Source organism: Chlorocebus sabaeus, chromosome 5, assembly GCF_047675955.1.
Source record: "Chlorocebus sabaeus isolate Y175 chromosome 5, mChlSab1.0.hap1, whole genome shotgun sequence".
Taxonomy (NCBI): domain Eukaryota; kingdom Metazoa; phylum Chordata; class Mammalia; order Primates; family Cercopithecidae; genus Chlorocebus; species Chlorocebus sabaeus.
This window is the reverse complement of record NC_132908.1, coordinates 28,014,490-28,250,260: the sequence shown is the minus strand read 5'-3', so window position 1 is coordinate 28,250,260 and position 235,771 is coordinate 28,014,490. Positions and strand designations below refer to the sequence as shown.

Genomic DNA, 235,771 nt, shown 5'->3' with positions numbered 1-235,771 from the left:
TGAGGTCAGGAGTTCAAGACCAGCTTGACCAACATGGAGAAACCCCATCTCTAATAAAAATAGTTTTTAGCCGGGCATGGTGGCACATGCCTGTAATCCCAGCTACTCAGGAGGCTGAGGCTGAGGCAGGAGAATAGCTTGAACCTGGGAGGTGGAGGCTGCGGTAAGCTGAGATCACGCCATTGCACTCCAGCCTGGGCAACAAGAGCGAAACTCCGTCTCAAAAAAAAAAAAAGAAGAAGAGAATAGAATATAGCTTTTTAAACACTAAAATACATTCCACAAAAACCATTAAGCATTTTTAGTTGTCTAGGGTGGTACACACCTGTACTTTCAGCTACTCAGGAGGCTAAGGCAGGGGGATCACTTGAGCCCAGGACCTGGTCGAGGCTGCAGTTACGCTGCTGCACTCCAGCCTGGGCAGCAAAGCGAGACCCTGTCCCAAAAAAAAAAAAAAAAAAAAAAAAGTTATGTGATTATATACCAATAGACATGCAAATTAACTGGTTGATCTGAACGACACAGCTAATAAGGTAGCATTAATAGATGTATGTCATGCCTGTAGTGCCAGCTACTTGGAGGGTCGAGGGTATTTACAACAGAGACTATGTCTGTTGGGATGCTTTGAGCTACAAATAATAGAGATCACAACTTAAACAATAGCCCATGAATCCTATCACAGAAAGAGGCCAGACAGGGGCTTCAGGGCAGGGTAATCAGAAGGTCAGCCGCATGGTTAAAGACTGAGTGATTTTGTCTCATATCACTGGATTCCCGCAAGGCTGAACTGAACTATTGTCAGGTTCCTCTTTGCTGCTCTGAAGCTTCTCCTCACTTCCCCTTTTCCCAGTGAGGAGTGAGGCACCCTTACCTAATGTGTTTCACTTCCCTGGTATCTACAACTACAATTTGTTGGACTTCCTGCTGGACTCTTACAATTGAAGCAATAAATTCCTCACTTATTCATTTACTCATTAAAATATATAAACTCCAGATAAACTTGAGAGGCTGAGGCAAGAGGATCTCTTGCGCCCAGGAGGTCAATGCCTCCTGAGCTACGATCGCACTACTGCACTGCACTCTGGTAACAGGGTAAGACCCTGTCTCTTTAAAGAAAAAAAAAAGTATCTCTCTGTCTTTTTTTTTTTTTTTTTTCTCTCCTCTTGAGATGGAATTTCACTCTTGTTGCCCAGGTTGGAGTGCAATGGCGAGGTCTCAGCTCACTGCACCGCTGCCTCCCAGGTTCAAGCGATTCTCCTGCCTCAGTCTCCCAAGTAGCTGGGATTACAGGTGCCTGTCACCATGCCTGACTAATTTTTGTATTTTTAGTAGAGACAGGATTTCACCATGTTGGCCAAGCTGGTCTTGAACTCCTGACCTCAAGTGATCTGCCCACCTCGGCCTCCCAAAATGCTGAGATTACAGGCATGAGCCACCACGCCCAGCTTGCTCTATCTGTCTTTCTCTCTCTCTCCATATATGTATATCTATATATGTATAGATATATATAGAGAGAAAATGTGTGTGTGTATATATATCTATATATATAAAATGTGTATGTATATATAATGTGTATGTGTGTATATACATAGAGAGTGAGAGAGAAACAAGTATGTACCAGGCATCAAGGACCTACAAATAAGCAAAACACACAAGGTCCCTTCCCTCACAGAGCTGATTTTCTTTCTTTCTTTCTTTCTTTCTTTCTTTCTTTCTTTCTTTCTTTCTTTCTTTCTTTCTTTCTTTCTTTCTTTACTTTTTAGTAGAGGTGGGTCTCACTAGGTTGCTCAGGCTAGTCTTGAACTCCTGGCCTTAAGTGCCTCAGCCTCTGAGAGTGCTGGGATTACAGGCATAAGCCACAGTGACGGGCCCAAACACAAATCTTTCTTTCTTTCTTCCTTTCTTTCTCTTTCTTTCTTTCTTTTCTTCCTTTTCTCTCTTTCTTTCTTCTTTTTTTTTTTTCCGAGGCAGAGTCTCGCTCTGTCACCCAAGCTGGAGTGCTGTGGCGCAATCTCAGCTCACTGCAACCTCCACCTCCTGGGCTCAAATGATTCTCATGCCTCAGACTCCCAAGTAGCTGGGATTACAGGCACACACCACTATGCCTGCTTAATTTTTTTTTATTTCTCGTAGAAACGGGGCCTCACTGTGTTGCCCAGGCTGGTCTCAAACTCCTGGCCTCAAGCATTCCTCCCTCCTCAGCCTCCCAAAGTTCTGGGATTACAGGCATGAGCCATCACACCCGGCCTCGCTTGTCTTTTTTTCTTTCAGAGAATTTGTTTCTCATCATTGCAACCATAGTGGATTTATCGTTTGATGTGATTGTTGTCTGAGTATTGCTTATTTCATTAAAAAACTCTTTGATATTAGATCTCACACTATTTGATTCGCAAAGTTGCATGATGGTTTAAGGGAGAAGGAAAAGCGTTCATTCACACAGCGAAAGTCATTTCTACCCATTCGTCCAAGCCCTGGGCAACTGAACAGTGAGCATTTCCTAGCTCTTGAGTCCTTTCCTGAAACACCCAGCTCCACCCCAGCCTTGCTAAATTATCTGCTCTGTCTCAACTCCGGGACAAAAGCCAGAAAAACGGTAGCAGCAGTTTAGATTGGCCATGATGACTTTCAGCTTTACTAATACAAGCCTCCCTTCTGAGGATCTTAGAGTCACATTCTACCCCCATCCACAACCCCTGGCAAATGCTTCAGACTTCTTTCAAGATGGGGATTAACTAATAACTACATGGGGAAGAGAAGCCAAGATTGAGAGACAGATCAGGCTCCCGGCCCAACACCATTACTGTTGCCACTGGGAACTGCTGAGAGACTGTTTCCTCCAATAAACTGGAGACCTGATTCCAATCCTCCCTTCATTCCCTAAGAGGGTCAATTAAGATCAAGGATATAAAAGCACTTTGTAAAATCTGAAAGCGCAACCCACGTGATTGCATCTGAATTGGGATGTTATGAGTTACGGTTCAGGTTTCAAGCTCTAGTTAGAAATCTTTTAGGGACTGAGGCTGGGCATGATGGCTCACGCCTATAATCCCAGCAGTTTGGGAGGCCGAGGCAGGCAGATCACCTGAGGTCAGCAGTTCAAGACCAGCCTGGCCAACATGCGTGAAACCCCATCTCTACTAAAAATACAAAAATAGCCAGGAGTGGTAGCGTGAGCCTGTAATCCCAGCTACTTGGGAGGCTGAGACAGGAGAATCGCTTGAACCCAAGAGGCGGAGGTTGCAGCGAGCAAGATTACACCACTGTACTCCAGCCTGGGTGACAGAGCAAGACTCCATTTCAAAAAAACAAATAAAATAAATCTTTTAGGGACAAGAGATTTTCCTACCAGGTAGAGCAGCAGGGATGTTGACCCCAAGAGCCCATGCTCAGGACCCAGGTCCCACCCTGCTGGAAGGAGCTTGCAGTGCCAAGAGAAGTGTGTGTTGCCATCACTCAGGCACTGTGAAGGCACAAAAAATGCCTTGTGCAGATGCCACTTAAGCCAAAGCTGTCCAAACATTTCCTCTGTACCACAAGGAGAAGAACTCCATAAACAGAGTTAAGGGACAAGCTGTCCGATTAGGAGAAAACACATGTATGTAGCAGAAAAAAAAAGTATGCAGATATATAAAGAACCACAATAACTCATGAAGGAAAATAAGCAGCCGGGTGCACAGTGGCTCACGATGCAATTCCAGAACTTTGGGAGGCCGAGGCAAGTGGGTCACTTGAGGTCAGGAATTCGTAATCAGCTTGGCCAACATAGTGAAACTCCTTCTCTACTAAAAATACAAAAAGCCGGGTGTGGTGGCATGCGCCTGTAGTCCCAGTTACTCAAGAGGCTAAGGTAGGAGAATCGTTTGATCCCAGGAGGCAGAGGTTGCAGTGAGCTGAGATCGTGCCACTGCACTCCAGCCTGGGCGACAGAGCGAGACTCCATCTCAAAAAAAAAAAAAAGAAAAAGAAAAGGCAAGTCATAGGAACAGATTATTTTTAGAAGATGAATTATAACTAGTCAATAAATACATACAATGAGAAAAATGTAAATTAAAATTTTAAAAAGCCATGTGATACCATTTATTTATTTCCCATCATGTTGGCAAAAAGAAATAAGAATTTGAGCTTGATAATATTGAGTGCTCCAGCGCAGCCAACATGGTGAAACCCAGTCTCTACTAAAACTACAAAAATTACCCAGGCATGATGGTGCACAGCTGAAATTCCAGCTACTCGGGAGGCTAAGACAGGAAAATCTCTTGAACCCAGGAGTTGGAGGTTGCAAGATTGCGACCAAGATTGCGCCACTGCACTCCAGCCTGGCAGCCTGGGCAACGGAATGAGATTCTGTCTCAAAAAAAAAATTTTTTTAAAGATTGCTGGAGAAGATTTGGAGAAACTGTATTCTCATATAGTGCTGTTTAGAGTGCAAATTCATGGAACTTTTGTTTACAGCCCCAAAGCTGAGGACAAAACTGATTAATACAAAGCCCTACATTCTAAAGCGAGTCGCAGACACACCCTTTAGGATTCCTAGTGAGAGAGCAGGTCCATCCTGCTAATTTCCACCCTCCTCACCCTCCTCAATGAAACAGAAAACTGTGGTGGTTCCTCACCTACTCCCACGGGGGCGCCCCACACCTCAAAGCAAGTGAGGACATTGCTTCAAAAGAAGCCCTGACCAGCCTGGGTAACATACTGAGACCCCATTTCTACTAAAATTTAAAAGTGAAAATTAGCCAGGCGTGGTAGTACACACCTATAGTCCCAGCTACTTGGAAGGCTGAGGCGGGAGGACCGCTTGAGCCCAGGAGTTCGAGGCTGCAGTGAGCTGCGATTGTGCCTCTGAACTCCAGCCTGAGTGACAAAGACCTTGTCTCAAAAACAAACAAACAATACAACAACAACAACAATTAATAAAAGAAGAAGAAGCCCTTGTGGAGACTGGAGGCAGCTCTCCTGGGCTGCAGGAACTGGAAGGCTCAGATGAAGCCTGGCAAGAGGTTCTTAGGAGAACCCAATGCAGGCCCCTGAGTGTGGCAGCCACCAGTGCTGTCATCCAACCCAGAGGATTCCGGAAGAGGGAAGAGAAGGTCCAGAGCAGCTCGAAGGGGCCAGACAGGGAGAGAGAGGAGGGTATGTCCTTTTGGATAGGTGAGAAAAATGAGACCCCTAGGCCTAGTGAATGCCAACAAAATAAGCAGGCTCTAGTGTTGTGGCGGTCCCTGCCCTAAACACCTGCCTACCTTGGCAAAGGGATGGGCAGTGAGAGGTTGCCGAGAGTGGAACCCCCTGGGGCAGGGGTGGGGAGGAAAGACTGAGGGGTTGTCATAAGAGGCCAGCCAGAAAGCGTCTGCCTACACCACCTCAGAAGAAGCCAGCACCTCCCAGGAGAGCACATGACAGGTGTCACAGATCGTAGACACACCAATCATGTGTCACCCTTTTCCTCTGATTAACCTTGACCTTGAAGGAGCCAGCAGAGAGGAGTGGGGAGGGTTCCTTCACCACTTTAGGTCACTTTTTTTTTATTTACTTTTTTTTTTTTAATACTGGGTCTCCTTCTATTGCCCAGGCTGTCGTGTAGTGGCACAATCATAGCTCACTGCAGCCTCCAACTACTGGACTCAAGCAATCCTCCTGCCTCAGCCTCCTGAGTAGCTGGGATCCCAGGCATGCACCACCACATCTAGCTATTTTTTTTTCCTAGTGAGATGGGGGTCTCACTATGACTGGTCACAAACCCCTGGGCTCAAATGCTCCTCCCATCTCGGCCTCCCAAAGTGCTGGGATTGCAGGCGTGAGCCACCGTGCTCCACCAGGTCTCTTTAAATTGGATGTGATATTAACTTTGGAACCATGCTGGGCTTTTCTTCATATCTGAAAATGGGACTCTCAAAGTGCAAAGCTATCCTCCCACCTCAGCCTCCCAAGTAGCTGGGACTACAGGCATGAACCACCATGCCTGGCTAATTTTTTTTGAGATGGAGTCTTGCTCTGTCACCCAGGCTGGAGTGCAGTGACACAATCTCTGCTCACTGCAGCCTCTGCCTCCTGGTTCAAGTGATTCTCCTGCCTCAGCCTCCTGAGGAGCTGGGATTATAGGTGCCCATCACCACGCCCAGGTAATTGTTGTACTTTTAGTAGAGATGGGGTTTCACCATGTTGACCAGGCTGGTCTCGACCTCCTGACCTCGGGTGATCCGCCTGCCTCGGCCTCCCAAAGTGCTGAGATTACAGGCATGACTCATCGTGCCTGGCCAAAAAAATTTTTTTAATTAAATTTTAAAAATAAAAATAAGTTCATATCCTTTGCAGGGACATGGATGAAGCTGGAAACCATCATTCTCAGCAAACACAAGAACAGAAAACCAAACACTGCATGTTCTCACTTATAAATCGGAGTTGAACAATGAGGACACACGGACACAGGGAGGGGAACATCACACACCAGGGCCTGTTGTGGGGTGTGGGGCATAGGGGAGGGATAGCATTAGGAAACATACCTAATGTAAATGACGGGTTGATGGGTGCAGCACACCACCATGGCACATGCATACCTATGTAACAAATCTGCACATTCTGTACATGTACCCCAACTTAAAGTATAATAAAAAAAAAGAATTATATCTCAATAAAGCTGTTATTTTAAAAAAATAAAAATAAAAGGACAAGATACACTCTGTGTAGTAACATGCAGGGCTCTCCTGACGGCACAGCTGAATGAAAAAGCATGTTGCAATCTGGGATAGCATGTGATACTTATGCAGAGTATGACATGATTTGTACAGAAAAAAAATATTATATATTTTCTGTGGGATATACCTATATACAGGAAGCCTTGGAAAACTACTCACGGCAGGGTGTGGTGGCTCACACCTGTAATCCCAGCACTTTGGCAAGTCGAGGTGGGCGGATCACCTGAGGTCAGGAGTTCGAGACTAGTCTGGCCAACATGGCGAAATTCCGTCTATACTAAAAATACAAAAATGAGCCAAGTGTGGTGGCACGTGCCTATAATCCCAGCTACTCACCAGGCTGAGGCAGGAGAATCACTTGAACCTGGGAGGCAGAGGTTGCAGTGAGCTGAGATTATACCACTGCACTCCAGCCTGGATGACAGAGCAAGACTGTCTCAAAAAAAAAAAAAAAAAAAAAAAAAACTACTCACTAAACTGACAATATTACTTCTGATGAAGAAGAAAAAGAAATAATCAGCATTGGGGGTGGGGTCAAAGGAAACCTTCCCCTTATCTGTAAGATATGATTAAGTACAGATGCGCCTAGTTCACTTTATTGCTTTTCAAAGATACTGCATTTTCTACAAATTGAAGGTCTGTGGCAACCCTCCGTCAAACAAATCTATCGGTGCCATTTTTTCAACAGCACATGCTCACTGTACTTCTCTTTGTCAGATTTTGGTAATTCTCACGATATTTCAAGTTTTTCTATCTGTGATGGTGATCTGTGATCAGTGATCTTTGAAGTTACTATTTTAATTGTTTTGGGGTACCAAACCTCAACCATAAAAGATGGCGAACATAATGGATAAGTGTGTGTGTTCTGACTGCTCCACCAATCGGTGGTTCCTGTTCTGTCTCCCAGTTCTTGTGCCTCTTTATTCTCTTAATATTGAAATTAGTACAATGAGTAACTCTACAATGTCCTCTAAGTGTTTAAGTGAAAGGAAGAGTCATGTTAAATCAAAGGCTACAAATTATTAAGTTTAGTGAGGAAGGTGTGGCAGAAGCTGAGATAGAGGCTGGGCATGGTGGCTCACGCCTGTAATCCCAACACCTTGGGAGGCCGAGTCAGGTGGATCACCTGAGGTCAGAAGTTAAAGACCATCCTGGCCAACATGGTGAAACACTGTCTTTACTAAAAATACAAAAATTAGCAGGGTGTGGTGGTGGGTGCCTGTAATCCCAGCTACTCAGGAGGCTGAGGCAGGAGTATTGCTTGAACCCAGGAAGTGGAGGTAGAAGTGAGCCAAGATCGTACCACTGCACTCCAGCCTGGGTGACAGAGCGAGACTCCGTCTCAAAAAAAACAAAAAAGCTGGCCGGGCTCGGTGGCTCAAGCCTGTAATCCCAGCACTTTGGGAGGCCGAGATGGGCGGATCACAAGGTCAGGAGATTGCGACCATCCTGGCTAACATGGTGAAACCCCGTCTCTACTAAAAAATACAAAAAACTAGCCAGGCGAGGTGGCGGGCGCCAGTAGTCCCAGCTACTCGGGAGGCTGAGGCAGGAGAATGGCGTGAACCCGGGAGGCGGAGCTTGCAGTGAGCTGAGATCCAGCCACTGTACTCCAGCCTGGGTGACAGAGCGAGACTCCGTCTCACAAAAAAAAAAAAAAAAAAGCTCACAGATAGACTGAAGGTTAGTCCTTTTGCAACAGTTAGCCAAATTGTGAATGCAAAGGAAAAGTTATTGAAGGAAGTTTAAAGTGCTACTCCAAGGCTTGGCATGGTGGCTCAGCCAGTAATTTCAGTACTTTGGGAGGCCAAGGTGGGAGTATCACTTGAGTCCAGGAGTTTGAGACCAGCCTAAACAACATAGCGAGACCCTGTCTCTAAAAAACATTTTAAAAATTTAAAAATTAGGTGGCATGGTGGTGCACACCTGCAGTCCAGTACTCAGGTGGCTGAGGTGGGAGGATATTCGAGCCCAGGATGTCCAGGCTGCAACGAGCCATGATCGCACCACTACACTCCAGCCTGGACAACAGAATGAAATCTTGTCTCAAAAAAAAAAAAAAAGGTGTTACTCCAGTGAACATGAATAATAAGAAAGTGAAACAGCCTAACTGCTAAGTTTTAAGTTCTCTGAATAGATCAAACCAGCTACAACATTCCCTTAAGCCAAAGCCTAATCCAGAGCAAGGTCCAAACGCTCTTCAGTTCTATGAAGGCTGAGAGAGGTGAGGAAGCTACAGCAGAAAAGCTGGAAGGGAGCAGAGGTGGAAGTCAGCAGGGTTCATGAGGTTTAAGGAAAGAAGCAATCTCCACCACATAAAAGTACGAGGTGAAGCAGCAAGTACAGATGGAGAAGGCGCAACAAGTTCTCCAGAAGATCTCTGATGAGGGTGGCTACATTCAACAACAGGTTTTCAATGTAGATGAGACGGCCTTCGATGGAAGAAGATGCCATCTAGGACTTTCAGAGAAGTCAATGCCTGGCTTCAAAGCTTCAAAGGACAGGCTGACTCTCTTGTTAGAGGCTAATGCCGCTGGTAGGACTTCAAGTTGTAGTCAGTGCTCATTTACCATCCAGAAAATCCCAGGGCCCTGAAGGATGATGCTAAATCCACCCTTCTGTGCTCTAGAAATGGAGCAAAGCTGGGGAGACAGCACATCTGTTTACAGCATGGTTGACTAAGTGGTTTTTTTGTTTGTTTGTTTTTTGAGACGGAATCTCGCTCTGTTCCACGCTGGAGTACAGCGGCGCAATCTTGGTTCATTGCAACCTCTGCCTCCCATATACAAGTGATCCTCCTGCTTCAGCCTCCCAAGTAGCTGGAATTACAGGCACCCACCACCATGCTTGGCTAATTATTTTTGTATTTTTAATAGAGATGGGGTTTCGACATGTTGGCCAGGTTGGTCTCGAACTCCTGACCTCAGGTGATCCACCCGCCTCGGCCTCCCAAAGTGCTGGGATTACAGGCGTGAGCCACCATGCCCGGCCAAAGACTGAGTGTTTTAAGCCCACTCTGGAGACCTACTGCTCAAAAAAATAGATTTATTTCCAAAGTTTGCTGCTCATTAACAATCCACCTGGTTACCCAAGAGCTCTGATGGAGATGTTCACGGAGATTAGTGTTGCTTCCACGCCTGCAAACACAACATCCATTCTGCAGTCCATGGACCAAGGAGTAATTCCTTTTTTTTTTTTTTTTTTTTTTTTTTTTTAAGACGGAGTCTCGCTCTGTCGCCCAGGCTGGAGTGCAGTGGCCGGATCTCAGCTCACTGCAAGCTCTGCCTCCCGGGTTTATGCCATTCTCCTGCCTCAGCCTCCCGAGTAGCTGGGACTAGAGGTGCCCGCCACCACGCCCGGCTAGTTTTTTTTGTATTATTTTAGTAGAGACGGGGTTTCACTGTGTTAGCCAGGATGATCTCGATCTCCTGACCTCGTGATCCACCCGTCTCGGCCTCCCAAAGTGCTAGGATTACAGGCTTGAGCCACCGCGCCTGGCCTCCAAGGAGTAATTTCAACTTTCAAGTCTTATGATTTCAGAAATACATTTCATGGCCGGGCATGGTGGCTCACGCCTGTAATCCCAGCACTTTGGGAGGCCGAGGCAGGTGGATCACCTGAGGTAAGGAGTTCAAGATCAACCTGGCCAACATGGTGAAACCCTATCTCTATTAAAAATACAAAAAATTAGCCAAGCGTGGTGGTGGACGCCTGTAATCCCAACTACTTGGGAGACTGAGGCAGGAGAATTGCTTGAACCTGAGAAGTCAACGTTGCAGTGAGCTGAGATCACACCACTGCACTCCAGTCTGGGTGACAGAGCAAGACTCTGTGTCAAGAAAGAAAGAAAGAAAGAAAAAGAAAGGAAGGAAGGAAGGAAGGAAGGAAGGAAGGAAGGAAGGAAGGAAGGAAGGAAGGAAGGAAGGAAGGAAGGAAGGAAGGCAGGCATTTCATAAGGCTATAGCTGCCATAGATAGTGATTCCTCTGATGGATCTAAGCAAAGTCAATTAAAAACCTTTTCTGGATAACTTGCAAGTTATTCAGAAAATCTAGCTAAGATCATTGATGAAGGTGGCTACACCTTACAACAGATTTCCGATGTAGACAAAACAGCCTTCTATTGGAAGAAGATGCCATCTAGGACTTTCATAGCTAGAGAGGAGAAGTCAATGCCTGGCTTCAAAGCTTTAAAGGGCAGGCTGACTCTTTTGTTAGGGACTCATGCTACCGGTGACTTTAAAGTTGTAGCTAATGCTCATTTACCATTCCAGAAATCCTAGACCCCTTAAGAATTATGCTAAATGTACTATGCCTGTCTTTATAAATGGAACAACAAAGCCTGGATGACAACATATCTGTTTATAACATAGTTGACTGAATATTTTAAGCCCACTGTTGAGAACTACTGCTCAAAAGGAAATTTCTTTCTTTTTTTCTTTCTTTCTTTCTCCATTGCCCAGGCAGAGTGCAGTGGCATGATCATGGCCCACTGAAGCCTCAACCTCCTAGGCTCAAGCAATCCTCCTGCTTCAGCTTCCCGAGTAACTGGAACTACAGGTTTGTGCCACCATACCTGACTAACTTTTTTTTATTTTTGTAGAGACAGGGTCTTGCTATGTTACCCAGGCTGCTCTCAAACTCCTAGGCTCAAGTGATCCTCCCTCCTCAGCCTCCTGAAGTGCTGAGATTACAGATGCAAGTCACCACATCTGGTCAAAAAGATTCCTTTCAAAATATTACTGCTAATTGACAAGCTACCTGGTTATCCAAGAGCTCTGATGGAGATGTACCAAGAGATGAATGTTGGTTTAATGCCTGCTGATGTGGTTTGGCTCTGTGTTCCCACCCAAATCTCATGTCAGGTTGTGACCCTCAGTGTTGGAGGAGGGGCCTGGTGGGAGGTGATTGGATCATGGGGGCAGTTTCTAATGGTTTAGCATCGTCCCCCTTGTTTAAAAATGTGTAGCACTTCTCCCACCTCCTGCCAGCTATGTGAAGATGTGCCTGCTTCCCCTTTACGTTCCACCATGATTGTTACTTTCCTGAGGCCTTCCCAGAAGCAGAAGCCTGTACAGTCCACTATTAAATCTCTTTTCTTTATAAATTACCCGTTCTGAGGTAGGTCTTCACAGTAGTGTGAGAATGGACTAATAACACAACATCTATTCTGCAGCCCATGGATCAAGGAGTCATTTTGCCTTTCAAGTCATTTTTTTTTTTTTTTTTTTGAGACGGACTTTTGTTCTTGTCACCCAGGCTGGCATGCAATGGTGCAGTCTCAACTCACTGAACCGCCTCCTGAGTTCAAGCAATTCTTTTCCCTCAGCCTCCTGAGTAGCCAGGATTAGAGGCACCAGCCACCATGCCCAGCTAATTTTTGTATCTTTAGTAGAGACGGGGTTTCACCGTGTTAGCCAGGCTGGTCTCAAACTCCTGAGCTCAGGTGATCCATCTGCCTCAGCCTCCCAGTGTGCTGGGATTACAGGCATAAGCCTCTGCACCCAGCCTCATTGTTGTCTTCTTTTAATAAATTCTTATTTATTTATTTATTTATTTATTTATTTATTTATTTATTTGAGATAGAGTCTCATTCTGTCACCCAGGCTGGAGTGCAATGGCATGATCTCAGCTCACTGCAACCTCCGCCTCCTGGTTTCAAGTGATTCTCCTGCCTCAGCCTCCCAAGTAGCTGGGATTAGAGATGCCCACCACCATGCCCAGTTAATTTTTGTACTTTTAGTAGACATGGGTTTTGCCATGTTGGCCAAGCTTGTCTTGAACTCCTGACCTCAGGTGATCCACATACCTTGGCCTCCCAAAGTGCTGGGACTACAGACGTGAACCACAGTACCTGGCCTAAGAAATTCTTTTAAGAAATTGCCACTGCCACCCCGACCTTCAGCAGCCACCATCCTCATCAGTCAGTAGCCATCAACATTGAGGCAAGACCCTCCACCAGCAAAAATACTATGACTCATTGAAGGCTCAGATGATCCTTAGCATTTTTAGCAATAAAGATTTTTTGGCTCACACCTGTAATCTCAACACTTTGAGAGGCTGAGGCAGGTGAATCACTTTGACTCAGGCATTTGAGACCAGACTGGGCAACATGGTGAAATCCCATCTCTGCTAAACTTACAAAAAAATTAGCCCGACATGGTGGCGTGTGCCTGTAATTCCAGCTACTTGGGAGGCTGAGGTGGGAGGATCACCAGAAACTGGGAGGTCGAGGCTGCAGAAATCACACCACTGTACTCTAGCCTGGGTGATGCAGTGAAACCCTGTCTCAAAAATAAATAATAATAATTTGAAGAACTCACATTTTTGAGGGCCTGAAGGCCTATACAAATGGCCAGCACCAATGTAAAACTTTGTGGACATCTCTTATTTCAGCTTGAAAATTCATGCAGATTCTGTACTCTATGTTTGTTTTAATAGGAACATGACATCTTGATTTTTACTTTTGGTTAAATTACACAACTTTCTCACCACCACCAGTATCAAGAAGAAGAATCTTGGCATAAAGTCGATACTCCAAGATGCATCATGCTTCTGTGGACCGGGGTCCTTTGTGGTCAGACTGTCATGCACCCAGGGGATGCGTGAACCCAGTATGAGAGGCAACCTAGTGGGGCTCTCATTGTTGTGAGATCTAGGGTTGTGAAGATCAGTGAGATTCTGAATAGAGAGCTATTGATACATAATAAGGTCTCAATAAATTTTCTTTCTTTCTTTTTTTTCCTTTGAGACAGGGTCTTATTCTGCAGCAGGATAATTTAGGAATCAGAGAGACTGAGGGATTGAAGAGGATACTTATTATTTATTACTTAGTGCACCGGCCCAGTCAGATTAACATCCAAAAAGACTGAGCCCTGAACAAAGAGTCCGATTACCTTTTAAGCATTTTGTGGGGCAGGGGGAGATCTGTGCAGGGGGAAGCATATTACAGAAGCAAGAAACAAAGACAGTTATTCAATTGAGACATGCATTACATCATTTCTTACTTTTCAAGGAAAAACATGTTTTACGACTTGAGTTTATCTGCGTAGTGACCTTGCAGCTGCACAGCTAGAGAAACAGGGTCTTCACAATGCTGGGGAAAGGGAGAGATAAGGCTCACCAGTCACAGAAAAATAGGCAGTTAATTTTTAAAGGACTCCAGCTCTTTCTCTTCCTCAGGGGGAATTGGGTTTTCTTACATACAACTGAGTTTTTGCTCACACATTCTTTAATTTCTTTTAACTTCTGTTACAACTCTGTCACCCAGACTGAAATGCAGTGGCCCGATCTCAGCTCATCACGACCTCCACCTCCCGGGTTCAAGTGATTCTCCTACCTCAGCCTCCTGAGTAACTGGGATTACAGGCATGTGCCACCACGCCTGGCTAATTTTTGAACTTTCAGTAGAGACGGGGTTTCACCATGTTGGCCAGACTGGTCTCGAACTCCTGACCTCAGGTGATCCACCTGCTTCAACCTCCGGAAGTGCTGGGATTACAGGCATGAGCCACTGCGCCCAGCAACAATAAATGTTCTTGCTTGCAGTTTTATCATGGCCTTGGCAGGTTCAAGTTTGCTATTATGCTACCTAAAGATGTCAGGAAGCACAAGAAACGTCTTGGCAGTCAGTTACTGGGGGTTTCCAGCATTCCCGTGGAGAGGAGGGACTCGCAGAGGGGATGCTGGTGCTTTAGAACACATGTGCTGCAGGAACTCCCTTCTCTGTTCACATTTCACCACCCTGCATCCCCCGGGAGACCCTGCCTGGGTCAGGCAGCCCCACCTGACAAGGACCACCTGGATTAGGCAACGTTTCCCACAAAGCCCACCTCACACAGTCAGCCACGGGCCATTTCCTTCTATGCACACGGCTCAAGCTGGGGCAACTATATGCAGAAACAACCTGTGGCGGCTTCAAAAGAAAGTTTCCTGATATAATTCCAACAAAAGGGAGCATACATTACTCAGCTCTGCAGGGGTCCCGGAAAGCACAGGAGTGTTTGGATGGTGGCTTTGGCCGCAGGAGAAGCCACAACAGCCTTCCCTCCCTCCCTCCCACACACAACAGCAGCCTTGCAACACAGTCTGATGACCTTCCCCATCTTCCCTCACATGGGCATCTTCCCTCCTAAAATCTCTGCCCATTTAATCCTATCTTGGCATCTGCTTCTCAGAGTACCCATTTCCTCAGAAGGAGGCTTTGGGGTCTCAGATACCATCATCCCTCCCCAGACACCCATGGCCTGTGTGTAGACGATTCAATGCCATGGGCCACACATGCTGGAGAAGCTGCTGGGAGATCCAGAGAAGAGAGTAACTGATTCTTCCTGGAGGCCTAGAAGGTCAAGAGAAGACAGGAAATGGTGGTGTTGTGGGAGAGCCATAAAGGATAAGTGGGATGGAACCGACATTCCTAAAAAAGAAGTGCAGGGGCCAGGCCCGGCAGCTCACACCTGTAATCCCAGCACTTTGGGAGGCTGAGGCGGGCAGATCATTTGAGGTCAGGAGTTCGAGACCAGCCTGGTCAACATGGCAAAACCCTGCCTCTACTAAAAATGAAAATAAAAGTGAAAAAAGTAACCTGGCGTGGTGGTGGGTGCCTGTAACCCTAGCTACTGAAGAGTCTGAGGCAGGAGAATCACTTGAACCTGGAAGGCGGAGGTTGCAGTGAGCTGAGATAGCACCATTGCACTCCAGCCTGGGCAACGGAGCAAGACTCTATCTCAAAAAAAAAAAAAAAAAAAGGAGGTACAGAGACCCCAGCAGTTCAGCATGGCCAGAGTGTACACATGCATAGGGTGGTGGTCCAAGGTGAGGCTGGACACAGCCCACAGCCCACAGTCCACAGTGTGAGGAGCAACATGGGAGACCACAGGTCCCTCCCTCACAGTCCTTAGCCTGGGCAGTGACAGAGTTCAATGACAGTCAATGGACAGCCTTTCCCCAACACTAGGATCCCAAAGAGCTTTTGTTATGTGGGGTTTATCTTTCAATATTTGCCCTGTTAGATATTAAAACAGAGAGTTTTTCTTTTTAAGATGAAGCTGGGGCCAGGCGCAGCAGTTCACATCTGTAATCCTAGTACTCTGGGAGGCCAAGGCGGGCGGATCACCTGAGGTCAGGAGTTCGAAACCAGGCTGGCCAACATAGTGAAACCCCCATCCCTACTAGAAATTCAAAAATCAGCCAGGCATAGTGGCACCCACCTATAGTCCCAGTTACTCGGGAGGCTGAGGCAGGAGAATCACTTGAACCTGGGAGGCAGAAGTTGTGGTGAGCCGAGATCACGCCACTGCACTCCAGCCTGGGTGACACAGCGAGACTCCATCTCAAAAAATAATAATAAAATAAAAGATGAAGCTGGACTGGGCTCAGTGGCTCACACCTGTAATCCCAACACTTTGGGAAGCTGAGATGGGAGGATCACTTGAGGCCAGGAGCTCGAGACCAGCATGGGCAACACAGTGAGACCTCATCTCTACCAAAATACAAAAAATAAAAAATAGTCAGGCATGGTGGTGGGTGCCTGCCATCCTAGCTACTCAGGAGGCTGGAGTGGGAGGATCATGTGAGTCCAGGAGATCAAGGCTGCAGTGAGCCACGATCACACCATTGCACTCCAGCCTGTGCGACAGAGCAAGACCCTGTCTCAAAAAAAAAAAAAAAAAAAAAAAAAAATCTTGTTTTTTAATTAAAAACTGATGAGGCTGGAAGACCAGCCTGTAATCCTAGCACTTTGGGAGGCCAAGATGGGTGGATCACCTGAGGTCAGCAGTTCGAGACCAGCCTGGCCAACATGGTGGAACCCCCATCTCTACTAAAAATACTCCGGAGGCTGAGGTAGGAGAATCCCTTGAACCTAGGAGGCGGAGGTTGCAGTGATCACACCACTGTACTCCAGCCTGGGCAACAGAACAAGACCCTGTCTCAAACAAAACAAACAAACAAACAAACAAAAACATGGCGGCCGGGCGCGGTGGTTCACGCCTGTAATCCCAGCACTTTGGGAGGCCGAGGCGGGCAGATCATGAGGTCAAGAGATCGAGACCATCCTGACCAACATGGTGAAACCCCATCTCTATTAAAAATATAAAAATTAGCTGGGCATAGTGGCGGGCGCCTGTAGTCCCAGCTATTCGGGAGGCTGAGGCAGGAGAATCGCCTGAACCCGGGAGGCAGAGGTTGCAGTGAGCCGAGATCACGCCATTGCACTCCAGCCTGGGCAACAGAGCGAGACGCCGTCTCAAAAAACAAAACAAACAAACAAAAAAACATGGCAGAACAGCTCAAATGCTAAGCCAAAGACTGGGGGCTTTATCCTATAGGCAAGAGGGAGTTGTTGAAAGTTTTGAGCAACTGAGTCGTGACCACATTTGCATTTTTAGAAACATTACCAAGTCAAGATTGAAGGCTAGAGGGCAATTAGGAGGCCTTGCAGTAGGTCATTTGTCTTTTCACGCAGATTTAATGAGGAAGGAGTCAGAATATAATAGTTTTATTAATGGTGTTGAATTTCACAACCAAATAATCCCTTTACCATATTGTTTTATTTTCTAACATGAAAGAGCTTCTACCATTAATCCTCTCTTCTGTCTCCTGAAGCCAGGGCTCCACAGGCCTTCCTCTGGGAGACACACCCAGGTGTGCCGCCTTCCCCTGCCAGATCCTCAGGCCTTTCTTACCCAACTCACAACCTCCCTTTCACCCTTAGTCCCATACCCACCATCTCCTGAGAAAACTCCCACAATGGGCTGCCCAGGCCCCAGGCTCTTCCACCCATCCCGCCAGCACACCCTCCCCGTGAGAATGAGTGACCCCAGGCCAGCATCTTCCCTCAGGAGAGAAGACTGTCTGGCTCCCCAAAGGCCTCTCCCTCCAGGGAAGAGGGACTCTCACTCTGGCCTCAGTGGTTACGCCAGAGCCCGAGAAATGCCTGTGCGCTAAAACCAAAGAGTGTGTGAACCAGCAAGTAAGTGGGGAGTGGCCAGTTCTGGGACATCTAGTGGGGGCCCTTCTCTTCCCCATGAGCAGCACGGACCAGTGTGACCTTGGCGTCAGGCTCTTTCTCTTGGCTGGCTTCCTCAACGTTCAAGACTCTCAATAAATATATCCCAGAGGCAAAGCAAGTTAAGTCGAGGGTTGTTTATTTGCCTAGAATCAGCTCTGGCAATTTTCCAATGTCTTCTTTTTGTTGTTTTTCTGGTTTTTGTTGCAACAGGGTCTCGCTGTGTTGCCCAGGCTGGTCTCAAACTCCAGGCCTCAAATGATCCTCTTGCCTCAATCTCCCAAAGTGTTGGGATTACAGGCATGAGTGCCCAGCCCCTAAATGTCTCTGCGTTGGTTTATGTTTATTTGTTTCCTTTCACTCCTGGTGCAAACCTTACATGTTTTTGACTGGGGAAACATATTTTTGGACCTATGCCTCTCCTCGATCTACACTGAGAGTGAAGAGCCCAGTGGGATGTGCACTAGGTCAGGGCTTCCCCCAGCGTCAGCCCCTGTGGCCAGCAGCGTCACCTGGGAACCTGCCAGAAATGCACATTTTTGGCAGGGCATGGTGCCTCACACCTGTAATCCCAGCACTTGGAAGGCCAAGGCAGGAGAATCACTTGAGGCCAAGAGTTCAAGATCAGCCTGGGCAACATAATGAGACACCATTTCTACAAAAACTAAATTTAAAAAAAAAAAAAAAAATGAGCATTTTCGGCCAGGCGCAGTGGCTCACGCTTGTAATCCCAGCACTTTGGGAGGCCAAGGTGGGTGAATCACTTGAGGTCAGAAGTTCGAGATCAGCTTGGCCAACATGGTGAAACCCCTACTAAAAATTAAAAATAAAAATAAATAGCCAGGTGTGGTGGCGGGCGTCTGTAGTCCCAGCTACTTGGGAGACTGAGGCATGAGAATTGCTTGAACCCTGGAGGCAGAGGTTACAGTGAGCTGAGATGGCACCACTGCACTCTAGCTTTGGGTGAAAGAGCAAGACTCCGTCTCAAAAAAAAAAAGAAAGAAAGAAAGAAATGAGCATTTTTGACCTGTCCGACCTACTAAATCAGAAACTTAGCACCCTATGCTTTAACAAGTCATGGTTAAGGGCTTTAAAAAGGTTATTTGAATGCATGCCTAAGGTGGAGAACTAAGGGGAAGGCCTTTGGGTAAGGTGAGTCTGGAGTGGGGGACCCAAGGCCTAAGGAGGAGGGGAGTGTGAGGCTGAAGGAGCCCCTTACTCTACAGGTTCTCAAGCTCCTCCTGTCAATCCCCCTACCTGGCCCTGGCCCTCCCTCACTCAACCTTAGTTTCTTCCTGGAATTCTCAGGGCTCCTGGTTCCCAAATTCTGATTTCCCCACCGACCTGACTCCAGATCTCCCTACCCCACTGGGTCTTGTCCCCAGCATCACCCCAACCCCTCACCAGCAGTCCCCAGGCCATGCCAACCCCCACGCTTTTTTTTTTTCTTTCTTTCTTTTTTGAGACAAAGTCTCACTCTTGTCGCCCAGGCTAGAGTGCAGTGGCGCAATGTCTGCTCACTGCAACTTCCAACTCCTGGGTTCAAGCAATTCTCTTGCCTCAGCCTCCTAAGTAGCTAGGATTACAGGCTACATCACTGCGCCCAGCTAATTTTTGTATTTTTAGTAGAGACGGGTTTCACCATGTTGCCCAGACTGGTCTTGAACTCCTTACTTAAGGTGATCCACCCGACTCCGTCTCCCAAAGTGCTGAGATTACAGGCATGAGCCACCAAGCCAGTCCTACCCCCACGTCAGTATTCTGGGAGACCCCCCCAGTTCCCAGCTCCCTGGGCCCTGGCAACCCGCTCCCCACCCTTCTCCCTTCAGACCCTACCAAGGAGACCTAAGCTCCAACCCAGGTCCCTGCGCCCCTCCCCGACCCGTCCGGCGGCTCAGGCCTCGGCGCTTTCGGACCCCACGAGCAGCAGCGGCTGGGAGTTCTTGCCCTTGTCGTGCCAGCACACGTCGAAGAAGGGGTACACGGGCCCAGGCAGGCGCTCATGGAAGGCAAAAAGCGGCACGAGCGCGTCGGCGTCGCTGGCATCGTAGAAGGAGAGGACGCCGTCGCCGAAGCTCAGGTAGAGGCCGATGCGCGTGGGCCGCCGCTCCGGGCTGCGCAGAGCGCGCGGCTCCTTGGCCTCCACGTGAGCCTCCAGGATCTTGCCCTCACGCAGCCCCAGCAGCCATAGGCCCTGCGAGGGCACCGCGTGCAGGCGCCCGCGGCGGGGGCCCTCGGCCGCGATCACGCCCAGCGCCCAGCGCGGCTTGTCGCCCACCTCCACCTCCCAGTAGTGTTCGCCCTCGGAGAGCTGCTGGTGCGCCACCACCGCCACCGCCTTGTCGAACTGGCGCGGGTCCTCCCCCGCCGGCGGCGCCTTCTGCTCCGAGCACTCCACTCGGCGGCCGGAGGAAGACACCACCAGGCTCGGGTGCGCAGAGCTCGGGTCAAAGGTCAGCTCCTCCAGCGCTGCCAGAGAGACCACGATCAGAAAACCCTAGGTTTCTGCCTCGCTGGGGCCTTCTCCCAACCACTTACAGGCCAGCTTTGTCTCCCCTAATCCTCTTGGCATCTCTGCTCACCGGCTTAGGCCACAAGACCACACCTGGCTCAACTTCAGTTTGCTCAGCTGTGAGATGAGGCCATGATTGCTTTTGCTTTTGCTTCCCTCTAGGGTGGCAGGCAGGCCTGCAATTTCTTTCTTTTTTTTTTTTTTTTTTTTGAGGCAAGGTCTCACTCTGTGGCCCAGGCTGGTGTACAGTGGTGCAACCTTGGCTCACTGCAATCTCCAACTCCCAGGCTCAAGCAATCCTCCCATCTGCCAAGTAGCTGGTACTACAGGCATGTGCCACCACACCTGGCTAATTTTTTTAAGTTTTTGTAGAGACAGGGGGTCTCACTATGTTGCCCAGGCTGGTCTCGAGCTCCTGGGCTCAAGTGATCCTCCCACCTCGGCCTCCCAAAGTTTTGGGATTACAAGCGTGAGCCACCGAGCCCAGCCAACAGAACCAAATTGATACAAGGCCTCACCATCTGAGGCCCAGACAAGGCCCAAGGCCCAAGGTCGAGGAGCCTGATCTTTACATCAGCCTAGACCCAGTCTCTGAGCCTTAGTTTTCTCTTGAATAAAATGAGGCTGTCTGCATTCCCACCTCCGCTGAGGCAAGGAATGGCTGCCCCAGCAATGTGTATGCCCCAGAGCTCTGTAACCTGCATCATCCAGCTCTTGCAGGGAGGAACTGAGCCCTTGGGCCTCCCCAGCCACAGGCTGCCAGTCACTGTCTAACCCGGGCCAGTCCCCAGGGTTCCAGGAGCTCTGCAGAGCCTCAGTCCCCAATTGGCAGGATTTATCATCTCCACTGTCCAGAGAGCGGCAGAGACTGACCAAGGATCACACAGCAAGTCAGTGGCTCAGTCCTAGGCCCCAGCGTTCCGTGCCGCCAACAGCAGCAGCATCTTCGTGTCAGTCACCCACTGCAAACCCCATGCTCTCAAAGGCCCTCCTCCCAACACAGGTTAGGGGACTGCAGGGGGGAACCCCAGAGGCAAAGGGGCATTGGGTACTTCCTTCAGTGGCCTCCCCAGTTGGGACTGGGAGGCCTCTCCAGGGTGGGTAGGGCCTCCCATCAACTGCCTAGTCACACACAAACCTGAGCCAGTCCCTCCCGGTACCTGGCATCAGAGCCCGGAACATCTTCCTCCACACCTGGAATTTGAAGTCATCTGAGATGATTGGCAGCTGGATGTCCAGACGGGCAGGTGGGGGAGACTCTGCCAGGATCTTCTGCAGCCTGGGGGTGGGGAGGGTAAGGGGAGACGTCTGTGAGCGGGGAGGACAAGAGCTGGGGGAATTCCAGGATCTCCCCACATCACACCCCTGCTTAAAACTCTTCCTTTGGAGTTTTGATTTGGGAAGATGAGAAAATTCTGGAGGTAAGCACTGGTGATGGTTGTACAATGTGAATGTACTTAGCACCACTGAATTTTAAATGCACACTTAAAAATGCTTAAAATGAGCCAGGTAGAGCGTAGTCCCAGCTGCACAGGGAGGCTGACTCAGGAGGCTCACTGGAGCTCAGAAATTTGAGTCCAGTCTGGGCAACATAGCAAGATCCTGTCTTTAAAAAAAAAAAAAAGAAGAAGAAGCTTAAAATTGTCAATTTTATGTTACATATATTTTACCACTGTTTATTGGTCTTTTTTTTTTTTTGAGATTGAGTCTGGCTCTATCACCCAGGCTGGGGTGTAGTGGCATGATCTTGGCTCACTGCAGCCTCTGCCTCCCAAGTTCAAGCAATTCTCCTGCCTCAGCCACCCAAGTAGCTGGGATTATAGGTGTCTGCCACCATGCCTGGCTAATTTTTGTGTTTTTAGTAGAGAGGTTTTGCCATGTTGGCCAGGCTGGTCTCGAACTCCTGACCTCAGATGATCCACCCGCCGCAGCCTCCCAAAGTGCTTGGATGACAGGCGTGAGCCACCGCACCCGGCCCAACTACATTTTTTTTCATCCTTCTTTTGGGATAAGGTCCAAGCTTCTCGGCTTTGCCAGTGTACACACACCTACTACCCCAATTCCTCTTCCCTCCCACTCACCAGCCCTCTAGCTGGCTGTCCCGTCTCCCAGCAATGCCCTTCTCCCAGAAACACCCTTCTCCCAACAATGCCCTTCTCCCACACCCTTCTTCCAGCAATGCCCTTCTCCCAGCAGCGCCCTTCTCCCCACAATGCCCTTCTCCCTGCAACGCCCTTCTCCGCGCAGTGCCCTTCTCCCTGCAACGCCCTTCTTCTTCCAGCAATACCATTCTCCCCACAATGTCCTTCTCCCAGCAATGCCCTTCTCCCCACAATGCCCTTCTCCCAGCAATGCCCTTCTCCCAGCAATGCCCTTCTCCTCACAATGCCCTTCTTTTCCCAGCAGTGTTCTTCTTCCAGCAATACCCTTCTCCCCGCGATGCCCTTCTCCCTGCAATGCCCTTCTCCCCATAATGCCCTTCTCCCAGCAATGCCCTTCTCCTCACAATGCCCTTCTTCTCCCAGCAATGTTCTTCTTCCAGCAATACCCTTCTCCCCGCAATGCCCTTCTCCCCGCAATGCCCTTCTCCCCGCAATGCCCTTCTCCCAGCAATGCCCTTCTCCCAGCAACACCCTTCTCCCTGCAATGCCCTTCTCCCTGCAATGCCCTTCTCCCTGCAATGCCCTTCTTCTTCTAGCAATGCCCTTCTCCCTGCAATGCCCTTCTTCTTCTAGCAATACCCTTCTCCCCGCAATGCCCTTCTCCCCGCAATGCCCTTCTCCCCACAATGCCCTTCTCCCAGCAATGCCCTTCTCCCCGCAATGCGCTTCTCCTCCCAGTAATGTCCTTCTCCCCGCAATGCCCTTCTCCCAGCAATGCCCTTCTTCTCCCAGTAACGCCCTTCTCCCAGCAAAGCCCTTCTCCTAGCAATGCCCTTCTCCTCGCAATGCTCTTCTCCCCATAATGCCCTCCTCCCAGCAATGCCCTTCTCCTCACAATGCCCTTCTCCTTCCAGCAATGTCCTTCTCCCAGCAATGCCCTTCTTCTCCCAGCAATGCCCTTCTCCCAGCAATGTCCTTCTTCTCCCAGCAATGCCCTTCTTCTCTCAGCAATGCCCTTCTCCCCACAATGCCCTTCTCCTCGCAATGCCCTTCTTCTCCCAGCACTTTGCCTAGCCAACTCCTGTTCATCCCTCCAGGGCCCATCTCAAACATTCACTCCATGCCTGGCCACCCCTTTCCCTCCACAGCCACACTGAGCACACAGTGACGCCTTTGTCCCCACCCACATGTGTCTCATGGCACCAGTCTAGGAGGTCCCTGAGCAAAAGGATCCGTCCAGATCATTTCTGTCTACAACCATGTGTTCAGGCAGGGGTGGGGCAGCAGACTGAATTGCACGTGTGCAGGCACAGTAGTGAGTGGAGAGTAAGCCAGCTGGTGTCCCCAGAAGACTGGGACAAGTCAGGCAAAGGGGCAGGGCCAGGTTGCTCTCACCTGCTGGTCACCAGGCAGTATTTCTGGAGAGAGAGAAAAAGAGAATGGTGGTGAAGCCGATGTTGGGGACACTGGAGACTTTTGAGGATGGGGTAGACAACTAGGAATGCTGAGTGCAAGGTCAGGAAGAATCAGAAAAGCTCAAAGAGGCCAGGTGAGGTGGCTCATGCCTACAATCTCAACATTTTGGGAGGCCAAGGCGGATGGATTGCTTGAGGCCAGGAGTTCGAGACCAGCCTGGTCAACATGGTGAAACCCATCTCTACCAAAATTACAAAAAAATTAGCTGGGTGTGGTGACAGGCACCTGTAATCCCAGCTACTTGGGAGGCTGAGCCAGGAAAATTACTTGAACCTGGGAGGAGGAGGTTGCAGTGAGCTGAGATCACACCACTGCACTCCAGCCTGGGCAACAGAGCAAAGTCCTCTCTCAAAAAAAACAAAAAAACAAAAAAGCCAAAAGAGACCTAGAACTCAAGGCCACCCCTAGCCCTTCACTTTTATGTGGATTACAAAAAGGTATCTTCGCCTCCAAGCAACTCTGATTCCACCTGACAGAAAACTGTCCTAATAGGCCAGGTGCAGTGGCTCACACCTGTAATCCCAGCACTTTTGGAGGCCAAGGCAGGCAGATTGCTTGAGTCCAGGCATTTGAGACCAGTCTGGGCAACATAGTGAGACCCTATCTCTACTAAAAATACAAAAATTAGCCAGGCATGGTGGTAAGTGCCTATAGTCCCAGCTATGGGAGGCTGAGATTGGAGGACTGCCTGAGCCTACAAAGTCAAGGCTGCAGTGAGCTATGGTCATGCCACTGCACTCCAGTCTGGGTGACAGAGTGAGACCCTGCCTTAAAAAAAAAAAAAAAAAAAAAAAGGGTCCTAATAAATATATAAACCGACAAGGTCTGTGATATGAATAGTGCTCACTTAATACAATGTCCTTATGCAGTGCTCAGCCTAAACAACCATACAGCAGTCCTGAGGCCTGCCCCTCCCGGACATGTGATGCTGGCTCATCCCTGCCCCTCTCTGGGCCTATCTGACAATGGGATGAGGTCTCTGGGGCCTGAGCAGTGAGGGAGCTGAGGCAGGGAGGGGACGGGGGGGGTCACCCAGTGCTCACCATTAGGAACTCAGTTTGCGGCTTGTCAGCCACCTCGTCCAGCACCTTCTCCATCTGCCGCAGCTGCTCCAGGTAAGAGTTCAGGCTCCCCAGCTCCCGGCGCAAGGCGACCCCTGCCTCACCCCGCACACGCTCTGCCTCTCGGTCCAAGGAGCCCTCCAGTGCAGCCAGGAACACCCGCATCTTGCCCAGCTGCTCCCCCACAGCCCCCCGGAACTGACGCACTGTCTCCTGCGGGAAGGGGCAGTGATTGACGGACTAAAGGCTCTTGGCTGGAGACCCCTAGCCTGGCCCCCAGCCCCCGAGACATGGCCCTATGAAGTCCTCACCTCCACTTCCACCAGCTGATGCTCCAGCACAGCTACACTCTTCTCCTTGCGCATGCATGCTTCCTGCAGCTGCAGTTTCTGCTGTGGTAGCTGCGTCTGGGGGGCGAGGCATGGAGACGTGATGGGGATGCCACTCACCCCAAACCCACACCTCCCAACCTAAACCTGCCCTCTGTGTCTCAACCTCAATGCCACTTCCTCCTCCAGCCATCTTCCCATCCTCAAACCCACTTACATGCCTACCAGCCCCAGCCATTGCTACTCCTTCCTGAAGTCCGAATGCTTCCCCTGCCCCTTGCCTATTTTGGTGCGGTTTTTTTATTTATTTATTTTGATGTTTTGTTTTGAGACAGGGTCTCGCTCTGGAGTGACCCTGGAGTGCAGTGTCATGATCACAGCTAACTACAGCCCCAACCTCCCAGGCTTAATTGACCCTATCACCTCAGTCTCCCAAGTCCCAAGTAGCTGGAACTATAGGCACACACCACCATGCCCAGCAAATTTTTTGATTTTTTTTTTTTTTTTTTTTTGAGATGGGGTCTCACTCTGTCGCCCAGGCTGCAATGCAGTGGCACAATCTCGGCTCACTGCAACCTCCACCTCCTGGGTTCAAGTGATTCTCCTGCCTCAGCCTCCCAAGTAGCTGGGACTAATTTTGGTGCACCACCATGCCTGGCTTAATTGTGATATTTTTAATAGAGGCAGGATTTCACCATGTTGGCCAGGCTGCTCTCAAACTTCTGACCTCAGGTGATCCACCCACCTCAGCCTCCCAAAGTGCTGGAGTTATAGACATGAGCCACCACGCCTGGCCATGATTTTTTAAAATGTTTTTGTAGAGACAATCTCACTATATTGCCCAGACTAGTCTCCAACTCCTGGCCTCAAGCAATCCTCCCACCTCAGCCTCCCAGCATGCTGGGATTACAGGTGTGAACCAGCACACCCCCAGCCCCTTGTCTGTTTTGTTGACCCCTCCCTGGCCTTGCCTTCCCTGATCCCCTCTGCTCAGCAGTCAGCCCCATAGCACAGGTCTTTGTGAGGATGGCAAATGCCAAAGTGGTTTGGTCTCTCCCACCAGACAGGCAGGCACAGAGCTTGGCACACAACAGACCTCAGGGGGTATGTGAAGGATATGTGAAAGAAGAAAGGCAAACTCCCCCTACGCCTGGGCTTCCTCTCTTACCTAAAAGCAGAACATCAGCCTCAGTCAGACTGTCAGCCTAACTCCCACGTCAGCCAGCCTGTACATGCATGGGCTTGGAGTAGGGGGCACGGAATTTAATTAAAATGTCCCCTGCTGGCCAGGCGTGGTGGCTCACGCCTATAATCCTGGCACTTTGGGAGGCCGAGGTGGGTGGATCACAAGGTCATGAGTTCGAGGTCAGCCAGGCCAAGATGGTGAAACCCCATCTCTACTAAAAATACAAAAATTAGCCGGGCACAGTGGCAGGTGCCTGTAATCCCAGCTACTCGGAAGGCTGAGGCAGGAGAATGGTTTGAACTAGGGAGGCAGAGGTTGCAGTGAGCCAAGAATGTGCCACTGTACTCCAGCCTGGGAGACAGAGCAAGACTCCGTTTCAAAAAAAAAAAAAAAAAAAGTCCCTTGCATAGACGAACCAAACACTCTGTGGTCTAGATCTTACCCAAGACCTCAAATGCAAATACGCAAATATAGGAGAGCTCCCAATACTCCTGCCAAAGAAATTTTTTTTTTTTTTTTTTTTTTTTTTTTTGAGACAGGATTGCCTAGGCTGGAATGCAGTGGCACAATCACAGCTCTGCGTCCTTGAACTCCTAGGCTCAAGCAATCCTTTTGCTTCAGCCTCCTGAATAGCTGGCACTACAAGCATGAGCAACCATGCCAGGCTACAAAGCCACTTCTTTGCTGGAAGGTGCCTGGCCATGGAATGAGTTCCACTCCTGCCTCCATGACTTCCAACCTGTTTCCTCCTCTGCAGATTGGGAACAGCAATCCCCACCTCAACAATTTGGCGCCCCCACTTTCCCAGGGGAAACTGGGGGACCCTCTAGTAGGTGTTTGCAGAGTGCCCTCCCAGCAGGAGCCACAGGGTTGAATATGAGCTGCCAGATCAGTCTCCTCCCCGGTTCATCCCCGGGGGCGGCGGCTCCACCTGCTACAGGAAAGGTAGGACCTGATGGCTCCAGGCCCTCGGAGGCTCAGAGGCTCAGGGCTGAGCCATAGGAAGGAAGCGCGAGGCCATCCTGAAGGTGCTGGAGAACCTGACCCCGGAGGAGCTCAAGAAGTTCAAGATGGGCCGGGCGGGGTGGCTCACGCCTGTAATCCCAGTACTTTGGGAGGTGAGGCCGAGGCGGGCGGATCACGAGGTCAGAAGATCGAGACCATCCTAGCTAACACGGTGAAATCCTGTCTCTATTAAAAATACAAAAAAAATTAGCCAGGCGTGGTCGCGGGCGCCTGTAGTCCCAGCTACTCGGGAGGATGAGGCAGGAGAATGGCGTGAACACGGGAGGCGGCGGAGCTTGCAGTGAGCGGAGATTGCGCCACTGCACTCCAGCCTGGGCTACAGAGCAAGACTCAGTCTCAAAAAAAAAAAAAAAAAGAAAAGAAAAGAAAGAAAAATTTAAGGTGAAGCTGGGGACTGTGCCGCTGCGCGAGGGCTTTGAGCGTATCCCGCGGGGCGCACTCGGGCAGCTAGACATCGTGGACCTCACCGACAAGCTGGTCGCCTCCTACTAGGAGGACTACGCAGCCGAGCTCGTCGTGGCCGTGCTGCTGGACATGGGCATGCTGGAGGAGGTGGCACAGCTGCCGCGGGCCGCGCGAGGGCCACTCTGAGCTGGTACGTGACTTAGGGACCCAACCCCGCTTCTTCGCCAAGGACCGAGGCGTCGGGTCCCGCCCAGAGCCTTCCTGTTCCCCTCCTCCTTCAGGGTCCCTCCTGGGGTCCTTCCTCAGACCTCCGGCCAGCCCCTCCCGGTGGCGAAGGGCTGGGCTGCCGCGAACCCCGGTGGGCTGCATCTTGCCCCACTGCCGCCTTCCAGGCTCCTGGGCTGCCTGTGCCCTGTTCCGTTTCATGGGTTCTGTGCTCTCTTCGCAGATAAAGACAGGCAAGGTTGGGCGAGGTTGGGATGCGCTCAAAGCCCTCGCGCAGTGGCACAGTCCCCAGCTTCATCTTGAATTTCTTTTCTTTCTTAAGCACAGGTGTGCAGGGATGGGAGGGCTCCCGGGAGGAGGCTCCTGCCCTGAGCTAGGAGACCACCAGCTAGGACTGGGCTGAACTGGGCCAGGCAGGAGCTGGCGGGACTGAGAGGCTGGGTCCTTGGGAAGTCCGGGGGCCTCGAATACCAACGAAAGGACGGTGGTCTACCCCCTCTAGGAGGCGGGCCAAGGAAAGGAGTAGTGCAACGCCTGTGAAGCCAGCCCCGCGCGCGCACCTGTAGCGAAAGACGACGGCAATGTCTCCACCTCGGGGACCGAGGACGCCTCCGTGCCTCCAGACCCCGCCTCCTCCAGCCCCTGCGCCTGTCATTTCTTCTTCCACTGCCCAATAAATATTCATGACAGACTTTCCAGGGGCTGCGCGCGCACGTGCCCGCCGGCAGCTACACGCGTGTGCTTTTGCCACACGTATGGCACGCACTAGCCAGTGTGTGTGGGTCTCTATTTGCCTCTGTCTGGGTGTCTGCTGAGTACCTCGAGACGCACACAACCACGTGTGGGCTCCCAAGGCGTTCGGTACTTCCAGCTCCACCCAGAAAAACATCCTGGACCGGGCTCTCGCTGCCACCCTGGGTCCACGCACGCAAGTGCAGATCCCGGCTGCCTGGCCGTTCCAGTTTCCCTTTTGGTGAGGGGACCCGCCTGGGGCCAGCCAAAGTTCCAAAGTTTCAGGGGTGCGTGGGCCTCCGCTGAGCACAACAGTACAGCCCTGCCCCGGCCGCCTGGCTCGGCCCGGAACGCCGCGCCTCCAGTCCAAAGTGGGCCAGCGCCGCGCAGGGAGCCTGCCCGACCGGCCCACCTGGTGCGGGAATGAGCGCGTGAGCCGTAGGGGCCGGTCGGTCTCTGCTCCGCCTGGTTCCGCCCCGCCCATCAGACCAGCCCTGGGGCTCCGCCCGCCCATCTCCAGGTCCCTCTAGAGGCTAAGGCCGGGAACCTAGGTTTGCTCAGCGCCCTTCTCGCCAGTCTCCGTCCCTGCGCGGCTTTCCTCTGTCAGCCCCGCCTTCAGCTCCTCAGACACTCTTTCCTGGCTGCTTCGCCCCGCCCCCGACCCCTGCAACTCCAGGTGCTCGTGAGCCTCTTTAGAGACTCAGAATCCAAATCAGTACAGCGACCTCCCCAGCGGCCAGGCCCCGCGCCGCCGAACAACCCCTCCGACCCCGATGCGCTCGGATCCCGCACCTTGAGGCGTGCGTGGGCCTCGGCGGCGGGCAGGAGGCGATGACCGCGGTGCGAGCCGAGTGAGGCGCACACTCCGCACACCAGCGCGCGGTCCTGCTCACAGTAGATGCTCAGCGGGTCCAGGTGCTCCTCACAGTGGCCCTGCGGCACCTGGGCCAGCCCCTCCACCAAGCGCGCCAGCTGCAGGTTGGTGCTGAGTGCCTGCGGCCGCGTAGGGGCCTGACAGCAGGGGCAGAGAACGGTGCCATCCGCCGCCGGCTCCCCGGCCACGCGGCCCAGGCAGGCGCGACAGAAACTGTGGCCACACTCGGCTGTCACGGGCGCGTCGAACAGTTGCAGGCACAGCGGGCAGGACAGCTCCTGGTGCAGGAGGCCGGGCGCAGCCGACATGGCGGGCCTGGGTGGAGGAGGAGTCGGTTAGGGGGACCCGCTGCGCCGCGCTCCCGGCCCAGCCCTAGCCCAGGCCCGGCCCGCCGCGCCGCAGGGAGAAGCCGCGGCCTGTGAAGACCTCACATCATACACTGGATGGGGCTCTGACGGCCAAGGGGAAAGAGGAACTCGGTCTCAGGCCCAAAAGCAACCTCCACTGCAATTCTCAGCTCCAGCTCCAAAAATATGCGCTATCGGTCAACCCCAGTTCCTGAACACAAGCCCAGGTCCTAGCCCACTGTCCTTGCCCTCGCCTTAGCCCCAGGCTTCAGCCTCTGACCTCAGCCCCGGCCCCAAATTCTCCAGAGCCCCAACTTCGAGACTCCCCTCCCCCACTTTACCAAGATCTCCAGCCCTCCCCTCCCCCGCCTCCAGCCCACGGGACTCACAGGTCTGGGTTGGAGATCTTAGGCTGAAAGAGACTGGAAGGAGGACCGGTCAGGGTCGAGCCTAGCTGGACTGGGGTCAGGGCTGTGTCCAAAGATCTGAGACAAGCAGCAGGCTCCAAGCAAGGACAGGGACTCACAGGGGAAGCTGGCAGTGGACACCACGCGTGATGGGCACACAGTGCTCAGTGGAAGACCCTCCCAGACTGAGCCATGGCTCCAGGACTATATTTAGCTGCCCTGCCCAATCCCTCCCATCACTTCCGGAAACCGTTCTAAAAGTGAGAGCTGAGTAGTCCCCGTGCACGCATCACATGCCAGGGCCACCTGTCTTGGCCCATCCACTGTTCTCTCCCCAGCCAGCCTGTAGCCAGAGCTCAGAGCCAGCGGGGAGACAGGACCTTTCTCACCACAGAAAAGACAGAAAATTGAGGGGGGATCTCCCCTTTCTCCCTCAACTCCCACGTCCACACTCTCCAGCTCCTTCCTCCTTGCTGGCAGCCCCTCCCCAGCCTGTCGCCCATTCATTCCCCAAGCTTATGGCTGACCAAGGTCACCCTGGCAGGATTATCCCACCTGCAGGAGGGCAGGACCTCACCCCACTCTGAAATGTTTTCTTCCTCCAGAGCTGAGGGGAGGGTCTTTTCCAAGTTGGTCTCTCTAGTACACCCAGGACAAGCCTTGGGGCAAAGTAGGCCTCTCTAAATGCTTGGAGAATTAATGACAGAGAGAGATTGAATAAACGAATGAACTGAATCCAGAGCCTGCAGCCCAGAACTCAATTCTGCCCTGGTTCCTGTATGTGTATCTTTCAAATCTCAGCTGAAATTTCATTTAAGTGGTGCTGGGATAACTGGCTAGACATATGCAAGAGAATGAAAGTGGACCCCTGCCTTTCACCATATAAAAAAATTAACTCCAGATGGGTTAAAGACTTAAATGTAAGACTTCAAACCATAAAAATTGTAGAAGAAACCCCAGGAGAAATACCATTCTGGATATCAGCCTTGGTAAAGCATTCGTGACTAAGTCCTCGAAAGCAACAAAAACAAAAATTGTTAAGTGGGACCTCATTAAACTAAAGAGCTTCTTCACAGCAAAAGCAAAAGCAACTATCAACAAACAGATAACTGAAGAATGGAAGAAAATATTCACAAACTATGCATCCAACAAAGATCTACCATCCAGAATATATAAGGAAACTAAACATTTCAACAAGCAGAAAACAACTCCATTAAAAAGTTGGCAAGGGCCAGGTGTGGTGGCTCACACCTGTAATCCGAGCATTTTGGGGGGTCCAGGCGGGTGGAACACTTGAGGTCAGGAGTTTGAGACCAGTCTGGCCAACATGGTGAAACCTCGTCTCTATGAAAAATACAAAACTTAGCCAGGTGTGGTGACAGGTGCCTGTAATCCCAGCTACTTGGGAGGCTGAGGCAGGAGAATCGCTTGAACCCAGGAGGCAGAGGTTGCAGTGAACAGAGATCACACCATTGCACTCCAGCCTGGGTGACAAGAGCGAAATTCTGTCTCGCAGAGGTTGCAGTGAGCCAAGATCACGCCATTGCACTCCAGCATGGGCAACAAGAGCAAAACTCCGTCTCAAAAAAAAAATCAATAAATATAAAAAAAAAAAAAAAAAAGAAAGAAAGAAAGAAAAGAAATTTCATCTAGAATAAAAGCCAAAGTGCTAACTGTGGCCCACAAAGCCCTATCTGCTATGACCGCATTAATCACTCTGACCCATTTATCACCCCTTTCCCTGTTGATCACTCGCATCAGGGACTTTTCAATTAAGGTCCCCTCTGCCTGGAACACTCTCCAACCCAAGTACTGCATGGCTTCCTCTGTTTCCTCCCTCAGACTTTGCTCAATATCACCTTTCCAGCAAGGCCTCTCCCAGCTCCCTGATTTTAAATCTCCTATCTCCTCAACATCTCACTGCCTGGCTTTCTTTTTCCCTGTAACATTTATCACCATTCTACTTGTTTGCTGGTTTCTTCTCTGTCTCTTCCTACAGAATAGAAATTGTGTTTACTGCTTGTCTCCAGCTTAAAGTGTGTGACACACATTAGGCGCTCTACAGACACTAGGTGAATGAACAAACTCAGTCCCTCGCATTTGGTCTCTCCATCTTTCTCTTAGCTTCCCTCAAACCTTTCCCTGGTTTTCTTCTTTCTTATCTCAACTGCTATCTCTCTCAGAATGAATTTTTGTTTCTGTTTCAGTCTCTTAATCTCCCCTTTGGACTCTCCCTTTGCCTTCTCTCTTAGGTTCTTAATTTTTTCTTTTTCTTTTTTTTTTTTTTTTTTTTGAGATGGAGTCTCACTCTGTTACCCAGGCTGGAATGCAGTGGCATGATCTCAGCTCACTGCAACCTCCACTTCCCAGGTTCAAGCGATTCTCCTGCCTCAGCCTCCCAAGTAGCTGGGATTATAGGCACGCTCCATCACGCCCAGCTAGTTTTTGTATTTTTAGTAGAGACGGGGTTTCACCATGTTGCCCAGGCTGGTCTCAAACTTCTGACCTCAGGTGATCCACCCACCTCAGCCTCCCAAAGTGCTGGGATTCCAGGCATGAGCCACTGCACCCAGCTGCTCATTCCTTCTTGCATGTTGCATGGTGACAGCACAAACTTCTGCTGGTCTGCTTAGGAAGGTAGCTACTTCAGGCTGCCTGACACCTTGTTTAACCTAGGCCCTCATTCAGGTTGTAACCATTTGGTTCTTTTAGGAGCAGAAAAGTTCTATTATTCTTCCGGATAAGAGCAATTACCTGTGTAAATGACTGCAGATTCTCGGGGTATGTGAAAAGTCTCAGGAAGCTGGCGCTTTTTTTTTTTTTTTTTTGAGATGGAGTCTCGCTTTGTGGCCCAGGCTGGAGTGCAGTGGCAAGATCTCGGCTCACTGCAAGCTCCGCCTCCCGGATGCACACCATTCTCCCACCTCTGCCTCCCGAGTAGCTGGGACTACAGGCGCCCGCCACCACACCCAGCTAATTTTCTGTATTTTTAGTAGAGACAGGGTTTCATCATGTTGGCCAGGATGGTCTTGATGTCCTGACTTCGTGATCCGCCTGCCTCGGCTTCCCAAAGTGCTGGGATTACAGGCATGAGCCACCGTGCCCAGCCAAAACTGGCGCTCTTTACCAGCACACTGAGAAATCCAGGGGAGTTTTGTGTCCCCACCTTCTTTGTCCTTAAGTCTCTGAGGTCTCACGGTGTGGCCCAGGCTGGAGTGCAATGGCGCAATCATGGCTCACTACAGCCTCGATCTCCCAGGCTCAAGTGATCCTCCCACCTCAGCCTCCCAAGTAACGGGGACCACAGGCGTTCGCTGCCATGCCTGGCTAAAAGCCCCTGATTTCTTCTATTCTTGATGGCTCAGACTCAGCCTTGTATTAGCAATAGGAAGAGGGTTTGAAAGAGGGTATATCTGGAGCTGGTCTCTGAAACCACAAGCTGCTCAGGCTCAAAAACTCAACTTCCAGAACGTAAATCTCATCCAGAGTTTCCATCATGGCCAAGTTGGGGCTGAAGGTCCTGCTATCATCTATAGGAGCAGGTGTCCAAGACAGGTGGGTGATAGTCAACTCAATCCCTCCCTGCAGATGGGCAAGGACTGGCCTCTGATCCATGGAAAGAACATTGATTGTCCTAAGCAGACTGAGAACAAGAAGAGGCAAGAAGCCATGTGCAACGAAGGAGGGAGTGGTGAACCAGTGTGGCTGGCCCTACAAGGTCACTCAGACCTAAAGAGCTCGCTAGGGACAGATTTCAGCTTGTGCTAAGGGAAATCTTCCCAACAGCTCAAGCAATGAGTGCCTTGGAAGGTGAGAGCTCCTGGTTATTGGATACATGCAGAGAGAGGCCAGAAAGCCCCTGTCAGGGCTACTACAGAAGCAAGTCCTGAATGCTGACTTCACGAGCTCATGCTGGGCACTCCCAGGGAAAACCACCTGTCTCTCTGGGCCTCAGCACCTTCAGTTACAATATAAGGATAAATAACACCATTCTGGCCAGGTGTGCTGGCTCACACCTGTAATCCCAGCACTTTCGGAGGCCAAGGTGGGAGGATCACTTGAGTCCAGAAATTCGAGACCAACCTGGGCAACACAGCGAGACCCCTGTCTCTACCAAAAACAAACAAACAAAACAGTATGGTGGTTCATGCCTGTAGTCCCATAATCCCAGCTACTCCAAAGGCTGAGCCAGGAGAATTGCTTGAACCCTGTCTCAAAAAGAAAAGAAAAAAAAAACCAACCTGTAGAGTTGTCATGAGGATTAAACTAAAAAATATGCCACATAGGCTGGGTGCAGTGGCTCACACCTGTAATCCCAGCTCTTTGGGAGGCCAAGGTGGGTGGATCACTTGAGGTCAGGAGTTCAAGACCAGCCTGACCAACATGGTCAGACAGAAACCCTGTCTCTACTAAAATTACAAAACTAGCTGGACATGGTGGCTGGTGCCTGTAATCCCAGCTACTTGGGAGGCTGAGGCAGGAGAATTGCTTGAACTCAGGAGGCAGAGGTTGCAGTGAGCTGAGATCGAGCCATTGCACTCTAGCCTGGGCAACAAGAATGAAACTCAGTCTCAAAACAACAACAACAACAACAAAAACCAGAAGAAAGAAAGAAAGAAAAAGAAAAAATGTATATGCCACATAAACAGGGACAGTGTGCTGGCACCCAAGGGTGCAGTGACTGCCACTACCAGGTTCCAATCCTGACTAGAATTTCCTTGTTGTGTGACCTTGGGCAAGTCGCTTAACCTGATTTTCTCACCTATAAAATGAGAATCATGTAAGGATTAGTATCAAGACTATTGATTTCTGTAAAGATGCAACAAGTAAATTGTTTTGTTTCTTGTTTGTTTGTTTTTTGAGATGGAGTCACTCTGTCACCTCAGCTCACTGCAATCTCTGCCTCCCAAGTTCAAGCGATTATTCCACCTCAGCCTCCCAAAGTGCTAGGATTACAGGCATACACCACCACACCCAGCTAATTTTTGTGTTTTAGTAGAGATGGGGTTTCACCATATTGCCCAGGCTGGTCTCAAAATCCCAAGCTCAGGCAATCCACCCACCTTGGCCTCCCAAAGTGCTAGGATTGCAGGTGTGAGCCACCACACCCAGCTATTTTATTTTGTTTTGAAACAGAGTCTCACTCTTGTCTCACAGGCTGGAGAACAGTGCTTGAACCACCTCCTGGGTTCAAGCAATTCTCCTGCCTCAGCCTCCTGAGTAGTTGGCACCCGCCAACACACCCAGCTAATTTTTGTGTTTTTAGTAGATACAAGGTTTCACCCTATTGGCCAGGCTGGTCTCAAACTCCTGACCTCAGGTGATCCACCCGCCTCAGCCTCCCAAAGTGCTGGGATTGCAGGCGTGAGCCACTGCACAAGCTCTTCACAATTCTGAACTCATTGCAGCCTCATAACAATGCTTTCACTATCCTACAGGGAGGCCATGGGGCACAGGGGCTAAGTGACTTGCCCAATGCCCTGGCAGTCTGTGGTCCTTCTCGCCCCAGGAGAAGCAATCTGACTCCAGCAGTCAAGGAATTACTTTGTTGTGGGGGTGGGGGTCACACCCAGGAAGCAGGCATCCTAATTCCACCAACTGCTCTGGCTCCTGTCCAGGGGGGCAAGGGTGAGCCTGGGCTGAGAACTGGAGGCTCTTTCCTGCCGGGGGGGAGGGTCAGACCGGGCATGGCGGTTCACGCATGTAATCCCGGCACTTTCGGAGGCTGAGGCGGGAAGATTGCTTGAGCCCAGGAGTTCGAGACCAGCCTGGGCAACATGGTGAAATCCCATCTCTAAAAAAAAATACAAAAATTAGCCAGGCATGGTGGCACATGCTTATGGTCCCAGCTGCTTGGGAGGCAGAAATGGGAGGATCGCTTGGGCTTGGGACGATGAGGCTACAGTGAGCCAAGAGGGTGCCATTACACTCCAGGCTGGGCAACAGAGCCTGACCCTGTCTCAAAAACAAAAGCAACAAAAGGATTTGCAGTCAGCTCACAGAGCACATGCACCTGCCAAAAGATGCCACTTGTTCTCACCGAGCTCCGACCTGAAACTGTTGCAGGAGGGACGCTTCCAGTTATCCGAGAGAAACGGCTGCATTTCCCCAGTGCCTTGTCCCTTGCCTCCCTGTGACATCTCACCGAAGTGCTAACACTTGCTCTGAGGTGATGTCAGGTGATGGTCACAGCCAGGAGCTTCCCCGTCTCCATGTGAATGTGTGTGTCAGTAGGACGTAACAGGGGTCAGATCCCAGGGCCAAGCTGGGCCCCAAAGGAAGGACCCTGGGTGGTGATGCTCAGAAACAGGGGGAGCTTCACCCCACGGGGACTCACATGCTCACCTCCCTCTCTACTAAGAAGCTGGGTGTGAGGAGGAGAGAGGCATCACTCACACACGCGCGCACACACACACACTCCTGTAGATGCATTTTCCTGCAGCCCCAAAGGTTCCATTGAAAGGCATCACATTTGTTTTACCTAAAGCAAAGGCCACCCCATCCAAACAAGGGCTCCAGAGATGCAGGCAAGAGGCCACATGGCAAAGGGGCCCCCTGCTCTGCGTTGTAGGGATTGAATCAGGCAATCATTTTTTAATGTATCAAACACCCAAAGCTCTTCCAATTCTACCAAAGTGAAAAGAGCAGGTTTCGATGATTCTAGATTCTAGGATTCTTGTGTCATTCTACAACGGCTTATCAAGGTTGGGTCTGTGCCAAGCTCTGTGCTGGAATGTGACTTTGGACAAGCCCTTCCACCTCTCTGAACCTATCTTCTCATTTACAAAGTGGGGCCACAATTCCCTATCTCAGAGGGATTGCTATAAGGCTTAGAAATAATGCATGTGGGCTGGGCATGGTGGCTCACGCCGGTAATTCCAGTACCTGGGGGGGCCAAGGCAGGCAAGATTACTTGAGCCAAGGGGTTCAAGACCAGTCTGGGCAACATGCCAAAACCCCGTCTCTACTAAAAATACAAAAGGTAGTTGGGCAAGATGGCTCACGCCTGTCATCCTAGTTACTCAGGAGGCTGAAGCACAAGAATCGCTTGAACCCATGAGGCAGAGGTTACAGTAAGGGGACATTGCACTACTGCACTCCAGCCTGGGTGACAGAGCAAGATTCTGTCTAAATATATATATATTACAAAAATTGGCTGGGCATCATGGCATGCACCTGTAGTATCAGCTATTTGAGAGGCTGAGATGGGAGGATCATTTAAGCCCAGGAGGTCAAGGCTGTAGTGAGCTATGATCATGCCATTGCATTCCAGCCTGGGCAACAGACTGAGAACCTGTCTCAAAAAAAAAAAAAAAGAGAAAAAAAGAAAAGGAAGGAAGGAGGAAGGAAGTAAGGGAGAGGGGGAGGGAGTGAGAGAAGGAAGGAAGGAAAGAAAGAGAGAAAGAAAGAAAGAAGGAAGGAAGGAAGAGAGGGAGGGAGGGAGGTAAGGAGGGAGGAAGGGCGGGAGGAAAAGATGGAAAGAAAAGAAAGAAAAAGAAAGAAAGAAAAAGGAAGGAAGGAAGGAAGGAAGGAAGGAAGGAAGGAAGAGAGGGAGGGAGGGAAGGAAGGAGGGAGGAAGGGCGGGAGGAAAAGATGGAAAGGAAAGAAAGAAAAAGAAAGAAAGAAAGAAAAAGGAAGGAAGGAAGGAAGGAAGGAAGGAAGGAAGGAAGGAAGGAAGGAAGGAAGGAAAGAAGGAAGGAAGGAAGGAGTGAAAGAGGCTGGGCGCGGTGGCTCATGCCTGTAATCCCACCACTTTGGGAGGCAGAGGCAGGAGGATCACAAGGTCAAGAGATCAAGACCATCCTGGCCAGCATGGTGAAACCTCGTCTCTAATAAAAATACAAAAATTAGCTAGGCATGGTAGCGCACGTGCCTGTAGTCCCAGCTACTCGGGAGGCTGAGGCAGGAGAATTGCTTGAACCTGGGAGGTGGAGGTTACAGTGAGCCGAGATCACGCTACTGCACTCCAGCCTGGCAACAGAGCGAGACTCTGTCTCAAAAAAAAAAAAGAGAGAGGGAGAGAGAAAGGGGGAAAAAAAGAAGGAAAGAAGGAAGGGAGGGAAGGAAGGAGGCATGTGAAAGACTGCAGACTAAAGTCTTATTTCTATTATTTATTAGAAGAGGTGACTCCTAGATTGGGTGTGTTGGCTCACACCTGTAATCCCAGTGCTTTGGGAGGCCTAGGCAGGAGGATCGCTGAGCCCAGGTGTTGGAGATCAGCCTGGGCAACATAGAAAGACCTCATCTCTACAAAAAAATTAAAAAATTAGCTGAGCGTGGTGGCATGCGCCTGTAGTTCCAGCTACACAGGAAGCTGAGGTGGGAGGATCGCTTGAACCCAGGAGTTCGACGCTACAGTGAGCTATGATTGCACACTGCACTCCAGCCTGGGCAACAGAGTGAGATCTCATCTCTGAAAAAGAAAAGCAGAAAAGAAAAAAGTGATGCCTGATGAATGTCAGAAGACAGGTGGGAACTCACCAAGTAGACCAGAAGGAAAAAGAGGCCAAGCAGAGAGCAGCCCCCACAGGGGGAGAGGTTCACAGATCACAGGGTGGAAGGGGCAGCTGAAGAGGTTAGCGAGGACCTTGAAGGCCAAGCCAAGGTCTTGGGACTTGACTCCGAGGGCACTGGGGAGTCATGGGGGGGTCTCTGAGCCAGGCAGGAGCAGGAGCATATGTGTGGGTTAGGAAGATGTATCCTTCTGGCCACAGTGCACAAAAGAAGATGGAGATTCTGGAAGAATAAAGGCCAGTGAGAAGGCATGATAAACATCCATGAGCCAAGGGACACTGGCTGTTGGACCACAAGTGCCACCCATGGTGAGGATGTTGGCACACAGCTTACCCCAGCCTACACGGTACAAGGATGGGGAGCAAGGTCGAACATGGTGGCTCACACCTGTAATCCTAGCATGTTGGGAGGCCAAGGCAGGGGGATTGCTGAGCCCAGGAGTTCGAGACCAGCCTGAACAACATAGGGAGACCCATTCTCCATAAAAATTTAAAAAACTAGCCAGGCATGGTGGCACACCTGTAGTCCCAGGTACTCGGGAGGCCGAGATGAGAGAATTGCTTGAGCCCAGGAGTTCGAGGTTGCAGTGAGCCACAATCCCTCCAGTGTACTCCAGCCTGGGCAAAAGAGTGAGGCCCTGTCTTCAAAAGAAAAAACAACAACAACAAAAAGGCTTTCAGCAGGGTAGCAGAGCACTGCTCCCCATCCTGTTTTTTTTTTGTTTTTTTGTTGTTGTTTGTTTATTTTGAGATGGAGTTTCGCTCTCATTGCCTGAGCTGGAGTGCAATGGTGTGATCTTGGCTCACTGCAACCTCCACCTCCTGGGTTCAGGCGATTCTCCTGCCTCAGTCTCCCCAGTAACTGGGATTACAGGCACCTGCCACCACGCCCGGCTAATTTTTGTATTTTTAGTAGAGATGGGGTTTCACCCTGTTGGCCGGGCTGGTCTCGAACTCCTGACCTCCACCCACCTCGCCCTCCCAAAATGCTGGGATTACAGGCATAAGTCACTGTGCCCAGCCCATCCTGGTTTTTTGTCTTGTTTCTTTTTGAGACAAGGTCTCTGTTGCCGAGTGGCACAATCATAGCTCACTGCACCCTCAACCTCCTGGGCTCAAGTGACTCTCCAGCCTCAGCCTCCCAAACCACTGAGATTACAGGCATGATGAGTCACCGCACCCAGCCATGCTGGAAGCTTTTGAATACAACATGCTGCAGGTATCACAGCCTCCTTCATTCCTTCACTCAGCAAATCTTTACTCAGCACCTACTGTGTTCTAGATACATTTTTTTTTTAGATGGGATCTAGCTCTGTCACCCAGGCTGGAGTGCAGTGGTGCAATCTCAGCTCACTGTAGCCTCTGCCTCCTGGGTTCAAGAGATTCTCATGCCCCAGCCTCCCTATTAGCTAGGATTACAGGCGCCCTCCACCACACCCAGCTATTTCCAGGTACATTCTTGACGCTAGGGATTCAGCAAAGAACAAGACAGTTAAGGTTTCTGATGCTCACAGGGCTCACATTTTAGAGAGGGATTAATATCCAATAAGTAAATAAATGTATAATATGTCAGGGTCGTATGACTATAAGGAACAGTGATTGGTACAACCCAGATGAGAAGGAAAAATAAAGGATTCCAAATACCCCACCCTGGGAAGTAGAGTCAGGATTCAAACAAAGAACTGTATGGCTTCAAGTTCATGGTCTTTAGTCTCCTGGAGGCTGCCTCTCTTTGAAGAGCTTGTGCATAAGGCATAACTTGCAGTTACTGGTATCCTTCCTTGACCCACAAGGTCCATTCATTCACTATTCATTCTGGAACCATTTATTGGGCACCTACTATTTGTCAAGCCCTGTTCTGGATGCTGAGGAGATAACAATGATCTGGACAGGCATGATTTACAGACTGGCAGGGAGAAGTGGTTTTAAACAAGTGCACAGGATTCATTACACTTGCCATGAGAGCTAAAGATACATAGCACATGTTATGAACTAGCCTGGGAAAAGCTCTAAGCCTGGTCTCCCAGAGGAAGTAACATTTAACTTGGGGCCTAAAGTTTCTCAGGCAAAGAGGGAAGCGATTTCAAGACTGAGGGAACAGCACGTGCAAAGGCTTGGAGACGTAAAAGGAGGCTGGCACGCTTAAGAAACTGAGAAATCAGCGTGGCTACAGCTCGGAGATGGAGGGAAAGCAGGGCGTGGCGTAAGACAAGGCCAGGAAGGCTCAGAGAGGTCAGACCAGCAGACCTCCCCGGCCATGTTAGGAACAAATTGAGGGCGAGCCACAGTGCCTGGTGCCCATAATCTCAGTATTTTGGGAGGTGAAGCAGGAGGATCGCTTGAGCCCAGGAGTTCAAAGCTGCAGGGAGCAATGGTCGGGCCACTGCATTCCAGCCTGGGCAACAGAGTGAGACCCTGTCTCTAAAAGAAAAGAGAAAAAAAAAGGAAGAATTTTTGGCACAGCACAGGTTCCAATGCTATCCCAAGCCCCTGGGCCCAGAGTGGCTGACTCCCTACCCAGGATGCTCCCTCCAGTTGAGAATGTTCTCAACCAATAGCTGTTGTCATCACTTCCCAAGAAATTCAGCTCTTGGGATCAAATTCTGGCTCCCCTAGGAAGCATCTGGCAAGGTTTCGGGAGCCATCGGGTCGGCCATGTTATGCCGGAATATTTATAAGCACCTGAGGGTTATCATCCCCATGTGGTAGAAAATGAAACTGAAGCTCAAGAGAGCTTTGCACTCCCTACCCTTTTTTACACCTCATTTTTCTCCAGTATGTGGAATTGAGGGAGCTTCATGCATCTAGCTGTCATGATTCCAAGATTCTATGACATGTGGGAGAGAATCCTAAGGTTAGGGGAGCCGCAGAGGTTTCAGGGGTTCTAGAAATACGAGATCCTAAGCCTAGGTGCTCCAATAAACCCAGTGAGAGCAAGCCCAGGTTTCTGGTCTGTACCCGCTGATGCAAGCCCAGAGACAAGCAGGCGCCACCAATGAGCCCGTCTGCGGGTCCCCTCCCAGGTCCCACCTCACAGGCCAGCTGGAGGGCGCGATCGTGGCGTCCCCCGACGGCCTGGGACCCCAATCCAGAGGCCTGGGTGGGCAGGGACCAAGGGTGTAGTCAGGGAGTGCCTTTTGCTGGAGGGCAACGGACCGGGGCGGGGAGTCGGGAGACCAGAGTGGGAGGAAGGCGGGGAGTCCAGGTTCCGCCCCGGAGCTGACTTCCTCCTGGTCGGCTGCAGCAGCCGGGTGAGCGGCGGCAGCGGCCGGGGATCCCGGAGCCATGGGGCGCGCGCGCGATGCCATCCTGGATGCGTTGGAGAACCTGACAGCCGAGGAGCTCAAGAAGTTCAAGCTGAAGCTGCTGTCGGTGCCGCTGCGCGAGGGCTACGGGCGCATCCCAAGGGGCGCGCTGCTGTCCATGGACGCCTTGGACCTCACCGACAAGCTGGTCAGCTTCTACCTGGAGGCCTACGGCGCCGAGCTCACCGCTAACGTGCTGCGCGACATGGGTCTGCAGGAGACGGCCGGGCAGCTGCAGGCGGCCACACACCAGGGTAAGCCGCCCCCGTTCCCCTCCACCCGGTCTTCCCCTCCACCCACACCAGCACTTACCCCTTGGGCTCTTCCGCTTTCTGTTCCTCCTACCCCTAAACAAAGCTACTCTACCGGAAAGGAGGCTCCCCGCGCTTGGCCTCCCAAACGAGACGACCCCGCCCCACAGCGGGAAGGGAAGGGGACCACTTGGCTCATATCCTTTCAGGCTCTGGAGCTGCGCCAGCTGGGATCCAGGCCCCTCCTCAGTCGGCAGCCAAGCCAGGTGAGGCCTCCACACCCAGCCCGGCCCCACTGCACTCCCGCACAGCCTGCATCTGTGCTCCTGCAACCAGGGCAGGGCAGGGCACGGCACGGCTTGGCAACCCTGCGCACCCCACCCACCAGCCTACACCCTGCCGGGGAAGGGAGACAATATTACCCTTATTCCACTGCATGTGGGGTCCTCTTGGGCCGCCCCGTAAAGCCCCCGCCCCTAGGCTTGCAGAGGAATTCCTGAAGAACTCAAGTTCAGCAGGGACAGGCCCCACACCCTGGCTGCTGGCTCATGTTCTCCTCCCACCCCCAGGCCTGCACTTTATAGACCAGCACCGGGCTGCGCTTATCGCGAGGGTCACAGACGTTGAGGGGCTGCTGGATGCCTTGTACGGGAAGGTCCTGAAGGATGAGCAGTACCAGGAAGTGCGGGCCGAGTCCACCAACCCAAGCAAGATGCGGAAGCTCTTCAGCTTCACGCCAGCCTGGAACTGGACCTGCAAGGACTTGCTCCTCCAGGCCCTAAGGGAGACCCAGTCCTACCTGGTGGAGGACCTGGAGCGGAGCTGAGGCTCTTTCCCAGCAACACTCCAGTCAGCCCCCGGCAAACCAAACAAACTCATCCTGCATCTGATGTTTTTGTACACAATACATGAAAAGCCAGCTTGAACTTGTGTGTTTTCGTGCTTCTAGCCCGCTGGCATGTGCAGAGCTCAGCTATGCTTCAGAGGCCGCCCAGCCTCCAGCTCCATGTACCTTATGCCTCCTGCACCCCAAATGCTTCCTCCATCCTTCCTGGTATGGCCATGGACTATCCCTCCTCATTCACCAGGTGGTGCTCCTTCAATGCTCCCCTAAAGGGTCTAACCTTGCCATTATAGATAACAGCCTGTGGCCCAGTTCCAAAGGTTAAAAGAGGCATGTACCAAAGGGCACGAACTGTGGTGGGCAGCTCTGTCCGAGGCATTTAGAAACACACTAGTCTTCATAGTTCCCCTACATTCCACATTTTTCACAGGAGAAAAATGCAAAATTAGAGACATTTTCAGGGGCAGACACATTAGAGCATTATCTAACCATAGGATAGAAGAGCACAAGTCACCAAATTACTCGAGGGCTCCTTCTGGCCCTGGCTCTAACAGGCTTAAATGCCCCCTCTGCCCCACCCCATCCCATGGGGGTAAGGCTCATAGGTTACACTTTGCTCAAAAAACATGCCAACCACCAAAGCAAATTTTCAGGAAATGAGTTGTGGTAGCTGCCTCTTTTCTTGATGCAATTTTTTGGAGGGTTATTATTTATTCATTCATTTGAAAGGAACATTTTTTAAAAAAAAATTTTTTTGAGATGGAATCTCGCTGTGTCACCTAGATTGGAGTACAGTGGTGCGACCTCAGCTCACTGCAACCTCCACCTCTCAGGTTCAAGCTATTCTAGTGCCTCAGCCAGTCAAGTAACTGGGATTACAGGTGCTTGCCACCACACCCGGTTAATTTTTGCATTTTTACTAGAAACGTGATTTTGCCACGTTGCCCAGACTGGTCTCAAACACCTGGCCTCCCTCAAGTGATCCATCCACCTCAGCCACGCAAAGTGCTGGGATTACATGTGCGAGCCACCGCACCCGCCTTCTTGATGCAATTTTTGCCTACAAAGGGAAATATGAGTCTCTCCAGGAAATTTGGTCTTTCCAGAGGCTGTTTGGGAAAGCAGGAATCTAGGGCTACTTCTGAGTACACTTTACAAGCAATCCTTTCTGGCCTTGAAGAGGGAAGATTCGCAAAGCAATGGGCAGATACCAAGGAGGCCCTGGATCCTATCCTTAGGAATCACCAGACAACCACTTTCCAACCTCACTGCCGCACCAGCCTTCTCTCTAATTATATCTTATCTGTAACACTTCCTACCTTGTCCTCCCTGCCTCCAGCTCCAAGAGCCTGAGAAATCCAAACTGATCATGGGAACAGACTCTCACTTTTTTTGAGACAGGATCTCATCTGTTGCTCTGGCTGGAGTGCAGTGGTGTGATCATGGTTCACTGCAGCCTCAAATCCCTGGGCTCAAGCAATCCTCCAGCCTCAGCCTCCTGAATAGCTGGGACTACAGGTGCACACCACCATGCCCAGCTGTCATTTTTAACAGGACACCTAAAATCTCCTCCTAACCTGGCGCTTAACCCCATGCAACGTCTCCTCTCCTCACATACCCAGGATCCCACCACTATCTGCTCACACCCAGTGCCCTAGCACATGCTGACCCCTTTATCTCTGGACACGTTGACATCTTCTACGTGCCCCAGACTGCCCACACGCATGCATTCCTCTGGATTTTAGAGGCTTTTCCCAGTGTCTCTGTGGCAATGCAAACCATGTGCTGGTCTACCTTCACAGAAGACTCCACCACTCCCCCGCTTAAATGGATGCTTAAATGGAGACATCTTTTCAACCTCTGTACAAGTGCCTTGCATGTAGAAAGTAATCAATATATGGCAGTTACTGTGTATCTCTAGTATCTAACAGGATTTTTTTAAACTTCACAGGAACCTAATCATTCTCATGGCATGGGGCCATATAGGTAACACATCCTTTCATGACAGACATCCTTAGAGTCACTACAAAAACCAGGGCAGGCCTGAGGGAAGGAAGTGGTTCCAATAAGGTTTCCCTAAGAAAAAACATTTCTTGGGGTTTCCCTTTTCCTTTGGGCTGCAGGAGAAAGAGCCCTACCAGAAATCTCCTCAGATTTTAGGCATAGCATAGTGGTTAACGACAGTTCTATAGCTAAAGAATAGAGGTTCAAGTCCCAGCCCCACCTCTCACTAGCTGTGTCAGCATCCCCTCTGTAAAGTGGGAGTGACAGGACGTAGCTCATCCCCTAACAGCAGCTGGCTCATGTTAAGTACACCTCAGAGTTAGCAATCACCTCCACTAGGACGGTTCTGCTCCTAGCCCCTCAGTGGCTGAGAACTGTAGGTGGGTACCTGTGCTATCCCAAAAACAATCTAGAGTGCCTCTCTGGCAGCACCCCCAGACTCATTCTGTTGCTCCCAGTCCTAGTAGTGGCTCCATGGATGTGGAAAGCCCAGCCCCAGTCCAGATGGCCCCAGACAACTCCAGCATCTTGGGACACATCCCAGATAAGCTGAAGGGCAACCACTGCAAAAGGCAACATTCCTGCCAAGCCCCAGAGCTGGATTTCAGAGACATTCAACAAAGTGAAGGAGCAACTCAAAATCATCTTCCCCTAACACCTGAAGGGCTCTCCCATGCTTCTCTGAGGCCCTGCAGGAACCAAATCCCATCCCTGTGCTGAGGACTCCCTCCATGATGGTCCAGATCTCTGCATACCAGCAAAAATCCCACAAAGAGGACAGCATCCTCTTTTTTGCTCAAACCTCCCATCTAAGCTTCACAAGACTTAAAAAAAAAAATTAACAGAAGCCAGTGTTGGCTGGGCTTGTGCTAATTACAAAAACCCACATGCAGGACCCTGTCTTCCTTTTCCTTAGCTCCCAGCCAGCACAGTTTATACAGAAATATAATCCTAGCACTTAGGGAGGCCGAGCAGAGAGGATTGCTTGAGCTCAAGAGTTCAAGACCAGCCTGAACAACCCAGGGAGACCTCATCTCCACAAAATAATTTTTTAAATTAGCTGGATATGGTGGTTCATGCCTGTAGTCCGAGCCACTCAGGTGGCTGAGGTGGGAGAATTACTTGAACCCAGCACTTGGAGGTTGCAGTGAGCTGTGATCATGCTACTGCACTCCAGCTTGGGCCACAGAGCAAGACTTGTCTCAAAAAAATAAAGCAGTGGGGTGGGGGAGGGAGAAAGATCAAAGTTTTGTACAAAGTCAAGTTCCCTTTCAGAAACAATATGACTCTGCCAAACTCTAGAACGTTACTCTAAGAGAAGCGTTGAACCAACAGCATCATTATCACCAGAAAGCCTGTCATGCTTTCTTTGGGGGGAGGGCAGGGGGACAGTCTTATTCTGTCACCCAGGCCTGCAGGCTGGAGTGCAGTGGTGGGAACACAGCTCACTGCAGCTTCAACCTCCCCGGCTGGGACCACAGGTACATGCCACCCTTTTTTTTTTTTGAGACGGAGTCTCATTTCTATCGCCCAGGCTTGAGTGCAGTGGCATGATCTCGGCTCACTGCAACCTCCACCTCCTAGGCTCACGCGATTTTTGTGCCTAAGCCTCCCAAGTAGCTGGGATTACAGGTGCATGCCACCACACCTAGCTAAATTTTGTACTTCTAGTAGAGGTAGGGTTTCACCATGTTGGCTAAGCCGCCCACCTTGGCCTCCCAAAGTGCTGGGATTACAGGTGTTAGCCACTGCACCCAGTCAATGTTTTAAAATTTTGGTAGAGACAAAATGTCGCTGCTACCCAGGCTAGTCTCAACTCCTGGGCTCAAGTGACCCTCCCACCTCAGCCTCCCAAAGTGCTGGGATTACAGGAATGAGCCACCGCACCTGGCCTGAAATGCACATCTAGGGCCCCACCTGGACCTACTGAGCTAGAATCCATATGCCGACCAATGATAAAGTTCAATTTATAAATTAAGCACAGATTATACTGTACTGAAACTGTATAAGGCAAAACCATAGATAAGGGAGGATTCCTGTGTGTGTGTATATATATATTTTTATCTTTTTAATCTATGTGTGTGTGTACATACATATTCCCCCCCCCACCCCAAGTTATAGAGGATGTGGTTCTAGCCATCTCAGACTGACAGGTTTGCGCACCCCTGCTTACAAGGATGGAGATTTGCCTTGTTTCCTCCTCAAGGGCACAATAAACAGGATGGGTCAACTTTCCCTCAAAGTCTGGAAAATCAAAACCAAAAAACAAGCACAACAAACCTAGGTTCCCCCCACCTATTTTTTTTCTTTTTTTTTAGATAGAGTCTTGCACTGTCACCCAGGCCAGAGAGTAATGGCACAATCTTGGCTCACTACAACCTCCACCTCCCGGTTTCAACCGATTCTCCTGCCTCAGCCTCTCAAGTAGCTGTGATTGCAGATGCCTGCCACCACACCTGGCTAATTTTTTGTATTTTTAGTAGAGACAGGGTTCACCATGTTGGCCAGGCTGGTCTCGAACTCCTGACCTCGTAATCTGCCTACTTCAGCCTCTCAAAGTGTTGGGATTACAGGCGTGAGCCATCGCGTTCTTAAGAACAGGTCCGTTCTTAAGAACACTGCACTCAACAGTGACAAGGAATCTGTGTGATTGTGCAACACTGCCACCCCTCGGCGTGATGAGCACAGGCAGGATGTCACCTGGGAAACGGTTCCTGCCCACTTCATCCAGCCCTCTACTGCCCTTGCTTGGACCCTGCTCGCTGAAACGCTTCGCGGTTGGCTCCAGGGTCCAGCACCAGCACTCTCCCAGGGACAGCACATCCACCATCTTCAACCCAAGTACCCAAGCTTTCCTCTGCCTCTTGCCCCTACACCGGTGGCCCTTAATTGTTTTCCAGTTAAGAGTCTCTACTGCCCCAATATTTAGAGCTAAAGCCACAATCCAAGGAGCTGACAGCATTAACCACGAACAGAAAGCACTTCCAGCTCCAAACTCCTGCTCATAAACTACATTCTTCCAGCTCCAAACTCCTGCTCATAAACTACATTCTCCAAGTCTGTTACTGCCTCAAGGATACTGGGAATTTTAGACTCAATGGTCTCCAAAAGCTCTTAGAATACCTTGAGATTGAGGATCTAATACTTCTTTTTGTTTTTTGAGACAGAGTCTCACTCCATCGCCCAGGCTGGAGTGCAGTGGCGCGATCTCCACTCACTGCAACCTCCACCTCCTGGGTTCAACAAGCGATTGTCCTGCCTCAACCTCCCAAGTCGCTGGGACTGCAGGTACCTGCCACCACGCGCAGCTAATTTTTGTATTTTTAGTAGAGTCGGAGTTTCACCATGTTGGCCAGGCTGATCTCGAACTCCTGGCCTCAGGTGAGGATCCAATATTTCTACAACAAAAAATCCTGGTCAGATGTGCTGGCACAACCCACTTGACAATATTTTCTCAGCTTGTATATGCCAGCGCCATTGAAGACATTTGCATTAAGAAGGTGAACACCGCAATTGTAGACATATTCTTCTAAGTCAAATTATTCCAAAATAGCCAGGTGCAGTACCACACCTGTAGTCCCAGTCGTTCAGGAGCCTAAGGTGGAAGGATCGCTGGGGCCCACTGAGACCAGCCAGGCCAAAAGTGAGACCCCGTGTCTTTAAAATTTCAAAATATAGTTAAAGATGGAAAAAAAAAAGAGGGTTGGTCAGAACTGAGGATCCAAAGGTAAAAATGGAGTCAGAGTACTAGGGAGGAATGACTGCAGATAGGACCCCACATTCCATACTAAGTTTAGTCTCTCTTGCAGGCTACGATAGAAAGTGAGACCTGGTTACAGACTCCATGGTGGACGGTTAAAAAGGACAAGAAATGTCACCTCACACCTGTTAGAATGGCTGTATCAAAAAGATGAAAGATAATTAGCAAAGACGTGGAGGAATGGAACCCCTGTACGCTGTTGGTGGAAATGTGGACTAATACAGCCATTATGGAAAATAGTAGGAAGTCTCCTCAAATAGCTAATAGAAGTACCCTATGACCTAGCAATACCACTTCTGCGTGTACACTGAAGGGAACTGAAATCTACGTCGGCTGGGCATGGTGGCTCACACCTCTAATCCCAACACTTTGGAAGATGGAGCCAGGTGGATCACCTGAGGTCAGGAGTTTGAGACCAGCCTGGCCAACATGGAGAAACCCCATCTCTACTAAAAACACAAAAGTTAGCTGGGCGTGGTGGTGCACACCTGTAATCCCAGCCACTTGGGAGGCTGAGGCAGGAGAATCGCTTGAACCTGGGAGGTAGAGGTTGCAGTGAGCTAAGACTGTACCACTGCACTCCAGCCTGGGTGACAGACGAAGACTGATCTGTCTGATCAAAAAAAAAAATCCGTACGTCAGAGACATCTGCACTCCCACCCAATGCAATGTTATTCACACTAGCCAAGATATGCAAGCAACCCAAGTGCCCAATTAACGGATGGATTTTTAAATGTGGTATGTTGACACAACAGAACACTATTCAGCTTTTTAAAAGGAAACTGTTATTTGTAACAACATGGGTGAATCAATAAATCTAGAAGACATTATGCTAAATGAAGTAAGCCACAGAAAGACCGCCTGAATTCATGTACATGGAATCTAGAAAGTCAAACTCGGAAGCTGAAAGTAGAATGGGGGTTACCAGAGGCTTGGAGGTATGGGTAAGCAGGGAGACAAAGGGTACAACACTTCAGGTACAAGAAATGAGTTCTGGTAAGCCACTGCACAGCATGGTGACTACAGTTCATAAAAATACCAGACACAGTGGCATGCATCCATCGTCCCAGCTAAGAGGCTGAGGGCAAGATCACTTAAGCCCAGGAGTTCGAGTCCAGCCTGAGCAACATAAGGAGACCTGTCTCGACCCATTTATGCCATGCTGAGTGTTCCATTACAGGTGTGACCCACCACGCTTGCCCAGAATACACTATTCCTGAATGATTGAAGTCTGTCTTCAATCATTTCTTGTTTTTATTTTGGTCTGATAATTCACACACACAAAATTTGCAACCTCCAGCATAAAAGGGCTGAAGTAACATAAATTTTAAAATTTGCTAAGAGTGGTTTTATATGTTCTCATTCGTGCTAATGATATAAAGTTACAGATATGTTAACTAGCCCGATTTGATTCCACAAAATGTACGTGTACAGAAATAGGACATTGGACCCCCATAAATATATGCAAGTCAACTGAAAATAAAATTTTCATAGCCAGATGCAGTGTCTCCTATCTCTAATCCCAGCACTCTGGGAGGCCAAAGTAGGAAAATCACTTGAGCCCAGAGCAGTTTTGAGACAACCCTGAGCAACATGGCAAGATCCCATCTCTACAGAAAATACAAAAAAAATTAGCCAGTCATGGTGGCAGGTGCCTGTAGTCCCGTCCCAGCTACTCCAGAGGCTGAGGTGGGTAGATTGCTTGGGGGTGGAAGGCAGAGGTTGCAGTTGGTCAAGATCGACAGAGTGACACACTGTCTCAAAAAAAAAAAAATTTTTTTTTTTTTCTTTAAAAAGGATGAGACTGGAAGTAGGAAGACTGGAAGTAGGAAGACATGCCTAAAGGTGATCAATGAGTCAAGTCTCACACGAGCTGGACCCTAGACCTTAATCTACCCACCACTGACTTAACTGCAGCCCAACATCCAAGTACTGAAACCCAGGAACGCCTGGCACGAGATGGGGAAAAAAAGCTGATAGGGCTAACTGAAGACTACATCAAGGAAGGGGCAAACAGACCTACAGCACACCTCTCCCCACCCTCCTCACTTCCTAGTTAGCCTGTCCCAATTCCAACTCACAAAAATGGGGCACCTAATGCTTCAAGACAGATTTCAATCATTCAGTTAAGAGTATTCTGGGCTGGGCACGGTGGCTCACGCCTGTAATCCCAGCACTCTGGGAGGCCGAGGCAGGTGGATCACAAGGTCAGAAGATCGAGACCACGGTGAAACCCCATCTCTACTTAAAAAAAAAAAAAAAAAAAAAAAAAACAACTTGCCGGGCGCAATGGTGGGTGCCTGTAGTCCCAGCTACTCAGGAGGTTGAGCTTGCAGTGAGCCGAGATTGCGCCACTGCACTCCAGCCTGTGCAACAGAGTGAGACCATCTCAAAAAAAGAAAAAAAAAAAAAAAAAAAAAAGAGTATTCTGGCCAAGCACGGTGGGTCACACCTGTAATCCCAGCACTTTGAGAGGCTGGGGCAGGCAGGTCACTTGAGTCCAGTTCAAGACCAGCCTGGGCAACCCAGCGAAACCTTCCTAATTAAAAAAAAAAAAAAAAAATTACCCAGGTGTGGTAGCGAGGGAACACCTGTAGTCCCAGCTACTCGGGAGGCTGAGGTGGGAGGTTGGCTTCAGAGGCACCAATGTTCTCTCTGCTGCTAGGTGTCTCTATCCGTTCTCCTGGAAAATCCCCCCAAACTGGACCTACCCACTAAACAGTCACTTGGGACCCTATTTCCTTTTAAGGCCAAGGCCAATCACATAAGCCATTTGAAGGGCACAGGAACTTGACACTAACGGTCCCAATAATCAGGTCTTACAAGGAGCTTCAACCTCCTCCACTCCTGGAAGAAGGGAAGAAGGGGATCAGGGGACCACAACCAAAGCTAGAATCCTGATAGGCAAAGCATCAACAGTGAACTACTCAGAAATAATCCTATCGGGCCATTTCAACTAAACATTTAACAAAGAAAGCAACAGCAGCAGGGACAGGGAGAGAACTGCCACATCCTTGTTCTCAGAGAACTTCTCTACATGTACCAAGTCAAAGCAACGCCTTAGAAGGCCCACCTGACAATCCTTCAACATGCCAGACTACTCTTAGCCTACTGTTGCTTACAGAGGACCCCAATGCTGGCAGGGAAGGTAAACCTGCCATTCCTTTTAAAAGTCAGTTTCTTGGGAGGCCAAGGTGGGCGCATCACCAGCGGTGAGTTCAAGACCAGCCTGACCAACATGGAGAAACCCTGTCTCTACTACAAATACAAATAAACTAGCTGGGCATAGTGGCGCATGCCTGTAATCCCAGCTATCGCTTGAACCCAGGAGGCAGAGGTTGCAGTGAGCCGAGAATGCGCCACTGCACTCCAGCCTGGGCAACAAGAGCAAAACTCCATCTCAAAAAATAAAGTCCTAACTTCTGTGCCTCAAATCACCAAGATTCAAGGTTGCAGCAACTCTTCTGTAAAGAGCATACTTCAGGAACACACTTGAAAATTTGAGAGGACGGCCGGGTGCAGCGGCTCATGCCTGTAATCCCAGCACTTTGGGAGGCCAAGGCAGGTGGATCACCTGAGGTCAGGAATTGAGAGACCAGCCTGGTCAACATGGTGAAACCACATCTCTACTAAAAACACAAAAATTAGGTGGGCCTGTAGTCCCAGCTACTTGGAAGGCTGAGGCAGAACCGCTTGAACTCGGGAGGCGGAGGTTACAGTGAGCCAAGAGTGCACTCTAGCCTGCATGACAGAGGAAGTCTCAAAAATAAAAATCTCAAAAATAAAATAAAAATTTGAGATGAAAGCACTTCCCAATTAGGGGTCCCCAGCACATTTATAAGCTATGCTTGTGATGGCAGCTGTCTTATAAACCAAGTTTGAAAACCCCGTTAACTAAAACCTTTTTGCTCTTGGGTTAATTTTACGCTCTGTGTAATTAAAATAAAAAGCACGCTTTAAAGTAACTGCTTGCCAGGTATGTGCAAGTTTTCAGCCACATAGTAAGAGGCTGAGGGGCACTGCTCCAAGGTTTTAACTCACTGCCTGCAACCCCTTCTCCGCTCTATCACTCATTCCCTCAGGAGGGCCTTCCACCCTCCAATCAAAAACGATCAAGCCTAAAATCTCAAAATGTCAATGACCTCAAGCCCTCCGAGTACAGGCAGGATGTGAAAGTGACCCAGCCAGACCAGTCTCCTTACAGCAAGTATCTACCCAAACCCCATTCACCAGGGTAGCTACGAAGGGAGTCACTCGCCGCCTCTAAATACAAGCAACTACCTCTACCTTCCTTTCGCAGAAAACCTTCCCCCTCTTCATCTCCATTTCCCAAGTCTCTTATTGTAGCGTCCTCTTAAGACCTAAGTAAACCAGTCTGGGATAGGAATTTGGCCTCTTCAGGATCTCCTGCATGATGGTTTCAAGTCAAAATGCCATAAAACGGAAATGGAGTTAAGGAATCTTGAGTAGGACTCACTTCCAGCTTTCCCATTTTCTGGTTCTGAGCGCCATGTAATTCATGTACTTCCTTCTCAGCCGTTAACTGTCTGGTCTCCCAGGGTTGACGATTAGATCCTGACTCCACAAACTCTGCAGCACTCAGCAGGAACTAAGTTACTCTCCCTGTGAAAGACCCAGAGTGGCTAAGCACTCTCCACCATGGTCAGATGTGAATACTGCCCCATTTAAATCTAATTTGTTTGAGCCTCACCATTAAATGTGCCAAAAGATGCAAGAGTTCTTAAAAAGTTCTTAAACTGCTGCAAATAAATTAAGACCAATATGCAAATAAAGGAAAAAAAATTCCCCATAGCTGGGCAAATTTAGGCCAACACTCATGACATCCCATGTTCTTCATTTCTCATTTATACATCCAACTTTGTCCATGACAGAAAAGTTTCATATCTGCTCTCAAGGGGTATCATTTGGCCTTCTCCCCTGGATTAAACACTGTATTCCAGTTCCTGCTGGGCAGGGTAATCTGAACAAGAAAACTCCCCACCTTCCTGATCGGGACATCATCAACCTTCCAGGAAACTGAAGAGGGGGAAGAGGAACAAAATTTAACTAAAATGGTCATTTTTAATGGGAACCAGAGGTATAGTTACAATTACATAGTCCGACACAAAAAACCCTTGGGTGATCAGGAATTGGAAGGTTACAAAATAACGAGGGTAACACTGGGTACAGGACAAAAAGCTGTTCCAGAATCTGGGAAGCCAGGCTAATTAATACGGCCTCTCCCTGCGATCCTGTCTGTGCTCACCCCTGCAAAAAAAAAAAAAAAAAAATTAAGTATCCATTGTATTTGAGTTACCAGTCTCTCCAAGCCTAGATATCCTATCTGCCCCTCCTACCTAAATCAGCGAGTATCTTATCTCAAGTGGGTCTAGATTCATTCCTCCTGAGTTAATTTTCCTTCCCTCTCCACTACTGGTTACAATCTCAGGTCCTTCCACCTAGCCCTCAAAATGAAACCACTTTCTCAACAAAACCCTGTTATCCTATGGCCTCTGTTCACCTGCTCTTTTTTATTCTGATTTAAAGTCTCACCTGGAATCCATCTTGCCAGGGCCAAAGCCGCCTCTGTCCCCACCACCCCGGCCCCCTCGGAAGCCTCCACGGTCCCCTCCGCGGCCCCGGTAGCCGCCTCGATCATAGCCTCCTCTGCCACCACGACGATCATCCCCGTAGTTTCCCCCTAGGACAAAAGAAATAAGATCTATCATATTCCCATTCCCCTACCTTCCGCGAACCTCCCTGCTAAAAAATTAAGGATTCTTTGGACCCAGCTCCTTAGCACCAGGTCTGCCTTTCTTACCCATGTGAGAGCCACCTGGTCCCCCTCCTGGGCCATCTGGTTTAGGGGCCTTACACTGGTTGCATTCATTCCTCCAAGAGAAGTTCATATTCTCACAGGTGCTAAGGAGAAGGAAGACAATTAGTCTAGAGGGATGGGGAATAGACGAGACCTAGGAGTAGGAAGAAACTACCATGACTTTAGAGATACAGTGAGGAAACTGAGGCTTCAGAAAGACAAAAAGGCTTGCTTCTCAAAGCCAGGAACAAAAATCATTACTGAACCCAATCCATTACCTTTCCCATTACATCAACCTTACCTAGGTAAGCTTTTGGCTAAATCTGACCCCAACAGTGCGGCCTTGACATTTACTTCTTTGGAAAACACGCACACACCTCATTACCATAATATCAAAGAGCAGGCATGTGAGAGAACTAAGAAAAGAATTTAAGTTTCACTCACGGATTAGGACACTTCCAGTCACCAGCTCGCTGCTGTCCTCCACCGCCACCACCTCCACTAGGAAATCCTCCCCGGCCACCACCACCACTGCCACCACCTCCATAGCCTCCACGGCCCATGGGTCCTAATGCAGATAAAACAAGTATGGGTCTGCTCCCCCTCCAAGTTTGGTAAACCTAACCCATTCCACGCAAGCTTTTACCATCTTCTCTACTCTCCTCATCACCCCCCTTTGCACCAACAGCAGGTAGCTCCTCACCTCCTCGCCCTCGGCCTCCACGACCATTGCCACCACCCCGATTAAAGTCTGCCCGGCGAGTAGCAAATGAGACCTTGATAGGATTTCCAGAGAATTCTTTACCTAGAGAAATAAAAAAGTACCAAAAGACTTTAAATGCAAGATACATTAATCCAAAAATACAAGATAAGCGTGCCTTTCTCAGTTTATAATCTACTGACTCATAAGCAAAAATGAGACTTAAAACCGCAGCTAAAGTGTCGGAAGACTCAAATTAACCCTCAAACTATGACTTGCTGCCCTATATCCCCAGCCCCAACTCTGCCAGCCTTCTCATACATACCATCAAACCAGTCAATAGCTGCTTTAGCGGAAGGTGGGTCATCAAAAGAGACCGTTGCCTCTCCCTTCAGCTTGCCAGTCTCCCTGTCTGTGTACAAATTAATCATGGGCTGTCCCGTTTTCTTGTTTGTCTGAAGAAAGCAAAATGAGGTGACATCAATTTTAAAGGCTACAGTACTCCCTTTCCATCTTCTTCCTCTAGAACATGAGGTTTATCATTCCCAAACTTCAGCTCCCCTCTTCCTAGTTACTTCATCCTACCTCACATGTAAACCTCCATTGAGGAAAACTGTCTTTCCCTCCAATATTGAAGGATAAAACTAAAAGTTACTATGAAGTACAAATTTCAGAGTTTAGCGCATTCTTATCAGTTATACTTTTCGTGTTAAGATAGAACTTCTTTTAGAAAACAGTAACTAAGGCTCTTTCCTCAACAAATTAAGCTGGCAACAACCATTAAGATTTGTTTTTACTGCTGGCAACCATTAAAGACTTGCTTTCACTAATGTGTGAAATCCAAAAGCCTGCAACACTGACAGAAAGCACCCACTCCACTCCACAAGTACCTTAATAATACCAATCTGCTTGAAGTAATCAGCCACAGACTCAATTGTAACATTCTCACCCAGGCCTTGCACAAAGATGGTGTTGTTGTCTGAATTATCCTGTTCTGCTTGTTGAACACAGAAGAAAATGCAAATGTGAAAAGGTAAAATAAATGACATAGGAAAAAACCTAAAGCACCTAGTATCCATCAAGCAACTCGTATTATTTGGTTTATGAAGACAACTGAAAAATCCACATCCCTTTTGAGTCCCTATATGCCACCCATGCTGATAAATTTCAAATTTAGTTTGAAAATTATCCTTTGAAACATGTTAACACACAGTATACAGTATGGACACCAGGGCTCAGGAGTGAAATGCCCAAGACCACACAAAAAAGCCCATCAGTATTTATCAACTTCCAGTTGAAGGTCCCGAATTAAGAGACCCATTTTACATTCAAATCTAGTACACAAACATCAATACAATCTAAACAAGAGTTCAATGCTTTACTTCAAGTGGTCCGGTCTTTTGTTCACTGGTTTTTATTTACCAGCTTGGACATGATCCACATTTTTAAAAAACCACTGCTGTAAAAACCATCTGAGTGTGGTGCAGACACATCAACATCACTAGGGACTTGTTAGAAAGGTAGATTGTCAGGGTCATCTCAGACCTTCTAAATCGCTGGGGGTGGAACCCACAAGCCAGGTATTTCTGAGAAATACTTAATAATGAATACTTCTCACTGCTAGCTAAGGATACACCTAACTCCCTTTCTTCTCTATCCCCTTTTTTTCAGTTTCCTTTTCATAATAGTTTCAAAGAATATCCAGGCAAAGTCTTGATACCACTTTAGCCACTCTTCATGCCACCACCTGTGAACTCACCGGAGTCATGACGTGATCCTTGGTCCCGAGGGCCTTAAGTGACATGGAAAAAAAGAACAAAAAAAAAACAAAAACAAGGAAGAGGAGCCGTTAGTCAACCGGAAAAAATGGACAAGGAAAAAAATTAACACCAAATCCAAACTTGTAAAATATCATGTAAGTGCTCACAGCCTCACTCCAAACCCTTTCCTGGGTCGCCTGCCCGGAGAAAATTCTAGGCAGGCCCCTTAAGATCTGTAACTTGAGTCTCCACAGAGACAACTCCACACTTCAGAAAATGCTGCCTCCCCCAGCTCAAGCTGGGAAATGTCCTCAGCACAGATGGCAGGGGAAAGGGAGACCCATTAAAGTGAACAAACCAACTCAGCTTGGCCCAGTTCTCTCACCCGAGAGAAGAGAGATGGGCTCGCCACCAGCCATAAGATGTGCATCCATCCAGTTTCTCCCAACTTTACCAAAGACACTTATCCCTTGTGGAACGATTTTTAATTTCATCTTTAGAAACCATCCTTAAAACCGTGTTATGTTTCCCCAAAACCACACGAAAATAAAAACCATACATAATAGCTATTGTATTTTTTAAGCATGTCCCAGGGAACAGACCAGAAATCTTACTTTCGTAATGCAGCCTCTATTTTGTTTTTCCAGAGACCATCTTTGACCAATGTTTATCTGAATTCGCCATATATAAATATTGTACCCACACGCAATGACACCTAAGTCATGAACCCAAGCCTTTGGCTTTAAATGTTGAGACAAATCAAGAAACCTTTTGTTAGTTAACCAAACCAGAAAAGTTCCAGCTTACTGGGAGACTTCTCAAATTTGTCATTTTTCCATGAATTCAGTTTGTGCTGTTTAAGACCTTCCTGGTCCATGAATTCAGTTTGTGCTGTTTAAGACCTGGTTATTTCCCATGAGCCACACATGCTTCCAATCTTTCTTGAAGTAGTGCACATGTTCCTTCCCAGAGCTAGTTTCTATTTGCCCATCTGAGTTAAGTCCATATACATAGAATTGCATTCATTGACACCATTCCGTACTTTATAAAGGTATACCAACTTCACCATTCTTAGGGCAATGTTACATCCCTCTTCCAGAATTAAAACATTTGGAGGTTGTCTCCCACTCTCACACACACACAAGCCTTGGACACAATGATCAAAAGGATCCTAAAGTCAAGATGGCACCACGTGTTCCAGCACGCACTCTCCAGTTTCTCATGATGATGGTCACTAAGTGCCAGGTGTGGCAACAGCCCTGTCCAAGGCCTACTAAACCCCTCTTATTAACCTGGGGCAAACCCATTTGGTAAAAGACGACTACTGAATCTTACCCCTGCCTGCTCCAGGTTAGCACACACCAGGCAACAGGTGGCATTCTACCCTACCCCTTTATGGAGGTGGTTCTGGACACCTCAAAACCTTTGACATTTAAATTAACACGCTAAGACATCTGCAAATGAACAATCAGACAAAGCATTGCTGGGAGTTGGGAATTTTGGAAACTCTGTTCACTTACCACCAAATTTATTGAAGCCACCACGGTCACTTCCGCTGGAGAAGACAAGTTAGAAGAAAGGACATGAAGCTTCCAACGGCTACAAAAGGGTGTTTTTTTGATTTTGTTTAACATTTCCCAAACACGGGTAGGTGTTTTTGGAAAAAGATACAAGTGGCTACTAAAATACATCCCTTCCTGACCACCCCTTGTCTGACCTTCGAGCATGTCACACACACGTGTGCAATTTCTCAGACACAGTTTATAAAGATTTTGCTTTAAAAGGTTATGTATCTATTTCCTCTGGAAAAAAATGACCCATTTTCCTTGGTCGTTCTTCCGATGGAGCAGATGTTTTTTTTTCCTCTTGTCGCAAGTGGTTGACAACCAAGTAGTTGGTTTAAAAACCCTACCCCAATTTACCCAGAAGACATTTCACACCAGGCTGGGGTAGCCTTGAACACACTTTTGTGGTTTTTGCTTTGAAAGCAGCAAGCAGACCCAACCCCATTCCATAAAAAGTCAAAACCAAAGGCAACTTCCCCTTAAAGCAAGACAAACTTAGCTAAGCTCTGTCCTAACTACTGAGCTGTTTTTAATCTCCCCCAACCCCCGGGGTCACCCCTTCTACACTGCGAGAAGAGCGGAGTATTTTGCAATGTCACCTTTCATACCTGTGGCACATAAAATGCAGAGCAAGTTAACAGTCACATAACAGTTGTTTTTCTTTTTAAAGTTTTGCATTAAACACACACACACAACAGAGTTTTCCTCATTTTTGTACGTTTTTGAGATTGCCCCCACCCACCTCTGCATACTTACCATATCCAAACTCAGTTTAAAAATCTACTTTTTCCAAAAACAGTTACACTGACATTCCTGCCCTTTTTCAAGGGAGACAGAGTAGGGTCCTTCAAATCGTATTTACCGACAGATTTGACAACGGTTTTAACATCAAATCTAAGGTTTTACTTCAAATCAACTTCAGCAGGAAGGAAAGAAGGTCCAGTTGGACAAGCTGATGAATTTTAAGTAACCAGGGTAAGGCAGACAGTGGAACAACTAGGTGGGAGACCACTGTCAAGCATATTTTTGCCCAAAAGGTCTGCACACTTCAGTCAGTTGGTCCCATAAACCAAGTCACACCCAAAATCAATGTCGGTCAAATTGGTGCAAATCAAGTTCGTGGATTCAAATGACTACAGAAAACGGGAAGAGTAACCAATTCCTGGAAGCTGAAGTCAGGTTAACCATTACCAACTCCCTAGAGGACACATGGGAACACACATACCAAGTTTCCCTACTATTTCCCAGGAGTGGGTTCATCGGTTTCCCTTGCAGAGAAAGAAGTCTTCACTTCCATGTTTCTTGCCTAAGATATCAATGACTCCAATCCATACGTATTGGAAATCTATGTATGATTTCTTTTTTTTGGAAACAAGTATCAATACTCAAAATCTCTATTCGGTGGTATGGATGGGAGTTCAGGCTCCCAAATTCTCACAAAAATAAAATGGGGATGTAAAAAGAAAATCACTGCCCCCAAATCAAAGCCCTCACAGATCCCCCAGACAACAAGAATACTAAACCATGCATTAGGGACTGGCTTCAGGGAGATTCATGCAATCCTCCACATTCCCCACCAAAGATACTCCCTGGCTCATGAGACACCTACCCCATGCCACCTCTGCCTCCACGGCCACCTCCACGACCTCTGGGTTCATAGCCACCACTGCTGCGGTTGTAACCACCACCACTGCCACCGCCGCCACCACTGCTGCCGCCCCTGCCACGGCCTCCACGGTCCTGCTGTCCGTAGCCACCGCCGCCTCCACCACTCTGGTCTTGATTGCCATAACCACCACCACCACCACTGCCGCCGCCGCCGCCACCGCCGCCGCCACCACCACTACCACTCATGGAGGATTGATCTTGGCCATAGCTACCTGTGAGAAAAGAAAGGATGGTTTTAAAAAAAAAAAAATTGTAAAGTAGCACAAAAAGGTTTGACAAGTGCCAGGCAATGAAGTACAAAAGAAATTAAAAAGACAGCTAGGAAATAAAACAGGAACCCTTTTAGGCTAAAACAGGAGAATACAAATCCTTATAGAAAATGGGCTGCAGACAAAGCTGAGGACATCTCACCTCCACCTCCACTACCACTGCTGCTGCTGTTGTACTGGTTCTGCTGTCCATAGCCCTGAGGGGGATTATAGCTTTGCTGCTGTCCATAGCTTTGCTGCTGTCCACCATAGCTAGGCTGCTGGCCGTAGCCCCCACTCGGGGGCTGCCCATAGCTGCTGGTCTGAGAACTGCTACCGTAACTAAGGAAAACAAACAAAAAACACAATCACAATCCCAGCATACCCCCCCAATTTCCTTTTAGTGGATTCCATTCTCTGTACTCAACACAGGCTCCCCTACCCCAATTACACCTCTAAACTGCTCCTACTGCTGCTGGTCCCTTTTATCATTCCTCATCAATTCACCCCTTTTTTCAAGCCTTCCCCGACATCGACACCACCGTACCTTCCCGAGGTGCTGCTGGGAGTTGGCTGCTGGCCATAGCCAGGGTAGGAGGACTGCTGCCCATAAGAAGATTGGGAGCTCTGGCTACTGCCATAGCCGCCAGTCGAGCCATATCCCTGGGGAGCTGACTGAGTTCCATAGCCTGCTACAAGAATAAGAAAAAAAAAGTCACAAAAGTCACCAGGAAAGAGAAAATGTAAGAAATGTGCTAAAACATATACAACCTAATACTCACCTATACTCAAAAAGTCAGCCTTTCAGAAGCTGTTCATAATCTTGCAACTCATAAAGATAGTTACCCTCCTTTCAAAGCCCAAAGTTAATGCTCCAACTTCTATCATCTCTCTAAGACAGTTCCAATTTAACCCCACCAACCCCAACACCATCTCCAGCACCACCCTCTAATCCCAAGCCCAAGGATTCCTGTTAACAGCACTGTGATATGCAGCTGTGCATGCAGTATCTACAGGACAACCACCTTTCTTAGTTACACTTCAGGACCTTGGGGCACATCCCACCTCCTTATGTATCACATGATTTCATACATTTGTTTCAAGCAAAACCATTTTCTCCATTTAAGAATTGGCCTAAAACTGGTTCTCCCTTTAGAAAATATGCTCTTTCATGCTGAGACGGGAAATAAGAGTCATAAAAATTAAAAGCCAAAGAAAACAAATGTAAACAGAATCACAAACCAAAAGACATTTTTGTTTTTTGAGATGGGGCCGCAATACACTGCCCAGGCTGGAATGCAGTTGCTGTTCAGTCACTATCACAGCTCACTGCAGCCCCAAACTCCTGAACTCAAGGGATTCTCCTGCCTCAGACTCCTCAGTAGCTGGGACTACAGGTGTGCCACAATGCCCTGTAAAGGACTCAGACCCCAAAGAGTTTTAAGAATTATACACTCATTTAGGGAAAAGAAATATGGAAGAGTTTCAACACTTCAGTCCTGCTCAGGTTTAAGAAAAGCAACATTCAGGGCATGATGGCTCACACCTGTAATCCCAGCACTTTGGGAGACCGACGCAGGTGGATCACGAGGTCAGGAGTTCTAGACCAGCCTATCCAACATGGTGAAACCCCATCTCTACTAAAAATACAAAAATTAGTAGGGTGTGGTAGCAGGTGCCTGTAATCCCAGCTACTCAGGAGGCTGAGGCAGGGGAATTGTTTGAACCCGGGAGGCGGATGTTGCAGTGAGCTGAGATAGCACCACTGCACTCCAGTCTAGGCAACAGGAAGAGACTCTGTCTCCCAAAGAAAAAAAAGAAAAGCAATATTCAGAAAGAGCAGGAAGAGGTGACCTGCTGAGAGAGACTCACTGTTCTGGCTCTGGCCGTAAGAAGAATAGCTGCTCTGGCCATAGCCTGTGTCCGTGGACTGGCTGTAACCACTATAACTCTGCTGTCCGTAGGGCTGACTGCTCTGCTGGGAATAGCCCTGCCCGGGCTGGGTGGGGTAGGCCCCATAGCTAGATGAAAGGAAAACCAGCGTGATCAGAAAACACAGCTTGACCACCCTTCCCCTCTACAAACTCTGGAAGCCCAAAAATAGCACTCACCTTTGGGTTGCTTGTTGGGTATAATCTGCAAAAAAAAAAAAATACAATCATATTATCTTCAGCCGCCACTCTGAAAGAGTTGAATTAAAGCTAAATTCCTTAACTCAAGCACTGATGAATAAATAGGACCACACAGGCCAGGTGCGGTGGCTCACGCCTATAATCCCAGCACTTTGGGAGGCCGAGGTGGATGGATCACTTGGGGTCAGGAATTCGAGACCGGCCTGACCAACATGAAGCCCCATCTCTAATAAAAATACAAAAAATTAACCGGGTATGGTGGCGCACGCCTGTAATCCCAGCTATTTGAGAGGGTGAAGCAGAAGAATCGCTTGAACCCGTGAGACAGAGGTTGCAGATCGCGCCACTGCACTCCAGCGTGGGCGACAGAGGGAGACTCGGTCTCATAAAAAAAAAAAAAAAAGATAGCATCACGTTTCAATAAAAGGCATAAAATTCTCCCATTGAGACACTGGTTGAGAAGAGTAGCAAATTGGCCTATCAGCCAAGTGTTCTTACAAAAAAGAAAAAGTGAAGAAAATGCAAGTTTCTACAGAGTCCCAGAAGCCTTAACCGTTGGAAAAACCAAGGTCTTGGTGGACAGCCACAACTTTCTGCAAGACCAATTCATGTCAGTGATTGCTCTAAAACATCGCGCATTCGCTTCATCCACTCTATGACAAAGCCATTATTGCCAAGAGTCAAAACAGACTAACTCGCCCAAAGTCGCAGAGCTACCAAGTGGTACAGGTTTGAATTCGAGCAGTGTTCAGATTGTGGCCTCTGCTCTCTCAGCCCAGACCCACAGAACAAGAATGTCTCAAAAAAGGCCATTCTTCACTCTTTGACCAATTCCGGAGATGAAGTGGGCTTTTTAGTGCAAAGCCAGAGAATCAAGAGCCCTTGGACCCCAAATGACAGAGATCATCCAAGTGCTCGCCTTAAGAGGCCAAAGTCAACAGGTACTCGAGTCCCCAGCCGTGGGGCTCCAGATGGTTCTGTTTTCTCATCTACCCTGCCTTCCCCCTGGGCGAACCAAAAGCAACGAAAGCCCTTTTGAAACGCCCCACTTTAGATACACCAACAAGATCAACTCATCCTCTCAGCGCAGGAAACGCGGCGCTTCCCCCGCAGGAAAAGGGAAAGGACCAGGAGAGGGTGTGGCCTCGACGGCTGTTATTCTCCGTCCCAATCTCAGAAAAAAGAAATTTAGACCAGGCGCGGTAGCTCACGCCTGTAATCCCGACACTTTGGGAGGCCGAGGAGGGCGGATCACCTGAGGCCAGCAATTCGAGACGGGCCTGACCAACATGGTGAAACCCCGTCTCTACTAAAAAACACAAAAATTAGCCGGGCTGTGGTGGCAGGCGCCTGTAATCCCAACTACTCAGGAGGCTGAGGCAGGAGAATCACTTGAACCCAGGAGGCGGATATTGCAGCAAGCTGAGATCGCACCACTGCACTCCAGCCTGGGCGACAAAGGGAGATCTTGACTCAGAAAAAAAAAAAAAAATTTAGGCGGGAAAAACTCTCGGGCCAGGTCCCCGAGTCCGTTGGGGGAACCACGACCACCGCCTCCAAACCGTTAAGCGGGAGCGCGGCCCCGATACCGAGCCTCCGCCCCCAGCCGCGTGGCAACCGAGGCGGGAATGGAGCGGTCCCGCCCCTTCGCGAAAGACCACAGAGGAACAAGGCTCACACCGGACGCGCGCTGCCGAGTCTTCCGCGAAGGGTCTCGCGACAAAAAGCTGAACCGACACGAGGCGGGGAAGGGGTACCCGCGCCGCGAAGGGGGAGGGGCCCGCAGAGCGCGTGCGCGCCGCGAGTGCCCGGATGCAGCACTGCGACAAAGCGGGCCTGAGTGCGGGGCCAGGAGTTGGGGGAGGCGAGGCCACGGAAACCGGGCATTTTCCACCCTCACCTGACGCTTCAAACCCCTAAGAAGCGTCCCTCCCAACGACCACCCCAAGCAAACGGACTGCGAAGAGAAGACTTACCGCCCCGCGCGCCAGGGCCAGAGGAGCGAAACAAAATGGCGACACCAGCCTCCTCCAGTTACCCCTCTCCGCGGTTTCCCGCCACAGGGGCGGGAAAGAATCCCACACAGGATCGCCACCCCGGTCCCACCGAAAATGAAAAGCCCAGGTGGGAGGCCTCGGCCCAGTGCGCCGCCGCCGCCTCGCGCCCTTACCTACCGTTTGAGGCCATGTCGGCGCACGCGCGCACAGCCAAGCAAGCAACAAGATTCCAACAACGCAGAGCACCGACGCCTGGAGGACTGAGCAGCCCCGCCTCCTGCGTCGAAGCTTAAGTACGTCCCGCCGCCTACGCACCGCGCAGGCGCGCACCAAACGTGGAAGAGCAGGGGGAGGCAGGAAAGCGCTCCGCCCCCTTCCTAGCGCAGGTAGAGGTTGCCAGCATGCAGATGGGAAACGAGTTAACTAGAATCATGCAAATACTATACATAATGATATTTTTTGAGGAAGAACCCCTCTCTCCTCGGCAGGACTAGCCCACGATCTAACTCCACCCCCATGAAGGCACAGTGGTACGGCCTGAGTGCCCGCTGGGGGCGGGGCGGGGCCGGGCGGCTGGGGACGAAACTGGAGTCACCGCCGGGAGTCGCGGGGTGGAACCGAGATTCCTGTGGCCGGGCCTCTTCGCTGGGCCCCGCTTTCACCCAGGACGGCCAGCTCCTGCCCTCCGCCCTCTTGCCGCTGTATGGGGCGCCTTGTCCCCCCGGCTCCAGCCTCCCTCGTCAGCACACTGGCCCTGCGCCCTGGTGTTGACTTCGTCGTCTTTCGGGGTTGCCTTGCTTTTTGGCCTTTCTGGGGTTCGGGAATTATGACGTTTGACCTGAAAGACAGCAGGGATTTCGGCCGGGACCCCTGAGCTCCGAGCTGGTCCAGCACTGGGCTCTCACCCGGACCCTCGCGGCTTTGCCCCTGGGGAGCCGCGGGGTGGAGCAGTCCAGGCCATCCTTGGGACAAGAGAGGGTTGGCCTCAGATGAAGGGCCCCCCAGCCTTTGCTCAGGGACCTCCTTTTTATTTTTCTGAAGCCCTACCAGGGAACCAGTGGCGATCCCAGAAATAAAACGTGTACAAGGCTTAAGTGGTTTCAAAATGCACAGATAATTTCCTTCTCATCAGTCTTACGAAGGAGGTAAACATATCTCCGTTTTCTACATAAGAAAATTGAGACTCAGAGACCCAAGTAATTGTGCCTGATTACAGGGCAACTAAGAGGAGTCGTGATTGGAATCCAGGTCTTGTAACTGCAAAACCTCTTTTTGGTGGCATGAATGCTAGAGTGTTTGGTCGCCTTTCCACTTCCTGTGAGAGCAAAAGCAGAAAGAAAAATTCAAATTAACTTGCAACTAGCACTTTCATCAGCCTTGCCTGGAGAAGGCAATTTGAAACTACTGAACAAAGCAAGACAAAAGACGTTAATTCCTGATACATACGCATGCAGGTTTTCCTTCCCAACTTAACTTTCAGCGGGATTTCAGAAGGTCTTTTGAGGGTTGGACCTTTCCTTCTAGAGAAACAATGAGGGCCATGTCCTGGGCCCCCCCAGCAAATTAAGCCCCACTAAGCCCTTGACTTCAGCCCTGATGGCCCTGAATACGCCAATATCCACCCCACCCGCGTTGGAAGGAGAGTTCAACTCTCCAGTGAGAGCAAAAGAAAGGAAGTCCACCCTCATTCATGCATTAAGTCACAAATATTTACTTAGCACCTAGTATGTTCCAGGCACTGTTCTGGGCACTGGGTATGCATTAGTGTACAAAGCAGATGAAGCTAACATTTAATAATAAAGCTGACCAGGCACGGTGGCTCACGCCTGTAATCCCAGCACTTTGGGAGGCCGAGGCGGGCAGATCATGAGGTCAGGAGTTTGAGACCAACCTGGTCAATGTGGTGAAACTCTGTCTCTACTAAAAACACAAAAATTAGCCGGGCATGGTGGCGCGCACCTGTAATCCCAACTACTCATGAGGATGAGACGGGAGAATCGCTTTGAGACGGGAGAATCGCTTAAACCCAGTAGGCAGAGGTTGCAGTGAGCCAAGACGTGCCATTGCACTCCAGCCTGGACGACAGAGGAAGACTCTGTCTCAAAACAAATAATAATAATAAAGCTGATATTTAATAATGATATACATTGTGCTCATCTATAATACATGATAGCTAACACTTTAACAAGACTTACTGTCAGGCACTGTTCTGACTGCTTTGAGTAAACTCTTGATTTTATTTTTCACAACAAAAGGCTGATGTGAGGATGACATTTTATCTTTTTTTTTTTTGAGACATGGTCTCACTCTGTCACCCAGGCTGAAGTGCAGTGGTGCCATCTCAGCTCACTGCAACCTCCACCTCCCGTGTTCAAGCGATTCTACCACCTCAATCTCCCGAGTAGCTGGGAGTATAGGTGTGCGCCACCACACCCGGCTAATGTTTGTATTTTTAGTAGAGACGGGGTTTCACCATGTTGGCCAGGCTGGTCTCGAACTCCTGGCCTCAGAGGATCCACCCACCTCGGCCTCCCAAATTGCTGGAATTACAGGTGTGAGCCACCTCGCCCTGCTAAGGATGACATTTTACAGATGAGGAAATAAGCATAGAAAGATAGAAAGCTGACTGGGCACAGTGGCTCACCCCTGTAATCCCAGCACTTTGGGAGGCCAAGGAGGGCAGATCACAAGGTCAGGAGTTCGAGACCAGCCTGAGCAACATGGTGAAACCCTGTCTCTACTAAAAATACAAACATTACCCGGGCGTGGTGGCAGGCACCTGTAGTCCCAGCTACTCGAGAGGCTGAAGCAGGAGAATTGCTTGAACCCGGGAGGCGGAGGTTGCAGTGAGCCGAGATCACGTCACTGCACTCCAGCGTGGGTGACAGAGCAAGACTCCATCTCAAAAAAAAAAAAAAGAAAGAAAGATGGAAAGTTATGCGGAAGCTACACAGGAAGTGGTAAAGCTGGGTTCCCAAGCCAGGTAGCCTGCTCTTAAGCCCTGCGCTTCAGCAGACATTGCCTGAGCACTGCATAGTATGTTCCAATCATGGGGCCGACTGGATGGATATGGATAAAGAAAAGCTCAGTCCCTAAACCACAGGACCAGCCAGTGGGTGAATGTGGGTGAGACACACAGACCACAAAGTATACTTGAGTGTAGTAAGTGCCATCACATGGAATCAGACTGGAAACCCTGCCAGGAGAGTAAGTCATCCACCAGGTGGACAACCACAGAACACTAAAGAGAGATGGTAACACTGAAGCCAGGCCTTACTGGATAAGTAGAAGTTCGCCAAGCAGCAAGGGAAGAAAGGCTATAATAGGCAGAACTGCAAAGACAAAGGCACAAGTGGTGAAGATGCTGAGGCAGAGTTTAGGCTCCAACTGTGACTCTGGGCCGGTTGTGGTGGCAGATGAGACTCGGTCTCAAAAAAAAGAAAAAAAAAAAATTGTGACTCTGAAAGACTACATCAAGTGGCCATTTCTTTCTTTTTTTTTTTTTTTTTTTTGAGATGGAGTCTCACTCTGTCACCCAGCCTGGAGTGCAGCGACATTATCTCAGCTCACTGCAACCTCTGCCTCCCAGGTTCAAGTGATTCTCGTGCCGCAGCCTCCCGAGCAGCTGGGATTACACATATGCATCACCATGCCCAGCTACTTTTCCTATTTTTTAGTAGAGACAGGGTTTTACTATATTGCCCAGGCTGTTCTCAAACTCCTGACCTCAAGTGATCCGCCCACCTCGAATGTTTTAATTTTTTTAACTAGTTGCCAACACTAAGAATAGTGGGCCATTCCAGGCCCACTTCCATAGGCCAAGGGTCAGCTGCAGTGAGATGCTGTCACCATTAGCTGCCATATGTGCTTTAAATTCACCATAAATGTCTTACTTCCTATCTCTGACAGGAAAGTCAATGTTAAATTTTTCTTTTTTGAGACAGGGTCTTGCTATGTTGCCCAAGCTGGTCTTGAACTCCTGGGCTCAAGTGATCCTCCCAAAATGCTGTGATTAAAGGTGTGACCACCACACCCAGCTTCAATTAACATGTATATCAGATATTGGGCCGGATGTGTTGGCTCACACGTGTAATCCCAGCACTTTGGGAGGCTGAGGTGGGCAGATCACGAGGTCAGGAGTTTGAGACCAGCCTGACCGAGATGGTGAAACCCTGTCTCCACTAGAGATACAGAAACTGGCCGAGTGTGGTGGTGCACATCTGTAGTCCCAGCTAATCAGGAGGCTGAGGCAGGAGAATCGCTTGAGCCAGGGAGGCAGAGGTTGCGGTGAGCCAAGATTGCACCATCGCACTCCAGCCTGGGCAACAGAGTGAGACTCCATCTCAGTAAATAAATAAATGAACGTGTATATCAGATATACTTTTTTTTTTTTTTTTTTTTTTTTGAAATAGAGTCTCTGTCACCTAGGCTGGAGAGCAGTGGTGCAATCTCGGCTTACTGCAACCTCTACTTCCCAGGTTCCAGCGATTTTCCTGCCACAGCCTCCTGAGTAACTGGGATTACAGATGTGCACCACCACACCCGGCTAATTTTTTTAGTAGAGACAAGGTTTCCCTATGTTGGCCAGGCTGGTCTCGAACTCCTGACCTCATGATCTGCCTGCTTTGGCCTCCCAAAGTGCTGGGATTAGAGGCATGAGCCACCGCACCCGGCTTAGATATCCAGATATTTAGTTAGTTAGTTACTTTTAATTTACTTATTTAATTTTTTTTTTTGTTTTGAGACGGAGTCTCACTCTGTCACCCAGGCTGGAGTGCAGTGGCACGATCTCAACTCACTGCAACCTCCACCTCCCGAGTTCAAGCAATTCGCTGCCTCAGCCTCCTGAGTAGCTGGGATTACAGGCGCCCGCCATTACACCTGGCTAATTTTTTGTGTTTTTAGTAGAGACAGGATTTCACCGTCTTGGCCAGGCTGGTCTTGAACTCCTGACCTTGTGATCCACCCGCCTCGGCCTCCCAAAGTTCTGGGATTACAGGTATGTGCACCGTGCCAGAAATTTATATTTATTTATTTGTTTATTTGTATTTATATATATATTTTTTGAGATGGAGTCTCGCACTGTTGCCTGGGCTGGAGTGCAATGGCACGATCTCAGCTCACCACAACCTCCGCCTCCCAGGTTCAAGCGATTCTTCTGCCTCAGCGTCCCAAGTAGCTGGGATTACAGGCACCCGCCACCACGCCTGGCTAATTTTTTGTATTTTTTTTTTAGTAGAGATGGGATTTTACTATGTTGGCCAGGCTGGTCTCAAACACCTAACCTCGTGATCCACCCGCCTTGGCCTCCCGAAGTGCTGTTACAGTTGTGAGCCACCACGCCTGGCCCCGGAATTTATGTTTTAAAGACGAGGTCTCATTTTGTTGGCCAGTTTTGTCTTGAACCCCTGGCCTCAAGCAGTCTTCCTGCCTCGGCCTCCCAAAGTACTAGAGTTACAGTTACAGGCATGAGCCACTGTGCCTGGCCTAGATCAGATATTTAATGCAATTTTTCTTTCTCTTTCTTTTTTTTTTTTGGGTGGGGAGAGGTTGGTTTTCACGTTTTTAGTGGGAGCCATGGGAAGGCCCTCCTCTGTCAGTGGAGGTGCTCACAATTTCTTCAGCCACTCCAAACTGGGGCCTTGGGGGTCCTGGGGGTGGCTGGGCACGTTGGGCATGTTCCCGTCATCGCAGACAGGCACTGGGTAGTTGTAGGCCATTGCCTCATTGATCATGGTGGAGTACTTGGTGTAGGGGCTAAGTGGGGGTAGAATTACAGCGAGGCTCCAGATGATAAAGGACCCGACCAGCACTGGCTCCCTGGCCCAGGAAATCTTGAGGAAAATGCTGAGTCTCGTGGCCATCTTGGTCTCGGTGGTGGCGACAGTGGCCTTTTTTTTTTTTTGAGATTGAGTCTCGCTCTGTCACCCAGGCTGGAGTGCAGTAGCGTGATCTCGGCTCACTGCAACCTCCGCCTCCCAGGTTCAAGCGATTCTCCTGCCTCAGGCTCCTGAGTAGCTAGGATTATAGGCGCGTGCCACCGCACCCAGCTAATTTTTGTATGTTTAGTAGAGATGGGGTTTCACCATGTTGACCAGGCTGCTCTCGAACTCCTGACCTCGTGATCTGCCTGCCTAGGCTTCCCAAAGTGCTGGGATTACAGGCATGAGCCACCACGCCTGGCCTCTTTTTTGTTTTTTGTTTTTTTTTTGAGATAGGATCTCAATCTGTCGCCCAGGCTGGAGTGCAGTGGCGCAATCAAAGCTCACTGCAGCCTCAAATTCCTGGGTTCAAGCAATCCTCCAAACTTGGCCTCACCAGCATCTGGGCCTACAGGCCTGCACCACCAGACCCAGCCTCTATTTTTTTTTTTTTTTTTTTTTTTTTTTGAGACAGAGTCTCGATCTGTCGCCCAGGCTGGAGTGCAGTGGTGCTATCTTGCCTCACTGCAAGCTCCGCCTCCCGGGTTCACGCCTTCTCCTGCCTCAGCCTCTAGAGTAGCTGGGACTACAGGCGCCCACCACAAGGCCCGGCTAATTTTTTGTATTTTTAGTAGAGACAGGGTTTCACCGTGTTAGCCAGGATGGTCTCGATCTTCTGACCTCATGATCCACCCGCCTCGGCCTACCAAAGTGCTGGGATTACAGGCGTGAACCACCGCACTTGGCCCATAAAGATGGGGTTTCGGCCGGGCGCGGTGGCTCAAGCCTGTAATCCCAGCACTTTGGGAGGCCGAGACGGGTGGATCACGAGGTCAGGAGATCGAGACCATCCTGGCTAACACGGTGAAACCCCGTCTCTACTAAAAAATACAAAAAACTAGCCGGGCGTGGTGGCGGGCGCCTGTAGTCCCAGCTACTCGGGAGGCTGAGGCAGGAGAATGGCGTAAACCCGGGAGGCGGAGCTTGCTGTGAGCTGAGATCCGGCCACTGCACTCCAGCCTGGGCGACAGAGCGAGACTCCGTCTCAAAAAAAAAAAAAAAAAAAAGATGGGGTTTCACCATGTTAGCCAGGATGGTCTCAATCTCCTGACCTCGTGATCTGCCTGCCTCAGCCTCCCAAAGTGCTGGGATTACAGGTGTGAGTCACCATGCCCGGCCTCTATTTGGGTTTCTAAAAAAGAAAGAGGGCCAGGCAGTGGCTCATTCCTGTAATGCCAGCACTTTGGGAGGCTGAGGCAGGAGGATCACTTAATAACATAGTGAGACCCTATCTCTACAAAAAAATTAAAAATTCGCTGGGTTTGGTGGTGTGTGACTGTGGTCCCAGCTACTTGGGAGGCTGAGTCGGGGGTGGGGTGGGGGGTACTACCCAAAAAGTCAAGGCTGCAGTGAGCTATGACTGCCCCACTGTACTTCAGCCTGAACAGAGTGAGACCCTGTGGCAAACAAAAAACAAAAAAAAAAAAGAAGAAGAAGAAAAGGAGGACAGTTAGGGATAATATATGTATGTTTACTTATGCATAAAATATCTCTGGAAGAAGAAAAACAATTCATAGCCTATTTCTGAGGAAAGAATCTGGGGAACTTGGGATCAAGGATTGAAGGAAATTCACTTTTTCTAGATCCTTTTATATTTTAATTTTTCATCATGTGCCTATAATGACCAATTTAAAAGCAAACTGACTCCTACAAAGCACCACAGCATAGTAGGTGAGGAGGGTACTATACAGGGTAAGACTAGTCACAGGGGAAGAGTGATTAGTTTTACAGTGAGTAGGCTGGGTCAGCCTTCACTGAGGAGTTGACCTTTTTTTTTTTTTTTTTTTTTTGAGATAGGGTCTCACCCTGTCGGCCAAGCTGGAGTACAGTGGCACAATCTCTGCTCACCGTAGCCTCAATCTCTTGGGTTCAGAAGATCATCCCACCTCAGCCTCCCCAGCAGCTCACACCACCATGCCCCAGTAATTTTTGTTTTTTGTAGAGACAGGGTCTCATCACATTGCCCAGGCTGGTCTCAAACTCCTGGGCTCAAGCAATCCTCCTGCCCCACCCTCCCAATGCTGGTATTACAGGCATGCGCAACTGTGCCCAGCGAGGAGTTGACATTTCAACTGAACGAATGAAACATTTCTCAGTACAAAAACTGCACGAACAGAAGAGAGTAAGCTTGACCCAGAGCCCGTCCTGGCCAGGCACTTTAGCTGGGTTCTTGTATGTATTTATTTATATTTTAGAGACAGGATCTCGCTCTGTTGCCCAGGCTTCTTGAGTGCAGTGGTGCAATCATAGCTCACTGTAACATTGAACTCCTGGCCTCAAGCAGTCCTCCCGCCTCAGCCTCCCAAAGTGCTGGGAACACAGATGTATGCCACTGCCCTACCTAGGTCCCTATAGAAGGGCAAGGGAGGAAGAGCAGGCAAGGCCCTCCCCTCAGGAGCACTCTGACCTGGGGAGCAGTGTGGAGGGATGGTAAGAGTGCAGCTCGGACCAGACCCAGGCCCCACCTCTAACCTGCTGCATATCTTTGTGCAAATTAGGAAGAGGCATCCCTTACTCCAGGCAGAAACCCACCCCCTACCCTGCCCCCCAGGACCCAAGGCTTGGGAAGGAGAGCAGGAGCTGAATTTTACTCCACCCCATTTCAACTCTGGACAGAGGATTTCATGCAGGATGAAATGGTCACACTCCTAAGCAGAGGCCCTGAGGTATGAGACAACCTGCTATTTCACATCACTCAAAACAACAGGCGTGGGGTTGCCCACACCTCTAATCACAGCTTTTTGGGAAGCAAAAGCATGTGGATTTCTTGAGTCCAGGAGTTCAAGACTCCAGGTTGATCTTGAACATGGCGAAACCAAGGCTCTACAAAAAATACAAAAATTCGCCAGGCTTGGTGGTGCATGCCTGTGGTCCCAGCTACTTGGGAGGCTGAGGTAGGAGGATCTCTTGAGCCCCGGAGGCAGAGGTTGCAACAAGTGGAGATTGCACCAGTGCACTCAAGCCTGGAGAACAGAGCAAGAACTGTCTCAAAAAAAAAAGCAACTTCTACTGGGAATATTAAATGACATTTCCATCTGCAAATTACCCTTAACTGGGCCTAGAACATAGTAGGCATGAATAAATGACCTTTTCTCTCTCACTCGTCCTTCAAGATGTACTGCTTCAAGCGAGAAATAATTGCTTTATTATCTCCTTGGGCAGTGCCCAGGACAGGAAGTGCTCCTGTCTGCATGGGGCCCACTCAGATTTTGTGTCTCTAGGAGAGGTTGTCATGGTAAACAGACTGGGAAAGTAAATGCTGGGCAGATAATTGGCCTGTGCTAAGAAAAGACCTGCTTGGACCAGCTAGAAAAGAGCAACACAGTGCTGGGTCTGAGGGAAAACTGCAGAAAGTCCCCCTGGAGGCAGGAAAAGGGCCTGGGGCAAGGTATGCAATAGTCACAGCAATAGATGGGAAATTGACCAGTCATTGTGCCAGGTCCATTTCCAAACAGGTTAAAGTCCCAGTGAAACAAATTAAGCATCCTGGTACCTGGTTTGCAAAAACACAGTGTGGTCAGGCACAGTGGCTGACACCTGTCATCCCAGGGCTTTGGGAGGCTGAGATGGTGGGGGATATCTCTTGAGCCCAGGAGGTCAAGGCTGTAGTGAGCTATGATTGAACCACTGTACTCCAACCTGGGCCACAGAAGAAAACTCTGTTTCTCAAGGACAAAAACAAAAGTGTGCCGGGCGCCGTGGCTCACGCCTGTAATCCCAGTGCTTTGGGAGGCTGAGGCAGGTGCATCACCTGAGGTCAGGAGTTCGAGACCAGCCTGATCAACATGGTGAAATCCTGTCTCTACTAAAAATACAAAAATAAGCCAGGTGTGGTGGCACGTGCCTGTAGTCCCAGCTACTCAGGAGGCTGAGGTGGGAGAATCACTTGAACCCAGGAGGCAGAGGTTGCAGTGAACCAAGATGGTGCCACTGCATTCCAGCCTAGGCAACAGACACTGTCTCGAACAAACAAACAAAACAAAAGTGTGACTTAGGCCGGGCGCGGTGGCTCACACTGTATTCCCAGCACTTTGGGAGGCCGAGGCAGGTGGATCACCTGAGGTCAGCAGTTTGAGACCAGCCTGGCCAACATGGTAAAATCCTGTCTCTACTAAAAATACAAAAAGTTAGCTGTGCATGGTGGCAGGCACCTGTAATCCTAGCTACTCGGGAGGCTGAGTCAGGAGAATCGCTTGAACCCAGCAGGCGGAAGTTGCAGTGAGCCGAGATCGCGCCATTGCACTCCAGCCTGGCAACAAGAGTGAAATTCTGTCTCAAAAAAAAAAAAAAAAGTGTAACGTAAAAGTATCTGTTAACAATTCCATATCGTTTGCCTTTTTCAAGGACTCAGGGCTACAGATTTTCTAGCTCTAAATAGGAGAAGGGAGAAGAGCAAGAGAGCGTATCAGTACAGGGGCTTCAGGACAAATATGTAAAAGAATGAAGAAACTTCTTTATGCTTCAAGCTAAGCTCAGTGGCTCACACCTGTAACCCCAGCACTCTGGGAGGCCAGCGTTGGAGGATCACTTGAGCCCAGGAGTTCAAGATCAGCCTGGGAAACATAGCCAGACCCAGTCTCTACAAAAACTTTAAAAAATTAGGCCAGAAAGGCCGGGCGCGGTGGCTCAAGCCTGTAATCCCAGCACTTTGGGAGGCCGAGATGGGTGGATCACGAGGTCAGGAGATCGAGACCAGCCTGGCTAACACGGTGAAACCCCGTCTCTACTAAAAATACAAAAAAAAAAAAAACTAGCCGGGCGTAGTGGCGGGCGCCTGTAGTCCCAGCTACTCAGGAGGCTGAGGCAGGAGAATGGCATAAACCTGGGAGGCAGAGCTTGCAGTGAACTGAGATCCGGCCACTGCACTCCACCCTGGGCGACAGAGCAAGACTCCGTCTCAAAAAAAAAAAAAAAAAAAAAATAGGCCGGGCACAGTGGTATACCCCTGTAATCCCAGCACTTTGGAAGGCCAAGGCGGGAGGATCACCTGAGGTCAGGAGTTGGAGACCAGCCTGACCAACATGGAGAAACCCTGTCTGTACTAAAAAAATACAAAATTAACCAGGCATGGTGGCCCATGCCCATAATCCCAGCTACTTGGGCAGCTGAGGCAAGAGGATTGCTTGAACCCAGGAGACAGACGTTGGGGTGAGCTGAGATTGCGCCGTTGCACTCTATCCTGGGCAATAAGACTGAAACTCCATCTCAAAAAAAAAAAAAAAAAAATTAGCTGGGCGTGGTGGTACATGCCTGTAGTCCCAGCTACTGGGGAGGCTGAAGAGGCAGGATCATTTGAGCCCAGGAGTTCAAGGCTGCAGTGAGTCGTGATTACACCACCACACTTCAGCCTGGGAGACAGAGACTCCGTTTCAAAGAAAAAAAAAAAGAAAGAAACTTGTTTATGTTTGACCCTGCAAGGAGATTTAAACCCTAACGTGCCAAATATGTATGTACACTTTTTTTCAGATTAATTTGCAAATATTTCCAGGAAGAGACATGTAAAACTACTGAGAAGAGTTCTGACTTTCTCTGTGGGACAGCTAAAACAAAAATTACACACATTTGGCCAGGCACGGTGGCTCACACCTGTAATCCCAGCACTTTGGGAGGCCGAGGCAGGCAGATCACGAGGTCAGGAGTTCAAGACTAGCCTGACCAACATGGTGAAACCCGTCTCTACTAAAAATACAAAAATTAGCCAGGTGTGGTGGTGGGTGCCTGTAATCCCAGCTACTCAAGAGGCTGAGGCAGGAGATCACTTGAACACGGGAGGTGAAGGTTGCAGTGAGCCAAGATCATGCCACTGCACTCTAGCCTGGGTGACAGAGTGAGACTCCGTCTCGAAAAAAAAAAAAATTACACATATTTATTTTTTATTTTATATATTTTTTTTCGAGACAGAGTCTCTCTTTGTTGCCCAGGCTGGAGTGCAGTGGCACGATCTCGGCTCACTGCAAGCTCCGCCTCCCGGGTTCACGCCATTCTCCTGCCTCAGCCTTCCGAGTTGCTAGGACTACAGGCGCCAGCCACCACACCCAGCTAATTTTTTGTATTTTTAGTAGAGACGGGGTTTCACCGTGTTAGCCAGGATGGTCTCGATCCCCTAACCCCGTGATCCACCCGCCTTGGCCTCCCAAAGTGCTGGGATTACAGGTGTGAGCCACTGAGCCTGGCCTTATTTTTTTTTTAGACAGAGTCTTACTCTGTCGCCAGGCTGGAGAGCAAAGATGTGATCTCGGTTCACTGCACCCTCCACCTCCTGGTTCAAGCAATTCTCCTGCCTCAGCCTCCCGAGTAGCTGGGATTACAGGTACCCACCACCACACCCGGCTAATTTTTTGTATTTTTAGTAGAGATGAGGTTTCGCCATGTTGCCCAGGCTGGTTTCGAACTCTCAAGCTCACGCAATCAATCTGTCCGTCTCGACCTCCCAGAGTGCTGGGATTACAGGCGTGAGTCACTGCACCTGGCGTACGCATATTTTTTAAATTTTGGTGGGATTTTTTGTTTGTTTCTTTAAGATGGAGTTTCACTCTTGTTGCTCAGGCTAGAGTGCAATGGTGCAGTCCTGGGTCACTGCAACCTCTGCCTCCTGGGTTCAAGTGACTCTCCTGTCTCAGCCTCCCGAGTAGCTGGGATTACAGGCACATGCCACCACGTCCGGCTAATTTTTGTGTTTTTAGTAGAGACAGAGTTTCATCAAGTTGGTCAGGCTGATCTGGAATTCCTGACCTCAGGTGATCCGCCCACCTCAGCCTCCCAAAGTGCTGGGATTACAGGCATGAGCCACCTCACCCGGCCTAATTTGTTTTAAATGGATGCCTCAAGGGAACTATTTTGAGCAGCATGATCTACTTATGTAATTTTAATTTTTTTTTTTTTTTTTTTTTTTTTTTTTTTGAGACGGAGTCTTGCTCTGTCGCCCAGGTCGGAGTGCAGTAGCATGATCTTGGTTCACTGCAACCTCTGCCTCCCGGGTTCAAGCGATTCTTCTACCTCAGTTTCCCAAGTAGGTAGGACTACAGGCCTGTGCCACCATGCCCGGCTAATTTTGTATTTTTAGTAAAGATGGGATTTCACGATGTTGGCCAGGCTGGTTTCGAACTGCTGACCTAGTGATCTGCCCGCCTCAGCCTCCCAAAGTGCTGGGAATACAGGTGTGAGCTCCACTGCGCCCGGCCGTAATTTTAAATTTTCTAGGAGCTACGTTTTGTTTGTTTGTTTGTTTGTTTGTTTGTTTGTTTGTTTGTTTTGAGAAACCTGTTTTAAGGCACTGTGACATGAAAAGGGCTGCCAGGGATGTGTTCCTCCCCCGACTTCACAGCCAGCACGTAATCGCCCCTCTTCTTGATGATGTATGTGACGTTGTACTGCTGGTTGCCTACATGCTTCATGGAGACCTCCTCGTAGGGGGTGGTGGGCCCATGGACCTGGAGCAGCAGCATGTTGGAGCTGGCTTTGCTGCAGTCCACCAGGAAGGAACTCTTCTGGCCCACAAAGGCCTTCAAGAGCCCTGTCCCCTTAGAGGTCACTTTGCTGCGGTCATTTTTTTTTTTTTTTTTTTGAGACAGGTTCTCACTCTGTCACCCAGGCTGGAGTACTGTGGTGGGGATCATGGCTCACTGCAGCCTTGAACTCCTGGGCTCAAACAATCCTCCCACCTCAGCCTCCCAAGAAGCTAGGATTACAGGCGCACATCACCATGCCTGGCTAATTTTTTGTATTTTTAGTAGAGACAGGGTTTTGCTATGCTGCCCAGGCTGGTCTGGAGCTCCTGGACTCAAGCAATCCACCTGCCTCAGCCTCCCAGAGTACTGGGATTACAGGTGTGAGCCACCATGCCCAGCCTTTTTTTTTATTCACACTAAGTTTTCAAAGTCTGGTGGGTGGGTCGCCAAGATGATGCTGGCCAGGCTACACACACCAAGAATGCACAGACACACACACACACGCACACACACACACACACCCCTGAAAGGACATCTCTTGGAATTTCCAATATCGATATTTGTTTCCAACTAAGCAGTTTTCCTGTTGTGTTTATTGGTGTGTGTGTGCGTGCGTGTGTATGTGTGTGTGTGTGTGTGAAAGAATATTGTGACCAGGTGAGGTGGCTCACACCTGTAATCTCAGCACTTGAGGCCAGGAGTTTGAGACCAGCATGGGCGGCAACATGAGATGCTGTCTCTACAAAAAATACAAAATTGTGCCACTGCACTCCAGCCTGGGCAACACAGAGAGACCTTGTCTCAAAAAAAAAAAAAAAAAAAAAAAAAGAATTTTGGGGAGGGATAGCATTAGGAGAAATAACTAATGTTGATGCGTGCAGCAAACCACCAGGGCACGTGTATACCTATGTAACAAACCTGCATGTTCTGCACATGTACCCCAGAACTTAAAGTATTTATAAATAAATAAATAAATAAGAATTTTGCCCTCAGCACCAGCTTGCATGGTGAAATAAGAAAGAAGGAAAGTAAGAATTTTGCCCTAAGGCTCCTATCTATTAGCTGTTTAGAAACCAGAGAATTTAGTAACTGTTTTCTTTCTTTAATGGAAACTTCGTAAGAAATTATTTTGGAAAGTTTTGCCTACAAAATTAAAAAGGAAGCCGGGCACAGTGGCTCATGCCTGTAATCCCAACACTTTGGCGGGCTGAGGCAGCCGGATCACCTGAGGTCAGAAGTGTGAGACCAGCCTGGCCAACATGGTGAAACCCCGTCTCCATTAAAAATACAAAAATGGCTGGGCGCGGTGGCTCACGCCTGTAATCCCAGCACTTTGGGAGGCCGAGGCGGGCGGATCACAAGGTCAGGAGATCGAGACCATCCTGGCAAACACGGTGAAACCCCGTCTCTACTAAAAATACAAAAAATGAGCCGAGCTTGGTGGTGGGCGCCTGTAATGCCAGCTACTCAGGAGGTTGAGGCAGGAGAATGGCATGAGCCCTGGAGGCAGAGCTTGCAGTGAGCCGAGATCGCGCCACTGCACTGCAGCCTGGGGGACACAGCGAGACTCTGTCTCAAAAAAAAACCAAAAAACAAAAAAATACAAAAATTAGGCCAGGCGCGTTGGCTCACGCCTGTAATCTCAGCACTTTGGGAGGCCAAGGTGGGCGGATCACCTGAGGTCAGGAGTTTGAGACCAGCCTGGCCAACATGGTGAAACCCCATCTCTACTAAAAATACAAAAAAATTAGCCATGTGTGGTGGCAGGCTCTTGTAATCCCAGCTACTCGGGAGGCTGAGGCAGGGCCGTTTTTTCCTTTCTGAATGTGGACTGGATCGTTTTCATTTTTTATCCAAGTGATCTAAATAACACAAAACCAGTATCTATATTCATTTTCACAGTCTTAATTTATGACAATGTACTCATTTTCAGCCATATAGCCTTTTTCCCAACTAAAAGAGCCACATCCCATTCCTAACTTATGGCTATGAATGACAGCACAGGCATCAAACTTGCAGGTGACTTGTTTCGGCATCCCTTTTTCTTTTGCTTTGGCTGAAACTTTACTCGTATCATTTATGAGTCCCCACCAGTTCTCAGTCCTTAATCTTATTTTAAAAACTGTGGTCATGGAGGCTCAGATGGGTCATAACACACATCAGGTTGGTCATTTCCTGGGCTACATACCTTGCATAGAATAGCATTATACAAACAAGTTCTTTTTAGAGTTCTGGTACACTTATAATAACCATAAAATAATAGGACTGGAGCAACTTTTTGTCCTACCTCGGTGACTTGATGTTTACACTGGGAACAGTCCTCCATGCGGGGAAAATCAGTGGAAGTTTTTACTATGCAAGTCCAAATTATAAGGAAAATGAGTTCCATGATGATTCTTCTCATGCTTCGGCCATGCATAGACTAGTCAGCTTCCGGGTGTGAATGGAGCGGGGCTTGTCATCCTCCTCAGAGTCACTTTGCAGGGGTTGTCCAGGCTCGGTTTTGCCTCCCAGGTTTCAGCGGCTGCAGGTTTCACATGGATGTGGTGGATCCAGGCTGGGATTCCTTCTACCTTTACAGCCATGGGAATGGTCAGGATGACGGTCTGAGGTCCTTTCCACCGTGGCCGCAAAGGGGCTACGTTCCAGTCCTTGATCCACATGCGATCACCTGGAGAGAAAGGGTGAACTAGGGAGAATAAGCTGATGGGACACCTCTCATTTACCCAAGTTGAGATTGTTTGTGTAATTTTTCCTAAAGCCTGTAGCTGTCGCTGTAATTCAATTTCACCTAACTCTCAGGGAGTGCCTGGAAGCTCCGGTAGTATAGGAGAAGGCCTATGACACAGTATTTCATAAGGGGAGTATCCTGTTTTCTTAGAAGGAGTGCATCTAATTTTAAACAATACCATAGGAAGGGCCTGTATCCACTTTAATCCTGTTTCCTGACATACTTTCCCTAAACTATTTTTGACAGTCTGATTCATTCGCTCCACCTTTCCGGAACTCTGAGGTCGGTAGGCAGCATGTAGCTTCCAAGTGATTCCTAATGCCCTTGCTGTCTTCTGTACCAAGTCAGCCACAAATGCCAGCCCATTATCTGAGCCGATTCGTAAAGGCAGTCCAAACCTAGGAATAAGATCTCGAAGAAGCACACGGGTTACCTCGTAGGCCTTTTCGGTTCGTGTTGGATAAATCTCCACCCACCCAGAGTAAGTACACACAAGAACCAGCAAATACTTGTTACCTCCACATTTCGGCATTTCTGTGAAATCCACCTGAAGATCCTCAAAAGGAGTGGCTCCATAAGCTTGTATGCCGGGCGGAACAGTGGGGCCTTGCCTCGCATTGTGTTGTTGGCAAGTAACGCACCGTTGTACTACTGCTTTGTCAAGGGCTGGCAAGTATGAGATGTAGAAGTATCGGCCTAATAATTTTTCAAGTGACTCTTGTCCTAGATGAGTGGTTTCGTGCATGGCCAATACGATCGTGGCTACCAGCAACTGCAGCACAGCTACCCTCCCATCTGGCAGTCTGATCCATCCTCCTTTTATTACTTGCCCCCCTACTGCGTGGAAGAAGTCTTTTTCTTCCTTAGAATAGGTAAGTACCAGGTCAGATGTTTGAGGGAGTAAGGGAGCTGCTACCGATGCCCGGTAAGGGGTAGACGCTGCTTTTCAAGCTTCTGATTCAGCTCGAGAGTTTCCTAAGGCCATTGAGGTGGAGGCTCACTGGTGTCCCCTGCAGTGCATGACTGCCCACCTTCTGAGATTTCCACACTGCCTCTAATAATTGTAGAATTTCTTGTTGATATTTTATGTCCTTTCCCCCAGAGTTTAACAGGCCCTTTTCTTTATATAATGCTCTATGCACTTGGAGGATTAGAAAGGCATATCGAGAGTCAGTGTAGATGTTTACAGTCTTACTTTCCCTGAGTTCTAGAGCCCGAGTTAAACAATGGGCTCAGCCTTCTGGGCTGAAGTGCCCTGTGGCAACGGTTTGGCTTCAATGACAGCATCCAAAGTTACCACCGCATATCCTGCACGTCTTTCTCCTTGTGGGTTGATGAAGCTGCTGCAGTCCACGTATCACTCCCAGTCTACTGATGCCCATGGCTGGTCTCGAAGGTCAGGTCTGCTAGAATAGACTGAGTCCAACACCTCTACACAGTTATGCTTGGCCGGGCTCTCTGATACTGGGAGTGGGGTGGCAGGATTTAGGGTGTTATAGACTTCAATAGTTATGAGGGGATTTTCACATAGCAAGCTTTGGTACTTGGTTAATCTAGCATTTGTTAACCAATGATGCCCTTTGGCATTCATCAGAGTTACCACAGGATGGGGGGCCTTTATATTCAGGTTTTGCCCAAGGGTTAGTTTATCTGCTTCTTGTGCTAACAGGGCCGTTGCTGCCAGGGCCCTTAGACATGGGAGCCAGACTTTGAAAACTCCATCTAGTTGTTTTGAGAGATAGGCCACTGGCCTTGGCCAGGGCCCCACAGGCTAGGTTGAAACTCCAACTGCTATTTTTTCTCTTTCTGACACATAGAGTGTAAAGGGCTTTGTCAAATCTGGTAGTCAGCTGGGGCTGACATAAGTTTTTCCTTTAACTTACAAGACTTGCTGTTGTAGAGGCCCCCATTCAAAAGGCTCCTGGTCGCCACCCTTTGTAACTCCGTACAAAGGTTTGGCTAGTACTGCAAAGTTTGGAATCCATAATCTGTAAAACCCCACAGCTCCTAAGAATTCCCTTACTTGCCTTCTGGTTCTAGGTTCTGGTAGGCTGCAGATGACCTGCTTTCTTTCTGACCCCAGGCTGCACTCCCCTTTCCGAATAGTGAATCCCAGGTAGCGTGCCTGCTGTCTGCAGATCTGAGCTTTCTTCTTGGACACCTTATACCCACAGTCCTCCAGGTGCCAAAGCAGGGCATCCGTCCCTTTTGCACACCCGACTGCCATGGAGTGTCCCAGTAGAAGGTTGTCCACGTACAGGAGCAAGACGCAGCCTAGGTCTTTAGCAGGAAACTTTTGCAGGTCTCGAGCCAGGGCCTCCCCGATGATAGCAGGGGAGTTCTTGAACCCTTGGGGAAGCCGGGTTCAAGTGTACTGAGTAATGACACCTGACTCCGGATCTTCCCACTGAAAGGCAAACAGCTTCTGGCTCTCAGGAGCTATTCTGATGCTAAAGAAGGCATCTTTTAAGTCCAGACAGGTAAACCAGCTGTCCTCAGCCAGCAGCAGCCCTAACAATGTGTAAGGGTTAGGAACTGTTGGGTGCAGAGTCACTGTAGCTTGGTTGACCAAGCACAAGTCCTGTACTGGCGGGTGGTCCTTGCTTAGGAACAGGCAGTAGGGGGGTGTTCCATGGAGACTGGCAAGGAACTATAATTCCATAGGCTTTCAAGCGCCTGTGATGAACCTGGATTCCTTCCAGAGCTTCTCTGGGAACCGGATACTGCTTTTGTCTAATTGGTTGGGCCCCAGGCTTAACTTCTATGAGTACGGGGGCTTGGTTGACCGCCAGTCCCCGAGGATTATCCTCTGCCCATACTCGGGGCCATCGCTTAGCTAGAGCTGGTTTTATCTCTTGGTCTGGCTCGGTTAGAAAAAGTCTCCACTCTTCTTCCTAGGGGACTGTAAGGGCCATGATAACTCCTGTTCCTGGTAACTTTAGCTGTAAAGAGCCCTGTTTTGTAAAGGAGATGGTGGCTCTCAACTTGCTAAGCAAGTCTCTTCCCAGCAAGGGGAAGGGACAGCCAGGCATGTACAAGAACTGGTTAACTAGCTCATATCCCCCACCGAGCAGTTCCGTGGTAGACAGAAAGCCTGCTTAGTGAAAACTCCTATTGCTCCAATTATATCAACGGTTTTCTTGGATAAGGGGGTGACTGGGGTGGTCACTACTGAATGTTCAGCACCAGTATCGACCAAAAACAATGTCCTAGCCCCCAGTTGTAATCCTGACAGTGGGCTCCTTGGGGGCGCTTAAGCCCAGTCCCCTTCAGTCCAATAGCCCTTCAGCCAGATTGAACAAAGCTCCCTCATCTTTATCTGAGGTCTTTTGTTCCGAGTCACTTTGCTTTTCCTCCTGTTGGGGACACTCATCTTTCCAATGTCCTATTTCCTTACAATAGACACATTGGTTATGTTGCAAGCATGGGCGATTAGACTGGGTATTCTTCCCGGAACCCCCCTTCCCTCTCCTTTTGGGGGAATTCCCCTAATGGCTGCGGCAAGTAAGTCAGCGTTTCGCCTAGCCTGGCGTTCGCCTTCCTTACAGCTTTCTCTGCGGTGTGTTGCATCTCTATTCACGAACACTTGATTGGCTATTTCCAGTAACTGAGGTATTCATACCCGCAAACCCAGCCTGTTTCTGCAATTTTCTCCTGATATCTTCTGCGCTTTGACTAACTAAGGCCATGTTAGTCATGCACTGATTTTCAGGGCTATCTGGATCAAAAGGAGTCTACATATGGTAAGCCTCATACAGTGTTTCATAGAATTGCACTGGACTTTCCTCTTTTCCTTGGATAACCTCAGAGATCTTATTTACATTTGTAGCCTTTTGAGCCCCTTTCTTTAGACCTTCTATTAATGCCTCATGGTACCGTCTTAGCCTCTCCATGTCTGGTCCCTCGTTCGGGTCCCATTGGGGGTCTATTCCCAGCAGCTGAATTCTTATATATTCTTGGGGGTTTTGGTAATCAGTTGGGACTTGCTCCTCTAGCCACTTAGTTGTCACCTGGAACACCCTTCACCTTTCAGCTGTATTAAAGAGGTACATGAGCAGCTGGTGGCAATCAGCCCAAGTAGGATTATGGGTCTATATAATAGTTTGGAGCAAGTCAATTTAAGCTTGACGCTTTTCAGTGTAAGATGGAGTTTTACTTTTCCAATTGAGGAGGTCAGCAGAGGTGAAAGGTTGATATACAAAGGCACGCCTTTCCACCATGTGTCCATCCTCATCTACCTCAGTATATCGCTGCTTTCTTAGGGGCATTTGGATTCCAGTCTTGGGCCATCAGTGAGCTGTCAAGGGAGGAGTTTCTTCCGTGGCTTCACTTCCTCTTTTGTCTACTCTGGGTGATTTGGGGTGTGGTCATCTGGTGGAAGTGTAGGTGCTGTGGGCTCAGGAGTGGGGAGCCCTTCCTCTCGATAAGGAAGGGGTACTGCTGGTACCAATTCCTGCCGTGATTCTTCGGGTGTTGGGACAGACAGGACTTTTGGTGCCGAATTCCCTCGGCGGGTGGAGCAAGAACCTTCCTTAACTAACTGTCCCTTTGCTACTAATAATGCTGCTGCCTGTCCTCTTAACCGCTGTGGGGGGTCTAAAACTTGCTTTAACCAGGAATCTATATATGGGAAGTGATCTGGGTGCCCTGGCTTACAGGATACCCTGTGCCTACTTTCGAGACAAGGAACCTGTCCAGGTTTCCTTCTGATGGCCAACCCTCCTCTAATGCTGGCCAGTCTGTCTCACACAAAGTTCTAAGTTTTCCTGGTGTCATGGTGACTCCAGTCTCCCTTAAATCCCTTTTTGAAATTTTTCAATGTAGTTCCTAGTGAGGTGGGCTTACTTTGTGCCTGACCCATGTTTCCTCAAGACAAAACACCACGCTCACACCACATGCACACCACAAAACAACGAACGGGTAAAAAGGGCACACACACACTTTTACAGTTTACACCAAACCAGAATCAAAACCAAAATCAGAGTATCAAGAAATCCAGGCCGGGCGCGGTGGCTCACGCCTGTAATCCCAGCACTTTGGGAGGCCGAGGCGGGCGGATCACAAGGTCAGGAGATCGAGACCATGGTGAAACCCCGTCTCTACTAAAAAATAGAAAAAAATTAGCCGGGCGCAGTGGCGGGTGCCTGTAGTCCCAGCTACTGGGGAGGCTGAGGTAGGAGAATGGCGTGAACCCGGGAGGCGGAGCTTGCAGTGAGCCGAGATTGCGCCACTGCACTCCAGCCTGGGCGACAGAGCGAGACTCCGTCTCAAAAAAAAAAAAAAAAAAAAAAAAAGAAATCCAAGCCAGGTCAAAACCAAAACCAAAGTATCAAGCAATCCAAGTCAAGTCAAAAACAAAAACCAAAGTGCCAGTACAGGCACGCTGTGGGTGATCAGGCCACACTTCCACTCAAATGGAGTGGGCAAGTTCCAAAGACTAGTCCTACCAAGTTTCAGATGTCCGGACTCCTCAAGTGCCAGTTCCTTCCCGGTGTTCAGTCACTGCGTTGATCCTTCATGGGGGCCTGCCACGCACTGCTCTGGCGAGGTGTTCCACCAAGGCAATTGCCTACCTGGGAGCACTCTCAGGATCCAAGTCGCTCAGGCTGGCCGGAGTCCCCTGCAGAGATGCTCCACAGGGCAGCTCTAAGCCGCCTAACGGGCTGCCTCGACCGTCCATTAATCACCTCACTTCCCAGTTAGGGAACCAAGAAATGTAGCAGGACAAGCCGCAGACAAAACCCCTCAGACATGGAGTTAAAGAAGGAAGCAGTTTATTCAGCTGGGAGACTCCTGTCTCAAGAGCTGAGCTCTCCGAGTGAGCAATTCTTCTCCCTTTTAAGGGGTCACAACTCTAAGGGGGTCCACTTGAGAGGGTCATGATCAATTGAGCAAGCAGGAGGTACATGACTAGGGACTGCATGCACCGGTAATTAGATCAGAACAGAACAGGACAAGGATTTTCACAGTGCTTTTCTTTTTTTTTTTTTTTTTTTTTTGAGACGGAGTCTTGCTCTGTCGCCCGGGCTGGAGTGCAGTGGCCGGATCTCAGCTCACTGCAAGCTCCGCCTCCCAGGTTTACACCATTCTCCTGCCTCAGCCTCCCGAGTAGCGGGGACTACAGGCGCCCGCCACCTCGCCCGGCTAGTTTTTTGTGTTTTTAGTAGAGACGGGGTTTCACCGTGTTAGCCAGGATGGTCTCGATCTCCTGACCTCGTGATCCGCCCGTCTCGGCCTCCCAAAGTGCTGGGATTACAGGCTTGAGCCACCGCGCCCGGCCCTTCACAGTGCTTTTCTATACAATGTCTGTAATCTATAGATAACATAACCGATTAGATCAGGGGTCGATCTTTAACTACCAGGCCCAGGGTGTGGCACCGCGCTGTCTGCTTGTGAATTTCATTTGTGCCTTTTGGTTTGTACTTCTTTCTGTAGAGGCAGAAATTGGGCATAAGACAATACGAGGGGTGGTCTCCTCCCTTAATGACAACAAGGCATGCAGGGAGCAGGCGGGGACTGGGACAGTGAGCAGCGACCAAGGAGAGCTTGAGTTTACTGTAAGAGCCTTGAGCGGCCACAGAGACTTTTAAGCAGGGACAAACACCTTTTTTTTTTTTTTTTTTGAGATTGAGTCTCGCTCTTGTTGCTCAACTGGAGAGCAGTGGCACGATCTCGGCTCACTGAAACCTCCGCCTCCCGGGTTCAAGCAATTTTCCTGCCTCAGCCTCCCGAGTAGCTGTGATTACAGGTGACTGCCACCATGCCCAGCTAATTTTTTTTTTTTTTTTTTTTTGAGACGGAGTTTCGCTTTTTTTTTTTTTTTTGAGACAGAATCTTACTCTGTCGCCGGGACTGGAGTGCAGTGGTGTGATCTTGGCTCACTGCAACCTCCACCTCCCAGGTTCAAGCGATTCGCCTGCTTCAGCCTGGGATTACAGGTGCCTGCCACTACATCCAGCTAATTTTTTGTATTTTTAATAGAAAGTGGGTTTCACCATGTTAGCCAGGCTGGTCTCAACCTCCTGACCTCATGATTCGCTCACCTCGGCCTCCCAAAGTTCTAGGATTACAGGCGTGAGCCACCTCATCCAGCCCGGAGTTTCGCTCTTGTTGCCCAGGCTGGAGTGCAATGGCACGATCTCGGCTCACTACAACTTCTGCCTCCTGGGTTCAAGTATAGCAATTCTCCTGTCTCAGCCTCCTTAGTAGCTGGGATTACAGGTGCCTGCCACCACTCCCAGCTACTTTTCTGTGTTTTTAGAAGAGATGGGATTTCACTATGTTGGCTAGGCTGCTCTTGAACTCCAGACCTCAGGTGATCCACCCACCTCAGCCTCCCAAACTGTTGGGATTACAGGCATGAGCCACCACGCCCGGCCCTGTCCCTGCGTGTTTGATTACACTAATCTCGATGGGTTTTCATTATCTAAACAGCATCCCCTCTCATACACACTCTTGTTTCAGACGTTTAGAATTCAGAAAACACAAACAGCCCGCAGGAGAAATGGTGGCTGCTCAGCTTGAGTACCTGAGGTCCCGCAACGCCCCACCTCCTTTGTTTTCCAGAGGGGTTCAGAAAGCTCACTGTGCTCAGGCCTCCAAGTCAGGGCCATAAGCCTTGTTGCCTCCAGCCATGACTCAAAACCTCGCCCTCACCCCCATCCCATCTTGACCTCCTCTCTTGCCCCCAAAAATTGCCCCAGACCCCATACAGTTTATGCAGGAGTACCTCAGAACTGCTCCCCTCAGAAGCAGGGGGTTGTCTCTCTCCCAGCAATGAGCTGCCACCTCCTCAGACTCCAACTCGATTGTTCTCTCTGTGTCTCAGGAACCACCCTCCAAATCGCATACAATGGCTGGGCACAGTGGCTCATGCCTGTAATCCCAGCACTTTGGGAGGCTGAGGCAGGTGGATCACCTGAAGTCAGTAGTTCGAGACCAGCCTGGCCAACATAGTGAAACCCGTCTCTATTAAAAATACAAAAATTAGGGCCAGGCACAGTGGCTCACACCTGTAATCCCAGCGCTTTGGGAGGCCGATGCGGGCGGATCATCTGAGGTTGGGAGTTCGAGACCAGTCTGACCAACATGGAGAAACCCTGTCTCTACTAAAAATACAAACTTAGCTGGGCATGGTGGCACATGCCTATAATCCCAGCCACTCAGGAGGCTGGGGCAGGAGAACCACTAGAACCCGGAAGGCAGAGGTTGCGGTGAGCTGAGATTGCGCTATTGCATTCCAGCCTGGGCGACACAGCAAGACTCTCTTAAAAAAAAAAAAAAAAAAATCCATACAGCACATCTCACAAAGTGTGGTATCCTTGAAGTAGGGCAACTCATTTGAGGCTAAAGCTCTGAATCCTGGGGCAATCTCTGGCTCTGATAGGCTCAGGATACCAGCATGGTCCCTGGAGACCAAGAGGTGGGTGGGAAGGTGGGGGCAGAGTCTGGCAGAGTGAAATTGAAGGAGCAGTTACTCTTCTTGCCACGAGAGGGAGCACCAAGGCAATGTCTTAATCGTATCAGTCAAGCATGGAGTCAACCCACAACTCGTTCCCAATTTTATCAAGTCTCTCAAATATTCCCACTCAGAGGGTGCCTGATAGAATAGCATTTTAACTCCAAGTTTTTTCTGATAACAGGTTATTTCTGGCCAGACGAGGTGGCTCATGCCTGTAATCCGAACATTTTGGGAGGCCGAGGCGGGAGGATCACCTGAGGTCAGGAGTTCGAGTCCAGCCTGGCCAACAGGGCCAAACCCCATCTCTACTAAAAATACTAAATTAGCCGGGTGTGGTGGTGCATGCCTGTAATCCCGGCTACTGGGGAGGCTGAGGCAGGAAAATCACTTGAACCTGGGAGGTGGAGGTTGCAGTAAGCCAAGATCGTGCCATTGCACTCTAGCCTGGGCAACAAGAGCCAAACTCCATCTCAAAAAAAAAAGAAAAAAAAAGTTATTTCTTCCAAGCAGATATGCAACAACATAGTGACTTAGCAAGACAATGTTATGGAATAGGGAATAGAGTTGCCAGGTTTAGCAAAAAATTTTATTTTACTCCTTTTTTTTTTTTTTTTTTTGTACAAACGGGGTCTATGTTATGTTGCCCAGGCTGGTCTCCAACTCCTAGACTGAAGTAAGCCTCCCATCTCAGCCTCCTGAAGTGCTGGGATTATGGGCATGAGCTACCACTCCCAACCAGATTTAGCGAATAAAACAAGTGCCCAATTAAATCTGAATTTCAGATAAGCACAAAAAAAATTTTTTTAAGACAAGGTCTTTTTTTTTTTTTTTTTTTTTTTTTTTTTTAAGACGGAGTCTCGCTGTGTCGCCCAGGCTGGAGTGCAGTGGCGCGATCTCGGCTCACTGCAAGCTCCGCCTCCCGGGTTCACGCCATTCTCCTGCCTCAGCCTCCGAGTAGCTGGGACTACAGGCGCCCGCCACCACGCCCGGCTAGTTTTTTGTATTTTTAGTAGAGACGGGGTTTCACCATGTTAGCCAGGATGGTCTCGATCTCCTGACCTCGTGATCCACCCGCCTCGGCCTCCCAAAGTGCTGGGATTACAGGCTTGAGCCACCGCGCCCGGCCCCAACATGGCGAAACCCCATCTCTACTAAAAATACAAAAACATTAACCGGGCATGGTGGCACCTGTAATCCTAGCTACTCGGGAGGCTGAGGCAGGAGAATCACTTGAACCCGGGAGGCAGAGGTTGCAGTAAGCCAAGATCACCACACTGCAATCCAGCCTGGGAGACAAAAGTGAAACTCCATCTCAAAAAAAAAAAAAAAAAAAAAGAGTTTTACAAACCAAAATGTTTGCAGTGGCTGCACTCACGCCTGTAATCCCAACACTTTAAGAGACTGAGACGGGTGGATCACTTGAGGTCAGGAGTTCAAGACCAGCCTGGCCAATGTGATGAAACCCTGTGTCTACTAAAAATACAAAAATTAGCTGGGCGTGATGGTGGGTGCCTGTAATTCCAGCTACTTGGGAGGCTGAGACAGGAGAATCACTTGAACCCAAGAGGCAGAGGCTGCAGTGAGTGGAGATAGCACCACTGCACTCCAGCCTGAGCAACAGAGTGAGACTCTGTCTCAAATAAAAAGTGAAAATAAAATTCAGCTTTCTCTGTCATGGCACCCATTCTGGTGTGCATGAGGACAGACAGCCCAGATTATTTTTCGAGGAGACATGTGGCCCTGCCCACAGTATCTTCCACAGAACAGACCTGAGCAGAAGTGGAGTGACTCCCAGCTTCTGGCTTCCTCTTTTCACAGTGAGATGTCGCGCTGCTGGGCTTCCCGGGTGTGGAGCGTATGTGGCTGTGTGCTTGAGCTGTGAAACAGTCTTCCGCTCCCTCTGGTCAGCACCTTTGGAAAGCTTGGTGAGAGCAACAATACTATCAAGGATTATCTGAAGAATGCCTTTTTTTCTATGTCAGTGATAACCAGCCGTTTTAGTGACAAAGCCAATTCAGAAAAAAGTAACCTGATACCAAAATAATTTAAAAGACATGATCTCTTTTGTCAGGAAATGTAATATCAACATCTTTGGTTAAGCATGCTTTTCTTGTTTTTCCAAATGCTGAAGGGTTTCATTATTTTAGCTAAGCTTTCAAAAACGACATTACACACATGCCCTGGTGTTATCTAATGTAAAGCTGCACCTTTTCCCAACGTTTTTGGTCCAGGAAAGCATTTTTGGAGCTAGTTCGTTTGTTTTTTTCTTAATTGACCCTGGAATCCATGGAATCCATTTATTTGCAAAGTGTGTTTTGTCTCTTTTTATTTCTTTTTACTCATGTGGAATAGCCATATAGTTCTTTTTATCTTTCTTTCTTCTTCTTTTTTTTTTTTCTTGGAGACAGAGTCTCGCCCTGTCACCCAGGCTGGAGTGCAGTGGTGCAATCATAGCTCATTGCTGCCTCAACCTCCTGGACTTAAGTGAGCCTTCTACCTCAGCCTCCCGAGTAGCTGGGACTACAGGTGCATGACACCATGCCTGGCTAATTTTTATTTTATTTTATTTTAGGGACGGAGTTTCACTCTTGTTTTCCAGGCTGAAGTGTAATGGCACGATCTCAGCTCACTGCAACCTCTGCCTCCCGGGTTCAAGCGATTCTCCTGTCTCAGCCTCCCAGGTAGCTGGGATTATAATTATGCACCACCATGCCCAGTTCATTTAGTATTTTCTTTTTTAGTAGCGACAGGGTTTCACTGTGTTGGTCAGGCTGGTCTTGAACTCCCAACCTCAGGTGATATACCTACCTTGGCCTCCCAAAGTGCTGGGATTACAGGTGTAAACTTTTTTTTTTTTTTTTTTTTTTTTTTTTTTTTTTTTTTTTTTTGCTAGAGATGGGGTCTCATTATCCTATCCAAGCTAGTCTCAAACTCCTGGGCTCAAGAGATCCTCCCACCTCAGCTTCTCTAGCTAAGTTCATAGGAAGTCCTGATCTTAAGTGTACAGCTCAGTGAAACTCTGCATGTGTATATACCCGTGAAACAACCACTATTCTGATTCCTTTTTTTTTTTTTTTGAGATGGAATCTTGCTCTGTCACTCAGGCTGAAGTACAGTGATGCGATCTCTGCTCACTGCAACCTCCGCTTCCCAAGTTCAAGCAATTCTCCTGCTTCAGCCTCCCGAGTAGCTGGGATTACAGGCGTGTGCCACCACCACACCCAAATAATTTTTGTATTTTAGTAGAGACAGGGTTTCGCCATGTTGGCCAGGCTGGTCTTGAACTCCCGACCTCAAGTAATCTGCCTGCCTTGGCCTCCCAAAGTGCTGGGATTACAGGCATGAGCCACCGCGTCCGGCCACTATTCTGACTTCTACCACTGGGCATTAGTTATGCTGGTTCCTAAATTGCATATAATTGGAATCATGCAGTATGACACATATTTGTTGAAAAAAAATCTGTAAGATTCATCCATGTTGTTGTACATATCAGTAATTCATTCTTTTGTATTGCTGCACAGTATTTCATTGTATGATACGCCACAATTTATCAATCTTCCTGGGGCCGGACATTTACATTCTGGATCTTGGCTCTTGTGTCTAGACCTTCTATGAGTGCCATGCTCTGCATGTGCCTTATGGCATCCTCATTTCTCTTAGGTCTATACCTAGGATCTTGATTGTTGGGTCAAAATACAGGCATATGTTTAGCTTTCGTCTATTCTGCCAGTTATCTTTTTTTAATTCTTATTTTTAGGAATAGAGATGAGTTTTCACTATGTTTTCCAGGCTGGTCTCAAGCTCCTGAGCTCAAGTGATCCTCTTGCCTCAACCTCTCAAAGTGCTGGGATTACAAGGCATGAGCCACTGCACCTGGTCTTTTTTTTTTTTTTTTTTTTTTTTTTGAGACAGAGTCTCACTCTGTTGCCCAGACTGGAGTGCAGTGGTGTGATCTCAGCTGACTGCAACCTCCACCTCCCAGGTTCAAGCGATTCTCCTGCCTCAGCCTCCTGAGTAGCTGGGATTACAGGCGCACACCACCATGCCGGGCTAATTTTTTGTATTTTTAGTAGAGACGGGGTTTCACTATGTTGGCCAGGCTGGTCTCGAACTCCTGATCTCGTGATCCACCTGCCTCAACCTCCCAAAGTGCTGGGATTACAAGCGTGAGCCACCGCGCCCGGCCTAATTTTTGTATTTTTAGTACAGATGGGGTTTCACTGTGTTGGTCAGGCTGGTCTCGAACTCCTGATCTCAAGTGATCCACCCACCCTGGCCTCCCAAAGTGCTGGGATGGATTACAGATGTGAGCCACCATACCCGGCCCAGTGCCAGACTTCTAACCTTTAAAATTATAACAAAATAAGTTGGTATTGTTTTAATCCACTAAGTGTATGGGAATTTGTTACATCAGCAATGGAAAACTAATATACTAGTTCACCTATCATTTCCCCTTCCACTAGTGAGACCAGTAGAGAACTGCATATGTATCGCCTCTCTTACCCAGGGGCACCACCACATATCCTTATTTTATTAACTGTGGTTTGTTTATGGTGTCATAGGCTGAAATTAAGCAGCACTACAAAAATCAACCTTGGGCATGGTGACACATGCCTGGAGTCCCAGCTACTCAGGAGACTGACGTGGGAGGATCGATTGAGCCCAGGAGCTTGAGGCTGCAGTGAGCTTTGACCAGACCATTGCACTCCAGCCTGGGTGACACAGCAGAGCTGTCTAAATAAATAAATAATAAATAAATAAATAAATAAAATTGCCCTTAGCACCAGCTTGCATAGGGAAAAAAGAAGAAAAGAGAATTTTGTAGCCAGGCATGGCGGCTCATATCTGTAGTCTCAGCTACTAAAAAGGCTGAAGTAGAAGGATCACTTGAGCCCAGGAGCTCCAGGCTGCAGTGAGCTATGACCAGTGAGCACTCCAGCCTGGGCTACAGAGCAAGACTCCATCTCTAAAAAAAAAAAAAAAAGGCTAGGCATGCTGGCTCACACTTGTAATCTCAGCACTTTGGGAGGCCAAGGCACGCACATCACCTTAGGTCAGGAATTTGAGACCAGTCTGGCCAACATGGTGGAACCTCATCTTCACCAAAAATACAAAATTAGCAGGGCATGGTGGTGGGCTCCCATAATCCCAGCTACTTGGAAGGCTGAAGCAGGAGAATCACTTGAACCCCAGAGGCAGAGGTTGCAGTGAGCTGAGATTATGCCATTGCACTCCAACCTGGGCAAAAAGAGCGAAACTTCATCTAAAAAAAAAAAAAAGCTCATGAAACTATTTGCTGTTTTTGACATGATGTTGTTAAGAAAGATTTTATTATACCCAAGTAAAGAGACATGATCTCCCAATGTATGTTGCCCAGACTGGACTTGAACTCCTGGGCCCAAATGATCCCCTCACCTCAGCCTCCAGAGTAGCAGGGACTACAGGCATCACTGGCACATCTGGCTCCAAGGAGAAATTTATTTTCTGTCCTTGAACCTGGAAGAGAGAGACTCCTGCATGAGTTTCCCTCCTTACCTTGGCTGCTAGTTGCAATCAACGGCATCTTAGAGTGGTGAAACCATCAGAATCACCTGGGCAGCTTTTGCAAACTGCACTTGCTCCTCCAGAAATTCCAATCTGTCTCCCTACAGGAAAATGTTCTCCTTCCTCCCACAAGATCCATTGCTTTGGCAAGCCTCTGTGCTATTTTTTTAAATATTTATTTATTTATTTTTGAGACGGAGTTTTGCTCTTGTTTCCCAGGCTGGAGTATAATAGTGCAACCTCAGCTCACTGCAACCTCCGCCTCCTGGGTTCAAGTGATTCTCCTGCCTCAGCCTCCCAAGTGGCTGGGATTATAGGCACCCACCACCACGCCTGGCTAATTTTTTGTATTTTTAGTAGAGACGGGGTTTCACCATGTTGGTCAGGCTGGTCTCGAACTCCTGACCTGAGGTGATACACCTGCGTCGGCCTCCCAAAGTGCTAGGATTACAAGCGGGAGCCACCGTGCCTGGCTAACGTCTGTGCTATTTAAGAGCAAATCCTACTCCTCATGTCTGTTGGGTTGGGGAAAGAGTTAAGAATCATTATCTTGCCTGGGTGCAGTGGCTCATGCCTGTAATCCCAGCACTTTGGGAGGCCGAGGCAGGCAGATCATCTGAGGTCAGGAGTTCGAGACCAGCCTGACCAACATGGAGAAACCCCTGGGCAACCAGGACTACAGGTGCATACCGCTACACACAGGATCGTGTTATGCCACCCAGGTTGGTCTAGAACTCCTGGCCTCCAGCAATCCTCCCATGTTGGCCTCCCAAAGTGCTGGTACAGGCTTGGGCCACTGTACCTGGCCCAAAAATTTTATTTATTTATTTATTTATTTATTTATTTATTTATTTTGAGACAGAGTCTCGCTCTATCGCCCAGCCTGGAGTGCAGTGGTGCAATTTCAGCTCACTACAACCTCCGCCTCCTGGGTTCAAGCCATTCTCCTGTCTCAGCCTCCCGAGTAGCTGGGATTACAGGCACATGCCACCACGCCCGGCTAATTTTTTTGAGTAGAGATATAGGGTTTCACCAAGTTGGCCAGGCTGCTGGTCTTGAACTCCTGACCTCAGGATCTACCTGCCTCGGCCTCCCAAAGTGCTGGGATTACTGGCGTGAACCACCACTGCACCCAGCTCCAAAATGTTTATTAACTGCTAAATTGGAGCAAGCGATGTATCAGTGACGGTCTCCAGGGCATGCATGTTTTGCGTTAATGACACCTGCACTCTCTTCTTTCCTACCTTTGCCCATTACCTCATTTTTCTGAGTTTTTGTCAAATGATTGGTTCTTTATCCTTTGAAGGGCAAATAAATACTCAAGCAGCAAGTTAAACAAATGGCTGAGGAGGCTCTGATTGTTAAGAAGTCTGAAGTGAAGACTCAGTTTACCTCCATCATTTCCTGTGGACGGGTTAAGGCTAGCAGATTTATCAATTGAGTCCAGTCCGTTGTTGGGCGGCTGAATTTGCATTTTCCCTCTTCCTGCTCACTTCTCATTTTCCCTCACTCTTGCCACCCTGGATTGCACCTCCCAATTAAGCATAAGCATGCAGGCTTTGCCTAGGCCTGTTTTCTAGGGCAACTGGACTCATAGACCAATATTATTATTAGCTGGTATTATCGATAAGAAGATAGATATACATGTGTGGATATTCCCAGGTTGACCCTGCATTTCTACTGTCCACCCTGATTTGTTCCCCAGGAGTGACCTTTATGGACCATATAATGGGCTCCCTTGCACTCTGGCCTCTGGGAGGTTTCAGACAATGAGAGGAGCCAGTGGGTGATCAGAGGATGGGAGGATCCCAGCACTTTTGGAAGGCTGGGGCAGCAAGACCACTTGAGACAAGACTTTGAGACCAGCCTGGGCAACATAACAAGACCCCATCTCTATAAAAATAAAAAACATTAGCTGGGCATGGTGGTGCATGCCTGTAGTCCCAGCTTCTCAGGTGGCTGAGGCCAGAGGATCACTTAAGCCCAGGAATTCGAGGTTACAGTGATCTATAATCACAGCACTGCACTCCAGCGTGGGTGACAGAGTGAGACCGTGTCTCTAAAATTTTTTTAATTGATTTGATTAAAAATAGAGAGGATGAGAGGAGAGTGAGATGGGGATTTTTCTTTCCCAGCTCCCTCTCTGCTGGTAAAGGCTGCATTTCTCTACTGAAGGCCATGGCTCCTAACAGCTATCTGTTCCACAGCTGCAGCTCTTGCTGGATTCCAGTAACTGCCCTCTCTCTGCTTCTTCAGGCCAGCAGGTAGCAAGGGCTCTCCATTATTGCTGGCCCCAGGGTGTGTTACCATCCCTCTTTGGTTTCCTTTTTTGTTGTTGTTGAGACGGAATTTTGCTCTTGTCACCCAGGCTAGAGTGCAACAGCGCGATCTTGGCTCACTGCAACCTCCGCCTCCTGGGTTCAAGCAATTCTCCTGCCTCAGCCTCCCTAATAGCTGGGATTACAGGTGAGTTCTACCACACCCGGCTAATTTTTGTGTTTTTAGTATAGATGGGGCTTCGCCAAGTTAGCCAGGCAGGTCTTGAACTCCTGACCTCAGGTGCTCTGCCCGCCTCGGCCTCCCAAAGTGCTGAGATTACAGCCATGAGCCACCTGGCCTCTTTGGTTTACTTTGACCCTGACTACACCTCTATAGTTTCTTCCTTAAACTCTTTTCAACTCCTCTTTGAATAGTCATATGTTTCTTTCCTCTTTTTCTTCTTCTTTTTCTTATTTTTGTGGTGGTGGTTGTTGTTGTTCAGACAGGGCCACGCTTTGTCACCCAGGCTGGAGTGCAGTGGCACAATCATAGCTCACTACAACCTCGACCTCCCAGGCTCAGGTAATCCTCCCACCTCATCTTCCAAGTAGCTGGGATACAGGTGTGCACCACCAAGCCCTGCCGTTCACAATTTTTGTATTTTTTAGTTTTTTGTAGAGATGGGATCTTGCTATGTTGCCCACGCTGGTCTTGAACTCCTAGCCTCAAGTACTCCTCCCACCTCAGTCTCCCAGAGTGTTAGGATCACAGGAGTGAGCCACCGTGCTCGGTCAAGTCATATGTCCCTTAAATGGGCTCTTACTGATACACACCAAGAGGTTGGGTGACTTTCCCAAAGTCACACAGAGTAAGTGACAAGGCAGCTGAGAGCATTGTCACTGGAACACAGAGCAGGGTGGAGGCTTTTTCAACCTCACCAGCCTGCCCAGCCCCCTCCCAGGGTCCCTATGCCCTGCCCAACCTGCTGGAATCTGTGATCCTTCTGTTGGGATGGGATTGAATTCCCTAGGGCTCCTGTCCTGGACCTGGCCAGCAGCTCCAGTAACCAGAGCTGTGTGAGAAGAAAAGGCCAAGCCACTGGGGCAGCCGCACCCCAAACAGAGGTGAGGTCTCTGATGAGTCATGCCCGTGAGGGGCCACTTCCCCTGTCCTAAGGGCCACTCCTCATCAAGGACCCAGAATACTGTCCTCCTCTTTGACCTTTGCCTACGGTGTTTTTCATCCCTCCCTCTCCCACCCAACAGGTGTCCTGGAGCTAGGACACCTGTCCCCCACCCCCACCCTGGGCCTCCAGAGACGTGAGATGTGCTCAGGGCTCTGGGTGGGGCCTTCAGGCTCCCCAGCTTCCTCCTTCCAGCCCCAGATCCTCTCAGATTTCCAGAGATGGGCTCCAGCCAGGGAGGGTGGGGCTGCCCCTGGGACCATCAGGAGTCACGGGCTGCCTGGGCAGTGACAGAGCCCTGCAGGGAGCAGACCTTCACTTGGCTGTGCCTCCTCTGACTCTAACGCCATGGCCAGGCACCTGCTCCTCCCCGTTGTGATGCTTGGTAACCTCAGGGGACAGAAGTGGCTGCAAAGGGCCTGGGTCCTAGCACCTGGGGGACTGAAGAGCAGGATTCCTGGGTTCCGTGTGGGGAGGAGGACGTCAGAAGGAAGGAAGTGAGGCAGCAGAAGGCGACGGTGTATCAGAGGAGGGAGAGGGAGGCCTGGGTGCCCTGGGGAGACGGAGGCTAGGAGGCTAGGGGAGGGAGTCGGGGAGGGCATCTACTGAGTGCGAGTCACCAGCCTCTTCCTGCCTGCCTCTGTCTTTCCAGTCCTCAGTCCCATCCCAGGAGCCTTCCAGGACTCAGGTAAGGCAGCCGGACTGGCGGAAAGTCACGTGCAGAGGCAGAAAAGACCAGAGGACTGGCATGGGTGCTGGCAGGGGTTGCTGAATAGACAGGGAATTGGGAAGATAGGGTCGGGGGTTGGAGAGCAGGAAGTGGGGCTGGGCGGTGCAGGTCTGGAACTCACAAGTATCCTCTTCTCTTTACCCTCTGACTCCCAGCTCTCAGTCCCACCCAGGAAGAACCTGAAGATCTGGGTAAGGAAGAGGCCTTGGCACCCTCAGACCTTAAAGGAGGCTAAGGCTGGTCAGGCCATGAGGGAGGTGGAAAAGACCAGAAATGTAGACAAGCCTGGGTCCTCTATGTTCTTTGTTCAGAGGGGCAAACTGAAATGGGTGGAGGACGGGGCTTCGTGCTGAGTTACCTGGGCTTCTGGAGTGGGGAACCTGAGGTGGGCTTTGGCTTCCACGGCTCCCCGTTGCAGACTGCGGGCGCTTTGAGCCCTCGACCCGCATCGTGGGGGGCTCAGACGCGCAGCCGGGCACCTGGCCTTGGCAGGTGAGCCTGCACCATGGGGGTGGCCACATCTGCGGGGGCTCCCTCATCGCCCCCTCCTGGGTCCTCTCTGCTGCTCACTGTTTCATGACGTGAGTATTCGCCCTGGACCCAGCCCCTCTCCCCCAAAGGCCAGCCCCGCCCCCGCAGTTGATCCCCTCCTCCCGCCCCACTTCATAATTTGGAGCTGAGCTGTCCCCAAAGCGAGGTGCTCTTCAAGGCATCGTGGTTCTGAGTAGGGCAAGGCTGACATACTGGTCCCACCACTTCACTGAATATCCGAGTCTGAATCCCAGCTTTCCAATGACCCCCCACCACCACCTCAAGATCGGATTTGCCCTTCCCCTTTGAGGAGTATCAGCACCAAATCTGGATCGGATAGCACCTGCCCCTCTGGCTCTGAGACCCTTCCCCCCAAGAGGGTCTGCCCCCTCTATAGGGTCAACCTAACCTCCTACTGCCCCGGCCGAGCGCAGGAACGGGACGCTGGAGCCCGCGGCCGAGTGGTCAGTACTGCTGGGCGTGCACTCCCAGGACGGGCCCCTGGACGGCGCGCACACCCGCGCAGTGGCCGCCATCGTGGTGCCGGTCAACTACAGCCAAGTGGAGCTGGGAGCCGACCTGGCCCTGCTGCACCTGGCCTCACCCGCCAGCCTGGGCCCCGCCGTGCGGCCCGTCTGCCTGCCCCGCGCCTCACACCGCTTCGTGCACGGCACCGCCTGCTGGGCCACTGGCTGGGGAGACGTCCAGGAGGCAGGTGAATGGGACAGGACAAGAAAGGGGGCCTCGGGGAGGTGGGGCTTCAGGAGGTGAGGTTCCTGGGGCGGGGCCTCGGGAGGTGACGTTTCTAGGGCGGGGCTTCTGGAGGTGAGGTTCTTAGGGCGGGGCCTCGGAGGTGAGGTTCCTAGGGCGGGGTTTGGGGATGTGGGGCCACAGAGAGGAGCCTGGTGGGAGTCTTGGACGGTAGGTTTCTGTGGTCGGTAGATGAATCCCACACCAATCACCATGGAGCCTTCTCCCCACAAGGATTCTCAAACTAAGACCACGGAATCCCCACGGAAACTAAGACCACAGGCACCCCATTCCCTCACCTTTTTTTCCAGTTTTTTCTTTCCTGGATTTAGGCTCCGACTAGGGCTCCCATCCCAGCTCTACCATGTCAGACAAAGCGCTTGACCCAGTACATTTCCTCCTCTGTAACACGAGGAAAATAGCCATGCCCACTTCAAGAGGTGGTTGGGTGGATTAAATGAGAAAATCCATGTAAAGTTCATAGGACAGTGCCTGGCATAGCAATAACCAATGCACTTTAGATATTTCACCTCAGGTAATCTATAGTAAAGCAGTAAAGCACAAGGCTGGCCTATAATAGATGTTCAGTGAATGCCAATCTGTGCCTCCCTCCCGTCCGCCTTCCTCCCATCCCATCCACCCCGACTCATCTCTGTACTCCCCACCTCCTCTCTTCTCCCTACCCACCGTCATTCACTCAGTCATTCTTTCACTCAAGATATTTCTTGAGCACCTTCTACGTGCCAGGCACTGTGTTAGGCATTAGAGAGACACCAGTGAACATAAAAAGCCAAAATCCTGCCTTTTCAGAGTTTACATCCTAGCAGACAGACAAACAACAAGTTCAATAAATAAGCACACATTATGTTAGAAGGTGGGGGGGAATAGACCGAATCTCCATCCCCCTTATCCCCATCACCCAAGCTTTCCATGCTCCCAGGGTCCCCACAAATATCCCCATCGACCATGGTCAGACCTGTGCCCATCCTGGGGGCTTTGGGAAGGTGCTGCAGGGGGTGATGCCACAGCCTCTGCTTGTGGAGGTCCCATGAGGGCGGGAGGTGACAAGGAAGCGTCACTGTGAGCCCCAGGAAGTTTGTGTGAATGGGGCCAGGCCATCCTGACAATGGGCACCCAGAGAAGTAGATTTCTGCAGAGGTTTTCAAAGAAAGGGTGCATTGCAGGAAGACGGGGGAAGATGAAGGCCAGATAAGGACCCAGATAAGGCATGTTAGATGAAGAAGAGCCAGGATGCCAGGCTGGAGTGAGAAGGGGACAAGCACCTGGGCTGCAAAGGCTGCTGAGGGCCGACCATGAAGGCCTTAAGATCAGACTGAGGGCCAAAGCACTCACCAGCTCCAGGGATGCCCAGGACAATCCCCAACTTCCCTGGTGAGCCCCAAGTACAGCTTCAGCCATCACCTGACCTCAGATTCTTTTTTATTTATTTTTATTTTATTTAATTTTATTATTTATTTTTTTGAGACGGAGTTTCGCTCTTGTTGCCCAGGCTGGAGTGCAACGGCACGATCTAGGCTCACTGCAACCTCCACCTCCCAGCTTCAAGCACATTCTCCTGCTTCAATCTCCCAAGTAGTTGGGATTACAGGCACCCACCACCATGCCCGGCTAATATTTTGTATTTTTAGTAGAGACGGGGTTTCACCATGTTGGCCAGGCTGGTTTTGAACTCCTGACTTCAGGTGATCCACCTGCCTCAGCCTCCCAAAGTGCTGGGATTGCAGGCGTGAGCCACCATGCCTTTGACCTCAGATTCTGAGTGTGGTGGGGAAGGAGTTCTGTCTGTACTTCCCCCCACCTTTCTGGATCCTAAAAAGCAGGATGGGGCTGCAGCACCAGGTTTAGACAGTGGGATCCATTTATTTTTCTTGGTGAGATCAGAAATGAACTTGAGTAACCTTCCTCTTCATTGCTGAAGTGAAGAGTGGATCAGAAGACTGGGTCAGTTATCCAGGCCCAAAGCTATGCATCCTCAATGAGGGTAGTTGGTGAGAATGCCAAGAAGTCACAAATGAGAGGTTTTCATGAACTGGGAACTGACTGGGGGAGGGGAGTTGAGAGAGGAGACAGGGATGACACCCAGATTCCATGCTTGGCAACTCGAGACAGGATCATGTCAAGTCCATATGGCATCTTTGTGAAAAGATGTCTCTGGACCAATACAACTCCACATGAGAGCTCAGACTTAATGATTATAGTCCCTAAATTGCATCCTTTATTGCAGTGTACAACCTGCACAACCATGCATGGCAGCTCTCACTAGGAGCTTGATGGGACCATTCCTGAGATGAAGAAGTAGAAAGAATAGAGAGAAGCAGCAGGAGATGTGGTGAATGCGATGGGCTGAGAGGCCATGGGACATCTAGCTGATGTCCAAGAAGCAGCCACAGGGGGCAAACCTGAATCCTGGGAACTAGGGACACCATACCTGCCTCACAGCACCTGCTCTCTGGTTCTGCCCCCAGATCCTCTACCTCTCCCCTGGGTGCTACAGGAAGTGGAGCTAAGGCTGCTGGGTGAGGCCACCTGTCAGTGTCTCTACAGCCAGCCCGGTCCTTTCAACCTCACTCTCCAGATATTGCCAGGGATGCTGTGTGCTGGCTACCCAGAGGGCCGCAGGGACACCTGCCAGGTGAGGGAAGGCCCCTGCACCTGCCTGCCAGGGCCAGAGTCCTAACCGGTGACAAACAGATAAATGACATCTCTCCTAGCCTCATCTGCAAAAGGAGGACAAGATTGCCAAGCGATGGGGTTGACGTGTATTTTTTTGTTTGTGTATTTTGAGACAGAGCCTCACTTTGTCACCCAGGCTGGACTGTAGTGGCACAATCTCGGCTTACTGCAAGCTCCCCCTCCCCCCACCCCCACCACTCAAGCAACTCTCGTGCTTCAGCCTCCCAAGTAGCTGAGATTACAGGCATGCACCACCACAGCCTGATAATTTTGTATTCACTTGCGCCTGGCCAAGTGAATTAATTAATTTATTTATTTATTTATTTATTTATTTATTTATTGAGACGGAGTTTCGCTCTTGTTGCCCAGGGCAGAGTACAATGGCATGATCTCAGCTCACCACAACCTCTGCCTCCCAGGTTCAAGCGATTCTCCTGCTTCAGCCTGCCAAGTAGCTGGGATTATAGGCATGTGCCACCACGCCCAGCTAATTTTTAGCAGAGATGGTGCTTCTCTATGTTGGTCAGACTGGTCTCGAACTCCCAACCTCAGGTGATCTGCCTGCCTCAGCCTTCCAAAGTGCTGGGATTACAGGCGTGAGCCACCGCACCCGGCTATTTATTTATTTATTGAGACAGAGTTTTGCTCTTGTTGCCCAGGCTGGAGTGCAATGGCATGATCTTGGCTCACTGCAAACTGCACCTCCTGAGTTCAAGCAAATCTCCTGGCTCACCCTTCCAAGTAGCTGGGATTACAGGCATGAGCCACCATGTCCAGCCAAGGCCAAGTGAATTTAAAAACCAAAGACAGCATCGCCAGGAGCAGTGACTCATGCCTGTAATCCCAGCTAGTCAGAAAATTGAGGCAGGAGGATCACTTGAGCCCAGGAGTCTGAGACCAGCCTGAGCAACATAGTGATACCTCGTCTCAAAAAAGGAGAGGAACTGGCTTGGCACAGTGGCTCACACCTGTAATCCCAGCACTTTAGGAGGCCAAGGCAGGCGTATCACTTGAGCTCGGGAGTTTGAGACCAGCCTGGCCAACATGGAGAAAATCCATCTCTACTAAAAAGACAAAAATTAGCCGGCTGCGGTGGTGTACACCTATAGTCCCAGCTACTCGGGAGGCTGAGGCAGGAGAATCACTTGAACCCGGGAGGCAGAGGTTGCAGTGGGCCGAGATTGCACCACTGCACTCCAGCCTGGGAAACAGAGCATTTCCCAGGCTGTCTCAAAAAAGAAAAGAAAGAAAGAAAAAGAAAGGGAAGGAAAGAAGGAAGGAAGGGAGGGAGGGGGAGGGGAATTATTTGAGCTAGTAACTGGACAAGAATCACTTGGCTCTGATGACACCTGCAGGATTCTCTTTCGTGGTCTTGAATGCACTCCCCCGGTGCTCTTGGCTCTGGCTGCCATCAGCCTTCTGCTTACAGGGTTTTCTTTTGTTTAGAGCCCCAGGGAATGCAGAGGACAAGGCCTAGCCAAGGAGGGTTTCTAGAAGGGAGAAGGTGGTGTATCTTGGGCCAAAAGAAGGTGCAGGACCTTTTTGAGGAGGCCAGTATAAACGGGTGGGTCCCTGGGCTGACCCCTTGACATGCAGTCATCTGTCACTAGGGTGACTCTGGGGGGCCCCTGGTCTGTGAGGAAGGTGGCCGCTGGTTCCAGGCAGGAATCACCAGCTTTGGCTTCGGCTGTGGACGGAGAAACCGCCCTGGAGTTTTCACTGCCGTGGCTACCTATGAGGCATGGATACGGGAACAGGTGATGGGTTCAGAGCCTGGGCCTGCCTTTCCAACCCAGCCTCAGAAGCCCCAGTCAGATCCCCAGGAGCCCAGGGAGAACTGCACCATTGCCCTGCCTGGTGAGTGGGCGGCACCCCTGGATGTGAGTGGGACGTGGGAGAGTGAGTTGGGATGGAGACTGCTGGGAGTGATTGGGGTGCAGGAGGCCCACTGACCCAGGTTTCTCACCTCTCAGAGTGCGGGAAGGCCCCGCGGCCAGGGGCCTGGCCCTGGGAGGCCCAGGTGATGGTACCAGGATCCAGACCCTGCCATGGGGCACTAGTGTCTGAAAGCTGGGTCTTGGCACCTGCCAGCTGCTTTCTGCAGTGAGTGAAAATCTGCGTTTCAAGCCGATCTTTGCCCCTCCCTACGTCAGCCTGAGACACCATTTATTTGGCCCCAGCCCCTCCCCTGGGGGGTGTGGGGCGTGTGGGATCCCATTCGGAGGTGTAGGATCCAGCACAAAAAGAGGGGTCCTGGCCTGGCAGGGGTGGATAGAGGCATGGTAGAAGTTCAATCCCGGAGGCAGGGGTGTGAGTGAGCCGCTGGAATGGGGGGTAGCGTGGGGATCCCACCAGGATGCAGGATCCTCGCCAGGCGAGTCTAAGCCAGGGGTGCGAGGTTTCTAGCCACGTGTGCGGGATCCGGCCCACGTCCCTCGCCCCCTATCCCGCAGCCCGAGCAGCTCCGACAGCCCGCCCCGCGACCTCGACGCCTGGCGCGTGCTGCTACCCTCGCGCCCGCGCGCGGAGCGGGTGGCACGCCTGGTGCAGCACGAGAATGCCTCGTGGGAGGACGCCTCGGACCTGGCGCTGCTGCAGCTGCGCACGCCGGTGAACCTGAGCGCGGCTCCGCGGCCCGTGTGCCTGCCCCACCCGGAACACTACTTCCTGCCCGGAAGCCGCTGCCGCCTGGCCCGCTGGGGCCGCGGGGGTGAGCTGGGGCCCAGCGCTGGCCGGGGCGGCACCGGGCGGTGCAGGGGCCGTCTGGGCCGCAGCGCGGGCTCCCTGCCTTTTCCCTTCCAGAACCCGCGCTTGGCCCAGGCGCGCTGCTGGAGGCAGAGCTGTTAGGCGGCTGGTGGTGCCACTGCCTGTATGGCCGCCAGGGGGCGGCAGTGCCGCTGCCGGGAGACCCGCCGCACGCGCTCTGCCCTGCCTACCAGGAGGAGGAGGAGGCGGGCAGCTGCTGGGTAAGCGGCGGGGGCGGGGCCTGCGTGACGCATGTCCGAGAGGGCTCTAGGAAGAGGGCGGGGCCTGTGGAAGGCGAGTCCAAGTGGGCTCTAGGGAGAGGGCGGGACCTGCGGAAGGCGGGTCCGAGTGGGCTCTAGGGAGGGAGCGGGGCCTGGGGAAGGCGGGTCTGAGTGGGCTCTAGGGAGGGGCGGGACTTGCGGAACTGGGAATGGGGCGGAGCCGAAGTGGAGGCGGGGCCAGAACGAACTGGGGGCGGGGCCTGGCCCTGGAGAACTTTTGGGAAGGGGCTGAGGCGGGCTCTGAGCTGGTGCTATGGTTTCTCTCTATCCCTGGATTTAAGGAGAATCCTAAAGTGAGGGCTGAATTCTTACACAAATTAGTATTTGGAGTCTGATTTGGAGAATGTGGAACTTGATATTTCTGCAAATGGGAAAATCTGGAGTCCTGGAAAGCCCCAGGAGTTCTGATACTCTCTGCACACACGCAGAGGCAAGTAACACACGCACTTTGTTGCTGCAGAATGACTCGCGTTGGAGCCTTTTGTGCCAGGAGGAGGGGACCTGGTTTCTGGCTGGAATCAGAGACTTCCCCAGTGACTGTCTACGTCCCCGAGCCTTCTTCCCTGTGCAGACCCATGGCCCATGGATCAGCCATGTGACTCGGGGAGCCTACCTGGAGGACCAGCTAACCTGGGACTGGGGCCCTGATGGGGAGGAGACTGAGACACAGACTTGTCCCCCATACACACAGCATGGTGGTGAGCAGGACGCCTTTGGGCTCTAGGGGCTCCTGGGGGTGCATAGACCCGTGGCAGGGGCTCAGGGGTCAGCCATGGGGCCCCAACTGAGGTAGCCACCTCCTCTCCCTAGCCTGTGGCCTGCGGCCGGAGGCTGCTCCAGTGGGGGTCCTTTGGCCCTGGCTGGCAGAGGTGCATGTGGCTGGTGATCGAGTCTGCACTGGGATCCTTCTGGCCCCAGGCTGGGTCCTGGCAGCCACTCACTGTGTCCTCAGGTGGGTCTTACTCATCTCCTAGGCGAGAGGCGGGAAGGGAGAATGGAACAGAGCCAAAGACTTGTTGTTTGTTTGTTTGTTTAAAAAAATTAACAATGGGATCTTGCTGTGTTGCCCAGGCCGGCCTCAAGCAATCCTCCTGCCTTGGCCAATGTGCTAGGATTACAGGCATGAGCCACTGTGCCTGGCCCAGAGGACTCTTAAAATAGTGGAATAGTCTCCTTTAAGCATCTTACAGCCGGGCGCAATGGCTCATGCCTGTAATCTTAGCACTTTGGGAGGCTGAGGCGGGCGGATCACGAAGTCAGGAGTTCAAGACCAGCCTGGCCAACATGGTGAAACCCCTCTACTAAAAATACAAAAATTAGCCAGGGGTGGTGGCACCTGTAACGTTACCCAGCTACTTGGGAGGCTGAGGCAGGAGAATCGTTCGAACCCGGGAGGCAGAGGTTTCAGTGACCCAAGACTGCACCACTGCACTGCAGCCTGTGCGACAGAGCAAGACTCTGTCCAGGGTGGGGCGTGAGGGAAGAATCTTACAGCACTGGGAGATGTTTTGACCTGGAAGGGAGATTTGGAAGGAGGGATGATGAAGGAGTGAGTGGCATGACCCCAGAGAGTCATCCTTCCCACTTTGCCTGCAATGGGAGGAGCAGAAGGTTACATTGGGCCTTGTTCCAACAGGCCAGGCTCTACAACAGTGCCTTACATTGAAGTGTATCTGGGCCGGGCAGGGGCCAGCCCCCTCCCACAGGGCCACCAGGTATCCCGCTTGGTCATCAGCATCCGGCTGCCCCGGCACCTGGGACTCAGGCCCCCCCTGGCCCTCCTGGAGCTGAGCTCCCGGGTGGAGCCCTCCCCATCAGCCCTGCCCATCTGTCTCCACCCGGCGGGTATCCCTCCGGGGGCCAGCTGCTGGGTGTTGGGCTGGAAAGAACCCCAGGACCGAGGTGAGACTCCTGGGTTGCGGGAACAAGGAGTGGCTGGAGGCCAGAGCCCTGGAACAACTCTGTCTCCTCTCCCCAGTCCCTGTGGCTGCCGCTGTCTCCATCTTGACACCACGAATCTGCCACTGCCTCTATCAGGGAATCCTGCCCCCTGGAACCCTCTGTGTCCTGTATGCAGAGGGGCAGGAGAACAGATGTGAGGTAAAGGGGCCTGGGCATCCTGGAGTAGGCAGGAGAGAGGCAGTGTTGGACTGTGGTACCCTAGAGAGAGAGCAGGATTGGAATTTTTTTTTTTTTTTTTTTTTTTGAGACTGAGTCTCGCAGTGTCGTCCAGGCTGGAGTACAGTGGCATGATCTTGGCTCACTGCAGCCTCTACCTCCCAGGTTCGAGCAATTCTCCTGCTTCAGCCTCCCTAGTAGCTGGGATTGCAGGCATGCACCACCACGCCTGGTTAATTTTTGTATTTTTAGTAGAGATGGGGTTTCACCATGTTGGCCAGGCTGGACTCAAACTCCTGGCCTCAAATGACCCGCCCACCTTGGCCTCCCAAAGTGCTGAGATTACAGGTGTGAGCCACCGCACCCGGCCAGGACTGGAATTATTGGGTGTTTGGCCCCAAATGGGACCCTAGCTGGATCCCGGAGAGAAACTGGGGACCTGGATGTCTAGGGATGCAGACCAGAGTGCTTCGTGGCCAGACCCTGGGGAAAGGGGCAGGGGACCAAGAGGAAGGGCAGCAGACCCACGCGGCCTCGTTCCAACTCTGCAGATGACCTCAGCACCGCCTCTCCTATGCCAGACGACAGAAGGCTCCTGGGTCCTCGTGGGCATGGCTGTTCAAGGGAGCCGGGAGCTGTTTGCCGCCATTGGTCCTGAAGAGGCCTGGATCTCCCAGACAGTGGGAGAGGCCCACTTCCTGCCCTCCAGTGGCTCCCCACACTGGCCCACTGGAGGCAGCAACCTCTGTCCCCCAGAACTGGCCAAAGCCTCAGGATCCCCGCGTGCAGTCCACTTCCTGCTCCTGCTGACTCTCCTGATCCAGAGCTGAGGGGCTAGGGTCCCGGCGCCACTTCCCCCTTCTCCACCCTCTACTTCCCGCCCAGCGGGGCTGGAATGTGTCCCAGCCAGCTTGAACCTCAAGGGCCCCACCCACCTAGATTGCAGAGGCTCGGGCTAATTGGGCCTCAGTGCCCGGGCTATTTTGAACCTAGGAATCCTTGGGGGTGGCGGGAGGAGCGGGACAGTAAAGTTGTAAACACAGGCACCTGTGTGGCCTTGTGGAATTGCTGTGGGCAGGCTGAGGGGCTGGGCATCAAAGGCTAAGCGGGAAGCCCAAGGGGGAGGTCCCCTCCCTCCTCCCTCCTCCGGCCTCTGAGTCAGGTCTTGGGCTCTCAGGAAATGCACGCTGATAACCTGGCAGCGATTCCTTCATTCCTGCCCCAGGGCAGGGAGGTCGGGTGGCCAGCTGGCTGTGTGTCACCTGTCCAGTGGAGTCAGCACCCTCGGCACGTGCTGGACATCTCAACCCCAGCTCAGACCTGCTGCCCTCGCTGCCTGCCATAGACACATCTCAATGCATGATGCTCCGATGTGTCCCCCCCCCACACACAACACATGGGCCCTTCAAGGGTCCACTGCTTTCACATTCTGCCCAGAACTTGGTTCCCTTGTATGTGAACCCCACTCCCTCACCCACTGCTTACCTGCACCTTCCTGCATTCATTCAACCCGTGTTCTCTGGTGGCTACTAAGTCGTGGCACAATTGGAGTCTGATATATAAGCCCACAAAGCCCTCCCAATCTAGTGAGGACACATGTGGACACCCCTGGCTGGGATCGGGAGGAGGTCATACCAGTGATGTTTGAGCACAGGAAAAGGGAAGGTGGTTTCCAGCCAGTGAATGTACAATTAAAAAGTAAAGCAAAACCAGAGACAGGGTGCAGTAGATCATGCCTGTAATCCCAGCACTTTGGGAGGATCACTTGAGGCCAGGCATTCCAGACCAGCCTGGGCAACAAAGCAAGACCCCCATCTCCACCTTTTTTTTTTTTTGAGATAGTCTCACGCTGATGCTCAGGCTGGAGTGCAGTGGTGCAATCTCGGCTCACTGCAACCTCCGCCTCCTGGGTTCAAGCGATCCTCCTGCCTCAGCTCAAGTAGCTAGGATTGCAGACCCAAGACACCACGCCCGACTAATTTTTGTATTTTTATTTATTTTATTTATTTATTTTTAATTTTTGAAACAGTTTTGCTATTGTTGCCCACGCTGGAGTGCAATGGCACAATCTCGGCTCACTGCAACCTTCACCTCCCAGGTTCAAGCAATTCTCCTGCCTCAGCCTCCTGAGTAGCTGGGATTACAGACGCCCACCACCATGCCCAGCTAATTTTTGTATTTTTAGTAGAGATTGGGTTTCTCCATGTTGGCCAGGCTGGTCTTGAACTCCTGACCTCAGATGATCCACCCGCCTCAGCCTCCCAAAGTGCTGAGATTACAGGCATGAGCCACCGCATCTGGCCTATTTATTTATTTATTTTGAGATGGAGTCCCCTCTGTTGCCCAGGCTGGAGTGCAGTGGCACAATCTTGGCCTCCCGGGTTCAAGTGATTCTCCTGCCTCAGCCTCCCGAGTAGCTAGGATTACAGGTATGCACCACCACGCCTGGCTAATTTTCTTTGTATTTTTTAGGAGAGACGGGGTTTTACCATGTTGGCCAGGCTGGTCTCAAACTCCTAATATCGAAGAGTGATCCTCCCACCTTGGCCTCACAAAGTACTGGGATTACAGGTGTGAGCCACCACATTGAAGCTCCACAATTTTTTTTTTTTTTTTTTTGAGATGGAGTCTTTCTCTGTTGCCCAGGCTGGAGTGCAATGGCGCAATCTCAGCTCACTGCAACCTCCGCCTCCCGGGTTCAAGCGATTCTCCTGCCTCAGCCTCCTGAGTAGCTGGGATTACAGGGGCGTGCCATCATGCCTGGCTAATTTTTGTATTTTTAGTAGAAATGGGGTTTCACCATGTTGGTCAAGATGGTCTCGAACTCCTGACCTCGTGATTCGCCTGCCTCAGTCTCCCAAATTGCTGAGATTACAGGCGTGAGCCATCGTGCCCGGCCAATTTTTTTTTTTTTTTTAAATTAGCTGGGCATGGTGGCATGCACCTGTAATCCCAACTACTGAGGAGGCTGAGGAGGGAGAAGCACTTGAGCCCAGGGGTTCAAGGCTGCAGTGAGCCATGATTGTACCACTAAACTCCAGCCTAGGCAACGGAGTGAGATCCTGTCTCAAAAAGAGAAAGAAAAAGGACAAATGGGGACCTGAGGAAGGATAGGTTTGGGGGTGAAAGCCAGCTGATGAGGGTGGCAGAGGGGTCGCCTCTCGGGCTAGGCACAATCTCTGGCTTGAGAAGGAAGAGGAAGGGGGTAAAGGGCCTAAAGGGAAGCTGGAATTTTTCACTGGGAGGCTTAGGAGAAGGGCAGAGGTTCTTACGAAGCCAGGCTTAGCCTTAGCAGCCACATGCCAGCTATAATACTCCCCAGGATCTTCACAGTGCGTACATCCCCACCTGCTCCCATACCCAGTCAGTCACCCCATGCCATCTCCACAAACACTACACTCACCCCTTCCTCTACTGAAACCCACCCACCAGGCCCCATGTCTTGCCCCCTCCTCCCAGCTAAGACACTCCTTCCAGTCAGGCCCCTCCCACTCACCCACCCCAGGAATAACCTGACCTCCAGCCTGGACCCCAGACATCTGGTCTCCAGAAAGCAGGTGAGGACTCTAGGCTCTGCTTTTCCTGAAGCTCAGACCCAACAGGTGTTTTTTGTTTTTTGCCTTTTTGTTTTTTGTTTGAGACAGGGTCTCGCTGTGTCGCCCAAGCTGGAGGGCAGTGGCGCCATCTCGGCTCACTGCAATCTCTGCCTTCTGGGTTCAAGTGATTCTCCTGCCTCAGCCTCTCGAGTAGCTAGGATTACAGGCATGCACCACCACACCCAGCTGATTTTTTTTGTATTTTCAGTAGAGACAGGGCTTTGCCATGTTAGCCAGGTTGGTCTCCAACTCCTGACCTCAGGTGATCCTCCTGCCTTGGCCTCCCAAAATGCTAGGATTACAGGCATGAGCCACCACACCCAGCCTCAACAGGTGTTTTGAACGGCCAGAGTGGCCCTCAAAGAGGACATGCCTCACCCCCACTGCAGCCACATGGCAGGCTTTGTTTCCCTGAGCCTCTGCCCTCTGCAATCCATCCCCCGCATCTTCACCTTACCACCTTTTATAACCCCTTTCGGTCTCAGTTCCCAAGGCAGTTCCTCCAGGACCCTTTCACAATGCCAGCCTTTGCCAGGCTGCAGTATGCTCATGCCATTCTTTTTCATCGCTATTCCTAGCTTGAAATTATTGTGTAATTGCAATTTTTAAAAATTTATTTTTATTTTTTATTTTTTTTAGACAGGGTCTCCCTCTGTTGCCCAGGCTGGAGTGCAGTGGTGCGACCACGCTCAATGCTTCATTGAACTCCTGGGCTCAAGCAATCCTCACACCTCAGCCTCCCAAGTAGCTGGGACCATAGGCATGCACCACAATGCCTGCCTAATTTTTATATTTCTTTTGGAGATGAGGCCTCGCTATATTCCTCAGGCTGGTCTGGAACTCCTGGCCTCAAGCGATGCTCCAGCCTCAGCCTCCCAAAGCCGACTAGTCACCTTGCCAGCCTGTTGGTGATTATTTGATTGAAGTGTGTCACCCCTACTTCACAAGCTCAGGGCTCAAGGGGAACAGGGCTGGTGCCTGTTTTGTCCTGGGCACCTGGGAACATCATAGGCACTCAGGAAATGTCTGTGGGATGATTGCTGCTGCTCCACAAGCTCACCACCACCGTCAGGTGCAGGCTTCGCAGAAAGAGCCTGGCGGGGAGCTGACCCTAGTGTCTTAAGCTCCCATACCCAGCCTAAGGAGGGAGGGAAGGAGGGAGGAGTGGCTGTGGCTCCAGATAATAAGGGCTGGGGCCAGGCCCTGAGGGGCATAACTGGCCTGAGATAACCTGAAAGACCTGAGGCAGAGGAGAGTCCATCACATTCCAGGGAGACTGCGGGCACACACACAAACCACATGCACGTGCGTACACACTCACACACACACTACACAAACACACACTACACACACAGGGACACAGCGTACATATGTGCGCACACACACAGCATGTGCATGCACACACACACCACACCACTTAAGGGGATACACCCACACCATATACACACTACACACCGGGACAAACGGACTATGCACACGCACACACATACATACACACACAGACACATACATGTACACACGCGGGCCTGCGGCTCTGAAAGGACTCATGACTTTGGTGGCAGGAGGAGCTGGTGGGGCCCAGCCAGTGGGCGGGGCCAGGGGAGGGGCGAGCAGGTAGGTGCAGCCACTCCTGGGAGGACCTTGCGTGGCCAGACCGTGCTGGTGACTTGTCCACACTGCTCGCTGCAGATACTCCAGGCGTCTCCCGTTGCGGCTGCTCCCTGCCTTAGAGGCCAGCCTTGGACACTTGCTGCCCCTTTCCAGCCCGGATTCTGGGATCCTTCCCTCTGAGCCAACATCTGGGTCCTGCCTTCGACACCACCCCTAGGCTTCCTACCTTGTGCGCCTGGAGTCTGCCCCAGGGGCCCTTGTCCTGGGCCATGGTCCAGAATGGGGTCCTGGGGCCTGGGCAGCTGGGGGCTGTGGCCATTCTGCTCTATCTTGGATTATTCCGGTGGGGGACAGGTAAGTGAAGACGTGGGGGCGGGGTGGGGACAATGCACAGGAGGAAGTCAACGTGATCGTTTTCTGGGGTGCGCCCTTGTCTGGGACCCAAGAAAACCCACGGCCTCCCTAGCTCTTGGCCTCCCTTTCCCACCTCGGCTCTGCCAGGGAAGGGGCCAGCCCTCTGGAGCAGTGGTGGGTGCTAAGGGGTCAGGGAACCCGAGTCTTCCCTACTCACCCCTCCTCTTTCTTTCTTTCTAGGAGCGGAAGGGGCAGAAGGTGAGACTTTCCTCAGTGAGGGAGGAGGGAAGGGGGAGGTGACTTGGATCGGATTCCCCTGGGGTTTAACCAGTGCCTGGCCTTTGGCTGGGCTGCCTTCCAACTAGATTCTCTTAGGGCTCCCAGAGTGGGGGGTTGTAGCCCTCACCTTACGGGCAGAGAAGCAGGGACTTGCCCAGGGCACGCTGCCAGTGAGGGTGCAGCTGGGATTCAGATCCACGTCTGACTCCCAAAGTGAGGCAATTGAAGTGATTTTTTGGTTTGGTTTTGTCTTTTGAAACAGGGTCTGGGTCTGTCGTCGCCCAGGCTGGAGTGCAGTGGCACCATCACAGCTCACGGCCCGCTCAGTGATCCAGCCTCCCGGGCTCACGTGATCCTCCCACCTCAGCCTTCCTAGTGGCTGGGACTACAGGTGCATGCCACCACACCCAGCTAATTGTGTTTTTTTGTTTTTATTTTTGGTAGAGATGGGGGTCTCACTATGTTGGCCAGGTAGGTCTTGAACTCCTGGGCTCAAGCGATCCTCCTGCCTCAGCCTCCCAAAGTGCTGGGATTATAGGTGTGAGCCACCGTTCCCATCCTCAAGGTGGTTTTGTGGGAACCAAACCAAGGGTCTCCTTTCTTGGAAGGCACCCAGCCCGGTTCTGAGTCAGACCAGCTTTCAATCCTGGCTTCCCCATGCACTGGCTGTGTGTCATTGACCAAGTCCCCCCACTTTTCTAAGCCTTAGACTCCGCACCTCTAAAATGAAGCTGCTCATGTCCGTCTCCTGGGGCTGTGGAGAGGATGCAGGGAGATGAGGAAACGAAAGCCCCTCCCAGGCCTGGCACAGCCTCTAGGCTCTCTAAATAGTGGCTATTGTCATGATGATAAGGGAGAGGAGGATCCGTTTTCTCTGCTCCTAGAAGACTTTGTGAAGAGCAGTTGGGTTCCACTCCAAACGGTGGCCTCGATGGGGTTGGGGCTGGGGCTGTCCTGGAAACTAGACATTCACGTCACGGGAGCCCAGTTCTGCTGTTGGTTTGTTGAACACATGTCCACGATGCCACGGGCACTGCGGACGTGGGACTCTGCCCCTAGGGAACACCCAGATTGGTGTGGTGGAAACAGACACAGTTGTGGACTCCGGAACAATTGTGAGATTGGGTAGCTTCGGGGAGCACGGTGGAGGTGGGGGGGTACGGGACTCGGAGGCAATGCCCAACTCAGCCAGCAGGAGCCCGCCTGTCTATGGAGGGGCTGCTGTTCCAGTCAAGCATCCGCAGGCAAAGGGAAGTTTGCCAGACAGTAAGGATAGGGAAGGGCATTCCAGGTAGAGTGACCTGGATCAGCCAAGGTCCCAGGTAAACAAGTGTGTGGCCTGATGTACATGACTGAAGGGTCCAGAGGGGACAGCCGGGTCCGATGGCAGTGCCATGGTTGTCTGGAATGTTATCTTAAGGGCCACGTGGAGCCAGGGAAGGGTTTAAGCAGGGCTGTGGCCTGGTCAGATTGGGGATTTATGAAAATTTTCAGACTTGTAAGGGGCGGGATGGACAGAAGGCTTGCAAGGAGGGAGGCTGCCCTGAGACTTGAATTAGGTAATGGGTAGTGAATAGAAGGGGCAGAACTGCCCACACCTGGGAGGGAACAAAGGGGTGCTGACTCCTGTGAACCCACTTCCCAAGCTCTGTATCAGAGCTCCTGGGCTACGTAGGAGTGGCCAGGCTAACAACCTGACCCCTTCCTTTCCTCCCTGGGCAGCCCCCTGCGGTGTGGCCCCCCAAGCACGTATCACAGGTGGCAGCAATGCAGTCCCTGGTCAGTGGCCCTGGCAGGTCAGCATCACGTATGACGGCGTCCATGTGTGTGGTGGCTCTCTCGTGTCTGAGAAGTGGGTGCTGTCAGCTGCTCACTGCTTCCCCAGGTACCAAATGGTGAAAGTCAAAAGTGGGTTGGAGGTCAAAGTTCATGGGTCAATCCAGGTCAGAGGCTGGGGTTCTTGGGTTGGGTCTGAGAGTGTCAGTTAAGTCTGGAAGGACCAGTTAGGAGTGAAGGTGAGGGATCAGAGGTTACAGGATAAAACTAAGGTGCAATTTGAGACCTAAAAGGGGCTGATCGGAATCAGGGGTTCGCAGCAGGGGCTGGGGAACAAGGAGAGGTCTCCTGGGTCTCAGCCTTTGCCGCCTGCCTGCAGCGAGCACCGCAAGGAAGACTATGAGGTCAAGCTGGGAGCCCACCAGCTGGACTCCTACTCTGAGGATGCCAAGGTCAGCACTGTGGAGTCCATCATCCCCCACCCCAGCTACCTCCAGGAGGGCTCCCAAGGTGACATTGCACTCCTCCAACTCAGCAGCCCTGTCACCTTCTCCCGCTACATCCGACCCATCTGCCTCCCTGCAGCCAACGCCTCCTTCCCCAACGGCCTCCACTGCACTGTCACTGGCTGGGGCCATGTGGCCCCCTCAGGTGAGGTGGGACGCTGGGTGCCTAGAAGCGTGGAGGGGCAGCTGACTCGGGGAGGGGCCCAGAGTAAGCCTCTTTTGCCCCCACAGTGAGCCTCCTGGCACCCAAGCCACTGCAGCAACTTGAGGTGCCTCTGATCAGTCGTGAGACGTGTAACTGCCTGTACAACATCAACGCCAAGCCTGAGGAGCCACACTTTGTCCAGGAGGACATGGTGTGTGCTGGCTACGTGGAGGGGGGCAAGGATGCCTGCCAGGTAAGCACAGGCCCGGGGGGCAGATAACCAGTGCAACTTGGGAAAGGAGGGCTGGCCGGGTCCTGATGGCTGCTGTGTGGCTTCTCTCCTCAGGGTGACTCTGGGGGCCCACTCTCCTGCCCTGTGGAGGGTCTCTGGTACCTGACAGGCATTGTGAGCTGGGGCGATGCCTGTGGGGCCCGCAACAGGCCTGGTGTGTACACTCTGGCCTCCAGCTATGCCTCCTGGATCCAAAGCAAGGCGACAGAACTCCAGCCTCGTGTGGTGCCCCAAACCCAGGAGTCCCAGCCCGACAGCAACCTCTGTAGCAGCCACCTGGCCTTCAACTCTGCCCCAGCCCAGGGCTTGCTGAGGCCCATCCTTTTCCTGCCTCTGGGCCTGGCTCTGGGCCTCCTCTCCCCATGGCTCAGCGAGCACTGAGCTGGCCCTGCTTCCAGGATGGATGCATCACACTCAAGGACAGGAGCCTGGTGTTTCCCTGTTGGCTTTTGGACCCAGGGCCTGGCTTGAGCCACTCCTTCCTCCAGGACTCTGCGGGAGGCTGGGGCCCCATCTTGATCTTTGAGCCCATTCTTCTGGGTGTGCTCTTTGGGACCATAACTGAGAGTCAGGAGTTTCACTGCCTGTAGCGATGGCCAGAGCCTCCGGCCCCTCATCCACCGTGGACCAGCCCATTGGCCAAGCTCCTGGGACCCTTGGCTATGAAAATGAGCCCTGGCTGCCACCTGTTTCTGGAAGACTGCTCCCAGCCCGCCTACCCAGCCTGATGGGCACATCCCTCTGCCCTCTCCCTGTGTTCTGGGCTGGGGCTGCCTTTGTGCAGCTTCGAGGACAGGAAAGGCCCCAACCTTGCCCACTGGCCGCTGAGTGCCCCCGAGCCCTGACTCCTGGACTCCGGAGGACTGAGCCCCCACCGGAACTGGGCTGACGCTTCGATCTGGGGTGGGGGTAACAGGGCAGAAAGGATTAAAATGTTTGAGCACAACTCGCCGTGCGTGTGTGAAGTGAAATGAAGAACATCGGCTCTTGGCCTCCCCTTCCCCTCCAAAGTCCAGGGCCACCAGCAAAACTGACTTTATTAAAAAAAAGGACAAAACAGGTCTATACATATTTACAGGCTGGGGGCCAGGCCGCTCACTTCTTGGAGAGCTTGACTTGCTTGTGCTTGGGGGGTGCCCACTTGAGGCAGACGGAGTCCACTGTGGGGAGAAGGGGTGGGAGACAGGTCTGGGACTGGGCCAGGCCAGCTCACACCTGGCTGCCCTGCTCTGGGCTCAGGCCAGTTTCACCTCCTCCAGGTGAGAACAAAAGGGTAGGCTGTGCTGAGGAGGGGCAGAGAAGCCCAGGAATGAGAGGCCTGCCCCAGGCTCCATCCTGGGAGCTGGTCCGACTGGTTTGGGATCATGTGACAGTAACAAGGCGGCCTTGACTCCTAGCAGTCCATATACCAACACTCCCCCATCCCCACTGCCCACACACCCCTTTCCCGCCCCCGACACACAGCAGCCCCCCACCCACCTGTGATGGGTGGTTTCTTATACTGGGCACTTTTGAGGTGCTCCTCCACCAGCTTGGGTGTGACACAGATCACGTGCTGGCCCTTCCAGTACTTGACCATATTGAGGGACTGCAGGGTACTGATGATGTCATTCTGGGTGATGCTGGTCATCTGGCTGCAAAAAGGGATGAGAGCAAATGCCAGACATGGTGCCCTTGTGGGATCTGGCCAGGATGGCGACAGGGTATGAGAAGGCAGGATCATGGCCCATCTCAGGACAAGTCCTGCCCCCATGGTCCAGGAGGCCCCCTCACCTGAGGTCCTTGATGGACAGTGTGCCCCGGAAGTCCCGCAGGATCTCCAGCAGCACCCAGGACCAGTAGCTGCGGTAGCTGAGCTTGCCCAGGTCAGACAGCGGCTTCTCAGGGGAGCCGACCGTGCTTTCCAGCTTGGAGAGCTCATAACCTGGCGGCAGTAGAAAGAGGAACTTAGAATCCAGCCTGCCCTGGCACCCCTGCCCCACAGGTCTCCCACTCCCAGACAGGCCAGGAACCACTCACTGAAAGCGATGAGGAACTTCCCGTAGCCACGGCGTTGGTAGGGGGGCAGGGTCAGGATGCAGGCCACGTTGTTTCCATCCGGGGACTCCTTCTCCTGCAGGAGGCGGGTGTTCAGGGCCATTGGGGAGGCTCTGCCCCCTCTCTGTTTATGCCCACCTTCGCCCTCCCCACCCTCCCCACCCTGAGCTTCCAGACCCAGTACCTTGGAGAAGTAGCCGACAATGTGGGCCCCCTGCCGGTCCACCTCAGTTAGGATGTAAAAAACGAACGGCTCCACGTCAAAGTACAGTGTCTTATGGTCCAGGAAAAGCTTGGCCAGCAGACACAGGTTCTGACAGTAAATCTGGGGGTGAGGAGGGGGAGACAGGCTCAGGGGGCAGGCACAGGTCCTACCCAGCTGGTTCCAGCGGCCAGCACCAGCCTGCACGAAGTGGGCGCCTGGCAAGGCCAGACAGATTTCACACTGGAAGGAGTCTTCAGTCAGCCTCTGACGGACAGGGAACTGGAAATCAGAGAGCAACAGCACTTCGGAGGTGCCAGCAGAGCTGGACGAAGCCCGCCTACCCCTTCTGAGCGCCAAATACGGGCTGGTTGCCTTCCATGCAGGATCTGCTTCAGTCTTCACAGACATTAACTCTGTTTCAGCTCAGGACACTGAGGCTGCGAGGCAGGAATTCAGACTGTCCTGTTCATGGCTGTGTCCCCAGCACCTAGCACAAGGTGAAGTATGAAGCTGGGTGCCTGGTAAATATCTGCTGAATGGAGGAGCCTCGAGCCCTGTCTGTCCACTTGGCCGCACTCCAGGAGGGGGACAATGGGACTGAGTTTGGCTTCACGGCACAGACTAAAGGGTTCCCTGGTTTATGACACCACAACCACTCTCTCATCCAACCCGGCAGCTGTGCGAGCCCAACACTGCCAGGCCCATCTCATTCAGGAGGAGGCTGAAGCTCCCAGAGTGGAAGTGCTTGCCCAGGGCCTCAAAGCTGGCAGAGTGCAGAGTTGGAAAGCATCACCACATCTCCAGCGGAGGCCCTTCTGCCATTCCACCCAGCCATGCTCAGGAAGGCAGAGCAGGGCCAAGGGCTGGGCTCAACCTGCATATTCTCCGAGTCCAAGGCTAATCAAGCCCCAAGAGATCACCGATAATAACAAGGTCCGCGTTTATTAAGCACTTACTAGTGCCAAGCACTGCACTGAACACTTGACATTTGCTGTCTTATTTATTCCACTAACACCACCACTAGGTAAATATTATGACTCCCATCTTATGGACAAGGAAACAGGAACTATGTTAAGTAACTTGTCTGTGGTCAGTGAGGAAGTGACAGGGCAACGAGTCAGCTTGCAGTGAGTGGAGCCACTCTGAAGCCTGCCCTCTGCATCCTATGTTGTATGGCCCATCTGCCGGAAACCAGTACACTTGGTGAGACCCTCACAGACTGACAAGGCAAAGGCCAAGTTCTGTACAACAGCAGAGCAGGTCCCAAAGGTCCCAACCCACCCTGCTGAAGTCATTCGGGGCCAGGAACAAGGAACTCAGCCCTTGATAACCACAGAGCTCTCTCAGCAGGAAATTTCACACAAAGCAGTCCCCTCCCAGGCAAAAACAAACACCTTTCTTTCCAACAGAAGGAGAAAGCGCTTCTAAAAGCAGCCTCAGGCAAGACAATCTCCTCTGGGTTCCAGAACAACTCAAATTTGAACCTAACCCCACCAGCAGAAGAATCCTGGGGCCACCACAGGGCCCTGTGTTTCCTATGCACCAACCATAGGCCTAGTGTCAGGCTAGGAGGCCCTGAGAGGCCTTTTTTTTTTTTTTTTTTTTGAAACGGAGTCTCACTCTGTCACCCAGACTGGAGTGCAGTAGCCGAATCTCAGTTCACTGCAAGCTCCGCCTCCCAGGTTTACACCATTCTCCTGCCTCAGCCTCCCGAGTAGCTGGGACTACAGGTGCCCACCACCTCGCCCGGCTAGTTTTTTGTATTTTTTAGTAGAGACGGGGTTTCACCGTGTTAGCCAGGATGGTCTCGATCTCCTGACCTCGTGATCTGCCCATCTCGGCCTCCCAAAGTGCTGGGATTACAGGCTTGAGCCACGGCGCCCGGCCTTTTTTTTTGTTTTTGTTTGAGACAGATTCTCACTCTGTCGCCCAGGCTAGAGTGCAGTAGCGCAATCTCAGCTCACTGCAACCTCTACCTCCCTGGTTCAAGCAATTTTCGTGCCTCAGCCTCCCGAGTAGCTGGGATTACAGGTGTGCACCACCATGCCAGCTAATTTTTTTGTATTTTTAGTAGAGGAGTTTCGTCATGTTGCCCAGGCTGCTCTCGAACTCCTGAGCTCAGGCAATCTGCCCACCTCAGCCTCCAAAAGTGCTAGGATTACAGGTGTGAGCTACAGTGCCCGGCCCCTCAGAGGCATTCTGCCCATAGAGGCTCAGCTAAGGCTGCTCCCTCCCTCCCCTCTGGTGGCAATGAGGATCATCTGGGAGGTGCCCAGGGCCTCCCCGGCCTCCCCCAGCCCCCGACCACCCACTCACCTTATGGTCTTTGCCATCAACTTCGTAGACAGAGATGTTGCTCTTGCGGTAGATCTCTTTCCCGGGGGGCTGCCGCCACTGGCACTGACCCTGGTGGGGGACAAGAGAACAGGCTCGCTGCCCATAGCTTCTCTGCTAGGAGGCCCCCACCCCACCACTACGTGCTTTGGAGCAAGTCTCTGCCTCTCTGTTTCCCCCACAACACTTCACTTGCATTGAGTAATCCTCCCAGCAGCCTTAGGAAAGCAATCCTGCTTTATAGACTAAGGCCCAGCACAGAGACGCAAACATCACACAGCAGGGTGGGGTTTTGAGTCTGTGTGGGCCTGGCTCTGGAGGGACCCGTCCATGACAATGGTTTCCCTAAACCACACCTATTCGCTTCAGATTCCACACCTCTGGAAGCAGCCCACTGTGTCAGTGACGACAGCGCCCCTTCCTGACAGCCCCCAATTTTGTCCACACTTAAGGTCCCACTGCCAGGGCCTATGTGTGCTTCCTGGGATGGGGCTGGCCTTGACAAAAGACCCGAAGGGGGTGAGTTACTGTCCCCATTCCAGAGAAGAGGAAGCTGAGGTCTGGAGTTGGCAAGGTCACCCTGCCAGCAACAGCAAAGCCAGGCCTGGAATCCAGGCCTCCTGACCCCCAGTAGCTCTTCCCTATACTTGCCCCTCTGGGCCTGTCTCCTCCCTGGAGCTGCCAGTGCAGCCGCCCTCAGCCTCCCTGCCTGCCTCTGCCTCTCACCAGGCCCCTGCCCAGCTCGGCCCAGCCAGCCCAGCCTCACCAAGTGGAAGCGGTAGCTCTTCTCGTATTTCATGTACTTGAGGCAGTACTCGCAGAGCCAGAGCTTGGGCTGTTTCCCATAATCTTCGGGGAACGGTGAGAAATACCAGGCGTCAATTTCATAGTTCCCGATATGGATCTTGTCCACATACTTCACCTTGGTGATCTGCAGGCAGGGTGGGAGTGGGGCACAGTGCATGGCTCAGCAGGGGCTCCTCAGCAAGGGGAGACAGGGGACCTGCAGGCAGCTTCCCAGCCCTGCTTACCGCCTCGTGCTCCTTCTCCAAGGCCGCTGTGGTGGGGTCCATCTCTGCATAAGTCTGGGCCAGGAAAGAAAAGTAAGCAGAGGTGAACAGAAGTGGTGACCAGGCTGTCCCTCCCCTGCCAGCAACAGCAAAGCCAGGCCTGGAGTCCAGGCCTCCTGGAATCCAGGACCCACAAGGCTTCCCTGCTGTCTTCCAGACCTCATTTCTGGATGGCAATAATAACCACACCAATAGCTAACCTGTCTGACTCAGTTCTGAAGCTGACTGGTCCAGGCTCCTCTCGCATCCACCCGCCCCACCCCCGGATATCCCAGATATCTTTGATGTCCAAGTTTGGACCTTTTGCCAGATGAACAGGGTTAGGATCAGAATAGGGGCTTTGGCTGCACGATGGGGGGCAATCCAGCTCTGCCAAAGTTGAGACTCAAATGAAATAACAGATCTTGCCTTCCAGGCCCACCATAAGAACTGTTACCATCTCCCCGATGTGCCTGAACCCCTTACCTGGGCACCAGACCCTGCCTGCCCATGGGACTGCCCCAGAGGTCCCTCCCAGAGGGACAGCAGACTCAAGATGTGCAGAAAGGACCTCAACACTCCTCCCTGCAAACCTGCGCCTGCCTCCTCCTGGGTTGCTCATTTTACTGGGAACATCACCCTTGGTCCCAATGTCCAAGACACGTAACTAGGCTTGCCTCAGACTACTCCCTCTCCCTCAGCCTGGCCAAGTCCTAATACAGCGATGCTGACTCTACTTCTGACATCTCTGGAATTGGGTCCTCTCTGGAATTCTCCTCTCTGTCCTGCTCCAGGTAGTCATGGCCCCATCTCAGGTCCGGACAATTCACTAGGCCTCCTCAGATTCCCTGCCTCCAGCCCCAGCCTCCTCATTGCTATCAGCAGCCCCCTTTTTGCGGCCTTCATGCTTTAGGACAAACAGCTCCTTCCACCTGGAGAATGCCCTTCCTTCCCTCACTGCCAGCAGAAAACGCTTCCTCAGCCTGGCACGGAGCATGAGTCAGGTGAGTCCATGATGCTTTGTGATCTATCCTGTGTCACTGTTGTTACTGTGCTCTTTCCCATCCTTCAAGGCTTGAGATTCTTACCACCCCCTCTAGGAGGCCTGACTGGATTCTTCCCATCCAGAAAACATTCGCTCCTTCCCAAGTTCAGTGAGAAGCGGTCAACAGGGCAACACCGGCCAAGTATGCTCACCTGGGTTCCTCTATTTTTCAAGTCCTTAGAAAGCAGAGACTAAGAGTCACACCACACCACACAACACATCCTGCTCCTAGACCAGACCCTGCGGGAGGAACCCAGTATAGCCTGACAATGGAGGAGGGACCCAAGATGGCCCATGACCTACACCAGGGCAGACGAGGCCCTGCCCTCTAGCTGAGAAGGGAGGAAGGAGCCAGCACTTTACCCAGAACCCCCTCCACAAAGCACTGTGCTTATATGGCCTCATTTACTCCTTTCAGTAACCCTTACATAGAATGTTCTTATTTCCTTTTTTTTGAGATGGAGTCTCACTCTGTCACCCATGCTGGAGTACAGTGGCACCATCTCATCTCACTGCAACCTCCGACTCCCAGGTTCAAGCAATTCTCTTGCCTCAGCCTCCCAAGTAGCTGGGACTACAGGCACATGCCACCACATCAAGGTAATTTTTGTATTTTTAGTAGCGACAGGGTTTCGCCATGTTGGCCAGGCTGGTCTCAAACTCCTGACCTCTGAGCCACTGCGCCCAGCTGCATTCTTATTTCAATTTTACAGAGTAGTAAACAGGCAGGGCAAGGTGAGGTCCCTTGCCCTCAGGGACTAGTGAGCTGCCATTTATTCCAAGTGGCAAGCACGGCATAGACATTATTTCTTTTTTTCTCACTCTGTCACCCAGGCTGCAGTGCAGTGGTGAGATCTCAGCTCACCACAACCTCTGCCTCCTGGGCTTAAGTGATTCTCCTGCGTCAGCCTCCCAAGTGGCTGAGATTACATGTGCCTGCTACCACGCCCAGCTAATTTATTTTGCTTTTTGAGACGAAATTTCGCTCTTGTTGCCCAGACTGGAGTGCAATGGCGCAATCTTGGCTCACCACAACCTCCACCTCCTGAATTCAAGCGATCTTCCCACCTCAGTCTCCCAAGTAGCTGGGATTACAGGCGCCCACCAGCATGCCCAGCTAATTTTTTGTATTTTTAGTAGAGATGGGGTTTCACCATGTTGGCCAGGCTGGTCTCGAACTCCTGACCTTCAGATGACCCACCCACCTTGGCCTCCCAAAGTGCTGGGATTACAGGTATGAGCCATAGCCTTTTTTTTTTTTTTTTTTTTGAGACGGAGCCTCGCCCCATCGCCCAGGCTAGAGTGCAATGGCACCATCTCAGGTCACTGCAACCTCGCCTCCTGGGTTCAAGCCATTCTCCTGCCCCACACTCCCAAGTAGCTGGGATTACAGGTGTGTGCCATCACGCCCAGCTAATTTTTGTATCTTTAGTAGAGAGGGGTTTCACCACGTTGGTGATGCTGGTCTCGAACTCCTGACCTCGTGATCCACCCACCTCGGCCTCCCAAAGTGCTGGGAATACAGGCATGAGCTACTGCACCTGGCCTGTGCCTGGCCTCTTTTTGTATTTTTAGTAGAGACGGGCTTTCACCGTATTGGCCAGGCTGGTCTCGAACCCCTGACCTCAAATGATCCAATCATCTCAGCCTCCCAGAGTGCTGGGATTACAGGCATGAGCCACTGCACCCAGCCGACATTATTTCATTTCGTCCTCACAATGAGCCTTTGAAATAAGAGTGCTCATTGTCCCTGTTGTATAAGAGACAAAACTGAGGCACAAAGAGGTGAGGTCACTTGCCCAAGGTCACAGAACTGGTACTCAGCAGACTCGGGCATGGGCGCCTGGTCTGTCCAATTCTGAATCTAACCACTGTGAAGATGAGGAAGAAAGATTTTCCTTCTCACACGTCTCTTTTTTTTTTTTTGAGATGGAGTCTCTCTCTGTTGCCAGGCTGGACTGCAGTGGTGTGATCTTGGCTCACTGCAACCTCTGCCTCCCACATTCAAGTAATTCTCCTGCCTCAGCCTCCCGAATAGCTGGGAGCCCAGCTAATTTTTGTATTTTCAGTAGAGATGGGGTTTCACCATGTTGGCCAGGCTGGCCTCGATCTCTTGACCTCGTGATCCACCCGCCTCAGCCTCCCAAAGTGCTGGGATTACAGGCATGAGCCACCGCGCCCGGCCCCTCACACATCTCTTTAAAACACATTTCCCAATTCTTACAAAATACAGTACTCTTCTGCCAATGCAATAAAGAACTACAAAAACACTACTTTTCTTAATTGTTGCAATTTATTTAGAATTAAACATTAATTAGGCTCTAAAGAACCTTGTTGATTGTTAACTGGATGATTGTTTCATTACCTATTCTTTGATTTAATCACCACTGGCCCGTTATCCACCCTGCTGGTTGCCAGCTCAGAGGTACATCTTTGTTAAGTGCAAAATAGTTGAGGAATTAATCTTAGATCTACGCTGTCCAATAGAGTAGCCACTTGTCACATAGGGCTATTTAAAATTATACTCAGCCAAACATGGTGGCCCATGCCTGTAATCCCAGCACTTTGAGAGGCCAAGGTGGGAGGATCACTTGAGGCCAGGAGTTCCAGACCACTCTGGCCAACATAGCAAAACCCCATCTCTACTAAAAATAAAAAAAAATTAGCTGGATGTGGTGGCACATGCCTGTAATCTCAGATACTCGGGAGGCTGAAGTATGAAAATTGCTTAAGCCAGGAAGGTGGAGGTTGCAGTAACCCGAGATCTCGCCACTGTACTCCAGCCTAGGTGACAGAGAGAGACTCTTCAAAAAATGAAAATTTTGGCTGGGCACGGTGGCTCACACCTGTAATCCCAGCACTTTGGGAGGCTGAGGCAGGTGGATCACTTGAGGTCAGGAGTTTGAGGCCAAACATGGTGAAACCTTATCTCTACTAAAAACACAAAAATTAGCCGGGCATGGTGGTGCGTGCCTGTAGTCCCAGCTACTTGGGAGGCTGCAGCAGGAAACTCGCTTGAACCTGGGAGGCGGAGGTTGCAGTGAACTGAGATCGCACACCACTGCACTCCAGCCTGATTGACAAAGTGAGACTCTGTCTCAAAAAAATAAAAATAAATAAAATTAAAAAAAAAAAATTATAATGTTTTTTGGGCCGGGCGCAGTGGCTCAAGCCTGTAATCCCAGCACTTTGGGAGGCCAAGACGGGCGGATCACTAGGTCAGGAGATCGAGACCATCCTGGCTAACACGGTGAAACCCCGTCTCTACTAAAAAATACAAAAAACTAGCCGGGCGAGGTGGCGGGCGCCTGTAGTCCCAGCTACTCGGGAGGCTGAGGCAGGAGAATGGCGTAAACCCAGGAGGCGGAGCTTGCAGTGAGCTGAGATCCGGCCACTGCACTCCAGCCTGGGCGACAGAGTCAGACTCCATCTCAAAAAAAAAAAAAAAAAAAAAAAAATTATGATGTTTTAATTTTTTTTTTTTTGAGACAGTCTTGCTTGGACACCCAGGCTGGATGGAGTACAGTGGCGTAATCTCGGTTCACTGCAACCTCTACCTCCTGGGTTCAAGCAATTCTTCTGCCTCAGCCTCCTAAATAGCCGGGATTACAGGTATATACCACCACGCCCGGCTAATTTTTGTATTTTTAGTAGAGATGGGTTTGGCCATGTTGGCCAGGCTGGTCTCAATCCCCTGACCTCAAGTGATCCACCCACCTCTGCCTCCCAAAATGTTGGGATTACAGGCATGAGCCACTGCACCCGACCATAATTTAAAAATTCTTAATTCTTAGTCACACTTGATGCATTTCAAGTGCTCAACAGCTACATATGGCTAGCAGCTACTGTACTGGATAGTACAGCTATAGAACATTTCCATTACAATAGGAAGTTCAATTGGGCAGTTTAGACCTTGAGGAGTTCTTCCAGTTTAGGGTATTTCAATTTTTTAAATCACACCACAGCAGGAAGTACACTTGGCACTGTAAACCTGTTGACATGTCCATATATACACACAAGTGTGTGCTAGGATCATTGGGAAGGTAAGGCTGGAACAAGAGGAATCCTGCACACTTTTATTGGGTGTGAAATAAAAGCTTCTCAAAACAATACTTACCCTTAATAAAGTGCAACACCCTGAATTTTCTATCTTATCCACTTTATTTCTTCCATTTAAAGAAATTTAAATGCTGGGCTTGCCCACTGAACTGATGTACTCAGAAGGATGAAACTGCAACGGCTGAAAGTAGCAAACGTTTGGGTATCTGGAGACTTTGACAATCTTGCTCTGGTTTGCACTCCTCATTTTAATTTTATAAATTAAGACACTGAGACTTGGTTGGGCGCTGTGGCTCACACCTGTAATCCCAGCACTTTAGGAGACTAAGGCAGGAGGATTGCTTGAGACCAGAAGTTTGAGACCAGTGTGGGCAACATAGCAGACCCTGTCTCTACAAACAAATAAAAAAATTAGCCAGGCATGGTGGCACTTGCCTATGGTCCCAGCTACTCAGGAGGCTGAGACAGGAGGATTGCTTGAGCCCAGGAGGTTGAGGCTGAAGTGAGCCATGACTGTGCCACTGCACTCAGCCCAGACGATAAAGACCCTGTCTCAAAAACAAAAACAAAAAAAACCAATATGTACAACTATTATACATCAATACAAGAAAAAACCAAGGCAGGTACAGTGATGTACACCTGTAGTCCCAGCTACTTAGGAGGCTGAGGCAGGAAGAACATTTGAGCCCAGGAGTTCAAGTCCAGCCTGAGCAACACAGCAAGACTCTCATCTCTTAAGAAAAAACCAAAATCATGGCTAAGGCCTCTGGCTCTGAGGTAGCACAATCTAGCTGGTAGATCTAATTCCTGTCTGGGTCCCTAAACCTATCTGCAGCTCTTCTATAAATTGGGGATAATAATGCTTACTTCACAGGCCTGCTGTGAAATGTCAGTGAGGTCATGTATTAAAACACTTAGCTTAGGCTGGGCGCAGTAGCTCACGCATGTAATCCCAGCACTTTGGGAGGCCAAAGTGGGCGGATCACCTGAGGTCAGGAGTTCGAGACCAGCCTGACCAATATGGTGAAACCTCGTCTCTACTAAAAATACAAAAATTATCTGGGCATGGTGACGGGCACCTGTAGTCCCAGCTACTCGGGAGGCTGAGACAGAACTGCTTGAACCCAGGTGACGGAGATTGCCGTGAGCCGAGATCGTGCCACTGCACTCCAGCCTGGGTGACAGAGCAAGACTCCATCTCGAAACAAAAACAAACAAACAAACAAAAAGCCAGCATTTAGCTTAATACTTTGGCTCACTGGCTAACAAGTGTTTGGCATTATTATTCTAATTCCAGCCCAATGTTTTACTCGCTGTGTGACCTTGGGCATGTTACTTAATCTCTCTGAGCCTGCTTCCTCACCTACCAAGGAGTAACTCTTCCTGTGTGTTGAACTGTTGGGAAGAATTTGAGGAGCTTATACACAAAACAGGACTTGGCAGGGTGCCTGGCTATAGCAACTGCCCAATAACATTCTTGTCTTTCCCACTGAACTTCAAGTCATTTTTCTACTAAGACACAGCCACTAGGAGACAAAAGAGGCTACTGGTGCAGAAGGCCTGAGTTCTAGTCCCAGCTGTGCCATTTCCTTGCTGTGAGACTGCAGCGAAGCCCTTGCCCTCTCTAAGCCTGTTTCCTTAGCTATGAAAAATAAGTAAGAGGAAGTAGGTAAAGTCCCTGACACACTACAGGAGCTTAAGAAATGGGATTTGCTATGGTTTTGGCACTGGGGCCCGAGAGACCCAAGGGAGCTGGCAGAGACAGCTAGGCCTCCCAGGCCTGTGGATGGGAAGGGATCCGGACCTTCTGCACATGGTTGATCTCATCATGCTTGCGCTTTTGGTTGCGAGTGATCTTGCGCTCAGGCTGCTCTGCGAGCTCGCTCAGGTACTTCTCTGAGTTCTTCTGCACAGCATCCTTCACTGTCTTGGTCAGCGCCAGCCGGTTCTTGTCTACCCACTCATCCAGCCGCCGGTTAACTGTAAGGATGGGCCATGAGAGTGCTGCCAGGGCAACCAACTCCCCGCACCCAGGCCCAGATGCACCAAGCCACTCACAGCCCACATAGTGTACATAGAATTCCTCTCGGCCCTCCTGGTCGTTCACTCGAGACTGGATCACTTCAGCAGAATCTGTGATGGAAAAAGGCTAGGGTCATGAGGAAGGTAAGGCTGGAACAAAAGGAATCCTGCACACTGAGGAGCAGTTTCCAGAATCCAGGGCCACGCATCAGCTAACCTCTCTAGTCCACCTCTGCCATTCTACTCAATCACTGCCACACTGTGAAGTGGACCAGGTTGGGGCTGTTATTACTATTTTATGAATGAGAAAATAACTGGGGCTGGGTGCGGTGGCTCACACCTATAATCCCAGCACTTTGGGAGGCCGAGGCAGGCGGATCACCTGAGGTCGGGAGTCCAAGACAAGCCTGACCAACATGGAGAAACTCCATCTCTACTGAAAATACAAAATTAGCTGGGCATGGTGGCGCACGTCAGTAATCCCAGCTACTGGGGAGGCTGAGGCAGAAGAATCACTTGAACCCGGGAGGCGGAGGTTGCGGTGACCCGAGATCACACCATTGCACTCCAGCCTGGGCAACAAGAGTGAAACTCTGCCTCGAAAAAAAAAAGGGGGGGGGGAATTAACTGGCTGGGTGTGTGGCTCACACTTGTAATCCCAGTAGTTTCGGAGGCCGAGATGGGCAGATCACTTGAGGCCAGGAGTTGGAGACCAGCCTGGTCAACACGGCAAAACTCCATCTCTACTAAAAATACAAAAAAAAAAAAAAAAAAAGAAGAGTCAGGCGTGGTGGTACACACCTGTAATCCCAGCTACTCGGGAGGCTGAGGCAGGAGAATTGCTTGAACCTGGGAGGCACAGGTTGCAGTGAGCCGAGATTATACCACTGCACTGTGGCCTGGGTGACAAGAGCAAGACTCTGTCTCAAAAAAAAAAAAACCCCAAAAAACAAAACAACACAAAACTGAGGCTTACCCAGGGTCACAGATTTGAAAAGTGATAAGAGCTGATACTTAACTGAATTTAAGTCTGACTCTAAATTCAATGCTTATTTTACCATATACCCTCAGTTGCTCATTTGTTCAGGGATCATGAGTGCTGACTCTGGATTAAGATAGCCTACATTAATATATAATTCCAGGTCTGGGCACCATGGCTCACGCCTGTAATCCCAGCACTTTGGGAGGCCGAGGTGGGTGGATCACGAGGTCAAGAGGTCAAGACCATCTTGGCCGACATGGTGAAACTTCGTCTCTACTAAAAATACAAAAATTAGCTGGGCGTGGCACCGCACACCTGTAGTCCCAGCTACTCAGGAGGCTGAGGCAGGAGAATGGCTTGAACCCGGGAGGCAGAGATTGCAGTGAGCCAAGATGGTGCCACTGCACTCCAGCCTGGCAACAGAGTGCGATTCCGTCTCAAACAAACAAAAGAAAACAAAACAAACAAAATACATAAAATTCCAGCTCCTGACTTCCTAGCTATGTATAACTGAGCCAGTTATTCCATCTTTCTGAGCCTCAGTCTCTTCATCTGTGAAAAGGGATAACAGCTGGGCACAGTGGCTCATGCCAGTAATCCCAACACTCTGAGAGGTTGAGGTGAGCCTAGAAGGTCTAGGCTTCAGTGAGCTGTCACAGCGCCACGGCACTCCCAGCTGGGTGACAGAGCAAGATCCTGTCTCAAAAAAAAAAAAAAGGGGGATAATAGTGCCAACCTTAGAAGGTGAGTTAATGCCTCCAAAATTTTTAGCAGAGCACCTGACAATTAGCAGAGCATTCAATAAGTGAGTAAGGCAACCACTATGTGTCTGGCCCTATGCTGCGTTGTTGCTGGGTACAGAGGACACAGTGATGAATCACAAGAAGTCCTGCCCTCCAGAAGTTCCCAGTATGATGAAGACAGAGAGAGAAAATTACAACATAATGTTACAAAAACTATGACTGAGGTATGAAAAAAATGTTGCAGGAACACAGAGAAGGGAACCACTCACTTCGCCTGAAGGGGAATCAAGGATGACATCACAAAGGATACGAAATTAAGAGGATGAGTAGGAGCTAGGCAGGCGAACAAGGAGAAAGGGAAGAAAACGCATTCCAAGCAGAGGGCACAGGTGGTAAAGGGCGTGTGGTCTTCAGAGGACAGTGTGTTCTGGCCTGGCAACGCCCTTTGCTAGGGTTGGCTACAAACTGGAGAGGTCACAAAAATGAATGCCACTCTAAGGAGTTTGAGGTTAATTTTGAAAATGAGAGAAGGTAGCAGAACATTAGGAAAGGGAAGCCTGTTGTTTCTGGAAGGTCTTCTCTCTGCGGGTGGCTGCCAGGGACAAATGGAAAGAGAAGACACAGAGACAAGAGACGGGTGAAGAAGCAGCGTTAGCAAGAAAAAGGAATGAAGCCTAAGACTGGGCAAGGAAGTGGAATGGGAACAATCCTGGTGAAGGCCTGAGTGGTGGGTTTGTAGGCGTCGCTCCACATAATCAAAGGTCGACAGCCTCCCACAACCCGGCTGGTTTCTCAGCGCCTGGATCGCGGCGTTCTTTCCTCAAACCCCGCCCCTCCTCCTCTCCACTCCCAGCCTCCGGATCTCGCCCTCACTGAGAGCCCGTCCTCTGGCCCCGCCCCGCCCCCTGGCCCTGAGCTCCGCCCAGCACCCCGGCCCTGGGCCCCGCCCTCACGCCAGGTGCTATCCGGCCGCCGGCACAGGTACGTTTCTCCGATCTCCACCGTGACTTCCGGCTCGCCGCGCGCCGGGGTCGGCGGAGAGACGCGGCCCGGGGATGGGGCGGTCCCCTCGGCGGCCGCATTCTCCCCGGGCCCTGGCTCGCCCTCCCCCGCGACCCCTGAAGTCGCCGCTGCAACCGCCGCAGCAGCTCCCTGTGCCGCCATCGCGGGAGGGGAAGTGACGCCAGAGTCGGACGCCACGCAGCTCTTTTGCCTCCGGGTCAGCAGTGCGTGGGGCGGGTTCCTCAAGGTTTGAGGGTGGGTCTGTGACGTAGCAGGAGCCGATTGGCTTCTGCGGCCGTCCGTCGCGGCCCCGCGACGAGTTGGATGTTGAGTGTGCGGCAGTCTTGGAGCTCCTGGTTTTCCGTGAGGACCTGTGGCTGCAGCCTATGGTTGAGGAGAGGAGACAGACTTACCTCTTGCGATGACTCAACTCAACCTTTTATTTATTTATTTATTTATTTATTTATTTATTTAGAGACGGAGTCATGCTCTGTCGCCCAGGCTGGAGTGCAGTGGCGTGATCTCGGCTCACTGCAACCTCGCCTCCGGGTTCAAGCGATTCTTCTGCCTCAGCCTCCCGAGTAGCTGGGACTACAGGCGCGCGCCACCACGCCCACCTAATTTTTATATTTTTAGTAGAGACGGGGTTTCACCATGTTTTCCAGAATGGTCTCAATCTCTTGACCTCGTGATCCGCCAGCCTCCACGTCCCAAAGTGCTGAGATTTACGGGCGTGAGCTACCGCGTCCGGCCAGCTGAACCATTTTAAAGGCCCTGGTGCTTGAGGAAGCCAAGATGTGCCAATTTTCAGCGGGAGCTGCCCACGTTTTAACAGGGCGGAGTCAGAGCGTCCGCCCTGGTGGCCTGGAGCCGCACACTTGAGCTGGCATAATGTCGCTCACCTTTTTTTGTTTTTTTTGAGATGGAGTCTCGCTCTGTTGCCGAGTCTGGAGTGCAGTGACGTGATCTCGGCTGACTGCCACCTCCGCCTCCCGGGTTCAAGCAATTCTGCCTCAGCCTCCTGAGTAGCTGGGATCACAAGTGCGCGCCACCACGCACGGCTAATTTTTGTATTTTTAGTAGAGACAGGGCTTCACCCTGTTGGCCAGGCTGGTCTCTGACTCCGGACCTCAGGTGATCCGCCTGCCTCGGCCTCCCAAAGTACTAGGATTACAGGGGGCTCGGAGTACAGGCGTGAGCCACCGTTCCCAGCCAGTGCCCCGTTTTTGAAGGTTGAAGAGACTGTATCCCCTATTTGGGATACAGTTGGGGCGGGGAAAGCAGAACGGGTATGTTCAGGGATAGCCCATAAATCATCCTCACAGGATAGTCTAAAGGACGAGTTGGGCTGGGCGTGGTGTCTCACGCCTGTAATCTTAGTACTTTGAGAGGCCGAATCTCAGTACTTTGAGACGCCGAGGTGGGCGGATCATCAGGTCAGGAGATGAAGACCATCCTGGTTAACACAGTGAAACCCCGTCTCTACTAAAACTACAAAAAATTAGCCGGGCGTGGTGGCACGCGCCTGTAGTCCCAGCTACTCGGGAGGCCGAGGCAAGAGAATCGCTTGAACCCGGGAGGCGGAGGTTGCAGTGAGCCGAGATTGTGCCACTGCACTCCATCCTAGGCGACAGGCGAGACTCTGTCTCAATTTAAAAAAAAAAGGACAAGTTGGCCAGAGCGGTGGCTCACACCTGTAATCTCAGCACTTTGGGAGGCCGAGGCGGGCAGATCACCTGAGGTCAGGAGTTCAAGACCAGCCTGCCCAACATGGTGAAACCCCATCTCTACTAAAAATACAAAAATTAGCCAAGCGTGGTGGCGCGCACCTGTAGTCCCAGCTACTTAGGAGGCTGAAGCAGGAGAATCGCTTGAACCCGGGAGGCAGAGGTTGCAGTGAGCCGAGATCCCGCCATTGCACCCCAGCCTGGGGACCAAGAGCAAGACTCCATCTCAAAAAAAAAAAAAAAGGCCGAGCGCAGTGGTTCACGCCTATAATCCCAGCACTTTGGGAGGCTGAGGTGGGTAGATCACGAGGTCAGGAGATTGAGACCATCCTGGCTAACATGGTGAAACCCCGTCTCTACTAGAAAACAGAAAACAATTAGCTGGGTGTGGTGGCAGGCGCCTGTAATTCCAGCTACTGGGGAGGCTGAGGCAGGAGAATGGCGTGAACCTGGGAGGCGGAACTTTCAGTGAGCCGAGATCACACCACTGCCCTCCAGCCTAGGCGACAGAGCGAGACTCCAACTCAAAAAAAAAGAGAAAGAACGAGCCCCAAAACCACAGGTCTCCTGAATGGAAACTGGCCAAAGGCAGTGGATACAGTGAAGAATATCTTGGGCAGCGAAAAATGAATCTTGAGTTCTGACCTTCCACTGGGTAAGGTATACAAGTGTGAGGATTCTATGAAAGTCAGTAAAAGTTAAGCCATTTATATATGTATGGTCCAACCATATATAATCGGCCCTCCATATCTGTGTGTCCCGCCTTTGAAGATTCAACGAAGAGCAGGTTGAAAATACAGTGTTTAGTCATGGTGGCTCACACCTGTAATCTTGCACTTTTGGAATCCAAGCAGGAGGATCATTTCTGGCCAGGATTTCAAGACCAGCCTGGGCAGCATAAGAGACCTCCTTTCTACTAAAAATTTGGGGGAAAAAAAATTAGCTGGGCCTGGGGGCCCGCGCCTGTAGTCCCACCTACTCGAGAGGGTGAGGCAGAGGGATCGCTTAAACCCAGGAGGTCGAGGCTGAGCTATAATCCCTCCACTGCACTCCAGCTTGGGTGACAGAGTGAGACGCTGTCTCAAAAAAAAGGGGGGGGAAAGAAAAGAAGGAGGCTGGGCGCAGTGGCTTACTCCTGTAATCCCACCACTTTGGGAGGCCGAGGCAGGCAGATCACCTGAGGTCGGGAGTTTGAGACCAGCCTGACCAACATGGAGAAACCCCATCTCTACTAAAAATACAAAATTATCCAGGTGTGGTGGTGCATGCTTGTAATCCCAGCTACTCGGGAGGCTGAGACAGGAGAATCGCTTGAACCTGGGAGGCAGAGGTTGTGGTGAGCCAAGATCGTACCATTGCACTCCAGCCTGGGCAACAAGAGTGAAACTCTGCCTCAGAAAAAAAAAAAAAAAAAAGGCCGGGCGCGGCGGCTCCTGCCTGTAATTGCAGCACTTTGGGAGGCCGAGGCAAGCGGATACTTGAGGTCAGGAGTTCAAAACCAGCTTGGCCCATGTTGTGAAACACCGGATATCTACTAAAACTACAAAACAGCCGGCCGTGGTGACATGTGCCTGTAATCCTAGCTACTTGGGAGGCTGAGGCATGAGAACTGCTTGAACCCAGGAGGTGGAGGTTGCAGTGAGCTGAGATCGCACCACTGTACTGTAGCCTGGCTGACACAGCAAGACTCCATCTACCCCCCCCAAAAAAAAGGAAAGAAAGAGAGGGAGGAAGGGAAGAAAAGAAAAGGAAAGGAAATATTGTAAGGATGCAGAACCCACAGATCTGAAGAGCTGACTTCATATCTGCTGTTTGGCAGGGCCAACTGTAGGACTTGAGCATCTGCAGATTTCGGTATTCACAGGTGGTCCTGGAACCAATCCCCAGCAGTTAACCCATGTATAACTATCAATCATATAACTATGTAATGGTTGAACTATCTGTCTTATCAATATACAAGTGTATTGCAGAGTGCCAAACAGGGTAGGTACTCAGTAAACATTCCGTTTGGCCATTCTCTGAATCTCGTTTGATTTATAATGTGGTTATTGGGCTTGGAAACAATTCTGAGAGGAGTGGAATGCTTAGGGCCTGAGGATGGGTCTCTCAGATGTTACAAATCAAGAAACATCTGACAGGCATGGTGGCTCATGCCTGTAATCCTAGCACTTTGGGAGGCTGAGGTGGGTGGATCATGAGGTTGGGAGTTCGAGACCAGCCTGGCCAATATGGTGAAGCCCCATCTCTACAAAAAATAGAAAAATTAGCCGGGCATGGTGGCGCACGCCTGTAATCTCAGCTACTCAGGAGGCTGAGGCAGGAGAATTACTTTAACCCAGGAGGCAGAGGTTGCAGTGAGCCAAGATCATGCCATTGCACTCCAATCTGAGTGACAGTGAGACTCTATCTCAAAAAAAAAAAAAAGAAAAGAAAAGAAATATCTGTGTTAGAATGGCAGTAGGAGGGGCTGTTAACTTGCCACTGGAGAACTGAAAGGGGCAGTGAATGCCAGGTGCCTGGCAGCATAAGAAATAAGAAATAAAAGTCAAGCAGCCAAGCACAGTGGCTCACATATGTCCCAGCACTTTGAGAGGCCAAGGTGGACGGATCACCTGAAGTCGGGAGTTCGAGACCAGCCTGGCCAACATAGTAAAACCCCATCTCTACTAAAAATACAAAAATTAGCCAGGTGTGGTGGCAGGTGTTTGTAATCCCAGCTTCTAAAAAAAATCAAGCAAGAAAATTGAAATTCGAATGCCTTATCCCACTACAACCACTCTGTCTTCAAGGTTGTTATTCCACCTACCCAGGGTTCTGGCACCTCACTTTTTACTTTACCTGATATCATCAGTTCTGATACTGTCCTTTCTAGTTAAGGATTAGCCTAGGCCTTAGAAATCCCTGATCAGGGCTACTGCATCACCCTCCGTACTTTTCTCCCTCCAATCCACTGGCCACCAATGATTCTTGTTAGAATCATCTTCTTTTTTTTTTTTTTTTTTTTTTTGAGGCGAAGTCTTCACTCTGTTGCCCAGGCTGGAGTGCAGTGGCACCATCTCGGCTCACTGCAAGCTCCGCCTCCCAGGTTCGCGCCATTCTCCTGCCTCAGCCTCCCGAGTAGCTGGGACTACAGGCGCCTGCCACCGCGCCCGGCTAATTTTTTTTTGTATTTTAGTAGAGACGGGGTTTCACCGTGTTAGCCAGGATGGTCTCGATCTCCTGACCTCGTGATCCGCCCGCCTCGGCCTCCCAAAGTGCAGGGATTACAGGCGTGAGCCACTGCGCCCGGCCGTTAGAATAATCTTGTTGCATGTTTGCAAATCTGTTTCTCCGAGAACAGTAAGGCTGGGCCAGGCATGGTGGATCATACCTGTAATCTCAGCACTTTGGGAAGCTGAGACCGGCAGATCTCTTGAGGTCAGGGGTTTGACACTAGCCTGGCTAACGTGGTGAAACCCCATCTCTACTAAAAGCACAAAACTTAGCTGGGCGTGATGGCAGGCTCCTGTAATCTCAGCTACTCGGGCGGCCGAGGCAGAAAAATTGCTTGAACCCAGGAGGCGGATGTTGCAGTGAGCTGAGATGTTGCCACTGCACTCCAGCCTAGGCAACAGAGTGAGACTGTGTCAAAAAAAAAAAAAAACCAAACAAAAAAAAAAACGGCGGCTGGGCACGGTGGCTCAAGCCTGTAATCCCAGCACTTTGAGAGGCCGAGACGGGCGGATCACGAGGTCAGGAGATCAAAACCATCCTGGCTAACACAGTGAAACCCCGTCTCTACTAAAAAATACAAAAAACTAGCCGAGCGAGGTGGCGGGCGCCTGTAGTCCCAGCTACTCGGGAGGCTGAGGCAGGAGAATGGCGTAAACCCGGGAGGCGGAGCTTGCAGTGAGCTGAGATCCGGCCACTGCACTCCAGCCTGGGTGAAAGAGCAAGACTCGGTCTCAGAAACAAAAACAAAAACAGCTGGGCATGGTGGCTCACAGCTGTAATCCCAGCACTTTGGGAGGCTAAGGCAGGCGATCACCTGAGGTCAGGAGTTCAAGACCAGCCTGGCCAACATGGCGAAACCCCATCTCTACGAAAAATACAAAAATTAGCTGGGTGTGGTGGTATGTGCCTGTAAATCCCAGCTACTCAGGAGTCTGAGGCAGGAGAATCGCTTGAACCCAGGGTTGGGGGGCTTGGGGCAGAAGTTGCAGTGAGCGATCGTGCCACTGCACTCCAGCCTGGGCGACAAATTGAGACTCTGTCTCAAAAACCAAAACAAATTTTAAAAAACCATGTAGGCGCTCCACCCAGATCCTCTGGGAGTTCTTGCTGTTTCTGTTTCTGTGCGGCCCAGATTACCTTTGATGTACTTTCAAAGGCCCACACCAGCATCTGAGACTCTTCTTAAAACTCCATCCTTAACAGAGCTGCTTGCTTTACCGACAGACTTTAACCAGTGACTGCCAACTGGAGAAATTAATCAGTGACTCTGAGGTTTAGCTCTCTCACCTTCCACCCTGAGGCATAATTGACTGGTTCTGGGCTTTTGCCTGAGGTCATGTCCTTGCTTGGCTTCTTCCCCTTCTCCTTCCTGCTTCCCCTGCTCTGTTTTGGGAGCACTTTCTTAACAAATCACGTGGACACGAATCCTCTCAGGGACTCCAACCAGAACCATCCCTTCCCAGCTCAAAACTCACCCATGGGCCAGGTGCAGTGGCTCATGCCTGTAATCCCACCACTTTGGGAGGCTGGGGTGGAAGGATCATTTGAGCCCGAGAGTTCAAGTCCAGCCCAGGGCAACATAGGGTTTTGTAGAAACCCTGTTTCTACAAAAAATTTTAAAATTTAGCCTGGCATGATGGTCCCAGCTACTCAGAAGGCTGAGGTGGGAGAATCTCTTGAGCCCAGGAGTTCAAGGCTGCAGTGAACTCTGCAGCCACCATATTCTAGCCTGTGCAACAGAGCAAGACCCCATTTCTAAATAAATACCCATGGGTCCCTACTGCCTCAAGATAAATCCCATGTTTCAGGGCCCTGGCCTCTGACTGCTGCCTGCTTCTCCAGCCTCACCGTCCTGCCCTGCAGCTGGCAGGATTTTTCAGTCTAGCCCAAGTCACTGTGGTTTCCTAGTCCCCTCCATTTGACTTCCAGATACAACTTACCCTCCATCCCCCTGAAGGGTAGGAGATGGTACAGGCCTAGAGTCAGCCTTAGGAAGTGTGCTGTGGGAGCTCAGATGTGAAGGTAAGAGAACTTTCCAGTTCTCCCAGCCCCACCAGGCCACCCTTAGGCCTTTCTTCATCCCTGGCAAGGTGGGTAGGGTGTTCCCACCTAAGACGTCATCTGGAGTTCTGATTCAAGTCTAACCTTCAGCCTACCTGATATCTTTGTCCAAATCCTTGCTCCTCCCTATCAGGGCCCCACCTTTCCTTGCAGTGGGGCACCCAGTCCCTGCTGGGGCCTGCCAGGGCACAACCTTGTATGTTCTTTTCCTTGGCAGCAGCAGATACAGTATTTTTAACCTTACTCAGGCTCGGGAATCAGTTGGCTCAGGAGGTTGCCCAGTCTGGTGACCTTCACCTCTAGAAACTGTAACTGCCAGGAAAGGAAGAGTCAGAACTGAGGCCCGAAGCTGGGTCAATCTGGGCCTTCGATATTATCTGGGACCCGGAAACATTTGTTCAATGAGATGAAAGCTCTTTGTATAGGTGCCGCGGTCATCCCACTCCCACCAAATCAAACATGCAACAGACTTGGGACCCATTCTACTCCTGGCTCTCAGGGCAGGTAAGAGACTGGGACACAAACCAGTTCAACCCAAGGGCTCAGTGACCCTGAATGGGGACAGAAACAAAAGCTCACCTGCCCTCCCCACACACAGGGCCCAAGAGGGCATTCAAAATGTGAACTTTAATAACAAACAACAGGTCAGAGTGGGGGTTCCCCAGGAACGAGAATGACGGAGCTGGTGCTGGAGGCCTCAGGGTGCCCACTTCCCCTCTCCAAGGTCTGGAGGCGAGGAGACAATGGACCTTATTGAGGCGGGGCAGTGCCCAGCTCCATGTAAGTCCATCTGTCTGGGACCCTGAGACCCAAGATGCAGCAGCGTGTGGAGCAGGAGGCCGCCCTGCCTGACCCGGGAGGTCCTGCAGGGAACGCGGCCCAGGCTGGTCAGGTGAGCAGGCCAAAGGCTGTGGGGTCAGATCCGGAAGCTTTCCTCCCGGCCATCGATGTGGCGGAGCCGCAGGTAGACATCCGTGCCAATGCCCTGCAGGGACTGCAGCTGCAGAGACCCACCGAGGTACTCCGCGTAGGCCCGTGACGTGGGCAACCCGAAGCCAAAGCTGGTGGTGGGCAGGGGGACAGGACAGGAGGCTTCAGAGGCTTGAGTCTCCTGGGGTCCCCCACCCCTCCATCCTGGCCTGGCAGGGTCTCACCCGTGCATGGGTCCTGATTGGGCGCCACTGTGCATGTCCAGGTGGCCAAAGAGGGGGCTGATCCGGGGGTCCTGTGTGCTGGCCTCAGCGGTAGTGAAGTGGTAGTCCATGACCTGGTCCAGATCTTTGTGAGCGATTCCTCCACCACGGTCTGAGATCCTAGCAAGATGGCAACAATAATGGGCTTGGCTCAGCTTTGACGGGGGACTCACCACGTAGCAAGCAGACAGTGCAAAGTTTGCCTTCCTGTCCCTTCCACCCAGAGCTGGAATGTGGTCCACCTAGACCCTTGGGCCTTGTTTGTATCATCCTCACCTCTGCCAGGGCCACTGACTGCTTATACCTTCTCACAGGATGTGACATTTATCCTCGGCCCAGCATCCTAGACCGACTCCTGACTGCTTCTCAATTTCAAGCTCCTCAGCTGCTGACAGAGGCAGGATACCTAGGCCTGCAGCTGGCCCCAGATCCATTAATAAGCAGCTCATGGCCATCTCAGGATCCAGAGAATAGTTTATCTGGTCAGGGATCAAGTCCCAGAATGGGGCAGGAAGGGGCTCAACGTCCTAGATCAAGCCAGAAACAGTGCCTGGACCCCCCATCCCATCCACCTCAGCTGAACTCCCACTCGGGGCAAACCTGATGATCAGATCGACATCATTGTTGGCAATGGTGATGACCACATCTGGGACATTGTAGGGAGTGTCTAGGTGACTCTCCATTGTGGCTCTATGCAGAGGGGAAAGACCAGTAAGTAGAAGCACCCCGGTTCCTGTCTGCCTCCCACCCAGCACATCCAGCCACCCCACCTCATGGCGTTCTTGAGCAGCTCCGGCAGGATGTAGTCCAGTGGCATAGGGATGAAGGGAAACCGGGCGGCCACGTGGCCATTGATGCGGACACGGGGCGCATTGCCGTACTTGTGCTCACACAGGCGTCTGTGAACAGGAGCGAGGGTTCAGTCAGGGGCCCCTCCACCAGTGATTTGCAACTGGAGACAATTCTGCCCCCTTAAGTAATATATGGCAATGTACAGAGACATTTTTGTTTGTCACAACCAGGCAATACTACTGGCGCCAGGGATGCTGCTGAACTTCCTAACATGCACAGGGCAGCCCCTATGACAAAGAATTATCTGGCTGGAAATGTCAATAGTGCCATCATTGAGAAACCCTGCTCCCCACAGACCATGCCCTGGGCAAGGGCTCAGACCCAATCCTTCCCTGCCCCAGACGTCTGACCACCCCCTGAGCCATTCTTGCCTCACCTGGCAAAGTCCACCCACTTCTCAATAATCTTCTTTGGTGAGAGACGAGTACAGATGATGCCGACAAAGTCAGGCTGGCCGGAGAAAGGAGGTCAGGACTACCCACACCCCTAGCCCCACCCCCAGATGCTGGCAACTTCGAAACTGCCCCAAAGCACCAGCTCCACAGCCTCAACCCCCAGGCCCTTGACACGGATCCCCAGCCCAGTCTCCTCTGTCTCACTTAACGTTCCCAGGCGGGTCTCAGGTCCCAGAGCCCCACCTTGTCCTCATGCAACGCCAGGTGATGCGTGGCCAACATGCGGATTCCAAGCCTCGAAGTCAGCGTCTTGTCCAAGAAGTAGCGAACGAGCTTTTCATCCTGTAAAGAGTGAGGTCTCAGAATCCCGTGCCCTTCCCAGCACCCAGCAGGCCCGACCCCTCCTTCACTGCCCCAACCTCTATGTGCTTCCGGCTTTCACGCAGGCCCTCTGCCAAGAGGGTCACCACATCCTTGTGGTCATCCAGCAGCTGTCGCACCAGCTGGCAGTACCGGGTGTCGTCCGCCTGGTCCTTAATCTGCAGGTCACAGAGTCATGAGGAAGGGTGGTCCAAGCCCAACCTCTCAGCCCCTCACCCTGCTCTGGCCCAGCACTCACTGGAGGGAAGTCTGTCAGTTTCTGGAAGGCACGGATGTATAGCTCGTGCTGCAAGGAAGAGGTGTGGGAATTCACAGAGCCACATGGGCACTGAGCAGAGAACAGCCACCCCCACCTACCCATGGGGATCACCACCCAACTGGTCGACCACGTGATCAAACCCCTACTGCCACCCTTCCAGGCTCCATGAATACACACCTTTGGCTTCTGAGGGCCTGTGGTTGAATCCTGTGTGGCCCTAACACCTTTAGGCAAGCAATCGTCTGCCACTCTGGGCCCCAGACTCCCCACTTGCCCCCTGGGCAGGGTGGCCCGCTGACTGAAGGTCCTCTCTACCTTACCACGTGCAGTATGGTGGGGTTGCAGCCAATGATGAAAGGAAGGCAGCGGAAGCCCTTGATGCGGTGAGCAATCCTCACTGGAAGTTCTTGTTGCAGGTACCGAGCACTTTTCTAGGAGAAAAAGAGAAGGAAAGGCAGGGCTGGAGCCTGAGTGTCCCGGAGAGCTCCAGGAAATTTTCCACAAGGAAAATAGAGGGCGTGAATCTTACCAGAAGGTGGCTGCCGTCCTGAGAGCGGCCGGAGTAGAGCATCATGGTGGGTGTGAGGCGGACTGAGGGCTAGGGAGGGAGAGGGGCCTTGAGCAGAGAACCCCCAACACTCTCCCTCCCAGCCACATCCCGGACCCCGGGCTCGCCGCCCCCCTTGCGCACCTTCTCCGCTGCCGCGTCGATGGCAGACTGGTTGTAAAAGGAGGTTACGGTCTTGGAGCGCTCCCGAGCCATCTCCACGTGGTGTGTGTCGGTGGCTGACGTCGAGCGGGCCCGGAGCGCAAGTGCGGGCCCCAGGAGGGGCCGGAGCGGAGGCCCGCCCCGGGGGCCGCTCCCCAGTACCGACGCCAGGATCATCGTCCTGCTCCTTTCAGATCTGGTGGCCGCTAGGGCTGAGGACCCGCTAGGGCTGAGGACCCAGGTGACCCGAAATGGCGCAACGGGGTGTGGGTGGGTAGAGGCTCTTCTCCGACTTCAGGGACCAGGGTGCATTGAGGATGCTGACAGGCTCAGCCCTCGGAGGGCGCTCCCATCTACCGGGGCAGGGAAGAGGAAGTTGTAAGGATCTGAATCCACACAGTCTGCACCGTATCTCCACCTGTGCATCAGTCTACGCAGACCCGGGCGACCTCTCCCCACCCCTCCCACCGCCTCCCCAGACGCACACAGGCTGCGCCCAAAGGACCTAGCCTCCCGGGGCTCCTATTCCCCAACCCGAGGCTCTACTGGCGGTGGGAGGGCTATCGGGGGAGGAGCCCCTCAGACCCTTCCAGCCCGAAAACCTCGCCGCGGCGCCCCGGGGTCCTGGGCACCCTCCTCAGGGGGCGGGGCTGCCCCTGCCTGCCCAGCGCCTTCAAACTCGGGCCCTGAGCGTGGCCAGCGGACGTGCGACACCAGCGCTGGGCCCCCAGGGCTAGCTCGGGAGGGTGCGGCCCGGAGTCCCCAGCGGGGTCCCGCACGCCGGTCACTTGGTTCGGCCCAGATGCCCCCCATATGGTAGATGCCACCCCGTCTGCGCGCCCGCGCTGTGACGGAGGCTGCGGACGTACGCTGCGGGGCCTCCGCGGACTCGGTAAGCCGGAGTCCTCCCACTTACCGCGGGGCCGGAGCCAGGGCCCGGGTCCCAGCGGAAGGGCTCGAACAGTCCACCCGCCGGGAGCCCAGCCGCCTGCGCCTCCGCCGCCGTGACGTCGCGTGGGCGGCAGCGCCTGGTGCGTCCTGGGAGTTGTAGTTTGGTCTGAGGACGTGCAGCCCCGGGCGCCCGCACATCCAGGCCACGCCCCTGCTCCCGGACCCCAAACAGCACCGCTTCCTCCACACGGCTTCCGAGGCTCTCCGTGTCCCTCCCGGCCTCTATTTTCCGCTCCATGAAACGGGCTCCCTGGGAGCTGGAAGATCTCAGATGTAAAGCGCACAAATCACGTCCTACCTGACTCCTTCTCGGAGGTCTTGTCCTCGTTCCAGTTCTTGGTTCATTTATGGGAAACCAGGCTGGCTGGTTCAAACCCCAGCTCCTTAATATCTGGAGCAAGTTATTTAACTACTCAGTGCTTGGTAAGATGAAGAGGTATCATCAGTCTTGAGGTTGTGTGGATTACATGAATTTATATGACTGCCTAAAACAGTGCCAGGCGTGGAATTAGCACTATATAAAGGTTAGGCATTATTATTATTCATTCATGTCTGCAGAGAATGCAAGTCGCTGACTGGGTGTCTTTTCTGCACCAGGAGAGGAGATTGGGCAGTGAGTTGAATAGATCTTTCCGTGCCCTGCACAAGAAAACAGTTTCAGTTATCATTGGCTGTGATGAGGACTTTCAGAGGAGGCTGCGGGAGCCTCAGATAGGAACTGAGACAGCTGTGTAGGTGCAGCCTCAGTAGGACTTGCAAGGGAGCCGGGTGGGAAGGGTGTGTGGCAGGATAGACAACAGCCCAGATGGTCTGAGGATCTGGCTGGAGCCATATGGGATCTGGGAAGGAGAAGGGCGGCGGCAGAGAGCGAAGGACAAGTCTGCATTTGTCCTAGGGTAGTTAGGAACCACTGAAGGGTTTTAACTGGTGGGCTCTCCTCCTTAGACCGAGCCCCCTGTCTGCAGTGATTTAGAGTGGGGTATTTGGTGAGAAGAAAGGCAGAGAAACCAGAAAGAAGGCAATTACTTTAGATTGGGCGTGGTGGCTCACGCCTATAATCCCAGCACTTTGGGAAGACAAGGTGGGCGGATCTCAGGAGTTCAAGACCAGCCTGGCCAACATGGCGAAACCCCATCTCTACTAAAGATACAAAAATCAGTCAGATGTTGTTGGGGGGGGGGGGCGGTACCTGTAATCCCAGCTACTCGGGAGGCTGAGACAGGAGAATCGCTCAAATCCGGGAGGTGGAGGTTGCAGTGAGCGGATATCTCACCACTGCTCTCCAGCCTGGGCAACAAGAGCAAAACTCCATTGCAAAAAAAAAAAAAAAAGAAAACAAAATTATCCAGGGAGGAGGTGCTGGAAGGGACACGTTTCAGTGTGTGCACGTGCATAGGTGTGTAGTGTGTATCTGTACTAATTGGAATTTTCCTTACCATGGCTATATATTTCCTAAACATGTTCAATTAAAAGTGCTAAGTGAAGCAAGTGACATCTTTTGAGGCTGTCTTTATTTATTTATTTATTTGGAGATGGGGTCTTGCTCTGTTGCTCAAGCTGGAATACAGTGGCTCCATCCTAGCTCACTGCAGCCTCCAACTTAAGTGATCCTCCCACCTCAGCCTCTCAAGTAGCTGAGACTGTAAATGTGCACGCTACCCCGGGGTGATTTTTCCCCCCTCAAGCAATCCTTTTGCCACCGCCTTCCAAAGTGCTGGGATTACAGATGTAACCCACTGTGCCTGGCCTATTTTTGTTAGAGCTGGGGTCTCACTATGTTGCCCAGGCTGGTCTCAAATTCCTGGCCTCAGCCTTCTGAGTTGTTGGGGTTACAGGAGTGAGCCACTGGGCCTGGAGGCTGTCTTTAAACTTGGAGGTCGGACAGGTGTGGTGGCTCACGCTTGTAATCCTAGCACTTTGAGAGGCTGAGGCGGGCGGATCACCTGAGGTCAGGAGTTCGAGACCAGCCTGGCAACATGGTGAAACCCTGTCTTTACTAAAACTACAAAAATTAGCCAGATGCAGTGGCACACGCCTGTAATCCCTGCTACTCTGGAGGCTGAGGCAGAAGAATTGCTTGAACCCGGGAGGCGGAGGTTGCAGTAAGCCAAGATGGCGCCACTGCACTCCAGCCTGGGCGACAGAGCGAGACTCTGTCTCAAAAATAAATAAATAGGCCGGGCGCGGTGGCTCACGCCTGTTATCCCAGCACTTCGGGAGGCCAAGGCGGGTGGATCACGAGGTCAGGAGATTGAGACCATCCTGGCTAACACGGTGAAACCCCGTCTCTACTAAAAAATAGAAAAAATTAGCCGGGGGTGGTGGCGGGCGCCTGTAGTCCCAGCTACTTGGGAGGCTGAGGCAGGAGAATGGTGTGAACCCGGGAGGCGGAGCTTGCAGTGAGCCGAGATGGCGCCACTGCACTCCAGCCTGGGCGACAGAGCAAGACTCCGTCTCAAAATAATAATAATAATAATAATAAAAAACTTGGAGGTGAAAAAATAAAAAATAAATAATAATAAATATAAACTTGGAGGGAAGACTCCTCACCGTGGCTGGCCTGACTGAGCAACTGGGTGCCGACCACAGGAAAGGGGCGTCCTGTGTCTCTGGGTTTCCTCTTTGCCCCCCACCCACACCTTTCCCACCTGTTATTTCCCAACGTCCTGGAGTACAGCCAGGCTCCTGCAGCCCCGAAGCAGGCAGGGCTGGAACCCGTGGGAGAAGGAAGCGGTAAGGGTGCCCCTGGCGGGGAGGACGGGCTGCGCAAAGCAGCAAAGGACTGGCAGTGCTCTGTGCTCCAGAATCCGACGCTCACGTGGCTGAGGCGTGGACAGGAGCCGCAGGCGGAGGAGGCTGCGGCTGCCACCGAGGCGGAGGCGTCTGGCAGAGGTTTCACCCCATTTGACCCGGCGCGCTCGGCCACTGCTCGGCCCGGAGTCGCTGCTGCCCCCGGCGGCGGAGGTTGGTCATGCACCCCGCGACCCCCTTTTCAGAATACTGTATACAGGTCAGGCAGCTTTCTAAGCGCTTTCGATGTGTTTTTAAAAATATGCATATACTCGATGTAAAAGAGAACTGTATGTATTTATTTATCGAGACGAGATATCGCGCATGTCGTCAAGGCTGGAGTGCAGTGGTGCGATCACAGCTCACTACAGCCTCGAACTCCTGTTCTCAAGCAATCCTCCTGCCTCAGTCTCCCAAAGCACTAGAATTACAGGCATGAGCCCCACGCCTGGCCTACAACATTTTTATTTTATTTTATTTTATTTTATTTTATTTTATTTTATTTTATTTTTTCTGAAACAGTGTCTCACTCTGTTACCCAGGCTAGAATGCAATGGCATGTTCATGGCTTACGGCAGCCAAAACATCCCTGACTCAAGCAATCCTCCTACCTCAGCCTCCCGAGTGGCTGTGACCACAGGTGCCTGCCACCAAACCCAGCTGATTTTTTAAAAATTTTTGTAGGGATGAGATCTCCTTATGTTGCTCAGGCTGGTATCCATGGACTTTCTGGCCTCAAGCGATACTCCCATCTCAGCTTCCCAAAGTGTTGGGATTACAGGCATGAGCCACAACTAACTTCTTCTTCTTTTTTTTTTTTTTTTTTTTTTTGAGACAGAGTCTCGCTCTGTTGCCAAGGCTGAAGTGCAGTGGCGCAATCTGGGCTCACTGCAAGCTCTGCCTCCGGGGTTCACGCCATTCCCCTGCCTCAGCCTCCCAAGTAGCTGGGACTACAGGTGCCCACCACCACGCCCAGCTAATTTTTTCTATTTTTAGTAGAGATGGGGTTTCACCGTGTTAGCCAGGATGGTTTTGATCTCCTGACCTCCTGATCCGCCCACCTCGGCTTCCCAAAGTGCTGGGATTATAGGCGTGAGCCACCACGCCCGGCACTTCTTTTTTTTTTTTTTTTTTTTTTTTTTGAGACAGAGTCTTGCACTGTAACCCAGGCTGGAGTGTAGTGGCACAATCTCGGTTCACTGCAACCTCTGCCTCCCAGCTTCAAGCAATTCTGGTGCCTCAGCCGTCCCAAGTAGCTGGAATTACAGGTGCATACCACCATGCCCGACTAATTTTTGTAGAGATACGGTTTCACCAAGTTGGCCAGGCTGTCCTCAGATTCCTGACCTCAGGGGATCTATCCGCCTCCTCTTCCCAAAGTGCTGGGATTACAGGCATGAGCAACGGAGCCAAGCAGGGCCTGGCCAACTTCTTACCATATAACTTTGTCACTTCTTGTATCAAGAGGTGAGGGAGTCTATGTTCCCTCCCTTTGGAACTGGGAAAGCTTGTGATTACAGTGGAAGGGATGCTACATGATTTCTCAGTTTAGATTAAAAAAATACGTAACTTCCGCCTGGCTTTCTGAAGCACATGTGCTAGGGTCCTGAGCTGCCAGGTGGGCAGTCTGACTGCCCTATATTATTTGTTTTATTTTATTTTATTTTATTTTATTTTATTTTATTTTATTTGAGACAGAGTCTCGCTCTGTCTCCCAGGCTGGAGTGCAGAGGGGCAATCTCAGCTCACTGCAAGCTCCGCCTCCTGGGTTTACGCCATTCTCCTGCCTCAGCCTCCCGAGTAGCTGGGACTACAGGCGCTCGCCACCTCGCCCGGCTAGTTTTTTTGTATTTTTTAGTAGAGACGGGGTTTCACCATGTTAGCCAGGATGGTCTCGATCTTCTGACCTCGTAATCTGCCCGTCTCGGCCTCCCAAAGTGCTGGGATTACAGGCTTGAGCCACCGCGCCCGGCCGGGTATTATTTTATTTTTAAATTGAGACAGAGTCTTGTGCTGTGACCCAGGCTGGAGTGCAGTGGCGTGATCTTGGCTCACTGCAGCCTCCACCTCCCAGGTTCAAGGGATTCTCCTGCTTCAGCCTCCCAAGTAGCTGGGATTACAGGCGCCCGCCACCACACCCGGATAATTTTTAGTAGAGAAGGGTTTCTCCATGTTGGCCAGGCTGGTGCCCTGTATGAATTATTTATTGCTGTGTAACAACTTACCCCCAAAACACAGCACCATGCTGGAGTGCAATGGCACGATCTCGGCTCACTGCAACTTCTGCCTCCCGGGTTCAAGCAATTCTCCTGCCTCAGCCTCCCGAGTAGCTGGGATTACAGGTGCCCACCATCATGCCCAGATAATTTTTTGTATTTTTGTAGAGACTGTGTTGGCCAGGCTGGTCTCCATCTCCTGACATCAGGTGATCCACCCGCCTCAGCCTCCCAAAGTGCTGGGATTACAGGCATGAGCCACCATACTCTGCTCAAACATAACATCTTTAAAAATTTTTTTTTTAAATAGAGACAAGGTCTCACTATGTTGCCCAGGCTGTTCTTGAACTTGGACTCCTGAGCTCAAGTGATCCTCCCACCTCGGCCTTCCAAAGTGCTGGGATTACAGGTGTGAGCCACTGTGCCCCACCAATATCTTAAAACAATAAACACTGGCCGGGCACGGTGGCTCACATTTGTAATCCCAGCATTTTGGGAGGCCAAGGCAGGCAGATCATGAGGTCAGGAGATTGAGACTATCCTGGCTAACACGGTGAAACCCCGTCTCTACTGAAAATACAAAAAACTTAGCTGGGCGTGGTGGCAGGCGCCTGTAGTCCCAGCTACTCAGGAGGCTGAGGCAGGAGAATGGCAAGACCCCGGGAGGCGGAGCTTGCGGTGAGCCGAGATCGTGCCACTGTGCTCCAGCCTGGGCAACAGAGTGAGACCTCAAAAAAACCAAAACAAAACAAAACAAAAAACAATAAAACTTATTCTCACACAGTTTCCTTGGGTCAGGAATCTGGGAGCAGCTTAGCCAGGGGGTTCTGGCTCAGGGTCTCTCATGAAGTGCAGTCAAAATGTTGGCCATGCCAGGTGCAGTGGCTCACGCCTGTAATGCCAGCACTTTGGGAGGCCGAGGCAGGCTGGGGGGGCGGTCAGGAGATCAAGACTATTCCTGGCTAATACGGTGAAACCCCATCTCTACTAAAAATACAAAATATTAGCCAGGCATGGTGGCACACGCCTGTAGTCCCCGCTACTCGGGAGGCTGAGGCAGGAGAATCACTTGAACCCGGGAGGCGGAGCTTGCAGTGAGCCAAGATTGTGCCACTGCACTCCAGCCTGGGCGACAGAGTGAGACTTCGTCTCAAAAAAAAAAAAAAAATGTTGGCCAATGCTACCGTTATCTGAAGGCGCGACTGCTTTACAGAATCTGATTCCAAGGTAGCTCCCTCGCGTGCCCAGCAGGCTAATGCTGGTTGTTGGCAGGAGGCCTGTCATTCTCAGGGTTGGGGTCCAGCCCCAACTGAGGTGCGAGAGGAATGGGTGGACATGAGGCATAGAGCGAGAAGAACGCTCAAGAGACAGCAGGTAAATAAGACATGGTTTTATTCAGCAGCTCTCTCATCATCAGCATCTCACTCTCGAACTGTCTGCTCTGTCTCAGCTGCTTACTCCGGCGGCTGGCTCCCACACACACACAGCTGTGTGGCCAGCTCTCCCTTCACGGTCAGCAGCTTCACTCTTTCTTTTCTTTTCTTTTCTTTTTTGCTGAGACAGAGTCTCGTGCTATTGCCCAGGCTGCAGTGCAGTGGTATGATCTCAGCTTACTGCAATCTCTGCCTCCTGGGTTCAAGCAATTCTCCTGCCTCAGCCTCCTGAGTAGCTGGGATTACAGGCATGCACCACCATGGCCGGCTAATTTTTGTATTTTAGTTGAGATCAGGTTTCACCATGTTGAGTGGGCTGGTCTCAAACTCCTGACCTCGTGATCCACCCGCCTTGGCCTCTCAAAGTGCTGGGATTATAGGCATGAGCCACCACGCCCTGCAGCTTCACTCTTTCTCCCTCTTGGCACCAGCAAGCTGAGCTGTGTCTTGGCTTCCCTGAGACGGACAGCTCTGGCTTTCTCTCTTTCTCTGGACACAAGCACCTGCACAAGAGCCATATCCCATGTCAAGCCATGTTGGGCCGAGCCCTGTGCAGTGTCAGCAGGGCAATTATACCTTTTACAGACAACAGTGGCTCAGAGCCAAGTGATGAGCCTTCCCATGTTATGGCTACATGGCTGTGATAACAAGTGGAGCTATATGCCTGCACTGTAAACTCACTGAGTCACTCTGGATGTTTACTTTGGCCTATGCCCACTTGACTGCAGCACACCCATGTTCCTTATAGGGCCTCAGTTCCTCACTAAGGAGACCTCTCCCTAGGGTTACTTGAGTGCCTTCATATCATGGTAGCTGGCTTTGTCTAGAATGAGTGATCTACAAAGGAGCAAAATGGAAGCCACAATATCTTCATGATTTAGCCTCTAAAGTCACACATTGTCATTTCTGCATTATCCCAATGGGCCAGTTCAGCCCCTTTCAATGTGAGAAAAGACTGCACATGGTATCAATACCAGGAAGCAGGAATCATTGAGGACCATTTTGGAAGCTGACTATCAAAGCCTTGAGGCTGCCATGCTGTGAGGAAGCCCAAGCTAGCCCATGCAGAGGATGACATGGATAGGCCTGGAGACTACTCAGAGAGAGGGAGATGCTAGGTTATCTTTCAGTTGCTTTAACTGCTCATTGTTCCAGCTTTAGCTACCATCTGTCTGCAATTGTATGAGCCAGAAATAGCCAGGTAAAATTGTCTTCCCAAATTCCTAGTGCACAAAAACTGTCAGAGGCTGGGGGCAGTGGCTCACTCCTATAATCCCAGCAGCACTTTGGGAAGCCAAGGCGGGAGAATTGCTTGAGCCCCGGAGTTAGAGGCAACATAACAACACCTTGTCTCTAACAGGAAAAAAAAAGAAAAAAAAAAGCGCCAGGCACCGTGGCTCATGCCTGTAATCCCAGCACTGAGATTACAGGCCAAGGAGGGTGGATCATGAGATCAGGAGTTCGAGACCAGCCTGGCCAATATGGTGAAACCCCGTCTCTACTGAAAATGCAAAAATCAGCCGGGCATAGTGGCTGGCACCTGTAATCACAGCTACTCAGGAGGCTAAGGCAGGAGAATAGCTTAAATCCAAGAGGCGGAGAGTGCAGTGAGCCAAGATTGCACCACTACATTCCAGCCTGGGCGACAGAGCAGGACTATCTCAAATAAATAAATAAATAAATAAATAAATAAATAAATAAATAAAATGCTAGAAGAAAATATGGTCAGTCGGGGTGTGGTGGCTCATGCCTGTAATCCCAGCACTTTGGGAGGCCAAGGCAGGTGGATCACCTGAGGTCGGGAGTTCAAGACCAGCCTGACCAACATGGAGAAACCCTGTCTCTACTAAAAATACAAAATTAGCCGAGTGTGGTGGCACATGCCTATAATCCCAGCTACTAGGGAGGCTGAGGCAGGAGAATCGCTTGAACCTGGGAGGCAGAGGTTGCGGTGAGCTGAAATTGTGCCATTGCACTCCAGCCTGGGCAACAAAAGTGAAACTCTGTCTCAAAAAAAAAAAAAAAAAAAAAAAGGCCTGGCACGGTGGCTCACGCCTGTAATCCCAGCATTTTGGGAGGCCGAGGCGGGTGGATCACAAGGTCAGGAGATCGAGACCATCCTGGCTAACACGGTGAAACACCATCTCTACTAAAAAATAGAAAAAATCAGCTGGGCGTGGTGGTGGGCGCCTGTAGTCCCAGCTACTCGGGAGACTGAGGCAGCAGAATGGCGTGGAGCTTGCAGTGAGCCGAGATCGCGCTGCTGCACTCCAGCCTGGGCGACAGAGCGAGACTCTGTGATCCCGTCTCAAAAAATTAAAAAATAAAGAAATAAAGAAAAGAAAATATGGTCAAAATCTTTTATAACTCTTGAAGTGAGGAAGGCAATCTCGGCTCACTACAACTTCCACCTCCCAGGTTCAAATGATTCTCCTGCCTCAGCCTCCTGAGTAGCTGGGATTACAGGTGACCGCCACCATGCCTGGCTAATTTTTGTATTTTTAGTAGAGATGGGGTTTTGCCATGTTGGCCAGGCTTGTCTTAAACTCCTGACCTTAGGTGATCCACCCACCTCAGCCTCCCAAAGTGTTGGGATTACGGGTAGCATGAGCCACCATGCCCCGCCTAATTTTACAAATATTTATAAAGACAGAGTCTTGCCACATTGCCCAGATCTGTCTCAAAACTCCTGGGTTCAAGTTATTGTCCTGTCTCAGCCTCCCAAAGTGACTACAGGTGCACAGCTCCCCACAGGGACTACAGGTGCACACCACTACACCTGGCTAATTTTGTTTATTTTTTGTAGAGTCAGGGTCTCATTGTGTTGTCCAGGGTGTCTCAAACTCCTGGGCTCAAGTTGTCCTCCTGCCTCAGCAACCCAAAGTGCTGGGATTATAGGCATAAGTCACTGCACCCGGCCCCAGTGTGTGTCTTCTGAGGCTAAGTCATAAAGAGATTGCGGCTTCTATTTTGCTTCCTCTTAGATCACTCATTCTGGGGGGAAGCCAACAATAAATAACAGGAACACACCAGGAAACCAGAGAAAGCTGAGATACAGGCCTAATGCCCAGTCCTCTGTATTCATCTCTAATTGATGCTGTAACAAGTTACTACACATTCAATGACTTAAAACAACAAAAACTTATCTTATAGTTCTGTAGCTTAGAAGTCTGACAGAGTCTCACTGGGCTGAAATCAAAATGTTGATAGTTCCTTACTGGTGACTCTAGGGTGAGAATCCAGTTCTTTATCCTTTCTTGCCTTTAGAGGCCACTCGTATTTATTAGCTCACAACCCCCTTCCTCCATCTTCAAACCAGCAACATTGCAGCTCTCTGTGTCTTTTTTCTTTACTCACATCTCCCTCTGACTCTCTTCTGCAATCCTCCTTCATCTTTTAAGGACCCTTGTGGGCCAGGCACGGTGGCTTATGCCTGTAATCCCAGCACTTTGAGAGGCAGAGGCAGGTGGATCACCTGAGGTCATGAGTTCGAGACCAGCCTGGCCAATATGGCAAAACCCCATCTCTACTGAAAATACAAAAATTGGACCAGGCACGGTGGCTCACAGCCGTAATCACCGTACTTTGAGAGGCTGAGGCAGGCGGATCACTTGAGGTCAGGAGTTCAAGACCAGCCTGGCCAACATGGTAAAACCCCGTCTCTACTTTAAAAAAAAAAAAAATTACAATAATTAGTTGGGCATGGTGGTGGGCACCTATAATCCCAGCTACTTGGGAGGCTGACAGAGCAAGACTGTCTCAAAATAAAAATTAAGATAAATAATAATAAATAAATAAAAATCAGCAAATTAGGCCAGGTGTGGTGGTGGCTCATGCCTGTACTCCCAGCACTTTGAGGCAGGAAGGTTGCTTGAAACCAGAAGTTTAGACCAGCCTGGGAAACAAAGTGAGACCCCATCTCTACAAAAATAAAAATAAATTATCCAGGTGTGGTGGGACGTATTTGCACTCCTAGCTACTAGGGAGGCTGAGGTGCAAGAATCATTTGAACCTGGGAGGCAGAGGTTGCAGTGAGTTATGACAGTGCCACTGCACTCCAGCCTGTGTGTCAAGGGTCTTTAAACAGATAAAATATGCTGGGCACAGTGGCTTACACTTGTAATCCCAGCACTTTGGGAGGCTGAGGTGGGCAGATCACGAAGTCAGGAGTTCGAGACCAGCCTGGCCAACATAGTGAAACCCTGTCTCTACTAAAAATACAAAAATTAGCCAGGCATGATTGCACGTGCCTGTAGTCCCAACTACTGGGGAGGCTGACGCAGGAGAATGGCTTGAACCCGGGGGGCGGAAGTTATAGTGAGCCAAGATTGTGCCACTGCACTCCAGCCTAGGCAACAGAGCGAGACTCCATCTCAAAAATAAAAATAAAAATAAATCAATAGAGCCTGGTGCGGTGCCTCATGCCTATCATCCCAGCACTTTGGGAGACCCAGGCGGGTGGATCACTTGAGGTCAGGAGTTTGAGACCAGCCTGACCAATATGGGGAAACCCCATCTCTACTAAAAATACAAAAAATTAGCTGGGCGTGGTGGTGCACGCCTATAATCCCAGCTACTCGGGAGGCTAAGGCAGGAGAATCACTTTAACCCAGGAGGTGGAGATTGCGGTGAGCTGAGATAGCACCATTGCATTTTAGCCTGGGCAACAAGAGCAAAACTCCATCTCAAATAAATAAATAAATAGGCCGGGCATGGTGACTCACGCCTGTAATCCCAGCACTTTGGGAGGCTGAGGTGGGCAGATCACCTGAGGTCAGGAGTTCGAGACCAGCCTGGCCAATATAGCAAAATCCTGTCTCTACTAAAACTTAAAAAAATTAGCCAGGTGTGGTGGCGGGTGCCTGTAATCCCAGCTACTCGGGAGGTTAAGGCAGGCGAATCACTCGAACTTGGGAGGTGGAGGTTGCAGTGAGCAGAGATCATGCCATTGCACTCCAGTTGGGCAACAAGAGTGAAACTCCGCCTCAAAAACAAAAGAAATTAAATAAATCAAATCAAATCAAATCAGGAGATTGGTCAGCTTAATTCCATCTGCAACCTTAATTTCCTTTTTGCCATTTAACCTATCATATTCACAAGTTCCAGGGATTCATGCAGGGACATCTTTAGAGACCATTATTCTGTCTACCACACTCTCTAGAAGAGAGTAGATGTGAGAAAGAGCATCTGGAAAGGGAGGAGCCAGCAGGAGAGGGAAATATCACAGACGCCAGAGGAAGAGAGAGTTCCCAGGAAGGTGTGTGCAACAGTAAGGGATCCCTCTGGGAAGTCAAGCAAGAGAAGACCTGAAAAACAACCATTAGCCGGGCACGGTGGCTCACGTCTGTAATCCTAGCATTTTGGGAGACCGAGGTGGGTGGATCACTTGAGGTCAGGAGTTTGAGATGAGCCTGGCCATGGTGAAACCCCGTCTCTACTAAAAATACAAAAATTAGCTGGGCGTGGTGGCAGGCACCTGTAGTCCAAACTACTCGAGAGGCTGTGGCAGGAGAAAAACTTGAACCCTGGAGGTGGAGGTTGCAGTGAGCCGAGATGGCACCTCTGCACTCCAGCCTGGGTGACAAAGTGAGACTCCGTCTCAAAATAAGTAAATTAATAAATCAATAACCACTGGGTCTAGCGTCTTGGTGACACCAGCCACTAGGTGTCAGGGCAGTGCTGGAGGCAGCAGCTAGTTTATGGCGTGGGCAGCGAGGAAGAAGTGAGGAAGTAGAGACTGGGAGTGTAGAATCTTTCCAAAAACTTGACTGTGGAGGAGTAGATGGGATAATGCGGGGAGGGGAGGCTGGTGAAGGACCTCTTAGTGAAGGGAGATTTGTTGCTGTTTCTGAGATGGGAAAGAGAAACAAGTTGCAGTGTAGATGGGGAGGACAGAGAGGTTGAATGTGTAGGAGAGATGGGTCACCATCAGATGGGATGTCTGTGAAGGAAAGACCTCAGCAGGCCCACAGCTTGGAAAGGAGAGACTGACTGTTGAGTTGATCCAAGCGCAGGTGTTGCCAGGCAGGTGCCATGATAGTAGAGAGGTTAGGATACTGTCAAGGGTGTGTGTGGCCAAAGCAATGGTTCTGTGAATGTAAGGGAGAGACCGACCGGCAAGAAGCACTGGTGAGGCAGGACCTGGGAGGATGCGAGGCTGCAGCCCGAATGGTGCCTGAAATAGTTTCAGGGGAAATGCTTGGTTCCCGAATCGGATCGCCGTATTCGCTGGATCCCCTGATCCGCTGGTCTCTAGGTCCTGGATGCTCCAGTTCTTACAACAGGACTTGGCATAGGGTAGGCGCAAATGCTGTTAGCCACATTAATACAATTTTTTTTTTTTTTTTTTTTTTGAGACAGTCTCACTCTGTCAGCCAGGCTGGAGTGCAGTGGCACGATCTCGGCTCACTGCAACTTCCGTCTCTCCGGCTCAAGCAATTCTCCTGCCTCAGCCTCCAGAGTAGCTGGGATTACAGGCATGTGCCACCATGCCCGGCTAATTTTTGTAGTTTTAGTAGAGACGGGGTTTCACCATGTTGGCGAGGCTGGTCTCGATCTCCGACCTCGGTAATCCGCCAGCCTCGGCCTCCCAAAGTGCTGGGATTACAGGTGTGAGTCACCGCGCCCGGCCAAAACAGTTTTTAAATCTCTGGAGACGTCATTTCCCTTGACGCCTTGCAGCCGCCCCGACTACAACTCCCATCATGCCTGGCAGTCGCTGGGGCTGCGATTCCCCACGTCTCTTACCCGCCTCACCAGTCTGGGCATTCTTAGCTGTTTTCCTAACTCTCTCGCCTGACTAGCCCCCGGGAACAGCCGTTTGGGTCGCGGAGTGCGAACCCGGCCGGCCAATCGCCAAGTCAGAGGGGCAGGAGGGGCGTGGCCATTCCCCGCCCCGCCCCTGCCCCGTGGCTGGTTTTCACTGCTGGCGCCTCAGACGGAACCTGGAGATAATGGACAGCACCTGGGGGAGCCCTGGGTGGGTGCGGCTCGCTCTTTGCTTGGCCGGCCTAGTGCTTTCGCTCTACGCGCTGCACGTGAAGGCGGCGCGCGCCCGGGACAGGGATTACCGCGCGCTCTGCGACGTAGGCACCGCCATCAGCTGTTCCCGTGTCTTCTCCTCCAGGTGTGCGTGGGAGTAGGAGGCGTGGGGCCTCGGAGCAGGGCGGCCAGATTGCCAGATGATTATTCTGGAGTGTGGGATCGGTGTGCCCAGGGAACGGACAAGGGGCTGGACTACTCTCGGGGTCGTTGCACGGGGGCTGAGCTACCCAGAGATACTGGTGTTCGAAATAAGAGTGCGAGGCAAGGGACCAGACAGTGCTGGGGACTGGGATTATTCCGGGGACTCGCACGTGAGTTGGATGCCAAGGAATAACGGTGACCGGGAAAGGCGGGGAGGCAGGATGGCGGCAGAGATTGACGATGGTCTCAAGGACGGCGCGCAGGTGAAGGGGGGTTGGCGATGGCTGTGCCCGGGAACAAGGTGGCCCGGTCTGGCTGTGCGTGATGGCCAAGCGTTAGCATAATGATGGAATACCGAGGAGGCGAGTGAGTGGCCAGGGAGCTGGAGATTCTGGGGTCCAGGGCAAAGATAATCTGCCGCCGACTCCCAGTCTCTGATGCAAAACCGAGTGAACCGTTATACCAGCCTTGCCATTTTAAGAATTACTTAAGGGCTGGGCGCGGTGGGTCACTCCTGTAATCCCAGCACTTTGGGAGGCCGAGGCGGCTGGATCACTTGAAGTCAGTTTACCAGCCTGGTCAACATGGTGAAAGCCTGTCTCTACCAAAAATAGAAAAATTAGCCCGGCGCTATTGCAGGCTCCTGTAATCCCAGCTACTTGGGGGCCTGAGGCAGGAGAATCGCTTGAACCCGAGAGGCGGAGGTTTCAGTGAGCCGAGATCGCGCCACTGTACTCCACCATGGGTGTCTCAAAAAAAAAAAAAAAAAGAATTACTTAAGGTCTAGATGAAAAGCAGGGCCTACCGAGTAGCCACTTCCGGGCCTGGTCTGGGGAGAGGGGAGGATAGGGTCAGTGACATGGAATCCTGACGTGGCCAAAAGTGTCCGCTGACTGCAGGTCATTGACCCTTGGACTAGGATAGGAGGTGGGGAACAGAGGATAACCCAGGTGGCTTCTTGGAAATCACCTTTCTGGGGTAGGGTCCAAGTCACTAGGTTGACATTCCTAACCTGGTTCCACTCCCCCACACCACCCCTCTGCCAGGTGGGGCAGGGGCTTCGGGCTGGTGGAGCATGTGCTGGGACCGGACAGCATCCTCAATCAATCCAACAGCATATTCGGTTGCATCTTCTACACACTACAGCTATTGTTAGGTGAGTGGCTCTGCCCCCTCCCTGCAGGCCCCCGGCCCTCATCCCCCTTGGTCAGCTTAGCCCCACTCCATGCAGTCTTGGTGATCCACAGCTGATAGCCAGCTAGCTGCTCATCACGGAGCATCCTGCGGGTGGAGAGGTGGGGAGGTAACTAACAGGAGTCTTTTAATTGGTTTAAGTACTGTTAGAGGCTAAAGGGCCCTTAAAGACATCCTAGGTCCCCAGGTTTTTTGTTTGTTGTTGTTTTGAGACAGGGTCTGGCTCTGTTGCCCAAACTGAGGTCTAGGATGCCCTTAGCGTGCACTGGCGTGATCTCAGCTCACAGCAACCTCTGCCTCCCTGCCCAAGTGATCCTCCCACCTTAGCCTCCCGAGTAGCTGGAATCACAGGCGTGCACCACTATACCCAGCTAATTTTTGTATTTTTTTTGGTAGAGACAGTGTCTCGCCATGTTGCCCAGGCTGGTCTTAAGCAATCTGTCTGCCTCAGCCTCCCAAGGTGCTGGGGGGATTACAGGCATGAGCTACCATGCCCCACCAGCACCCCAGTTTTGTGGAAAAGATGCCGAAATTCCTTTTTAAGGAGAAGCTGAACATGAGCTATCTTTTATCTCATTTAGTGCTCCGCAGGAAAATTTGTATCTGGTCCCAGGAATTATTGAACAGATAGGGGAACCAAGGGAGTGGGAGATGATGGCGCCCCCCAGGCCTTGCTGATGCCATACCCTGGAGATGAGACTACCTATTACCACCCTTCCCAACAGGCCCCCACACTCCCTTTGAGTCACCCTTCCCAGCTCCAGAGAAGGCATCACTGAGGGAGGCCCAGCACCACGGCCCCTGGCTGACACATGGTTCAGACTTGGCCGATTTATTTAGGAAATTTTATTGCTCAGAACTTTCCCTCCCTGGGCAATGGCAAGTTCCTTGGAGGGAACCTGTGAAAGCCCTTTTTTTTTTTTTTTTAAGAAATCATCTTGCTCTGTTGCCCAGGCTGAAGTGCAGTGGCACAATCATAGCTCACTGTAATCTGGAACTCCTGGCTCAAGTGATCCTCCTGAGTAGCTGGGACTAGAGTCACATGCCACTGCACCCAGCTAATTTTTATTTTATTTTTTATTTTTTATTTTTTGAGACATAGTCTTGCTCTGTCACCAGGCTGGAGTGCAGTTGCGTGATCCTGGCTCACTGCAACCTCTGCCTCCCCGGTTCAAACAATTCTGCGTCAGTCTCCCGAGTAGCTGGGACTACAGGTGCGTGCCACCACGCCCAGCTAATTTTTGTATTTTTAGTAGAGAGGGTTTCACCCTGTTGGCCAGGATGGTCTCAGTCTCTTGACCTGGTGATCCGTCCACCTCGGCCTCCCAAAGTGCTAGGATTACAGGCATGAGCCAACCTCACCGGGCCTTTTTTTTTTTTTTTTTTTGAGACAAAGTCTCACTTTTGTTGCCCAAGCTGGAGTGCAGTGGTGTGATCTCGGCTCACTGCAACCTCTGCCTCCTAGGTTCAAGCTATTCTCCTGCCTTAGCCTCCCCAGCAGTTGGGATTACAGGTGCCCATCACCACGCCTGGCTAATTTTTGTATTTTTAGTAGAGATGGGGTTTTGCCATGTTGGCCAGGCTGCTCTCGATCTCCTGACCTCAGGTGATCCACCATCCTCGGCCTCCCAAAGTGCTGGGATTACAGGCATGAGCCACTGCGCGCAGCCAAATTTCTAAATTTTTGATACAGATTGGGTCTTTCTATGTTGCCCAAGCTGGTTTTGAACTCCTAGCCTAAAGCAGTCTTCCCACCTTGGCCTCCCAGAGTGTTGGGATTACAGGTGTAAGCCATCACACCTGCCCTGGAGCCTCTTGTTTTAGAGACACTTCCCAGCAGCTCCTGGCATCTAGGTGGTGTGGTGACATCATGGAGTGTTCAGGAGGTGGCCAGTCCCTGAAGCCCACACCAGACCCTCTTCTGCCTTGCAGGTTGCCTGCGGACGCGCTGGGCCTCTGTCGTGCTGCTGCTGAGCTCCCTGGTGTCTCTTGCTGGTTCTGTCTACCTGGCCTGGATCCTGTTCTTCGTGCTCTATGATTTCTGCATCGTTTGCATCACCACCTATGCCATCAATGTGGGCCTGATGTGGCTCAGTTTCCGGAAGGTCCAAGAACCCCAGGGCAAGGCTAAGAGGCACTGAGCCCTCACCCCAAGCCAGGCTGGCCTCGTCTGCTTTGCTTTGGCATGTGAGCCTTGCCCAAGGGGGCATATCTGGGTCCCTAGAAGGCCCTAGATGCGGGGCCTTCTAGAGTCCCCCCTCCTCCTGCCATACCTGCACATGACAATGGACCAAGTGCCACACACTTGCTCTTTTTTCCACCCAGTGCCTCTGACTCTGTCCCCAAGGGCTGGTCTCCAAAGCTCTTGCCATTGCCCAGGGAGGGAAGGTTCTGAGCAATAAAGTTTCTTAGATCAATCAGCCAAGTCTGAACCATGTGTCTGCCATGGACTATGGTGCTGGGCCTCCCTCAGTGTTGCCTTCTCTGGAGCTGGGAAGGGTGAGTCAGAGGGAGAGTGGAGGGCCTGCTGGGAAGGGTGGTTATGCGTAGTCTCATCTCCAGCATGTGGAGTCAGCAAGGCCTGGCGTGCCATCGGCCCCCACCCCCAGGAAACAGGCTGGCAGCTCGCTCCTGCTGCCCACAGGAGCCAGGCCTCCTCTCCTGGGAAGGCTGAGCACACACCTGCAAGGGCAGGCTGCCCTTCTCGTTCTGTAAATGCTTGCTGGGAAGTTTTTCCTTGAGTTTAACTTTAACCCCTCCAGTTGCCTTATTGACCATCCCAAGCCAGTATTGGTAGCCCTGGAGGGCCAGGGCCAGGTTCTGAAGGTTTTTGTTTTGCCTATTATGCCCTGACCACTTACCTACATGCCAAGCACTGTTTAAGAACTTGGGTTGGCTGGGTGCAGTGGTGCACACCTGTAATCCCTGCACTTTGGGAGGCCAAGGCAGGAGGATCACTTGAGGTCGGGAGTTCCAGACCAGCCTGAGCAAAATAGTAAGACCCCTGCCTCTACCAAAAAAAAAAAAAAAAAAATTAGCCAGGCTTGGTGGTATGCACCTGTAGTCCCAACTAATCGGGAAGCTGGTAGGAAGATCGTTTGAGCCCAGAAGGTTGAGGCTGCAGTGAGCCATGATCACTGCACTCCAGCCTGAGCAACAGAGCAAGACCGTCTCAAAAGAAAAAAAAAAAAAACCAGCAACTTGTGTTAACATGTTAAACTCATTTAATCTTTACAGTGATGTATGAGGTGCATACTGTTATTACCCCTATCTTGATGATAGGGACAGAGAGGCTAAGTAGTGTGCCTGAGATCACACAGCTACTGCAAGAGGCTCTCAGGATTTGCATCCACCTGGTCCATCTGGCTCCAGCATCTATATGCTTTTTTTTTGTTGGTTTGTTTTTGAGACGGAGTTTTGCTCTTGTTGCCCAGGCTGGAGTGCAGTGGCACAATTTCGGCTCACCACAACCTCCGCCTCCCGGGTTCAAGCGATTCTCCTGCCTCAGCCTCCTGAGTAGCTGGGATTACAGGCACCCACCACCACGCCGGGCTAATTTTGTATTTTTGGTAGAGACAGGGTTTCTCCATGTTGGTCAGGCTGGTCTCGAACTCCCCACCTCAGGTGATCCGCCTGCCTTGGCCTCCCAAAGTGCTGGGATTACAGGCGTGAGCCACCATGCCTGGCCAGCATCTATATACTAAACCCTACCCGCAACTGCCTCTGTCTTGGGGTCAGGGTTCTTGAACGGTCTGGGCCAGCCTGAGTTAGGAGTGGGAAGAGGAAGAGGAGGCATGCGCCCAAGTGTTCTTCCCGCCTGACCGAGTTCTCCAGCGCCTGTGAGGAAGGTGGGCACTGCTGTCACCCTGTTTCCCAGGAAGCCAGCAGGCCCAGGGAGATACTGGGATTTGTCAAAGGCTCACAGCGAGCAAGCAGCAGTGGGTGCTGGCCCCTCGACACCCAGCCTGGCACACACTGTCTCTGAGCAGACCTGGGAGAGGGCATGTGAAACCCACCTGGCCATGGCTGGAAGAGAAGTGGGGGAGTGGAAATGAAAAGTGGGGACCAGGAGGAGCTGCCCATGTGCCCCTCCACAGTTCCAGGATGGCGCTTTCATGCTGGGAGTGAGCTTGCCCTGTGCCAGGCTGACATCGAGGCATTTTCCATTCAACAACTGTTTCTCAGACAAGGTGCAGGCAGGTTAGCTCTCCCAGACCACTCAAGTAGTAAGGAAATAGATTTAAACCCTGACAGTTTGGCTCCGCGGCTGAGGCCCAGAGAGGGGTAGTGACAATCCCAGGGTCACACAGCCACAGTCCCAGAGCTAGGAACTGCTGGCTAGGGCAAGCAGAGAGCTGACTCCTAGCCAACTGGGGGTGGAGCAGAGGTGGAGCCAGGGAGACCCAGGTGGCCTCTCTGAGAGCGGAGCACAGGCGGCAGAGTGGCCCGGGGCAGCATGAAGTGGAGCTGGGGCCCAGTGCTGCTCTTCGCGGGTGCCACGGTCCTCATGGAGGGTAAGCCGCCATGCGTGGGGGTATGGGGGTGGCCTGGTGGGGGCTCAGGGGCCATCTCTGCCCCAGCAGTCCCTGCTCCTTGGTGGGGGGACTGCCTGTGGGCGACAGTCCGCCAGTGGGGATGTAACTCCGTGGGACTCTGTGGGGCCATATATGTGGCCACCTGCGTCAACATGGATGAGATTTTCTCGGGCCAGCTGCAGTTTGCGTTGGCAGGGCCTGTGGTCTTTGTGTGTGTGGTGCTGCCTGTGTGTGTCCTACACCCGCCTCCCCCTCGACTTCCACAACAACCTCAGGCAAACTCGGGGCTCCTCTGGCCTCAGTTTCCCTTTCTTTTCCTCCATCCTCTGGGCAGCCTGGCTCAGCTGTCTCATGGGGGTGCCTGTGTGCCTGTGAGGGGTGGCGGGCAGGGGCCCTCTCTCTGGCGAGCTCTCAGGCAGTTTCTGGGAAGGTGGGGAAGACTGAGTCTCTAGACCAGGGTGAGGTAAGTCTCCATTTCTTGGGGCCCTCCCCCCTTGGAAATGACGCAGGCCTCTAATCCTTTTAGGCCTCTGCTGCTGAGAGGACAATTAAGCTAATGCTCTCCACACACAGAGGCCGCCTCCCTGACTCAGTGGCGGGGGCAGGAGTTGGGGGTTCTGAAGCCTGGAGGAGGGTTGGCCTACTCCCAAGCTGAACCTCCAGCCCCGGAGTGCTGAGCACAGCTGAAGGAGAATTAATTACTGAGTGTGAATGCTGAATAGGTTCCAATAAAAGCTGTCTCGACCTCATATAAATATTTTCATTCTGGGAAGGGCTGGTGAGGTAATCAGAGTCACAAGCAAGGACCCTGGGCCCGCCCCCCAGCCCATCCCCTCTCCTCCCCAAAGCTAGGCAGGCCTGGAGTCTCACCTGTGTCTCTCTCTTCCCAGGTCTTCAAGCCGCTCAGCGTGGTAAGGTCTGGGGATGCGGGGCCTGGGCCTTACTTGGGTCTGGGTTGGGACTGGGGTGAGGTCAGGACAGGGATCTGCTGTCATTGTGACCCAACCCTCTCCACAGCCTGTGGACAGCGTGGCCCCGGTCCCCCCAAGCCTCAGGAGGGCAACACAGTCCCCGGCGAGTGGCCTTGGCAGGCCAGTGTGAGGAGGCAGGGAGCCCACATCTGCAGCGGCTCCCTGGTGGCGGACACCTGGGTCCTCACCGCTGCCCACTGCTTTGAAAAGTAAGTCATGGCTGGGGTCAGGCAGGGTCTCTGGCTCTGGAGGATGGATGATTTGTCTCAAGCCCCACAAGGCTAGTCCCTACCTCTAGAGTAATAATAAAGTACCACTTACTGAGAATCTGCCATGTACTGGGTACATATTGTCAAGTGAATTGTAACAACCACCTTTCAACCTTAGGACTAGAGAACTGGCACAGGCATCCACACCGCCGAGCCTAATTGGGGGGCTATTTCACCCCCTGGGATGGGAACAGCCCCATTAGGGCTGAGAGGCACAGGCACTTTGGAACTCTACAGGCTTGGAGTTTAGGTAGAAGATTTACAAATGAGAAAACAGGTTGCAAGGGAATGACCTTGCTTAAAGTCACAGACGGAGGCCGGGCACAGTAGCTCACGCCTATAATCCCAGCACTTTGGGAGGCCAAGGAGGGAGGATCGCTTGAGCCCAAGAGTTCAAGACTAGCCTGGGCAACATAGCAAGACTATGTCTCTACAAAAAATATAAAACTAGCCAGGCATGGTGGTGCACACCTGTAGTCCCAGCTACTCACGAGGCTGAGGTGGGAGGATCGCTTGAGCCTGGGAGGTCAAAGTTTGCAGTGAGTCGTGGTCATGCCACTGCACTGCAGCCTGGGCAACAGGACGAGACCCTACCTCAAAAAGAAAAAGCCGTGGAGTGCTCTCTGCTATCTTCCACCTACCTGTGGGATCTCCCATGGTGTCACTGTCTCCCCTTGTACTCAGCAGCCTGGACCTTGTCCTTCCCCTTCCAGGGCAGCAGCGATAGAACTGAACTCCTGGTCAGTGGTCCTGGGTTCTCTGCAGCGTGAGGGACTCAGCCCTGGGGCCGAAGAGGTGGGGGTGGCTGCCCTGCAGTTGCCCAGGGCCTATAACCACTATAGCCAGGGCTCAGACCTGGCCCTGCTGCAGCTCACCCACCCCGTGACCCACACACCCCTCTGCCTGCCCCAGCCTGCCCATCGCTTCCCCTTTGGAGCCTCCTGCTGGGCCACTGGCTGGGATCAGGACACCGGTGATGGTAAGTGCCAGCCCAGACTGAAGCTCGGAGAGGCACTCTGCTTGCCCAATGTCACCGTCTCAGCTCCCAACTGTCCTGGCTTCCAGTCTCCCTTGCTTCTCAGATCCCAGACTCCAGCCCCAGCCTTGTCTCTTTCATTAGCTCCTGAGACCCTACGGAATCTGCGCCTGCGTCTCATCAGTCGCCCCACATGTAACTGCATCTACAACCAGCTGCACCAGCGACACCTATCCAACCCGGCCCGGCCTGGGATGCTATGTGGGGGCCCCCAGCCTGGGGTGCAGGGGCCCTGTCAGGTCTGATGGGGAGGAGAGAAGGAGCAGAAGGGGAGAGGCCTAGCCCTGGGCTGGGGGTTGGACTCACAGGACTGGGGGAAAGGGCTACAATCAGAGGGTATCTGCCATAGCTGGGCTCAGGCATCTGTCCTTGACTTTGTTGCCTGGCTCCAGGGAGATTCCGGGGGCCCTGTGCTGTGCCTCGAGCCCGATGGACACTGGGTTCAGGCTGGCATCATCAGCTTTGCATCAAGCTGTGCCCAGGAGGACGCTCCTGTGCTGCTGACCAACATAGCTGCTCACAGTTCCTGGTTGCAGGCTCGAGTTCAGGGGGCGGCTTTCCTGGCCCAGAGCCCAGAGACCCCAGAGATGAGTGATGAGGACAGCTGTGTAGGTATGAGCGGGGCATGCTGGCAGTGGGTAGAAGCCACTGTGAAGCAAACCTCAGTTAGGACTAGAGAACTGGCACAGGCATCCACACCGCCGAGCCTAATTAGGGGGCTCTTTCACCCCCTGGGATGGGAACAGCCCCATTAGGGCTGAGAGGCACAGGCACTTTGGAACTCTACAGGTTTGGAGTTTAGGTGAGAAGAGGAATCTCTGAGACCTGACTTGGGTTTCTGGGGAAGTGGCAAGCTTCCAGCAGGGACCCAGCGAGCCTGCACAGGGTAGGGCTCCCAGTCAGAATTCCGGCATTAAGTGACTGGCATGCAAATTGAATGCAAAATAATTCCTGGGACGGATATTATGTCTTGATGGTAAGAGATGCACTAATGAGCCAGGAATATGGGAGGCAGGCCCAGCCTGGAGGGTGCAGACGGGTGGGGCGGGGGAGTGACGAGTAGGGGCATTCCCACGAGGCTGGGACTGGGGTCCCATCAGACCGACAGGGCTAAAAGCTCAGGCCCTAGCTTGTGAATCCCAAGTCTGCCACTTGCCAGTAGTTACAGAACGAGGAAGTCATTTAACCTCTCTGGAACTTTGGTTACCTTCAGTAATGAGGGGAACAAAATTCGATTTCAAAAGATATTGTGAGAATTTGATGAGAAGCGGGAAACACTTAGCGGAGGCACTCATCTGTTTCAGCCTGTGGATCCTTGAGGACAGCAGGTCCCCAGGCAGGAGCACCCTCCCCATGGCCCTGGGATGCCAGACTGATGCACCAGGGGCAGCTGGCCTGTGGCGGAGCCCTGGTGTCAGAGGAGGCGGTGCTGACTGCTGCCCACTGCTTCATCGGGTGAGTCTTGGATCCCTCTCCACCGTGCCCCCTGCCCCTGCCGGCAGCCCTGTCACCTGGTGCCGTCCACACTGCCTCTGCATAGGCGCCAGGCCCCAGAGGAATGGAGCGTAGGGCTGGGGACCAGACCGGAGGAGTGGGGCCTGAAGCAGCTCATCCTGCATGGGGCCTACACCCACCCCGAGGGGGGCTACGACGTGGCCCTCCTGCTGCTGGCCCAGCCTGTGACACTGGGCGCCAGCCTGCGGCCCCTCTGCCTGCCCTATGCTGACCACCACCTGCCTGACGGGGAGCGCGGCTGGGTCCTGGGACGGGCCCGCCCAGGAGCAGGTAGGTGGGCATGGGGCCAGGGCCACTGTCCATCCAGCCTGCAGGCCGGAGCAGCCAGCTTTCCCTTGCTCTACAGGCATCAGCTCCCCCCAGACAGTGCCTGTGACCCTCCTGGGGCCTAGGGCCTGCAGCCGGCTGCATACAGCTCCTGGGGCTGACGGCAGCACTATTCTGCCGGGGATGGTGTGTACCAGTGCTGTGGGTGAGCTGCCCAGCTGTGAGGTGAGCCCCAGGCCCCCACATCTTACCTAATAGGCCCCTGGCATCCCCTCACCCAATAGCTCAAGAACGGACCTTCCAGGCTTGGCCTCTGGACCCACCTCCCACCTGAAACTGGGCCTTTTTGCCAGTTAGCTCCCAAACAGCCAGAGCCTCTCTAGCCCACTCTGCCATCCTGCACAGCTGCCTGTAAAGTCACCCAGTGTCACCTGACCCCTGACAGGGCCTGTCTGGGGCACCACTGGTGCATGAGGTGAGGGGCACGTGGTTCCTGGCCGGGCTGCACAGCTTCGGAGATGCTTGCCAAGGCCCCGCCAGGCCGGCGGTCTTCACCGCGCTCCCTGCCTATGAGGACTGGGTCAGCAGTTTGGACTGGCAAGTCTACTTCGCCGAGGAGCCAGAGCCCGAGGCCGAGCCTGGAAGCTGCCTGGCCAACATGAGTATGTGGCCCTGGGACCTCCTGCCAAACCCTGCCTCTCCAGGACCCTTCTCTCTCCAGTGAGGGGGTGCGTCATTCTAACCCACTCCAGCTGCCCTGGGTAGTGTGGAGCAATAGGCAGACCCATTTGATTCAGATTCTGGTTCTTTGTCATCGCGTCACTTGGAGCAGGCTGCTCGATCGCTTTGAGCCTCAGTATTCTCATCTGTCATGGCAGCCAAGACAGACCCTGTTCCTTTGAGGAATGGGAGAGAGGGAGGGAGGGACCAAAGCCATGAGGGTGAGGACAGCTCCACACTCCTTCCTTCCTCACAGGCCAACCAGCCAGCTGCTGACAGGGGACCTGGCCGTTCTCAGGACAAGAGAATGCAGACAGGCAAACAGCATTACTGCCCCTGCCCTCCCACCTTGCCATGTGTGATTCCAGGCACCAGGGCAGGCCCAGGAGCCCAGCAGCTGTGGGAAGGAACCTGCCTGGGGCCACAGGTGCCCACTCCCCACCCTGCAGGACAGCGGTGTCTGTGGACACTCCCACGCCCAGCTCTGCTCCCACACAGGCGTCCCAGCTTTCCTCCTCCTTTACCCTTTCAGATACAATCACATCAGCCATGTGTTTTGAAAATTTCTTTTTTGGGGGGGCAGCAGTTTTCCTTTTTTTAAACTTAAATAAATTGTTACAAAATAGACTTTAGAAAATAAGTTACAAATTGTAGCAAAAGGCTCCCTTCCACAGGCAACTTTCCCACCTGTGGGGCTCTGCATCCAACTCTCCCTGGTGTTACAATCTGGCTGCTGAGGGTGGCACGGCATCTCGGCAGAGGCTGGCACTGGGAAGAGCACGGTGACGAGGCTGGTGGAAGGAGGTCCTTCAAGGACAGGGACACGAGGAACACCCCACCCCCTCCTTGGGAAAGAAGCCAGATCTGGGTCCTCTTCACAAGGGGAGAGGAGAAGATATGGGGATGCCTGAACTACTCCTGAGAAAACGTGGAGATCAAGCCCCTCCCTGCACGCGCTCCCTCCCCCAGATTCTAATCTTTGGAGACTTGAAGTTCAGAGGGAGAAGCTGAGGTCTGCAGGCCACTGGGGTGAAGGATCCAGGAGTGGGGTCGTGGGGGTGGGTGGAGGGGGCAATGACAAGTCCCCTCTGCCCGTCGCTGGTGCCACTGGGGCTCCTGGGGAGAGAGAGAGGAGGTCACCGACTGAGGGGCAGACCCCACACAGCCCTGCAGGCCATTCCCCCGCCCCTGGCCCCAGAGGCCCAGATGAGAACAGGAATTCTAGGCCTCCTAATTATTTTCCCAGCCCTTGCAAACTGGCTCCTCGATCATATCCCTTGAGGTCATGAGAAATCTTCTATCCTTAAAGCCATTCCTTCAGCTCTCAGGTGACTCCCACCCGCCCTCTGCTCTGACAAGACCCATCAAGGGCCCACCATCTCAGGGCCACCCACCCTCGAGGGCCACTAGATGGAATGGGCCCACCTCTACTAGAGGAGGTGGAGAGGCCAGCCCAGGTCCTGCTGAGGGAACCGGCCGCCCCACTCCCCGGCAGCCACAGCCTCCAGCAGTGCTGGGTGGAGGCGATTGCCCACAGAGATGCCCTCTGATCAGGGATGTGACACGGGCTAATGACTGTTGTTGCTGCAACTGGATCTGGACTTCAAGGAAACAATTATCTGTGACTCAGTCCTCCAGTTAAAGGTGTGCAGAGGGTGGCGGGGTGTGCAGGTGGAAAGAGTGGTTTGGCTGGATCCTAAAAAGGCCGTTGGCAGCAGAGGGAGAAGGGGCTGAATTAAGTTTAGAGAAGAGACGGGAGCAACACTGACAGGGAAGGACCAGAGGTCTAGTTCACAAGGAGAGGGGCAGCAGAGACAAGGCGCAGGGAAAGAGGGACAGGGAGTAGGGTGCCAACCAGTGACCCGGTTTCCATGGCCAAGTCAGCAGGCGAGCTGTGGAGCCCATGCCCCATCCCTTGTTCCCTGGCACCCAGCCTGCTCTAAGGAAGAATGGAACCTAGACCAAACCAATGGCGCCCTCTATTCCTCTGGAAGTCATTATATTACTGGCTGACTCAGGAGGGTTTCCAGACACAGCAGCCAGGGGGTACCCAGCGACCTTCCCCCGAACAGAAAGACCATTCCACTCTGGCTACAGTGTAATGGAGGAGCCCAGGCAGCAGCCTCAGCCTGACCATGCCCCCACCTTGACCACGCCCCCACGTGCTGCCCAACCCACCCTGCTATTTGCTATACCTGACCTGGGGGTGCTCAGCTAGTTTTCTCACCCCATAGCCAAGCCCCCACCCACCTCTTAAAATCCCCGGGACTCTCTCCTCTCACTCCTTGCTCCCCCACCCACTTTGGGGCTGGGCTTCACCCTCCCCCGTGTGCCCACCTCCTCCTGGGACCCTTCATGCCCCCGTACCAGAGTTGGCCACTGTCCACTCCTCCTGGTGCTGCTGCTGGTGCTGCACAAAGCTGATTCGGCGGCGGAAGTGGCGGGGACAATGGGGACAGGTGAAAGGCCCCTCCCGGGGTGCGTGGACCCGCCCGTGACCCTCCAGCCGGGCAGCTGTTCGGAAGGCCTTGCCACAGATGCTGCAGCAGTGGCGCTTGGGGTCCGTGTGGATCCTGCTGTGGTTCTTAAGAGACAGCAGGTTAGGGAGAAGTTTGGGACAGAGGGAGCAGGGGTACAACCCTGTGGTGTGGGCCTTCTGGTGGTTCAGCAGGCTGCCGGCGTGGCGGTAGGAGCGCCCGCACTGGGCGCAGCGGAAGGGCCGCTCCTTGTCCTCAGCTGCCATGGACGTCACCACTTGTCCTCCCCTGGCTCTCTCCACACTCTCTCCTGGGCTTCCGGGGGTTTCTGATGGGGCCTCCCGGGCTTTCCCTTGACCAGGGAGAACCACCTCATCCTCCCCAGTTCTGGCTTTGGGATCTCTGGCCTCCTCCATCTGGGCTGGCACCTGGCTGTGGCCCAGGGCATGAGCCTGCAGGTGGCTGGCCAGTTCCTGGTGGGACTCAAAGGCCTTGCCACAGTCAGGACAGGTAAAGGTCTGGGCATCTATGTGGTTGTGGCTGTGGCTCTTTGTGGCCACAGGATTCAAGAACTCCTTGGAGCAGAGCAGGCAATAGTGTCGGTCTGTCTTGTGGGTGTTGTGGTTCAAGAGGCTGCCCGATTGGCAGTAAGTCTTGCCGCACTGGCTGCAAGAGGAGTGGCTCCCTGGCTGCAGCTGAGAGCTATTGTCTCTGTTGTCCCAGCTATCCATGTGACTCAGAGTAGGTCCATTGAGCTGGCAGTCACCAGCATGGCAAGGACTCCTGTGGACACTGTCCTCTGGCTCCTCTGACCTGGTCAGGAACTGAGGAACCCAGCCTCTGCTGTGATTCCCCAGTCCCCCACCTACTGGCCACCCACCTGCCTTCCCTGCATCCCAGGACAGTGGCTCTGGGGCTTCTGAGCTTGCTGCCCTGATGGGGCTCTGACTGCGCTCCCCTGGTCTCGGGACTCCATCCTCCAGCTGGGGTACTGGCTCAGCACCACCCAATTGGGCCTCTAGTCCCTGGCTACCAGCCAGGTTCGCCTCACTGGCTGCTGTGACATCCAGGCCTCCCTGGCCATTGGCTGGCTCCCTTTCTGTCTCCTCCTCATGCTCCCGCAGGTGCCGTTCCAGAGATCCCCGGCCAGGGAAGCCGCGGCCACAGAGGGCACAACGCACAGCTGAGCGCCTGGACCGTCCAGCCCGTCGCCGCCGATTCTCCGAGTGCAGCCTCTGGTGGTCCTTCAGGGCCATGCGGTTGGAATAGGTCTTGGGGCAGGTGGGGCAGCTGTACTGGCCCGTCTCGTGGCTGCGCCGGTGGTTCAGGAGGCTGCCAGCATGGCGATAGGTCCGCCCGCACTGCCCACAGCGGAAGGGCCGATCTTCCCGAGTCGGCTTTCGGGTGCCCCCACCCCCACGTCGCTCCATGTGGACCCGCTGGTGGCTGGCCAGCTGTTTCCGCAGGCGGAAGGCCTTCCCACACTCACTGCAGCGGAAACGTCGGGGATCTGCATGGATGCGCCGGTGGTTCTTGAGGGACATGAGGTTTGAGAAGCCCTTGGAGCAGGCCTGACAGCCGAAGTGGCCGGTCTGGTGGCTCTGCCGGTGGTTGATGAGGCTGCCGGCATGCTTGTAGGATCGGCCACACACCTCACAGCTGAAGGGCCGCTCAGAGCTGGCTTCAGTCTGGCAGCCCTTCTCGGCAGTCTCCAGCCTGGGCTCTATCTCCTCCCCTTTCACAGTGGTCTCCTCCCACACCTCTTCTTTCACCCCGGCCACTTCCTCCAGGGGCTCCACTTTAAGTTTTTCCTGGAGCTTCTCGACTTCTGCCTGCCCCAGTCCCTCCTCTGCCATGTGCTGGGGCTTGCTGCTGCCTCCTTCTGGGGTGGACCCAACCTGCAGCTCACTGCTACCTCCTGCCTCTGGGATGGGCCCAACCTGGGGCTCAGAGCCTTTGCAGCGAGGGTGGTTCCGCAGATGATTACGGTAGGCAGCCAGGTTGGGGTAGCAGCGGGAGCAGACAGGGCAGAGAAAGTCTCCAGTCTGGTGGATCTTTCGGTGGTTCACCAGGCTGCCCCCATGGCGATAGGTCTTGCCACACTGGTTGCAGCGGAAGGGGCGGGGTTGAGCCTCCAGCAAACTTTCCCCACCCTGCATGCAGAGGCCGTCTCCCAAGGGGGTGCCTGCTCCCTCTTGAGACTTGGCATCTCCACCCTCTCCAGAGACAGAAGTCACTATGTCCTCCAAGACACTGCCCACAACCATCTCCGTGGCATCACCTGCCACTCCCAAGGGGCTGGGAGCCTTGTCTGCAGCAGTCCCAGAACTTTGACTTTGGTGGTGGCGCTCCAGGCTCCCCAGGTCATCGTAGGTCTGCCCGCAGCAGCCACAGATGTGCCCATACCCTGCACTGTCCAGTGCTTCCACCTCCCGCTGCAGCTGATTCAGCAGCTCTGCTTCCGAGAGCTGCAGTGGCGGGCTGCGTGCAGGGGCTGCCTCTGCCGCTCCTTCCTCTTCCCCCTCCTCCTCTGAGCCCTCAGTCATGCCAGAGGAGCTGTGGGCCTGGCGCCGGTGAAGCCTGTAGCCAGCCCGCCCAGGGAAGATCATGCCGCAGAGGCAGCAGAGGAAAGGCTGTGCTGAGGTCGCCTCCCCGGGCCTATGGTTCTGGAAGTGGCTGCGGAGGGCAGGCAGAGTGTCAAACTCCTTCGGGCAGAGGGAGCACTGATAGATGCCTGGTGGGTGGCAGGGCCTGTGGCTCAGCAGGCCAGTGGCATGGGGGAAAGAATGCCCACAGTCAGAGCATGTGTGAGTGGCCCCAGCCTGCCAGCCAGTGACAGTGTTGGCAGAGTGGGAAGAGGAGTTGGGTTGGCCAGTGGCTGGCTTCTGGTCTTCATCCACGCCAGTGAGGCCATCGCAGAAGCGAGTCCCACCACCTTCCTCACCTCCTGGGATGTCCAAATTGTCAAGTAAACTGGCATCCTTCCTTTCCAGTCCTTCCCCAGTGCCTCCACTCTCTTTATCACCCTGGAAATGGGTCTCATCCCTCTCAAGCCCACATTTGTCCCCTTCAGATTCAGCCTGCAAACAGCCCCCATCACTTTCCAGGTTGCCTTCCGCCCCATGAGGACTTTCCCCTGAAGGGTCTTGGGGAGAGTCCAGGCCTTCATTGTCTTCTAGCTCCCGGGTCCAGCTCCCTGCTGCCAGGAGTTTGGCTTCTCCCCCACCACTGGCACCACCAGCCCGCTTCCGATGCCGCCTGCTCCGCCGCCGACTGTGCCGGCGCAAGTGGTTCTTCATGGCAGCCATGGTGTGGAAGTGCTTGGCACAGGCCCCACAACTGAAGTCTCCTGTCTGGTGGGTCTGCCTGTGGTTGATAAGGCTGCCGGAGTGGCGATAGCTCTTTCCACAGTCTCGGCAGGCGAAGGCCCGAGGAGGTGACACTGTGGTCTCTGTCCTGCTATTTTCCTTTTCCCCTGCCCCATGAGTCAGGCCATGATGTTCAAGGCTCTCAGGGTCTTCAAAGAACAGCCCACAGATGCTACAGGTATGTGCTGCTGTCCTGTCTGCTGCTGGCGTGATGTCTGTGGCCTCTTCTTCATGTTTGCACACGTGGTCCTGATCTGTGTGCAGGGCTGCCTCTGCCTCTACTGGGTCAGGCGGGAGTTCCACCTTGAGGTGGCTGGGGGCACCCTCGGCCCCGATGTCTGCACTTCGGCGAGCAGCCTTGCAATGTACCCGCACGTGGTTGCGCAGGGCCATGAGATTGGGGTACTTGCGGGGACACAGTGAGCACTGGTACTCTCCAGTCCGATGGCTGTGGCGATGGTTCACCAGGCTCCCCCGGTGGCGGTAAGCACGACCACACTCACTGCACTTATAGGGCCGATGGTCCAGGGTGGTGGTGGGGTCCTCTTCCTCTTTGTGGGTGGTCTCAGTCAGCAGCAGGCGAGCTGGTGGCACTGATGGCTGCCCATTTTCCCCAACTCCTTGCCTGGGCCTGTGATGAGCCCGCACATGGTTTTTGAGAGCAGCCGCATTGAACAGCTGCTTAGAACAGAGTGAGCAGGGGTAGACACCTGTCTGGTGGCTCTTTCGATGGTTGATGAGGCTCCCAGCATGGCGGTAAGTACGGCCACAGTCCCCACAGCGGAAAGGCCGGTATTCCTCCAGGCCACTGTCCTCCAGCTCCCCAGAGGTGCTAAGCTCTGCAGAGCCATTCAGCATCTGTGCACTGGGGAGCTGGTCCCGGTTGCTCTCGTCTGTGTGCCCATTGGTGGTGGGCATCCCTTTCTCCTCCCAGGGTGGCTCCTGCCTTTCACCCTCATGGGACTGCTGGTGTTCCAGCAACTCCCGGGGGAGCCGGAAGGCACGGGGGCAGTGGGGACAGTGGTAAGGCCGATACTGAGCATGCAGTCGAGAGTGGTTCTTCAGAGCCATGAGGTTAGAGAACTCCTTGAAGCAGATGGCACAGGGGTAGATGCCCAGCGTGTGGCTCTGGCGGTGGTTAGTGAGGCTCCCAGCGTGCTTGTAGGTCTTGCCACACTGACTACATTTGTACCGCCGCTCCTCCTCGGCAGGAGGGGACTGGGTGGGCTCCTGGCCCGCTGTGAAGTTCACTACTGATTCAGCCAGATACTGTTCCAAGTTGCTAAGAAGGCTGCTGGCTGGGGTGGGAAGAGGAGGGGCTCTGGCAGAGTTGGTGGAGGGTCCCCAGCCGTCTGCAGCATCCTCAGAACCTGGTTGGCTTGCCAAGCCTTCTCTTTGTCTGGTGGGCAGATCTTCCCATGTACCCGAAGCTGCCCTGGAGTCCGGTACAGATTCACAGTCAGGTGTCTCTTCCGTATGTTTTGTCTGGTTTTCCCAGCCTTCACCAGAGCTAAGCCTTTGGCCCCAGGAGTCAGTGGACACCGTCTCACCCTGGAGGCGTGGAGTGGCTTCCTTGGGGCGTGGGGGCCTGTGCCTGCGGCGGCCCTCAGGAGCATGAGTCCTCATGTGGCTCTTGAGAGCCATGGGATTGGAGAAGTCCTTTCCACAGGTGGTACAGGGGAAAAGGCCAGTCTCGTGGGTCCGACGATGGTTGACCAGGCTCCCGGGGTGACGGTAGCCCCGCCCACACTGCTGACAACGGTAGGGCCGAGGGATGCTGTCAGCCTCCTCACTGTCCTTGTTGGGAGATGGATGGAGCAGTTCTCGGTGCCGAGACAGCTCTGGGAGGCTGGGAAAGTGGCGCTGACAGTCAGAACAGCTGAGTGAGGGGGGTGCGTCCTCCATGGGGCAACGTAGCGGAAACCTGGAGGTTCAGAAGGAGCAGACACGTGGCAGCACCTTCCTCTGGCGGAGGGGCCGAGGCCTAGGAAGAGGGGGCAGTGGTTAAAAGGAAGGCCTGAATTAACTTCGCCTCTTGGCTATACGAGCAACAAGTTCATCTGAGGTCACTGAGAGTTTCCCCAAGCATCTGCGCCCAGGGACCTGCTTTCTACTAGATCTAATCTGCAGGCACCATCATTTAAGGCCTCCCTGTGCACAAGCTCCCCAAATATAGGAGCTCCCCTAGGCTTAAGTCATTCCTACAGGTATAGCTAAGGAAATTAAAGTCGAGAGAGATGCAACCTACTTCTGATCACAGACCTGTTATCATGTTCTTCAGACCAGACTCAAAAGGCATTACTGTCCTTTAAGGACAGTAGGACTCTGCTCCCTACAATCCTGAAACAAAAATTTTCTGTGACATCTTAAAAGGACACCAGAACCTTTTCTAGGCCTTTCAATAAGAGAAGTCCAAACCTTCCTCCTTCATCTCTCAGCTAAACAGAGTAGCTAAGAAGCACTGAAAAAGCAGCTGTTTCCTCCAGCTAATAGCTGAGGACCTGAGAGGACAGGTTAGAGGCCTCCTTCAGGGAAAGGGCTGGCTTGTTACCCTGCTTCCCTGAGTACTTTCAGTGTCACGAGGTCTCTTTTCCTTGTGACAAGAGAGTTAAGAGAGTTAAGACTCTCTTAACTGGGCCAGGCGTGGTGGCTCATGCCTGTAATCCCAGCACTTTGGGAGGGTGAGGCTGGCAGATCACCTGAGTTCAGGAGTTCAAGACCAGCCTGGCCAACATGGTGAAACCCTGTCTCTACTAAAAATACAAAAGTTAGCCGGGCATGGTGGCAGGTGCCTGTAATTCTAGCTACTCGGGAGGTTGAAGCTGAAGAACTGCTTGAACTTGCGAGGTGGAGGTTGCAGTGAGCTGAGATCCCACCACGGCACTCTAGCCTGGGTGACAAAGCGAGACGCCATCTCAAAAAACAAACAAACAAAAACCCCAAAAGACTCTCTTAGCGACTTCCTTTATCTACTTCCCTTGAACCCAAACTATCTTCCATCTTGTGAATAACATCAATATCAGGTTGTAATGTCACTTCATCGCCTACCTTTTCTCTCCCATGCCTCCTGATCTTACCCTCACCAGCCCTTCTCATTTTTTTCTTCTGCCTCCTCTCTTAATACTGATGATGACAGCAACTCATGAAGAGTATTATATTACCATGTGCCAGGCACTGTGCTAACTATATTCATTGTGTCACTCAATCTTCAGAACACACGGCAATGCCTGTTATCCTAGTTCACGTAAAAGTAAACCCACTAACTGAGGCGGTCTTCATCCCAAAGCCCTTGCTCGCTCATGCCTCGTACATCCTCTCGTCCTTCTCCAACTCTTCTTCCCATGGGACCCCCAATACAACTGTCTCCCACCGTAAACGCCTTCACTGAACCTGCCCCCGGAATTCTCACCTCACAAAGCCCCTTTGATCAAAAGTCCCCTCCCCTAGTCAACCACCAATGAGTCCTCTGACCTCACTCATCTCCTCTGCCAATTTCCTTTCAGGACGCCTACCTCGCACCGGCGGCCCCCTCTCCTTCCCGCCGCGGGCGCGTCAGTTGGGGACCGCGAACGGGAGCGCGCCTGCGCACTGGGACCCTTACCCTAACTGCAGCCGCGCGCCCCAAGGGGTGGCTGTCGGGGGGCTCTCGCGCTCCCACACACGCACACTCAGCCAGGGTTCCCAGGAGGTGGGAGGGGAGGGAAAGAGGGAAAGGAGAAGGGGGTAAAAGGAAGGAGGTAGAGAAAAGAGGGCGCAGCTGGCATGAGCCAGGAGTCTACCCCCAGCTCTGCGGACACTTCCTATTGTTACTAGGAAACAGGAAGTGTCCTTAGGTGCAAAAGCTTCCCCGCGAAACTTCCGCTTCGGGAGTCCTGCCTGTCCCGCCTCCAAGCCTCCGTTTTACGCAGACACACTTCCGGCGCTAGGTTCTGGCTCTGCACCACTGACTCCGCCCACGGAGGTCACAACGAGGCGTCTTTGAGCGCTACGCTAGCCACACTTCCGGCAAGAGCAGCTAGAATCGTTCCGGTGCATATTGAATAGGCGCAGAAGAGAGAGAAAAAGATTCTGCAACCCTGGCCACAGTACTTTGGTGACACTTTTCGTGGGGCTCCCTGGAAGACTTTTCCTAAGGCAGATGGAGAAAACTTCGTGAAATCCACTCGTTGCCATTAAAGGAAATGTTGTGGAATATAAGCGGACTTAGGTTCTGCAGAGCTTGAGCATGGCCTTTTTGTCCTCCCACCTTCTGGTTCTTGAAGACATTGCCGGTGACCTGGCCCCAGACTAACACGAGGCCGGCGTATACTGTCAGCCTGCCCTGCGTCCCCTTGCCTCAGCACCCACAGAGACCTCTTGCAAGATGCTTCTCTGCCGCCATAGGCTGGAGGTTCCCCAGGAACTTTCCCTTCCTTCCTAGCTGAGGAAGGTCCCTCACTTCCGCTCGCCGGGCCACCGGTCCCGCCTCCCCGCCCCCCGCTGGGTCCTAGCGCCGGCCCCTCTTTGGCAGGATCCGGGCTCCGTCAGTGCGAGGAGCCGACGCCGACAGCACGGAGTCAGCCCAAGTCTCATCAGGTAGGAAACGCCGGCGGGAAGCCGCGAGGGCCCCGGGCAGACCCCACGCGGCCGCAATCCGAGCTGGCCTCAGTTTCCCTGCGGGCGCCGAGGGCGGGCTGGGTTGGTCCAGCGCGAGCAGCGCGGGCGGGGCGGGCGGTGAGCGGCCCTGGGCGCATTGCGGGCCCAGCAGGTCCTAGAACCCGCCGACTGTCTCCGCGGTTCTGGGCTGCGGACACCCAGGCTCGGCCCGCGCGGCTGCCGTTCCGGCTCGGTGCGGGCCCGGGGGTCCTAGAGCCCGCCATGTTGCGGGCTTTTGTCCGGGCCGCGCGGCCCGCGCTGCAAGGTCCCCGGCGCCGGCGGCCCCCTCCCCGGCCGAGGCCGGGCCACCACTCTCGCGGTCCTAGAGAACGCCATCTTGCAAGCCTTTGTCCCGCATTCGGCCCTCCGTCCATTCATTTGTTCATCCCCGCATCCTTCGTTCAGTCCTGGTTGCCACGTCCTCCGAGGCCACGTTTTCTGAGGCTCAAAACCACACAAGTCAACCCAGGGTCCTGCCCTCCAGGGACTGCCTGGCTGGCGGGGGCGCCGCGTACAGACGGTTGCGAGGAGCGAGGAGCTCCGGGTTTCTGCAACTCTCGGCTCCTCGGCGCGCTTCGTAGGCCCCACCGCCCTTCAAACTCCAACAAACTTCAGGGACCCCATTTTAGTGATGAGGAAACTGAGGCCCAGAGCGGCGTGGGGCCCTTACCTCTCTACTGCCATTAAGTATTCCTGAGGGCACTGGGGAAGGGGGTTCTTGAAGAATGTAAAGGGGCTTTCCGGTTGGAGAAGGCAGGCAAGGGCTCCCGAGCCCAGGAAACTGCATCTAGAGGCGGAGGGTTGAGAATTGTGGCTGGAGGTTCGGTCGCTGCCGGGAGGAGGACTCTGTCGCTGGAGCTGAGGCAAAAGTAGGTTGGGATCAGGTTGTGACCTGGCCGGGTTGGCGGCCTAGGAGATGATTAGCGCTCATTTCTGCAGGGTTCATCTGCTCACTAGATCACTCCTGGCCGTGAGGCCTGTGTGGTGACTGCTTGTTTAGAGATGGGAAGATTGAGGTGCCTCCTTTTTCTCCTCATCCCTGCCCCAGGGTCCTAGCCTAGGATTTTTGGAAATTGAATCTCTGCTTGCCTAGTGAGACAATAGAACTTCATCCGGTTCCTAAGCCAGTAGTGAGGCAAAGCAAGGCTTCATCGCCACGACAGGGAGCCCACTGTGGGATATTGGGGCAATAGTTGGGCCTTGTGGACTTGGAAAGGTGGAAGAATTCAGTTAATAAACAGTTATTGGTGGACATTCTCACAAACTCCTACTGTGCAGAAGGCAGAGGCTACAGACCTGGGTTCAAATTTCATCTGAGGTTGATTCCTTCCATTTGTTTTGGGTCACCACACAGGGTTTTGGATGTAGACGATGCAGATGATCGGTTTCCTAGCTCTTTGCCAGCCTGGATTCTGGTGCTGGAGATGGAGAATTAACAGGCAAATCATAAGATGTGTAATGCTAGCAAAGCAATAGTCAGGGCTCAGAGAGCAGGTGTCTGGGATTTGAACACTGGCTGGGGCGGTGACTAGTTAGCTTGTTTCTTTGTGGTGTCACTTCTCGTAAGAACACTAATCCTGTTGGACCAGGGTCATACCCTTATGACGTCATTCAACCTTAATTACTTCCATAAAGGCCTTATCTCCAAATACAGTCACAATGAGAGTTAGAATTCGAATATATGAACAGACAGGGAACACAAACATTCACTCATAACGAACTTCTAGGCAGCTGTGGAATTGGCTTGAGTAGTTGAGTATTATGCACAAAATGCTTAGAATGATACCTTGCCCATGGTAAGCTTGCAAGGAGTATTGTCCAGATGACACCATAAAGGAAATTAGAGAGGAGGGGGCTGGTCGCTGTGGCTCATGCCTGTAATCACAGCACTTTAGGAAGCCGAAGTGGAGGAGCACCTGAAGCCAGGAGTTCTCGAGACCAGTGTGGGCAGCATAGTGAGACCTCTATCTCTACATACAAAGAATTTTTAATAAATTAGCCAGGTGTGGTGCCTGTAGTCCTAGCTACTCAGGAGGATTGCTTGAGTGCAGGAGTTCCAGGCTGAAGTGAGCTATGATTGAGCCACTGCACTCCAGGGTGACAGAGTGAGACCTGATCTCTAAATAAAAATAAAGACCAGGCATGGTGTCTCACGCCTGTAATCCTAGCACTTTGGGAGGCCGAGGCGGGTGGATCACTTGAGGCCAGGAGTTCGAGACCAGCCTGGCCAACATGGTGAAACCCTGTCTCTACTAAAAATACACAAGTTTGCCAGGTGTGATGGCTTTCGCCTGTAATCCCAGCTACTCGGGTGGCTGAGGCTGGAGAATCACTTGAACCCAGGAGGTGGAGGTTGCAGTGAGCTGAGATCCAGCCACTGCACTCCAGCTTAGGCAACAAAGACTTTCTCTCAAAGAAAATAAATAAATTAAAATAAATAGGCGGGGCATGGTGGCTCAAACCTGTAATCCTATCTCTTTGGGAGGCCAAGGCGGGTGAATCACCTGGGGTCAGGAGTTCCAGACCAGCCTGGCCAACTGGCGAAACCCCATTTCTACTAAAAATACAAAAAATTAGCTGACCTTGGTGGCGGGCACCTGTAATCCCAAATACTTGGAAGACTGAGGCAGGAGAATTGCTTGAACCCAGGAGGCAGAGGTTGCAGTGAGCCGACATCGTGCCATTGCACTTCAGCCTGGGCAATAGAGTGAGACTCTGTCTCAAAAAATAATAATAATAAATAATAAAATAAATAAAAATAAGCCACGTACGGTGACTCATGCCTCTAATCCCAGCACTCTGGGAAGCCAAGGCCGTGGATCAGTGGAGGTCAGGAGTTCGAGACCAGCCTGGCCAACATGGTGAAACCCCATCTCTACTAAAAATACAAAAAATTAGCCGGGCATGGTGGTGGATGCCTGTAATTCCAGCTACTCGGGAGGCTGAGGCAGGAGAATCTTGTGAACCAGGGAGGCGGAGGTTGCAGTGAGCAGAGATCGTGCCATTGCACTCCAGCCTCGGCAACAAGAGCGAAACTCTGTCTCAAAAATAAATAAATAAATAAATAAAAATATCAATTTTTAAAAAGGAAAGAGGGCCGGGCACGGTTGCTCATGCCTGTAATCCCAGCACTTTGGGAGGCCAAGGTGGGTGGATCACTTGAGGTCAGGAGTTAAGACCAGCCTGGCCAACATGGTGAAATCCTGTCTCTACTAAAAATACAAAAATGAGCCAGATGTAGTGGCGGGTGCCTATAAATCCCAGCTACTCAGGAGGCTGAGGCAGGAGAATCGTTTGAACCCAGGAGGCAGAGGTCGCAGTGAGCAGATATTGCACCATTGCACTCAAGCCTGGGTGACAGAGTGAGACTCCATGTCAAAAAAAAAAAAAAAAAGGGCCGGGCGCGGTGGCTCACACCTGTAATCTCAGCACTCTGGGAGGCCAAGGTGGGCGGATCATGAGGTCAATCCATCGAGACCATCCTGGCCAACATGGTGAAACTCCATCTCTACTAAAAATACAAAAATTAGCCGGGTGTGGTGGCAGGCACCTGTAGTCCCAGCTACTTAGGAGGCTGAGGCAGGAGAATTGCTTATAGATAATCGTGAAATTCTGTCAAAAAAAAAAAAAAAAAGAGGAGTAGACAGAAGGCGATTATCAGGGTAAAGATAGCATTGGAAAGGTTGTGCTCCTTGGTTGGTTAAAAAAGGAAAAAATTAGAAATATTAAAAGGGGGGGAAAAGGAAAGGTGGTCAAGAAAGCTCTTTTTGAGGAGGTGACTGGGAGCTGAGATCCAAATAAAACCAAAAAGACAGCTACACAAAGATCCTGGGAGAAGAGTGGCTCAGACAGAGGGAACTGCTAGTGCCACGGCCCTGAGGTGGGAAGGAATTTAGCTCTTTGAGGAGAAGAAAGGGGGCCTCTGTGGGTAGAGCCCAGTGGGCCGGGGAGAGGAGTGGGAGGTGAGGTAGGCAGGGTTTTGTGTGTGTGTGTGTATTTTTAGTAGAGATGGGGTTTCGCCATTGTTGGCCAGGCTGGTCTCAAACTCCTGGTCTCAAGTGATCTGCCCGGGTAGGCAGGATTTAGATGGTTTGGGGCTATGCTGGCCATGGAAAAGATATTGGTCTTTTTCCTGGGAGCAGTGGGAAGTGTCATGATTCAACCTGGGGGAGAGAATGGAGACTGGTTGAGAGTCCTGCCCAGGAGCCTGGAGACTTGGGTTTGAGTCTGGCTCCTTGACCAGCTGTGTGCCCTTGTGTATGTTTTTTCCTTTGTGGGGGCAAGTGCTCCTCTCCTAAGAGCTTGTGGAGACCTAAGGATGTGTGTTTGGTTCTTAAGTATTGGTTGGGCCAGGCACGGTGGCTCACACCTATAATCCCAGCACTTTGGGAGGCTGAGGTGGGAGGATCACTTGAACCCAGGAGTTCTAGACCAGCCCAGGCAACATAGCAAGACTTCATCTCTACTAAAAATAAAATAAAAATTAGCCAGGCATGGTGGTGCATGCCTGTAGTCCCAGCTACTTGGGAAGCTGAAATGGGAGGATTGCTTGAGTCTGGGAAGTCAAGGCTGCAGTGAGCCATGATTGCACCACTGCACTCCTGAGCGACAGAGTGAGACCATGTTTCAAAACCAAACAAACAAACGAAAGTATTGGCTGGAATGATCCAGAGTGTATTTAAAATACAGATTCCTGAGGCCTACCTCAAGCTCTTTAAAAAAATATACACACACACACACACACACACACATTTTTTTAATGGTGGGATGTTAGACAGAAACCTAGGCTACCTGGCCTCTTTGTGTAGCTGGGCACATGCTGAGACTAACCTGGTACTCCCCTACCTTTTCCCCTGGGAAGTGCTGTGGCAGGAGGGATTTGCCCCTCCAGCTACCTGGTGTCTGACTCACAGATAGGGAGGCTGAGACCCAGAGCTGGCAAGAGGCAGTAGAAGGGCCAGAGCTCAGAACCACTGGGTCAAGCCCTCTGAGAGGGAGGCAGAGACATAAAAGGTGCCGGACAGGGTCTCAAGGCAGTTCTGCAAGGATGAGAGAAGACACAGGTATGACCTGAGCCCAGGGTTCTGGTCACTGCGGGGCTGGCCAAGGCAGCAGACAAGCCTAAGAGGCCCCAGACCACTGAGCAAGACCCCAGCAACTTAAGGCAAATTAAACACCTGGACTGAAGTCCCAGCTGCTTAGGTTACCCATTGAGGGACCATGGGCAAGTCACTTAATGCTTGGAACCTCAATTTATTCCTCTGTAAAGTAGGGACAAGAATCCCTATCTCAGGAAGCTATAAGACATTAAATTAAATAAACTAGCACACCCAGCAATGTGTCCGGCTCTGAGAAGACTCTCTGATAATTGAGGACAGTAATTATTCTTGACTCATTCATTCCTCACGCAACCCTGTCAGGTAAGTACTATCATTACCTCCATTTTTCAGATTAGAAAACTGAGGTTCTGAGACATGCAGTACATTACACAAGGTCACATCAGCTGAAAAGTGATGGAGGCAAAATTTGAAGCCAGACAGTTTGGCTTCAGGGACTGGGCACTTAACAAAATACTGAACCATTTCTCTGGACCTCGGTTCCCTTATCTGTGAAAATGGAATAATAGAACTTTTCTCATGGGGTTGCCATGAAGGGTAAGCGAGCTAATACACATAAGGAGTTTAGGATAGTGCCTGGTATTTGGCAAGTGCTCAGTAAATGTGCGCCATCTTTTTTATTTTTATTTATTTATTTATTTTGAGATAGGGTCTCACTCTGTTGCTAGGCTGGAGTGCAGTGGCACGATCTTGGCTTACTGCAGCCTCAATCTGCTTGGGCTCAAGCATTCCTCCTACCTTAGCCTTCTGAGTAGCTGGGAGTACAGGCATGCACCACCATGCCTGGCTAATTTTTGTATTTTTTGTAGAAATGGGATTTTGCTGTATCGCCCAGGCTGGTCTTGAACTCCTGGGCTCAAGGGATCCACCTGCCTTGTCTTGAACTCCTGGGCTCAAGCGATCCACCCGCCTTGGTCTCCCAAAGTGCTAGGATTACAGGTGTGAGCCACTGAACCTGGCCCGAGCTATCATTTTTATTAAGGAGGAACTTTATCTCCAGAAACCGTCTGGAAGAGAGGTAGTGAGTACCTCATCCAGAAATAGGGAGGGATCCTTTGGAAACTGTAGGAAGAATTCAAGTCATCAGGAAGGTTAGAATTCAATCCCTTTAACTCATCTTCAAGCCCCAGGATTGATTGATTGATTGATTGATTGATTCAGTGTCTTGCCCCATCTTCTAGGCTGGAGTGTAGTGGTGCAGTCTTGAACTCCTGGGCTCAAGCAGTCCTCCCACCCCAGCCTCTCAAGTAGGCAGGAATACAGGCGCATGCCACCACACCTGGCTAATTTTTATTTTTAGTAGAGATGGGGTCTCACCAGGTTGCCCAGACTAGAGTTCAGTGGTATGATCATAGTTCACTGCAGCCTCGAACTCCCGAGCTCAAGGGATCCTCCTGCCTCAGCCTCCCACGTAGCTGGGACTTCAGGCGCATGCCACCACACCTGGCTAAGCCCCAGGATTTAGCAGGAAAAGTGAAATAACCAAGTGAGAATGGAATGGAGTTTTGTGGGATTGGGGCCAAACCCAAAGGGGAGATGCTTGAGGAGCCTCCTGGTGGAAGTGGGGCTCCAGTGAAGGGCTTGTCAGATTTGGAACAAGCAGGAAGGACCTGGGGATTTGCATGGTATGGTGGAAGCCATGGAAAGTTCTTAAGCAGGGAACAGGAAACATCATCCAGTACTTCTGGGAGAACACCGGCTGCATGGGGTTGGGGAGGGAGGGCAGCGTGCAGGCCTGAGGCCTGGACTTCAGGCAGAAGAGTGCTGACTCTAAGGATGTGGCCCTTGCCATACCTCAGGGGCTCCTGTGTCCTCCCTGGGTCAACCAGGTAAGCTGTTTCTCCCACCTTTTCCTGGCATAAGGGGCCCTGAGTCTCTGTATTTCCCCTAGCACCCTCGTGGCTCAGCTCAGTTTCCTCCTCCTCCTCAACCCCAGTGTCATAACTTAGAAACCACCAACCCCTAAGGTGTCCAGATGAGGAAATAGGCCTATAAACAACACTCATTTCACTGAGGTCTCATAGTAATCCACCGGGCTGGAAGTAGAACGTAGGCCTCCTAGCCTCTGGGCACACCTGACTCCCTGCAGCCCCCACTCCTCAGACCCCTTCCCCCAGCAGCAGCTGCTGAGCACTCCTTAAGTGGATCTGCCCTAATCCTCTTCCCTTCATCCCCCAGGGAGGATGAGCTGGTGTTAAGACTAATACAGCCGTTAATCCTGTTTCCTCCTAGCCATGATCCCCAGGAGCAGCTGGGTGGAGGGCGTCTGGGTTCTGGACCAGAAAGTAGGGATCTCAGCTAGAGCTGGTATGCCAGGAGGTCACGTTAGATCAGATATATCAGTTATGACTCAGAAACAGGCTTCTAGCTGCTAGCAATGGCTCAGGCTGCCTTGAGAGTGATTCTCCATTACCAGAGTTGTGGGAACAGGCCAACAGGGATTCCAGAGCAGAGGGTGGACAGATTCCAGTCTGGGGCGGAGGCCCGTACAGCTGTGCAAGGGCAGAATTCTGTGTGAACAGTTGCTGTCTCTGAGGGGCTAACCATTCAGAGGAGGAAAGAAAACACAGACGCTGGGGACCTGTCACTTCCAGACAGTGCCAGCTACCAGATTTAGCCCATTGGCTCAGCCCTTTTCTGGTCCCAGGTCTGTCTTTTCTGGGTGCTTGGAGACCTTCGGGCCAGGCCCACGTCTGGGTACACTCTTCATCCTGATCCTTGCATAGTTCTTGGACACTGAGCTGAAGAAGGAAGATGGTGAGACAGATGGAACCTGGACCTCCGGGAATGCCACAGTGTTTGGAAAAGCCCGGAGGTTGAGGAGGGAAGTATAGGTGAATCTTTTGTGACCCCCAGCCTCCTTTCTTAGTGGCTCTGCGGTCACTTGGTCCAACTCCTTTCTTCAATGAGCAGTTCAGGGAGGAAACGAACACAGGGTGTCAGAGCCAGGAATGCTGGGCAGGAAGGATGTGGGGGTTTCGAGGTGAGAAATGCAGATGAGATAGGGTTCTCTCTGAGGCCTTGAAGAGTGGCGAAGGTATGTGGCTTTGGTCTAACTTTGCTTCTCTTGCAGGGAAACTCCATTCACCAAGGCCATGGAAGTGGAGGCTGCAGAGGCCCGGTCCCCAACCCCCGGCTACAAGCGCTCCGGCCGCCGCTACAAGTGCCTGTCCTGTACCAAGACATTTCCAAATGCGCCCAGGGCAGCGCGCCACGCTGCCACACATGGGCCAGCAGACTGCTCTGAGGAGTTGGCTGAGGTGAAGCCAAAGCCGGAGACAGAAGCTAAGGCAGAGGAAGCCAGTGGGGACAAGGTGGCAGGCTCGGCGGCTAAGCCTAGGCCCTATGCGTGTCCGCTGTGCCCCAAGGCCTACAAGACGGCACCCGAGCTGCGCAGCCACGGGCGCAGTCACACGGGGGAGAAGCCCTTTCCGTGCCCTGAGTGCGGCCGCCGCTTCATGCAGCCCGTGTGCCTGCGCGTGCACCTGGCCTCCCATGCTGGCGAACTGCCCTTCCGCTGTGCGCACTGCCCCAAGGCGTATGGCGCACTCTCTAAGCTCAAGATCCACCAGCGCGGCCACACGGGCGAGCGGCCCTATGCCTGCGCTGACTGCGGCAAGAGCTTTGCTGACCCTTCAGTGTTCCGCAAGCACCGGCGTACTCACGCTGGCCTGCGGCCCTACAGCTGTGAGCGTTGCGGCAAAGCCTACGCGGAGCTAAAGGACCTCCGCAACCATGAGCGGTGAGGATGCCTTCCGGGGCGGGGCGACAGCGTCGCTGCAGCCAATGGGGCCTGGGGTTGAATCTCAGGGTAAAGTGAGCCAATGGGAAGGTGGGTGGGGCAGATCCAAGGGGAGGGGCTAGGCATGTGGGAGAAATTGATGCCTGTGATTGGGCAGAGGTGGCGACCGCCTCGAGGTGGATCCCTGATAATGGGATTGGGTCAGACTGGCCTCCATTCCAGGCCAGCTGGAAAGGGTGGGGTTTGGAGTTGGGCGGTTCTGAGGGTCTTTGGTGGAGACCAGGAGCTGTAAAGGGCGGTTCTGAGGGTCTTTGGTGGAGACCAGGAGCTGTGAGTGGGGCTGGGTTTGTCTAGGTCTTTTTTTTTTTTTTTTCTCAGCCTCTACATTAATGACACGTTTATAGGCTGGGTACAATAGCTCACGCCTATAATTCCAATCCTTTGGGAGGAGGCAGGAGGATCGCTTCAGCCCAAGAGTTCAAGACCAGCCTGGGCAACATAGCAAGCCTTGTCTCTATAAAAATAAAAAAATTACCCAAGCATGGGGATGTATGTACACTTCTAGTCCCGGGTACTTGGGAGGCTAAGGTGGGAGGATGGCCTGAGCCCAGGAGGTCGAGGCTGCAGTGAGCCATGATCAGGCCACTGCATTCCAGCCTGGGGAACAGGGAAAAAAAAAAAAAGGCAGGGGACGCATATCTTGGTTTTTGGGGGGTTTTCTTTGTTTGTTTTTTGAGACGGAGTCTCGCTCTTGTTGCCCAGGCTGGAGTGCAATGGTGTGATCTTGGCCCACCGCAACGTCTGCCTCCCGGATTCAAGCGATTCTCCTGCCTCAGCCTCCCGAGTAGCTGGGATTACAGGCATGCGCCACCATGCCCGGCTAATTTTGTATTTTTAGTGAAGACGGGGTTTCTCCCTGTTGGTCAGGCTGGTCTTGAACTCTCGACCTCAGGTGATCCGCCTGTCTCGGCCTCCCACAGTGCTGGGATTACAGGTGTGAGCCACCGTGCCTGGCCATATCTTGGTCTTTTTTTTTTTTTTTTTTTTTTTTTTTTTTTGAGGCGGAGTCTTGCTCTGCCATCCAGGCTGGAATGCAGTAGCACGATCTTGGCTCACTGCAAGCTCCGCCTCCCGGGTTCACGCCATTCTCCTGCCTCAGCCTCCCGAGTAACTGGGACTACAGGCGCCCGCCACCACGCCCGACTAATTTTTTGTATTTTTAGTAGAGACTGGATTTCACCATGTTAGCCAGGATGGTCTCATCTCCTGACCTCGTGATCCACCGGCCTCGGCCTCCCAAAGTGCTGGAATTACAGGCATGAGCCACCGTGCCCGGCCCATATCTTGGTCTTTAATGTGCAGAGACGGGTCTTTGGAATAGACACCCAGCCAGCCTGAAGGCTTCTTTTTCTGGGGTGCAGCAATGTGGCTCTTAGGGGATTAAGCCTAGGCCCCCACCGGTGATTGGGGAACCCCTAAAGTACAGCCCAGACAGGCAGTGGGGTCAGGTTATGGGGTCTGTCGCCTTCATGCCGAGTCCTCCACTTGCAGGTCCCACACCGGCGAGCGCCCCTTCCTCTGCTCCGAGTGTGGGAAGAGCTTCTCCCGCTCATCCTCTCTCACGTGCCACCAGCGCATCCACGCGGCACAGAAGCCCTACCGCTGCCCGGCCTGCGGCAAGGGCTTCACGCAGCTCAGTTCCTACCAGAGCCATGAGCGCACACACTCGGGGGAGAAGCCCTTCCTGTGCCCGCGCTGCGGCCGCATGTTCTCCGACCCCTCGAGCTTCCGGCGCCACCAGCGCGCGCATGAGGGGGTGAAGCCGTACCACTGCGAGAAGTGCGGCAAGGACTTCCGGCAGCCGGCGGACCTGGCCATGCATCGGCGCGTGCACACGGGCGATCGGCCATTCAAGTGCCTGCAGTGTGACAAGACGTTCGTGGCGTCCTGGGACCTCAAGCGGCACGCGCTGGTGCACTCTGGCCAGCGGCCCTTCCGCTGCGAGGAGTGCGGGCGAGCCTTTGCCGAGCGTGCCAGCCTCACGAAGCACAGCCGGGTGCACTCGGGGGAGCGCCCCTTCCACTGTAATGCATGCGGAAAGTCCTTTGTGGTGTCATCGAGCCTGAGGAAGCACGAGCGGACCCATCGAAGCAGTGAGGCCGCGGGGGCACCCCCTGCACAGGAGCTGGTGGTGGGGTTGGCGCTGCCTGTGGGCGTGGCAGGCGAGGGCTCAGCCACCCCGGCAGCAGGGGCGGGGCTAGGGGACCCTCCAGCAGGGCTGCTAGGGCTGCCCCCGGAGTCAGGTGGTGTGATGGCCACACAGTGGCAGGTGGTGGGCATGACGGTGGAGCATGTGGAATGCCAAGATGCCGGCATCCGGGAGGCTCCTGGTCCCCTGGAAGGGGCAGGCGAGGTGGGGGGTGAGGAGGCTGATGAGAAGCCCCCCCAGTTTGTGTGCCGAGAGTGCAAGGAGACCTTCTCCACAATGACACTGCTGCGTCGGCACGAGCGCTCACACCCGGAGCTCCGGCCCTTCCCCTGCACCCAGTGTGGCAAGAGCTTCTCTGACCGGGCTGGGCTGCGGAAACACAGCCGCACTCACAGCTCAGTGCGCCCCTACACCTGCCCCCATTGTCCCAAGGCCTTCTTGAGTGCCAGCGACCTGCGCAAGCACGAACGTACCCACCCTGTGCCCATGGGGACCCCCACACCCCTGGAGCCCCTGGCAGCTTTGCTAGGAATACCTGAAGAGGGGCCGGCCTGAAACCCATGACCCCCAGCACCACACTCCGGGAGCCCAGCCCCCATTGGGGGCTTCCTGTACCTCCTTTTGCCTGGCTCTGCTCTTTAGACTCCAGATCCCTACCCCTCAGCAACTAGCTAACCTGTCGCCCAGCTAAGAGAGCTGGGACAATGGAGGCTGGCAGCAGCTGAGACATGACTGTCTAGGAGTAACACTTATTAAAGCTTTCATTTTGGCACCACGTCGTCTTCTGTGTTCTGGTTAGGAGTGAATGGGTGGGAGTTTGGGCATCAGATAAGGTTCAGCGGAGACCCCTGGATCCACAGATTTGAAACTAGAAGGGTCTTTGGACACAGTTTCCCAAAGTATGTTTCAGGATGTCTAGTAACAACAGGTTCCATGGGCAGTAAGAAAGGAAATTCCCTGTGCCCTTCTTGGGATTCTTAGTGATCAAAAGTGGGCTGAAGTGGCCCTGGAGGAGCAGTGCCTCTGGCAGCCGGGAGCTGGCATCTCCAGGCCCACTGACCCCTTGTGAGGGCCTGGGACTTAGGAATCTGCCCACAAAAGGGGTATTGTTCATTAAAATCTACCCATTTCCTTATAGAAAATATGTCTTCAGGCCGGGCCTGGTGGCTCACACCTGTAATCCCAGCACTTTGGGAGGCCCAGGTGGGTGGATCACGAGGTCAGGAGATGGAGACCATCCTGGCTAACACGGTGAAACCCCATCTCTACTAAAACTACAAAAAATCTAGTCAGGCATGATGGCAGGCGCCTGTGGTCCCAGCTACTCAGGAGGCTGAGGCAGGAGAATGGCATGAACCTGGGAGGCGGAGCTTGCAGTGAGCCGAGATCGCACCACTGCACTCCAGCCTGGGTGACAGAGCGAGACTCCATTTCAAAAAAAAAAAACTCTCTATTTAAGTCACAGTTAATTTGGGTCTCTGTTATATGCAGCAATACACATACACAAACTAATTCAGATTTTTCACTTACTATTATGATTCTTTTTGTTTTGTTTTGTGTTTGAGATGGAGTTTCGCTCTTGTCGCCCAGGCTGGAGTGCAGTGACACAATCTCAGTTCACTGCAACCTCTGCCTCCAGGGTTCAAGCAATTCTCCTGCCTCAGCCTCCCGAGTAGCTGGGATTTCAGGCGTGACCATCACACCTGGGAATTTTTTTTTTTTTTTTTTTTTTGAGATGGAGTCTCACTCTGTCACCCAGGCTGGAGTGCAGTGGCCGGATCTCAGCTCACTGCAAGCTCCACCTCCCGGGTTCCCGCCATTCTCCTGCCTCAGCCTCCCGAGTAGCTGGGACTACAGGCGCCCGCCACCTCGCCCGGCTAGATTTTTGTATTTTTTTTTTAGTAGAGACGGGGTTTCACCGTGTTAGCCAGGATGGTCTTGATCTCCTGACCTCGTGATCCGCCCGTCTCGGCCTCCCAAAGTGCTGGGATTGCAGGCTTGAGCCACCGCGCCCGGCCTTTTTTTTTTTTTTGAGATGGAGTCTGGCTCTGTGGCCCAGGCTGGAGTGCAGTGGCGCGATCTCAGCTCACAGCAAGCTCCGCCTTCTGGGTTCACACCATTCTCCTGCCTCCGCCTCCTGAATAGCTAGGACTACAGGCGCCCGCCACCACACCTGACTAATTTTTTGTATTTTTCAGTAGAGACGGGGTTTCACCGTGTTAGCCAGGATGGTCTCGATCTCCTGACCTCGTGATCCGCCCACCTCAGCCTCCCAAAGTGCTGGGATTACAGGCGTGAGCCACCACACCTGGCCTTTTTTTTTTTTTTTTTTAAGCAGAGATGGGGTTCCACCATGTTGACTAGGCTGGTCTCAAACTCCTAACCTCAGGTGATCCACCCCGTTGGCCTCCCAAAGTGCTGGGATTACAGGCGTGAGCCACCGCACCCGGCCTGGACAACTTTTTGTTGTTGTTGTTGTTATTATTATACTTTAAGTTCTAGGGTACATGTGTATAACGTGCAGGTTTGTTACATATGTATACTTGTGCCATGTTGGTGTGCTGCACCCAGACAACTTCTTTTTAATGCATCTCAGGATGCATGTGAGATTGATATTTACTAGGCACCATGTTGATGCTAGAAGGTCTGGGCGCCACCAGATGTTTTTACAATTCCTGTGAGCAGCTGCTACTAGTTGCCAAATGCCAGCAAGGATCAAGAAGACTCGGCTTCACTGGGTGTAGTGGTTCATGCCTGTAATCCCAACACTTTAGGAGGCCAAAGCAGGAGGATGGCCAGAGGTGAGGAATTCGAGACCTTCTCAGGAGGCTGAAGCACGATATTTGCTTAAACCCAGGAGGCAGAGGTTGCAGTGAGCCGAGATCGCACTACTGCCCTCCAGCCTGGCGACAGAACAAGATTCCATCTCAAAAAAAAAAAAAAAAGAAATAGGCTCACTGGTTAGGACCTGAGGGTGAAGAGCTCTGAAGAGGGGCAAAGGCGGAGACTTCCTAACATCAGCATAGCTCATTATGGTGTGTCAGTTGTCATGGTGATGGGAAAGGATACCTGAACAAGGAGCATCCGCAACCCACAGGGAGGCTGCATCTATCAGCTGGGATCCAGTTAGGCTGCATAACAGCAATCTCCACCTCTCAGGGACTCACAACACCATGTTGATTTCTCACTCACATCCATGTCCTCCATGGGACCGCTCTGTTCTATGCTATCTTCATTCCAGAGCCCAGTCTGAAGGAAAAGCCTCAAGCTGAAACTTTTCGTCTCCAGACACAGAAGAGAGGAAAGGTAGCAGACCCCATGACGGCTCTTAAAGCTTCCTCTTGGAAGTGGCACATGTCATTTCCACTCAAAGTTCATGGTCTAAAGCAAGCCATATAGCCAAACCTGATGTCAGTGAACTGCAGACATAAAACCATTCTATATAGTGTAATGTAATGGGGAGCCGAGCAAGAAGACATAAGGCAGATGAGAACAGAGGTAGCCTTTATTGGGCTCGCGGGCGAGGTTCACCGGTCCCCTAGGAGGAGGGCCGAGGAAGTCACACAGGGCAGGTATCAGGGGCCTTTTATAGGGCGAGGTAGGCGGGGTCTGTAGGTTTCGGTTTCTGAGGAATGAGGTGTCCAGGAGTTTGTGCAGAGCGGGGAGTTTTGGCGGGCTCAGGGTGCTTTTCACGCGCTGAAAAGTCCTAGCAGGAAGTCCCAGCAGGTAAAGTCCCGACAAGGGGCCTGCCATGTCAGGTGGTACCGCCATGTTGGGTCTATGTCCCTGCCTAACATTCTGACCTCTTTCTAATAAGAAAAGGGCGACGTGTTCATCTGGCTGCTTCCTGCTGGTATAGGTCATTGTGGGGTTCTTCGGAGGTTGGAACTCGGGTATAGGGGTGGAGTAGCATCTGATTGACAGTGACCCGGGAGACTTCTGTTATGTGGTCCTGGACGAAGCAGAGGACACAGGGAGCTATGAGTAGCAAGAAGCCAATGATTAGTAAGGGGCTTAGAAAGGGTAGGACCCAACCGGCTATAGACAACTGCCACCACCCAAATGCGGGCCCTGATCTGAGGTTTCTCTGGTGGAGCCCTTCCTGAATCTTTTCTAGAGTGAGGAGATTGGTTTCTACTAGTCCTGATTCACTGATGTAGTAGCAACATTCTTCATTGAGAACATGCAGGTGCTGCCCTTATCGGCTGTAAGGAGGTCGAGTGCCTAACGGTTCTGGGCTGCCACCTGGGCGACCGAGGTGATCTGCCGTTGGAGGGAAGCCAAGGACTCCACAGAAGCTTCGATTGCTACCTGTAATTGGGCTGAAAGGTCCTGAGAGGCCTGGACAGAATGACTTAGGGCTCCGGTTCCTAGGCCGGAGGCTATGAGGGATGAGGCTAAAGAGACTCCGATCATCAATGGAAGGAATACTGCCCTTGCCTGGCAGGGGAGGGCAGATGGCAGGAGGGAGGATAGCTCGGCCTCACTGTACAGGGTGAGGCTGGGGACTAGGGAGATGGGAACACATAGGGCAGTGTTGGGGGCATGGAGGGTTTTTGACAGGGTGGAATTGCACCAAAAATACCCACCTGGAGGGGCGGTTAGATTTAGAGGTGCAGATCCTGTCTGTTTGCACCAGGAAGCATTGGGGGTGGAGTAGCAAAAGGGGAATTGTTGCCTAAGCGGGTCTTGAAACAAGGGGACTTCTCCTGGGGTCCGGCAAGGGAGGGGGGAGGAGAGGGTTAGGTTAGAGGAGTTAAAAGGGCTGGGTAAGGGTGCCGCAACCAGTGGGGGCTTATTCAAGGCTGCACACAGGAAACAGCGAGAGATGTTGTGTACCCCGGCCATGTGTACCACTTGAGCCCCTTCCCTGACTAAGATTAGCAAGGAAAAAGGGTTGCTGCTGTCCTGGGGCTTGCTGCCTGGGTCGGCTAGAGCTGAGATGGCTTCCTCCTGTTGTCTGATGTCAGAGGCCAGGCTGACAAGGCTGCTTATGACCCTGATGTAGGCCTTAAAGATCCTGAGTCGGCCGGGCGCGGTGGCTCAAGCCTGTAATCCCAGCACTTTGGGAGGCCGAGACGGGTGGATCACGAGGTCAGGAGATCGAGACCATCCTGGCTAACACAGTGAAACCCCGTCTCTACTAAAAACAAAAAAAAAACTAGCCGGGCGAGGTGGCGGGCGCCTGTAGTCCCCGCTACTCGGGAGGCTGAGGCAGGAGAATGGCGTGAACCCGGGAGGCGGAGCTTGCAGTGAGCTGAGATCCGGCCACTGCACTCCAGCCCAGGCGACAGAGCAAGACTCCGTCTCAAAAAAAAAAAAAAAAAAAAAAAAAAAAAAAAAAAAGATCCTGAGTCAGGCCACGGGATAAGACTCACTCTGCCCTCGGTAAAGGCGGGCCTCAACCCCTGATGCCTACCTCGAGTCCCAAGGGTCAGGGATGGTGAGGAAAAAGGTAGACTTGAGGTTTGTAGTCAGCCACACGGAGGAAGTGGGCTGCTGCCAGAGGGTTTCTTTGGTGTCCTGTATGGCCGAGTGAATGTTGCAGTAGTAGTAAGGGCAGCCTCCATTGGTTTCAACCCAAGTAGATCGACAGGCATCATGTCTGATCATATGTGAAACAAATGGCCGAGTGCTGCCAAGTACAGGGCACACTGTTGAAGGAGGAGAAATTAAAGGTTACTTGGCTTTGGCACCCCTGGGGTTGGCAGTCTACTGTGGCTACGGTGAGGGAGCTCATGTGATTTCCCTGGGTCCAGGTCTCGGAAAGGTAGAACCTCCACCGGAATGGATTGGTGGGGGGAGTTTGGGCAGGACTCTCACCTAGACTCGGGAGGACTATGTGGCCAAGGAAGGTTAGGCAGAGGGTCGTTACCTGCGTGCATGAGTCATAACTTGGTAGGGGCAACAACCTGAGTGGTCCAATTGGAATCATGTTGGGTGGGTGCCTTTTTCAGCTGGGACAGGTGATACCAGGAGGGAAGACCAAGGAGCTTGGCAGCGGTGGGAGTGGTGAGGATTACGGTATATGGGCCTTCCCACCATGGAGATAAGGCTCGGGGTTGCAGCTGCTTGATCAGGACCAGGTCTCCAGGTACTATGACGGCGGGATTCTCAAGGGTTGGGGAAGCGGGTGCAGGGAGACACCGGTCCACGTGTTTTCTCAGAAGCTCGCGAAGGAGGGTTAAGTAAGGGAGGTAGGAGCCTAAGGGAGGGGAGAGGGCTGGCAGCTCCTGGAAGAGGAACGGGTGTCTGTACAGCAGCTCAAAAGGGCTGAGCCCTGTGGGGGCCCATGGAGCTGCCCTAAGACGAGTGAGAGCCAAGGGAAGGAGAGTCACCCACGAGAGGCGGGTTTCTAGAGTGAGCTTGGTTAGACGCAGTTTAAGGAGACCGTTTGCGCGTTCTACCTTTCCAGATGACTGTGGATGGTAGGGAATGTGGAGCTTCCAGGTAATCTGGAGTGCGGCCACCACCTGCTGGGTGAGTTTAGAAATGAAAGCCGGACCATTGTCTGATTGAATGGTTTGGGGGAGACAGAACCTGGGGATGATGTGCTCCAGTAGAATGGTTGCCGCGACCTCTGCAGTTTCTCAGGTGGTGGGGAAAGCCTCGATCCATCCTGAGAAGGTGTCAACCAGGGTCAGCAGGTAGCGGAAGTTTTTTTGGCGGGGCATGTGGGTAAAATCAAGTTGCCAATCTTCCCCTGGCTGGTGGCTCCTTAGCTGATGAGTGCACCCTGGGTGCCTGAGCCTACCTTGGGGGTTAACAGCCGAACAGGTGGCACATTGCTGATGTACCTTCCTAATTTGGGCCTGCAGTGAGGGAAGGTGAAGGATGGGTTCCAGGAAGTTATACATAGCCTTAGGCCCTGTGTGGAGAGAGCGGTGTATGTTGGTCAATATACGCACTGCCTGAGTCTGGGGGAGCGCTACTCGGCTGTCAACAAACACCTACCCGTCCTCGCTCTGGGTAGCACTGGGATGGGCCATCAGGGTTTGAAGCTCCTGGGGAGAGTAGTCGGGGGAATATGTGGGGGAAAGAAAGAGTAAAGGTGTGGGGTAGGGGAGGAAGTGAGGGCGGTGGCCCGTGCAGTGGAATCAGCTAGGTTGTTACCCTGTGACACAGGATCCTTAGAATGCTGGTGGCTTTTACAGTGGATGATGGCTACCTCCTTGGGGGCCTGGAGAGCATCAAGCAGCCTCTTTTTAAGTGGTCCATTGACTACTGGCATCCCTTTGGTGGTAAGGAACCCACACTCTTGCCAGAGAAGGGAGTGGGTGTGTGCAATAAGGTAGGCATATTTAGAGTCTGTGTAGATATTAACCCTCTGCCCTTTGGAGAGGAGTAGGGCACGAGTAAGGGCAGTGAGTTCAGCCTTCTGGGAGGTGGTGCCTAAAGGCAAGGGCCTGGTTTCGACCGTCTGGGTTGCTGTTACGACAGCGTATGCTGCCTGCCGGCGGCCATCGGGGGTTAAGACAGAACTCCCATCCACGAACAGGGTATGGTCTGGGTGTTCTAATGGCTGTTTGTAAAGACCAAGGTGGGCGGGCGGCAAGGTGGTGAGAACCTCCAGGCAGGAATATGCGGGGGCGGAATCGCACCCTGGAGTGGGCAAGAGGGTAGCAGGGTTTAGAGGGGTTGAGGTGGTGAGGGTGATGTGAGGGTTTTCAATGAATAGCAGGTGGAACTGTTGAAGCCAGGACGGGGTGAGGTAGCTGAGACACTTGTGTGTGATGAGATCTGACAGTCGGTGAGAAGAGTAGACAGTAAAAGAATGTCCTAGGGTGAGCTTGAGGGCCTCCTTGGTAAGTTCTGTGGCAGCCGCCAGGGCTCGCAGACAAGGTTGCCAGCCCTGGACTGTGGGGTCTAACTGCTTGGAGAGATAGGCCACAGCCTGGTATGTGGACCCAACCAGCTGGGCTAGGAGGCCAGTAGCTACCTTTTGGCGCTCCTCGGTGAATAGATGGAAAGGCCGAAGTGGGTTGGGGAGAGAGAGAGCAGGGGCAGAAAGGAGACAGTCCTGAAGCTTCTTGAAAGAGTTGGCAGCCAGTGAGGGATCGGACAGCAGTCCAGTGGGCGCTTCCTTGGCAGCCTGGTAGAGGGGCTTGGCTAGGACCCCGAAGTTGGGAATCCAATGCCTGAAATACCCTACCAGTCCTAGGAAGGACAAGATCTCTTCCGCATCCTGAGGAGGCTGGAGAGTTTCCATGAGGCTTATCCTATCTGCCGTGAGACTTTTTGTAGTGGGTGTGAGGAGTATGCCTAGGTAGGTGACAGTAGGGGTGCAAAGCTGAGGCTTGGCCAGGGTAACCTGATAACCTCGGTCGCCAAGAAAATTTAAAAGTGTAGCGGTATCTGCAAGGGAGCTCTCCCAGGAGGGACTACATAGCAATAAGTCATCTACATATTGCAATAGTGTGCTGTGGGTAAGGGGACAGAGGCTAACATCCTGTGCCAGTGCCTGTCCGAAAAAATGGGGGCTATCTCGGAACCCTTGAGGCAAAACAGTCCAAGTCAGCTGGGAAGAAATATGAGTGTCTGGATCTTCCCATATAAAGGCAAAAAGAAAGTGTCATTCGGGAGGTAGGGGAATGGTGAAGAAGGCATCCTTGAGGTCAAGGACAGTAAAATGAGTGGTATCAGGGGGAATGCACGAGAGAAGTGTATATGGGTTAGGAACAACTGGAAAGGTGGGGACTACTGCCTCATTGATGAGGCGTAGATCCTGCATGAGGCGGTAGGCCCCAGAGCGTTTCTGTACAGGCAGGATAGGAGTATTGCATGGTGAGTTGGCAGGGACTAGAATGTGCTGCTGGAGCAGGTGCGTGATGATGGGTTTTAGTCCCTGTCGGGGCTTAAGGGAGATAGGGAACTGGGATCTAGAGGGAAACTTGGAGGGGTCCTTCAGCTGGATGCAGACTAGAGTATGATGCTGGGCAATGATCGGGATGGAGGTGTCCCACACCTTAGGGTTAATGGGGACCGGAAACAGGAATGGGGGGTCAGCCTGGTGGGGTTTATCAGGTGAGAGGAGGGGAAAGAGGAGCGCGAGGTGCGGGGAGGGGTTGGGCCGGAAGTGAACTGAGGCCCCTAGCTTAGAGAGGAGGTCTCGTCCTAACAAGGGGACTGGGCATGAAGGAATGATAAGAAATGAGTGCGAGAAGAGGGAGCCATCCAGGCGGCAAGACAGAGGAGGAGTCTGGCGGTAGGCGGAGGGAGTGCCATCAATTCCCATGACCCTGACAGCAGAGGGATGGCTGGGGCCACTGAAGGAAGGCAAAACAGAGTAGGTAGCCCCCGTGTCCATAAGGAAGGCTATGGACTTACCTGCTACCTGGAGCATAACCCTGGGCTCGGCGAGAGTAAGAGAGGTTCCTGAGTCTGGGCCTCTTCAATCTTCGTCAGTGTTGAGGAGCTGGAAGACGCCTCCAGTACCTGGAGGAGGGTCGTCATGTGGAGGCATAGCGACCGTCTTCAGGTTGGGGCAGTCTGACTTCCAGTGGCCCATCTGCCCAGAGCTTGGACAGGGGCAAGTTGGCTCCTTAGGGTTGGGGCACTGCTTGGCCCAGTGGCCTTCGTTGCTGCACTTGAAGCAGGCACCAGGTGGCGCTCAGGGAGTACCTCCTCTCTGATAGCTCCTGGAGGCGTCTGGCCTCAGGGCTGCTACCAAGGCCTGGGTTTGGAGTTGTACCTTCTGTTTTAGCCTGGCCTGTCGCTGGGCCTCAGCTGCTTCCTCCCTGGAGTTGTAGACCTTGAAGACCAGTTTGACTAAATCCTCGATGGGAGTTTGAGGGCCATCCTCCACCTTTTTAAATTTTTTCCAGATATCCAGAGCCGACTGAGAAATAAAGTACGTAGCCAAGACGGTTCCTCCTGTGGGGGAGGCAGGGTCAAGGCAGGTGTACTGAATGAGTGCCTCAGTCGGTCGGTTAAGAAAAATGGCCAGATTTTCATTTGAGCCGTGGACTACCTCCTTTATTTTTTTTTAATTTTTTTTTTTTTCTTGAGGTGGAGTCTGGCTCTGTTGCCTAGGCTGGAGTGCTGTGGTGCGATCTCGGCTCACTGCAAGCTCCGCCTCCTGGGTTCACGCCATTCTCCTGCCTTAGCCTCCCGAGTAGCTGGGACTACAGGCGCCTGCCACCATGCCCGGCGAATTTTTTGTATTTTTAGTAATGATGGGGTTTCACCGTGTTAGCCAGGATGGTCTCGATCTCCTGACCTCGTGATCCGCCCACCTCGGCCTCCCAAAGTGCCGGGATTACAAGCGTGAGCTACCTCCTTTAATTTATCAAAGTTGACTGACTTGGCCGGGCGCGGTGGCTCAAGCCTGTAATCCCAGCACTTTGGGAGGCCGAGACGGGCGGATCACGAGGTCAGGAGATCGAGACCATCCTGGCTAACACGGTGAAACCCCGTCTCTACTAAAAAATACAAAAAAACTAGCCAGGCGAGATGGCGGGCGCCTGTAGTCCCAGCTACTCGGGAGGCTGAGGCAGGAGAATGGCGTAAACCCGGGAGGCGGAGCTTGCAGTGAGCTGAGATCCGGCCACTGCACTCCAGCCTGGGCGACAGAGCAAGACTCCGTCTCAAAAAAAAAAAAAAAAAAAAAAAAAAAAACAAAGTTGACTGACTTATTGGAGGCTGCCTGCATGCCGGCAAGAAGGCACTGGACCATCATGTCTTGGTGGCAGCAGCCTGCCTGCCAACCTGGTAGTCCTAGCCAGGCTCAGCCGAGGGCACCGCCTCGGTGCCGACTGGCATGGCAGGGTCAATTAAATGAACCTGGTCAGCATGCTGCCTGGCTGCCGCTAGGATACGCTTCTGTTTCTCAGGGGACAGGGTTGAGGTCATAACGACATGGAGATCATGCCAGGTGAGGTCATATGCCTGGCATAGGTATCTGAACTCTTTGATATACAGAGTGGGGTTGGCCGAGAAAGAGCCTACATGCTCTTCAATCTTAGACAGGTCTGCCTGCGAAAACGGCACATGGACCCGGACCACTCCTTCGGCGCCTGCCACTTCCCGCAAGGGGCACAGGAGGTCGGTCCTGGACTGGGTATGGGCTGAGACAGGCGAGGAGGAGGTAGGAGAGACAGGGTCCGTCAGGTTTGGTGGGGACACAGGAGGAGTGGAGGGAAGGGGTGGGCCGACGAGGACGGAGATGACGACGGGTCAGGGTAAGGGGGAGGTTGAGCGGGGGACCGAAGGGGGGGTAGGGAAAGAGTATCAGGGGGCTCAGAGAAAGAGGAAGAATCATCCTTTTCCTTGCTTGAGGAAGTAGATTTCACGAGCAAGAGCTGGGCCAACGAACATCGGGCACAGAGGTCTGAGCAGGAGTGCAAATCCCAAAAGGCCTGAACATAGGGTACCTGGGACCATTTGCCTAGTCTCTTGCAGAAGTTGGTCAGATCTATGAGGATGTTAAAGTCTAGAGTGCCTTCTGCAGGCCACTGAGACTGATTATCTAATTTATACTGCGGCCATGCCACTGTGCAGAAGAAAATAAGCCGCTTTCGTTTTTGGTCTTAGCTGAGACCTAAAGTCTGGAAATTAGCCAAGAGGCACCCCAGAGGGATTTTGGGTCTGGTTTGGACTGGGCAGCCCCCATGATCCTGAGGCAGGCAGTCCGGAGGCAATGGGAGCGTCCTCCCACTGCCACACGGAGTGCAGGGTATGGCGGCTTCCAGGGAGGTCAGACGTCTCCTAGTCCCTGGTGCCAAGGTCACAAGTGACAGACGGGGGAAGCCCTGACGTGGCCGCGTTTTTGGGCATGGACTTCTGGAGCCTGTAGGACGGCGGAAAACTTACCCAGCAGTGATTGAACTGAGTCTTAGATTTGGTGAAATGGCTCCCGGCTCAGAGAGGAGGTCCTGGCTCTGGTAGAGGAGAGCCTGCCCGAACTGGCAGGGGTCTGGGGAGGGGTCTCCTCCCAGGTTTCCGCACCAATGTAATGTAATGGGGACCTGAGCAAGAAGACATAAGGCAGATGAGAACAGAGGTAGCCTTTATTGGGCTCGCGGGCGAGGTTCACCGGTCCCCTAGGAGGAGGGCCGAGGAAGTCGCGGGAAGGGCAGGGCAGGTATCAGGGGCCTTTTATAGGGCAAGGTAGGCGGGGTCTGTAGGTTTTGGTTTCCTGAGTTAGGTTTCGATTTCTAAGGAATGACGTGTCCAGGAGTTTGCGCAGAGCGGGGAGTTTTGGCGGGCTCAGGGGGCTTTTCGCGCATTGAAAAGTCCTAGCAGGAAGTCCCAGTGGGTAAAGTCCCGACAAGGGGTCTGCCATGTCAGGTGGTACCACCATGTTGGGTCTAAGTCCTTGCCTAACATATAGCAGGTCCCCAAAGAGAGGGCCAGTGAATACGTGTGATTTTGTTTTGTTGGTTGTTTAGAGTCAGTGTCTTCTTGTGTTGCCCAGGCTGGAGTGCATGGGTGCATGGTGCAATCATAACTCACTGCAGCCTCTACCTTCTGAGGTTAAGCGATCCTCCCACCTCAGCCTCCTCAGTAGCTACGACTACAGGCAAGCACCACCACACCCAGCTAATTTTTTTTTATTGTTTTATTTTTTGTAGAGATAGGGTCTCACTATGTTGCCCATGCTGGTCTCAAACTCCTGGCCTCAAGTGATCCTCCTGCCTCACCCTCCCAAAGCACTGGGATTATAGGCATGAGCCACCGCACCCAGCCCAGTGAATGTTTTTGAACAATTATAAAATCTTCCCCCGTCTGCCCTCTTCCTTACAAATACTGCCTTTGCATTTTCTTCCATATGCAAAATAAATGCATCCCCTTCCGAAGAGAGACCACCTAAGTGACCCATCTGACATGGAATCAGCCTCAAGCCCAGGATCTCTAATAGTCTCTTCTATATCAGGTCCAGATGCAGCTTCTCTTGATTCAGAGACCTATGAGCTACAAAATAAAAGAGAGACAGAGACAAGTTATCTCTGCCCCATTTCTACACACACACACATATACATGGACACATCCAACATACAAAGCAGAACAAGGACAGGAGAACGGCAGAGCACACTCCTGTTCAGAAGGAGGGACGGGGCCTGGCACGGAGGCTCATGCCTGTAATCCCAGCACTTTGGGAGGCCAAGGCCAGTGGATCACCTGAGGTCAGGAGTTTGAGACCACCTTGGCCAACATGGTGAAACCCTGTCTCTACTAAAAATACAAAAATTAGCCAGGCACGGTGGCTCACGTCTGTAATTCCAGCACTTTGGGAGGCCGAGGGGGGCAGATCACGAGGTCAGCAGTTCGAGACCAGCCTGGCCAACATAGTGAAATCCGATCTCTACTAAAAATACGAAAAATTAGCTAGGCGTGGTGGCGGACTCCTGTAGTCCCAGCAACTCAGGAGGCTGAGGCAGAAGAATGGCGTGAACCTGGCAGGTGGAGCTTGCAGTGAGCCGAGATCATGCCACTGCATTCCAGCCTGGGCGACAGAGCAAGACTCCATCTCAAAAGAAAAGAAAACAAAAATAAATAAATAAATAAATAAATAAATAAATAAATAAATAAATATGGAGACCCAGGCCAGGCATGGTGGCTCACACCTGTAATCACAGCACTTTGAGAGGCTGAGGCAGGAGTATCACTTGAGGCCAGGATCGCCTGAGGCCAGCCTGGGCAACATACTGAGACCCCCATCTCTACCAAAAATATAAAAAATAAAAACCTGAAATACAAAAATTAGGCTGAGCATGGTGGCTCACACCTGTAATTCCGTCACTTTGGGAAGCCAAGGAGGGAGAACTCCTTAAGACCAGAAGTTCAAGACCAGCTTGGGCAACAGGCTGAAACCCCATCTACAAAAAATAGAAAAATTAGCCAGGCATGGTGGTGCACACCTGTAGTCCCAGCTACTCAGAAGGCTGAGGTGGGAGGATCACTGGAGCCCCAGAGGTGGAGGCTGCAGTGAGGCTTGATTGTGCCACTGTACTCCAGCTGGAGTGACAGAGCAAGACTTCATCTCAAGACAAAACAAAACAAAACAAAAATAGGCTGGGCATGGTGGTACACCACACGCCTATAATGCCAGCACTTTGGGAGGCCAAGACAGGTGAATCGCTTGAGCTCAGGAGTTCGAGACCAGCCTGGGCAACATAGCAAGACTCTGTCTCTACCAAAAAAATGCAAAAATTAGCCGGGCATGGTGGCACATAGTCCCAGCTACTTGGAAGGCTGAGGTAGGTGGATCACTCAAGCCCAGGAAGTGAAGGTTGCAGTGAGCCAAGATCATGCCACTGTACTTCAGCCTGGGTGAGAATGAGATTTTGTTTCCAAAAAACCCAAAAAACAAAAATTAGCCTGCTGGGGTGGCATGGGCCTGCAGTCCCAGCTACTTGGGAGGCTGAGGCAGGAGGATCGTGTGAGACCAGAAGTTCGAGGTTATAGCGAGCTGTGGTTGCCTCACTGCACTCCAGGCTGGGTGACACAGTGAGACCCAATCTCAAAAAAAAAAAAAAGAAATTTGGGGACCTAAAAGTCATACTAAGTCTTGAACACTTATGGTCAAAATTTAACCTGGTGGATTTCTGTCAGGGTGAGGGGGTGTTAGGCAGTGGAAGCAGGGCAATTCCCTCCAAAACCAAACTTATGTATTTTACTCCATTCAGATCCGTGGGTCAACAGCATACCCATAATTCTTTTTCTTTCTTTTTTTTTTTTTTCTGAGACTGAGTCTCGCTCTGTCGCCCAGGCTGGAGTGCAGTGGCATGACCTCCGCTCACTGAAAGCTCTGCCGCCTCCTAGGTTCACACCATTCTCCTGCCTCAGCCTTATGAGAAGCTGGGACTACAGGCGCCTGCCACCACGCCCAGCTAATTTTTTGTATTTTTAGTAGAGACGGGGTTGCGCCGTGTTAGCTAGGATGGTCTTGATCTCCTGACCTCGTGATCCGCCCGCCTCGGCCTCCCAAAGTGCTGGGATTACAGGTGTGAGCCTCCGCGCCCGGCCACCCATAATTCTTTTCAGACATAACCATGACATTAGACTTAACTACAGTTGAGCCTACTGACTCTCTCAGGTAAGCTACATTCTTTTTTTTTTTTTTTTTTTTTTTTGAGATGGAGTTTCACTGTTGTTGCCCAGGCTGGAGTGCTATGGTGTGATCTTGGCTCACTGCAACCTCTGCCTCCCAGGTTCAAGCAATTCTCCTGCCTCAGCCTCACAAGTAGCTGGGATTACAGACATGCGCCACCATGCCTGGCTAATTTTGTATTTTTAGTAGAGATGGGGTTTCTCCATGTTGGTTAGGCTAGTCTTGAACTCCCGACCTCAGGTGATCCGCCCACCTCAGCCTCCCAAAGTGCTGGAATTATAGGCGTGAGCCACCGCGCCTGGCCAAGATGAGCTACACTCTTAACCTCTTTTCTCCGAATCATCTTGACTAGCTGAGAGGATTTATTGGGAACCACTTTGATCAGTTTGGAGATTTTTACAGAGGACATAATAGCCACATACTTGATATGGCCCTTTCCACAAAGATGACTTTTAATCAAACCTTGTAGCTCAACCAGTGGCAGTGGCTCACACCTGTAAACCCAGCACTTTGGGAGGCCGAGGTGGGAAGATCACTTGAGGTCAGAAGTTCAAGACCAGCCTGGCCAACATGGTGAAACCCATCTCTACTGAAAATACAAAAATTAGCTGGGCATGGTGGTGCACGCCTGTAATCCCAGCTACTCGGGAGACTGAGTCAGGAGAAAGGCTTGAACCCAGAAGGTGGCTTTGGAAACAAGAGCAGGACTGTGTCTCAAAAAACAAAACAAAAACCTTGTGGCTCAAGGACTTTCTCAGTTGTATCTTCTACTGGTTAAAAATGTGGATCACTTGCCTCAAGTTTCTATATTATCTTCCATTTCTGCTTAAAAACTGACCAATTAATTTCTGAGTCATCTCTTTCTTCCAGTAACTCCTCAAATGCATGCAACAGCAGCAACAGCATGCTACCAATATTCCCTTTCCCCAGTTCTTTACTTAAAGCCTAAAGCTCATTTGGTTATAAGCTTACAGTTTAACCAAACCCTTCACCATTGCATAACACATGTCACCATCTTTCCAACTTCCAATGACAGTTCCCTTACCAGCCACTGTCCAGCTCAACTTCAATGTCACATAGTTTACATAGTTTAGGCCTTTTTTTTTTTTTTTTTTTTTTTTTTTTTTGAGACAGAGGCTTGCTCTGTCGCCCAGGCTGGAGTGCAGTGGCTCAATGTTGGCTCACGGCAACCTCCGTATCCGAGGTTCAATCGATTCTCCAGCCTCAGCCTCCTGAGTAGCTGGGATTACAGGTGCATGCCACCACTCCCGGCTAATTTTTGTATTTTTAGTGGAGACAGGGTTTCACCATGTTTGCCAGGCTGGTCTCAAAATCCTGACTTCAGGTGATCCACCCACCTTGGCCTCCCAAAGTGCTGGGATTACAGGCATGAGCCACCGTGCCTGGCTGGGTTTTTTTGTTTTGGTTTTTTGTGTTTTTTTTGAACCAGGCTGGAGTGCAGTGGCGCAGTCTTGGCTCACTGCAACCTTTGCCTCCTGGGCTCAAGCGATCCTCCCATCTCAGCCTCCCAAGTAGCCGGGACTACAGGCACATGCCACCACACCCGGCTAATTTTTAATATTTTATTTTTACTTTTTTTTTGAGATGGAGTCTCACTCCATCATCCAGGCTGGAGTACAGTGGCGCAATCTTGGCTTACTGCAACCTCTGCCTCCTGGGTCCAAGTGATTCTCCTGCCTCAGCCTCTAGCTGGGATTACAGGCACCTATTACCATGCCTAGCTAATTTTTGTTTTGTTTTGTTTTGTTTTGTATTTTTAGTAGAGACAGGGTTTTGTCATGTTGGCCAGGCTGGTTTCAAACTCCTAACCTTAGGTGACCCACCTGCCTTGGCCTCCCAAAATGCAGGGATTACAGGTGTGAGCCACCATGCCTGGCCTAGTCTTAATTTTTTATTGTTGCAGCACACCACTTCTGAGTACTAATTCTGTAACAGTTTGTTTAAACATTCGGATGTGCTAACAAACAACCTCCATATATCAATGGCTCACAGCAAGAGAGATTTATTTCTTAAATTCCTTATCATTTTACAGGTAGGCTGTAGCCCAGCTTCACGTAATTGTCATTCTGGGTTGCAGGCTGAAAGAGAAGTCTAGATCTGGAAACTGCCAGGTTTATGAGCCTGAGCAGAGGGAGAAGAGATGGGAAACTGCTAGAGTACTCAATGGTGCCTAAAGCTTCTATGTGGAAGTGATACTTTACCTTTTTTTTTTTTTTTTTTTTTTTTTTGAGATGGAGTTTCACTTTTTGTCCAGGCTGGAGAGCAATAGCATGATCTGGGCTCATGCAACCTCCGCCTTCCGGGGTTCAAATGATTCTCCTGCCTCAGCCTTCCTAGCAGCTGGGATTACAGGTCTGTGCCACCATGCCTGGCTAATTTTGTACTTTTTAGTAGAGATAGGGTTTCACCATGTTGGCCAGACTGGTCTCGAACTCTTGACCTCAGGTGATCCACCTGCCTCATCCTCCCAAAGTGCTGGGATTACAGGTGTGAGCCACTGTGCCCGGTCAATACTTTGCCTTCCTACTCATATTCCACTGGCCAAAGCAAGTCCTATAGCCAAGCGAATGAGCATGTAATGCTCCTATATGGAGGGGCCCAGCAGGGAAGGTAAGTACATATCTGGAATGGAGATGTCAATCACTGACCTAGTCCACTCCTCCTCCAGCACATACACACGCTCTGCTGCAGCATTTTGTACCATGTCACCTCCTGCATCCATCTTAGCCAAGGGTAAAGTCTTGACTCAAGGGCAAAGTCTTTTTTCTTTTCTTTTCTTTCTTTTCTTTTCTTTTCTTTTTTTTTTGAGACAGGGTCTTACTCCGTTGTCCAGGCTGGAGTGCAGTGGTGCAATGTTGGCTCACTGTGGTTTCAATCCCAGACCCAAGCAATCCTCCCACTTCAGCCTCCCAAGTAGTTGGGACCACAAGCACGCACCACTGGCATGCACCTGGCTAATTTTAATTTTAATTTTTTTTTTTTTTTTGAGAGGGAGTTGCGCTCTTGTTGCCCAGGTTGGACTGCAATGGGGCAATCTTGGCTCACTGCAACCTCCGCCTCCCGAGTTTAAGTGATTCTCTTGCCTCAGCCTCCCAAGTAGGATTACAGGCCTGCGCCACCATATCCAGCTAACTTTTTGTATTTAGTAGAGATGGGGGTTTCACCATGTTGGTCAGGCTGGTCTCGAACTCCTGACGTCAGATGATCCACCCGCCTCGGCCTCCCAAAGTGCTGGGATTACAGGCATGAGCCACTGCACCCAACCTAATTTTAATTTTTGTAGAGATAGGGTCTTGTTATATTTCCCTGGCTAGTCTTTAACTCCTGGGCTCAAGCAATATTCCTGCTTTGGCATCCCAAAGTGTTGGGATTACAAATGGGAACCACAGTGCAAAGTCTTGAGTTAAGGGCAGACAATTTCTAGGCAAGTAAATGTAATCTGGTCTGAAGAGTAGACCAGACCGATTCCTTTTCTTGGGAACTTGAACCACAATAGATTGAATGAGTGAGCTGCAGCTGACAGGCTGTGATACAAGATGGACTTGGAAATGTCACATCTAACCAAGACCCTGTTGCCTAAAATTTGGGCTGACAGCAGCAAAGCTAGGATTTCAATGCAAACCCTGCCCTTAGACCCTCACTCAGGGCAGTTTCCCAAAGGGAAGAGATGTCCACAGGGGAGCCCATGGAATCTCCAGTGCATGCATCCACCTGTTTGCTTGCCTACCAGGTCTGCTCCAAACTCACCTGCTCTGAGACCTTCTATGGGTCCTGACAGCCCACAGGAAAAGTTCAAAAGATTGAGCCTGGCATCCGAGGCCACTGCTATCAGGCCACCTTTTCCAGGTTCTGGATGGCTTTCTGGGTAAACAGGGGAGCTGCTTTTCAGGGGTGGTGCTGTCCAGCATGGAAGAGGCACACACTGCACATGGACCCCCGCTGCACCTGGACCCCCGCTGCATAGACAGTGCATAGACTCTATCAGATCCCAGTAAGCACCACAGATCTTGCAATTTTACTCTGAAGGCAGAGAGGTGAGAGAGTGGATGAAGGCAGCCAACAGGACAGGAGTTTGCTGGAGATGCAGGCAGAGAATCAGGGAAGTCCAGAGGCCCTAGGTCCAAATCAGCTTTGTACTGGGGCAGCATCTGCCCGGCCCCACAACTGCCATCGGGTGGACACACCTAGATCGCATCTGCACACTCTTGAGAAAGTGGAGCTCCTTCCTGTAAAGCCCACGAAACACTGGACCTGCTGGACCCTCCTCAGCCACACAGCCTTCCAGTGTCTTTTGGGGGTTCGATCCAGCCCCTTGCGGTCTACAATCCAACCACTTCGGGGTATGTCTGCGCCTCGCCCTAACGCCCCGCCCACACCTGCCTCCTAGACCTAAATGCCATTTGATGGGGCAGAGATCACTCTCCCAGGACCCTCCAGACTAATGCCCATGCTCTTCAGAGACAACACTTAGGTCCCGCTGGCCAATTGCAACCAAACCACGGCCTCGGCCACGCCCCATGCACAGCTCGCCCAGTTGCAGGTGATCTCGGACAGTACAACCCGCACTCCAGGGCCACCGGGAGGCTCTGCTGGGCCGCCAGCCTCCATGGAGGCAGAGCAGTCGGGGGTCGGCCAGGCCCGGCCCTCGGGCCCAATTCCGCCCTCCTGCCCTTCCCCTAGCCCAGTCCAGGGCCCGGTCCAACGTGCATCAGCGAAGCCACATCCAGCGCTTCCGCGAGGCGGTCTCCCATGCGTGGCAATGCGGGACTGAGCCCGCCAGACTGGGCAGCTAGGAGCGGCGGCAGCGGCAGCAACAGCAGGGGCCTGTAGGATTGAAAGTGGGATGGACTGGGCGGCTGCGACGCAGTCCCCAGACCTTGGAGGTCAGAGCTAGGCGCCACCCTACTGCAAACAGGCAGGAGCCAGGGGCCGGTTTACCCTTTAAAACTAGGTGTCAGGGAACAGGAGCCATGTCCACTCCAAAAATTAGGCATCAGGACTAGGAGCCCTTAGAAATTTAGTCAGGGCTGGCCGGGCACGGTGGCTCACGCCTGTAATCCCAGCACTTTGGGAGGCCGAGGCAGGTGGATCACGAGGTCAGGAGATGGAGACCATCCTGGCTAACATGGTGAAATGTTCATCTCTACTAAAAATACAAAAATACAAAAAATTAGCCGGGTGGTGGCGGACGCCTGTAGTCCCAGCTACTCGGGATGCTGAGGCAGGAGAATGGTGTGAACCTGGGAGGTGGAGTTGCAGTGAGCTGAGACAGTGCCACTGCACTCCAGCCTAGGCGAAAGAGCAAGACTCTGTCTCAAAAAGAAAAAAAAAAAGAAAGAAATTTAGTCAGGGCTTGGATCTCAGGTACCTTATGGAAGAAATCAGGGGTCAGGCTTACCTGCTGCCACTTACTGCTTCAGCCAGGTATCCCTCAGCCACCAGGTGCACTGATCCAGGATCACTGGCTCTCTATGCTGCTGCTGCTGATTATTATTATTAGTTTTATTTATTTATTTATTTATTTTTGAGATGGGGTCTGTCACCCAGGCTGGAGTGCAGTGGCGCAATCTTGGCTCACTGCAAGCTCCACCTCCTGGGTTCACGCCATTCTCCTGCCTCAGCCTCCCGAGTAGCTAGGATTACAGGCGCCTGCCACTATGCCCAGCTAATTTTTTTGTATTTTTAGTAGAGATGGGGTTTCACCGTGTTAGCCAGGATGGTCTCGATCTCCTGACTTCGTGATCCGCCCACCTCAGCCTCCCACAGTGGTGGGATTACAGGCACCCGGCCTATTATTGAGACAGGGTCTCACTCCGTCACCCAGGATGGAGTGCAGTGGGATGACCATGGCTCACTGCAGCCTTAATCTCCTGGGCTCAAGCGATCCTCCCACCTCAGCCTCTGGAGTAGTTGGGACGACAAACACTTGCCATCACGCCTGGCTAAAAAATTATTATTCTCTAAAGAGAAGAGGTTGCACCATCCTGCCTAGGCTGGTCTCAAGCTCCTGAGCTCAAGAGATCTTCCTGCCTGGGCCTCCCAAAGTGCTGGGATTATTGGTGTGGGCCACCACGCCCTGCCTGAACTCTTATGTAAAAGATGATGCTTTTGTTGGGCACAGGGCCCAGCCTCCTGTGCTTTCTGCCTGGCAACCTCTTCCCCAGCTTCTCTCCATAACTAGATTCTCCCCACTTAACATTCCACTCCAATGTCATCCCTGCTGAAACCAGACCATCCCTGTCCACTGCATCCAAAGTGACAGCCTCAATTAGGCAGTTCTTCATGGTGCCTCTTCCTCTGGGCCACAAGAAGGCCCACTGATGCCGCCAACACACCCCCATCTCGCCTGCATCCCAGCCTGGCCTGGTCAGCCTTATTTCCAAGACAGATACTCACAGTAGTATTTTCCCCGGGGACAGTACTGAGCGAGGAGCTAGATGCAGGTGTTACCCCTCCCTGCCTACCCATTCCTATGGGGGCACAGAAAGGCAGAGCCAGCCTGCTGTGGGCACAGCACCCACGGCAGTTTGACCTGAGCATCCGGGGCTGGACCTGGCCCTGGGGATGTCCAGGAGGTAGGGAGGTTGGATGCTCGGAAGCCTTGGGCCATCCCTTCCAGGAACACACGTGCACAGGGCTTTCTATGCTCTTTTTTTGTTTTTTAATTTTTTACAAAACTGTGTGTCCCGACCAATCAGGACAGTGCAGGCCTCCCCCAGGCACTGAGACCTGAAGGAGGAGGCCACCATGAATGAGCAGCTGCCAACCCCAGAAGAACTGTCTGCCCTTCTGCATAGGGGCCAGTGTGAGGAAGGGGTCCGGCTGGAGGCTCTGCCCTGCCCCCCAGGCTGCTGGGAGAGAAGGCCAGGCCCTGGGTCCCTGGTGCTCCTAGTGCCTGTAAGGAAAGGAGGGAGAACAGGGTCTGAGGGAGAAGGGAGGGCTGGGGCCAGGGCTGGGGCAGGCCAGAGGGCAGCCCACAACATCTCACCAACAATGTGTGACATTATCCAACCACTGTGACGCCAATGATGACTGCTAGGAGGACGACGGTGATGGACACACAGATGGCAATCAAGACTTTCTTCTGTGGGAGAGGAGGGGGTCAGGGAAGTCACACAGGGTGCCTGGGGCAGAGGCCGGGCCTGGGAGGCTCACCTTCCTCGCCTTCTTCTGGTTCTCCAGGGCTGTCTTGACGTGCTCCTGCCCGCGTTCCACGTAGTCCGCTGAGCTCAGGATGTTCTTCTCAATCCGATTGATCATCTCCCCCTGCTCAGAGGATGGGGTGATTCAGGGAGGTAAGGATGCCTTTGCCCACCCCACCTCAGATGACTGAAGAACATTCCTGGCAGGAAAAAAAAGATTGCACTAACAAAGACAAGGGCAAGACTCGATCTGAAAAAAGTTCAGGCTCCTTGGGGATGGCTTCCAGGTCCCTTCTATCATGTAGTCCCTTGTCCCCTGCTCGCTTATCCCATATGACCTCTATCTGCAGTGGTAGCTTGGAGCTAAGGACCTCAAATGGCTCATACCTTTCACAGATGGTGAACTGTGCCTTCACAAATCTGTCTGAATTTACCCATTCTTCCAGGCCTATCTACAGCTGCTGCAAAGCCCTCCCTACCCCTGCCTCCTCCTGGCACCACCAGCCTCAGGTCTCAGTACTCCTACTGAATGAGATCTCTTTCCTGTAAGTCTCAGCTGCAAAAGGGCATTGGTTGTAGCATGACTGAGGCCAGCTCCTCCAGGACAGGGCTGGAAGCTCAACTCAACTCATGCAACCAGGGCCAGGGGAACACCGCCCCCACTCCAGCCTTGTACAGATGTTAGGAGGCAGCCCCTCTAAGGCAACTCTGACTGAACCTCTGAGAGGTATCAGGGAGGATGCTGTTAGTGGAGGGGGAGCCAGGGCTGGGGCCAGACCTGGGCAGGCTCAAGTTTTGGAGAGGGGGCAGGGTGCTATGCAGAAGGGAGTGGGTATCTGGGTAGCAGCAGAGGCAGGTGCCATTCTCAGGGTACAGCTAAGGATAAGAATAAGCACCAATTTGGGGGGATGGCCAAACCTGAAAGACACAAAAGCCTCAGGGAGAGAATCTAAGGGTGGCAGGAGGCTGGCAGTTTGGACTGAGCCTGGTCTCACGTCTGGGGCTGCGCGGGGCACTCACCTGCATCTCCACTTCAGAAGCCAGAAAAGTGAAGATATCGTGCAGCTCACGAATACTGCGTTCAAGCTGCTGGATCTCACTGTGCCGGGCCGAGATCTCATTTAAGGCCTGTCGAGTCACCTGTGTGTCCTTCAGGATCTAGGGGGAAGACAGGAGTGGGGCAACTGTTCACAGGGAGACCGACAGCAGGTCAGAAGCTCCTGTTGAACTTCTGGGGAGCCCTCAGCCTGGAATCTGATGGGTGACTCCAGGCTAGCTAATTCCCTTAGGGGCCTCAGGGTACCCTCAATCAGAAAGGGACATAGCAAGCGGAATGCAGTGGCTCACACCTATAGTCCCAGCTACTCGGGAGGCTGAGGCAGGAGGATCACCTGAGCCTAGGAGGTCAAGAAAGGGACAGGACTCAGAGGGGATGGGAGGCACAGCAGAGAGGGGCTGGCTGTGGCCACTCACATTGGACACAAACACCTCGCTCTGCCCACTATCCAGCATCTGCTCCAGCTCCTCGTCAGACACCATCCCAGCATTGGCTGTGAAGGAAAAGGCCAGGCTCAGGGCTGGGTTGGGATTACCTGCCCCTGCAGGCCAGGCTGGGCACACACAACTCACTGATCTTCAGCTGCCTCCGGATCCGCTCCACGTTCTTCTCCCGGTATTCGGACTGCATTGAATTGCACTTGTTGATGAGCTCCACAAATTGCTGGGACAGGACCCCATGCTAAAGATGAAGAATATAGGCTGGGTGCCCCGGGAGGATCCCTGCCCGGTCTGGGCCTCGGCAATCCCATAGTAAAGTGAGCAAATAGCATGAACTCTTATGTGGGGTCTGCCACCTTAACCACTTTGTGATGACCTTGACAGGCTCCCCCATTTCTCTTAGACAAAAAGCCAAAGCCCTTAGCAGGTCTATGTGGCCCTCCATGATCTTTTTTATTTTTATTTATTTATTATTTATTTTTTGAGACAGAGTTTCGTTCTTATTGCCCAGGCTGGAGTGCAGTGGCACAATCTCGGTTCACCACAACCTTGGCCTCCTGGGTTCAAGCGATTCTCTTGCCTCAGCCTCCCGAGTAGCTGGGACTACAGATGAACATCACCATGCATGGTTAATTTTTGTATTTTTAGTAGAGATGGGGTTTCACCATGTTGGCCAGGATGGTCTCAATCCCTTGACCTCAGGTGATCCACCCACCTCGGCCTCCCAAAGTGCTGGGATTACAAGTGTGAGCCACTGCACCTGGCCTATTTTTATTTTTAATAGAGACAGGGTTGGCCCGCATGGTGGCTCATGCCTGTAATCTCAGCACTTTGGGAGGCTGAGGCAGGCAGATCACCTGAGGTCGGAGTTCAAGACCAGCCTGGCCAACATGGTGAAACCCCATCTCTACTAAAAATACAAAAATTAGCTGGGTGCAGTGGTGGGTGCCTGTAGTCCCAGCTACTTGGGAGGCTGAAGCAGGAGAATGGCTTGAACTCAGGAGGCGGAGGCTGCAGTGAGCAGAGATGGCACCACTGCACTCCAGCCTGGGTGACAGTGAGACCCTGTCTCAAAAAAAAAAAAACAAAGAGAGAGATGGGGTCTCGAAATGTTGCCCAGGCTGGTCTCAAACGCCTGGGCTCAACCAATCCTCCCACCTCAGCCTCCAAAGTGCTGGGATTACAGGTGTGAGCCAAGGTGCACGGCCAGCCCTCTATGATCTCTCCTTCTCCCATGAGCTCTCTGATCTTACTTCCTCTTACTGTTCCCTCCCTCTGCCCATCCACATTGGTCTCCTTACAGCCCTCCCTAGACAAAGCACACTCTCAGCTTAAACCTTTGCGTTCACTTCTCATTCTACCTAGAATGCCCATTCCCCGCAAACACTTTTAAGTCTTTTGTTCAGATGTTACCTTCTGAATGAAGCTTCCTCCACTTGCTTTCAACTGCAACTCTACCCTCCTCCAGCATGCTCAGTCCCTCTTCCCCTGCTCTTTTTTCCTTAATGCTTATTATGTTCTAAATAATTCACTTATTTATTATGGTGATTGTCTACACCAGAAGGGAAGTTCCATGAGGATAGGGATCATTGATTCACTGCTGTATCCTAAACAGTTCCAAAAAGGTCTGGCACAGAGTAGGCACCCAATATGTAACTGCTGAATGCTTGCTGAATGCCAACCTTGCTGCCTACACCACAGTTCCTATGCCTAGAAATGAACATGCTGCCTGGGCGAAACAGGTGCAACAGGCCCACATGGGCCCTCGACCACTCATGCCAATCACCACCACAGGCTTCCCCAGAAACACTGGCTCTGGGGCATCTGCTCTGCCTTGCCCCTTCTCCTGAGGCCTTAAATATGCTCATTCCTTGGAGTTCCTTTTCCAGAGATACATCTGCTCTCCTGGTTCCAGCTGCACCCTTCCAAGATGCCCAAGCTGTTTCATCTTCAATCTGGGGTCCTTGCTGAGCCCTGGGCTCAACTACTCCAACCCTGACCTCTTGGTATCCTCCTCACTGGGGACACAGAGAGGGCCAGTCAGATCACTGCAAATCTCCTTACTAAGATATCACCCCAGGGGCCGTGCATGGTGGCTCATGCCTGTAATCATAGCACTTTGGGAGGCCAAAGCAGGTGGATCACTTGAGGTCAGGAGTTCAAGACCAGCCTGGCCAACATGGTGAAACCTCATTTCTACCAAAAATATAAAAAACTAGCCAGGTGTGGTGGTGTACGCCTGTAATCCCAGCTACTTGTGAGGCTGAGGGAGGATTATCGCTTGAAGGAGGTGGAGGTTGCAGTGAGCCAAGACTGTGCCACTGTACTCCAGCCTGGGCGACAGAGAGAGACTCCATCTCAAAAAAATAATAATAATTAAAAAAAAAAAAGATATTACACCAGGGGAGTTCCTCTTCAGTGTCGCCCCAGGGAAGTTCCACTTCCTGACTTCTTGAATTCCACCTGTGGGACTAAGGATGTCCCTGTCACATAGATAGCAAACCTGCCAGTCAATTTGTGACTTCTAACTCTCCTTCCCTGGGCAGCACCATTAGCCACCAGATCCCACGTGAGTAATGTCTTTATCCCCTATTGAACCCTAACTCCTCATCTTGACTCCTAGAAAACACGTGTCCCAGCTGGGCGCGGTGGCTCACGCCTGTAATTCCAGCACTTTGGGAGGCCGAGGCAGGAGGGTCACCTGAGGTCAGGAGTTCGAGACCAGCCTGGCCAACATGGTGAAACCCCGTCTCTACTAAAAATACAAAAATTAACTCGGCATGGTGGTGTCCACCTGTAATCCCAGCTATTCAGGAGGCTGAGGCAAAAAGAAAAGAAAACATGTGTCCCACAGTCAAGCCTAGGTCTTGTCTGGGGTGAATAAGTAACTTCTTATTGAATGGAAGAAAATAAAGCAGGGTGTTATAACCGGACTGAGCATCAGGAGACCTAGTTTCTTGACCTTGAGCAAGTTCTTTCTCTCTCTGAGCTCAGGTTCCCCACTTGGAAAAAATCATCCAATTGGACTCCATGACATCTGCAGGCCCTTCCTTCATACATCTATCATCTAATACTTCATGCAACATTTGCTGAAATGTCATTTCTGAGAAAAAAAAACCCACCTGGGTTTTTCTCATTCTTGTGTTGACGGAGTTATAGTTCTCATCAGCTTCCTCCTTCTGGGGCTCTATGGCTGTGGGAAGACACAGGGGTATTGGGGGTACTTGTCTCCATAGGATTTTTAGGGAAATATCATTTATCATAAAATGACTAAGGCTGAGGCTCCAAGAGGAGAAAGTAAGTTTATTTTTCTTTGCATTACATCACTTGAGTTCCCGTAGGAATGCAGAGGCCACCTAACAAAACCCCATCTCCCTGCCCAAAGAATGCCCAGTGGGCAGCGATAACTGTGTAAGTAAATGGTTTCATTGTAAATAAAAGAACCTGAGAGACTGCCTTGTGCTGTGGAGAGTACAATGGCCTGGAGGCCAGGAGACAGAGATGCTAGAACCAGGCCTGCTGTGCGACCTGGGTATATCACTGGCTTCTCTGGGCCACACACTCCCCAGATATACCAACAACAGGGCAGGATCAGAGGGAAGGATCTGCCTGAGGTCCCAGTAGCTCACCCTTCAGCTGCAGGCGGATCTCCCTCCCCAGCTGTTTGATCTCGTCGCGCAGGTTCTGCAGCTCCTGCTTCATGCCTGAATAAGAGAAGGCCACGACTCCCAAACAGCAGCCCCTACCTCAACAAACCACCCTGGCCACCACCTGCGTGGAACTACAACCCCCACAATCCCTGGGGCGGAGCATGCGCTATGCAGCCGGGGTTTCACTCACTCTCCTCAGGAAGGGGCGTGGCCAGGATGGTGACCTGCTGTTTCTCCAACTCCTGGACTTTATTCCCCAGCTTGACAATAGTCTGCCGAATTGTCCGGACCTGGGGAGGGTGACCGAGAGGGCTGAAAGAGATATGGGGTACTCCAGACCACGCTTACTCCTCGGGTCCTCCTACCCCCTCGCGAATCCAGGCCAAGACTCCATCCCCTTACCTTCTGGAAGAACTCCTCGTCCGGGCTCCCCAGCCGTGCCGTGCCCGGGTGCACCACCAGCGCGACTCGCTCCTTGTCCTCTTCGTCCGAGCTGTCATCCCCCTGCCAGGCCCGGAGTCATTGGCACCACTGTTTCGCTGCGGCTGTCACCCCGCAGGACCCACAGGCTTCCGGGACTTTCCTTCCTGGCCATCAGCCACCCCTCCCTACCCCGAAGACCAGGAGTCTTGCGTTCCAGTTCGTCCGCCCGCCCCCATCCCCGCTGCCTTGGCGTCTCACCTGCCTCAGCTCGTGGGTCCTGTCCCGCATGGTGGCCTGAGCTCTCCCTCCTCGGCGTCAGACCGGGAGGCCCGCAAACTTGGAATACCCGTACCCCACTCACACTCTGACACTCCCCTCCCTCCCCCTGCGGACCCCAACACCCCCACGAGCCACCAGAGCCTCCGTCCCTTGCACTGCCCACAGTCAATGGGAAGGCGCCGACCCCGGGGACCCCCCCAAGGTTCCACAGGTTGGAATTCCCTTTTCTTCCCCCGTCCAGCTCCCGCAGCCTCAGCCCCGCCCCTCCGTGATAAATTCGGGGCATGCGCATATGGTCGCGTCTCTTCCTCGCCCGAGGCGGGGAAGGTGGAGTCGGAAGTTGTTGCGCCCCGAGCGGAAGCGGAGCTGCCTGGACGCGGGAGCTCGCTACCGTCACCGGAACCGTTGCATCTTCCAACGGAAATCTGGTTGCCAAAAGGGGTAGGAATACGTCATTTGTACGTAATCTGAGGCACCCGCATCTCACATCACCCCATGGTGCCCCCACCGCGTCACGTGACCAACCCGGTCCCAAACTCGTGGACCGCAGAATGTGACGCTGTGACTGTCACGTGTCCCGGTTCTGTCAGCGCCGTCTCTGGGACACTGTTTTCATCACGACGTCCCCGGCACTCCGACGACCGAACGACGCCCACACGGCCCCCGCGAGGTGGGGAGGGGCGCGCCCACCACCCCCAGAGGCCTTTCGAGGCAGTGGGTGGTAGAACCCTTACTGATTTCGCCTTTATTGCTTTCGGGTCCAGGGGCGTGGGCGGACTGACGACTTAGCATTTGGGGCTGTCAGCATCATGGGACCTTGAAAATCGGGAAATAATAGGATCCGAGTCGTCAGCGTCAGAAAATTGCAGGGTTGTGTGGGCAGGGAATCTAGGGGTGGGAAGTGACCTCAGCCAAGGCAGAAACCTCTTCTTCCGCATCCTCCTGGCGCAGCCTCTGACAGGTGGGCAGCCAGCCGGCGCCCTCCTTGAACACTACAGCCCGGCTGCACTCACCACCTTGTGGGCTGTCAGACCATGTCAGGGCAGCTCAGGCTAAGAAAAGTGTCTCTACTGAGCACGCTGCCTTCCCTGCCACTCACACCCCCCAGACCCTGCCTTGCATCTGAGGCAGGTAATGACTTTGTTCTTAATTGAATCTGGGGAGTTCCTAGCTCAGTACCAAGCACATTACGGGCCCACTATAAATACTTGTGGACAGAATCTTAGCCTTTCATGTATCTGAGGATAAAGACCCTGGTTCCTTGGTCTTCTTTAGGCTTCAGTCTTTCTGACTGTGACACTTCTCTAATCCTGGCTATCGAGATATTCACTCATTTTTTATTTTTAAAAATTTTTACAAGATGGGGTCTCACTATGTTGTCCAAGCTGGTCTCTAACTCCTAGGCTCAAGCAATCCTCCTGCCTCAGCCTCCCAAACTGCTGGGATTACAGGCATGCACCACCATGCACAGAACATTCATTTAATGGATATTTTTGGGCACATACTATGGGCCAAACACTGTTCTAGGGCTGGAGATACATCAAGGACTAATAGATAAAAATTCCTGCACTCGTGGAACTTAAATTCTCTAGAAGGAGTCCCCAAAGTCATTTAGTAAGTCTCAGCATAGCTGGGAATGAATAACGGGTCTCCTGGACCCCAGGGCTCTGTCCAGGAAGCTTCTGTGAAGGTACAAGCAAGGAAAGGAGTGGACCCTTTCTGCTATGCCCTGGTCAGGAAACCTAGATTCCTGGGACTGGGTTGCTATGGACTTCTGGAAGTTGCTTCCTGTCTCTAAGTGTCGATCTCCCTCTGCACAGTGGGTAACTTGGGGGGATGGGGAGATCATCTTTATGGGTATGGGCTGCTCTAAACTTCAGTGATGATGAGGTTGGAAACTGTCAAGTGCTGTCTGATTCTATGTGAGGATTTTTGGCTCTTCTCTTCCTGTTAAAACCCAGCTCTAGCAGGGTGCGGTGGCCTATGCCTGCAATCCCAGCACTTTGGGAGGCAGAGGCAGGCAGATCACCTGAGGCCAGAAGTTGGAGACCAGCCTGGCCAACATGGCAAAACCCCATCTCTACAAACGTACGAAAATTAGCCAGGCATGATGGCAGGTGCCTGTAATCTCAGCTACTCGGGAGGCTCAGACAGGAGGATTGCTTGAACCTTGGAGGCAGAGGTTGCAGCGAGCTGAGGTCACACCATTGCACTCCAGCCTAGGCGACAGAGTAAGACTCAATCTCAAAAAAAAAACAAAAACAAAAACAAAAAAAAAACCACACACAAAACCCAGCTAGTAGGAGAGTGGTTCCCTGATCACCCACAGAGGGAATGCAGGGTTTTCCAGGAAGCCAATCCCTGCCCAGTGGTGTCCCCTGGAGACGGTGAGGAAAGATTCTCTGCTCCCGGGTCTTCCATGTCAGCCTCTGCCTCTTCAGTCACTGCTGCTTGCCTCCCGCATCTTTTGTCCCCTACCACCCGACCCCCTTCCCCCTCCTACTCTGTGTCTCTGAGTGGCACATGGTGGAAGGGCTCTTGGACCCCTGACTCATAGTCCTGCATGGGATCTTAAATAATGCATTACTCCTCTCGGGGACTCAATTTCCCCATTTGACGGCTTGGTCCTATAATTTCTGCCTTGCCTAAGGTAGGACTTGGACAGTATCTGGTGAGGTTAAGAAGGATGTGGGAGGGGCTGGAAAACTGTCGAGGGTGACCTCCCCTCTGGGCTTTTTTTCTTTTTTCTTTTTTCTTTTTTTTTTTTTTTAGGTTGGATCTGGTTCTGTCACCCAGGCTGGAGTGCAATGGTGTGCTGTCAGATTCAGTCAATCCTCCTGCCTCAGCCTCCCAAGTAGCTGGTACTATAGGCATGCACCAGCATGCCTGGCTAATTTTTGTATATTTTTTTTTTTTTTTGAGACGGAGTCTCGCTCTGTCGCCCAGGCTGGAGTGCAGTGGCCGGATCTCAGCTCACTGCAAGCTCCGCCTCCCGGGTTCACGCCATTCTCCCGCCTCAGCCTCCCGAGTAGCTGGGACTACAGGCGTCCGCCACATCGCCCGGCTAGTTTTTTGTATTTTTTAGTAGAGACGGGGTTTCATCGTGTTAGCCAGGATGGTCTCGATCTCCTGACCTCGTGATCCACCCGTCTCCGCCTCCCAAAGTGCTGGGATTACAGGCTTGAGCCACCGCGCCCGGCCATTTTTGTATATTTTTTTGGTAGAGACTGGGTTTCGCCGTGTTGCCCAGGCTGGTCTCAAACCCCTGGGCTTAGTCGATCCACCCACCTTGGCCTCCCAAAGTGCTGGGATTACAGGTGTGAGCCACCGTGCCCAGCCTCTCTGAGCTTTTAGTACTGTGGGTTCCAGCATCTTCTGGGCCCCCGGTCCCATCTGCCTCTTTGTTTCTCAGCATCTTGATGGCATGCCGTCTTGATCCACTAAACTTCTCAGGATTATAATATTCCTTATTTCATTTGTGGTCTCTGGGTGAGATTGCAAGGTTTTGGAATGGTGACTTAAGGTCACAGGAAGCTGGACTCCAAGCCTTGTGGTGTTATGTGGAGAGGAAAGAGGCCATTTAGAGAGATTGGCACTGGGGATGGAGCTCTCCATAGCTGAGCCCTTTGTTCCTCTCAGGCCCGCTGAGCAGGCTTGACGTGGATATTAACTGTCTTAGGCTGGGTGCAGTGGCTCATGCCTGTGATCTTAGCACTTTAGGAGGCCAAGGTGGGTAGATCACTTGAGGCCAGGAGTTCGAGACCAGCCTGGGCAACATAGCATCTGTCTCTACAAAAAAATCTTCTTTTAATTACCCAGGTGCGCTGGCGCTCTCCTGTAGTCCCAGCTACTCAGGAGGCTGAGACAGGAGGATCACTTGAGTCCATGAGGTCAAGGGTACAGTCAACAGTGATCTTGCCACTGCATTCCAGCCTGGGTGACAGAGTGAGATCCTGTATCAAAAAAAAAAAAAAAAAAAAAAAGTAGGGTGGGTGCAGTGGCTCACACCTGTAATCCCAGCATTTTGGGAGGCCAAGGCAGGAGAATCCTTTGAGCGCAGGAGTTGAGACCAGCCTGGGCAACATGCCAAGACCTCATCTCTGGTTTTTTTTGGGTTTTTTTTTTGTCGTTGTTGTTATTGTTTGTTTTGAGACATAGTCTCGCTCTGTCTCCCAGGCTGGACTGCAATGGCACGATCTCAGCTCACTGCAACCTCTGCCTCCTGAGTTCAAACAATTCTTACTCAGCCTCCTGAGTAGCTGGGATTACAGGTACACACCACCACACCCGGCTAATTTTTGTATTTTTAGCAGAGATGGGGTTTCACCGTATTGGCCAGGCTGGTCTTGAACTCCTGACTTCGTGATCCTCCCGCCTCGTGATCTGCCTGCCTCGGCCTCCCGAAGCGCTGGGATTATAGGCATAAGCCACTGTGCCCGGCCTAAGACCTCATCTCTAATTAGATTTTTTTAAATTAAAAATAAATAAATAGAAATAAAAATAAAGTTTAAAAAAGTATATTGGGCTGGGTGCTGTGGCTCACGCCTGTAATCCCAGCACTTTGGGAGGCCAAGGCGGGTGAATCACGAGGTCAGGAAATCGAGACCATCCTGGTTAACACAGTGAAACCCCGTCTCTACTAAAAATACAAAAATTAGCCGGCTGTGGTGACGGGCGCCTGTAGTCCCAGCTACTCGGGAGGCTGAGGCAGGAGAATGGCATGAACCTGGGAGGCAGAGTTTGCAGTGAGCCCAGATTGTGCCACTGCACTCCAGCCTGGGTGACAGAGCAAGACTCCGTCTCAAAAAAAAAAAAAAAAAAAAAAAATATATATATGGTCTTGCGTGTGTGTGTGGTGAGTGCGTATATTTGCTCCAGACTGTGCAGCTGTTGGGTGGAGGGGGGTGTGTTTTTTAAGATCTACACTATGATCCAAGGAAAATACCAGCTGGGGTGGCTTCCCGTGTTCCACCCACCCTTGGGGGCTTGCTGCCACCTATTGCTTTGGATTGTCTTGGAGGAGGAGTGGGTGGACTGCCTGCCCCGCTAAGCCTTCTCCCGCCCCTGTCACAGGGCCTCTCCCACACCTGCTAGGTTGGAGACGACTGCTGGAGAGGTTATTGATCCTATCTGGCTCTACCTGGTCCTGAGACTTGGCAATTTGTCTTGTCCCCTCTACCTGTGGGTCCAGACCTACCTACATGGGAGCCAGATGACCTGGGTTGGAATCCCAGCCCATTCACCCACTGTAATAACTCTAGGAGGCAAGTTATGTAACCTTTCTATACCTCAGTTCTCATTTTTTTTTTTTTTTTTGGTGGTGGTTGTTTTTTGAGACAGAGTCTCTCCAGGTCACCCAGGCTGGAGTGCAGTGGTGTGATTTTGGCTCACTGCAACCTCCATCTCCTGGGTTCAGGTGATTCTCCTGCCTCAGCTTCCTGAGTAGTTGGGATTACAGGTGCCCACCACCAAGCTGGGTAATTTTATATTTTTAGAAGAGGTGGGGTTTCTCCATGTTGGTCAGGCTGGTCTCGAACACCTGACCTCAGGTGATCCACCCGCCTTGGCCTCCCAGAATGCTGGGATTATAGGCGTGAGCCACCGTGCCCGGCCCTCACTGAGGCCAGCAGATCACCTGAGGTCCAGGGTTCAAGACCAGCCTGACCAACATGGAGAACCCCCGTCTCTACTAAAAATGCAAAATTAGCCGGGCGTGGTGGCACATGACTGTAATTCCACCTACTTGAGAGGCTGAGGCAGGAGAATCACCTGAACCCGGGAGGCAGAAGTTGCAGTGAGCCAAGACTGCACCACTGCACGCTGGGGGCAACAAGAGCGAAACTCTGTCTCAAAGAAAACGAAACAGAAAAATCCGAATAATAATAGTACTATACTCATAGGATTGCTGTAAAGATGAAGTGATATTTGTAAAGCAAACAGAACAGCACCTGGTGTGGAATGTCAGTGCTTCCTGCTGTTGTATGACGGCGATGATTGTTACTCGGAATCTTTCAGCAGCTCCAGTGTCTCTGCTAGAGGGTCCATGTTGCTGCCTATCTGGGGACTTCCTTCCCCTCTCCATCTCCTGGGTCCCATTGTGCACCAGGGCCGAGACTATCACCCTTGCCAGCTCATGCCCCTCTCTTGTGTCTCCACTTGGAGCTGACATACCATATATTTTGCTAATTTATTTACATATTGGGCTGGGCGTGGTTGCTCACACCTGTAATCTCAGCACTTTGGGAGGCCAAGGCAGGAGGATGCTTGAGCTCAGGAGTTTGAGACCAATCTGGACAACATAGTGAGACCCCATCTCTACAAAATAAAAAATAAGGCTGGGCACGGTGGCTCACACCTGTAATCCCAGCACTTTGGGAGGCCGAGGTGAGCAGATCACCTGAGGTCAGGAGTTTGAGATGAGCCTGGCCAACATGGCGAAACCCTGTCTCTACTAAAAATACAAAATTAGCCGGGTGTGGTGGCACACACCTATAATCCCAGCTACTGGGGAGGCTGAGGCAAGAGAATTGCTTCAACCTGGAAGGCAGAGGTTGTCGTGAGCCAAGATCATGCCACTGCACTACAGCCTGGGAGACAGAATGAGACTCTGTCTCAAAAAATAAGTAAATAAATAAATAAATAAAATAAAATATTAGCTGGGTGTGGTGGCGTGCACCTGTAGTTCCAGTTACTTGGGAGGCTGGGACAGGAGGATTGCTTGAGGCCAGTAGTTAAAGGCTGCAGTGAGCTATTATTGTGCCAGTGCACTCCATCCTGGGTGACAGAGTGGGACCCTGTCTCAGAATTTTTTTTTTTTTTTCGAGATGGAGTCTTGCTCTGTTGCCCAGGCTGGAGTGCAGTGGCCGGATCTTGGCTCACTGCAAGCTCCAGCTCCGGGGTTTACACCATTCTCGTGCCTCAGCCTCCTGAGTAGCTGGGACTACAGGCGCCTGCCACCTCGCCCAGCTAGTTTTTTGTATTTTTTAGTAGAGACGGGGTTTCACTGTGTTAGCCAGGATGGTCTCGATCTCTTGACCTCATGATCCGCCCATCTTGGCCTTCCAAAGTGCTGGGATTACAGGCTTGAGCCATCGCGCCAGGCCAAAAAAATTTTTTTAATAGAAAATAAAGGCCAGGCATGGTGGCTTACCTCTGTAATCCAAGCATTTTGGGAGGCCGAGGTGGGTAGATGACCTGACATCAGGAGTTCGAGACCAGCCTGGCCAACATGGCGAAACCCCATCTATACTAAAAATAAAAATATTGGCCAGGCATGGTGGCTCACACCTATGATTTTAGCACTTTGGGAGGCCAAGGTGAGTGGATTGCCTGAGCTCAGGAGTTTGAGACTAGCCTGGGCAACACGGTGAATCCCCGTCTCTACTAAAATATAAAAAAATTAGCCAGATGTGGTGGCGTGCACCTGTAATCCCAGCTACTCTGGAGGCTGAGGCAGGAGAATCGCTTGAACCCGTGAGGCAGAGGTTGCAGTGAGCCGAAATCATGCCATTGCTCTCCAGTCTGGGCAACAGAATGAGACTCCATCTCAAAAAAAATAATATATATATATATATATGTATTGTTTGTTATCACCACTCCCCCGTCAACTAGAATGTAAGCTCCATAGGACAAGGGTTTTCACGTGCCTTACCCCCTGCTGCGCCCCCAGCACCTACAACAGAGCCTGGTACACAGTAGCTACTTGACAAATATTTACAAATGAATGAAATTATTTCTTATTCAATATTTATAAAGCACTTTATAAATATTAACTCATTTAATCTCATAACAGTTTTATGAGAGAGGTACTATTACTGTCCTCATTTTATAGAGGAAGGAGTGGAGGCACAGAGAAGTTGAGGAACTTGCCTTTGGTTACACAGCCAGTAAAGGATACAGCCGGGATTTTAACCCAGATGCTGGAGCTCCACAGTTGGTATTCTTTTGTTGTTATTGATGTTGAGACAGGGTCTTGCTCTGTCGCCCAGACTGGAGTTCAGTGGTGCAAAATTATGCCTCACTGAAGCCTTGAATTCCTGGGCTCAAGGGATCCTTTCACCTGGGCTGGGACCATAGACGAGTGCCACTATGTCTGGCTAATTGTTTTATTTTTTTGTACAAACGGGGTCTCATTATGTTGTCCAGCTGGTTTCAAACTCCTGACCTCAAGCAGTCCTCCCACCTGGGATTCCCAAAGTGCTGGGATTACAGGCTTGAGCCACCACTCCCAGCCCATACAGTTTGTACTCCTAACCACTGCACTGTGGTCTTAGGGAAATACCAACTCGGGTGGCTCCCTGTGTTCCACCTAACCTTGGGGACTTAGTGCCACCTATTGATATCCTGCTTTGGACTGTCTGGGGGAAGAGGGGCAGATGACTTGTACCCACTGAGCCTCCCCCTGCCCTAGTCTCAGGTCTCTCCCACACCACTGGGTTGGGGCTGACTGCGGCGAGGTTATTGGTCCGCCCCCTTCTCCCTGTGAGCTGTGTCCCAAGCAGCCAAAGATATCCACACATGACTCAAGTAAGGGCTGCAGTTCACCCTACAGACATCTCTGAGGCTGTTTCTGTGGCAAGCCCTAAGGGCCATGGAGATGATGTGCCCCCATAGCTCACTCCCCATGGGCATGTTTTGGGCTTAAACTTGACCACTCCCTAGAGTTTTATCTGAGACCCTCTCTTCCTCAAACTATTTACATACTCTTGTGGCTTTGAATAACCATATGCTGGCCTCCAAGTCCCTATCACCAGCCCCAAATTTCTCCTAACTCTAGACCCTTGAATCTGCCTGCCTCCTGGAGGTCCCACAGACATTTTAAGCTGAAAGTGTCCCAGACAGGAAGCACTGCATCCTGCTGAGAACCTCCTGAGCCAGCCATTCTTCCTCCTGTTTCCCATCCACATGGATGACACTGTCATAATTTTACAGTTGGGTCACCCATGTCATAATTTTGGACCTGAACTTGTTTTTTTTTTTGAGACAGAGTTGTTTTTTTTTTTTTGAGACGGAGTCTCGCTCTGTCGCCCAGGCTGGAGTGCAGTGGCGTAATCTCAGCTCACTGTAAGCTCCGCCTTCCGGGTTCACGCCATTCTCCTGCCTCAGCCTCCCAGGTAGCAGGTAGCTGGGACTACAGGCGCCCGCCACCACGCCCGGCTAATTTTTTGTATTTTTAGTAGAGACGGGGTTTCACTGTGTTAGCCAGGATGATCTCAATCTCCTGACCTCATAATCTGCCCGCCTCGGCCTCCCAAAGTGCTGGGATTACAGGTGTGAGCCACCGCGCCCGGCCCAAGACAGAGTTTTTCTCTTGCTGCCCAGGCTGGAGTGCAGTGGTGCAATCTCGGCTCACTGCAACCTCCGCCTCCCGGGTTTAAGCAATTCTCCCGCCTCAGCCTCCTGAGTAGCTGGGATTACAAGCATGCACCACCACGCCTGGCTAGTTTCGTATTTTTTAGTAGAGACGGGATTTCTCCACATTGGTGAGGCTGGTCTCAAACTCCCGACCTCAGGTGATCAGCCCACCTCGGCCTCCCACAATGCTAGGATTACAGCCATGATCCACCGCACCCAGCCCTATTCCTTTTGTTGTTGTTGTTGAAACAGAGTTTCGCTCTTGTTGCCCAGGCTGGAGTGCAATGGTGCAATCTTGCCTCACTGCAACTTCTGCCTTCCAGGTTCAAGAAATTCTCCTGCCGCAGCCTCCTGAGTAGCTGGGAACACAGATACAGGCGCACCCCACCACTCCCGGCTAATTTTTGTATTTTTAGTAGAGACAGCATTTCACTATGTTGCCAAGGCTGGTCTCAAACTCCTGGCCTCAGATGATCCGCCCACCTTGGCCTCCCAAAGTGCTGGGATTACAGGCGTCAGCCACTGCACCCAGCCTGCCCAGGCTTTATTCTAAAGGTGATGGATCATGCAATTTGTTTGGATAAACTCTATTAAAATGCTACAAGAGGCTGGGCACAGTGGTTTGTGCCTGTAATCCCAACACTTTGGGAGGCCGAGGTGGGTGGATCATTTGAGATCAGAAGTTCAAGACCAGCTTGGCCAACATAGTGAAATCCCGCCTCTACTAAAAGGAGTAGTACTCCTTTACTAAGTGGAGTGCACTGGCACAAAAATTAGCCAGGCGTGGTGGCACACACGTGTAGTCCCAGCTACTCAGGAGACAGGCAGGAGAATCGCTTGAACCCGGGAGATGGAGGTTGCAGTGAGCTGAGATCGCACCACTGCACTCCAGCCTGGGTGACAGAGCGAGACTCTGTCTCAAAAATAAATAAATAAATAAATAAATAAATAAATAAATAAATAAAACACTAGAAGAAAATATGGTCAAAATCTTTTATAACTTTTGGAGTGAGGAAGGCCCAACTCCAACTCAGAATTCAGAAACTGGAGAAGAAAAGATGAATACCTTTGTCTACATACAACAATTCTGCATGGCAAAAAACATTGTAAGTAAAATCAAAAGACAAACAACTGTTCAGGTGCAGTGGCTCATGCCTGTAGTCCCAGCACTATGAGAGGTCGAGGTGGGAAGATCACTTGAGGCCAGGAGTTGGAGACCAGCCTAGGCAACATGTTGAAACCCCATCTGTACTAAAAATACAAAAAATAGCTGGGTATGGTAGTGAACACCTGTAACCCCAGCTACTCGGGAGGCTGAGGCACAAGAATCACTTGAACTGTGGAGGCAGAGGCTGTAGTGAGCTGAGATCATGCCACTGCACTCCTGCCTGGGCGACAGAGCAAGACCCACTGTCTTGGGGGAAAAAAAAAAGCCAAAAAACTGGGAAAATAGTTGCAGTTCTTATCACATACAAAGGTCTAATCTCCCTACTATTTAAAGAGCTCTCATATATTGGTAAGAAAGACCGGTAGTTCAATAAAAAATGGGCGAAGAACATGACAGTTCACAAGAACAATAAGGCCTTAGACACATACACAGATGTAAGTCTGGCAAAACACTCTTTTGGCAAGATTGTGGGGAGATGGGTCCTTTCATCCATTCTTGGTGGGAATGGAAAATGATACAAGCCAGAAAGTGTTTATCAAAATTACAAATGTATTTACATTTTGTTTTGTTCTTGTTGTTTTGAGCAGAGTCTCACTCTTCAACCCAGGTGGGAGTACGGTGGTGCAATCACAGCTCACTACAACCTTGATCTCCTGGGCCTAGGTGACCCTCTTGCCTCAGCCTCCTGAGTAGCTGGGACCACAAGCACACACCACCACACCAAGCTAATTTTAAAAATTATTTGCGGTGGCTCAAGCCTGTAATCCCAGCACTTTGGGAGCTGAGACAGGTGGATCATGAGATCAGGAGATCGAGACCATCCTGGCTAACACGGTGAAACCCCGTCTCTACTAAAAAATACAAAAAACTAGCCGGGCAAGGTGGCGGGCGCCTGTAGTCCCAGCCACTTGGGAGGCTGAGGAAGGAGAATGGCGTGAACCGGGGAGGCGGAGCTTGCAATGAGCTGAGATCCGGCCACTGCACTCCAGCCTGGGCGACAGAGCGAGACTCCGTCTCAAAAAAAAAAAAAAAAAAAAAAAATTATTTGTAGAGACAGGGTCTCACTATGTTGTCCAGGCTGGTCTCAAACTCAAGCGATCCCCCTGCCTCAGCCTCCTAAAGTGCTGGGATGACAGGCATGGGCCACTTCACCCGATTGTGTTTACACTTTGTTTTTCATTTTTGTTTTTTTTGTTTTTGTTTTGTTTTGAGACAGAATTTCACTCTTGTTGCCCAGGCTGGAGTGCAATGGTGCAGTCTCGGCTCACTGCAATCTCTGCCTCAGCCTCCTGAGTAGCTGGGATTACAGCCGTGAGCCACCACGCCTGGCTAATTTTGGATTTTTAGTAGAGACGGGGTTTCTCCATGTTGGTCAGACTGGTCTCGAACTCCCAACATCAGGTGATCTGCCCCCCTCGGCCTCCCAAAGTGCTGAGATTACAGGCGTGAGCCACTGCACCCGGCAAGCATTTACACTTTGAACCAGTCATCTTCTGAAAATCTATCTGAAAGAGATTTCCTTTTGTCAGTTAGCTACTCTTGCATAAAAAACCACTCCCAAACCTTGAGTTTTCTTACTGAGATAAACAACGATGTATTGTTTCTCCACATTCTGAGAGGGGCTGGGTGGCTTGTATTATGTAAGTGGCTGCAGTCACCTGGCACCGTGGCTGGGGCTAGATGGCCCAAGATGGCCTCACTCACCTGTTGTCTGCTATTTTAGCTCTGAGACTAGGTTGGCAGGAACAGTTGAGCCACTCCCAGCATGTTACATTCCATCCTGGGTTTCTTCTTAGCATAGTGGCCTCAGGGTTCCAGGAAAGTGAAAGTGGAAGCAGTAACGAAATCTTGAGGCCTTGCTCAGAATTTGGACATGACTTCTACCACATTCTGTTACCCAAAGCAAGTCGCAAGTCCACACCAACTTCAAAGGTTGGGGAAATATAATTTTAATTCAACATGTCTGCGCATGTATGAAATGACCCATCCATCCAATGTAATTCACCCAGTATTGTTTGCAGTAATCATAACTTGCCCATCAGCGGTACAGAGCTGTCAAAAAGAATTAGAAACTTCATTTTGCATAAATATGAAGTATTTGTTCATTGAATATCAAAGTGTAGAATAAGTGTATCATGCTTACTGTTCTGTAAGAAAAAAAATTGTGTGTGTGTGTGTGTATTTGCTTGTATCTATGTCAGAGGCGTTTGAACCAGAGCAACTCCATCTTGAATAGGAACTGGGTAAAATGAGGCTGAGACCTACTGGACTGCATCCCAGACAATTAAGGTGTTCTAAGTCACAGGATGAGATAGGTGATCAGCACAAGATACAGGTCATAAAGACCTTGTTGATAAAGCAGGTTGCAGTAAAGAAGCCAGCCAAAATCCACCAAAACTGAGATGGCAATGAGAGTGACCTCTGGGCATCCTCACTGCTGCACTCCCACCAGGGTCATGACAGTTTACAAATGCCATGGCAATGTCAGGAAGTTACTCTATATGGTCTAAAAAGGGGAATCATGAATAATCCACCCCTTGTTTAGCATATAATAAAAAAATAACTGGCCCAGCGCAGTGGTTTACACCTTTAATCCCAGCACTTTGGTAAGCCAAGACGGGCAGATCATCTGAGGTCAGGAGTTCAAGACCAGCCTGGCCAATATTATGTAAAATACAAAAATTAGCTGGGCATGGTGGCAGGCATCTGTAATCCCAGCTACTCGGGAGGCTGAGGCAGGAGAATCGTGTGAACCCGGAGGCGGAGGTTGCAGTGAGCCAAGATTGCACCACTGCACTCCAACCTGGGCAACAAGAGTGAAACTCCATCTCAAAAAATAAAAAAATAATATTAATAACCATAAAAATGGGCAACCAGCAGCCCTTGGGGCTGCTGTCTATGGAGTAGCCATTCTTTAATCCTTTACTTTTGTAATAAACTTGCTTTCACTTTACTCTGTGGACTCACCCTGAATTCTTTCTTGAGCAAGATCCAAGAACCCTCTCTTGAGGTCTGAATCCAGACCCCTTTCTGGTAACATCTGCCTAAAGAAATTCTGGAAGGTTTATAAGAAACTAGTAAAAGTGGTTCCGTAGGTGTGGTTCATGGGAACAAAGTGGCTAGTACAGCTGTTAGAGTAAGAATTTCACTGAACCCTTTTGGTATTATTTAGATTTTTGTACTATGTGAAAGTACTACCTATTTGAAAAAATATATCAAATAAATAATGGTAAAGAAAGAATGTTGGTTGGGCGCGGTGGCTCACGCCTGTAATTCCAGCACTTTGGGAGGCCAAGGTGGGTGGATCACAAGGTCAGGAGTTCGAGACCAGCCTAACCAACATAGTGAAACCCCATCTCTACTAAAAAAATAGAAAAATTAGCTGGGCATGGTGGCAGGTGCCTGTAATCCCAGCTACTTGGGAGGCTGAGGCAGGAGAATTGCTTGAACCCAGGAGGCGGAGGTTGTAGTGAGCTGAGATTGTGCCACTGCACTCTAGCCTAGGTGACAGAGCGAGACTCCTTCTCAAAAAATAAAAAAAGAAAAGAAAAAAGAATGTTAAAAGGTAATATATCAAAGAATGATACCTTTGAGTAATTTTAAACCAATTTTAACTATGTCTTAGTTAGCTTGGGCTACTTTAACAAAATACCATAGGTGGGGTGGCTTAACCAACTGACATTTATTTCTCAGAGTTCCAAAGGCTGGAAAGTCCAAGATCAGGGTGCCAGCAGATTCCGTTCACAGTGAGGGCTCACTTCCTAGTTTGCAGACAGCCACCTTCTTGTATTATTACATGGCAGGGAGAGAAAGCTCTGGTGTCTGGTGTCTCTTCCTTTTTTTTTTTTTTTTTTTTTTTTTTCAGATGGGGTCTCAAAAAAAGCCCAGGCTGGAGTGCAATGGCACAATCTCGGCTCACTGCAACCTCCACCTCCCAGGTTCAAGCAATCCTCCCACCTCAGCCTCCTGAGTAGCTGGTACTACAGGTACATGCACCATGCCCAGCTAGTTTTTTTGTAGTTTTGGTAGAGAAGGGTTTTGTCATGTTGCCCAGCCTGTTCTTGAACTTCTGAGCTCCAGTGATCCACCTGCCTTGGCCTCCCAATTTCCTGTGATTACAGACATGAGCCACCACACCTGGCTTTCTTCCTTTTTTCATAATGACACGAATCCCATCATCCTCATGATCCTCCACCCTCGGGATCTCATCTAAACCTAGTTACCTTTCAAAGGCCTCACCTCCTACTCCCATCACATTGGAGGTTAGAGATTCAACATATGAGGCTGGGCACAGTGGCTCATGCCTGTAATTCCAGCACTTTGGAAGGCTGAGGTGGGTGGATCACTTGAGGTCAGGAGTTCAAGACCAGCCTGGCCAACATGATGAAATCCCATCTCTACTAAAAATACACGAAAAAATTAGCTGGGCATGGTAGTGTGTGCCTGCAATCCTAGCCACTTGGGAGGCACCTCAGGTGATCTGCCCACCTCAGCCTCCCAAAGTGCTGGGATTATAGGTGTGAACCACCGCACCTGGCCCCCATTTGACTAATCTCTGCCTCCCCATGCCACCTGGCACAGGACCTATTACACCTATTGTGCTCAGGAACAAAAGAATGAATACCCATTTGACCTATCCATCCATTAACCAGTAAATCTTTACTCAGGCCCCATTCTTTGTACCAGGACTATGCTCTGATGCTAGAGACACAGTGGTGAGCAAAACAAATGTTCATCTGGGCAGAGCACAGTGGCTCACATCTGTAATTCTAGTGGCTTAGGAGGCCAAGGCAGGAGAATTGCTTGAGGCCAGGAGTTTGGGACCAGCTTGAACGACATAATGTCTCTACAAAAAATTTTAAAATTATCTGGCACAGTGGCATGTTCCTGTAGTCTCAACTACTCAGGGGGCTGAGGTGGGAGGACTGCTTGAGCCCGTGAGCTCAAGGCTGCAGAGCAGAGAGTCCTGATCATGCCACTGCACTCCAGCCTAGGTGACAAAGTGAGATCCTGTCTCAAAAGAGGACTTCTCTAAAGTCTTTCAGTAAAATTTAATTCTTTTCTGTCATAAAGGACATTAACATATGTTTTAAAGATTTATTCTTAAACACTATAGATTTTTTTTTTATTTTTGACATGGAGTCTTGTTCTCTTGCTCAGGCTGGAGTGCAGTGTCGTGATCTTGGCTCACTGCAACGTCCGACTCCTGGGTTCAAGCAATTCTCCTGCTTCAGCCTCCCGAGTAGCTGGGACTACAGGCACGTGCCACCACACCCGGATAATTTTTTGTATTTTTAGTAGAAACAGAGTTTCACAGTGTTAGCCAGGATGGTCTTGATCTCCTGACCTTGTGGTCCGCCCGCCTTGGCCTCCCAAAGTCCTGGGATTATAGGCATGAGCCACCGTACCCAGCGATTTTTTTAAATTAATTAATTTTTTCCTTAGAGACAGGGTCTTGCTATGTTGCCCAGGCTTGTCTTGAAATCCTGGCCTCAAGTGATCTTCCTAGCTCAGCCTCCCAAAGTTCTGAGATTACAGGTGTGAGCCACTGCACCCTGCCAGGTACTATAGATTTCTATAAATGGCATTTTTACATTTCCTGGTAGTTTGCTGGTATGATTTATAAGGCAGTGTATTTCAAGATCTTTCACTTTTTTTTTCTGAGATGGAATCTCGCTCTGTTGCCCAGGCTGGAATGCAGTGGCACAATCTCAGCTCACCGAAACCTCTGCCTCTGGGTTCAAGCGATTCTCCTGCCTCAGCCTCCTGAGGAGCTTAGATTACAGGTGCACACCATCACACCTGGCTAATTTTTGTATTTTTAGTAGAGATGGGGTTTCACCATGTTGGTCAGGCTGGTCTCGAACTCTTGACCTTGTGATCTGCCCGCCTCGGCCTCCCAAAGTGCTGGGATTACAGGCGTGAGCCACCACGCCCAGCCAAGATCTTTCTCTTATTGAATCAAACTTACTCCACATACAGTAACAGCAAGAGACCCAGGAGTGATCTGGGACCCTCCTCCCTCCTTCATCACCTGTTCCAATCTGCAATCACGTCTGACAGATTTCCCCCCATGACACACCTCTGTAATGGATGTTCCATCCCCACCTCCAGACCTCGGTGCTGGCCTCATTATTTTTGACCTGGGTGATTCCTAACTGATCTCCCCATCAACCTTCACAGAGCCAGAACTACTGCCAACTTGACTGCACCTTGGTGGAAATTAGAAAAAGACATTCTTTCCTCATGGCACTGTACCTCCACCTGTCAGATAATTGTTATAATAAATATTCAAATACATGATGTCTGGGATGTGAGCAGTACCCCTGTGGCGTGCTGCTTCATGTAGTGCACTCTGGCACAGCCATCTGTGGTGGTCCCACACACGGCCACCAGCAGGATCTTTGTAAAATGAAAGTTTGATCATGGTATTCTGTTAGGGGTTGAATGTTTGTGCTCCACCCCAGCCACATTTGTATATTTTTTGTGTGTGTTTTCCTGAGATAGAGTCTTGCTCTGTCACCCAGGCTGGAGTGCAGTGATGTGATCTCGGCTCACTGCAACCTCTGCCTCCCAGACTCAAGTGATCCTCCCACCTCAGCCTCCTGGAATTCGAGATCAGCCTGGCCAACACGGTAAAACCCTGTCTCTACTAAAAATACAAAAATTGGCAGAGTGCGGTGGCTTACACCTGCAATCCCAACAATTTGGGAGGCTGAGGTGAGCAGATCACTAAGGTCGGGAGTTGGAGACCAGCCTGACCAACATGGAGAAACCCCATCTCTAATAAAACTACAAAATTAGCTGGGCGTGGTGGCACATGCCTGTAATCCCAACTACTCGGGAGGCTGAGGCAGGAGAATCGCTTGAACCCAGGAGGCGGAGGTTGCAGTGAGCCGAGATCACGCCATTGTACTCCAGCCTGGCAACAAGAGCGAAACTCCATCTCAAAAAATAAAATAAAATAAAAATAAAATAAAATAAATAATAAAAATTAGCCAGGCATGGTGGTGCGTGCCTGTAATCCCAGCTACTCCGGAGGCTGAGGCAGGAGAATCGCTTGAACCCAGGAGGCGGAGGTTGCAGTGAGCCGAGATCGTGCCATTGCACTCCAGCCTGGGCAACAAGAGCGAAACTCCATCTCAAAAAATAAAATAAAAATAAAATAAAATAATAAAAATTAGCCAGGCATGGTGGTGCGTGCCTGTAATCCCAGCTACTCTGGAGGCTGAGGCAGGAGAATCGCTTGAACCTGGGAGCCAGAGGTTGCAGTGAGCCACGATCATGCCACCGCCCTCCAGCCTGAGTGACAGAGCCAGACTCC

The 235,771-nt window shown here is 51.7% G+C and overlaps 14 protein-coding genes and 1 pseudogene across 32 annotated transcripts; 8 read left to right on the top strand and 7 right to left on the bottom strand.

Annotated features, from left to right (window-relative positions):
- Positions 1–17,208: 17,208 nt before the first annotated feature.
- Positions 17,209–29,949, bottom strand: TRIM72 (tripartite motif containing 72). The gene is made up of 6 exons (XM_037989610.2): positions 29,548–29,949; positions 25,164–25,259; positions 24,835–25,065; positions 23,711–23,733; positions 21,374–21,492; positions 17,209–20,170 (listed from the first exon to the last, which is right to left on the bottom strand). The coding sequence occupies exons 1-6, from the start codon at positions 29,935–29,937 to the stop codon at positions 19,596–19,598; spliced, it is 1,434 nt and encodes a 477-aa protein (XP_037845538.1). The 5' UTR covers positions 29,938–29,949; the 3' UTR covers positions 17,209–19,595.
- Positions 27,244–29,307, top strand: PYDC1 (pyrin domain containing 1). The gene is given in 3 exon segments (XM_073015689.1): positions 27,244–27,312; positions 27,781–27,988; positions 28,526–29,307. Coding segments are annotated over 2 exon segments (273 nt in total). The 3' UTR covers positions 27,985–27,988; positions 28,526–29,307.
- Positions 29,950–42,094: 12,145 nt separating the features above from the next.
- On the top strand, positions 42,095–43,378 carry PYCARD (PYD and CARD domain containing). The gene is made up of 3 exons (XM_007990687.3): positions 42,095–42,455; positions 42,662–42,718; positions 43,022–43,378. The coding sequence occupies exons 1-3, from the start codon at positions 42,182–42,184 to the stop codon at positions 43,276–43,278; spliced, it is 588 nt and encodes a 195-aa protein (XP_007988878.3). The 5' UTR covers positions 42,095–42,181; the 3' UTR covers positions 43,279–43,378.
- Positions 43,379–54,122: 10,744 nt separating this feature from the next.
- Positions 54,123–65,215, bottom strand: FUS (FUS RNA binding protein). 2 transcript variants are annotated; one of them, XM_007990669.3, is made up of 15 exons: positions 65,126–65,215; positions 62,931–62,955; positions 62,692–62,840; positions 61,367–61,511; positions 60,983–61,161; positions 60,513–60,783; positions 58,859–58,893; positions 57,338–57,370; positions 56,469–56,572; positions 55,904–56,033; positions 55,582–55,683; positions 55,323–55,446; positions 54,882–54,982; positions 54,614–54,761; positions 54,123–54,328 (listed from the first exon to the last, which is right to left on the bottom strand). In XM_007990669.3, exons 1-15 carry the CDS (start codon positions 65,136–65,138, stop codon positions 54,289–54,291), a joined length of 1,599 nt encoding a protein of 532 aa, XP_007988860.1. In that variant the 5' UTR covers positions 65,139–65,215; the 3' UTR covers positions 54,123–54,288. The 2 variants fall into 2 exon arrangements, with proteins under 2 accessions (XP_007988860.1, XP_007988866.1); XM_007990675.3 differs by having other exon boundaries at positions 61,367–61,508.
- A 5,342-nt stretch (positions 65,216–70,557) lies between these two features.
- On the bottom strand, positions 70,558–70,948 carry LOC103231339 (NADH dehydrogenase [ubiquinone] 1 alpha subcomplex subunit 3 pseudogene; annotated as a pseudogene).
- A 27,598-nt stretch (positions 70,949–98,546) lies between these two features.
- On the top strand, positions 98,547–109,448 carry PRSS36 (serine protease 36). 2 transcript variants are annotated; one of them, XM_007990615.3, is made up of 15 exons: positions 98,547–98,940; positions 99,208–99,243; positions 99,441–99,476; positions 99,704–99,866; positions 100,251–100,531; positions 103,053–103,219; positions 104,871–105,117; positions 105,234–105,363; positions 105,714–105,970; positions 106,063–106,226; positions 106,747–106,984; positions 107,097–107,238; positions 107,923–108,188; positions 108,265–108,386; positions 108,956–109,448. In XM_007990615.3, exons 1-15 carry the CDS (start codon positions 98,904–98,906, stop codon positions 109,232–109,234), a joined length of 2,565 nt encoding a protein of 854 aa, XP_007988806.1. In that variant the 5' UTR covers positions 98,547–98,903; the 3' UTR covers positions 109,235–109,448. The 2 variants fall into 2 exon arrangements, with proteins under 2 accessions (XP_007988806.1, XP_007988814.1); XM_007990623.3 differs by lacking the exons at positions 107,097–107,238; positions 107,923–108,188.
- Positions 109,449–109,543: 95 nt separating this feature from the next.
- PRSS8 (serine protease 8) lies at positions 109,544–117,916 on the top strand. The gene is made up of 6 exons (XM_007990642.3): positions 109,544–113,965; positions 114,206–114,223; positions 115,967–116,129; positions 116,400–116,671; positions 116,758–116,924; positions 117,018–117,916. Exons 1-6 carry the CDS (start codon positions 113,881–113,883, stop codon positions 117,342–117,344), a joined length of 1,032 nt encoding a protein of 343 aa, XP_007988833.1. The 5' UTR covers positions 109,544–113,880; the 3' UTR covers positions 117,345–117,916.
- Positions 117,917–117,982: 66 nt separating this feature from the next.
- On the bottom strand, positions 117,983–132,629 carry KAT8 (lysine acetyltransferase 8). Its single transcript, XM_007990604.3, has 11 exons — positions 132,393–132,629; positions 129,751–129,825; positions 129,497–129,672; positions 122,571–122,624; positions 122,306–122,470; positions 121,522–121,611; positions 119,185–119,325; positions 118,983–119,076; positions 118,737–118,887; positions 118,443–118,597; positions 117,983–118,123 (listed from the first exon to the last, which is right to left on the bottom strand). Exons 1-11 carry the CDS (start codon positions 132,601–132,603, stop codon positions 118,059–118,061), a joined length of 1,377 nt encoding a protein of 458 aa, XP_007988795.1. The 5' UTR covers positions 132,604–132,629; the 3' UTR covers positions 117,983–118,058.
- A 7,421-nt stretch (positions 132,630–140,050) lies between these two features.
- On the bottom strand, positions 140,051–144,269 carry BCKDK (branched chain keto acid dehydrogenase kinase). Of its 2 annotated transcripts, none has more exons than XM_007990586.3 (12): positions 144,148–144,269; positions 143,214–143,584; positions 143,052–143,120; positions 142,843–142,953; positions 142,502–142,549; positions 142,302–142,421; positions 142,126–142,224; positions 141,864–141,937; positions 141,406–141,534; positions 141,236–141,325; positions 140,597–140,755; positions 140,051–140,503 (listed from the first exon to the last, which is right to left on the bottom strand). In XM_007990586.3, the coding sequence occupies exons 2-12, from the start codon at positions 143,406–143,408 to the stop codon at positions 140,359–140,361; spliced, it is 1,239 nt and encodes a 412-aa protein (XP_007988777.2). In that variant the 5' UTR covers positions 143,409–143,584; positions 144,148–144,269; the 3' UTR covers positions 140,051–140,358. The 2 variants fall into 2 exon arrangements, with proteins under 2 accessions (XP_007988777.2, XP_037845541.1); XM_037989613.2 differs by lacking the exon at positions 144,148–144,269 and adding an exon at positions 144,101–144,121.
- A 12,659-nt stretch (positions 144,270–156,928) lies between these two features.
- On the top strand, positions 156,929–157,420 carry LOC140711671 (uncharacterized). Its single transcript, XM_073015324.1, is given in 3 exon segments — positions 156,929–157,179; positions 157,181–157,253; positions 157,256–157,420. Coding segments are annotated over 3 exon segments (489 nt in total).
- Positions 157,386–161,420, top strand: VKORC1 (vitamin K epoxide reductase complex subunit 1). Of its 2 annotated transcripts, XM_007990494.3 has the most exons (3): positions 157,404–157,747; positions 158,853–158,962; positions 160,933–161,420. In XM_007990494.3, the coding sequence occupies exons 1-3, from the start codon at positions 157,575–157,577 to the stop codon at positions 161,139–161,141; spliced, it is 492 nt and encodes a 163-aa protein (XP_007988685.1). In that variant the 5' UTR covers positions 157,404–157,574; the 3' UTR covers positions 161,142–161,420. The 2 variants fall into 2 exon arrangements, with proteins under 2 accessions (XP_007988686.1, XP_007988685.1); XM_007990495.3 differs by lacking the exon at positions 158,853–158,962 and having other exon boundaries at positions 157,386–157,747.
- Positions 161,421–161,535: 115 nt separating this feature from the next.
- PRSS53 (serine protease 53) lies at positions 161,536–168,940 on the top strand. 2 transcript variants are annotated; one of them, XM_007990525.3, is made up of 11 exons: positions 161,536–163,514; positions 164,426–164,446; positions 164,553–164,715; positions 165,489–165,754; positions 165,896–166,050; positions 166,204–166,423; positions 167,116–167,266; positions 167,352–167,596; positions 167,673–167,818; positions 168,039–168,255; positions 168,570–168,940. In XM_007990525.3, exons 1-11 carry the CDS (start codon positions 163,457–163,459, stop codon positions 168,587–168,589), a joined length of 1,662 nt encoding a protein of 553 aa, XP_007988716.1. In that variant the 5' UTR covers positions 161,536–163,456; the 3' UTR covers positions 168,590–168,940. The 2 variants fall into 2 exon arrangements, with proteins under 2 accessions (XP_007988716.1, XP_007988713.1); XM_007990522.3 differs by having other exon boundaries at positions 168,039–168,321.
- ZNF646 (zinc finger protein 646) lies at positions 168,866–178,176 on the bottom strand. Of its 3 annotated transcripts, none has more exons than XM_037989614.2 (3): positions 177,630–178,176; positions 170,681–176,142; positions 168,866–169,429 (listed from the first exon to the last, which is right to left on the bottom strand). In XM_037989614.2, exons 2-3 carry the CDS (start codon positions 176,061–176,063, stop codon positions 169,308–169,310), a joined length of 5,505 nt encoding a protein of 1,834 aa, XP_037845542.2. In that variant the 5' UTR covers positions 176,064–176,142; positions 177,630–178,176; the 3' UTR covers positions 168,866–169,307. The 3 variants fall into 3 exon arrangements, with proteins under 3 accessions (XP_037845542.2, XP_007988729.3, XP_037845544.2); XM_007990538.3 differs by having other exon boundaries at positions 177,671–178,176; XM_037989616.2 differs by having other exon boundaries at positions 177,760–178,176.
- A 455-nt stretch (positions 178,177–178,631) lies between these two features.
- Positions 178,632–190,636, top strand: ZNF668 (zinc finger protein 668). 5 transcript variants are annotated; one of them, XM_007990564.3, is made up of 3 exons: positions 178,632–178,733; positions 186,984–187,652; positions 189,204–190,636. In XM_007990564.3, exons 2-3 carry the CDS (start codon positions 187,006–187,008, stop codon positions 190,414–190,416), a joined length of 1,860 nt encoding a protein of 619 aa, XP_007988755.2. In that variant the 5' UTR covers positions 178,632–178,733; positions 186,984–187,005; the 3' UTR covers positions 190,417–190,636. The 5 variants fall into 5 exon arrangements, with proteins under 5 accessions (XP_007988755.2, XP_037845546.1, XP_007988741.3 ...); XM_037989618.2 differs by lacking the exon at positions 178,632–178,733 and adding an exon at positions 178,889–179,662; XM_007990550.3 differs by lacking the exon at positions 178,632–178,733 and adding an exon at positions 179,673–185,739.
- A 2,926-nt stretch (positions 190,637–193,562) lies between these two features.
- Positions 193,563–218,295, bottom strand: STX4 (syntaxin 4). 8 transcript variants are annotated; one of them, XM_073015322.1, is made up of 14 exons: positions 217,905–218,295; positions 217,626–217,727; positions 217,414–217,513; positions 217,203–217,277; positions 216,696–216,766; positions 213,706–213,814; positions 213,550–213,626; positions 213,097–213,234; positions 212,090–212,200; positions 211,923–212,018; positions 201,673–211,829; positions 199,189–199,734; positions 195,281–195,515; positions 193,563–193,839 (listed from the first exon to the last, which is right to left on the bottom strand). In XM_073015322.1, exons 1-10 carry the CDS (start codon positions 217,932–217,934, stop codon positions 211,938–211,940), a joined length of 894 nt encoding a protein of 297 aa, XP_072871423.1. In that variant the 5' UTR covers positions 217,935–218,295; the 3' UTR covers positions 193,563–193,839; positions 195,281–195,515; positions 199,189–199,734; positions 201,673–211,829; positions 211,923–211,937. The 8 variants fall into 8 exon arrangements, with proteins under 8 accessions (XP_072871423.1, XP_007988676.2, XP_007988671.2 ...); XM_007990485.3 differs by having other exon boundaries at positions 217,414–217,535; positions 217,905–218,032; XM_007990480.3 differs by lacking the exon at positions 195,281–195,515.
- Between the last annotated feature and the right edge of the window lie 17,476 nt (positions 218,296–235,771).

What these genes read in the sequence shown, in the direction of transcription:
- FUS (XM_007990669.3), bottom strand. An exon ending in GGAGGCAGAGGTGGCATGGG is followed by an intron (nt 58,894 to 60,512) that starts GTAGGTGTCTCA and finishes TGTCTTCTCCAG; the next exon opens with CGGAAGTGACCGTGGTGGCT. An exon ending in TGGAGGCCGAGGGCGAGGAG is followed by an intron (nt 55,447 to 55,581) that starts GTGAGGAGCTAC and finishes TATCTGCATTAG; the next exon opens with GACCCATGGGCCGTGGAGGC.
- VKORC1 (XM_007990494.3), top strand. Translation starts at nt 157,575, where the DNA reads ATGGACAGCACCTGGGGGAGCCCTGGGTGGGTGCGGCTCGCTCTTTGC. An exon ending in TCCCGTGTCTTCTCCTCCAG is followed by an intron (nt 157,748 to 158,852) that starts GTGTGCGTGGGA and finishes CCCCTCTGCCAG; the next exon opens with GTGGGGCAGGGGCTTCGGGC. An exon ending in CACACTACAGCTATTGTTAG is followed by an intron (nt 158,963 to 160,932) that starts GTGAGTGGCTCT and finishes TCTGCCTTGCAG; the next exon opens with GTTGCCTGCGGACGCGCTGG.
- TRIM72 (XM_037989610.2), bottom strand. Translation starts at nt 29,937, where the DNA reads ATGTCGGCTGCGCCCGGCCTCCTGCACCAGGAGCTGTCCTGCCCGCTG. An exon ending in CGCAAACTGAGTTCCTAATG is followed by an intron (nt 23,734 to 24,834) that starts GTGAGCACTGGG and finishes CTCTCTCTCCAG; the next exon opens with AAATACTGCCTGGTGACCAG. An exon ending in TACTGCCTGGTGACCAGCAG is followed by an intron (nt 21,493 to 23,710) that starts GTGAGAGCAACC and finishes CCCCACCCCCAG; the next exon opens with GCTGCAGAAGATCCTGGCAG.
- PRSS8 (XM_007990642.3), top strand. Translation starts at nt 113,881, where the DNA reads ATGGTCCAGAATGGGGTCCTGGGGCCTGGGCAGCTGGGGGCTGTGGCC. An exon ending in GCTGCTCACTGCTTCCCCAG is followed by an intron (nt 116,130 to 116,399) that starts GTACCAAATGGT and finishes GCCTGCCTGCAG; the next exon opens with CGAGCACCGCAAGGAAGACT. An exon ending in GGGGCAAGGATGCCTGCCAG is followed by an intron (nt 116,925 to 117,017) that starts GTAAGCACAGGC and finishes TTCTCTCCTCAG; the next exon opens with GGTGACTCTGGGGGCCCACT.
- ZNF646 (XM_037989614.2), bottom strand. Translation starts at nt 176,063, where the DNA reads ATGGAGGACGCACCCCCCTCACTCAGCTGTTCTGACTGTCAGCGCCAC. An exon ending in GTGGACAGTGGCCAACTCTG is followed by an intron (nt 169,430 to 170,680) that starts GTACGGGGGCAT and finishes CTCTCTCCCCAG; the next exon opens with GAGCCCCAGTGGCACCAGCG.
- KAT8 (XM_007990604.3), bottom strand. Translation starts at nt 132,603, where the DNA reads ATGGCGGCACAGGGAGCTGCTGCGGCGGTTGCAGCGGCGACTTCAGGG. An exon ending in CTGTCCATCAAGGACCTCAG is followed by an intron (nt 118,598 to 118,736) that starts GTGAGGGGGCCT and finishes CCCTTTTTGCAG; the next exon opens with CCAGATGACCAGCATCACCC. An exon ending in TAAGAAACCACCCATCACAG is followed by an intron (nt 118,124 to 118,442) that starts GTGGGTGGGGGG and finishes TTCTCCCCACAG; the next exon opens with TGGACTCCGTCTGCCTCAAG.
- PYCARD (XM_007990687.3), top strand. Translation starts at nt 42,182, where the DNA reads ATGGGGCGCGCGCGCGATGCCATCCTGGATGCGTTGGAGAACCTGACA. An exon ending in GCAGGCGGCCACACACCAGG is followed by an intron (nt 42,456 to 42,661) that starts GTAAGCCGCCCC and finishes ATATCCTTTCAG; the next exon opens with GCTCTGGAGCTGCGCCAGCT. An exon ending in TCAGTCGGCAGCCAAGCCAG is followed by an intron (nt 42,719 to 43,021) that starts GTGAGGCCTCCA and finishes TCCCACCCCCAG; the next exon opens with GCCTGCACTTTATAGACCAG.
- PRSS36 (XM_007990615.3), top strand. Translation starts at nt 98,904, where the DNA reads ATGGCCAGGCACCTGCTCCTCCCCGTTGTGATGCTTG. An exon ending in GGCCCGCTGGGGCCGCGGGG is followed by an intron (nt 105,971 to 106,062) that starts GTGAGCTGGGGC and finishes TTTCCCTTCCAG; the next exon opens with AACCCGCGCTTGGCCCAGGC. An exon ending in GGCAGGAGAACAGATGTGAG is followed by an intron (nt 108,387 to 108,955) that starts GTAAAGGGGCCT and finishes CCAACTCTGCAG; the next exon opens with ATGACCTCAGCACCGCCTCT.
- PRSS53 (XM_007990522.3), top strand. Translation starts at nt 163,457, where the DNA reads ATGAAGTGGAGCTGGGGCCCAGTGCTGCTCTTCGCGGGTGCCACGGTC. An exon ending in TGCCACGGTCCTCATGGAGG is followed by an intron (nt 163,515 to 164,425) that starts GTAAGCCGCCAT and finishes CTCTCTTCCCAG; the next exon opens with GTCTTCAAGCCGCTCAGCGT. An exon ending in TCTTCAAGCCGCTCAGCGTG is followed by an intron (nt 164,447 to 164,552) that starts GTAAGGTCTGGG and finishes CCCTCTCCACAG; the next exon opens with CCTGTGGACAGCGTGGCCCC.
- BCKDK (XM_007990586.3), bottom strand. Translation starts at nt 143,408, where the DNA reads ATGATCCTGGCGTCGGTACTGGGGAGCGGCCCCCGGGGCGGGCCTCCG. An exon ending in AGGACGGCAGCCACCTTCTG is followed by an intron (nt 142,954 to 143,051) that starts GTAAGATTCACG and finishes TTTTTCTCCTAG; the next exon opens with AAAAGTGCTCGGTACCTGCA. An exon ending in ACCCCACCATACTGCACGTG is followed by an intron (nt 142,550 to 142,842) that starts GTAAGGTAGAGA and finishes TCTTCCTTGCAG; the next exon opens with CACGAGCTATACATCCGTGC.
- STX4 (XM_073015317.1), bottom strand. Translation starts at nt 198,070, where the DNA reads ATGGAAACTCTCCAGCCTCCTCAGGATGCGGAAGAGATCTTGTCCTTC.
- ZNF668 (XM_007990550.3), top strand. Translation starts at nt 185,408, where the DNA reads ATGGAGTTTTGTGGGATTGGGGCCAAACCCAAAGGGGAGATGCTTGAG. An exon ending in GTCCTCCCTGGGTCAACCAG is followed by an intron (nt 185,740 to 186,983) that starts GTAAGCTGTTTC and finishes CTTCTCTTGCAG; the next exon opens with GGAAACTCCATTCACCAAGG. An exon ending in GACCTCCGCAACCATGAGCG is followed by an intron (nt 187,653 to 189,203) that starts GTGAGGATGCCT and finishes CTCCACTTGCAG; the next exon opens with GTCCCACACCGGCGAGCGCC.